This window comes from Micropterus salmoides, unplaced genomic scaffold, assembly GCF_014851395.1.
Source record: "Micropterus salmoides isolate LMB-PRFRI ecotype aquatic unplaced genomic scaffold, ASM1485139v1 Ms_hic_scaffold_14, whole genome shotgun sequence".
Classification (NCBI taxonomy): Eukaryota; Metazoa; Chordata; class Actinopteri; order Centrarchiformes; family Centrarchidae; genus Micropterus; species Micropterus salmoides.
In genome coordinates this window covers 6,282,674-6,531,199 of record NW_024040485.1, presented here as the reverse complement: position 1 = coordinate 6,531,199, position 248,526 = coordinate 6,282,674, and the positions used below count along the sequence as shown (strand labels likewise).

The 248,526-nt window shown below is 40.6% G+C and overlaps 1 protein-coding gene, 2 long non-coding RNA genes and 7 other non-coding genes across 11 annotated transcripts; 8 read left to right on the top strand and 2 right to left on the bottom strand.

Moving 5' to 3' along the window:
- Positions 1–46,901: 46,901 nt before the first annotated feature.
- LOC119901722 (contactin-associated protein-like 4) lies at positions 46,902–167,788 on the bottom strand. Of its 2 annotated transcripts, XM_038717341.1 has the most exons (24): positions 167,565–167,788; positions 130,058–130,168; positions 117,503–117,696; positions 111,533–111,680; positions 107,382–107,588; positions 105,567–105,742; positions 105,213–105,359; positions 101,587–101,854; positions 95,072–95,221; positions 94,551–94,722; positions 87,624–87,730; positions 86,266–86,385; positions 85,505–85,705; positions 83,459–83,621; positions 82,086–82,213; positions 80,973–81,143; positions 76,996–77,214; positions 68,792–69,031; positions 65,078–65,302; positions 63,317–63,450; positions 56,174–56,261; positions 53,463–53,681; positions 51,054–51,116; positions 46,902–50,101 (listed from the first exon to the last, which is right to left on the bottom strand). In XM_038717341.1, the coding sequence occupies exons 1-24, from the start codon at positions 167,647–167,649 to the stop codon at positions 49,905–49,907; spliced, it is 3,933 nt and encodes a 1,310-aa protein (XP_038573269.1). In that variant the 5' UTR covers positions 167,650–167,788; the 3' UTR covers positions 46,902–49,904. The 2 variants fall into 2 exon arrangements, with proteins under 2 accessions (XP_038573269.1, XP_038573270.1); XM_038717342.1 differs by lacking the exon at positions 51,054–51,116.
- Positions 89,477–89,559, top strand: trnal-uaa. Its single transcript has one exon. It is a non-coding gene; the product is annotated as a tRNA-Leu (tRNA).
- On the top strand, positions 92,958–93,040 carry trnal-uaa. Its single transcript has one exon. It is a non-coding gene; the product is annotated as a tRNA-Leu (tRNA).
- trnal-uaa lies at positions 93,549–93,631 on the top strand. The gene has a single exon. It is a non-coding gene; the product is annotated as a tRNA-Leu (tRNA).
- trnal-caa lies at positions 94,192–94,274 on the top strand. The gene has a single exon. It is a non-coding gene; the product is annotated as a tRNA-Leu (tRNA).
- trnal-uaa lies at positions 96,176–96,258 on the top strand. Its single transcript has one exon. It is a non-coding gene; the product is annotated as a tRNA-Leu (tRNA).
- On the top strand, positions 99,809–99,891 carry trnal-uaa. Its single transcript has one exon. It is a non-coding gene; the product is annotated as a tRNA-Leu (tRNA).
- trnal-caa lies at positions 99,936–100,018 on the top strand. The gene has a single exon. It is a non-coding gene; the product is annotated as a tRNA-Leu (tRNA).
- Positions 167,789–196,168: 28,380 nt separating the features above from the next.
- Positions 196,169–196,962, bottom strand: LOC119901734. The gene is made up of 2 exons (XR_005444241.1): positions 196,802–196,962; positions 196,169–196,589 (listed from the first exon to the last, which is right to left on the bottom strand). It is a non-coding gene; the product is annotated as an uncharacterized LOC119901734 (long non-coding RNA).
- A 43,536-nt stretch (positions 196,963–240,498) lies between these two features.
- On the top strand, positions 240,499–241,635 carry LOC119903033. The gene is made up of 2 exons (XR_005444399.1): positions 240,499–240,977; positions 241,071–241,635. It is a non-coding gene; the product is annotated as an uncharacterized LOC119903033 (long non-coding RNA).
- The last annotated feature ends 6,891 nt before the right edge of the window (positions 241,636–248,526 follow it).

Sequence of the window (248,526 nt, the reverse complement as noted above, 5' to 3'; positions counted from 1 at the left end):
TAATGCTTTTCTCTACAGCCTACAGGTCTTTTTTATTTTAAATGTGTCAATGTGCCATTGTCTGACCTTATTCTCTTTGGAAATTCATGCATTGGAAGTACTGATTAATGAGAAATTCACCCGCTGTTTTTGCATCCTCTGACTTTGCAGGTACTGCTTCTGTCATGGATTGGGGCGCTGAGTGCAGACTGGGGCGAGGACCCAAATGCAGACAATGGCAAGGTGAGGAGGTTGCAGTTCAAAAATGTTTATTAATTCAAAAACTAACTTAAACAGGCTTACAAGGAGCTCGAGGCAAAGTCCAACAAAGGTACTCCAGAACACAGGGAATAATCCAGAACAAGGAAGACAAAGGAACAGGCAGGAACACTCACTTTAGACGCAAGGACGTGACAAAGACTGGAGAGACAAGCAGGCATACATATACACAGGGACTAACGAGCGGGGCAAGTGAGCGGGATCAGGCTAACGAGGCAGAGACAGAGAGACAGCAGGGGGAAACAGAGAAACAGTAGACACGCAGACATGGGGCAGAGTGAATAACCAAGAAGACAGAAACACACACAAGTTACCAAGAACCAGAACCTAAACGAGAACACAGAACTAGAACACAGAGTACACAGGAGACCAAATCACAATAATACAACAAGGACCAGAATGAATACCAAAACATGAACTAAGACATGGAACTAAACTCAGACTCCCAAACAAGACACACAGACAGATCATGACAGCTTCTGGCCAGCCAGTGTAGGCATCCACTGCTGCCAACAGATACCTGTACCCATTCACCCTTTCCACCATGTCTGTGTAATCAATAATTTCTTTCCCTGGCATTTTTGGTACGGGAAATTCACCCTCATGCGGTTTGATTGTTGGTCGAACATTGTATCCAGTACATATGTGACACTCAATCATAGCTGGTTGAAATGGGTGCCACCAGTGGGTTAAATGTCTTTGCATTGGTGCTTTTCCACAATGCGTCAACCCGTGTGCCTCCTATTAGAGCTATTAGTCCTAGCGGTAACACTGGTCTCCCATCCGGGGACCTCCACTTCCCATTCTCACCAATCACTGCGCCTCTTTCCTTCCACAGTCAATTCCTGTGGAGACGCTTACTGCTGTTCAATTATTAACATATTTACATCACACAAAGGTAGCAAGTCATCACAGTTTTCTCTGCTTTCATCATCATGTAGCTGGTAGTATACCCTGCTGTTCTTTTAGCTGCCTCATCTGCTGCCCGAGTTCCCTTGGCTATGGTGCTATCTGCCCTATCGTGACCTTTACACTTCATGACGGCTAGTGCTGTTGACTTCATTAGCACTTCCACAAGTCTCTTAACATCCTTCTCATGTTTGATGGGTGTTTTAGCTGCTGTTAAGAACCTTGATCTGATCCACTGACTCAACTCCACCCGAATTGCTCCTACCACATATGCTGAATCTGTGTAAATGTTCACTCTCTTCCCTTCTGACCATTCTAAGGCTGCTATCATAGCTTGTACTTCGGCTAGTTGTGCTGATTCTTTTCCTAACACTATCCCTGTGATAATTTCCTCAAATCCTGTTTCACTACTGCATATGCTGCTTTCAGTCCCTCCGTAGGATGCCTGTAGCAACACCCGTCTGTGAACAGTGTTTCCTCTGGGTCTTTCAACGAGTTGCTTGCAAATCTTCTCTGACCTTCACATCTTTCTGCACTCTTTCCTCACATTTATGTGGTTCTCCCACTCCCATGTTGTCTGTCAGGTTGATGCCTTCTTGTGTAAATGTTATGTTGGGTGCTGATAAAAAAAATTGACGTCATGGTGAATGCTGTTGAACTAACAAATCTTACAATGCTGTGTGTTGAGTACTGTCACCGGATGACCCATCAGTGTGTGTTGTTTTCTGCTAAATTTTTGCCACTCCTGCGGCATTTCTTGTGCATGGAGAATGTCTGTCTTCAGTTGGATCTAGAGTTATGCTGGCATACATCATCACCTGTCTACCTCCCCCTTTTTTCTAAAAAAGCACCCCATTTACTGTGTGTGATTTTTCAGAAACATCCAAGAAAAATGGTAACTGGTAGTCAGGTATTGCCAGGGCAGCAGTACTGGTTAGGGCTTATTTCAAAGCAGTAAAGCTGGCTTCGGCTTCAGTGGTCCAATTCAATCGGGCAGAGAGATTTCTCATGCCTTGCTCATTAACCAGGGCCCTGAGGATGAGTTAATTGCCATATGATGCCACAAACTGCCTGCTGTACCCTGTCAAGCCTAGGAAAGACAACATGTCTTTCACAATGAGGGGTTTGGGATGCTGCAAAATAGATGACAGGTGCGAGGGTGACATCCCTGTACCTTGTCTGGTTAAATAGACCAGGAGAAAGAATGAAAGCCCGTGGCATTCAAGCGTAGGAAACTGAGTACCCTGAAAGGTAAAGAGAAAATGTCTGATGGTCATCCAGTTGCAGAATGAAGAATTTGTTGGCCAAGTCCATACATGTAAACCACTGGTGTGTGGTGACAGAACAGACATTGCAGTATATGGATTAGGCACAGGTACTGTTTGAGTGGAAACAATTGGATTAATCCTACGTAAATCATGAGCCATGCGATATTTGCCAGTGTTCTGCTTCTCTACTGGCAAGATAGGTTGTTCCACTGTGACTGAGATTCCTCCAACACCCCTGCTGCTAACAGTTCCTAAATGGTGTCTGTTATTCCCTCCTCAGCTTGTTGCTTATGTGGATACTGCTTCTGCCAGTAGGAGTACAATCCGAGAGGTCACAGGTTGCACATAAATGCAGTGCCCTACATCTGTAGGGCCTGCTGACCATAACGCAGAGCGAATTTAACTTGCGCTTGATGGTCTGTTCTTTCCCTACCATGGATCCTTAGCCTATAGCTAAAGTGATTTGGGGTACAGCTTCACCCTACAATTTATACCATGTCATCTATTCCTCAGTGAGTTCAACAACCGCAGCCACGCCTTCTTTTCCCACCAGGATACAACTAGAATTAATATCCCAGTTGAGGTCAATGATTAATTGAAAAATGCCTGCTGATAAATTTCATCCCCGTCCCTATCATAGAAAAGGGTCACATGGAGGGGATCCAAAGGAGGGGAGTAGGGGTGTAGCTTTAGGATCCAGGGTCACCAGTCTCAATACAAGTGCTGTATTCCTCCTGCACATGCAGGATCAGTTGTCAGTAGGCCCCAATATGTCAGCCCATATTCCTGGAGCTGTAGGAGACTTCTGAGAATTTGATTGCATTATAGAGATCGAGCAGTTCACAGTATAACCATTAGGAAAATTCACCACCAGCCCTTGAGGTCCATACAAAATGGATGCACCGCATTTGATAAGCACATCTCTTCCCATCAGATTTGCTGGGCATAAGGGAGAAGAAATATGAGTGCATAAAAGTCTGATCTGCAACTCTGGTAGTAGAGGTCTGGCGAATGGCAGGTTTTCCCGAGAATCCAACTAATTCCACTCTTGAGGATGACAGCTGTGATTTAGGCACATCACAGTTGATGGTGGAATAGCATGCACAATAAATGGCAGTTCATCATTTACCCTCATACGCAGGTATGGGTCTGTCAGACCTACCAGCTGTGGGGTTCTCGGGCCTCTTCAGTACTGTTCCCCGTGCTCAGTCCAGTCCACTTGGCCCTGGGGAGCTGCTGCTGCATATTGCGCCTGATGCTGAGGTGGTTGAGGTGGTGGACCTTGGAAACGTGGCCCATATCCGCCTCTAGGGGGAGCTATCTGACCCCTTTGTCCTGGCATTGCCCAATATGGACATGCGTTCTTCCAGTGATTTAGATCACCACAATTAAAGCAGCCATTGTTTTGTTGATATCCCCTGAATCCTCAGCGACCCCTGAAGCCCAACAATAAGGAGGGTGAGTCGGGACCCACGGTGGTGTGAGATATAGGTCAGGAGTGGGTGCACCACTGATGGGTGGCTGCTGCTGTTGAACCATCTGAGCAGACTTTCTGCCTTCTTTCTTTGCCTCATTTGCCTTTTTTCTGGCTTCCTGCAGTTGTAAATTTAACAGCTGTACCTGAGCAGAGTCTAAGTCACCTTTTTGTTGAGCATGCTTATCTCTGTAACTTTTCAAGTGATGAGTCAGGTGACTTCTTTTACCTGCTGTGGGATCCCTGTCATTACTGCTTTTCGAAACAGCATAGTCTGCAATTCACTGGAGCCTGGATGTGCTCCTGCAGTATCTGTCCACTCTTCGTTACGTCTGCTCAGAAAGGTTGACACCGGTTCTTCTGGTTTTATGGAAAGCGTTAGAGTATGCATTGCTCCCACTGGAGCAGGAAATTTCTCTTGCATAGATCTCTTGACTATGTCAGTGGCACAACGGCCAAACAATTCATAGTCTGGTAACCCGCCTGTACCTGCGACATTCTCAATTTTATCCACTTCCCACATCGTCACCTGTCTCCCAATTAAGGCTCTCCAGTCTCCCAAACCCAGCTTGTGACCCAAAGTGAATTTGCAAAATTTATTCATCCATTAAGCTCCTCCTTCAATCGGAGGCGGCATCTTTTCTAAAATGCAATTCATGTCAGTGAAAGAGAATGGTGTGTACACCTCTCCGGTACCTGGTCCTTTATAAATTAGTAGCATTTGTATACTATATTTGGATGTGATCTGAGGAAACTGTAGTGCAGATGTGTTCCTCCTTACCGGTGTGTATTCCTGTTCTGCTAGTAAGTTCCTCATTATGGCTTCTTCCTCCTTTATCTGCTCTTACAGTTTCTTCCTACTACGCAGGTTATATGCTGCCTCTCAATCTGTCTCTACCTGTATTCTTCCTCCTCCTTTGTAACGTCCCTTTTGTTTTAACTTCCTCTTCTATGTCTGATCCTTCTCCCAACTCATTGTCTGCTTCTATCCTATAGTGACGGTGTCTGCCCCCGGCCATCGAAATTATTTAAATTGAAGGTAAACAGAAGAGGAGCTGTGCATAAAAACCTCATATAAATTAAAACCACAAGAGCAATAGTGCAAACTAATAGGAAAATTAAATGTGGACTCTTAAACATTACATCTCTCTCTTCTAAAGTACTAGTAAATGAACTAATATCCGATTATGTTATTGATTTATTTTGTCTTACTGAAACCTGGCTGGGTGATGGAGAATATGTTAGCCTAAATGAATCCACCCCTCCCAGTCATATTAATACTCACATTCCTCGAGGCACAGGCCGAGGAGGTGGAGTTGCAGCTATCTTCGACTCTAGCCTACTAATCAGCTCTAAACCTAAACTAAACTATAACTCATTTGAAAGTCTTGTTCTTAGGCTTTCGCACCCAAGTTGGAAATCACTGCAACCAATTATTTTCGTTATAGTTCCGAGCACCTGGTCCGTACTCTGAATTCTTATCTGAATTTGTAGAGTTCTTGTCAACTTTAGTCCTTAAAACGGACAAAGTTATTATTTTAGGGGATTTTAATAATCATGTGGACGTTGAGAATGACAGCTTCAGTACTGCGTTTATCTCTCTGTTACATTACATTGGCTTCTCTCAGAGTGTTCGTGAACTGACTCACTGTTTTAACCACACCCTTGACCTTGTTCTGGTATACAGTATTGAAATTGAACATTTAATAGTGTTCCCACAGAATCCCTCTTTATCCGACACTGTTTGATAACTTTTGAGTTTGTATTGCTGAACTACACGCCATTGGGCAAAAATTTCTATACAAGATGTCTGTCTGATAGTGCTGTAGCTAAATTTAAGGATGTGATTCCATCAGCTCTAAATTCATTATCTAGTCACAAAGTAACGGAGGACTCCTATGCTAATTTCAGTCCCTCCCAAATCGATCATCTTGTTGATAGTGCTGCAGGCTCGCTGCGAATGACACTCGACTCTGTAGCCCCTCTAAAAAAGACAATAATAAAACAAAGACGGTTAGCTCCATGGTCTAATACTGAAACTCGCAAATTAAAGCAAATATCGCGGAAACTTGAGAGGAATTGGCGTTCCAACAAACAGGAAAATTCTAGTTTAATTTGGCAAGATAGTCTTAAAACTTATAGGAAGGTCCTCCGTCGCCCACCCTGAGCCATGGTTCTGCTCGAGGTTTCTGCCTCTTAAAAGGAAGTTTTTCCTTGCCTCTGTTGCCTAGTGCTTGCTCTTGGTGGGAATTGTTGGGCATCTGTAAATAACATCATAGAGTATGGTCTAGACCTGCTCTTTTATGAAAAGCGCTGTGAGATAACTGTTGTTGTGATTTGGCGCTACATAAATAAAATTGAATTGAATGTAAAAAATTCTAACTCTACCTCATCCTCAATCTCACTCTCTGTCTCTGGGGGTGCCTTTCTCATCCTTCTGAGCGTCTCGTGCTCCTCTCTTCGTCTTCTCCGTTCTCTCGTACCTTCCCCCTGTAGGCCTCTAAGGTCACTTTGCTCTACATCTGCGCCTGCATTTCCCTGAGGTGTGGAATGTGATTGTGTTGATACTGGTATCTGGGCTTCCTGTTCTACAGGTCCCTGTCTCCTATTGCACTACTCCTCATAATCACCACACTGGCTTCCTGTGCCTCCTGTATAAGACCCCTAGCTTCCTCTATTTGTTCCTCGATTCCTCTCAGTCATCCTTCACTTCCTTTTTCCTGCCCTCAACTGTGCATATTCTCTCTTTTCAAGATCCTCTACCTTCAAGAGTCCATCTTGTACCCTTAGCATTGGCATTTGATTAGATAGATATGGTGGTGGTGACACTGCATGCCTTTGTTCACTTCCCCTGCTAATGCAGCTATAGTCATGTTACGCAATTCTATTCTACGAGCTTCTAACTCCACCTGTCTCTTCTTCCATTTCCTCCTTACTAACAATGTTGTCTCAGTTTTGGTGTGTGTGTCTGAGTCCTCCTTGGCCTTCACCTCGGCTTTTTTCCTAATTACTGAGACAATGATTTTCTCTGATCTCCCCCTGGCAACTCCCTGCCTTTTGTAGATTTTCCCATAATTTATCATACTTCTCTATTACCTTCTCTCTCTTATCTTTTCCCACTCCTGATCCCAATTGACTACGTGCCTGTTCCCACTGTTGCTGTATCATATGCCTCAGCGGGCCACAATCTCCTATTTTTTTCACATTCTCTATCAAATTCACCTTCCATGTTCACTGTGTCTGTCTCTCTGCAGCCGACTACTCTAAACTATCACACCAACACTGCTCTCAATATCTCTAAAACTATTACTACCTATTACTCATTTATACACAATGTACATTTACTTTTCACACCGACAAATATTTAAACTACACATTAAACATTAAACAATCATACACAGCAATATCATAAACACAGAAGTACATTCATTCTACATTTATATCACAAACACATCATCACATTCAACAATATAAATTAATAGTTTTTCACTTGTAATTTGCCGCACTAATTTTATTTATGGAGACGAGAGTCTCCATAGGGCCTCTCACCCGACTTATTTATGGGGGCTGGTTACCCCAAGGGCCTTTCACCCACATTCTTTCGGGGGCCTTTCACCACCCTGGACTTTCAACCACCTATTTATTTTAGCTTTATTCAATTACTGAATGACTAGGACGCTTTGTACAGAATGACAACAGAGAAATTTAGAATCTCCATTGACAGACTTTGATGAAACAGGTGCCTGCTTACCTTTTTTAGTTGACTGGCCAGTCGTTTCTTGTCACCCCAGTAAAGCTGTCCGTTGAGGATTTTCTTACTGGACCATCACCTTTTTCCGTCTTCATCACGTCGGGGTCACCAAATTGTTGGACTGTGACTTTAAATGACCGTAAAGCTCTCGTCGAAGGGCACCACCTAAAAATTTGCTGTCCGCCCAAGGCTTTAGGTCCTTGAGTATAGCTTGATAATTACACAAATTTCTGGTAATTTGTTAGTTATTAATGGTTCAGTTAGTCTAAAATCGTTAAATTTAATCAGTCAGTCTCAAATCTGGGGATGAATCCTCTGTATAGGGACCCAGGACGCTAAACAGTACACACACACAAATCACTATAATCAAGGTGAAATTTATTGACTAACTAAAGGGAGTACAACAGTATGAGTAAATACGGGAATATTACAGGAATAACAGTCAAACATGAAACAAACCGGAAGGTAATGAACAGAATATGCAATAAGACAAAATCAGTATAATAGGCTCAATGGGATTTCAGTTTGATATTGTAGAGGGAGAATATTCTAAGAGAATGGGGGAAATAATGGTCGTGAATCATGTTGCAAATTTAGTTTAAATAAAGTAGGGTTTCTTAACTACAGATGAGGGCCAACTATAGGACACCAAAGACTCACAGAATGTGGTTTGTTTTGCCTTACTTTTGTCGTAATTCCCTGTGGCAAAGGCTCACTGTCAATTGGGCTCGTTGTTGTTGTCCGAGCCCGGCTGGGTTGGTACCCCAGCGGTGTCTCAAGCTGGGTTTAAACCGGTGGATTTGCTCCAGAGTCCTATGCGGGAAAATGCTTGCAGCAACGGGTGGTCAGCCCTGGCTTCGCACTCTGAGGTTGTTTGGTGTCGCTATAACTCAGCGGAACACACTCCAGAGTCTGTCAGTGAAACCGTGACTTCGTTCACCTCGAGGTGAGGATTGAACGGGTTTCTGAGTCAAAAGTTGCTTAGAACGGTCAGATAACGTTAAAACAACAAAATCAAATAAGACACATACATTTTCCAGGTTTGCGAGGCCCCAGGAATATAGGCTATTTAACGTCTGGGGAAAGTTTCGTCCCAGGCAGCTCCAAACAAAAGTCAAAATCCAATCTCCCGCTAAGAAGAATGGGGATTCAGGAACATAAAGCTTTCTCAGGTCCTCTGAATGAAGTTTAAAGTACGAAGAAAAAAAAAAGATCGGAATTTCAAAACTAAAGGAAGTTCACGAGAGGGTACAAGAGAGTACAAGAGTTACAAGAGAGTGAGACAAAGGACAACGAGGTCTTTTATCTATTCTACTTTTTTCATATTTTCCATTTAATCTCTTTCTCTACAATATCAACATTTTAAAGATACTTAATTCTAAACATTTATATAAAGACAAGCAAAACAAGATCAAACACTAGAGGGTTGTTTCTTAACTGTTATAATACTTAGCATAGCAGGCGTAACACAGCTTAACTACCCAACGAAGGTTAAAATCAAGGGCAACTAGACTTGGTTGAAGATACTGGAAGACGTTTCGTCCCTCATCCAAAGGACTTCTTCAGTTCTGACTGACTGGCAGGGAAACTCAGCTATTTAACCTCAGTGGGGTCGTTGTCCCGGGTCATCGATACCGCTGGTTCGTTAGTGTTCCTTGTTGCTGACGACAGTCATTACAGTCGTTAAGACTACCTGTGGCCAAGACTGAACGACCATCGTTGGTATCTTCACCTGAGGCCAATAGGTTACGTTTGTTGAGTTTCCTGGGAAGTGATGAAAGGACAGCATTGTAAGTGGGGGATAAGTGGTGGCGTAGACCCCCTCCCCTGTTCAATGACGGCTTCTCGACCCTGGTGTAGATGCTTCCTTGACACCTCTTTCAAACCATCCATCTTCTCTGTCTAAAATGTGCACCTGGTGGTCCTCAAACGAGTGTCCTCTGTCCTTCAGATGTAAGTAGACTGCAGAGTCTTGACCTGAGGAGTTGGCCCTTCTGTTTTGAGCCATGCGTTTGTGTAGTGGTTGTTTAGTCTCCCCAATATACAGGTCTGTGCATTCCTCACTGCATTGGACCGCATACACTAGATTGCTTTTCTTGTGTTTGGTGTGCGGTCTTTGGGGTGTACCAGCATCTGTCTTAGTGTGTTCTTGGGTTTAAAAAACACAGGGATGTTATGTTTGTTGAAATCCTCCTGAGTTTCTCTGATACTCCAGACACGTATGGAATCACAATGTTGTTGCGTTTGACCTTCTTTTCCTCCTCCCCTGTAGTTTTGTTCTTCTTGGATCTTGTGGCTGTTCAGTCTTGGCCACAGGTAGTCTTAACGACTGTAACGACTGTCGTCACAGCAACAAGGAACACTAACGAACCAGCGGTATCGATGACCCGGGCCAACGACCCCACTGAGGTTAAATAGCTGAGTTTCCCTGCCAGTCAGTCAGAACTGAAGAAGTCCTTTGGATGAGGGACGAAACGTCTTCCAGTATCTTCAACCAAGTCCAGTTGCCCTTGATTTTAACCTTCGTTGGATAACTATGATTTGGATGACTGAGAATCTTCATAGACATACAGCTTTAACTACATGTTTCCAGTGTAAACTTGATGGTTACATGTTTGAACTCAAAAGACAAAATATATGTAAGCATCGCAGCAAAGAATCGATTTTATAGTGACAATGTGAGAGATATTCAACACTTCTTCCTGTCTTAAGAAGAATTTTAAATACTTTGTGTTATACCTTTTCTGTCCTCTTGGTGGAGCTCTGGTTCTATGAAAGGTCGGTAGATATTCAACTTTCAAATTCACCACTTGAACTGGGAACTGGGAAGCGGATTATACATAACAGGAACGTGCAGATGAACGTTTTATAAGAAATTGTATAGGAAACATTTAGCTAAAGCATTAGTTAAACACTAAACAGACAGTGATTACTAGGGAATAATAGGGAGAAATTAAAACAAAACAAAAGGAAATTAGGAAACTCTTCAAGATTACTTTCTTATGATTCTCTAGTCTTCAAACATCACTAAAGGATAACAACAGGGTCATTACTACTAAACAAAGAGGCAAACGCCACTACTAACTTAGCAAGGACTATTATTTAAACAGAACAAAACTGTAACGGTAGGAGACAGAACAGACCCAAACGCAACGCTGAGGGTTTGAAAAAGAGGTTTATTGAGGAAAAAGGGGGACGAGAAGGGACGGGAGGAAAGAGGGGGAGAGGCAGACGAGGACACGGGGGACCGAGTAGCTGGAGGAGCGGAAGGTGCTTAGGCTGGAGGTTTGAGGGAGGCTGGCAGACGGGGAGGAGAGGACACGGTGACTGGGGACCAGGCGGGGTGCAAGGGGGGAAGCCGGAGGGCGTCGTGGAGGCGGCGAGAGGAGGAGGCTGGCCAAGGAGCAAGCCCGGCTGGCCGAACTGGGAGGCAGCGGTGAGTGAACCTGGCAGGAGGAAACAGACAGACAGACAGACAGGGTTAGTAGGTAACTGGGACGTGAAGCAAAGGGAAATTTAAAAAAAAAAGAGCCAGAACGAAGCAGCGACACCAAGTCAGGAGCTGCGGCGATCGAGCGAGGATGGAGTGGAAAGCTGGGGTAGAAATACTGGTCGTGATGAGTCTGATGGCTGGCAGGTGCGGCGACCGGGATGGAGGTTAACGAGGTGCAGGTTTGGGTAGCCAGCCGGGCTCCGGAGCAGAGAGGGAGAGAGCACACAGAGAGAGAGAGAGAGAAGGCACAGGAGAAACGAGAATGTGAGGGAAAGGAGAAAAAGGACACTCACCAACAGCCGGACTGTCACCGCGACAGGGGCCCCCCCCTCAATGGATGCCTCCAGGCGGACCCCCCGGTTTGTCCGGGTGAGCTCGTTAGAAGTCGGACAGGAGGGAACGGTCCAGGATCTGGCTGGCAGGGATCCAGGAGCGCTTTTCTGGGCCGTAGCCGGCCCAGTCCACCAGGTACCGGTAGCCTCGGCCTCTACGTCGCACGTCCAGGAGGCAGCGTACAGTGTAAGCAGGGTGTCCGTCGATCATCCGGGGAGGGGGAGGCGCTGCCACTGGTACAGAGAGGGAGCTAGTGGAGACGGGCTTGATCCGTGAGACGTGGAAGACCGGGTGGACCTTCAGGTGAGGGGGGAGGGTCAGGCGAACTGCGGAGGGGTTGATGATGGCCTCAACGGGATAGGGGCCGAATTACCGGGGACTCGGGCAGACAGGAGGCACGAGGAATGACAAGAAGTACTCCAGTTCCTGATCTTCCCCCGCGACCAGTCGATATTGGGATTATGAGAGGTTAGCCAGGGGAGACCGAGAACCAGAGGGGCGGCAGGGGAAGAGATCAGGGCGAGGGACTCGTGGTGATTGCCGGAGGTGATAAGTGATAACCGGGGAGTGCGGTGGGTGACGGTGGTGAGAGGCTGGCCGTTTCGACCCGTGGCGTGAAGGGGGGTATCTAAGGGGACCTGGGGAATCTTAAGCCGGCGAGCTATTTGGCAATCCAGAAAGGGCTCAGAAGACGGTGGGGCAGTAAGTGCAGGGAGCAGGGCTGCAGCTTTTAGACAAATAAACACCCCTGGTCAGACAACTACACCGTTCACCCGCGGCAGGAGCGTTGTGTGTGTGAGTATGTGTGTGTGCGCGTGAACACTCAAAATGTCTAGTCAAACTCGTGCGAGTAAAGCAAGGCCAATATTAACTTCGCTTTCAGTGTGAACACAGCTTAACTGTGGTTTGGGGGTGGGGGGGCTAACCTCAACAACCCAGCTTTGATCAAACGTTAACATAGCTATTCTAATTAGCTAGGCTCTTTACATGTTTGCTAATAAGTTTTTTTAAAGGTGGGTCTCTGACATTGATGGCTTTATGTTGTGTGCAGCGGTGTTCATGAGAGAGAGAGAAGGAGCGAGAGAGTGAGCAAGTGAGACAAGGTGCTAAGCGAATATGTGCTCTGCATGCAGCTCTGCAAGCTAATACGATTTTAAGTAGCCAGACCTAGTAAAAAAAAATCAGATACTGGGGTTGGCATTGGTACTGTGACAGACCGCCAAAAATAAATCAATGTGTGAGAAACACTGGAGGGACTACGTAAACATGCTCCAGCTCGGATAGTTAGGCGCAATGTGAGCACAGGTGGGGGACACGGGACAATCGTTGCACAGTACAAGGCAAATGGGCCTTGCGTGAGTATGCCCTAAAAAGCAAATTGAAAAACACACAAAAGAAACTCAAGGAAAAAGACAGGATTCGTATTATATGAGAAAGAGAATAAAAAGACTGGAGGAAAACGTAAGCAGGTGAAACCAGGCCCAAAATAGGAGGAAGACTGTGGTCATGACCAACAAAAGGAAGCAAATGAGAGCTCTTTTTTGAAGACTACCTTCACAGGAATGACATCACAACTATTATTATGGAAAAGCTGGGGAAGTAAGAAAAGATGGCCAGGTAATAGGAAGAGATACCTCACAGACACAACGGAAAATCTCCATAATCTCCAAGATCTCTTGATCTCAGTTCTGCAAACACAGGCCCTTCTGGGTTGTCAGTCCTTGAGTTGCAGACTGATGGAGACTGATTTACCGAAGTTTTTCTCTACTTTTGGATTGCCGCGGGTGATTCAGACCGACCAGGGCTCTAATTTTAAGTCTGGTCTCTTCAAACAGGTACTCAAGAGTTTGAGTGTGTATCACATTGTGTCCTCGGTGTATCACCCCAAGTCGAAAGGAGCTTTAGAGCGCTGGCATCAGACGCTAAAGTCGATGCTCAGAAAATTCTGTGTGGAGACGGAGAAACAGTGGGACGAGGGAGTCCCCTTTGTTCTATTTGTGCAGGAATCTATTGGCTTTAGTCCTGCCCAGCTTGTTTTTGGCCACACACCCCCGTGGGCCGCTTAAGTCGCTGCATGACCAGTTCCTGTCATGTGAGTCTTTGCCCAAAAAGCACGCGTTAGACTACGTTACCCAGTTCCATGGGCGCCTGCAACGAGTTAACGCCCTCGCTAGAGCCACCCATCGTGATTCTCAATCAGTTATGAAGTGTTATTATGATCGTTCCGCCTTATCTCGCAGGTTTGAGGCAGGAGATAAAGTTTTGGTGTTACTGCCCACCACCAGCTCAATCTTCACAGCTAAATTCTCCGGTCCGTATGTCGTTAAGGAGCATCTTAGTGACACTGATTTCGTACTCTGTACCCCAGACAGAAGGCGCAAAACTAGAGTCTGTCACATAAACCTGTTAAAAGGCTACCAGTCCTGCGAGGACAAGGTTAGCTCTGCTGTTCCCTCGCCCTTGGCAGCAGAACCGTCAGATGTCAAAGCTGCTGCCATCATGATGACAGAGTCTGTGGGCACTCCCCAAGGAGATGGTCCACAGATGCACGTCTTTAAACATCTGCCTTTCCGCCTCCTAAATTCAGAAATGCTTGCACACCTGTCATGCCATTTGCAGCATTTAACCGCTGAACAGCAACATGATCTTGAGGGGCTAATCGGCCGGTACCATGGTCTATTTGGTGATATTCCAACCCGCACTTCTGTCTTAAAACATGCCATAGAGGTAAAAGATGCGCGCCCCATAAAACAACATGCTTACCGTGCCAATCAAACTAAACGTCAGTTGATTAAACAGGAGTACCTCCTGAGTACCTCCTAGAGTACCTCCTGCAAAAATGGGTTAGCTTCTGCTAGTTCCAGTCAGTGGAGTTAGCCGTGCTTACTAGAAGCTAAATCCGATGGCTCCCCTAGGTTTATCACAGATTTCCGCAAAGTAAATGCAGTTACGGTTCGAGATTCGTACCCTCTCCCGCGCATGGAAGATTGTATCGATAACCTGGGCACTGCAAATTTTGTTAGCAAGTTAGACTTGCTAAAAGGTTATTGGCAGGTACCTTTAACGGACCGTGCCAGAGAGATCTCCGCATTTGTCACTCCCGATCATTTCTGTCAGTACAATGTGATGGCTTTTGGGATGTGTAACGCTCCTGCAACATTCCAGAGATTAGTTAACACTGTATTATCTGGTTTGCCAAACTGCACTAACTAACTCGACGATTTAATCATTTATGCAGACACATGGGAGAAGCACATGTGCATGTTGGAGCAGGTTTTTGACCATCTGGCCCGCGCTGCCCTGACTGTAAAGTATCAATATCTGAACTGCTATGTTTTGGTGATTGTGATAAGCTTATTTGCTGCCATATATAATTATAATTTTCCTATTTGAATTATGACGTTTTTTCCCTTTTAAATTGTACCTTTACTGATAGCTTGTTGCCACAAAGCCTGGGACCATCAAAACAAGAGATGTCTCCTGCTTTTGTAGTCCCTCCTGCAATTGTTTCTCTTCAAAAGAGTTTGTTTTTTATCCAAAGGAAGGAGGAAGAGGAATGCCATGAGGAACAAGCTTCCACAATCAGGGGTGGAAAATGGGTTCTTGTTAACTAACCCCCTTTATTATAGGTACCCTTCAGCTGCCATATGAAACGCTGCAGTTTGCTACATCGCAGCAACACAAAGGAGTCTAACTACCTAGCTAGCACTTCCGGGGCGTGTCCTACAGACGCACGCAGTGAAAACAGGTTCTTTGTACCAGTGCCACGGTTCACAGTCACAAGTCAGCAAGTCACTGGATATGGAATTAATGATCACCAGATTTGCTGAGGCCAAGGCTTGCAACGTCAAATTTTAGTATGACCATCTAAACAGTGCCTCCTAGCCATTCACAATATAGACTCGTGGCATATGACGCACCACAACTTCTGAGAATCCATGAAAGAGGTCTATCAGTTGGGATTATTAGATGCAACAATACAGTGACTTCCCAAGATTACCTCCATATATGTTCCCCACCCGCCAAAGCTGAGTTGATTAGGGAGAGAAAGGCAAGGGAGAGGAATAGAAAGACAGAGACAACGACAAAGAGAAAAGGTAAACCTTTTTAACCATGCACTATATGTATTGTTTTGTCTCTCCATAATTGACATCATTGTTTTATGTATTGTCTTCTCAATTTAGGAGCACAAGTTAGAAGACAGAAGACCATTGCTGTGTGAAGACTGGTGAAGAGCTACAAGCAGCTTTCTTAAATAAATAAGGACTAAAAAGGGGGAGAACAAGGGTTGTGGAGGGCCCAATGCCTCTGTTTGCCTTAGGCCTCAAAATGACTAAATCCGCCCCTTCAAGCATCATTTGTTAAACGTGTGGATCTGCTGTAGCACAATTACAAGCATCCGGTGTTGCTGAGAGCACCGTCCAAGCAATGTTAGGGTCAGTGGAAGAGCTTGTAAATGACATTCATAAGCAAACAAGAGAAGCGGTTCTCAGCTGTACTACTTCAGAGATTCAAGGCAAAGATTTGGAAAAGAAGGTGGAAAATTGTTTTCAACTGGAAAATTCTTCAATCTCAGTCTTAAATACAGCAGCCACATGACAGAAGTTATTTGAGAAAAAGTGGGAAATAATTGAGCCTGTAGAATATGTTCTCTGGGTTCCGTTTTGATTTGCGCAGAGATTGGACAACAGGAGTTCTTGGGAACCCTGAAATCTATGTTTAACAATGGTGAATTAAGTGAAGGTTTCCTACATGCTCTACAGATTCAGCTTTATTATGATGATTTTGAGATGTTGCTCTATACATTGTGTTTTTCCCACACCTCTGATAACTATGCAGTTGATAATCAATGATTTGCTTGAAGGTGTAGTGCAGTACAAATTTAAACTAGTATTTCAATACCTGGTCAATAACAAGAATCTGTCTTGTCCTGTCTGTCCAAAGTTTTAACTATGGTTAAAATTAGAGAAGGTTCAGATAGTGAATATAGTGTTTTCACCTGGTGTTACTAATGTATGGTGCATGAGGTTTGGTGCAAAACATAATTTTTTTTAAACAATCTGTTAACAATTTCTAAAATATCTCAAAAGCATTGGTAATACAACACCAGAGACAGTTTGCTCATCACTGGGAGAATTTTAATTTTCAGAGATTTGAGTTTGGTCCAGTGAGGAAGGAATTGATCGCTAGCTTGGAGGGTTGTGAGACTTTAGGTGCTGTGTTAAAGAGGTGGTATTATGCTTATTTTCAGGTTCATAATTTTATTTAGGGATTGTACCAGAACAGCTATACATGGTTTAATTTCCAAAAAACACCATATATTTTTTGTCATACTGCACATTGCTGCAGCTCCTCTTTTCACCCTGTGTGTGAAGGCTTCGTTTTAGCTATGGAGTGATACATCTTGTCTCTAAATGATCTTTGTTGAGAGTTGCACATGTGCAGTTCCAAGTTAAGGACTACTAGCCAATCAGAAGCAGAGAAGGGCGGGCCTATGAGAAACTGGCAAACACGGCTTCATTTCATCTGTACATGTTGCCGACCAGCTTGGCAACATGGACTGGTGCAAGATTTTCAGAGTGATGAGTTATTAATCTGTAACAAATGTATCTTTTATCCACAAAGTTTTAACTGAGCTCTGTCTCTGCATCACAGTAACAACTTTAGGTCCACTGACTGCCTGGAGGGTAGATAGTGTTTGGAAGGGAGAGGAGTGTGCTGCAGCTCAATGTTTTTCCACCGGTGTTTTGAGGCTGTGTCGGACTAGCCGCTTGGCAAGCATTATATGGAAGCACATTTAGCTAAGCGGCTGGACTACAAACGAGCTGTTTTCAAGCAGTTCAGAGCAGGGAACTCCCTTTGGGGTGGACTTTGGGCTTTTTCACTTTGCATATCTATTACATGCACAAAAACGGTATATAACTCAATAAAGCAGAGGGAAAAAGCCAAACAGTAGAATACCACTTCTTTAATCTGAATGCATTATCTGATGTGTTGTTGGGTCAGATGTACGAACTTTTAAGCCTGGTCCCCACCTTCACCAGCTTTATAAAAAAATACTACATTAACTTTCTATTATAGTCAATAAGTTTGAAACTTATAACTTCTCTGGAGATGGTCAAGAGTTGGTGCAAAATAGTTTATTCCAAAACAGGACAGGCTGTAATAATCAGAGGTTGGAAGTTGACAATCAACCCCTTAATCAATAATTATGCATGTAGTCCTAATTGGTAATTAAACATGTAGTCTTAATATCAGCAGACTAAAACATCAGAAGTTCATCATGTAGTCATAACAACAGTAGATAGCAGTAGACCAAAGCATGCACTTGTCACAGCAGATTTTGAACACCTGCAGCATCTCCTGATGTTATAAATCTACAGTAAATAACAGTTGAAAAAGGTATGCAGAGTCTCAGTGTCTGCAGTCAATGCTCCCACTCAGGGCTCTTAACCACAGTGAACTGCATTCATGATTTCAGTACAACACTTCTAAGTAGAAAATAAGGCACATCTAGGTGAAAAGAAAATGATTAAGAATGATTAATGATCAATACTAATTAATGATAATAAAATGATTAGAAATTATGAATTAAGAATGATTACTTATTGATACTGATTAAAGATAATAAAATGATTAAGAATGATTAAAATGATTAAGAATGATTATTAATAGTAATTAAGGGTAATCACTGACTGTTTCTTGACTGATGTCTGTTTTTTGTCTGCAATGCTCCCCCCCTCTGTGTCCTAGGCATGCCCTCTGCTGATCATGCCATTTTAACCAAAAACCTAACTTTGTGGAATAAGCTGGTGTCTTTTGTGCTGTGTGCTAACGACAGGACATTCCTACTGTGATGGACAGTGATTCTTGAGATCTGGGACAAAACATGTCCACCAGATAAAATACAGTTTTTGGGTAAAACATTTACATAATATTTTTCATACATTTAACCAGAAAACTAACAGGACAATTTTAGCACACCAAATTATTTATTTCATGTTTCATTTTTTTTATTATAAATTTTTTAATGTGACCAGTGCCTGTAAAAATCCTTGTCCAGAAGCAGGTGTCATTACATTACAATAGCTTAAAAACAATTAAAAGTAATGCTAAATTAACCATTATACTTACTATTTGTTAGTAGTTCAGTAAATGTTTTTCAGTATCAAAAGTTACAATTTAAAACAGATTTTAATGTACTTTTTAGACAATTTAACTTGTGTCCTGGGTTTTTGTCAACAAAAAATCAGGAATAATTGAAGGCTGCTAAAACTCTAAGGACCCCTTTATCACTTCCTTGTTCTTTCTAATGCTATGAGACCAAGTTTTTTACATTCTATATATTTTATATCTGTTGTTGTTGACACCTTGCATGTTACAACCATAGTGTGTCAGCACCATAATTAATGTAATGCAAGATTTGTATCATATTTTCTCTTATAAATTCTTAATTTAAGTAGATTATAGAGGTCACAAGCAACTAATGATAAACAAGATGGCTCCTGTGATGAGCACATGTGTTTTGAGGGGAAATATGGTATTTTGTCAACTCCGTCAGATGTCAACACCATCACCATTTGTGTCTGACGGTGTTGACTCTCTCTAAGACGGTGTTGACAAATACACATTTACTTTAGTGATATTACTTCCTAAACATTTGATATTACTGTTATTCAGTTTCATGTGTTGAATTTCAAGCAATTGCCACAAAATAGCTTTTTCATAGCCTCTGAAGTACTCAATATGTAATGCAAATGCTCCGTACTTGTATAGCGCCTTTCTAGTCTTTTCGACTACTCAAACAGAAACTAAAATTCACACTCACTCATACACTGGCAGAATAGCCGCCGGGGCAAATTGGGGTTCAGTATCTTGCCCAAGGACACTTCGACACGCAGCCAGGGGGAGCCAGGGATTGAACCGCCGACCTTCCGATTAACGGCCAACCCGCTCTACCTCCTGAGCCACAGCCGCCCCGTAATAAGGTGTTGCTTATACTTATCCATCATTTGCTTATGCTTATCCATCAGAAAAGTATACTGACTGCATAATGAAATGCATTAGGCCATAATGGCTAGTGAGAAGCTAACATGTCATTTATGACAAAAATTTAAAACTGGGAGGTTGTTCCAAAACATGGTTATATAGCCAAAGCCTCATTTAACAAAGATGTATACATAGTTTGTTTAAATAATCAAGATGTTTTTTTTGAAAATCAAAACCTGTTTTGTCCCTGATCTCAAGTATCACTGATGGACTATGTATGTATGTATGTTTTGTAACACAATTTTCACTAATTCTGCTTCTATATTTCCCTTTGCTGGTGTTTTTGATGATGCCTTGCTGTGCTTCCTCACTCTGCTCCCAAAGCACACGTACCTGCTTACACACACACAGACATGTGCTACTGCCTCCGGGCAGTTAGACACAGAGAGGACCACACACACTCTGAGCTATAGCGTTTTAACACTATGATCTTAACTTTATACAATAACACTTTAAATGATGACAATGCAGACCACCATCGCTCTAGTAATTAATGATAACAATTTAGGCTATAATGCTCTAAAATAATTCACAACAGTGTGAACTACTAATTGGATGAAGAACTTTGGAACTGCGTATAAAATTGGTATGTTTGTTTGTATTACAACAGATATGGACATTCCTGTGTTCAGAAGGATCACAAATATTATAAATGAAGATCAAGCTTTCATTTTGACTTGCAGAGTTGACACTTTATTTTGATGATACGTATTGAGAAGAGCGCTGATTCATTTTTTTGTTATTTGTATTGAGAAGTTGATTAATTACAGACCATATGAAAAACAGTTTTCTAATGAGAGGGATGAAAACACGTATGTTGCCATATTGTGTGACCTGTGCTATAGAGGATTGATTGCCCATTGTTACTGTAAAGCCAATGCTTTGTGTATGGTGTGCTTTATTTAATACAGTTTCACTTGAACTAAAATTTCCCCACACTGACGGTGTTGACTTTGGCTCTATAGGTTCTGAATTAGCACTGCTGATTTTTTTGGGAACATTTTTAAGTTGGGTACAGTAACGGTTGATGCAATGAAAGGGAAGAACCTGGGTTGGTTTCTTACAGCAAAATTCCACTAGAGTTTTATGATCACGTCTGGCGAGCTAATCAGTTCTCACTCTAGTGTGAAGGGAGAGAGGGGGGGAAAGCATTTGGTTTGTGTGTGGTGTCAGAGTCACAGTCTTCTTGGTTTCTTTCACCATCATAATCATATATCATGCTGGTTTTGGAGCAGGCTGTATCTTCTGGGAAGTGTCAGAGAGTGACACCTTTACAGCATGAGTGGTCAAGGATGGTCCCAGGGTAAACACTTCAGTTTAGCATGTAGATGTGTGTCTATTCAGAGGAGTTTACCCTACTTCAAAAAGAGAAGAGAAAGAGAAACTCAACTCCTCAAGGAATTTGGGACAGGGGGAGCAGGAATAGGACGGTGGAAGAATTTGAAGTGTCAGCAGTGTCAACAAGATGTATTACTACACAATTGTTGAACATGATGATCAAAGTGATACAGATTGTAGTTCATTGTCCCAGTTATCCCAGTCTGGAGGAAACTGAGGCCATTTTTCATTCAGCCACTGTGTGATTTCATTGTGAGAGATCCCAGAGAAAACAGTCTTTCCCTGATGTACTGAAATCGGTCTCTGTCTCATGCAGTTCAAAACCTTGTAAACCAATAATACATCACTTTGCTCTGACCTTGGGGCATGAACAGCATCAATGATGTGCTATAAAGATACAGAGTGAGTAATGGCACAAATCAGTCGACTACCTTTATCGCCCGGTCTGACTGGCCTGCTGACCACTGTCAATATGGCCGAGCAGAAATATGGACCCAGGTGGGATGTGAATATGAATTAGATTTTAGCTTTGATTGCATATAAAACTAATGACATGGAACTACACACTAAACTCGACGATAACTACAAAGAGAGGGTTTGATATGGTGAAACATGGTGCAGTCAGCTGTTTTGTGGTAAATGTATGAAGAGAAATTTGATAAAAATAAAATAAAAGGTTTAACTGATTATTAATTAAAATGTTTGTAGTTAGTTATAATCATATTTATCATTTGCATAGCAATACATGCTTATTAACTTCAATAAGAGGCCTGCCATCAGGTAATGCACCAGAGTGTGGTTTTCTGCCCACACCGCTTTTACAACAGTATAAATTAGTTGAGGGTTAAGCAAAGCTATTTAGCCACTGTTCATCACAAATGATTTGGACATTGGCACTAAAGTAGCATCAAAAAGCTTCCTGTTAACATATCAAATGAAATTAACATTATTCCACACAATGATGGCATGGTGGTCAAATCAATTATTATTAGCTTCAGTTTAACTGGATTGTTGTAACCCATAGACTGTATTTAAAAATTGACGTAGTATCCGCGACGTCACCGTTGGTTTCTGAAGAGCAGTTTTGAAGCCCGAATTGGGTGGAGCCATCTTGGCAGCGCGTCACCGCGCCACACTCCCGGATAACCACAAAATGGGCAAAAGGGTGGGTCGTGGGTGGAGCTGAGGTGACGTGTTGGTGAAACCACTCTAACGTAGCTCGAAATTGACCGAGTTGTAGCGGTAGAGTCCTTAGTTACATGATGGAAGCTGTAGAACTTGTAAAACATTAGCCATGGCTGCTGACATGTTAATTAATTCGCACACGCTAAAATTTTTATACATTTTGAGATACTGGACTTTTTATTTCCATGAGCTATAAACCGTAATCATCAAGATGAAAACAAAAAGGGACTGAGATGCTTCACTTTGTGTAATGAATCTAGAATGCATCAAAGATTCACTTCTTGAATTACGTTCATTCTATTTTTTAAAGAGATCTGTATCGCTTACTTACAGAGACCTGGGTTGCATCTTCAGTGTGCTGGAAGTCTGTATCTGTTGGTGTGGACTGACGTGGAACGGCGTTCTCTCCTTCTGTTTAGTTTGGGCTTTAAATATTGTCCATATTTGTATTATAGGTCTATTTAAAAAAAGATATGATTTATGGTTTACATTGTAATACATTCTATATATATTAGCACTCCCTGTCTTTACTACTTACTGAAAAGCTAATCGTATACCACAGATAAAACATGAAACATTAAACCTGAACTCTTGCTAAAGAACATTAGTCTAGAATGAACTGAAAAGTAAAATAACTCCCAACATGTTTCACATGAAATGTTGAAAAGGCAGTGTATTTCTGTGTGCAGGAGTATTTTTACTTTATACCTTATACTAAGATAAATAAGGAGCCATACACCCAGTAACCATAGACTGTATAACAGAGCCTGAAGTTTCTGTAGAGTGCCTTGTTTGCTGCTCTGATATAAATCTAGTTTAAACACTGAATAATGTGGGCACATCCAAACCATCCTGTGGGTAAGTGCTGAAACGAAGAATGATCTGCTGATCAGTAATTATGAATCCCACTAGGTGGTATTTATTGTGACGTTGCAAACTCTGAGATCTCAGAGCTGATTGAATGCACTTTTGCATTCTATACAATGTAAGCCACACAAGACCTCCTCAGAGGTCACAATAAATGGCACAACCTAAAGGCCTTCAAAACTATTCAGTGTGTGGATAATTATTTGTTTTTAACAAGAGAGTAACTTCTCGGTCAATGTCACATTTGTCTCTTAAAGAAATGTCAAAAAACAGTATACAGTAAAACATCAACCTTTCATTTTTTACTTTTTACTAACATACGCAAAATGTTAACCTATAAATACCATCTTAATAGTTTCATTTACAGCTGTTAACTAGAATATATTGTTGAGTTTAGATCACACTATTAACAATTAACATAGGAAACTGATGATGAATGAAGAATGAGATTATATTATGTATAATTAGTCTGATAAATTTTATAACAAAGTATTCCTAATTCACAAGCAATAGTTTAACAAATTAAACTCTTGCCTTGCATTAATGAAAACATCAATATTAAAAGGTTGCAAATGTAAAAGTAGTTTTTTATGACTTGAAATAATGTGTTATAAGAGCTATTATAATTATAGAATCTGTTGATAAGAACCCAGTGTCATAATTTCACATCAATAGTGTTCAGGTGTTGTGAGTAAAAAGAAAAGGCTACGCAAAGCAGGAGCTGGAGCAATCATCTCCTGTAGAGCTGGACACAGCAAATCACATCTGGATGGTTCTGCAATCAGCTCCTCTGGCACCTGTAAAGACAACAGTGGGTAGAAAGTTAAACAGCTTCTTCCAAAGTGCCGTAAAGCTACTGAACTCTGAGATCATCTCAGCATGAAAACCTCTCTGGCATGTGACAGTAATTGGGGGTGGCAATGTGAAATACACTGTTTACTAATATGTGCAATGGTTTGCTGCTGGACACTGTGGAATAATAATCCATGCTGCTAGACACCTGTTGACTACTCAAGTCAGATCTTATGGAACGTTTATTATAAGGATGTTATTTTATATTTTTTATTGAACTATCCTACCTTTTTGGCGAATTCTAATCCACCAAACAAACTCAGAAGCGGCTCTCACACACCTAATTTCTTGCCTTCACTAAACAATCGCACTACTTACAGCCCAGCTACCTGTCTGCAGGCATAACGCTCATTATATGCAGACAAAAAAGGTGGATGGAAATCTCTGCAGGTGGCCTACAACATCTGTTCTGCCGAATAATGCATCGACCTCTTTAGCTCCTTATCAGAAACGTCGCTGATCAAACGCAGTTATCACCTCAGAGTGCTGAATCTCAAGGAACGCAAATCAATCATCCCCACTGATGACCCCCACAAAGAATAGTATATTGTTTTAAAACAGTACATTTGGAGGTGCACGGCTCTCCTCGGCGAAGAGGCAGAACTCTGCAGCCGCTCCCCCCTCAGCTCTCTGCCTTTAACGTAACGAGCTAAGCTAACAAGCTATATGCCAACAGCAATACTTGTTAAATATTGGGGCGTCAGTAGCACAGTCCATAAGGATTCGAATCCAGCTCGGACCAGAGAGATGCCAGTTCACCTCCTGGGCACTGCCGAAGGAGGCCTTGAGCAAGCCCCTGAACCCCTAACTCGGGGCGCCGCACTGAGTGGCAGCCCCCTCACTCTGACATCTCTCCGTGTGTTGCTATGGGTCCTGTTTGTGCATGTGTCGGACAAACTGTGTAAGGTTAACAATAATAACAGAGTGAAGTCATTGAATTTCCCCTTGCGTGATTAATTAAGTATATCTTATTATTATTGTTATTACAAGAATTTCACTCACCAACCGGAACACGGACTTCCTGGAGGAAGTCGCACAGCCTGCCATTTTTCATCCGGTATCTGCATGTAGAAATGTCCAAACGGCTCCAACAGGCTGAGCCTCAGAGCTCCGTGTATTAGCTGAATGAGGCTAACAGACGGTGGACCAAGTGCTTAATATAATTTATAATTAAAATTCACCCCCCTCACAGTTGTCACAAAGGGCAAAATTAGCTATATACACTATAACCATTTTTTGAACCAGGCTGTAAACATGTTTTATTCTGCTGTAAATTTGGGCTTTTTAACACTGGGGTCAATGGAGATTGACTCCCTTCTGCCGCCAGCCTCAAGTAGCCACTCGATGAATTGCAGTTTCAGATACTTTCGAATTGGCGTAAGCCCGGAGACCAGAAGTTTGCCGCTAGTTGTAACCCTGTGTTTGTATGTGACTAACAATGCAGTACACCACAATTTTAACCACATCTTTGTAAATTACATTCTAAATGCCTTGACACACCAGGATTTGAAACAGTTATCACTTAATTCAAATGAACTCACTGCCATCAAAGGATCCACTTTAGGGGGTGAAATTAATTAAACAGATTTCAGGACATATTTCCTTTGCCCTTTTCTGTTCCTTTTGGCTTTGACATCAACAATTTGTCTCAGACGTGAACGCACAACCTCTAAACTCTTGAGACTCTCATGAACCTTCAGGATGTTGGCTTTCAAATCTTAAAATGGATGCTTATCAGACAAGGATGATATTCTAGATTGCAAGGTTCCCACACTGTCATCATGGATAATTGTATACCAGGTTTGGATCACAATTATCGTAAATACTGTTTGGTGGTGAATAGCAAATCATCAACTTTGAGTAGCAACTTTGATGTTGCTCCACTCCCATCATCGCTGATGAAAAGATGTCCACCATTATAAATATCTTTTTTTTTTTTACCATTGAAAATAGTTCCCCTAATTTTTTCTCCCAGTACGGTTCTTATGGTTGGCAACTTCGGCTGAGGTCTCAGGCATGTTCGTCACTGTTGCAAGTTTATCACCACAAGCTTGGCTTTCCCTTGGTTTCATGGTATCATTTACCACTTTTCTGCACATTTTTATTTGCTATTCACATCACTTGTGACTGATGAATCACTGCGTTCCATCACATCAATTAAACCCCTTTGTGGCGCAGCAGCAATCAGCTAATTTTATTCAGCTGCAGCTGTGGATGTAGTTGGTGTGGTTGGTGTTGATAGTGCTGCAGGCTTGCTGCGAATGACACTCGACTCCGTTGCCCCTCTATAAAAGAAGGTAACAAAACCAAGATGGTTAGCTCCATTGTATAACACTGAAACTCGCAAATATAAGAAATTATCATGGAAACTCGAATTGGTGTTCCACCAAACTTGAAAATTCTCATTTAATTTGACAAGATAGTCTTAAAACTTATAGGAAGGCCCTCCATAATGGGCTTGCGTGAACCCACTTTTAAAGAAACCTGGTTTAGATCCCTCCCTCCCACAAAATTTTAGACCAATTTCAAAACTGCCTTTTATTACAAAGATTCTAGAAAGAACTGTGTCCAAACAATTGCTCACTGTACTGGAAAATAACAAATTATTTGGAAAAATTCAGTCTGGTTTCAGGAAGTGCCACAGCACTGAGACTGCCCTGCTTAAAGTCACTAATGACCTTTTAATGTCTGCTGATGAAGGTATGTGCTCAGTCCTGGTACTCCTGGACCTTAGCGCTGCTTTTGACACCATTGATCACAACATCATGTTAGACAGACTGAGGCACTGGGTGAGGATCTCTGGTACGGCCCTAGAAAGGTTTTCATCCTATCTGTCAAATAGGAAGTTTTGCGTGTCTGTAAACAACTATGTCTCTTTGTTCTGTCCAGTTAAATATGGTGTGCCTCAGGGGTCGGTCTTAGGACCCATTTTGTTTTCCTTGTATCTGCTTCCCCTTGGATATATTATCCATAAACATGGTATTTCTTTTCATATTTATGCTGATGACACACAAATGTACTTGCCCGTCAGATCCACAGACCCTGGAATGCTGAGTTCACTTACTGACTGCCTTTGTGAAGTTAAAAAATTGATGTCAAATAATTTCCTCCAGCTGAACTCAGACAAAACAGAAATCCTGGTCATCGGGTCTCAGCAGATGGCAAATCAAATACTGCCATCTGCTGGTTCCCCTAGTAAATCACATTGAGCCTGTTGCAAAGAACCTTGGTGTCTGGTTTGATAGTAATTTAAATTTCGAGCAGCACACCACAAAGCTTGTTCAATCATTGTTTTTATCAACTTAGAAATATAGCAAAAATTCGATCTATGTTAACTTTTAAGGACACCGAGACCATTTTACACGCATTCATCTCATCACGTCTGGATTACTGCAACAGCCTTTTAACTTGTTTAACCCAAAAATCTACTGATCGACTCCAGACTGTCCAGAACTCAGCTGCCAGGCTTTTAACCAGAACAAAGAAATATGACCACATCACCCCTATTTTAGCTTCATTATACTGGCTCCCAGTATGTTTTAAAATTGACCTTAAAATTTTATTGATCACTTTTAAAGCTCTTCATGGCCTCTCGCATTGTTATATTTCTGACCTTTTAGTCCCATACACACCAGCACATACCTTGAGATCCTTGGGCAGAGGTCTGTTGTCTGTTCCAGAGTCTCGACTGAAAACTAAATGACTGATTTTCAGTCAGGATTTAGAGTTCATCATAGCACAGAGACAGCATTGGTGAAAATCACTAATGACCTAATTGCATCAGACAAAGGACTCTGTACTGGTTTTATTAGAGCTTAGCACTGCATTTGATACCATCGACCATCATATCCTATTACAGAGACTGGAACATTTCATTGGCATTAAAGGAACTGCTCTAAGCTGGTTTAAGTCCTATTTTTCAAAGCGATCTCAATTTGTACATGTTAACGATAAATCCTCCATGCACGCCAAAGTTAGTCATGGAAACCCTCCATAAACTTTCGTTGTTATGCAGATGATACTCAATTATATCTATCGATCAAGCCAGATGAAACTAATCAGTTAGCTAAACTCAAAATGTGCCTTCAGGAGGTTAAAACCTGGATGACCTGAAATTTTCTAATGTTAAACTCAGATAAAACTGATATTATTGTACTGGGGCCCAATCACCTCCGTGACATGTTATCTAAAGATATACACTGAACCAAATTATAAACACTTTTTTTGCCCCCATTCATCATGAGCTGCACTCAAAGATCTAAGACTTTCTCTATGTACACAAAAAGCCTATTTCTCAAATCAAGGCCTTCTTTCACAAATCTGTCAAAATATGTGTTAGTGAGCACTTCTCCTTTGCTGAGACTTTAGGAACTTAAATGAAGGCTTTAGGACCATAAGGGTGCAGCTGATTATACCGTCGAACCCTTCATTGCAACTTGAAAAAATTGTTCCACGATCAGTGTTCACACTTGGGTAAACACATGAAAATGTTGTGGTGCAGTAACTGAGAGCACCACTGTTTGCGGGCAGAGTTTTGGGCGATACATTTTGTGAATTGGTGGGTGAAATAGGGTAAAGCACATCCCCATTGAGTGAAACGCTGTGCGCATTTACGCACGAGGCAAAGCAGCATAACTCTCCCAACATGCCAACAGGATCGGTCAGAGTCTAACGTTAATTAATATTCTGTGTCTTACACATATTCCAGCTACATACAGTGGAGCCTTCACTGCGCATAGACACACACACCCAGAAGAAGAGAGGAAAAATTAGCTTTAATACAAATATTGGTTGCCAACAGGTCTCTTTGTATGTATTTCATAATGATTATTTTGTGTGACTGTAGTGTATAACTTTGGTTGGGTTTAGGTGTAATTTTGGTATGAATTACTGTAAATAAGCTCTAATAGAAATAATCTGCACCTCACTAATTTCTAAACGGGTCACGGCCATGGGCAGCTGGAGTTTTGTTTTTTCTATATTAATCTCATACATAGGTCTTTAGCCAAAATCAGAGCCATTAAATAAGATTTTATTATATATTATTATTTAACGGCTCTGGACAAAACAAAAAGTACAAAACGACAAGATAATAAAGCATGACACAACTAGATCCACAAGGGTATCACGTTGTATCACACACAACGCGGAGCGAGCGTTTAGTGCGGCTTGATTACATACAAAGTCAATGTATGGCGGTGCGGAAGATGGGTTTGTTGCGACATTCGCTTGTTTGCAGGAGTTCAAATTTTTCAACTTGAGCGAGAAATTCGCATGACGCTATGTTGCGAAAGCCTGTCAGTAGTGAGATTGTCTGGACATCACTGACTGCTTCAGAGCTTGTTTGGAGAAAACCAGGCAGAGTGGTGGAGTTAAACGCCACTGGCCAATGGAGAGCTTATCTTTCTGTGAACTCTCTGAACAAGTTAGCATAGCATAGCATAACCCTGATCGATCCGAACTCCATTCAGATAAACAACAACAAACAACAAAGCATGTATTCCTATGTTAATCAAATCTGCATCATGTTGTGTTTATTTCGGCATCAGTTTGATCTGTTTATTGTAATTAATTCACAGCAAAATGTTTGCTTTGGGTTCATACAGCTGTGGCAATCGTAGCCCGAGATAAACGTCATGACATGTTTGTGCGTGGTAGCTTCATGGATGGAACTATATTTGGAAGTTCAACTTTCTTCAGCTTACATCACGACTGTGGGCTGCTAATGAGCACGATGTGGTCCTCTCACCCAAAGTTCTGCTATGATGACATCACCACTTCACCCGACCTGATCCTATCTCACTGTCTCAACTAAAGAATACAGAGTAAGAGTAGGTTTAGATTCTTAATTACTTAATAATGACATTCCCAAATACTTTATTTATCAAGAAGACATTTCTGACACTTCTAACAAGAGAAGAGAACACACTGGTTATTTTAAGGCATGTTGATAATGTATAGCTGTGACATAATTTATAAATAGACCGCATTATCAGCTAGATGGCAGTATGGTCACATGGTAAAAAGGGAATTAATGCAAAAAACAATTCAGTCATCATACATCGTATAGATAGACAGTTCTACAAGAAATCCATGTTGAATAACGCTAAATCGTTAATTAATTCAACATTTTGGTTAAAGTAATATATCTTTGTTTGAGAAAAGCTTTTCCAAGTCACTTTCTCTCAGGAATGCATGTAAATTATTTATGTTCCATCAGTTGATTTTATCAACAGGGTGTGAGGAGAGGTCCCTTTGACTTGAACGACACCTTTTATTGTTAGAAGTGTTAATGCAGCTTTTAAATCTTTCAGAAGCAATTTTTGTAAATATTTTTGAAATGTTGGCGGCAATCAATACATACAATGCTCTGACACACACACACAAAAAAAACAAGTATCTGTGGCTGTCATAGGACTGAAATCAGTCCACCGTTAAGAAGGTGAGGACATGTTATATATAACCTAACGGATTGGAAAGGCTGTGCGAAAGCCACATATTGAGAGAATCAAATCTACCTGTTATTGAAATTAAATTGCACCTATCACTTTCAAAGCAAACATTGACATGGCAGCTTTTGTTGAAAGATTTATGTCATTAAGAATCAACAACTGTATATATATATATATATATATATATCCCCCCTGCAGAGATGGGAATGCTTCCTAAACTGGGCCAAATCTGCCTTGTGGGAAAATTAAACTGTAGCTGTCAGTTCCACCTCAGCTGTGCTGCTCTCTGTGTGAACACACAAACGAGCAGAAAAAAGCTATCTCAGATTAAATAGATCCATTTGCAAACACATTATTCATGTCCCACGGTAAGCCCAAATCTATTTTTTACCTGCTGCTATGTTTAATTCATTACTTGAAGACATTTCTCTTGCCTCCAAACTGGATGAATAAATTGTGAGATATGTTGTATATTTATCAGAGGTTGTGTCCACTCAGACTGCATGCCCTGGTAGGCACTAATGATTCCTCCAGCACCAAAATCGACCTTACTTTAGCAATTCATTTCTCTAGGGGTTACTAAATTGGGACGAATAGCAGGTGCTACAAGTGTCAGTTTGTGGCAGAACTATTATTTTACCCTGACAGCCAACTATTTAAAATGGCATCAGCAGAAACGAACAACACTAATGAACAACTAAAATCACCCTGCCACACCTTTACGGCAACTTTTGTCCCAAGTTTCTTGAAAGAAGGCAGAATGAAACTTTCCTAAACTTTTCTTTCTGTTCAAACACTGACACTAATTTATTGCAAAAAGCTTTACAGGGTTCACTAGGAAGAAAAGATGTTTCCATTCTGTTGTTTCGAGGTTGTTGTCAGAACTTTGCTTACATTGAGCAATTATTCAGTCTGTAGGAAATTATCATGCAGAAAAATTGTGCATTAAATGTGGTGACAAGGTCACAACAAAATAGGACTCCAGTCTAAATGTCAGAATGTAGGTTTATGTAATGGGAGAGGAGTGGTGAGGTAAATAAGACACTTTAGATAGTGAATGCCTCAAGATACTGATGACAACAGAGTTGCTTGGAGAAGACCTACAGAGAAATAAGAGCTTAAAGTGTAAAAAATTTAAAACAGAAGTCTTAGATGACTTTCATCCCTCTAAAATAACAGTTGCTAATGTACCTTCCGCCAGCAAGCGTCGGCACAGTATGTTGTAAATGTAAATGCTCCGTACTTGTATAGCGCCTTTCTAGTCTTTTCGACCACTCAAAGCGCTTTTACACTACATGTTGTAGCATCCAATTTCTGCAGACCACTTTTAATAGCAAGGCAGTGAGATAAGAGTACAGTAAGAAAGATGCACCTTAGAAGAGCCACAGAGGAGAGAGACAGTGCAGTGAAGGCATCAAAATGCCTCAAAAAGTGTGTAATTCTTGTTTATTGCAGGGTTACTTGTTGGTCTGTGTTTAGACACAAGACCAGAGTCACAGTGACCCATACCAAGAGAAGCTAAAGCACAGCAGATAGATGCTGATACAAAGAATCCTTCCACTGTTTGTGTGATGCCCACTAGAGTGTAATCACATTGGTGTTTGATTTTATGGTAGATGATCATCTAAAATGATGTCTGTATTTTATTTCCTTTATTTGAAGAGGATTTTATATGCTGTAAAACAAGTAAAATGGCTTTAGAAGTGTGAATGGTTGGCCTGCTGTAGCACCGCTGTTTTCCCTCAATAACTGCGGCTATTTCAGCGAGGAAACACCACATCTCTCTGTCTCACCCTTTTTCCTGTATTTCAGGTTAGTAATGTGTTAAAACATCACATATATCGCTGTAGTTTGTTAGTGAACGCTGAGAGATAAGTTGAGTTAAAATATAAGAGTAAAATGAGCAGGTTTTGGAGAGGTCCGCCGAGAGTAACGATAGCGGCGCGGTCAGTGTTATCAGTGTATTTTGCACTGCAGTAGTCAGCAATAGTCCAAAAGTTTTTGGACAGACGAATATGGAAATGGATGTAAAATGTGTATAATTTTGATAAATAAACAATGATAAAAACAATGAATTTCAGCAAAGACAGGAGTATGACTGGAGAGGGGAGATCATGATAAACTCAAAGAGGGAGAGGGTCAGAAAGAGGGAGTATAATATAACAAAACTGACTGCATACCATAAAAACCATGGAACAGCTGCTAGTTAATGTAACTAGCCACAGTACAAATGTATTTAGTTATCCAAATGTTACACTTGATGTAGCTGTCTGTAATATTTCCTGTGTCTCACTTGGCCCTGACTCTCCCTGCAACAGATGTTTGCAAACACAGAACTGTCTTCAATGCAAACTCTGATGACATGCCGTTGGAATAATAAAGCCTTTTTACTATGTGAGTTTTAGAATTTACTATGTCTAGTAGCTATCTGTACAACTCACAAGCTCGTCCTCCTCAGTTTTTTCTACTCCTGCTCCTGTGACCTCTGTCCTCTTCCTCTTAAAATACTGCAGGATGCTCGTCTCTGTGTGAACATTTTGACTACTTTCAAATTGTTTATGGACACGTAACAAAGACACATACACACCTCATGGCACAAGTTTTAAAGGTCAAGGATGGTCACGGACAGAGACAAAAAAGTGGCCCAGGAGTTTGTCCCTGGTCAGCCCACTCTCCAGACAAAGCATTTGTCAGGGCCTCTGGGTCTTTAGAGACATTTATTCCTGCATTCTTGAATTTTATGCAAGTGGAGTACATAACTAAATGAGCCTTTAAAATACATTTTCAAAACTAGAAACATCCCTCTAACACTCCTAAAGTGAAGTAATCACTTCAGATGAGCCCTTGAGTAGATAACTAAATAAGTCATATCATCATCAATCTAACCATAAACTGCTGCTTTGGACTGTGCTGGCTTTGACTCTGTTGTGCTGTTGCCCTCATCCCTGCTGTCTGTCTCATGTTCACCATGTCAGCGCTAGTATTGGGGCCGCTGGCCAGTGGCAGGTAAAGTAATCAAAATCTTTACTCAAGAAAAAGTACAATTACTCCCACAAAAAGTAAAATAAGAAAAATGACTAACCTATTTCATCTGCTGTTCATCTGGTTCGAAACAGCTGTAACACGGTTATTTCTAGGGAATACAATTTGCTTTGCTGCTTCATTGCCTTTAGCCATTTCTCTTTAATAATTATTTTCCTTTTTAAATCTCCACGAAGGTGTTGTAAATATCACGCTTGCTGCCCAGCCGACTATTGTTGCCTGTATATTTTATTATGGACATGTAGTCAACCAAACCTCTTGCTTTGCAGTAGCACAGGCAGCTAAAACAATCTGATTATTCCTGAAGCATCTAAATAATCTTCACAACGCAAAGAATGATTGTGGCAGTAACACGGAGCAGCTCTGTTGAAGCAGGGTAAACTATACAGAGGAAGCTGAGCATCATGCCTAAAGCCCAGCAGGACTGTTATTCTCTCTGTCTGTGCATCTCAAAAATTATTGTTTCCTGAATAAATAACAGCTGGTAGCTGCTGAGTGAAAGAATAGTTTCACCAGCGACATTCTGTTTATTGACTCACGTCGTTATTAAACAGTAACCAATGTAAAAAAAAAAAAAAACAATATCCATCAAAAGAAAGCAATGCTCTTTTTAACAACAGGATACTATTAATATATCAGAATCAATCTAGTGATCATCAGACTTGGATGTTACAGTGTGAAGTTTACGTTTTCTCTGCAGAGACTAAAGACGCTTTTAATGCTCCGTTAATGGAAAGTGAAAGTAGGTGCCAACCGAGAGCGACGCAGGCTGGATTTCAGTTGTTTCAGTAGAACAATAAAGCCTTAAACTGAAAAGGTATTTGCCTGATTTTCCAAAATTTTTGCATCTGTCCAGCTCATTCATCTGTGATAAGCGCCATCTCTCTGTACCACAGAGGAGGCCTGTCGCTCTTCTGCGTAACTGCGCGCACACAGCCTGGCTGACAGCTCATTCGGTTAACGAAGCCTATTGCAAATTACAGACTGGTGAAATTATGAATGGAAAATGTAGCAAAATTAAAAGTATATCATGGCCTACAGAAAATACTGGAGTAAAAGTAGGCTTCAGTTTTAAAAAAGGAACGTGAAAAGGTGCCAATTAGTTGTTTTATTTGATTTATTTATTTTGCAAAATTACATTACTTGTAACAAGTCACTACCCCCCCCCCAACATGATTTTTGTTTTTCGTTTCAACCGCTTAATCATATTTGTTAAGGAGTGTGTGATTGATTGATTAACTAGTCACTCAAACCGCCTGGCTATGAGCCAACTCCAAAATCGCCGGAAAAAAGTGAGGTGGACAAAACATAGATTTTGAAATGTGGGGGGGACATGTCCCCCTCATGTATAATGGCTCCTACGCCTATGATATTGAACATCAATGAACATGAGGTGCGCTAACTTTATTTACTGAGCCTCCCCTATATAAAATGGAAGACTTTATCGACTCCACATTATCTATGGCTTTTACTCTCTATCAGATTTAAGTCTTTACCTGCTTATCAGGGGGATGTAACGCTGTCACGTTTTTTTTGTTTTTGAGACAAAAGATTTTAATTAATAGTCGAGGTCATCTGGATTCTACCATGTCACAGGCCCTCTTCCACTTCCTCACAGCTCTCCACCTGCCTGATAAGAGCGTTACTGATGTGTATCAGGATGATGAGAGAAGAAGCTGGAAATGTTTTGAAGAGAAGTGTGGGGATAATGCTTTTTAAAAGTACACTCGTCTGCAGGCGGTCATGTATAAAAAGTTGTCCTCCGGTGCTGTTATTTCTCTGTCACAGATAAGTTGTTTCTTCAAGGAAGGACTGCTATTTTTAGTAGTAGACCAGTGTTGTCTCCTTTTAAGAAGGAAAGGTAGGAAGAGTCAAGAAGTATACTGAAGCTGTGAGACTGTAGAGCAATCTGTTAAATATTATCTGCAGACGTCCACGATGTCAGCTTGATCTGCTCCACGATAAATCTCTTTTAATTCTCATTGCCATGTCATACTTCTCTACTTTCTCTTTCCTTGTGTGTTCTCCTCAGACAGCATGTTACAGGTGACAGCCGTCAGCCATGAAAGTGTGAAATAATTCACTGAGAACAGAATGTAAAGAAACGGTTTTTCCACCTGCTCACTGGGCACTGGTGTAGAAGCCACTAATCTTAACCCAGTGGTTCCCAAACTGGAGGTTGGGACCCCTGAATGGATCTCAAGATTAAATCAGATATTTCTGACAGGAAATGTTTCTAATTTCTTTCCCTTTTTTTGGTGAAAAAAAAATGATGTTTTCCCCTCTCAGTCTCAAAGTGAAACAATCTTAGAAGGAAGAATGGATTGAACTGCTCACAATTCATGTCCACTCTAAGGCCATAACCTGTGATGAAGGGTCATAGGCAGACCTTTTACAGACATTTTAAAGGGTCACAAGCGGAAAGGTTTGGGAATCACTGTCCTAACCATTTGAAGGATCTCTGGGCCCTCTTCAAGCAATAGAGGATGCCCAGATTGACGCGACACATACATTTGCTTTGCCTTTTTACTTGCAATTTCTGAGTCAACAGACAAGGTATACTTTTTAAGTTATGTAGATTAATATATGTAACTCTAAATTCAATGCTACAGGTTCCTAAAATTATTGCATTTTCTTAAATCAACTTCAGAGATACATCAAAAGATGATTGTGTGTACTCTCTTAAATTATGATTATTACTTGGCTAATATTTTCAGGGTCACAGACCTCACATTCATATTCAACGTTAATAGATTTTAATGAGCTGTCAAGGCAGGTATCAAATATAAAAGATGTTCTGAATTAAGCCCACACATGAATGAAATGAAGTGTTGGAAGAAATGAGGAGTGAAGGTGAGTGATATTGGACAGACTCTACTCTCTCCTACATGCTGTAGGTGGTCTGATAATTAGCAGGACAAACTCTGCCATCTAATTACTCATCGGATAGAATTCAAACTCCACTGTGAGAAGCAGCTCAGATTATAAACTGTAGGTGGGCTGGATAATTACCAGCAGCCTGCCATGAGAGGAGAGATTTTTTCCCTCAAGCAGAGCATCATGACAAAACATCGAGAGTCTCGAGTTGAAGCAAAGAGAAACTCCTGTTTCTGACTGCTGTGTAATGAACAAGTTCTGCTTTTACCCCACCAGTAAGCCCATCTCCATCAACAGCCATAATAAAGCAGCAAGTCCAAAAAAAGTTTTATTACACCACTTGTCTACACTGACTTGAACTTCAAGTTCAAATATTAAGTTGCAGACCATATCGCCTGATCCACCTATCAATCATCTGAAAGCTTAAAATCCATCTCCAACTTGACTGCTTCTGTTTACATTCTTTTACATTGATTTACAAGAGAAATAAATAAGAGGAAATGGCTTTTACCCAGATTAATCTTATCAGCGCATGTCATAAAAAGAGCAAGTGGTATTTTGTGCATGCAGTGTACATTGAGCTAGCTCATCTCTAACAACCCTGTTGATGCCTACACAAGGAGGAGTCGCTCAAAAAGTCTTTAAGCTTTAGTTGATGTCACCATAACTTCTAGATCCAGCACTGAAGATCTGAATGTTGTGCAGAGTCAGTTAGTTTATGACACTGGTTTGCCAAACATTCCTATTCGCATAGCAGGCCACATGTAAAAGTAAATTCCAATGACTTATATCACCCAGCTAAATCACCCCATGTTTTAATAAACAAGATTTTTGAGGGACAGTTTATTTATAAAGCTTGACTTCTGACAGGACTTTTTTAAAAGATTAAATTAAATTGTTACTCTAGAGTGGATCATTAGATGCACACAGTGTCCCCATCTGTATATCAGAGATAATATGCTATTATGACAATGTGTAACTACAGCAATTGTCCTGAAATGGTACTAGGCAGTTCTGCTAATAGCTGTAGAGAAAATAGACACTGAAAATGAGGCAGTGGCAATTAATTGAGGCTCTGAAGGGCTCATGAATCAAAACATTAAATTTCACCGAAGTCAACATCTGACATCTTTTGTTACTGCTTACTTACTATATCTGCCCTGTTTGTAAGTGAGTAAAATTTATTTAATGTAGCACCCTTCACAGATCAAGGTCACAAAGTGCTTTAAAGAGTAAAACATTAAAAATAAGACAATCAGAACAGTAAAGAAACAGCAATAAAGCATAAGCAACATCATAAAACAGTAAAAAAATAAATAAAATATCTAACAATACAACGTATGCAAGACAGACAAGATTGCCCAGACAGTGCACAAGTCAAGACAAAGGCCAATGTGACGAAAGTCTTCTGCTGCTTTTTAAGGGTGTCAGCAGAGACCACAGAACATCTCCAACCTCTTTGCAACCGGTAGCTTTGGCTTTTTTAGCTCACCTCATTGTAAAAATACTGCACTTGCAAGTAATGCAAGTACTGCTTTGAAAAAGTAAAGAAAAAGTATGTAAGTAGGCTATAAGCTGGAAAATGTAGAAGTAGCAAATTAAAAATAAAAGTAACCTACTCAAAGCAGAATGAAAAATGTCCCATATAACTGTGATGATTAATGTCATTGGTTGAGGTTGAACTATTTTGCATCAGACTGCAATTAAAGTCTGTAATAAATTCTGAAAATAGTGAGAAATGTTGTCACAATTCCCTAAGTGACACCTTCACGATGCTTGTTTTGCCTCAAAATGATTAAAAATACATTTAAATAATCAGAAGTAACAGCAGCAAATTTTCATGTTTGTGAAGCTGGAACCATGAAATGTTTTTTACACGAAAAATGTCTAATACCAAAACAGCTGCCAATTAAATTTCTGTCAATTAGCCTAACCAATGTAGTTCTACTAGCTGGACTTGTATAAACTGTTAAGTAATTTAATTTTAATCAAAACATCCTATTTTTAAACTCTTCATACATTCCGTGTGTAAAACTAGTAACTGAAGTCAAAAGTACAATATTTCCCTTTGAGATGTGGGGAAGTAGTAGAAAGTGGCATGAAAAGAAAATACTCAAGTTCAGTACAAATACCTTGTGTACTTAAGTACAATACTACTTTGTTACTGTCCACCACTGGACATAGCTTTGGCTATCTGAAACTAAGGGAAGGACTAGAGATGTTTTTCTATATTTTGGCTCTGGACAGAAAGCTATCATCCATCTTGATGGTGTTAATGGCTGGCCTTGAGGCACAGTGCTTCAAGTGGGAGCCCCCTACCCCTGCTGTCATCAAGGCATTAAAATGTGCAACAAACAATTACAACACAAAACACCATTCATAAGCTCAAATGTGTAGCCTGGCCACACACACAGCTTGGCATACATGTGTAGGGCAAGTTCTTCCATCCTACTGTAGGCCTATGTACAGCCCTGCTGTTCAGTGGGCTCGTTTGGCGCCAAATGTCTTTTTAGTTTTGATAGATTTGTATATTTGAAATATAAGTGTGTGTGTATATATATATTTAAATAGTGTTTTATCAGATCTATCTATTGTTATTCTTTCTATTTATTCGGGTCAGTTATTAACTATAGGTAAAACGGAGAATTGTTTGGGGCCGAGGGGCTGCTGCTGCAAATATTTGAGTGGCTCCTCTAACACGCATTATCTCACTCCAAATCTTTGATAAAACTTGAGAGCCCTGGTTATTACCTACTAGTTACTTAACATATACTCCTTGAAAAAGTAATATTAGCTACTCTACTTACTACTGGGTGAACACCACTCTCTCCCGATGAGTCCAAGCATCACTGGCTGTCAAAAACTTTTTGCTGGTCGCAGTTTACAACGGACCACAATGTTCTTTGCATCTTAGACTGTGACACAATAATGGCAATAACGTTACTTACAGGTGTCGAAAAATACCTCTCTCCCTGTTCTCCAGTCTTCCTTTAGCTGACTAGTTGACTTGAACAACATAAGGTCCGGTGCCGGTGACCTGCTGCGCGGTTGCGCATTCACCTCAGGGATGTTGCGTTCAGTAGCGCAGTGTTACTTGGATTAGTAACTGTAATAATATAACGGTCCTTGTTGATACTTGGAAAGGAAGACAACTTTACGTCAGCCTATAGATGTCCTCAAATCCTTTCCATTTCCATCTCCTTTTTTTTTTAATCACAGATCTACATGATTCACGTGGGTCAGATTTTCAGGTCGGAAAATCTGGAAAAATCACATCCCTGAACACTGTAACGAGTTTATGGTCTCAATCGCTAGTTTCAAGTCTTCTTCAATAGAACATCATTTAGTAAATTATGGTCCCATTTAGAGGAAAATAGACCATAAAGCAGAGTATGCTTCAGGGCAGGATTATCTATGATTGACAAGTCGTTACCAGGTGACCTGTCAATCAGGTTAGAGTGACTAGTACCCACTGTGTAAATTTAACCAGCGCCATTGAAAAAGCTTATTAGGAGTTGGCTGTTCACTTTCTCTGGTGAGTACATTTAGTTTTAAGACTGGTGTTTGCTAGACAAAATTGTCAACCCTGTTAAAATGACAGTTAACGTAAATTACAGATGCACCTAGCTAAGCAACCTAGCCAGCTCCACACACGTCCGTTAGCTCCACCATCCTGTCCAAACATGGTCATTTCCGGTGCTGCTGGTTGCAAAAACTCAACATGGCGGCAGCCTTTCAGCCAAACTCAAGGCTTCATGGAAGACGGCAGTCAAACCAACGGGTGACGTCACAATGACTATGTCCACTTCTTCCATAGTCTATGGCTGTCACCCTGCTTTTTTCCGGGAGTGTTATTGTGCCAATATGCGGCTCGCTGCGCTGAATGAAGTAACGTTATGGAGCCGGTGTTGATCTATCTCTAAGCCGGTAACGTTGAAGTAACAGAGTCTGAACATGTCTGAGTTGGCATGCTGGTGTTTCTGCGTTTATTGCATGATTTCTGTTTGAAAGCGGTTGTGTTTTGGATTCTGCTCGCTGATGACTTCAAAAGAGCATGCGGACGAGCACACATCTGGTTGCAATCTTAAAACCGCACCGCTAGTGGCCGCTGCAAACTCCCTAATGCCCCTTTAAATGTTTCATTTTAGTTGGCATGTTGAACAGATTTTGTTACAACTGCCTGAAACAAACACTTCTCAGACACACTGGATGTCTAAAAAGTAACCACAAATCCCAAATAAATACAGTGGAATATTTTACTTAAATGAGAAATAATATCCAAATCTAATAAAGTATTGTATCAACCTGTTAAAATACTTCCTCCCATCCATACCTGTAAATGTCCACTGAATTGAGTGGAAAACTTCCTGTTACAAATAAAAATGTGTTCTTTTCTGAAGTTGTTTAACACATCAAAATGACTATTGTTTTTGTTATTGTTATATGTTTCTGGCTATATAGTACTAAATATGCAGGCCCATGTGCTTTTAGCTGTACATGTTTTAGGACTGACAGTATGTCGTTATGTTAGGTTAAGATCTTTAACTCCTTTCCTTAACCCTTAAAGAAAACTTGGTATGTACACATTGGATTCATATTCACATACAATGGCCAAAATATTTTCCTGTTGGCATCCTTCCTACGCCTTCTTTGTGCCACAGAATGGGCATTAACCACAGACAGGTATGACTTTTGTTTTATTTTACTAAATTGTATTCTATAGTGTCTTTCTGCCTCCACTTTTTCTCGCCTTCTGCTGGCGTATTAAATTAATAAAATCCACATTTATAACGTAACCTTCCGCCTAGTAACACAGGAACTGGAAACCCAAAGCCTAGGCTGGCATACTGTGAAATAAATCGATTGAAGTTGTATACTACATGCTACCGCATACTGCGGAAACAGTCCCGGGGGACTCCCAGAGACACCCACCCACTGCTTAAGCCTTTAAATCAGGATGCTGTGATCTACAGTATCAAAAGCTGCACCCAGCAGCACCAGAATAGAGCATTCACCTGTATCAGAGAACATCGTAATAGATCATATGAGACCCTGAGAAGGGCTGTTTAAGTGGAACGCTTCTTATGAAAACCAGATATTGGAATGTATCTAAAATGTTGTAAACAACTTTCTTTATGCACAACTGCATGCTGAAAAGCTGGGACAAAACCCGATTTTAGGGAGCTATTTATGATTGAGAGCAGGCAAGGACCCAAGTATGCTTTTTCTACGTTCAGACTGCAGGCCAATGTGACCCAAATTTTTTTTGCCCATATGTGACTCAGATCTTATCTTTTTATGATAGTGTGAACAAGCCAAGTCACATGGAATCCGATCTTTTGCAGTTTGGATTTGGGCCGCTTGTGATCATATGTGGTCTAAATCCGATACAGATCAGATCTTTTTAAATGCGACCTGAGTCTGGACACTCAGGTTGCAATGCGACCTGAGTCTGGACACTCAGGTTGCATTTGATGCGATTTTGGTCACTCTACATCAGCTGTTGGAGAGTGAAGAGAGGGGTAGTGAGTTGTGAGGCAGATGAGTCCAGCGCCAGAAACCGTAATGAAAACAACAGAAAGTTGTGAGCACTTGTCATAGTTTGGGAGAAATGTGACCTGTGAGGAGGACAATGAAAAACTGGAGTCACCCATGAAAATGGGGAGCGTTAGCAAGTATGAGCTAATCGGAGCTAACCTCTGTGGCTCTGCTTACTTCTGTTTGACAGCGTGCTGTGTGTGACGTCGTGTTATTCTTCAGCTCATGCAGGTCACTTTCAGGCCTGCGGACAGTACACACTGGAGTCTGATATGGGCCACATTTAGGCAATAATGTGAACTGTCAAACAAAAAAGTCAGATCTGGGAAAAAACTTGCAGGCCTGCAGTCTGAACGTAGCCAAAAGATCTAAAGTCTGGCATCGGGTGGAAACATGGGTGTGAACTATGGGGGAGCCAGGGGGGGCTTAGCTCCCCTAAAAGCAGGATTTGTGATATTTTGGGGGGTCTCTAAAATATTGACAGCATGCTTGCAGATTTCATCCTGCCAGAGGAAACAATCACTGACGGACCGCAGTGAGTCAGTCGCTCCACGATCTCCTGTCCCTGGTCCACCCCACTCACTCTCCGGTGCCGACAGGCTGTGAACGGTTCGTGATCGTTGGCTGAATGAATAGGCTTTCACATGATCCATGCACTACTGCAACAGGGGGCTGTCCGTAGCGCCACGCAACTTTCTACATTCTTTCCAGATGTGTCAAGCAAGACAGAGACTCTTTTGAATGTCCTTCAGAACTTTTCAAAGTAAAAGCTTTCAATAAACCCAACATAAAGCATTGCTGCAATAAACGTTCTCACGCTTTTATTTTGCAGCCACAATCACTTAAGAGGAAGTGATTGTGTGAGTAACTGTATCTGTCATGAATGATATCTATTTCAGCATCAGCCGCTATCATTTTTGTTTTTCTGCTATAAAAGATATTATTCTTGGCGAACCGGTTCTGGCCCACGGGCCGCCTATTGCCGACCACTGGTCTACAGGGATTGAAGAAGTTTTCATACTGCCTACCAGCTCAATAAGTCTTGCAGGAAATGTGAGTGAAACAGTCCAAAATTGAAAGACACGCAGACAGGATATTCTTGCTCTAAGGCCAAAATGCTATTCACTGGTCCACCACACTGCATTATATCACCCTGTGCTGCTGTGCCAACTTAAATTTCCGCTACAGTGGATCAATGAAGGAACAACTTATCTTATGTTATCTTAACTTACCTTAACTATGTTGTTAAACTCTAGGTGGTTTCCTTAGTCGCTCTACCCTCCTACATTTACACCAGAAACAAGGAATGGTGTCATTTAACCAGGGGAGTGAATTAATGGAGGGAACGAGTCTCATTTTACTGAGAGCCACTTCATTCATTACAGCAGAGAAGTGCTGAAGGAGTGGACCAGACTATTATTGCCAGCGTGGAAGACAGCACTGTGCTTGGGTCAAAAGCAGCAGAAAATTTCTCACCTGAGGCAATGTGTCATGTGGAAATGCTGCATACAGGAATCATCTCAAAACAATAGCAAAACAAAAGGATAGTGAGTTTCACTAAGAACTATGTTTGTGCTGTCCACATAAAGAGAAGCTTCTGTGGAGCGATTGTAAAATACAATATCTCTGACTGTATGCCACTGTTCATTTCCCTTCAAATATATTTTAAAAAGCTGATCTTAATCTTTAAATTACATTAAAAAGGGGAAATGTGTGATACAGCACATTATTCATTAGAATTATTACAGCACCAGCGATAAATGTTGGCTATTTAAAATCACTTCAGTGTCACTGTGTTGAGTTAGTCTGCTATATTCATATAATTCATTGAGTTTTTTTCTCCCACCTCAATGAATAAAATAACAGAAGATCTTAATCTTTAAATTACCTTCATTTTTACACTGTAAGCCTCATAAATGAAACTTGTGAATGTACAGCAATGAGTGAGCAGGTGTCAGTCAGCAGGAGTCCACTTGGTTCGTCTGATAGACAACAACATCTGCATTATGTGGAGTCCAGAAGAAGAGCTACTCATCAAAATAGCAAAATAAACTCAGTTTTTAATCGCCCTCTTCAAAGCTTCAAAGCTCAACTAGATGTAGCATATTTACTCTATATGTTTGAATTGGACTGTTTACAACATACTGAGGATATTGTGAAAAATTTATTTATTTCCAGGATAAAAACCCCTTGAGATGTACCATCTCGTTTTCGAGGGGGTCCTGACCAAAAACAGGTCAAAAAGAAAACCCAGTACAGCGCAGGCGTGTGATTCAGTAAACTAAAATTTTACAAAGCTTAAAATATCCTTGCTTGTTTAACTAATGTCATCAGTCTGAAGATGATGATAAATCAAATTCATTACACCAGTTCATGGGTGCCCCATACCACACAACAATGTTTGTAGTCAGAGGTCACTATTCTACAGCAAAACTGCCAGAAAGTCAGAGACAAACTGGAGACCTTCAGGACCGCTCAAAACAGACCCACACAATGTTGAACCGGAACCAAAGACACTTTCATAAAATACAGGCTGCATTATCATCTCTAACTCCTAATTCTTATCATTTCAACTTCCATCCAATCCATCCATCGTCAACTGCTTATCCTGCGTACAGGGTCACGGAGCCAATCCCAGCTGACATCAGGCGAAAGGCGTCAGGCCTGTCTCTCTCTCCGCCTGTCTCTCTCTCTGCCTGTCTCTCTCTCTGCCTGTCTCTCTCTCTGTCTCTCTCTCTCTCCGCCTGTCTCTCTCTCCGCCTGTCTCTCTCTCTGCCTGTCTCTCTCTTTGTTGCAACGATCTGCTGAATCTCTCGACTCCTCTTCTCACTGACGGTAGAGGTCCACTGATAAATAGAAAGTCTTGTTTGAGTACTTCTGATTACCATTTCACAATGTCATTCCGAATGTATAAAACCTATTAATCAACAAGTGTGCATAACTTTTAGCAAAAAATACAAGCAAAGCAAGGAGCAAGCATCAAAGCTTGTAATAATGCAGGAATAGGAGAAATTAGTTAAGCCCGTTATCTCTAGTATTTACGTCCATTTTGGATGATTCTGGACCTTACGACTCACATCCGATACCTAATTAAATGCCAATACAGTAATTTATGAGCCTTTATGTGGTGAAGCAGAGACTACAGGTTAGAAAGACAAGGTCGTGTGACTTTCATGTAGGAGACCTACAATTAATGTTTGACTTTTTATAAAATATAACCACCAGCAATTCTTTAAACTTAAACATACAACAGTTGACATGTGCACAAATTATAGAAAGTAAGAAATTTAATGTTATATAAAAAGTTTGCCGATTGGAGTTTTGAGGCAACTCTGTAAGAAGTGTTTGTAGTTGTGGAACTGCAATGAATGCAGGGGTGGTGATGGAATAGTGGATAAGACACATGCCTTTGGTGTGAGACCTGGGCTCAATTCCCCACTGACACGTCCACCAATGCATCCCTGAGCAAGACACTTAACACCTCTGTGTGACCTCTGACATACTGCCTTCATACTCAGCAATTGTAAGTCGCTTTGGATAAAAGCTTCAGCTAAATACATTTAGCATAATGGGTCATGTTGGCTTTTTTCACATGTGAGAAGCAGAACTACAACATGTAAACACAGGTTGCTAGGTTGCATGATAATCAAACCTCCACAATCCTTCCAGGGTGATGGCCTGGTCTGCTCAGGTTTAGCTGTAAAATCAAAGTTGTGGAAATCAGCATCCATTGCTGCTGTTGCTTTGTAGAGTTGATCTGCCATATTCAAGCTTACAACTTAACAATCTTGATTGGTAGACAGCAGAGTAAAACAGAGATTCCATAGGTATTTATCATCCCAATCAAATGTTTTAACTGTATACTGCACTGCCTAAAGATGAGAGATAATATTTATCACATTACATTCAAGTTTCCAGTAAAGCTGTTGATCTTTGTTTGTCTTCAGCATCATCAGTGATATCACAGAGCACAGGCAACTCAGTATCAGCTACACTGTCTGAACACAACCAATAAGAGATTTAAATTAATCGAACAGGGATCACTGAACTGAGGCAGTTCATCTTTTAACATCAGGCATCTGAGTGTTTAAAGCTAAGAGGCTCTTCACAGAAAATTACTTTGACATCCTCTACTCCTGGATGCTTAACAGCATTACATATTTCCCTCATCTCTGGTCTACAGAAATTCATGTTAACCATTAAAAGTGTCATGCACCCACACTAAACTGACAAGGAGCAACAATAAGGAGATATCTGCAAGTTATGCTGTTTTTCCATTACCAGCTCAACTCACCTCACCTCGACTCGTCTCACACAACTGCCTCGAAGTAATGTTCAATACGACACACACACAGCTGTCTCTAGATTTAAGTTAAAGTTTCAACATTACTGAGACAGATTACTAAAGACAGATAAGCGGTATGAAAACCTTACAGTTTTCCTCCTTCCGTTGTTGCTGGAGCGGTCTGTGTGACGGCGGGAACAGAGGGCTCTGTGAGCGGCTGGCCGGCCTCACGCGCTCCTCCCGCGGGTTGGCGCAGGCTTCCCCCGCAGCCATTTGCGGAGCACCTCAACTCTGAAAACTTTCAATATTGGAAATCTACACAGCTGATTTCTCATCTCGAAACTTCTCCGAAGTGGATTTAGTGATGAAATTACATACGAAAACTGTAAAATATAAAACTTTCTGTTGCTGGCCTCTGTATGGGGCGCACACTGATGAGGCAGTGAATGGTGAGGATTCTTTTGGACCAATCAGTAGTCTGCTGTGTTTCACGTCACATTTTAGTATCCCTCAGCTCACTTAGAACCTCGGAGGGGATACGAAAGAAAGTACCTGGTAACAGGTACAGGTACAACTTTTCCCCAATGGAAAACCAAAAAAAGGCAAGTAGAGTCGAGGCGAGCTGGTACCGTGCAGTGGAAAAGGGGCTTTAATTATACCTGCAGTGTGTATCTAATTCATGCAATGGAGAAACAAAAGAGCTCAGTGATTAGTCTTTTCAATTTTTTCAAACAAATCAGTTCAGTAACAATTTGTATAGTGTCAAATTTCTGATTATTGATTTAAGCTAAATACTCTACTTTTGATACAAAACATTTATTGAGCACTTTTGAGGTTTTTTAGCTGTTTGACTGCATATAATATAATATTTTTTTATCCTTATGAATAGTTTGGGGTTATAATCCAAATTAAAATAAAAAGCATACACAGTCGCTGAAAAAAACATTTTATTTTCATCAAAACGGATTTTGTCCATAACCAAAGAACCAGAATATGGTTAAAACCTTCCCAGATGTTGTTTAATTTAATGGCATGTCACTCAAACTCACTGACATCACTGTAAATATTCACCAATCACCAATACTATGTACCATTACATTATTATAGTTATACTGAGAACCATTCAGCTTAACTACAAACCTTGCCAGAAAACCGGTTTGCTAAAATTTAATGTCAAAATGCTTTTCGATGCATATATGCAGGTCTAAATATTCTGAACAGTTTTGTCACTGTTTCACAGTAATACTGAACCTGAAAATTGATAGCTAAATGTGTGTTTGCCAAATGTTTCTTTGTTTTTAGTGTCATTGTAAAATCGGACCAAAGGTAAAGCAATAACATTTCTGTGTGCATTTCTTCAAAAGTGAAACATGACTCAATTTTGTAACAAATGACTGTTTTTTTTGTTCTTCACCTCAAGTAACCCTTTATCAGAAGATGACAAAGGTAAAGATAATTGGTTATTAGTTGAGTGTGTTGCCACCCATCTGCTTATTTATTTGCTGATGTCGACTCAAACTGCAATTACTTGTTAACGCCACAGACAGAAACACATCAGAAAACAATGCCTTCACTCCTGGTTGCGGGGTGATAAAATAGACATGCACAATAAGATTAAGTTTTAGCAACTTTTGTCATTAAAATGCCATCTGTGCTTTGGGGTTCTCGGAGAGAGACGGCAGTGTGTGTTTAACAAACAGCTGCTGTGGATCCTCATTCTGCTTCTCATCCTCCCTCTATCAGCAGCAGTCTTTACACATGAGCTGCATTAACACACGGGGAGGGATTTGCTTCATTTTCAGTGTTAATATCAGAATTTCTGTTTTCATTACATCCATTTCTGCTTGACACTTTCTCTCGGATTATCTTTCTGTCTCATCCTGATCATTTCTCTGCTTTTCACTGAGTTACAATCCACCTGTCAGACCGAAGCAGATTAGCATTTCAAAAACATATTAACTGTCTCTGCATGCGGTGAACGAGGTGACAGACTGCCACAGTGTTATAGAGTATATGCTGCTGTCAGTGTTAAAAGCTTTACTGTTAGAGACATTCAGAGAGCTGGGAGAGGAAGCACTCAGCAGGCAGCATGCAGCAGGGAGAAAAAACTTTTAAGTCAGGGTCGAAAATAGGAAAATGAACTAGATGTAAAGACTTAAGGGAACCACCCATGTGATAAGTCTAGAAATTATCAAGGTTCAGGACTGGGTTTTCTGCCAATGCCATCATGTTTAGAAAAGAAAGAAGGGTAACAAACTAAATGCCTATTGTCTGTCTGCCACTACCCTAATTATGAAACCCTCAAAACCCTCAAACTTTCAAACAATCATTCACATAAGAAAGTTCTTACAAATGAATTCAGAATATAGACTAGAAACCTAGTTACTGTTCTACTTGCTGTGTACATCCAAAAAACCTACAAAAAAAACTTATCTTAATCAAAACACATATTTAATACTATTTAATGGTTGTAATTTTTTCAAGCAATGGCCTTTCAATGTATTTACGTTTTTATATACCTTTTAGCTATTGTAATTGTTAGTGGTGGGGTGTGCTGTTCCCAACTTGGATTCAAATTGCCCCCTTATGCCTACCTAAAACATGAGTCTGTTTGGCTGTACTGTAAAGAGCTACACCAGTTGCTCTTGTATTTCTGACAAAGTTGCTGCCTGGAGTGTTTGCTAACATCCCAAACATCAGTGTTGTAGTTGTAAACAACATTGACATAGCTTCCTCTTTTTAGAATCATACAGCAAAACCTATTAGCAAACAGTTTCTAACTTACACATCTAGCAGTTCCAGAACAACATCATTCATTTGGAGTTATGTTTCTGGCCACCTGGTGAGTCCAATATTCACTCTGTTTTAACTCAGTTTTTTTGAATGACTAAATGACAGATTTTCACCAGATAGTCTCTAACGGTCTGCTGTTGGGTGCTGAGTTAGTAGTGTACTGTCGCTTATTAGAGCTTTTTTCCAAAAAACAGCTGCCTGCTACGGCTAAAAATGATGTTGTGAGAGTAAACCAAAACAGGACAGTTGCTGTTGGACAGCTAAAGAATGAGCAGAAACTCACTATAAAACTCCATAAAGTTGAGAGAAGCTGCAGATTTGGATGATAATTGTGTTTATGGCTACAAGTGACTCATTTCACATTGTCATTTGATACATTTTTATAAAACATTCTGATTATAGCTAATTGAGGGATTAAAACTTTAAAGCTAAGTAAACCCATGAATAACTTTATAAATTTGGAATAATAGTTGTAATGTGGTGGAAGGGGGGGGGGGGGGGGGTTATTTTCCCACCAAACATCTTAGAATGTGATAGGGGTTAAAAGCAAGTGGGAGGGATGGTGGGAGAAAAAACTGTTCAAAGTTGAGGACATTGTAAAATATCCCTGGAGGGTGGCCTAGTAAAAGGTGGTTAAAACCATAGGATCAAAACCCTACAGAACTTCAAGGCTATAAATTAACAACATCCTGCAAGTTCTCTCAATACAAGTACGCATCTCTCTCTCTTAGAGAAACCCAACCACAATAAGGTGTAGCTTCACATTTTCCCTACCCATACACCATAAAAATACCGATACGCCATTATTTCCAACATTTCAATATGACAAAGTGGTGTTAGCCAGAGATTGTTACAAAGACATTCATTAAACATTTACAGTTTTTAATATTTACAGGTGAATCAAGGATATCAACACCTCATAAGACATAACACTGTTGCCTGTTTGTATCAATGTATTCACAATTTACAGTAAAGCAGCAGAAAGACAACAATTGTTCTTTCTTGCCTCAACATGCTATGGAGCCACTTCAGACAAGTGTCTGAGTGGTTCTGAATGCAGTGTAAAGTCCTGAGGCATGACTAGATGTTTGGAGCAACTTCTGTTCCAAAAACCAAACCACCAGTTCATCAGGCCTCCAGTTAAATGAAATACTCCTTTGGGTTTTCACCAGAGACATTCTGGGAGTCAGTCTGGTTGTTGAATGGGAAATCTGGGCTGTCCTCCTGTTTGACCCTTTTCACCTCCTGGTTTCGATAAGTCTCTTTCTTCCGGTAGAGGAATCTGGCAGTTATTGCTAGGCCAGTCACAATCACAAAGATCACCACTGCTATGACACCTGCAAGGTAGAGGGATTTCAAAATGTAAAAGGCTGAGATATCAGATGATTTTCAAATTTTAATATGTATGAGTGCTTCAGACACCATTTAATTTCCTAATGTTTTAATTATCTTGCTGATCTTTCAAGTACATTAAAGGTACAATGAGTAAGAACTGAGACAATATATAATTGGGGTCAGCATATCACATACAAGGTCATAATTGCTACTAACTGCTGTAGTTAGCTGTCCGATTAGCTGACTGATTCATCACTAATTCATCATACTCTAATTCTGGACGTATCTTGCACACTGTACCTATAAACACCATTTTAAATCTTTTGAATTTATTGGGCTATTATTTCCCGTTAATCACATTTGGAATTCCATTTAAATGAAACCTGCCCTCATATTCCCAAAATACATCTGAAATTTTTTGTACTACATTACATAATAAAAAGGCCGTGCTTTTAAGATAACAGCAAAAAAGTTTTCCTATCAGCAAGTCATTCGTGCATAGGTTTAATTAGGTGAGCTGCCCTTTGTGCACTGAGACAGAGCCAGGCCAGTTTAATGGACAGTTTTAAATGACTTTTCTCTGTGTCTCACCTTTTCTATCTACACGATTATAGATTGAACCATTTCAGTCTTCACTTTGAATCAATCTGTGCTGGCAGAGCAACAAAGTTTTAAATTAGTTTTAAATGGACTCTTGCCTGGCACACCACTTTACTCTTTCTTGGACAACTTTGTTCACCACAGCAAAGGTGATGTGTAACCTGTAAACCTTGTCACTTAAAAAAAGAAAATACACCAAATACATTAAATATTAACATTTGATAGATGAAAATCAGCATGATTGACTTGATGGTGATTGTTGCTGTGTACCAAAAATAAATCCAGGTGTTGTACCAGTGAATGAAGGTGAGGCCGGCTGCATTACAGTGAAATACGGTTAAAACGGTCCAGTACCTCCAATAAGAGCTGAGTCAGTCCTGATGGCATTGACTAAAGGTTGACCTGAACCAGACTGGTCTACAGCAGAGAAAGATAATGAATAGTGTTGGAGGAGAGGAGGAAGACAGAGGAAAGGAACCAAAAAGAACCAGTAAAGAGAAGAAGAAGAATAGGAAATGAAAGGATAAATGACAAAAACAGATCAGATCAGAAAGAGGGCCAGAGACAAGATCAGAACATCATCATTCAGAGTAGACAGGGTATAACACAACAGCTCTTCAAATGACTCTAATAAAGCATGACAAACTGCAAGAGAACGAGCCCCAAGGAAGGAAATCCCAAAGGAAACTTTCCCCTCTGTGGTCCAAATTAATTAAAGCATTGATCACACTGTCATTAGTCTCCACAAAACAAGGAGGATACTGTATGTGATTAATGAGCCTCTCATGAGCTGGAAAAGCAGCTTTCATGCAATTTTGGCACACCGAAATGGAAAGACAACAAGAGATGCATGCAACTCTACTCTTTAGACAGTTTTGTAGAACCATTAACTACAGTGGATTTCAACATCTGTCCTAAGAAATATAAAGTTTTATAAATATAAAAGCTGTATTGTTGGCTCCGGACCAATTGCGCCATCAGACGCTGCGGTGTTGCTCCATTTGCAAACTAATGGCTGTTCTGTAGTTAAAGTGTTAGAAGCAAATACCTTCGCACGTCTGAACTAGCGGAGAAGTGAAGCTTGTCATACTACATAATAAGAGCTTCAGGCTTGACAAGTTAGCCAAAGATGCTTTAATGACTTCCAGTCTGGCTGCACAACATTCCAATTGTTGTCATTGTGGCTGTATTGACTGTGGGCTTCTTCTTTAAAGCTGTCGATATTCTGCATTTGCATATTGTCAACATATCACATGAAAAGACCAAAACAAACAAGGCATTAATCCATCTCTAAATACTTCTGGGTCCCTTCTCTGTGTGAGTCACTCCCCCAAGCCCATTCATTCATTGTTCTAAAACAGCTGGGGACTGTTGTTTTTAAAGAAATGTTACGTTGTATTTGTTGGGACTACTTTCAGCAGCTGATTATTAAACCTTTGGTGCTCTCATGAGTATTATTTGGCAGCAGGACTGTGTGACTCATATTTACTCTACAGTGTTATGTTAATGACGGAACGTGTCACCTAGTGCAACAGTGTGTTTTTAATCAGTTAACAATGGAGCTCTGCAGCACAGATGAAAAGCTGTATCAGGCTTTGGCTAAATAAGCAATACTTGTTAGCAGGATACATTGGTTTATTTGTTTTTGTCTTTTTGATAAAAAAAATTAGAAAATATCACCAGCCACATCCTTTTAATTGTGTTTTATGAAGCCAGTGATCCAGATCGAGCTTCTACATTCAGTTATGTATGTCTTTTTAAAGTGGTCATATTATGCTTATTTTCAGGTTAATCATTTTATTTAGGGGTTGAACCAGAAAATGGTTTAATTTTCAAAAAACTACATATATTTTCTAATACTGCAGCACCTCTTTTCACCCTGGGAGTTGGCCACTCCCTTTTAGCTACAAAATATCTAACTTCTACCTGATCTTTTTTGGGAGTTGCACATGTGCAGTACCTAGTTAAGGAATACTAGCCAATCGGAGTCAGAGTAGGGTGGTCCTGATCAGCTGTACATGTTCCCAAACCAGTTTCGCAACCTAGACTGGAGCAAGAGTTTCAGAGTGGTGAGTTATTAATCTGTAACAATAATGATCTTTCATACGTAAAGTTTTAACCCTGCACTGTCTCTACATCACAGTAACAACTTTATGTCTATTGACTGGCTGGAGGGTATCTAAGGAATGGAGTGTGGGGGTGAGGGGAGGCAGCAGGTGGGTGTCTTGTCACTTTGTGTGCTGCAGCTCAGTGTGTTTCTCCACCAGTGTTTTTGAGGGAGTGCCTGACTAGCCGCTAGGCGAGCATCATGACGCGTGTTACATAGTGACGCAGATAGGTTATGGAAGTAAAGTCTGGACTAAAATCAAGCTATGGACAGTGTTTTCTGTGGGAGACTCCCTTTCAGGTGGACTTTTTTTTTACTTTGCAAACATGCACAAACAAGATATATAACACAATAAAGGAAAGGGAAAGAAGCCAAAAAGCATAATATGACCTCCTTATTGCAATGTGCCTTTATAATTGCAACTTCTAGGATTGACTAAATTTGCAGGACCACAGCTATTAGAAGTTTCAATGCTACAAATAAACAGTCAAAACACATAATGGACACCATTTTTGATATATGATGTTTTGACATTTGCTCTTTGCTCTTGTTTGACAAAACAACAAAGAGAAACTTAGCCCTAATTAGTTTCCTCACCATCATACCAAGTATGATATTAAATTTCTAAGACCTAACCAACCCCTTCCTTCTCTTACCTGACAGGTGGTGTGTGTTCTCTGCTGCATAGGGATTGGCTGAACCCGAGGAGCCACAGTTGGACTGGACTAAAGGTCCGGTGATGATGACAGGGCTGGTGTCTGGGTGGAGCAGAGCAGCTTTCAAAGGGCTGATGGAGTTAAAGTGGACTACTGAGATGCAACCGGTAAAACCGAGAGCTGCCACCCTGGCCAGATCTGCGTCTAAATCATCAGACCCTGTAGAAAGAAATGGAATGATTTGAGAACTGTATAAATGAGCCACAAACGAAAGAATGTAAAAACATTTTCTGCTCTTCACTTTCCTTCAGTTTCTCAGCATGGCACAAATATTAAACCAGTTGGTTATATATAACTTTACTTCTAATTTAATTATGTTCATATATATATATATATATATATATATATATATATATTTGTTTACACCAGTGCAGCAGCAGGATACAAACTGACATCAAGTCAGGATCCACTATCTGATCAGAAAGAATGACAAATGACACCCTCAGCTTCCATTCTGCATTTATCACTCCTCAAGACAGATTTGCACTCTTGCCTCATTGTGTGCATTTTTATTGATTTAAATCCCTTCATCATTCCCCAGCAGTGTAAACAGCAGCTGTGAACGCCACATTACCGCTGTAAACCGCTGCATCAGTGTCTGTTCAGATGACTGAGAGGTGACTGTGGTTTTACCAGCACACATCTGCATGTTGATGAGAGCAGCAGGAAACATTACTGCAGCCTGTAAGCTCCTCTCAGCTGATTCACTCCATCACCTCTCTCCCTCTCTCTGTCGCTCTGTATTCCTTCCGGGTCCATTAGTAAGGCTGATGGATGACAGGGTCGGCAGTAAACGACAGAAACTCCACTTCGCTGCTGCTTTTCTGATCTTTGATCTCACTCTCTGGTTTGACAGGGGTGAGGAGGTCACATGCTGACATGACGGGGTTAAAACACACCGAGCTGAGTTGCAACGTGGTACTGGAGCTTTACTGCCAAAAAGACAAATGATCTTGGAGACTTTGTATTGGGTGGTCCATAAGATATGTGGTGAAGTAGCCTCACATAAAGTGTCTATTTATTTAGTTTTATTATGACATTTAATCACTTTTAACTGTGTTAAATTATATTTGAACAGATATGGATATTTGAAGGCTTAAACCAGTATTTTTTATATTAACCAACTGATTTTTTTTTAACCAACTGATTTTTTTTAATTTTGATCAATTTCATGCTGAAATATGGCAGTGCTCTAATCATAAATTTCAAGCATAATTATAATAAGCTTCTGAAACCAATTACAGCTAGTGAAAGCCTATGTTGAATTTAATCAAAAGAAAAGTAGTGCTTGCTCATGTGGGATCCAATGAACCTTTTCTGAGGTTGGCTTCACAACCACTGCAATGCTGACCACAAGAAATATGTAACTAAACAAGCTACATCATATCCTTGAAAACGGAAAATAATGACCTGCTGATGTGTCATTTTTAAAAAGGTTCAAACTTAGTACAATGAACTGATGTATGTATCTGTCTGAAAATACATAGTTTGCATTACCACATAACTAAAACAAACGGCTGCACGTTTTCTTAAACTGCACTCTGTTGCAAGACTCCAGTAAAGGGCCACTTCAGTAAGAAACTTCTAAATGCAAGAAATTGAAAAAGACTTTGTTGTACTGATGAAAGCCTTTTTAAATAGCCGACTCATGTTTTATTTCTAATAGCCAGTGTGTTTCCTTTTAAACTGACAGTGCGGTTGCTGTGTCTTTGTCTTATCAGAGCACAGACTGACTGCAGCCTGCGGCCTCTCAGCCCCTCATGTTATTAAGAGCTTAATATCTCAGTCCGTCTGTGATGAAGCCATGACAGAGCGAATTACTGTCTCATCCCTGGTCTGTCCTACAGGTCCCAGTCCAGGACTACACAGCTAAGTGGATAAAGCATGGTAGTAAAACAACGCGGGTTGGTGACACTTTGCAATAAGGTATCTATTAAATGGACTCCTGTTCACTCCTGTAACGGGCAGGTAGAGTGTTGACCAAAAAGTCTGACTCCCTGGATTACAGCTGAGCTTTTTACTGAGCATTTTACTACATTGTGCATTTCTAACGACCATAATTTACCAATGTTGAAATTTTTTTATTTTTTTAAGTTAAGACTAGACTCTGAAGTCATCTATTTATCAGTCAGTCACAAGAAAAAAAAGGATTATTTAAGTACGAAGTAAATGACAGTTGGTCTTTCATCAATCTGTATGACCTTAACCTTTTTCTAATTACTGGGTATCAGCGTGATCTGGATGCTAGAGAGAACATAACATAACAACAAAACATAACTGAAAGGCCCAAGATGTGTTTCCTGCAGTAATAATAAGTAAGCATCAACTGCTCACAACATGTTCTAGATGTGAACCTCATTTTAAAGTGTAACACAAAAACTTATACATCATATTGCTAAATCCAACTTCATTATCTGCTGAAGTAGTTTTCTGTTTACTTATCTTGACTCAGCACTACTTACTACTGAGATAAAAAAAATATGAATCACTTTATCATACTGAGTGCTAACAGGTTTGGCTGCATTTATTTCTGTAGATTTTCAGAGAAAGAAAGCACATGCTGAGTGTCGGATGAGGCCAGTCATCTCAAAGCTATGAGTGCTCTCTAACTGAAAAGGCCTCGTCTCTGCTTTTACTACCTCCTCACTTACCGTGCACTTTGCCCAACACCAGTGACTTGATGGCGTTGAATTCTCCGTCAGATGTCAAGTTGAAGTCTTCTCTGGTATTTTGGTCGATCTGAAACAACCAACATATTTCTCTTATTCATTGTGGGTCAAATGTTTTTACTGCCTCACTAGAGTGATAGACTAAAACTTTAAAATGACTCACTAAGTTTGACTTTTGTGTCATTATGTTCTCAGTGTAGAAGTCAGAAACTGTTGTGATATCTGAATTTGGAACAGTGTCCAGCTTTCCTTTTATGTTTCATCTCACCAGCTCAGTGGGAGAAATGAGCGACCATACTTTCAGTGAAAAACTGAAACAGTCATCTGGGGTGAAATTCTCCACTGGAGATTATTTTAATGAGGGCTTCTTAACAGAGATTCTCACCATGTGGCTGTGGCGAGGAAAGTTTCAAACTAAAACACCGCAGCTTAAAGAGAGACTCAATTTTGGTCTAATATTTTACTTTTAGCCCCATTTGACTTTATAAGTAGAAGTTTTAATTACGATTACTGCATTGAGGTATCACTTCACTTGGCACTCTGGTTAAAATAACACTCAGATGGGGTCATAAACTTCGGAAAAAAAACATTTAAATTTAATTACAAATGTGATGTTTAGTGATGTGAACCATTAATTCTGGCCCTTTATTCCCCATCATCTGTTGTCGAACTGAACTAAATGTGATAAAGAGTCAAAAAGAGCATTTAAATGTATGGGTATATATTTTATATTATTTAATTATATGGTTTTAGCAGTGATTTAAACATAGATTTTTTCTTGAAATAGTAAAGATCTGGGCCGGTATTTTTTAAGCTTCTCAAAGTGCCATTTTAGTCTTAAGTGCTGAGATTTCATGAAATTTACTCCTACTTTTAAACTTAAGAATAAAAGCAAGTTATCAAATTTCTTAAAGCTAAGAATCACTCTTACTCTCCCAGTTATTTAAGACAGCTCCAGAGGTATCTCAAGTGGTTAGGAGCTGTCAGGCATAAACTCTGTCAGCGAGTTGGTGAGGGACATCATCTCACCACTGACTTTACACAGTAATGCGTTTTCAGTTAAATTGAAGGTGATGATGATGCTTTTGTTTATTTGCCACAGGACAAACGCAGCAATGCTTTTGATTTTGGCCCGTCACAACCATCAATAAGCCGAATAGTCATGGAAACAATTATAGCACTTCAGCTTCAGAGCTCCACACATTGTCATGTGCTTAATCGACTTCCCAACAACACCCCCCGTAATCCGTTCATGCAAATAGCCGGCTTCACAGGAGCAGTAGACGCATTTGATGGCGCTCATATAAAGATAAACTTTGTTTTTATCTTTCATTTATTAATGTGTAGGCCTATATCATAATGTATTCTCTTGAAAAATCTTTATTGTTAAATGTGTGTTGAACATAAACTCCTCTTAGGAATTTCACCATTCAATGTGAATTTATCTGAGAATATTCTTAAATAAGGAAATCTATTCAGTGATTGGTCATTAGCGAACATCGTCATCCAAAATCCTGTCTCAGTCTTAGTGCTGATTTGCGGCACAGCAAAGTGTCTAAGACTGACACTTAAGATTTAGTACTACACTTCACTCAAATTAGGACTACGATGCTTGATAACTAACTTTTAAGTACAGCTTTGAGCCAAGAATTTTTACTAACTCTTAAGTCTGTTCTTAGCAGTGTTCTTATGAGTAATTCTGAGAAGCTTGATAAATACGGGCCCTGACAGGTATGTTGCAAGAAATTATACATGCTGCAGATATATAATAGTGCTGTGCTCAAGAAATAAAGTAATGCAAATGGGTGTGGAAAGTGGTGACAGTGCTGTTCTGCTGATATTGAAAGAAAAGCTCCAGCTGAAGTTTCCTTTGCTTTAAATTGTTATGATTCAATTTGGTTTATTTTAGTTTCTGCATATTATAACCTGGAGTCTGAACAGAGTAGGCTAACTGGAGCATGCTGTGAGATCAACAGGAAACCCTCACATGGCACTGGCCTCTCTGATAGCAGTATGAAACAAGGTATTGGTAGCCCAGGGTGATTTAGCCTTCAGTGAGTCATTTCTCAATAGGACATCTGCTCAGGGGAGAGGATATGATACTGTCCACTTGTGAGACTAGTGTGGTGACTGTGGGCTGCTAGCCATCAGGAAACAGCAGACTGAAACTGTTGCTGAGGTTCAGCTGATGTCCCTTGAGTATGTCGCTAACAATGTAATGATTCAAGGTGATGGAAACTGGCAAGATGAGATGCACCTCATATTTCACTGGCACAACACTGTGAATCAGGAGGCTGCAGCCCATGCAAGACGAGGTCACCTTGTGTTTCATATTGGGGTGTTGATAATTATACAGACATTCAAGCCTCCTGGTTTGATTAAGTTAACCTCATATATCATCCGAGGCTGTTGTTCACAAGATAAGACATTCAGTAGATCCAAGTACGATTAAGATGCTTCATATTTCATCTGATGCTCCTCTAATGTGTAATTTGTCCCTGCTGCCCTGCCATAGCTCTGCTGTCATCACTGTGCCTTATCGGTGAGAGAAACAACACAGTACTGAAGAGAAGGGACACTCTTTGTTTCCCTACTTTTTGGTAATTAAAATAAACAAAAACACACACGTGTGATCTACCTTGTGTGTCATTAGTTTTAGTGGAAAGACAAATAATTTTAAAGAGGTGGTATTATACTTTTTGCTTTTCATTGCAGAAATGTTGTACCTGTACCTGCTTCCAGGTACTTTTTCTCGTACCACCTCCGTCGAGGTTCCAAGCGAGCTGAGGGATACTAAAATGTAACGTGAAAACACGACAGACTGCTAATTGGTCAGAGAGAATCGTCACTATTCACTGCATCATCATTGCGAGCGCCTGACAGAGGCCAGCAACATAAAGTTTTATATTTTCCAGTTTTCGTTTGGAATTTCATCACTAAATCCACTTCTGAGAAGTTTTGAGGTGAGAAATCAGCCGTGTAGATTTCAAATATTGACAGTTTTACGAGAATTGAAAGATGTGCTTGAATATTTTCGGAATTGAGGAGCTCCGCAAGTGGCTGCGGGGGAAGCCTTTGCCAACCCGCGGGAGGAGCGGGAGGAGCGGGAGGCCGGCCAGCCAGCCAGCCGTCTGCTCACAGAGCCCTCTGCTCCCACCGTCACACAGACCGCTGCAGCAACAACGGCCCGACTCTGTTTGGGCCTGAAAATTTACAATCACAACCTGTAAGTATGCTTTATTTATTTACAGACTATTCAAGTGCGGAGCTGTTTTAAACGTTGGCTAACACAGCTAAAGTTATAACTATAATGCTAATGTTACACCCGATGTGAAAGCTACTGATCAAACGTTCAAATTGTTTGGCCAATTTTTATGTAAAATTGAGTTGAAATATGGTGATTTTTGTAGTGGTTTATGGTAAGATGTGGAACAATGATGTTGTGTGGTTGTGGACTGGTGAATAACTTATACCATCTGCTAGGTTACGGTCGCAGTCTGAAGCGACTTTGATTTGGATCACACTACCTTGTTTCTTACGACCCGCCCTTCTCTGCTTCTGATTGGCTAGTAGTCCTTACCTGGGAACTGCGCATGTGCAACTCCCAACAAAGATTTTGTACAAGTAAGATGCATCACTCTGTAGCTCAAGAGCGGAGCGTACAACACATAGGGTGAAAAGAGGAGCTGCAGCAATGTGCAGTATGAGAAAAATATGGTGTTTTTTGAAAATTAAACCATGTAAACCTGTTCTGGTACAACCCCTAATTAAGACTTCGAACCTGAAAATGAGCATTATATGACCATTTACCAAAAACTTATTTTGTTGTGGAAAATTGATACAGTTTGACACAAATAATACACTGTTTCCATCTATTAGGTGCTACTGTCCCTGTTTTCACTAGAGGTGTGCAAAGACGTCATTATCTGCATCTGTTCACCAACATAATGATCGGTCTCTATATCTGTATTAAAATAGAAGACATGAAGTGGAAGTCACATTAAATCGGGCACATTTTCTAACATTATATTCATTAGCAATGCAGTTGTTGTGCCTTCAAAGCACAAACTTGATTTAATAAATACTGTACTTTTCATACTGATACTTTCAGGTGCACAGCAGGTACTTTTTTATAAGCACAAAAAACATTTTTTTGCCTATGTCCCCTTTGGGACTCCGTAGAATAATCCTTAATTCCAAAGCGCTACAGTTGCAATGAATGCCAATCCAAAAACACATATTTGAGTCTTTTTTATTTACCAGGGCGCACCTGTTGGTCACACAACAACTGGGGTGCGATTGATTTGTCACTTTGTCACTTTTTTGTGCTCGCCTAGTGGTGCATTAAACCACTGATTAATTCAAGTAGATAAAACTGTTTTTTCGCCATGCCAATGTAGAATAATTTCTAAAAAATACTCATTATGACACCATCCTTCATCTTTGGCATTGTTGTAGCCAGAGCCGGCGCTTCCTGTGGGCAACATAGGTAGCCATCTAGGGCGCCATCCTGAGGGGGGTAATCTAGCATCTAACGGTAATCTAGCGGCGTGAGTGAGTGGCTGAGCAACTGAGGGAGCGACATGCAGCTGCAGAGAGAGAGAGAGAGAGAGAGAGAGAGAGAGAGAGAAAGAGAGAATGAAGTGGTTACACCTTCATGGCTTGGCAGTAACTACTGAATTGTCCCTAGCAACAACTTTGATAAAAACATTTAAATATTAAATAATACATCTTGTCTCTAAATGATCTTTGTTGGGAGTTGCACATGCGCAGTTCCTAGTTAAGGACTACTAGCCAATCAGAAGCAGAGAAGGGCGGGTCAATGAGAAGCAAACATGGCTTTGGTTCAGCTGTACATGTTGCCGACCAGCTTGGCAACATGGAGTTTCAGAGTGGTGAGTTATTAATCTGTAACAAATGTATCTTTTACATTTTTTAACTGAGTTTTAAATGTTTTAACTGAGCTCTGTCTCTACATCACAGTAACAACTTTATGTCCACAGACTGCCTGGAGGGTAGCTAGTGTTTGGAAAGGAGAGGAGAGATGTTTTTCCTCTGGTGTTTTTGAGGGCGTGTTGGAGTAGCCGCTTGGTGAGCATTATATGACGCACATTTAGCTTTTATTCCAGCCTTTTCAAAGGGAAGCGACTGGACTACAAACGAGCTGTTTTCAGGCAATTCAGAGCAGAGTTTTCTGTGGGAGATGGGAACTCCCTGTGGGCTGGACTTTTTCACTTTGCAAACTAATAGGTTTGCAAAGTGCACAAAAAAGGAGAGGGAAAAAGCCAAAAAGCAGAATGCCACCTCTTTAATTTACTTTATGAGTCACCTGAAGGTAAAGGGACAAAACAGAGCATGAAAAAGACAAGACTTTTAGTATTCCCTTCATGTGTATGTGTGTACATTTCTAGGTCTATAAAGTAGATGGGTGTTCTGTAGTCTTTATTATAAAGATAAAACATTTAAAAGAAACAGTTTAAAATTCATTAAAGTACTGTAATGAATCAGTCCCTGAAAGCTTTCGTTGCCATTATGACAAATATAACTCACAGGTTTCAAACCCATTTCTGTGTATTCAGTAGATCTTATAGATTCAGTAGATCTATAAGCACATTCATCAATCGCAGTGAGCTATTCTCACGCCTTGATGGACAATGTCGGGCTAGTATTCATAACAGTGTTAAAGTGTTGAAAAAAAGACATTTGCAGATTAAACCTATTTTACTAAATGTTTTGTAAATGCAGTTCATCATTTTTCTCTTCTAAAATGTTACCATTGCTATATATATATATATTTAGGCTAAATAAAATAATTAGACTATATTTTATTTAAATTGTTGATTTTATTAATATTATTGTTGATGCTCTTGTTATTGCTTGTATACGACTACAATATGAAAAGCCTAAATAATAATTTAACATAATAATATAACTTAAAATCGGTCACAACTGTCATATTTAGGCATAATGACAAAGTGCGTTTTGCAAGTTTCCAGGTGAGAAAGTCAGACCGAACACATCTGGAAACATTGTAGTTCGAACTAAGTAAGTTGGTTCAAACTTACAGTCGTACTTCAGATGTTGGTTAGTTTAACGATGCATCATACCATGGTTGTTACCTTCTGTTGAAAACGCACCCCAGTACAGTCCCAAACGGCTCGTGTCTGTCAGATGGTCTAAAGTGGACACTACCATATCAGCAGAACAATAACGTAGGCAGATGCACAGCAGATACTGTTCACAAACCGCCTGGCCATTCCCGGGTGAAACTACACACATCCCCATGACACTCGGCCAGTAAAGATCTCTGAAGCTCTCCCCTCCTGCAGCCGCAGACACATCAGCAGCTTCAGACAGACCAGCAGAAAAGAAGCAGCTGCTACTTTAATTTAACACCTTTCTTCAGTTCCATTTTCACGCGGTTTATCACTTTCCTGAGTGGACTTTTTTCACCCTCAATAATAACGAGCAACTTCGGTAGAAGAAATATCTGTTTCCGTTGCATAATTTTTGTGATTTTCGGAATAACATTCGGGTTCAGGTACATCCCCAGTTTCCACAGGAGTAGAAGGGACTGAATGGAAGCCATGTCCAGCTATGTGATTTCATTGAAACTGGCTACAACAACATTTTAGAACAAAACTTGAATTGGGTTAAAGTCAGGTGTTCACATGGAGAAAATCTACTGAGGACACTTTGATTCTGGCATCTGTTTTCTGAAAATGTAAATAGTTAAGGCAGCTTAGCATCAGTAGTCATTAGCAAACAGGACGACCCTTCAAATGGACCAAATCTGAGACTGCCAAAAGTGAGAGTGAGCAGCTTTGATAATTAGGAGAAGCCTTATTGATCACTACAATGTTCTGTCCTCTTGCAGCCTCAAATTGTAACGTTCACGACTTTGTCCTCACTCAAAAATTGAAATCTTCTCTGACAAATCTGTGCATGTGCTCTCTCAAAGTGAATTAATTTGCAGATTTGATGGCACCCAGAATTAGTTTTATTTATCATTTATATGCTTTCATACATCGGACTAATCTCCCAAAAAATGGTATTGTTCAACTGTCTATACCATCATGGTGTAAATAATAACTATATTGTGTGTGTGATTGTGTGTAATGTTACCTGCACAGAAACAGAGTTTGTTAGCCTCCTGATGGTAACATTGTGAAGCTGTCCGTCGGCCAGGCTCCTCACTCTACTTCTCAACACTTCAGCATCTCTGTTGCTGTCCAGCTTGTATCTCACCTCCAACTTATCTTCACACACACACACACACACACACACACACACTTTCCAATTTAAACTTTTTCTCAAGAAAACATCTAGGTCTCCTTCTCTAGTCTTTACTTATCATTCTTTATGGGTGTATTTTTCACTTCAATGATGAATCGGAATGATAAGGATCTGAGTCAATAAAGCTTTCCATATTAAGAGGATTATGGGGTAATTACCTATCAATAACACAACTCCAAATCTAATTCATTTCACTAATATTCAGAGGATTAAGAGCAGATTTAATAAAAGCCCTGTGATGTCTTCTGGCTTCTTAAAAACGATTTTAAGATGGATAAGAAATGATATATCGTCCTTCAAATGCACAAATATTGACATTCATTATAATTAATTGCATAAAGAACATTTAATGATTATGATTCATTATGTTCTTTTGTTAATACAAAGGTGTAATTACCAAGAATAAATAATAATTTGGTGTTAGTGCTCATCCAGTTAGCTGTTGTTTCTGATAATAAAAAGTTAAGTTAAGTGACTGACAAGGAATATCTGTGTTTGGGCTGAGGGGGTTTAACTGCAGCAGAGGGGAAAAGAAAAAACTAATGAGTCAAACAAGAGAAAGCTCTCTGGGATTTAATTGGACACTTTAGTTTAAGTGCACCTACCTGGCGACAGCATGAAACCTTAATGCCCTGCTGTCCATCAGCTTCCTCTAAACCATTAACACCAGAAAAAATCCATCTACAGCTAATCTAGCAGCAAAGTGCTGATTTTATTAGTGTCCTGGATGCTGAAAATGTAATTTTAAATTCAAAGTGCCTCCTACTACTCTTAAAAGCCAAATTCAAAACATGATTATTTCACACAAAAGTTTCTTAAACACATCAGCAAGTTTTCTGCTGTTTTATTCAGCAGCACACTGACCTTCCACCCATTAGCAGCCCACCAGACCTTTACTCCCTCAACATCACTCATCAGTTCTCAGTGATAAAACCAGTGGACTCTTTTTTTAGCCGGACACAAAACATAATAGCCGGCCCAGCTGGACAGATTAAAAGGCAGTAGATGCTGACAGGGGAATCCAGAAAGAGGAAAGGTCTGACAGATCCTGATAGATCTGGTAAAGCTGCAGAGGAGAAGGAGGAAGGAAGAAGGAAATGAGGAGAGGTCGATATCAGGAGAAGACAGGGAAAAGGGAGACGATGAGAGGAAGAGGGGAAGAGAGGTAAGATGGGAAGCTGGGAGGAGCCGAGGAAGAGGGAGAAAGTAATTGAAAAGGGTTGAGGGAGGAAGACGACGAGAGGCGAAAAGGGAAAGTCTTGAATAGACGTACTCTCTGAAAAACAGGAGGAGAGAACAAGAAAGGAGAAAAAAGAGAGCAAGGCAAAGGCAGCAAGGCAAAGGGAGGGGTAATTAGAGGGAAGAATGAGAAAATACACAATATTAGGAAGAGTGTATTTGAAGTAGGGAAAACCCACAAGATGAAGAGATTCCAAAAGTATTCAAATAAAAGAAACCCACAAAGGGAACAAAAAAGAGGGGAGGAGGCCATTTCAAAAAAGGAAGAAGGATTGAGTCAAAATAAGACACTCCACCTCAACTCAACTTCTGCCACATAAACAAACTCCTTCAAAATAAAAGCCTGCTCACCGTGCTTGTTGATGAGCAGGGCCAGGTACTCTCTGTAGTAGGAGCTGACGTAGAACAGCACGGCCGGACTTTGGTTCGTCCTGAAGCTCAGGGAGACGTTCTCTCCTCTCAGCGTCATGTCAGAGTAGATGGAGGACGGCAGAGCGCTGCTGTTCCTGCTCAACTCGTACGGCTCCTTGAAGGTGTAGCTGACAGACGTCCCCGACTTGAAGCTGGCTGACACCTCTGGGGGAAGAGAGACAGTCACAGAGAGATTACAGTAAATACTTTTATTTGGCAATATCAGAAATGGAAAGGAAAAATTAACGTTGATTTTGTAAGATATGTCAAGGTAGTCAAAGGTGTTCTTTGAAAACAGTGGGGCCACACTGGCAAAACATACATCACTACAAACATATTCAAACCTCTTGAACCATGAAAGATGAATGGATGCTTTTTGATGTTACCAGAACAAGAGTATGGCTATTGGTTTTTCATCTTGACTTGAGTGCTTTTTCTTTCTTGTTTGCTTTGTATTTTCATTTTAGGGATTTTACTCCCTCTTACTGGCAATGCCTCTCCGGCAACCTTATCATGGTAGAGAGGTTTGTGTTTCCCTATGAACCTAAAGGCTGTGTTGTCTGGAGCCTGGTGCTCCTGGTAGGGTCTCCCATGGAAAAGTGGTCTTGGGGGAGGGGCCAGACCAAGTATGGTTAAAAAACTCCTCATGTCAAAACGAGGAAGAGGAGGAACTACCTTGCTCGGGGGAATCTCGAGCCCCCGTCTGGAGCTTCGCCCAGAGGAAGGGCTCATCAGCGAGTTTCTGGTGCCACGTTTGCCACAAAGCCCATAGTCACAAATCCCCTAAGTTGCTAAGTTGGAGTTTACCCAGGTGGATGAGTGGATCGCCTCCCTATGTGCGGGCCATAGGGGGGGAAACTCTGACTCTGACTCTGACAGCAGTATTCTGCCTTCTTGGAGACCCTGAATGGAGTCCTGTATGGGAGACACCTGGAGAGTTGTGATTGGGAGGAATGGGGAACCATCCAAGCTGTGTACAGCAAGGGTGGGACACTGGACCTCTACTGAGGAGGTAATTGGGCGACAGAAGGAACACTTTGAGGAACTCCTCAATCCCACTAACATGCCTTCTATGGTAGAGGCAGAGCATCAATTTCCCTGATGGCAGTCACTGAGGTCGTCAAACAACCCCACAGTGACAAAGCCCCGGGGAATGATGAGATCCGTCTAGGAATGCTAAAAGCTTTGGATGTGAGGGGATGTTTTGGATGACATGCCTCAACACTGAGTGGAAGTCAGGGACAGGAGTCCAAACCGGAGTGGTGGTTCCCCTGTTCAAAAAGGGGGACCAGAGAGTGTGTGCCAATTACAGGCGTATCACACTTCTCAGCCTCCCTAGTCAAGTCTACTCTAAAATGCTGCAGAGGAGGGTTTGGCCGATAGTCGAACCTTGGAATGAAGAGGAACCATGTGGATTCCGTCCTGGTCGTGGAACAACCACAGCTGGTTAATGTGGCTCGGGAAAGGGAGGTTTGGGGTCCTCTGCTGGAGCTGCTGCCCCTGCGACCTGACCCTGGATGAGTGGTGACGGATGGATGAATGGATGGATTATTCACAATGATACTTTCCCATCACAAACAAACAACACCACAGTTAACATAGAACTGGACCATGAGCCTTTTAGGTGTTCTCGACTGTCAGAGTTGAGATCAGCCCAAAGTAACCCAACTAATGAGGCAAACACCAGAGCCACTTTGAAACGGGCCCAGAGAGACTTTCCCATCCCATCATTCTGAGAAATGTGTTTATTTGCATTCTTGAGGCTGACACGACCCCCGCTATAAAACAGCAAATTGTTGTTTTTACACAAAATATTTTAAACAAAATATAATGTATTAATGAGGGAGCCAATAAAAGAGTGCTATCAATCTTTTCAGTTTGCTCTCTGCAAGAAAATGAATGACAACATTTCCAAAAATGTGAAGGGAATCCAGTGAAAAGAAATTACATCAAACAATCAAGAAAATTTACTGAGCATCAAAAAGTTGCAATTAGAATTAATACAAATTAAACAAAAGTCTTAAAGAGCTAGATCTGTGTATCATTTTTGTACCATTCATGTGTGTAAGCAGTTGATTGGCTCAGCCAGAGAAAGACTCTTATACACATGCTTTACTGGCCCAAAAATGCAGAGGCTTAAAAATCTTTTTGGACCTATAAAGAATAAGAAGAACTACTTTATTAACGCCCTTGGGGAAATTCAACGGACACCTCTCCAGCTACCAGTCCACACTCCATAGTGTCTGGTCCAAGCTGGACTTGAACTGGCAATCCTCCAGTTGCTGTCCCCATGCAGACAGAATATCATACACTGTTAAATTTCCTGCAATCCAGTATAACTGGTTAGCAAAAAATACTGCATTTCAGATTGCTTTCATAATATTGTGTTTGACCCTCGTTGCTCTAAATTTCAGGAATAATTGAAGCGGTTCATAACCCTAATAGTAGCCAATTCTTTTTCTGCCTTTTATTACTTTAGTTTTGTTTTATTGATAGCTTTCCTGGAAGTGAAATGCAATGACTTTTTAACCAACCAGTAGAATAATTATTCAATATTACCAGGAAGAGAATCATTTTTTAAAATGGCCCTGGGTTAAAATTTTTACAGCATCAAAACAACACTGACGTTGCCACACAGGGCTGTTCTCAAAATACCAGCATAAAAGCAGGAAAAAAATATACACAAACTATATCATCATTTCACAAATGCATCAAAGCAATTAAATTTTACTTTCTGTGCCTCTGCCTGCTAATGTATATGCTGATAGGTTCAATAGAAACCATTAGTTGTTAGGAAGAGGGCAAAGAGAATCCTCTCAGTTACTGAACCCAGATCAAACACAGGACTGCAATACATAGAAAAGACACTTTTTGAGTGAAACCTTTGATGTCATATAATAACTAAGGACTTTGAGATGAGTGTTAAGTGCAGCAAAAGGTTAATATATATATATATATATATAAATATATAAATAACAGCCTATATACACACCAAATGACTGATCAGACGTCATCTTTATGGAGACCAAGACATTCAGGGTTCATCTGTACAGTGAAGGACTCACAAGCCAGTACATAAAATCAAAACAGCTTTAACCTTGGAGGTTGCCAGATATGAGTCAACTACATTAAATGTAAAGCAAAGAGGAGGGAATGGAGACATGATGTGACACTGTAGCATGTTGTAAAGTGGTTAGACCGGCCTCATAAAGAGAGGCCAAGGTAGGTGGCACCATCAATGTTGTTTGAGCTAAGGAGAAATATAAGATTATATATAAGTTTTGTTCATATCAAGAATGTGCAAAGCGACACAAGCGTATGCGAGTTTGAGGGCAACATGAGAAACAGTTGCTGAAACAGTTAATCCACACCATTGGCTGTGGAAAGAGTAACACTGGATGTAACTTTTGTTTGTTTATAAAAAAAAAAACTCCAGACACCATTAAGCTTAATTCATAAATCATTCAGCTTGTATGGTCTCTTTAATGTGACAAGCTGCTGTGAGGAAGTGATATTGTTCTTAAATTAGTCTTGCGAATTGGTTAAAAATAACCAAAAATGACCTTCAAAGAATTGAGAAGATTCTTAAGCCAAAGGACACCTATAGCAACATTGGATAGTAGGTCAGTATAACTTGATCTCTACAGTGTGTACCTGTATGGCAGAAGACTCCAGTGTATGCTGACAGGCTGCAGTCACAGTGGAAGCCGTTGGCCCTCTCCACACAGCGGCCCTGGTTCTGGCAGAATGAACCGTAGCTGCTGCAGTGACCTGGACAGCCGGGTCGAACCCCGGGTGTGATCCTCGCCCTCTCCTCCAGGTCTAGGGTGACGCCGTTCAGTTGCAGGGAGCGAATACAGCCCCGAAAGCCCTTCTGCCTGGACGCTGTGCCTCCTGACAACATAAAAACATTGTTGTTGTTTTTTACATTACATTTGTTGTACATATATACATGTTTCTGTGTGGAGTTATAAAATGTTTCATTTTAAACTTCCTTTGAGGCTGAAATTACTATGTCAGTAATATCACAAGCAATCAGCATCAAAGCATGTAGGAATTGACGCCACACAATATTCCTGTCTATCATCTTTGTCCCAGCCTTTATTTTATTTCTTTGTGTGCTGACTAGTCTGTATGTTTTCTTTCCCTCTAGTTTTTCATTTCTCCTCCTCGTGTCTCATGTAAAGCTGATCCACATGTCGTCTCTACTCCCCCAGAAGCTCCAAACTGTCAACACCTTTATGCAGTGACACAATGATTAAACAGCAATGAGGCATCAAGCTGTAGGTAGAAAGCTGAATCGGGACATAACTTTCATCAGCTGTCTTTAGGTCTGTAACATAGCATAATTCTCGCTGTTGACAGGCCAACTAGGTAGTTGGCTGCCTTTCTGAATTACTGTTTGGTAATGTCTATATATTCCTTGCACCATCTCCAGCACCTCACTTGCAGTTTAATTTAGCTACAAACCTGAGAACAGTGAAACATTATAAATAATACATGTCCACCATTGCGCACACACATCCTGAGCCTTCATGGCACAGCAAGAGTTCAAATCTGACAACCTGCCATTTCTGCAAAGATCACGGATTGAAATTGTTATTGTTCTTAGAGTTCAGACATGCCAGCACTTTGCTCTCAGCCGTCAAAGCTGACAACTTCCTACTGTTCAGCAGCAGCAGCTTTTCACACCAATAAATCACTGAGCTCTGTTAGGTCCCTCTCTCTGCTCTGATACAGTTCTGACTGTAAATTCTTGAATTATGTGAGCTTCACTAAACATAACAGATGTAAAATATTGTATAATAAAACTTTAGTTAGATTAATTTTAATTTAGAAATATAAATGCATGTATTATGAAAGTGGCGTATACATGGTACCTGGCACCTATTTCTAGGAAAAATGCCTAAAATAACATACCCAAAAAAAATCAGTAATATCTCCTCAACCATTAGGCCTAGATGCAGAATTCTGGTCTCCTTTGGAAGGTCAGAAGCTAAGGAATATAAATCCATTGTAGATTAACATATTTATTTTACCATTACAGACTACATGGATATGAAATACAGAAAAAATGTGATATTTTCATCCACGCCTGGTAAAAAAAAGCTTTTTTTAGAACCGCGAAAATCGATTACATCCCCCGTACCAGGTCAGTCTGTTCCCAAAGGCTGGAAGCCTACCTGAAAATTTTGCATCAGAAAACATTAACATCTGCTGTTGTCTGGTGTAGGTTATTTGTTTTATGCAAAGAACATTTCATAAACTACGACACAAAACTTCACAACAACTGACAGCAGTTGCCAATAATACATTTGGGGGATGGGGCAATCATCATAGATTATAATTTAATTGTGTGTAAGCAATTATTTGTCTGGCTATTACTTGTCAGACCCTTGACTCTCAGCTACACATAGGGGTCATTTAATCTGTTGAAAGTCTCCTATGTTAGCTAGGAAGTAGTTTTTTGACCAACAGTGAAAACAAACAATGACAAATTGCTGCTGTGACATACTGTGTAGTAGTGAAGTGTTTCCATGTGGAAAAAAAGACCAATTGTATGTAAAACTGAACTGGACTATAAACTTTTCTAGGGCAGGTTGAAATGTTTCTACAGTATTTTCGCACAGGTTTGTTCATGATTTCAAATTAAAGTATTGCTTTCAAAAATCTGAATGAAAATAGCCATCATTCTTTCTGGTCTAAGAAGTTGTTTGTTTTGTTGCTGCTTTGGTTTTAATAATAATTAACCTAATAATAAAACACTGGATTTTAAGTGCCTTTCACATTACCCAAGCAAAAAACAATGCAAATGAAAAAGTGTGTCTGGTTTTGTTGTAAGAAGTTGGTTTCTAGATTGATTACTGAAAACTGTTGTTTATTTTTCATTCAGGAGTGTATAGACACTGAATCTGCCGACAGCCATTAAGATCATTTATAAAAATAAAAACATAATGAGGGATTTGTGGAGTAAAGATTAAAGCAAATATCAAAGAATCCAAATGCAGATAAACTCCACATCTGACCAATTCTGAGTAAAGCTACCAGTGAGTCCTTCAAGATCAGTGACAATTTCAACCTCATACACAACCTCAGTTCTAACAAGACAATTACACGTCTCTCTACATGAGTTCGTACTGTGAGAGAGCACACTCTCTACAGAAGCATATAGTATGAGACCACATGATACTGAATAGAAAAACAATTAGTGAAATGGAGATCAAAGCAACCATCAAAGGCAAAGTGCGTGACTCAAAATACAAAGAACCTTGACATGCAGGCCCAGAAAAGTGTAGAAAGAGAGAATGCACTTAAAACTGGGGAGTTAGAAGTTCCTGCTTAAATCACATTAAAAGTTCTTTTTGATGCTGATTTAAATGCATCCACTAGTTGAAGGGTGGTTAATTTAAATAGTTTATTTACATTTTAAGTATTATTCTGTTAGTTTTGTGCATTTCCTCTTGTTGATAAAATCACCAAAGTGGTGGCTGATTGACCAGCACCAGAAACAGATGTGGTTCTCAAATGTCTATTTTCACCTCTCTTTGCATTGCCTCATTCGATTGAGCCTTCTCTATGTCTGCACGGTGCCTTTTCTTCCAACTGTGCAGACGGGCAAAGCAAATTTCAAGTTCAGGAAAAAAGCGCTGTTTGCGCTTTGTGTGCCACAATGAATATAGAGCCCAAAATGCAGATTTGATTTTGCTGATGTAGCAACAATGAGGATTTGTGAAGTTTAAGTCAAACAATATCTCAAAAGCAGTCTAATTACAGAAGGTCTGCTTTTAAACAAAATGGAAATACGGTGTCTTACTGACCCACGCGAAGGATGCGAGAAAACAAATATCTCAGCACACCAGCCAACAGAGTTGCCAGTGCAGCACCAATAAACCACTGCTTATCTATCCAAACCAGGCAATACAACAAGTAATGTGAAATGCTGTTCGCAACGAATGCAAAACTCTTTCAATTGAAACTGCTGCGTGTGGATATTTTACACCTACAAATATCAGGCAATAAAAAAACTATAAATCCATGCAAGGCAATACAACGGGTTATTAATTGAAACAATGGCATTCACTGCCTAATAAATCTGTACAAGAAGTAATTAAGTCTCATAAATACACAGTTTATGGAATTATGTCTTATGAATTCATAAGACAACACTGTACCTCATTGACTCATACAGTTGAGTAGACTGATAAATCCGGGGAGTTCTCCAACAAGCACTGCATGTGATAACATAGTTGATCTACTTACTGCATACAAAAATTAGAAATCCAAACAAAAGTAAATGTTTTTGCTTGTGAAGGCAGGATTATGGCTCATGAATAAGAAGTACCAGTATAGGTATAAGTAAGGAACGGATTGTTGATTTCAGTAAAGGAGGTAAAGACACACACTCCTGTCTACATCAGAGGTGCTGAGGTGGAGCAGGTGAACAGTTTCAGGTTCCTGGGAAACAGCGGACCACAGAGGACCTCACAATGTCATCTCACATCTCCACGCTGGTAAAGAAAGCTAAAAAAAACAACTGTATTTTTTGAGGATGCTTAAGAAGGCCAAATTCCCACGCCAAGTTCTTTTACAGAGGAGCAATAGAAAGCATCCTGACTGGAAACATCACAAACTGGCATGGGATGTGCACGGCCCAGGACCGGAGGGCTCTGCAGCGGGTGATTAAAACTGCTCAGAAGATCATTGGTACCCACTGTCTGCTATGTAACAGAAGGGTGTTACAAAACACAATTTCACTCTATAACTTGAACCTACCTACCTTCCTACATGTCATAGCTCACACAGCAGTGTTGTGGTTTTAGGATTGCATTCAAGCTGAGCTGATATTGATTCTTATTTATACATCCAATGCTCTAAGTAGCTTCCTCAAGGAGACTTTAACAGAAAATGCATTATACTTATTACTGTTCTATTCTTACTAAGGAGGATGGAAGTTCTTCATACCTGCATATCAAATTAACCATCAAATCAATTTAATACAAATACCAAACCAAACGGGTTCCATTCAAATACACACATCTATCAGACTTATTCCAGGAACTGTACTGATAATTCAGAAGTAAATGTGTATGAGTTTAGGCTGATGGTGGTGACCTCAAAGTAAATTCTCAGCTAAACACATTCAGCAAATCAATATTCACCTCGATTTCCCTACTGCTGCTGCTGCCTTCATCCAATCTCATAAACGTTTGTTGGTTTGTTTTCTCTCTAGTGTTTTTACTGATATGAAGTGACATACATAACGTTTGCAGAAGGATAAAACCTGATAATACATGATGGAGTTCCTTTTTTTCTCGGCTGCAGGTCAACAGATGGAGTGAGAGGTTAAACAAAATCTGAATTATAGAACTGATCTGATGAAGTTGAGACAAACAGGGCTGCAGTATGGATGAAGTTGACATTAAAGATGGTTAATTACATGACAGCCTATGAGATAACGTAAAGATTCATCTTAATTTACAGATTATTTAAAGACCCTCACTGCAACAAATCACATCAAGCACAACACTGATCCCTGATGGATGCTTATTTAAGAAATGTGATTATTGATAAGTTGTCGTGAGCCATCAACTCAGCCTTTGCATTCATATTCAGTAGTGCTGAGCAGCTGATAGCATTTAGCCACTAGCAGTTTATCACTATGAAACAGAATATTTAGTTTAATTTTACTGTATGTAGGGCTCTGTTGGAGGATTTCAGACTTGCTACTATCTTGGGGCTTGGATCTCAGTCTATCAAGAGTTTAAACTGTAGGGCTGTGAACAAAGAAGTAGTAGAAGCCCTATAGAAAGGAATTGCAGACTCAGCACCTTTCATATCCAATACAGCTGTGTAGACAACAAGAGTCAGCCAATAATAGATTAACATATGTGAACAAAGAGAATATTTTTAGACCTTTTCGAAGGATTTAATCCCAGTCTGACGGCGATCACATCCTGTACTACCTTCCATTGATCTCTAAACTTTTTCTATTAGGTTTGCCTTTAGAGGGAAAGTTGCAGTATTGGATCCCTAATATATAATGTGCCAAACTGGCATCTTCCGTATTTATCACCACTTAACAGAAATTAACAATTCAGCATGTGTGAATTAGACAATTATACTGAGAAAGATTGTTTTTGTTATTAGTTCATCTTATACCCTATAGTCCTAATACTATACAGATATATGATTATAAATCCAGTCGCAGTCTTTACAGTTAGAATTACTATCAATGTTAAATCTAAACCCAAGTCATGTCCTTTAACTAAAACAAAAAAATCACAATTGCAATTCACATCGTGTTGATGTACTCAATCTTTTGTGTCTTTTGTTTATGAACGGTACCCAGTGAAGTGACCACTAAAGGCGCTATGCAGCAATGTTTTTAAGAGTGAGCCCCCATTTTGTTAGTCTCTTGGAAACAGGTATGTGCACACAGTCCTGGTTGAGTGCTACTGGCAGGTGGTGGTAACTTGCTACAAAACATAGCAATACCCCAAAAAGGGCAGGGAAGGGAGAAGCTACTAGCAAGCAAGCATAGATGTAGGTTTTAAATTCTTACGAGGCTCTAAAATTGTTTTATAAGGACGTAAATGCATGTACACATGTATTAGGCCTTAGGGTGCATTAGGATACTCACAATGAGTGTTTGTTAAGAGACAGGGAAATGTAAACAACTCTCTGTAAAGTCTGTAAAGAGACTTCCCTGTGATGTAAATAAAGTTGGTTGTGAAACTGTTTATATGCTAACCCTATGTAATTAGCTGTCCTGCACAAAAGCCTTGACTACCAAGACAAAGCACTGTCTATGTTTCATTGTTTCTTTCTTAAGTTTACATCAGACAGCACTCTTGTGAGTTGATTGTTGAGTTCAGCTATTGATGGCTTTAATTCAAATATAGAGTTTGCAAATGCCCTGAATGATTTTTATTTACATTTTAATGACAAACATGATTTTGCAAATGCACAGAGTGATCTGTTTGATGTTTTCAGTGATTGTGCAACCCCCTCTCAACCTACAATCAGTGCCCATTCTGTTAGATCTATGTTGTATGTAATATTAGAAAGACCCCTGGCCCTGACAGGATAACTGGTAAATTTCTAAAAGTCTGTGCAGATCAATTATGTGACATTTTTTCCAATCTTTTTAATATGTCACTTTCCCAGCATAAGGTCCCAACACTGTGGAAGGAATCTGTGGTGGTACCTGTGGCCAAGAACAGATACCCAAAAGAGCTTAATGACATTAGGCCTGTAGCCCTAACATCAATAGTGATGAAGACCTTTGAGTGATTGATCAAGCAAAGCCTGTCTGATAAGGTTAATAGAGGAGTAGACGATGCTACTAAACCTTACTTAATCTTCTATATAAGCATCTTGAGGGGAAAAAAACCCATGCAAGGCTTTTATTTGTTGATTTTTCATCAGCGTTTAATATAATCCAAACACACCTCTTAGTAAGGATACTTGTGTCCACATTTAACCTTGGTCCAGGTATGGTAAAATGGGTACTGGATTTTTGAACATTTAGGCCCCAGTCAGTCAGCGTTAATGGGGTTCTATCTCAGAAGCGAATGTCATCCACAGGCTCACCCCAGTGGTGTGTCTTGTCCCCATTATTGTATCTCCTATATACAAATGACTGTAGGAGTCACCACAAAAACAGGTTTCTTCTGAAGTTCGCAGACGACACAGTTCTAGTCAGTCTGCTCCAGGATGGAGAGGTCGACCACGGGCATGTTTTGAACGACTTTGTTGATTGGCGTGACCACCACTTCTCCAACTCCCCACTCAAACTCTCAATAACCAAGGGCTCACCTATTGAGACAGTGAAGTATCTAGGAACAGTTATTGACAAATACTTTGACCTTAACACTCCTGCTGTCTACAAGAAGGGTCTTCAGAGGCTTCATTTTCTGTGCAGACTGGATACTTTTAATGTGGACAAAACTTTGATGACTCTATTTTATAAATCTTTTATTGAATCAATTTTAACTTTTTGTTGCATAGCTTGTTATGGGAATCTTACGGTGCAAAGTAAAAATAAACTGTCTAACATTGTTAAGGTAGCTTCTTCTCCCCTCTGGGCGAAGATACAGATTGCCCAAAATAAAAACTAACAGATACAAATTTTCCTTTGCACCCACGACAATTAATGCCCTAAATTTGCGCTGAGCTTGAGTAGCTGCTCAGAACAATAGATTGTTGAGGCTACCATTTCAACTTATTGAGTACTTTTAGACAAACAAAAGAGGTTGTATATAACGGCTGTTCTTATCTTTGTTTATGCCTCATGTATGTTTGTTTTAACCCTTTTGCAGATCAAATTTCTCCTGGTGGCTCAGGAGGTAGAGCAGGTTGCTTGTTAATCAGAAGGTTGGTAGTTCAATCCCTGCATGTTGAAGTGTCCTTGGGATACTGAACCTCAAATTGCCCCTGGTGGCTGTTCCACCTGTGTGTGAATGGTAAATGTGAGGTAGTGTAAAAGCGCTTTGAGTGGTCAAAAACACTAGGAATGTGCTATACAGAGCATTTAAAGATTGAACTTGAGGTTTATTTGCCGGGAGAGAAAAATATTTGACTAAAATTTCTGTGATCAAGCTGCTGAGTGCTAGTGGAGCTGCAGAGGCAGAAATAATGAACTACTGGTTCTCTGGAGAGCAGAGATGATATGAGAAAAAAGGCAAACGTGTGTATTAGTTAGTGCTCGAGAGAGAGAGACAGAAAGAGACTTGTTCCCAGAAGACTTGAAGAAGGCCAAAATCACACAGAAACTCACAAACACACATTCGTACTATCACAAGAGGCAGTTTTATAATCACAAATCACCCTTAATTATCACACATCACACTCATCACCTATGAACAGCTGGCTGTTGAGCTGCAGGTGGAAGTATCCGTCAGCAGGAGCCTCCTGTGTGGCGGCAGGAAGTTCATCCAATCGGAGCGACGCCTCCTTGACGTTCCGCTCGGCTCGGACTCGATGCCACCGGTTGTCGTTCAGCGGCGCGTTCGACTCCACACGAACCTCCAGCGGCCCGTTACCCACGTCAAAGGAGAAAAGCACCTGAGTGGAGGCTGATAGAGGGGAAGAGATGCAGGTGGCAGGGAAGAAAGGGGGGCAGCAAGGAGGGCGAATGATGTAGATAATGGAGAGAGGGAGATGGGAAAGGAAGAGGAAGTATCAAAAGAGAAAAAAAAATAGATTTAATCTGCTGTGTGGGAAGATGATACTATTGTCATACCAACCAATTTCATCAGACAGCTCACCATTTGTTTGCCAAACAAAACACTATGTAATTACTCTGTTGCCTGGTGAAGCCGATATATTTTACTGTGAAAGATATTTTGAATTTTTTCTTCTGCAAATCAAACTGAAGATTAGGATAATACAGCACTTCATTAAACTGTCACAACACACACACACACAGAACCAAATTGAATCGAGATGAATTCTGGTCTGTCAATCAACCATTATTATTTTCTATAGAACATTTCTTGAATTAAACAATGGCATGTCTACAACGGCTGTATCTTGTTGAAAGTTTAAACTTTACAAAAACAAAATGTAATGGCTCCAAGTGGCAACCAAATGAAGATCTGATATACATGATTACTGCTTATATTTGGACAGAAAACTCATTCACTGCTGCTGTTAAAGAGGCAGTTTAGTTTTCACCAGTCTCAGAGCCCACAGCAGCATTTCATATGTGCAAACAGGACACGTCCGTAGTGCTGAAATGAATGAGAATGGGATACTGCTGAATGTCACTTTGTGATTTAGGCTGAAGGAGGCAGGTGTATTTTTACATAAAAAGCTGGTGTGAATTTTTCACTTTATAGCTGCATATTTTCACACAACTCCTAGTCAGTCTAAGGCCTGCCAATGGGAATAGAGACAGGAGCTTTAACAAGCAAGTAGGTTGGACTCAAGTTTATGGAGATCTAACTAACAGACAAGGGGAATGTAGGGCTCCCTGGAATATACTTTAATTACTCTTTCACAACAAAAGAAAAAACACAAAAACCAACAAAGCTTCTAACGAAGCTGACTGGCTGCATTTCCCACAGGATAACAACAAACAAAAGACTAAACAGTCTGCCAAGAAGTTATGTGCTGATTATGTGATGGAACTAGACAATGCTGTGTTTCTTTCCGTTCTTTATTTTAGATCCCCCCTGTCTCTACCAGGAAGGTAGACTCTTCTCTTCTATGCCTCTCAGGCTCAGCCAGTACATTTACTTTCATTCCTTCCTCATACAAAGGAAGGTAAAAATCAAGGGCAAGTGGACTTGGTTGAAGATACTTGAAGACGTTTTGCTTCTCATCCGAGGGGCTTCTTCAGTTCTGACTGGTAGGGAATCCCAGCCAATAAAACCTATATGGGGTCATTATCAAGGTGATGGATGCCGCTTGGTTTGTAAGTGCTCTGGCTGTTGCAAAACAGTCATTATACTCGTTGGAGTCACGTGAGGCCAAGTCTGAATAACCATCATTAGCATTGTCAAAGGAGGCAAAATATGAGCGTTGGTTTACTTTCCTGGGAATCGATGAAAGGACAGTTTTATAAGTGGGGAATAAGATTTGTCTTAGCCCTCCTTCCATATTTCTAGACTGTTTCTTTTTTCTGGTGTAAATGGCCTCTTTCACTGTTCTTTTGAACCATCTGTGCTCCCTGTCCAAAATATGTACATTGTTGTCATTGAAAGAGTGTCCCTTGTCCTTCAGATGTAGACTTGTGTTAAGCCATGTGTTTGTGTGTAACTTTACTTCCTGCCTTTGTGTGTGTTCCCACCTGTCTGATTGTCTGCCTTGACATGGTGTTGAAAAATAATCAAACAAAAGAAACTAACAACTTGCATTTACTCAAGTACTCTACTAAAGTACAGTTATGATGTATTACTTTTCACAGGGAAATATCATACAGATGGATATTTAGACACATGAAATGCTGTTAGTTTTGACCTCAAATCTGTTATTACACTTTACATGTAATAAGCCAATTTATTCTGACACGTAATATATGTTAAACTACCTACCTGCAGAGAACATAAAGTAGATATAGCATATAGCATACAACTACAACACGTAACCACTACAACATTAAAATGCTACTTAAACCTTGAATTCATGAAACCATGAATTGATACTCTGCACAATGAGGAATTTATTTTTTCAAAAATACCTTATTTTGCTTTTTCAAATCTCTTAAAACTTCTACACTTAATTTTGTGAATTTATTTATGTAGCACTTTCACTTACAATGGGCTATTTATTTGTAGCATTTCTACAAGTAAAGGATATGAATAATTCTTCCACCGCTGCCCTTAGCAAAGTGTCCCTCTGATCCCCAGCATCATGAGTCAGACAATGGCCAGCTCCTGGGCCCTATTGGTGCGGCGCTGCTTCAGCACCATGGACAGCACCTCAGTGTTGAATGCCTGTATTTACTGCTTTCACGCTGTCTGCTCAGCTTTGTCTCTATTCTCTCTAACAGCAAAAATATTTAGGAGAGTGCAGGCGAAGCAAACCATCCTTCATGTTGTGCTGGTGGAAGGTGAAGATGTATTACTATGGGAGTACAGAACAAGATGAAAAATTCCCAGCATCCTATAGTAACTTCATTTAGAAATTGTTCTCGGGCTCAGCCACAGTGTTACAAAGCGATCTGAGGCAGCCGGCAACAGAGTAGCAGTATTCAGAGCTGGAACAACTGCACTGACAATGATTTCCCTGAGGATAGAGGCTGTTGGTGCAGCAGTGTCCCTGTATTAGAATCTGTGTGTGTCCCTTTAAATTCCATTTCTAAAACAGCTTCCTTCAAAATGCGACAAAAAGGACCACAACACGGCAAACTAAAAAGGTAGGTGAGGTGCAAGAGCATCAAAAGGCAACTATGGATGACTTGAATAACTGATGCAAGGCATCTATACAAGCTGTTCCAAATGACACACAAAACTGCGGCCCATAAAAATGTACCTCATACCATCCGCAGGACTGTCATAACCATATAAGCACAAGGACATTTGTTGGGTAAAACAGCTATATTTTAAATGATACAATATACGGTAGGCTATAAACATATCTCACACCCAGCCACATTTCCAAGCCACCCAGAAACTAAATAACACCCTGTTGGTTATCATTGTCATAATCTAAATGACATACTATGGCACCCATATATGAGTGCACACATTACACAGGAGATAGAAATGAATGCAGTGTCACAGCTACAGTGCGGCTGACAGATCATAAAAAAACACAAATTAAATTATAGGGTGCAAAAAAACTATTATTAAACTACAATTATTGTGAGTTCCCTTTCATGGATTTCTATCTTGGTTACATTTTATTTGTTGTGTTGTGGAGCAGCATACATCATGCACGGCAGCGTCTGACTGTGCAACGCATTCAACTGTGGTCTGCAGGAAGAAAATTGATAGGAAAACAACGAACAATGTAACCTAAAGCAAAAAATAAATAAATAAAAAAATGTTGGAAACACGCAAGCAGCTCCAGAAAAAAAACACAAATTGACAGCAGGTTTCAACCTCAAAGGTTAAGGGATAAATGGACGGGAAAATCCTACCACTCTCTATTGTGAGGCCTCCAAACAGTTTCAGACATTGTAACCCCAGCAACAAAAAACTAATTGGAAGGATACAAGTAGAGTATATTTGCATCACTATTAGACCCATAAAAGAACAGTCTATTAGTTGTGCTACTATACTAAGAATAACACACACACCATGAAGAGTTTGAATGACACACACATATCCCCTTATGCAACTGTGTTTGATTTGGACTCAGTCTTCATCCTTCAGCTCCTACTCACAACTCAGTTCGATCCGTATGAAGTCTTTGATGCCCAGGTTTTCCAGGAACACACCAGACGAGGCCGTGGTTTTAAACAGGAAGGAGATATCAGCACTCAGCTCTCCGTGGAAGGTGGGAAAGTGAAGGTACGACGTCTCCTTGTCGAAAAACGCAGCGTTCCAGAAGTTTTCTAAGAAACAAAATGAAATGTCACTGTCAAGATCTTTAAATGGAAATCACATCAGAAACAAATGAGCCAGCCTGTCACACTTTGTCATTTTGACTATGCTTAAACAATTTGTGTCATTTTTGTTAATTTCAACAGATGGTTAAAACTGCAATTACAAAATAATTGGATAGAGGACAGAAAGAATAGTCACTTTGATTTGTTTTAAATAAAACATAAAAGGAATCATTTTTAGTCAAGTTATCCAAAGTATGTTGTTGTTGAAATGGTGCTCAGTGGCAGCTGTAATAACAACCTTATCAACTCCTACAGTTTTATATTTTCGGGTTTAAGTGGTTTTTTTATTAAGTATTAATTTGACATTTTTGATGAACTAAACACACAAGATATAACTTGATATTTAAATAATGGTTGTTAAATAAGGCTGATTACCTTCAGACAGAGGCAGGCTGCTGCGGTTGTTTCCTCTGGTTTCCAGTCTTTATGTTATGCTAAGCTAAGCAGCAGCAAATGTCAAACTATTGATTTAAAAGCATATTTTGGCCAGAAATAACTGAACTAGAAGGTTAGTCTGTGATAAAAAATGAAGACTGATTTGTTGTCTTTGCTGGGGTGGTGATGGTGCAATAGATAAGACACACGCCTTTGGTGTGAGAGACCTGGGTTCAATTCCCCACTTTAGCCCATCTACCATTGTGTCCTTGAGAAAGACACTTAACCCTTATTTACTCCAGAAGTGTGCAAGCTCAGACATGTATAGCAAGTGTAAGTTGCTTTGGATAAAAGCGTCAGCTAAATGTAAATGCATGAGGATTTAAACTTCTGCTTTTCAAACAGAACCTGCATTTGTTTGACCTAAGCGCTTATGCCTGACAACTTTTCTATAACAGGAAGATTGCTGTTGTCATGTGTAACTAGGCAACTGGAGAACTGGGCTGGACTTACTGTCTCCATGACAACGCAGCAGTCCCACCCTGTAGGCGGCCTCTGACCCCGGCCTCTGGATGTCACCCAGCACCAGAGACTTGACAGGGAGGCTCTCCTTATGGGTGAGCAGGCCAGAGTCTTCAGCCCTGCAGGAAAAGAGAAAGAACAAGAAAAAAAGAGGGAGCATAATTAGTTGAATGAGCAGGAGATGATGGAGAAGTTCAACAAAAAGAAGCAGGAGGCGAGGGAAGGAAAAAACTAGAGGAGAACAGGAGGAAGAGGGAGACAAAGTTGAAGAAGATGAAGAAGTACGAGGGGAATCAGAACAATACTAATATGTTGAAGAAGAAAAAGCATGGATGTGAAGAATAATCAGCTACACTCAACAATCCCCAACGGATTTACTGGTGTTTGTTTTTAATGTTACATGACTGTTGTGACAATATTAGATGTAAACATGTCGGTGCAATTTCTTGGTGACCTATTATATGTTTATAATTATAACCATCAACCAGTCACTGGCCAGCTACTACCAAAACAAAGACACCCCCCTGTTTACACCCACATGCAGCTTTATGCACTGAGATGACCCGCCTGTTAGCCTTATTGCTGAGGAAAGTTGTGTGTAAAAATACATGCAGGACTGCAAGGACTGGAAGCGAGGAGTGTATACAGCACTTGTGAGTCTGATGAAATATTTAAGAGCAGCAGTGGCAGCTCTGCTCTGCAAAAATAGAGTCAGCGCTGCACAAACAGTTTGGACTGGAAAATGAGGAAGGCAAAGGCAGGATTGGTTACAACATGAGGAAAGGTTAAAACGTATATTTGTTTTTTTTCCTCTGCTCAATTTACCCAGTTGAACTAATGTTTGCTTCACTGCCAAAGTTACAAGTCAAACAGAGACAGTTTGCTAAAGTGTCTGCTGGTGTACAAAATAAATGAAGATTAGGAAACGTTCAGCCTGAGAGACTCACACAATCTCTCAATCATCAACTTTCTTTCAACTTTCATGGGGTTTGGCATTGTGGTCTAATTGCCAAAAATGTTTTTCAATAGATAAAATCATTTCAGTAAAAAACAAGTAATTGCCTCACTTTTCTTTGAGTTATTTTCTTCTGATTTAAGATACCATCCTATGTTCATTTACACATGAATATAAAATCCATATTTAGGTCTCTTACCACACTAAACTGACATATATGTTTTTTGTTTAACTTGAGTCTCCCTCAAATCTCACAAGATTGCTTTTTTGTAATTGTCAGAAAAGGCTGACTGTATTACTGAATACATTGCTGTGTATTATTTACTTTTGCAGTCTTCTGTTTTCTTTTCATGAAACATAGCGGTAGATGCATCAACTAAAATGTGTAAACTTAGAAATATGTGTGTACCACTCCATGCGGTCGGCGTCACAGTTGCAGTAGTGTTGTGGATCCACACAGTCACCCTGCAGGCCGCAGGCACACTGCTGGCTGCCTGGCTGAGCACCGCCCCAGTAAGTCTGGACACGACCAGGACCGGGACCACCAAGCCACCAGCTCAATGGGGAGCCATCTGAAAAACACACACACAAGCAACAATGACAACTGAAACATGTGAGAAAACGTCTTGGGTTACGTATGTAACCCTTGTTCCCCGAGAAGGGGAACGAGACACTGCGTCGGTGACGACACTATGGGAACGCCCCTGGGCGTGGCAGGGCTGAACTATGAATGAAACTACTCCAATCCTATTGGTGTTACTAGAACGGTAGTAACACCAGTTGACGCAGTTCGAGTTCCCTCGAAGGGGAACATTTGGTTCTGTTAGGTTCAGCCTTTTGCAAGTGTCACAGAGTATAACTACTGGTTACCATGTGAACAGTGGGTTTTCACTCTGTTATGCTCACACAGTTTTACTTTTTTGGAAACAAGCGAAGAAATTTATGCTGAGAGAAAATAGCTAAATGCTATTTGAGAAGAACAATGTATAAATCCAAGTATATACAAGTACTTACTCCTTCTATTATTCCATAGTGGATCAAAATGGAAACTTATGTGATATAGCAAATAACTGTTTAACTATGTTAGACTTGGTGAAATGTGCACATACAAATCAGGCATTCAAAGATACACAAAAACGTAATCAACATCAAATTTTTTGTGTGTTGCTGAGTGTTGCTTTCTCTCTTCTTCACCCAAGAAAAGCTGCCTATTATATCTTGGTTCTTACAATAAAACTGAAAACACTTTCTGGACATTGAGGCCATAATATAAATGTGTCTACTGTTGTGAGTTAGGAGCATCATTAATATGAGAACACTGTGAGTTAGGGTCAGGAAAATGGCCACAAAAAAATAAAAAAAATCAATGGCATCCCTCTACAGGGCTTTTATTTCATGTATTTTACTGGAAGTGGAACTCTCACAACCAAAGAACAACACAGTATGTCCATAAATACCCCCTGGATATTGTAGCTGCTCTTTTCTTTTGATGTTGATGTACAGACTGAGGCTTTTTGAACAATTACACTTCATTGTAAGCCACTCTGAGAGTATCCACTAAACGGCAAGGAAGTAAAACACTCCCTCCATCCATCCATTTGCCCCTTCTCCAACTACTGTTTGCCCGGAACTGTTGTTGTCTTGCTTTCCTGCGAACTATCTTTGCTGCAACCAGACTTGAAGATGGAGAGAGGGTTATATTGCATAAGACAAATATTATCTAATTCCTGTCTACTTTATGTTTGCCACAAGTAAGTTCTTTGTTGTGTAACTGATCCTAACTCGCAGCATCATGGTCAATTATTGATTGTAAACTTGATAAAGACACACCGTGATTTGGAAAACACCGACAAATTAACTGGACTCAAAGCTGATTCTAACAGAATGAGACATTTGAACAAATCGTATACAATCCATTTGTCTGGTTCACTGGGAAGATCCAAAATCCTTGGAGTCTGATTAAGCAATTGAAGCAATGAGCGTAACAATTATTGTGTTTTGTCTGGTAGAGCGAAAAAATACGTGTGGAGCCGCAGGGAGTTACATTGTTTTCTCCAGAGCTTTTTGTTTTTGTACATGTATGTGACTCATAGCCCACTATGATTAAATTTGAATTTAAAGACAGCACAAAATGTAAAAACAAATATGTGAACGATTCGGTGGTTACAACTTCAGTATATCAAGTTCTTGGTAGAAAAAACACATTAACTGGCTGTTTTGCAACCTTAAAGATGATTATTTGTTCTGCCCTGAGTTAAAGTTTTTTCCGCCTGGAGGTAAATGAAGCAGGGTGGATCTTTCACATAAAATGCAAAGCCAGCCTGCATCCTCAAGCAGTTGCCCCCCCCCAGCCGACAACATCAACAAGCTTCAAGTCAGATTTCTTTGGTTTACAACCCTGTAATGAAAATCTGAGCCAGGACGGTAACAAAGAAGAAAAACAAACTAGCTTTACCTGGAGTGTTGAGGAGGCGGGACTTCCTGCACTGGTAGGACAGTTCTTGTTCGCAGTGCTCTGACTGGCTGATGGCGGCCAATAGCTGTTCCTCTTCAGTCGAGTAGTTAAAGTGGACTGAATGCTGGTTCACACCTGGAGACGGTCGGACTCTGGTCAGCTCTGTGTTGTTGTGCTGGATCACCATCCATGTGTTCTCCTCTGTGGATAAATAGAAAGACACCACAAAACACAAAACATTACTATGATGCAAAATACACTATGTGGTAAGTGTAGATTCTGGGTAAATTATCCAATCAGAGGACCACGATTGTTTGTTTTAAGCAAACACACAAACTGCCCTTCAGGTAATTAGCTAAAGAAGCCATTTTTTAAAAACATCATACTGTCAAAGACACAGGCGTCGGGAAAGATATTAATGGAGAAAGGAGATGAAAGTTCCACGTCTTCATGATACAAATGATATAAAGCACCAAGACATATACAGACAGGGAGATGAATGTGGGAGAGAGAGACTGAAGTAGAGAGAGTAACAGAAAGAGAGAGAACCTTGTAGAAAAATGGGGATGGCTGATAACGTGGGTCAGAGTGAGTGTTATACAAGGTACAAGGCTGATTTATTTGTCTCAAAACAACAGATTGTAGAGTGAAATTGAGTTTGTAACTCCCTGATGAGAGGAGCATCATCAGTTAGAATTATGTAAAAAGTTTAGTGATACGAGGATGAGGGGAGTTGGTGTGTGTGTGTGTGTGTGTCTCACCTGTCATGTTGCAGTAGACCAGCTGCGGTTTGATTGGTCCGCTGCCGTCCACGTCGATATAAAAATGTCCCGACGTGTTGCCGTTGTGTTTGTACGCCTCGCACGACTGTTCGTACACAGCTGGGAGGAAATGAATGAGATCAGCTCCAGCATGAATCACATCAACATCAGCACTTTAGACACACACAGAGGAGTTGTGAGGGGAAGAAGATACACACTGTGGAGGATTATGGGTGCTGCTTCATACGTATGTATCACCACCGAGCCCCATAAAGTACAGATTACTCCAGCTGGAGAGGATAGTATGACTGATGGGAGTACAAAGTCTCAATACATAAAACTTTAGACCTTTGTCAGCCTTGCCTCTTCCTCTCTATCTCCATAATCTATCTATCCATCCATAATTTACTTTACAGTTTTATTCCATAGTTCTGGGCTCCAGGCACAGTAAGGAGGGTCCCCAAAGCTCCTCGTTGCCTAGAACCGGATCTGACTCAGGTACATAAAAGGAGCAACACAGAACATTACTAGCAGTCTCTCTCCAGGCTGCTTTATTCATTTTTCATCCTTTTATAGTTTTCTTATATGCTCTATTGCTCTTACTTCATCACAAGTCATATTTATTCATCACTTTTTTTTATTTTCAATTTGCCGCCTTGCTGAAAGTAGTATATGTAAAAACAACTGCTTGTAAAAGGAAATTGATTATCTGTCATAGCTCTCTAATTCTTGCCTTCTCCCTGTCTGAGTCTGTCTCCAACCATGTCTCCCACAAATTACAATACAAATTTGCAACAACAAATACATATTGAAGGACACATAATACTACCCAACAAGGTATTTCATTTATCTACTCTTGTCTTACAGTATCCACATATAGCAACTAAAGCATGATTAATGTTTTTTATGGTTATCTTTAGCGCCTGGTAAAGGTTAGGGAAAGATTGTTAAATATTAATTTTTTTTTAAATCAACTGAACCCAACCACACGGGGGATGCGAAACCTGGAGTCAAAGTCCTGCATTTTTCCATCCAAACTGACCACCTTCCTATGACTCACTTGTGCGTGATCAAAAACTTCTGTGTTGTTATCAAATGTTGTTGCTTATTTGGTGCATAATTCTACAGTAATTAACACAGCAAACCTGAGGCCGAAACATTTTATCAGGAGAGGAGTACCGGCTGGTTTCAGAGACTATGTAACCTGATCTATCTAATGGAGCTGCCAAGTGTAATGAGTGTTCTGTCCCTTATGGGTACTGACATCAAAGGTAACAGGACACATACACAAAGCAAAGAGCGTGGGAGGAACACATGGGTCATTACATGTGCTGATGTTTGGTCGACAGGTGACTTACAGCTGTGGCAGGTCGCTCCGCTGTAGCCGCTGTCAGAGCAGTTACAGTGGAAGACGGTCCAGGACTGACTGCAGTGGCCGCCATGTTCACAACGACTGGGAGAGCACCTATGAGAGAGAGAGAGAGAGAGAGAGAGAGAGAGAGAGAGAGACAGAGACAGAGAGAGAGAGAGAGTCAAGAAGTCGCCAAAGTTTGTTGCAAAGTTTCTCAAGGATTCTTTTTTCAGTCCCCTACAAAATTCAGACAGACATGTGGAACGTGGATAGATTTTTGCTGTTGAGACAAAAAAACAGGCGAACAATCATACATATTCTCATATACACTGAGGCAGCAGATGTGAAAAATCCATTTGCTTGTTTTGGCTGCTTGAACATTTGGAAACGATTCTCCAGGTCTTACTGCAAAAAAACTTTCCAAGAGGACCAAAGCAGTCGATGCCAATAAACACCTTTCATCCGTTATTGCCAAGAGGGGTTTCGTTTGTTTGTTTGAAAAAGCAGCTGAGGCATCTTTTATGTTTTAGCTGAGTCATTTATCTTTCAGTAAGTGAGGCTGAGACTGGCTGTCAGGCTCCAACCTTTGACCTTTTGGGGTTACTTTATAGATGACACTAGATGGGATGAAAAAATGCTTTCAGATGCTTACTATCCTCACAAACACATAGTGTAACTTGAACTATATTTCAAAATGAGTCTGTTACATAAAGCTTTTTCATTAAATGGGCAGAAAGCAAATCATGTTTACTCAGGCATGTTATTTGTTAAATGGCCAAATGTGTGTAGGAGGGTCAGGACTAATGTAACTAGTGGAAAGATACAATATTTCATTTTTAATATTTGGAGGAGGTCATATTTTCCAACACGTTGTGGGAGGTTGTTGAAGTGAAAAAAAATACATCTAAAACATTTAGTTTCCAATGTTGACTGTAAATTCTGCTGAATCACAGCTCATCATTTCAAATCATTTCATTTCCTCACAACTTTCTTTCAGTTGATATCATGAAGAGAAAACGCTTTAAATCTTTGCAAGCACTGATACATATTCTTATATCCTACAAGCAATGTGCTCCAAACTGTCCTGGCGTCTTTTGAAACTCCTTTTTCTTGTGTATCTTTATCCACATGGATTGCTTCCATGGCCAATGCCTTCAGCAGGGTTTAATTCACACACACATTCACACATAAATACATAGTACACACTCACAAAGGCAGAACTGATAAATGATCAGGTGGGATTGGATTGAAGTGGTTATTACTGTGTGCTGGGGGGGGTGGAAGTCTGCATGCTTCTGTTTATTTTGTAATATTGAGAAATGCACATTTTGAGCACTAAATGTAAATGCATGTGACAGTGTTCGAGTATATGTTTGCACAAACCCAGGCAGGAATGTTGAACAGAAAACAGATGATGCAGCCTTTATTTAGATCAAAGCCCTGACTCAGCGGCCTGTCAGCCTACTACAGCGTGTTTTTTTACCCCAATTTATCTTTACACTGCTTTGATTTAAAGGGAGCTGGTTAGCATTCACAGTTTGTGCGGACACTTTACTTATTTGACATGATGATGATGACAAACATGAATGCATGAATGCATATGTGTGTGCGCACACACACACACACACACACACACCAGACATATATACACATGCCTAACTCTCACATATATCATGAAAACATAACATTGATAGCTTCTGACAACCAGTTTCTCCCACAGAGAGAAATCAATGCAGTGTCACAAGTGGATAACCAGTTCAGCCTCTTCTAAACTACACATCTATTAAAATGTCATTCACAGAAACACAGTATTCATACTTAGCCAGACACCAGCCCTTTAAATTCTTTATCATTGCATGCACCAGGATGGCCGAGTGGTTAAGGCGTTGGACTTAAGTTCCAATGGGCAGAAGCCCTCGTGGGTTCAAACCCCACTCCTGGTAATCTGATCTTTGTTAAACCTTACATTGCAATATCTGAAATGAAAAACACACCCAGTTTTGAATGATCATTATATTCCCAAAATTATGTAAGTTTTTTGCACTTCTATATTTGATGAGAGCTCAGAAAAACCTCCCTGTTTTCAGCTTTGTAACATTTTCCAGCTAATCCAAGGCTTTTTTGAAATAGTTTATTTTTCTCTTCCTCTTAATCCTTCAGTTTGTCAGAAATATTCAAATTCAAAATCACCAAATTTGGGAAAAAATGGTTTTGACTGGAAAGGAATGGTATGAAAGTAGAGATGCAGTGGGATAGAAGTACTGCATAAAGTTGCATAAATGGTAATACTTAAGTTAAGTATTTCAAATTCATACTTAAGTACAGTCCTTGAGTAAATGTATATTCCACAACTGTAAAATCCAGGTGCACAGATTCAGGTGTGGTACAAAATACGCAGCCCTTCCCCACATACAGATCGTGATTGGACAAAAAAAACAGAGGAACATTCCCTTTCAATGTTCCCAAGGCCGGAGACCAGAGGAAGAAAAAAAAGATAGAGAAAGCAGGTAAGAGGACAAACAGGAAAAGAAGGATAAGAAGGAAAAGAGTTGGAATTAGTTTGCTATTATATCAATCAGTGAAAATGACATACATCCTAACACTGATTTTCTTATGTGTCTGTTAAGCTTAAACAAGCAGGCAGGTTTGGTAACAAGATGTGAACTGATGTTGTAATGGAAAGGCTCCGTGCAGGTTTAAGCTCCATTTGTGCTATTAATGGAGTGTTTGCTTTGGCTAATAATACTCTTTGCTGCGGGCAACAATCATAAAACATACACACACATACACACAACTACAGATATAATAACCTGCTCTGAAGTATGGCCACCACATTGAATCTGATTTGGTGAGTCCATTTTCCACCTGGCTTTACAGTACAACATGTCCCATGGGCCCAAAATTCAATCAGCAGGATAACAGCGAGAGAGCGTAAGGTAGACTTTTTTTTCTCTCTCTTCACTGGAAAAAAAAAAACTGGATTATTTTTGTAGGCTTGTTTCAGTGAGCAGTCCGATCTGTGCAGGAACTGGATTCTGCTGAATAATAAGCTGATGAATGCAGAAACAGGGAGACATTTAATTAAAACCACTCGAGCAGATTCTCCTTATCTGGCAAAGATATACGGTTGGCTCAATATTTGTGTGTACATCGGTGTTTCCATCCAGTTTACTGTATAAGTGGTATGTGTGTTTGTTTGTGTGCATGCGCTTGTGGAGGGTTTGTAATTGGTGTAATTGTCTCATTAATTGTGCGGCTATTTGGCGTGACAACAACAGCAAACGTCTCTCCCTCTCTCTTTCTCTCTCTCTCATATACCTTCTGAGGTTGAAGTTATCGCTCTGGTCCTGCATTGTCATTGATGATATACATTTTTATTATTTAGTTAATCATCTTACTATCAATGACTTAAATATTTACCATGAGATCCAAAATTGGTCTTGGTTCAGTTAATTTCCATTTGACTCAAATTGGTTAACTGACGTGTTGTTCGAACGTAAGTGCCAAAGTTAAATTTGCATTAGTTTGTATCTACAAGCTATTCAAGGGCTAAAATCAATATTATTATATCAACAGATTATTAGGTAGCAAGTATTCTGTTGCTTCAATCGGAGCTTTTATATAATCATCCAAAATTAGTCTTGACCCTTTTTGTCCTCCAAACAATGGAAATAATGTTTTTTTCCCCATGCCAGACAATCTTGTATGCCTGTGTATTGTATCTTCTTTTTACTAGCCACTGAATGCTATTTGCTTGGTGATGGTTGCACAAACCGAACCCTCCCCCTGCCCACCTTTTAACATCTTTATCTCTCTCTCTTTGGAGATGACTCCATTGGAAATGAAATTTATATAATGTAACTTGACATTCTTCACCCACCCATAGCTCTGCATTTGTTACTGATGCATAGCTCTAGGTCCCAATCAAATGCATACAATAACTAAAACTAAAAAAGGGGGCAACAGCAGGGCTATAGGACATAAGCACATGTGGACATCTGAACATTACACTTAATGTAATGGTTAAACATCTCTTTTTAAACTCACGGTCATTAGTTTGCTGCTATGTACTTTTTTCAAAATTAGATTTGGACAGTGGTTGTTGGCTATACTGTATGTTGAGCATGACTTGTGCACTGGGTTCAAGTAGAAACTGAGAAAAGTCCACGCAGAACACCTGACTGGCAGATATCAGCAAGAATACACCTGTCACACCACCAGTCTCTGCTCAACAATCATTGTGGATACTGTGAGTGTGTGTGCAGGCTTATGATTGTTTGTGTGTCCTGGATGGTGCAGTCTCTCTCTGTACAATGAGGCGCCGCTTCACCTCACAAATATATTACTCTGCCAGCAAAAGGAAAGGAAAGAAAAATGATGTTTGAAAACAACCAGTTACTTTTTAAAAAAATGTTGTATAAGAAAGCAATCGAGGACAGAAGAAACATTTCTGCTTAAGAACCAACAAAACACGCTATGGTTTGATAGAACAACAATGCTGCCGGTGCTCTCTTTTAAATCACCTTTTTGAGTTTTGTTTTGACCACAACAAGCTTGGCAAGCACTGTAAATTATTAAATTATTAAATACTATTAAATTCTGCCTAGAAGCTCCAGGAGCAAGAATTTTCATCTCTTACTGTCTAAATGAGACATCCAAACAGGTAAAAGACAAATAAAACTTTTATTTATAATTATTGACTGCAGAAAATAACATGACGCTTTCAAAACAGTGACACTAATTAATACATTAATACAAAACACAAAATTAACTCATTTTGTAGGGTTATGATTCTGTCCTTCAGCAAATCATATCTTTCTTTTAACCACCACTCATGATGACAAGGACTAATTATGACTCATTCCCAACTGGCGTTTTGACCATGATGTCTGGCCCTAAATTCTAGTACAACTAGTACTAGTACTAGTAGTACTTACTATAATAATATCTTTAGGTTTATAGAGACTGATCATGAGTCTTTCCACCACTGAGCATTTTTATAGCATGAATAGATTTTTCACTTCATTGCTTTATGAAGTTAATTAAGAACAATGTCTGGAACTTTTTTGAGAACATTAAATAAATAAATCTGATTCTTTGAAGAGCTGAGAAGTTCTTGTGTCAAAACGCCAACACACAGCCATTGCAGCTGAAAGAATAAGGCTAAAATTGTCAGACACACACAGAAGCAACACATTCATTTAATGGCATCGGGTGACCGTCTAGCGTGATTGCAATCATTAGGCTTAGTGAAGCCAGATAACCAAACAACATCGTGGGTATGTTGAACTTGCAACAATTGTAATTCAATGCTCTTGATTACTGGCATAAAGGAAAAGTTACCAGGATGGCCGAGCGGTTAAGGCGTTGGACTTAAGATCCAATGGGCAAAAGCCCTCGTGGGTTCGAACCCCACTCCTGGTAATATGATGTGTTTATTGTGCAACAAATCAATCCTTGAAGCAGATGGGCTATAGCAGCAGAACTCAGCTGAGAAGAGGTAACAAAGGCTACAGTTCACACAGGCTCACCAAAATTGGACAAGGGAAGACTGGAAAAACATTGTCTGGTCTGATGAGTCTCGATTTCAGATGCGATGGTATGGTCAGAATTTGCTGTAAACAACATGAAAGTATGGATCCATCCTGCTTTGTATCAGCGGTTCAGGCTGGTAATGGTGTGGGGGATATTTTCCTTAGTACCAACTGAGCATCACTTAAACATAACAGCCTGAGTATTGTTGCTGACCATGTCCATCCCTTTATCGTAGTTAAGTAAAAGTCACCGGGATGGCCGAGTGGTTAAGGCGTCGCACTCAAGCTGCGAATGGACGTGAGTCCTTGTGGGTTCAAATCCTGGTAAGTGGTTTTTGATTACAGGTAGTGGATGACGATAACGTGTCCCATCCCTTTATCATAATTAAGTAAACATCACCAGGATGGCCGAGTGGTTAAGGCGTTGGACTTAAGATCCAATGGGCAAAAGCCCTCGTGGGTTCGAACCCCACTCCTGGTAAAGAGATGTGTTTATTGGGGAGGATCACTAAGATTTCTGCAATGAAATGCATTCAGCAGTCACTATTAGGTGTTCAATTGCTTGTTAACACAAACAGCTTATCACATTGGCATCTTCTGATGGCTGCTTCCAGCAGGATAATGCACCACGTCACAAAGCTCAAATCATCTCAAACTGCTTTCTTGAACATAACAATTAGTTCACTGTAATCCAGTGGCCTCCACAGTCACCAGATTTCAATCTAATAGAGCACCTTTGGGATGTGGTGGCCTGGGAGATTTGCATCATGGATGTGCAGCTGACAAATCTGCAACTGTGAGATGCTGTCCTGTCAATATAAACTAGATTTTCTGAGAAATGTTTCCAACACCTTGTTGAAAGTATGCCGTAAAGAATTAAAGCAGTTCTGAAGGCAAAAGGGGGTCCAACCGGTCCTAGCAATGTGTACCTAATAAAGTGGCTAGTGAGTGTAGATCTTAGGGAGTTGTTAATTATAAAAACTAATTCTTATATGCCATAAAACATGGTTATTTAATGCATGTCTTCATTTTTCTCATCTCACCAGGATGGCCGAGTGGTTAAGGCGTTGCACTCAAGATGCAATGGACATGAGTCCTCGTGGGTTCAAATCCCATTCCTGGTAGGAGGTTTTTGATTACAGGTAGTGGATGACGATAACGTGTCTCAAAAAAAGACAAATGTTATCAGTGCCCGGTCTGAGCAGGAAGTGCATCCTCAAAAAAAAGCCCCTGCGTCAAGCTCCATTCCCTCAAAGGTCAGCACTGTTTTTAATCAGTTAGCGTCGCAATTTGTGTCAAAGGAAGCCAAAGCTCTGTGCTGATTTACTTTACATCCGCAAGCAGAATATGAGCGGAGGGTTACAACAAAAATCAAAAGTCAAAATATTTTGGAAACTGACCTGTCGATGATTCCACACATGTCGATTTGCAGGTTGCTGTAGATTCCCAGCTGCTTTTTCTGCACCATGATCAGGTCCACGTTTTGATTGTCCAGAGTTAAGAGACGCATGCAGCCCTGGAAGACATTAAAGGGGTTTCTGCATTCTTGCCTGTCGTCTTCATCGGGACAACCTGAAAAGAGAAGTTATGCATTACTCAATCAAAGTAAACTTCACATGTAATCATATCACACAAAACCATTTTTTAGAGATGAGCTGACACATTTGAACATTACTCTTGTCTAAGAAATATTATGCAAACTGAATGCGTGATTAAATTCAAAACACTGAAAGACAATGTGACTCCAAAATTTTAATTACATACATTAGTTGTCAAAACATAATACTGCATTATGGGTAGAGATTAACTGTTTTTATGGAGATTACATTGTGTACATCTTACATCTAATTCCACATGGCAGTTTGACAGGTGACAGGGTTTAATTTTAAAGAAAGATACAGTTGACCTGTTCCACTCTTACCTCCAAAGAAGAGGTTACTTTCTATAGTGATAGGAAATGAAGGGCTGGCTTGAGCGCTGCCTCCGTCCTCTTTATCCACAGTGATGCTCAGAGTACCTCGTCTGGTGTTCAGCTCCACCGAATGCCACTGACCGTCATTCAGAGCAGAACCTGGGAACCAAAAATACCCAATAACGCACAAAATATTTGTACACATCTTTGTGACTGACCTGCAGTAAGTACCAGCAGAGCTGTGGCTGTCTTGTGAATCTGTAAGCTGTTGAGTTGAGGGAATAGATCAATATCTCATTATCTCCTCTATTTTTCTTGCCTACAATACTTGGCTCAAAAACACACCCCAGTCATCTTGCAGTGTCATTGACTGCAAAGCGTTCTGCCAGAGTGATATGGATGTGTGACCAGAGATTTGGCAAGAAGGATAACACAGCAGAGCATAAGGTAAACATTGTACTAAGTGCCAGTTGTCAGACACTTTGTTAGAGAAGCGCTTTTGTGTCCTTGTTGGTTCAAACCTTAATACCAATTTATTAGAGAAACGGTTAGAATTGACTGCTAAACCCCTCCTTGAACTGTGACTGTAACTAGCAACAGCAAGCCTGTCAAGCGTTTCTCTACATGCTAAATGGGTGTGCTAGTGAGAGTTACACTTGGCATTTAAAAAGTTTTGATCACCATTTTATCTGTTTTTATCAACATTTTAAGCATGTCTTGCTAACCACCTTAATATCTACAGTAGTAACATAGCACTAAAGCCAGGGAGGTTAACCATTAACCAACTAACTGTTATGTTACATTAGTTTGTGGAGTTACAGGTTATGTAAAAAAAAAAAAAGCCCCATTCACGTCAAACACATCCACTGTATATTTTTCCCCATTCTGAGGAAGCTGGTCTTAGGTGCTATCAGAGTTTAAGTTAACATTAGCAGCTATGTCCTGCTCTTTATTGGATTTAGCCTCGGTGTTAGCATGATATCATGTATGTAACCATCATATGTATTTCTAAGACCCGTTTTACTAGATTCTTAATAGCAAGAAAAGAAGTCAGCTGGAAACGCAGTATTCAACAAACTCATGTACCTAACAATATCCTACCTAAAGTAAGACACCAGGATGGCCGAGTGGTTAAGGCGTTGGACTTAAGATCCAATGGGCAAAAGTCCTCGTGGGTTCAAACCCCACTCCTGGTAATGAGATGTGTTTATTGGGGAGGATCACTAAGATTTCTGCAATGGTCACTTTATTAATTAGAACGAAACTAACAAGGCGATTTTCTCAGAGCCCTGACTGCATTTGCAGTCCAAGCTGTGACAAAAACCTTCAGCACGCAACCCTTGATGGAGCTGCCAAATATTGCATCATCGTTTCCCGCGGCCATCTTTGGAAAATTGTTATCGAGCATGGCAAGTAAATTTCTAAAGCGGTACTGTTTTTCAAATTACAAGTTGTGTCTCTCGTTTCATGTGTCACAGTAATGATCAATCTACAGGTTATTTAGTGCTTTAACACACCTTGAAGTTTGCCCTGTCAGAGTTTTTCAGAGTAAAAATAAATCGTGTTGATACATCAAGAGTTCCTGTCGTGACGAAAGTAACGCGTATCTCCTTTATGTCTCTCCTTTATGACCCTCCTGTATGTTACTTTCAACCCTCCTTACTTTTGATTCTCCTGTGTGTTACTTTCAACACTCCTTACTTTTGATTCTCCTGTGTGTTACTTTCAACCCTCCTGTGTGTTACTTCCAACCCTCCTGTGTGTTACTTTCATCCCTCCTGTGTGTTACTTTCGACCCTCCTTACTTTTGACCCTCTTGTGTGTTACTTTTGACCCTCCTTACTTTTGACCCTCCTGTGTTTTACTTTTGACCCTCCTTACTTTTGACCCTCCTGTGTGTTACTTTTGACCCTCCTGTGTGTTACTTTCGACCCTCCTTACTTTTGACCCTCCTGTGTGTTACTTTTGACCCTCCTGTGTGTTACTTTTGACCCTCCTTACTTTTGACCCTCTAGTGTGTTACTTTTGACCCTCCTGTGTTTTACTTTTGACCCTCCTGTGTGTTACTTTTGACCCTCCTTTGTGTTACTTTTGACCCTCCAGTGTGTTACTTTTGACCCTCCTGTGTGTTACTTTTGACCCTCCTGTGTGTTACTTTTGACCCTCCTGTGTGTTACTTTTGACCCTCCTGTGTGTTACTTTTGACCCTCCTGTGTGTTACTTTTGACCCTCCTGTGTGTTACTTTTGACCCTCTTGTGTGTTACTTTTGACCCTCCTGTGTGTTACTTTCGACCCTCCTTACTTTTGACCCTCCTTTGTGTTACTTTTGACCCGCCTGTGTGTTACTTTTGAACCTCCTGTGTGTTACTTTTCACCCGCCTGTGTGTTACTTTTGAACCTCCTGTGTGTTACTTTTGACCCTCTTGTGTGTTACTTTTGACCCTCCTGTGTGTTACTTTCGACCCTCCTTACTTTTGACCCTCCTTTGTGTTACTTTTGACCCTCCTGTGTGTTACTTTCGACCCTCCTTACTTTTGACCCTCCTGTGTGTTACTTTTGACCCTCCTGTGTGTTACTTTCGACCCTCCTTACTTTTGACCCTCCTGTGTGTTACTTTCGACCCTCCTGTGTGTTACTTTTGACCCTCCTGTGTGTTACCTTCGACCCTCCTGTGTGTTACTTTTGACCCTCCTGTGTGTTACTTTTGACCCTCCTGTGTGTTACTTTCGACCCTCCTTACTTTTGACCCTCCTGTGTGTTACTTTTGACCCTCCTGTGTGTTACTTTTGACCCGCCTGTGTGTTACTTTCGACCCTCCTGTGTGTTACTTTTGACCCTCCTGTGTGTTACTTTTGACCCTCCTGTGTGTTACTTTTGACCCTCCAGTGTGTTACTTTTGACCCTCCTGTGTGTTACTTTTGACCCTCCTGTGTGTTACTTTTCACCCGCCTGTGTGTTACTTTCACCCTCCTTGTGTTACTTTTCACCCGCCTGTGTGTTACTTTTGACCCTCCTGTGTGTTACTTTTGACCCTCTGTGTGTTACTTTTGACCCTCCTGTGTGTTACTTTTGACCCTCCTGTGTGTTACTTTTGACCCTCCTGTGTGTTACTTTTGACCCTCCTGTGTGTTACTTTCGACCCTCCTTACTTTTGACCCTCCTGTGTGTTACTTTTGACCCTCTAGTGTGTTACTTTCGACCCTCCTGTGTGTTACTTTCGACCCTCCTTACTTTTGACCCTCCTTTGTGTTACTTTTGACCCTCCTGTGTGTTACTTTCGACCCGCCTGCGTGTTACTTTCGACCCTCCTGTGTGTTACTTTCGACCCTCCTTACTTTTGACCCTCCTGTGTGTTACTTTTGACCCTCCTGTGTGTTACTTTTGAACCTCCTGTGTGTTACTTTTGACCCTCCTTACTTTTGACCCTCCTGTGTGTTACTTTTGACCCTCCTGTGTGTTACTTTTGACCCTCCTTACTTTTGACCCTCCTGTGTGTTACTTTTGACCCTCCTTACTTTTGACCCTCCTGTGTGTTACTTTTGACCCTCCTGTGTGTTACTTTTGACCCTCCTTACTTTTGACCCTCCTGTGTGTTACTTTTGACCCTCCTGTGTGTTACTTTTGACCCTCCTTACTTTTGACCCTCCTGTTTGTTACTTTTGACCCTCCTGTGTGTTACTTTTGACCCTCCTGTGTGTTACTTTTGACCCTCCTTACTTTTGACCCTCCTGTGTGTTACTTTTAACCCTCCTTACTTTTGACCCGCCTGTGTGTTACTTTTGACCCAACTGATGGGGTCGAAAGTAACAATGTGCCGCTTGTGTTTAAAGTGAAATTATACAGAATTCGTTCTACATTTGTACAAAATACCACCTGATATTGATAGACCACACCTGTGAGTTAGTGAGCACAGCAAAAATATATCACTGTCTACAACTTAATCTTTTAAAATCAGGTTTTTCTGAAAAATGGTACTTTTGCCCTTGCTCTCCCCTACATCTGTTCAATTGCTTGATAACACAAATTGCTAATCAGCCAATCACATGGCAGCAAATCAATGCATTTAGGCATGTAGATGTGATCAAGACAACTTGCTAAAGTTCAAACTGAGCATCAGAATGGGAAAGAAAGGAGATTTAAGTGACTTTGATAGTGGCGTGGATTGTGGCGCTCTTTCTGAAACTGCTGATCTACTGATTAACCTCTCCAGGGTTTACAGACTATGGTCTGAAAAAGAGAAAATATCCAGTGAGTGGCAGTTGTACGGAAAAAAACGGCTTGTTGATGTCAGAAGTCATAGGTGAATGGACAGACTGGTTTGAGATGACAGAGATGCAACAGTATCTCAAATAACCACTTGTTACAACCAAGGTACGCAGAATATCATCTCTGAATGCACAACACGTCGATCCTTGAAGCCACTTGAAGCCACTCCTGTCAGCTAACAGGAAACTGAGGCTACAATTCACACAGGCTCACCAAAATTGGACAATGGAAGATTGGAAAAACATTGTCTGGTCTGATGAGTCTCAATTTCAGCTGCGACATTCAGATGGTAGGGTCAGAATTTGATGTAAACAACATGAAAGTATGGATCCATCCTGCTTTGTATCAGCGGTTCAGGCTGGTGGTGGTGTAATGGTGTGGGGATATTTTCTTGGCACACTCTGGGCATCACTTAAACATAACAGCCTGAGTATTGTAGCTGACCATGTCCATCCTTTTATCGTAGCTAAGTAAAAGTCACCAGGATGGCCGAGTGGTTAAGGCGTTGGACTTAAGATCCAATGGGCAAAAGCCCTCGTGGGTTCGAACCCCACTCCTGGTAACCAAGATTTCTGCAATGAAAAAAGCCTGCTGTTTTCTTATCTCACCAGGATGGCCGAGTGGTTAAGGCGTTGCACTCAAGATGCAATGGACGTGAGTCCTCGTGGGTTCAAATCCCACTCCTGGTAGGAGGTTTTTGATTACAGGTAGGATAATATTAATAAAGTCTCTCAAAAAAAGACAAACATTATTTTTCCCCCCGCGACCCTGTAAGCAGTATAAGCGGGTGACGACGGATGGATGGATTATTGTTTCCCGGTCTCACCAGGAATTCACGCATCCTCATCCAAAACGCCCTGCTTGAAGCTTTGTGATATTGTTACTACTTCTCCTGAAAACGAGTATTTCATTGTTTCACACTTTGAGTGTCACAGTGGAATTCGATCCCCGGTCTCCCACAGCAAAAGAATGTGTCCACTCCACCATCGCCACCCCAGGTTTAATCTTGGATTTTCAGTTCTATGACTATAAAATTTACTGGGATACATTGAGCATTTATTTTGGTCTTCAAATTATATTTAATATTACTATAATAATATATTTAGGTTGCATTTGTTGCTTATTTTATAGAGACTGATCATGTAGCCAACACACAGCCATTGCAGCTGAAAAAATAAGGCTAAAATTGTCAAACACGGCATAAGAATATATCTAAGCAACACATTCATTTAATGGCATCGGGTGACCGTTTTGCGTGATTGCAATCATTAGGCTTAGTGAAGCCAGATAACCAAACGACTTCCTGGGTATGTTGAACTTGCTTTGCTTGCAGTGATCTTTTGTCATTGAAATGAAATATTTATTTAGGAATTTATTAATTAAAATACTGATCCTTGTATCCCTAAAAATATGCATATTTTATGCAGCTCTTGATGGAGAAAATAGTAACTGAACTCAACATTTCTGCATGTTTTTTGCCTTTAGTAGCACTTGCTCATTTCACCAGGAAGGACGAGTGGTTCAGGCGATGCACTGAAGATGCAATGGACATACTGTAGATCCTTGTGGGTTCAGACCCCATTTCTGGTGTATGCTCTCGATTACTGACTTAAACAGACAACAGCAGGCATTTTATCTTCACATTATTGACTTTTTTTCTGTTACAAGGCACAAACAAGCATCACCAGGATGGCAGAGTGCTTAAGGTGTTGCACTCAAGATGCAATGGACATGAGACCTTGTTGGTTCAAATCTTACTCCTGGTAGGTGGATTTGAATTGCAGGTTGGATAATGTTAATAAAGTGTCTCCAAAAAAGATAAATGTTGTTTCCCAGTCTGACCAGGAATTCATGCACCTTCATCAAAAACACCCTGCTTGAAGCTTTGTGATATTGTTACTACTTTTTAATGTATAAGTTAGCAGAGTGGCGCTCTATTAAATTGGAGTGTGCAGGACAGCTAATATCAGAACTTCCTTCAAATTGGACTGTGGGTGTCCATTCTCTCAAAGGTCACCATTGTTTGTAATCAGTTAGCTTTGTAATTTGTGTGCCACTAAGGGAGCGCCCCAGTAATGGTTGTCATTTCAGATGATAAAATTATCGGTCGCTGGCTAGAAATGAGATACCTGCTTTTGTCTACTGCTGTCTGTGAAGGAATTGTTGTTTTTACTAAGAGTCCAGAGTGATAAGTCTGCTACTGTTATCTTTGTACACTGCATGAAGTGTAGGTGTGGGGGTTTGGGTCAAGACTGACCTGCGCTGAGCTCCAGCAGCGCCCTGCCAGCTTTATGGATCTGTAGTCGGAGTCTGGCTTCACTCAGGTGCAGCCAGACCACGCCCCCTTCCTGAGGCAGCATGAAGGTGAGCAGAAGCCCTGCCTTGTTCCACGTCCTGAACTGGAACTCCACGGATATGCCCGCCGAGGAGGACGCCGTCGTTCCCGGTAACTGGAGGAAGCTCTGGGGGCCGGGGAACGTCACGGCAACGGAAACTGGCTCAGCACAAGAAAAGGTCACATTGCCCTAAACATGCAGAATGGAGGAGGAGGAGGTGGGACAGAAAAAAATGATTACTAGAGAGATAAACAACATAAAACATGAATATTAATCAGTTGCAGAGGGCGTGTCGATGTGACCTCATGTCACAATGATCTCATCAGCAAGTCTCCTCAAAGAGGACACTGGTATTACCATAATGACAACAGCAAGGCTTAGACTAAGATTAAGAAAGAAAGCTGAAAATACCAAAGTCACCTAGCTTGGAGGTAGAAGATAAAGAAAGAAAATGAAAGAAAGAGACTAAATACAGTAAGCCTAGTACCACAGTATCTTGACATCTCTGTTACAGTGCATTGTTTGGAGTAGTGGTAATAACACCAGGTCCATTGCTAAGGCTGCATTAGTAATATATCACATCCCAGACTCTGCTGGGAATATCATTCTGCTTTCTTTAGAATGCTTTGGAAACACAGATGACATTTAAAGGGTCTTTGTGGTGCAGTTAAAGTTTTATACAATAATTAATGTTGGAGTGGCTACTGCACAACACAAAGTAAAAAGTTACCTTGAAAAAACTCAAACGTCTACTACACTAGTCCTCCTTCACCCATACTCTTATTTTCTTCATTTAGCACCCTCACAGACCCATCTCAAGCACTATTTATTTTCTGCATTAAATTGGACCATAACTTTGTGGATAGTACCTTAAGAGCCACAGTACCGACATCAAATTGCCTCTATTAGATCTTCAGCCATGCATGTGAAATCTCTGAACCTCTTTACCAAGAAATCACATTTTTTTCTTCTGCCTGGGCCGTAATGAGAGAGCATTTATTACTCCCTGCAGAGAACCTTCACAGCCTCTCTCTGGTGGGCTTGCTCCACTCATCTTCAATGTAGAAACTGAAGGTCCTAATGGCCAAGATGAGGAGGCATTAGTGAAAGTCTAACCACTGTCTACACTCCTTTGTCCTTGCTTCATTTAGCATCAGCATCTAAAACAACCAGTAACTACAGTGCAGAGTGTTACTCTTTGTTTCTTTTGCTTTTTGTAGCATAAAGGGAACTACAAACCGCATCTCATTTTACAACCCTGTTGTAATATGATGAATAAATGTTACGTAAGATTGAACCCCACTGGGGAATCTGATACTCACACATTCACAAGAGAGAGACAAATAAAAACCAGTTGAAGAAAAACTAAACAAATAACCCTAAGACTTAAAACAAAATAAAACATTACCCACAAGAAACTAGAGCTAAAAGATGGACATGCTGGTCTGTGGTTACGTTTGCACTTTGTTGAATAATGGTTAGAATTCAACAAACAAAAAAGTCACAAAATACCCAAGCAGAATATTTAAGCAATGATCAAAAGCAATTTTCTGGGGGTCCACATTCTGTGGCAGTCTGGCAGATTTTGGTTTCAGTGGCCCATGTCCAGTCATTGATGCTGTACCCCTCAGATAAAAGCCTGAGAGCCCTAAGAGTTAGAAGAAACTGAGCTTTAACAACACAAAGCCGCTGTTTTCTACATTACATAGACACACAGACATCGCATCACTTTAAAGACCTCAGTATAGCCTACTGTGCTGTACCATTGTCTACACATTGAGTATGAGCGTGATACATCACAAACTTCTGCTCACATTTCAATAATTTCCTATTATATTTTGTACAGTCCATTCGCAATTTTCCTTACTTTCATTACAGTTTTCAAAGTCATTACTTTTATCATTATCACTACTACTAGTGACTACTGGTTCCTTGTTTTGACAGCTGAAGAAACAATGGTTAGTCAACAAAGTCAGACACTTTGCTTTGAGTGATAATTTGGTTTACTCTAATTGGTGTTTATAAATCAGTGCTGGCTTGAAAAAGGTGTGTGTGACATGATGCAGGATTTGTTAGTCTCAGGACTTGCTCTTTTCCAGGTTCAGCTCTTGGGTTTTCAGAGACTTGAATTGGTTTGGACTTGATATAAGGTGCATCAGAAAGTTTAGTGCTCTTTTTTGGGTATCAATTATTAGTGGAAACTGCCCTAATTCTTCCCTACACACATTTGTAGGAGACTTTCTTTGAATGTGTAGGATGTTTCTGCAGAATCCTGCATGTAGGGTCTCAATGGGATGCTTTTCCCATCTGTTGTAGCACTGATGACTGAGTGGACCCCAGACTTCACCGCCATGGAGAGCTTAATAACACTGTCAAATATTATACATCAGATTTTAATTAGGATACTTATATTTTATAATTTCTGTTAAATTGCATAGAGAGCTCTACAAGCTTTTTTTACAGAAGTTCCCTGACGCTGTAATTTGAAGGCCCAGGTGTAGTTCATTGTGTGATCTAGGGTGGTGTTACCTAGAGTGAAATGATGAATCTGTTTTCGTGGTATTTATTTTTTTCTAAGAGATCATGATATGAGTTTTTTGGGGGTTTACTGCCAGGGCCCAATTCTGGCAGTATAGTTCCAGGAGGTCTAGCTGCAGCTGTAGTCCCTATTTTGTGGGTGACAGCAGCACCAGGTCATCTGCAGAAAACAGAGACTTGACTAGCCCATTATCTCTCTCTCTCCCCAACCGGAGGCAGCTGGCGGCCCACCCTGAGTCTAGGTTCTATACAAGGTTTCCACCTGGTTTTCCAATATAGAAGTATTGCTTACATTAGACTAACTTGTTGGTTGAACAAGATCTTTCGGGTTACCCCAGTTGTAAGCTAGCTACCAATAAGCTAACTTACTGTGACTGCATGTTTTGTCTTTTAACTGGGATCTGTTACCAAAAAACTAGCATCACACATTAACATTGGTCTTTCTGTTAAGAATTGACAGATACTGTATTAATTACTTATACGGTACATTGTAAGTTGTGTCTATCATTATAAAAAAAATGCAACCTGTCTTGCACTAACCTGTAATTTGAACCTATGGCTGAACCATTTATTTCAGGTCAACACTAGCTTAATGTTGTAGTCAGCTACCAGTAAGCAAACATGTTGTGTTTTTTCACGTCTGTACACACTGTAGCCTTCAATTAATTGAGGTCAGTAGTTACCAGAAAAATAGCATAGCACATCAAAATACAGGTCTTTCTGTTTATGATTGTTATGCCTTATTAATTGTTAATACAGTGTATTGGTGGTTGTGGTGTTTAGCTAGGCCTTCGTTATATTACCATCAGTGCAAGTTGGTAGTAATGTGGTTATAGCTTCAGGGCTTTTAACGCATTTTAATTTCCATTAATTTACACTTACACACTATGCTAAAGCACTTAATAAAATGATGAAAATATTTGACTCGCTACACTTGACAGCACCATTTCATGATCACAGTGGCCCCCACTGCACATGTAGGTGGTTGTGTTTAACTAAATTAACTTACCATTAGAGTAACTTGGTGGTCTTTGTGTTTAATTAATTTTATCAGGTTGAGGCCGTTGTACAGCAGGTTTTCAAGGCAGCCATGGAAGTTCCTCTTGGAAACGGCCGGTTTCTGAGGCCCAAGGCTCTGGAATGCCCCTACACTGAGCTGTATGGAGACAAAAAACACACAGACATCTACAGAGGGTTGCATGCACATTAAATAATAGAATTACATTATGTAAACTCCCTTTATGTAATTTTGGGAATTCAATAATTGTACCTGTGATTTCCTGAAAAGTGTGTGGTGTAATGGGATAACACAATCATGTTTAAAGTGTGTGTGTGTAATGGGTTTTCCTGTATTTTGTCACACCTGCTCAACGTCCCAGTGGCTGAACTCTGCAGGGATTTGAACCCTCTCTGTGTGTTTGTCCACAGTGAGGTTGAGGTGAGAGCTGCGCCGCTCCACTGCTAAATGGTGCCAGTGCTGATCATCTAACAGGCTGCCGAGGGAAGCAAGACGTCGGGGTTCGGGGGATGAAGTCCTGCCTGGAAGAGAAAAGGTGGAGAGTGGTTAGAAAGAAGGAGGTAACAAGACGGAGTATAAAAATTTTATTTTCCTATCTCACTATGGAGATTGCATTATCTGACCTGGTGCTGAGGGAAATGAACACCCTGGCCAATAAAAGCTTCTTTATTGTGATGAATATTTAAATTTTCCCAGTATCCCACTGAAAGTATCACATCTAGGTCACCTTCTCTCATCTCATTATTGACTATAGAATATTTGCACAGTAGACTTTGACAACTGAAGCCAAATATGTGATAATCCCTACTGCAGAGGAAACATGGTGAGACATCATTAATGATAGATGAGCACCAGCCGGTCCAAATAAGTAGATCCATCCCCCCAAAGTACTGGAAGAGAAACTTTGTGTTTCTGCTGAGAGAAGGAACTGTACAAAGAGCTGAATACAGTCAACCATTAAAAATGTATTAGATTTTCTTCAGGGAGAGACAATTCCAACTTCAAAGAGAGAAACAGAGACAGTTTGGAAGATGATGGACAAATGTATCTTTGATATTTCAGCTCATTTTGCGAGAGTGTATATTTGACTGCGGCCTGAATGAGGAAAAACAACTTCATCCAAAGAAAGAGAAAGTTGAGATGTGGACCTTATAAAACAAGTCTGTCCTTTCAACACATTTATTGCAATGAGTTTTTGATTACAGTCTGGATGAGTGGAAAGAGACAGTGTTTTTCTCACCAGTTTTGATTGTCCAGGCCTTATAAATGTAGTGCAGTAAAACATTGACTTCCTGAATGTAGTGGAGTTGAATTATAAATTAGCATAAAATGGAAAGATTCATGTGAAATACTTCAAATCGTACTTAAGTGCAGTACAGTAAATGTACTGTGTATACTGTGGAATGTATAGTGGTTAGATGAAGAAAGTATTTCCGCAGCCAGATGGGGTTCCTGATGAGAGAAGAGCCATATGGTGATGATTCAGCATGGCAGCCTGACAACCTCTGATTTAACCCAATTTACACACACACACACACACACACACACACACACACACACACACACAGAGCTCTGTAAGCCATGCATCAAGCCTTGCAAAGTCCGGCCCTAACACATGCTACAGTGAATGGGTAACATCCATCATGGCGGTAACTAGACAGAGATGCAGCAGCAGAGAGTGTGAGCCAAGATTTAAACCAATCAGACGGCAGCTTGCGTGTCGTCCATCTCACCCAACCACAACCAATCTAAAGTTATCTCAGAGTTTAATTTGTCCTCCACTTTATACAGATGTTCTGTACCAATATATCTATAAGGTGACACACAAATTCAGTCAAATTTAGAAGAAACAAAATGTATTCTTGCTGAGAAAATAATTTCAACTGAAGATTCTTTTCAGTTGCTGTTAGATGGCACGGATGAAAACGTCATGGTCTTTGTCAGAAGTAATGTTTCTACATGCTACATTTTCATTTTTTCTGGAGATGTCAACAGTATACGCTTCTTAAACCTGCCATTTTTCCCTAATAAAGATAGATGTGGTTCTGCAAATAAACCTTATATATATACAGATTACACAGTGTGTTACACTTCATTGTAAAATATCTATGAACAAATGTCATTATCTGTCAGAAGCCATCAGTATCTGGTGTGTTGTACCTTGTCTGAGCAGCAGCTGTAGCTTTCCTCTCTCTAACTCCAGACTGAGGCTGCGTCCTCCCTCTCCCTCTGCGTGCAGCAGTGTCCCAGAATTCCTCAGGGTTTTAAACTTCAGTGAGATGACATCTCTGGACGTCCGCCTCGGCCCAGGACTCAACCTGTACACCAGACTGCTGCTGCCGCCGTCCAAGCTCACCACATCAGAGGCTGAAAGACAAAACAGAGATACTGTAGTCTGGACTTTATGGTCCTATCAGCCAGATACTATAGAAAATCCATGAAGCATTCAAATCAATATCTTAAAGGTTTTTAAACCATACCACCCCACCACAAAAAAAACTCCAACAAACACACATACATATCTGGATTAATAGTGTCACACAGTGTTTTATTAGCAGTGCACGGCGGGTGGCGACAAGAAATCTCTCAGGAAGAACTGGAACTGTATTCTGTTTAACATATTAAACATTACATACAGTTAATAAATAAAATTTTGCTCTAGTTAGGGATTTGGACTAAGATAGGTGATTGAAGAGTTTTAATACACTTACATTAGGTATGTAGAAATAATTCTGTACAGAATTTGGTGTTGAGCAAGGGCATGAAGAAAAGGAAATCACTGAGGGTTTAACATGTGTGAGATGTGCACATTTTTCCTTGTCCTTTCACATAGAGAGCAATTTTTACATTTTGTTTGAAAATATATAAATATATTCTGAATTTAATAACACGCACACCCATTTCAAAATGTCACTCTGCTGAAATTAATTCATTTCATTTGCTCCAAAATTGGATTTTATCCTGTTTTCATGAGTGATGAGAAAGCTTATTATAACTTGTTTTGTCACACATGGCAACAGCTACATGGCACCTTGTCATTTACATGATTGGGTGCTTAGCACTTGGACCAAGTTAGCAATAAAATGAGCACACATATTCTTGCTTACAAGACCTTGAAAGTGCACATGTGCTGCTGTGCATTTGGCCTACAGCCTTTGATAGCAAGCATTTTTTTCAGGATTGTTTATTTGTCTAACCCTAGGACTCCGGATGCAAACCCCAGTCTCTGGTGTCAAAGTCCTCATCTTTGTATGCCACCCATCCACCCTGACCCCCTGCCCACAAGTCAGCCAAAATAAATGAAAACCATTTAGTAATATATTAACTTTAAAACACAGGCTCTGTCTTTGTGTTTGTTAATAATAATAATAATAATAATAATAATAATAATAATAATAATGAATTAATAATGCTATACCCGAATGATCAACTGTAAGCAGGCCAGTGGTTCTGGGCTGGTCTCTCCCCTGTCCATATCTACTTGCAACAATAGGCATGGCTGCAGACGTTTTTTGTATTTTGCCATTTAAAAATGTGTGCAATTTATTTGTGACACACACTACATAAAACGATCTTTAATGTATTATCAAGACTTTAAACTCACTGAAACTGTGAGTTTAACGTCTTGATAGTATGAGGTTTGATTAAGTTGTCTGTGAAGGTTCTCAGTCATCCAGGTCATAGTTATGCAAAGAAGGTTAATGTCAAGGGCAACTGGACTTGGTTGAAGATACTAGAAGACGTTTCGTCCCTCATCCAAAGGACTTCTTCAGTTCTGAAATGACTAGTTGAGCCATGAGTTTGTGTAATTAAACAGCCACTACACAAATGCATAGCTCAACACAGAAGGGCTAAAGGCCCATTTATACTCCAGGTGGAAACCTTGTATAGACATGAATTTATACTTGCGCGTAGGTGTCTCCGTCATTCTGCGATTACACCCCCAAACGTTAGTCGGCAGTAGCGCTACAGCGTCCACTGTGTTGACTTTTGCCGGCCGAGCAGGCTAACTTCCAGTTTAGCCCTCCGCTAACGTAAATAGGGGTAAAATTGTATACGTGCTGCTGGTGTAGCCTTTTCAAATGTTACCGACAGAATGGATCACATGCTGATAGCGAAACGAGTCATTTCACTCGTGTTGGGATGGTCAAATATATTGATTCACTGTGTTACAGCCGCCGTTTTGGTTCACTAGTAAATGTCACTTCAAAGCGCAGGGTACTTCCGGTTGGCTCGGAGGCATTGCGAGGCTACCCAGCCGACCAATCACAGAGCTTACGGTCCACGTCGACTCGACGTGTAGTAGCCCTGTAGCCTATGCCGTCGATTTGACGCAGAAGTATAAATTGCACTTAACTCCTCAGGTCAAGACTCAGCAGTTTATTTACATCTGCAGGATAAAGGACACTCGTTTGAGGACCACCAGGTGCACATTTTAGACAGAGAAGATGGATGGTTTGAAAGAGGTGTCAAGGAAATCATTTACACCTGGACTGAGAAGCCGTCGTTGAACAGAGGAGGGGTCTACGCCACCACTTATCACCCAATGCTGTCCTTTCATCACTTCTCAGGAAACTAAACAAGCATTACCTCTTGGTCTCAGGTGAGGATGCCAACGATGGTCGTTCAGACTTGGCCATGGGTGTTTCTAACGACCATAACGACTGTCGTTACCACAGCCAGGAGCACTAACGAACCAGCGGTATTGACGATCCTGGCAAACAATCGCACAGAGGTTAAATAGCTGAGTTTCCCTGCTAGTCATTTCAGAACTGAAGAAGTCTCTTGGACGAGGGATGAAACGTCTTCTAGTATCTTCAACCAAGTCCAGTTGCCCTTGACTTTAACCTTCTTTGGGTAGAGTTATGATTAAGCAAAGAGTGAATGGATCCGATTAAGAAACTGTTTGAGTAGTAAAAATATTTTGTGAAACATGAAAAAACAGAAGAGAAATAAGTTATATATATGTGTATGTAGGTATAAACACAGTGTGATGTGGGTTTAATATCTCAAAACTGTTGTGAAATACATGAATCAAAACTGAAGCAATTAAACAAAATGTGTTTTCCGGCTTAGGGGAGAAAAGCATGAAACATGATGGTTACCAGTGATAATAACAGAGGTGAGAAATAAAACATATAGGTGGACTTAACAGTTGGCAGTACATCGTTGTGTTTCTTGAAATTAAATAAGAAAACACACACCATTTTTTGGTGAGGAAAGTGATGTAAACAGATAACACAACAGTTGGACATACTTAAAATAATAAGGTCATTCATTGTGAAAATTGTATGTACGGCACTTTAAATTATTAGAAAGTATTTAGAGGATACAGTACATCATTTTTATACTTAGAGCGGGTGTGAAAACCTTAGTTAAAACAGAAAGTCCTACTACACACACACGCACACACAATCAATTTCCCGGATGCCTGCCTTAAAACTTCAACATTATATGGTATTTTGGATTAAGTCTGTAGATTTACAGTAACTACATGCCTCTGCTGTTATGATGAGATTATTGTTCTACTGGGGGTAAATTGCAAAGAGTGGAAACAAACTACTTCTATGTACATTTACTGTTACTACTTTATTTAACAACGTGAAATGAATTGTTCTTCTACTTGAGTATTTCCATTTTCTGCTACTTTATACTTCTACTCCGTTACATTTAAAGAGAAAATTTGTAAATTTTACTGCACTACATTTAGAGGAATTACTTTGGGGATTAACATTTTGCATAGTTCAAACAAAAATCTTAATTTTAACAAATAATTTTAAAGTAAATGTATTAATTTCTTTAAACAAGTAAAGAAATCAGTGCGATTGGGTAATTTCAACCTGTAATAGAAGTCAAATAGTTTTATGAATTTTCCGTAGTTAAGTGACATTTATCTTCTTAAGCAGTGTACCTTATTATTTTGGAAATCGTTGAAATCGTGAAATAATCTAGCTAGACTGGCAGATTTCTTCTACTTATTTTGACAAAGAAGCACAATATCATATTAAATCCTGATCCACCCTGATCAGCTAATGTTAAAATGCTGCTTACTAATTGTTAATGCACTGTGGTATTGATACTTTTTCTTAATTAAAGGATCTGAATACTACCCCTACCACCACCATTCTTCTGATAATGCTTCACTCATTACTTTATTACTGTAAGGTATATTTGGATCTAGTAAGGTTAGGTCAGGTGTGCATGTCTGTGCTGCCATGGTGATACAGACCACCCTAACGTTAGTCAGCATCTGTCCATTCTTACAAAAGCCTGGAGAGTCTAGTCAGGCAGGTGAAAAAGAAAAGACTTACTGTAAGGACATCCATAGGTCTCCAGTCGGAGTCCGATCCTCCCGTTGGGGTTCCAGTCCAGAGGAATGAGGCGGAGGAAGCGAGCGATCGCCGGCTGCTGCAGCTTGTACTGAACCACACTGTCTGCATTACTGTTACCTGGAAAAGACTGAAAACACACAAACACAATGAAAATATTCTCACTGACTACATTTTACTTTTACACAGTACTTGAAGTTGATATATTTGTTTGTGATTTGTGATTTGGATAATAACACTGAGCACTGAAGTCAGGTTACATTTAAATATAGCACAAATTGTAACAGAGTTTCCAGAAAATCTGGAAAACAAAATTTTAATTACTCGGTGTTTCCATCCATTACTGTTATGTCAATATTAGAAGTTGGGTGCATCAAGGTAAACTGTTGGTGGCGTTATTCTCCAGTCGGTGCCATTAAACCATTTCAGAAGAAGAGGGCACAAAATCAAAATAAAAGAGCTCCAGTCAAACCTGAAATGGCGGAAAATCGATGAAAATATGGGATTTATGTTTGTTAATTAGAGGGAGGTGCAGTGTGCTTCGCTAAGCCTGTTTCCATTGCAATTGGTCGATGCACCAACTTGTCCACCTCAGCCAAGAGTAAAAACATTTTTTCAGCATTCCCATTCTGTTTTTTATGTGCAAAGTGACACTGAAATGACTAATGTGCAGAAAACTATTTGATTACTGACTCATTTTTCAAAACAAAAAATCTCTGGTTGCTGCAGCTCCTTTATGAGAATTTGCCTCAGTTTTCTGTAATCATAAATTCAATTTTGTTGGATTTTGGACTGTTGGTTGCACCAAACAAAGATTCTTTGAAACAGCTGATGTCATTAACCTGGGCTCAAGGAAAACAGGGTTGGAGATTTTGTAATATATCAGAATAATCAATATAACATACCTACAAATTTGACATGCGTCATTTTCAATATAATCCGGTGCATATTTGCATCTGACACTACCATGGTTGTACGGGTGTGTACAGTGTGCAAAGTACACTTTTTTACATGTAATTCTTCTGAATTAACAATGAACTTTTTCTCCAAAATCTGGTACATAAAGAGCGAACAGATCGGTGTTGTCTCCTCTCTGACTCTGGGCTGAATGCCTGATGGATGGCTCTTTTCATCTCTTTCCACCTCTCCCATCTGGCTATCCATCCTAATTACATCGCTCCCTTGAAGTTGACATTCAGGTTAACCGGCTCTCCCACTACTGAATAAAAGCTTTGACGCATAATTAACTTAATAATTCCTCTGTAATCATGAGAGAGTGGCATTCGATCTTATCATATGATGAAGAGAGATGCTGTGTAACTTACATTTCTGTGAGATCAGGTTGGTATATGCTGTATGTGAATAATTTGAGTGGCTGGGAGTGTTTAATTCGTTTCATAGGTCATGTGTCAGCGTTTTTAAACCAAGCAGCCAAACCGAGCTTTTATCATACTATTTACTTTTAGAAACACGACTTGAGTCTCCTAAACAGTTTGAAAAACAGAGAGAGGGGAAGAAACATCTGTTAACAATGTCAGGTGAAAAGTTTTTTTTTTTTTTTTTTATGTTGATATTAATGTGCAACTCATCCTTCACTCAAGATGTCTAACAGCTCATTTATTTCACATCCAAAGAAGGTTAAAGTCAAGGGCAACTGGAAGTCCAGCTGCCCTTGACTTTCTTTGAATAACTATGACCCGGATGACTGAGAACCTTCACAGTTCACATTTATTTCACAGTTTGTCCAAGTTACGAGCATTTAACTACACAAAACATTACAAAAGGGATGTGTATTTTTATCACTCCTCTCATCAGTCTATTCCTCTCTACGTTAAAGAGAAAGCAACAGGAAGAAGAAGAGAAAACCCCTGTGCTGGCCCTCTAAGCTGAAAGTTGATCCAACAGCTTTCTCCTCTAAGAGACCGTGAGCTCGACTGACTAATGCATAGAAGTTCCGTAACACTCTGAAATGTGACTGGGATTGAGAACAGTTTATGAAGGGAGTCAGATCGACACGTTTTTAAACTGTGGGAAGTCATTCTCTGCTCTCTTAGAGACGATCCTCAGTGCTGAGATTAGCTGGATTTGCTTAGCAACCGTCAGCGCATGTCGATGCATCAGTCGGTAGGTCCTTCAAACTTTGCTACGCTTTTGTTTTTCATGAGTTTTTCCTGACTTTATTGGCAAAACTCGTGTTACATATGACAGAAATACAGTCAGTGGAAAAGGAAGACGGGTTAGATTAAAGAGCAGCAGACCTTAGATGATCCAACTGCCAGATCAACCGGACCAGGCACCATGGCAGGTTATCGCTTAGAGAAGAGGAAAGAGAGCTGGGAGAGAGGCTGGCCACTGTTGTGCCCACCTCTTTACAGATACCTGACCCATCAACATCAAACCTTCTTTTCATTATACAACCTTTCATTAACTACCTGGTACCTTTTACCTTATATTCCCCTCCACATGAGGAAATTGCCTCGCCTCGACTTCTAATCAAAAGCTCCTCTCTGAACTGCTGTAACAGATGTAGTGTAATCCTGGATAAATGTCCACGCAAAAAATAAAAAAATCCCTGCGTTTGCTTCCTACACAAACAAGATCAAAACTACTTAGTATTCCTGTGGCTGTAGACTGAACCATGTTCCATCACTACAGTGGGACAAATACAAGTCCAACACGACACTTGTGTGACGGGAAAACACTGAAGGGGAGTTCTGTGTCTACCAGGAGGTGGGAGGTGACGCTTCACCGCTTCACCGCCTCTGCTGTCCTTCTGACTGATTTCATTAATCAGTTCTACAGGGACAAGCTGAGTTTGTGACATTACAGTTGAAAGCCACACTTACTTGTGATTGACTTGTGAAAATGTTTCTTTTTAACCCAAAGCCTGCAGCAGTTATCTTATCCTATACTATACAAATTAAACCAGAGAAGGAAAGACACTCTCCACACAAAGCATGAAGATACTGCCAGCAGCCGGCTAACTTAGCATAATATATAGACTGGGAAAAGGGGCAAACAGTTAACCTTGCTCCATCCAATGACGCCAAAATCTGACAGCACTTCTAAAGCTAATTAAAATGTCATATCTCAAATGTTTAGTGGGTTCAAAAACCAAGAAATACTTTGGCACCTTCCTTGAGTTGTGACGTCACAATGAAAACGCGTCATAAAGCTTGCCAAGCAGCTAGTGGGTCAGGCACGCCCTCAAACCAAGCTAGTCTGAGCGGAGGCCCTTTGGCTTGACTCGCGCCTTTGTTTGGGTTTTCATTGTAGAAATGTTGTACCTGTACCTGCTTCCAGGTACTTTTTCTCGTATCACCTCCGTCGAGGTTTCAAGCGAGCTGAGGGATACTAAAATGTAACGTGAAAACAGACAGTATGCTGATTGGTCAGAGAGAATATTCACTATTCACTGCATCATCATTGCAGCAACAACGGCAGAGGAAAACACAGCTGGAAGGTTTTCATACCGCTTATCTGTCTTTACATTCTGAGGAATGTTGAAATGTTTTAACTTAAAAAAGAGAAAGCTGTGTGGATCGCTGGTGTGTGTGTCGCATTGAACATTACGTCGCGGCAGTTGTGTGTGGCGTCGTTATGATGATCAGCTACGTACTATCTCTGGGTACTGTCTGCAACAGAAAACTGAGCAGGGCCGAGTAGAGTCGAGTCTATCGATTTGCGCTATGGAAGCATTTTTCGGCAAGGCAGCATAGATAGTCCTGATGGTAAGATGTGGAACAATGATGTTGTGTGGTTGTGGACTTGAGTAACTTATACCATCTGCTAGGTTACGGTCGCAGTCTGAAGCGGCTTTGATTTGGATCACACTACCTTGTTTTTACGACCGGCCCTTCTCTGTTTCTGATTGGCTAGTAATCCTTATCTGGGAACTGCGCATGAGCAACTCCAAACAAAGATTTTGTACAAGATGCATCACTCTGTAGCTCAAGAGCGGAGCGTACAACACATAGGGTGAAAAGAGGAGCTGCAGCAATATGAGTATGAGAAAAATATGGTGTTTTTTGAAAATTAAACCATGTAAACCTGTTCCGGTATAACCCCTAATTAAGATTTTGAACCTGAAAATGAGCATAATACCACCTCTTTAAATAAAACTGCTGACAAATAAAGTCAGACAGACAGACAGGTGTAGGTGTGTGCTTGTGAGTCTGATGGGAAAAGAAAGTTGAGCAGATTACTGTAGTTTGTGACACAAAAATTCGGCTCCTTCCAGTGAAAACATTACTTTATAATCAGTATTTAATTATGGCCATACAATTGAGACCAGTGAGAATAGCTAACATTTATACTGGTGCTGATGGGGATCCTAATAAAAACTGATTTTTCCAATAAATAGTTACAAAAATGTTTGTGTATGCTGTCAGTTATAGATCTTAGAAAGATCTGTGTGTGTGTGTGTGTGTAAGAGACGTCCTCTATCCCAGAAGAAACCTAAATTACAATGTAGCATATAGAGGACGCAAGTTATTTAGGATAATATGGCCGCGTGGTGAACCTATGAACTTAAGTCATATTTAAACAACTATGGCTTTGTGTTGTTGGCCAGAAAAATAGTAGTAAGACTTCTCTCTGTGTAAATGTATCCGATAGGCCTACAAGTACAATTTTGGCTGTATTATTTGTGTCCCCCTCAAAAATTGCTCTTGTGAAATTTTATGTTTATTGTATAAAATTGCAAATTGTCGTCTTTACACTGTGGCTTTTGTAGAGATTATACAAATGAGATAAGACTGTTGCTATTGCTTTAATGTCTAATAACATGTAATAAAAAGCATCAGGAAAAATCTCTCTCCCATGAAACCTACAACACCACTTCAAGTCACCCATTTCTTCTCCTGTCTTTATTGTCACTCCTCAGTCCATAGGGATAAATCATTAACAGTATTCTGACAAAACTGAAACATAAAAAGGCAGTTTGAACATGTGCATAAAAAGCACCACAGCTTTGTATTTTGGTTCAGCAGACACACCGGGATTTTTCCTCATTGATTTTAGTGCTCCAGGCTGCACCACATGGTCTCATCAGGGGAAGTGAGGCTCAGCTGCTCTGTGTCCATCAACAGCACTTAAGTGTTTTGGCAACAGGTCCGCACAGTCAGCAGAGCTCTTTCATTGGTTCATTCATTATTAATGAAGAGTCAAAGGCTCCTGATGACTGTGATTATCTCGTCAGGATGGACTGATCCCTGCAGACCAGTGCTGCTAAACACCACATCCACTGTAAATATGACTGAGGCACTCCGGCAAAATGAGCTGGAATGAATCTGAGTGGTGTTCCTTTTTAACTCTATTACCTGATACTGTACCTACAGTAGTGTTTGTGTTTCTTGTGTAACTGTAAAGTGGTACTGTCTCACACCACCAGGAGCCTCTGTTCAACAAATTTTTAATGGTTAAATATTAATGTACTTTAAATTTTCTTCTTTTTGGCCCTATCTAATTTGTACTGTTAAACTATGAAAAATTAAATGTTTTTCACAGCTATGTCATACCTATAAGGTCTTCCTGCTAGTGTTAGTTAAAAGTTAAAAGACATTAGATTCAAGTTAGTAGGATAGTAAATTCATGGTCTGTAATAAGATTAAAATGATCATACATCCATTATTTATACTTTATACCATAGATACTTGCTGCCGGCCTGAAACATTAGAAAATGTGAGAATTGTAGCTTAAGTGCTGTAAGTAACTCAAATAGGGTATGCATTCTCCAGAGAAAGTCATGTTTCCTGTACATTTGTTAATTTGAAAGCGCTGTTTGAGTCTGAGCAACCACTTGACGGCACTACCTGTAATAATCACTTGTGATTTACTTCAGTATTCACTCATCATTGAACTGTTACACTGTCTTCATCTTGATAATATATATATTTTTTTTTTACAATAAGCTGGTTTGGTACAGTTTAGTTTTCTGCAGTATGGACTCACCCCTATACTGTCCTCCTGCCGGTACTGTTTCCAGTTGTGTCCCGTGTCGCTGAACATCAGCAAGTATGATGTCAGCCAATCAGAGCTGCCGTAGCGGCCCTGGGTGGCAACAGCTGTGATCATGGTCCGCTCACCCAGGTCAACCTCCAACCACTGATACCTGTCTGAGGTGAGAGGAGACCAACCTCCAGCTCCTGCAGAGAGAGAGAAAATCAAATCAAATATTAATTTATTTTATTTCAGTCTACAAGGTAAAAGATGCAATAGGCTTTTGAGTCACATGCTAATTGTTGTGAAACACTTAAAGCAGTTTAAAACTGACTTCAATGCATTAATTAAGTGGTTTGACATTTGTCTTTGGACTGAGATTTTTGTTTCTTTGAGATAATGTGATGCTTTGTAGCAGTGCTTCTGGATGACAGACTTTCTTACTTTGTTAGTCACTTTCTCACAAATCAACCATTACAATTACTGAATACTATTAGTCATCATACAATGCAGTAAAAATCAATGTAGCTCTTTACTTGCTACACACACACAAAATGTATTAATAAGATAAATATAATAAATGAGAATAATAACAAAATACTAGGTAAATGAATACAACAATTACTTCCTGTTCAATAAGACTGTATATAATATGAATAAGACAATGCTAACATGCTAATGTTTAGTAGGTGATATGTATACCTTGTGATATGTATACTTAGCATGCTAACATTTGCTAATTAGCACAGGAAACAAAGTACAACAACGGTTAATGGGAATTAGTTCAGTACCTATCTGTATGTAAATGTGTAGTATCTGTGTTATGGAGACACAAATTGTGTACACTGTGGAAATTATTTTCCATAATCAATCAATAATTCAGTCTGTCTGTGTGTCTGTCTATCTGGCCATAAACCAAAGTTAGGGGGTCACTAGAGGAAAACTCAGAGGATAACCAAAGTTATTGTTAATCCTGGAGGGCATGTGAATCACTTTACAAAATGCATTCCCAGTAGTTGATGAAATATTTCAGTTTGGACCCACAGACCAGATAGAAGCATGTGGTGTTTCTTGATGATTTGATGTTTAAAGATTTTCTATTCTGAAATGTCCTGACATCCTCACGGCGAGACACTTGCATCTTCTTTGACCTCATTGCTGAAATGTTTTACTGGATTTAGTTCATGACAAACAATTTTACACCACAAATTATTGTGTAGCCCTTCACTACAGTTCCAAAACAAAACATAATCAATGAGAGGTTGCGGAGCCATGCATTGATTTGTTGCACAGAATGCCAGACCATTTGCATCGTCTTCCAAATATAGCATTGCTAAGAGGCTGTGGCGTGATCTATTGATTAGTTTTACAGTTTGCTTACAGGTCTGGATCCTTTGCTATATAGAACATCATCAATAGGAGGCTGTGGTGCCAGGAATTGATTAGTATTACAGTACCCCTGCAGGTTTGTTTTCTTTCCTGTATTACATCTCACCAACCAAGAGCAGTGTTGTAACATATTGATCGGTTGTATTCTAGGTCAATAGGCTGGGAAAAATAAAAAGAGGGTTTGATGAAACACGCTGATAATTAATTAAAAAGTGCAGTTTGTTATTGGCTTGGAGCAATACTATGCATTTTGTGTATAGTCTTACCTAATTACACATTATGCTATTAACAATATGTCTTATTTCACCATCAGTAAAGGCTGTGCTGTTATTGATTAGCCGTATACAAGCTCATTGTCCGTGTTTTCAGATACAGAGACTACTGTTACAAGAGAAAAGAGCCACGGTGCTTGTGTGGGGGTGTGTGTTGGAAAGTGCTTTGTCAGGCCAAGTGACGCCTCAGAGCTCAAACACCAGATGGACGATTTTGAAGGAGGAGGCTGCTGACCAGTGTCCCACTGAGCACACATACACAAATAAATAACAAAAGCACAGGACAAACAGCATAAATACAGAAGTAGAGAGAGAGGAAGGGGTGACCACACACACACACACACACACATATTGGGAGTCAACGGGCTCTTGGGAAGCATTAAAAGAACAAACAGACAACAAACTGTGTAATGTCCTCACATTACTGTGCTGTTGTCTGCTTTTTGTGGTAGCAGCACGAAGCGTTTTAAAACTAACCTACAAACATAATTTATGCTAAGCCTCCAGAGGACAGCACTGAGCTGTTAAATTGTTGTATAGGAGCTGAAGTTAGAATTGAAGTCCATGTTATGCCCATAGGTCTATAAACCCTTTTTGCTACACAAATCCATCACAAAAGAATCAGCTGTAAGACATTTCTGTTATTTGTGTGGTCCTGCAGTCGGCCAAATGGCCAATGACATATGGGCCCAATAAACTGGGATCACCAGGAAGTATATGCACTGAACATAGATCAACTGGTTAATTGAGAGTCTCACCTTTGAGCTCAGCTTCCTCTTCACCGTGATTCCCAAGTCCGATGTATCCATCAGTTCTGATAATGAACTGTTAATCTCAGAATCTTACACCACTTAGACCCCAATGTATTTGACTTCCCACATGCGGGACTGCCACTAACTCCCAACCTGAAATTTTTCAGAGTTGGAGATGCTGAAACGGTTCATTGATTAAATCGATAAAATCCATTGATAAAATAAATCAACACAAATTCTTTGCTTCAACGCTTCGTTTAATCCATATAACTATACAGCACACTGTTTCGCACAGACGTTTATTACTGTCGCACATTGCGCTTACGCTGTGAACACGGCGTGATTATGATGGCGCTGTTTGCAAAGTGGAGGAAGAGAAAGAAAATAGCGAGGGACAAAGAAGAAAGTGTCCAAAGGATGGGATTATTTCAAACTAATGAAAACAATAACTTTCTAATGTTGTTAAAACGAAACTTATGTCGCCTCGGCAACAGCACGACGGCACATGATCAGAAAGCAGCGGACCACAGACAAGGTAACAGTAACAGCAACTTTAGCATTTAACTGAAATCATGATTGATTGTTGAGTTGAAGGCTAGCCAAAGTAAGCTGCAGTCCTCAGCTGAAAATGTCCACACGTGCGTTTGTTGTTCTCCTTTTTGGGCCGTGATTTGTAACCGCACAGTCATGAGTTAACTGGGTGTCGGGGAGCTGCACCTTTTAACTCACCTGCAGCTCTCTCTGTAGCTCAGACAATCCCTGCTACCCAGCTAATCCATCCTTTCAACCATATTCTTTATCTTTATAATTGCTAGCTTTATAATTACAAACAGCTGTTTCGTGTGCAGGATCGCTCATTTCCCGTTTCACATTTCACATTTGTTTTCAAAACGTGGTTTGGAAACCAGCGTCGGGTGACACAGCCTCTGTCAGCTCGTGTAGTGCGTGACGCCCTGTCACCGATGAGCACGAGCATTTAGTATAACTTGGATAGCACTCAGGTGATGGTTGTGTTTGTAAAGTAGCTGTCTGGTTGTTGGTCTGTTGATGTCCTTGGTCTGATGTTTGCTGTATGACACACTATGAATTTCCGATCACCTATAAACGTGCACAGCGGAGCCAATCCCAGCTGACATCAGGCGAAAGGGTACACCCTGGACAGTTCGCCAGTCCATCGCAGGGTTATACAAGCACAAAACCCTGTATTCTCACAGTAACTGCCAGAAGATGCTCCAGGATACAAGGTCATAAGCTTTTTCCAAGCCTTTGGACAAACTGGGCACTCTGCAGTGCTTTTGCAATCTTCATGAGTTGCTCCATTGTAGTACGACCAGGACAGCACTTGAATATGTCCTCCTGAATCTGACATTTGTGAGTCAACTCGAGCCTCCTTTCCAGTACCCTAGCACTGCCCAGCTTTCCCAGGACACTGAGAAGTGTCAAGCATTGTTCATACTTTGCAGCCGCTTCTTATTACAAGCAGGGGTCTGCATACGTACACATGTTGAACACATACGCCCTAAAAAAGATGGTGACGTCCTGACGTCCTAATAAGAAGAGCTCAAGAGGCAGATGTACGCTGTCCAGCCTTGGTTGCGGCAACCATGTATCAGTCTTCATTCCACAACAATCCCTCACAGACTCACACCCTTGAGAGATTCCCACAAGACAAATAGCAAATAACTGCAATGTCAATAACTGTTCATGTCTCTATGTTTCCTGAGGCTCTCTTCTCTCTTCTCTATTCACTGCAGTAAAAACAATATGCCAGAAAGCAAACAAAACATTTAATAAATACATTTCAGGGTAAAATATTTCGTCCACTTGGGTAATGGAATCTAGGGGTAGCAGAAGGTCAGCTTTGTTGCACATGCACCTGTAGTAATTATTCTTGAGATTGATATTTAATTTGGTATTTTGATTGTGGTTAAATCCATCTAAACCTTTCAATTGTGTCTTGAAGTTATACAAGTTGCTTCCCACCATGAGGAAAATGAACCGTTTCAGTATTTCCATATTTTCTTTACAAGTCAAAAATGCTTCTGAACAATGTATGGTGGCAGGTTGAGGAGAAAAGCTCAGCAGCGTCGGTCTTGTGGCTGGTGGAGTCAGATCTGGCTGAAGGGCAAAGCTAATAAGCACTTTACTAACAGACGTGTCCACTGACAGAAAAAGATACTCTGAGCTTTAATCATGAAAATCAGACTTGGGAAGAAAGAAAAAGATGTGATGGAACCGACTAAGAAACAGAGGGGCGTTACAAAGATTTACTTTGTCCATCCTGTCAGATATAAATGAAACAGTAGTGAGCTGACAGTCTGAATATTTCCTGTCACGGCTGTCATTTTACATCTAAGTGGTTTTCCTGGTTTCTTTCTCCCCTGGTGTCTGTCAGGGAATCGACTATAACTGTCCACTGAGAAATGCACTCATAGTTAATGACAGTCAAGAGTGTGACATCAGTGTTCTGCCAGCCAATTAGAACCCAAACTCTCTGCCAGTGGCAACTTAAAGCTCATTATCTTTGCCTACACTTAAGTAGCTTTTTTTTTGTAAATTTAGTTAAACAGGCTACTGTGGTGTAAAGGCTCAGTTAAATTGGATTTTACCACACCAATTACAACAATAGTGTTATATGTGACAGAGTGGTGCTGTATGATTAATGCCAAGTAGTTGGCTAAACTAGCAAACAAAAAAACCCCACAAGCAACTGTTGAATCATTATGAGCCAACTTTTACAACCACACAACTGTTCCATGCTGTATTTCTCATCCATTTTTTCCTCCCTGTTGAATTAATTTCTTCCTGTTAATCTGTCCTGCAAATTTGTAGACTTCATCATTTATAAATTATGTTTTGTATTTCACAACAAAGTGTAAAAAAAGAAATAGGAACTTGCCCTCTACCCTCTAACCCCCGTTGCTTTACTGCCATCATACTGCCATCATACTGAGTGTATGTCTTCTTCTGTGTTTAAAGAGCTTCTGTGACTAGCCTTCTTTCTGGCTTCCAGCCTGTCAGAATTTGCTTGCCTTTTCATTCTGTCTTCATGTTGCCAACCGCAAACCTACTGGCCACTGATTCAAGCCCTTTAATTCAATCGACTCTGCCTGTGTGTCTGGGTTCTCTTCCCTGTTGCCTGTAGCTTGAACTCTGAAAGCTGTAGCCAACAGTAGCTGCAGAAATGCCACATGAAGACCACAAGAACTATGATTAGTCAGCTTGGACTGCTTGCGCTCTCCCCAGTGGAGATTGTTAATGCCATAATCAACATAAATGCTCAGTAATCTCCTTTTTTTTTGAGTCGTCACTCTGTATCAGTGAATGAAAGTATGGAAACAGGATTACTTTCGGGTGTGTAGTGTAAGCTGGTCAACACATCCATCAAGTGACAATTAAAAGAGTAAAATAAAGCTTTTCTTGAAAGCTGATGCACGTCGACGTAGGAGAGACAGACAGTGACGTATCTGGACAAGTTGATACCAGTCTGCAGGCTTAAACAGAAAACAATGGGTGGGAGTGTTTTGACAAGTATCATTTGCTGCTGTTATTGTCAATACATGTTGACGATATGTTTTCCTACAGACAAATTTTATGATATTGCATGTTCAGCTGACCTACTGTGCACTGATAAACGATCTCTCTTTACACAAGCAATTCATTGGAATAGGAAATCAAGCTATTTCTCTATTTTCCCTTCTCACTCCCAAGTTGTCACATATGGATGCAAGGTCCAGACCCCTTGGTGTCACGCCAAGGGAAAGCCCTGTAGTGTAATTTTTTAATAATAAAGGTAAGTGTAGGATATTTAATGGAAAAGTCTGAGTAAGGAGGTGATTGAGGTGGATGGTGGGCCAGAAACCGGACTTTCAGTCAGGAGACCGGTGTTTGTCCCCCGTATGAAACAAAAGGTTACCACTGAATGTTTTTGTTTAAGTAATTTAAGTTACATAAGTTACACAAGTACCATTACTTTACTCAAGTAAGTTAAGTCACGTAAGTGACGTTATTTAAAGCCAAACCATGACCTTTTCCTAACCATAACCAAGTAGTTTTGCTGCGTGAACCTAACCAAATTGTGATGTTTCACACTGTTAACAACATGCCATTTCACAACGCTTAACTACTGGTTTTATTGTGAAAGTGAACTACCACTTTACTTTTGCTTATTTGACCCGAGGTTGCATATTTTTTGTCACTAGACAGCCTACATGTTGAAATTTATGCTAAAGGGGTACCCAGGGCATTAAAAGCATAGCCAAGGGGTCCTGACCAAGCATCTCTACTGTATGTAATGAGTTAAAAGTGAGAATGTGTTGATAAGTAATACCAGAGACGTTATATAGAGGAGACATGCTACTTTAAGAATCCTCAATACAACTCTATTGGGATAGCCCGTAACGCCAAAGATGGTGGTTGTCCTGCCCCTCCCACTAGAAAGCCAATCAAAAAGAAATAAAAAAGAACATGTTTCAGCCAACCGTGTGGTTCCACTGATGTAAGGGGTCTACTGCGTCACTACTACTACGCATGCGCAGTTGTAGTATAACTGGTCAAGAAAAAAGCTCTCTCCCCATTCACTGTGATAGGAGCCTGGTCTTGTCAATCCGAAATAGCTGCCAAAATGGCTGCCAGAGTGGCATGACTTGCCTATAAGAACTTTGCTAATACCAAATTACATTTATTTCCAGGAAATGTCACGGAAATTATTTTAAAAATGATTAGGAAATTGTGGATCAAATGCCCAATTGTCAAATCATTTATATATAGTATGATATATGTTAGGGTGTGCTCCACTTTATCTTAGAAGAAGAAGAGCTAATTCTATTTCACAAAAGAAAAAACTAACTAAACTATCCAATCTAACTTGAGATGGTTTTACCACTCTCTTAATCCCTGATACTTCAGTAATCCACTTCATCTGTAAGGACCCTGACACCTGAAACCAACTCAATTTGTATGTCGTTCTTGTTATTAGAGCAGTGCAGGCAGTGAATGTAGGCTGAACAGCTCTCCTTCTGCTTTACTGTTGAAGGGAAACCAAGCTTGACGTGAGTCAGCTCTGGACAGAGGCTTCACTATAAGGAACAGATGGATGGATAAGTAAAGAAAGGACTGCTGAATCATTAATAATGCACTGATATTCCACCTGACAGGTACAGAAGACAGACAGGAACAAACAAAGAGAGAGACATGAGTAAAATGAAGAGTCAAGCGGAATGAAAAGGCTGGATAGTCACAGTAAAAGGCAAGCTGTTGTGAGAGACAGGTAGAAAAGTGAACAGGCAGTGCTATGGACAGAATGTTAGCTGAAAGGAAAAGAAGAGAGACAGATAACATGCAGACTGTTTAATACAGGCGTGGAGTGAGAGCTCATAATTTGCATGAGAATGGCCAACTTGATTGGTAATTTCAGCAGTCTGATAACATGTCAGACAGGCGTAGCGCCTAATGGGCCCGATGCAGCAGGAAGTTGGAAAGCACCGTATGTCTTCTGGGGGCAAAGTACAACACATTTCCGCTTGAGTTTCAAAGCGTAACATTGGAACCACCTTACCATAAAGTACACACTCACACAACTCACACATGTAAATCAATACATGATTAGTTGGCAATCCACACAACCAGAACATGTTCTAATTAAAGTTAATTCCACTTTTAAAATCTTATTCATTTAGAAAGTAATTAGTGTGCTACAGTCATTCTTTCTATTCCACCGCAATCGTAGCCTCATTACTGATAATTGGCAGTGTTGCCCAAGAAAAGAAAATGTTTCAACACACCTATCAACATTTGGCAAGAAGATAGAGCTGGCTAATTAGTTTTCACAGATGAAAATGTGACGGAGAGGGAGTGAAACCTATGATAACAACAGAGGACAGTCTGTTTGGAGGAACAGAACACAATTTAAAAGATGATAATTTAAAGAAAAGGAAGACAGACACATGGCAAAGCGAAAGAAAAAAGACAGAGAATAAAAATAGCCCGGGGGAGAAATTAAAGATAAAAAGCGAAAATAGGAGACAGACTGAGGATCAAAACCGAGTGGTTAGAAGCCTAAAATGTGTAAAAAGTTAGTCATTCATTCTGCAGTTTCTTGGTGAAAGAGAAATTCATTTCCCATCAGCTGCCTGCCAGCGCTTTTCAGTCAATTCTGGGCCCAGATGTAAAAATGATGTCAAAAATATTGAGTGTGCCACCTTTCGAAAGAAACTGCTATGTATAAAAAAACAACCATGCATGCTTTACACCCGACACAAACACATTTATCACTGCTAAGCTGTGTGTGCTAAAACAATGAGGCCAAAAAAACTCAAAGAGGGAATTTGTGGACATTTCAGCTGAAGCCTTATCTGTTCGGCACACCATAGGTCTCAGCAAAGTAGCACCGACTGTACAGACACAAAGACAAGATTTGAGCAAGATTAAGTGAGTGAGTTACATCCATCAGAAGAGTGGGCACTGCATGTGCATGAATGCAGGGGGGTGGACTCCATATGTACTGTATGTTTTTGGTGTCCTGACCTTGTGTCCTTAAGTTAAAGGGGTGGAAAATTTTAACTACTCACATTTTTTGTAACTGGAAAAATTCTATTTTGTCTGAGTGCTCAATGTCTTTACTTTCTTTACTTTCTGAAATATCTAATAGGCACCGGCTAATTGCCTTAAACCAACCAATCAAAATCCAGCAAGACCAGTTGCTTTTTGAATTAGCATTTCTAGACATATCATGACCTGGAACAGTGAAAAAAAAAGAAAAAAATATATATATCTATATTCTGCTCATCTGTCAGTAACCTGAACCACAACACCATCATTTGTTTTAATCAGTGACACATTTTAGTCAGTTAGCACCAGTTTTACCAATTCTGGTGAATCATGTCAACCCTCTGAAATACACTTGGTGCTGCAGGATATTAGTAAGTTTAGTAAAATCTAATTTGATGTCTTATTCTTAATTTACACATAGTATTATGTATCTGGCTCTCAGCTACAGCAGTTGAAACTCTCAAACACAACATCAGCATCAGCACCAGCATCCTGATTGGAAACATCACTACTTGGCATGGGATATCAACGGCCCAGGACAGAAGGGCTCTGGAGGAGGTGATTAAAACTGCTCAGAAGATCATTGGTACCCATCTCCTGAGCATCAGTGATATCGGTGAGGTGAGGTGCTTATGCAGAGCCCAAAGGAGAAAAGACAGTACCCACCCTGCCACAGCCCGTTCATGCTGCTACCGTCTGGAACTAGATATAGAAGTTTCTGCTGCTGCACCACCAGTCTGCAGAACAGCTTTCCCCCCCAAGCTATCAGACTCTTAAACTCTAACTCAAATTCATCCTGAGCCCTTCTCCATGGAATATAGTTTTTCTTCTCTTTACCATTCTATTGTTTTTGTACACTGTATTTTTATTGTCTGGTTGTGCATAAACAGTGAAGCTAAGAAATTATAAATTTTTGATTACAGTCTATTGTTACGATAGAAAATCTAGGATGATAAAGCCCATGGATAAAACACCTGTTTTCATCTTGTAGGTGGTATTCCAGGGCTCTTATAATCTGTTCATTTAGTAAGTAAATGAACTGAAAGCAAAACTGCTCCTCTGAGAAAAACTGGAGGAGGCTGAGATAGTGGCAGCAGAAGGAGAGGGTAATGAGATGGAGATGTTCATTTGTTCATCGATTTCCTCAGCAAACAGCTGCAATCGTGTGGGCTTTGCACCGTCAATGCAAGTGGGGAGGAAGTGTGGCACATAAGGCTCTCCTAATCTACCAACAACTGGAGCTGGATTTGAAAAATGCAGTAGTGAATTTATAGGTGATCCTGTTTTATGATGTTATCAGCAGTAGCTTCATAACACTCCCACTCCAAATCCCCCCATTTTCTCATATTGACATGATTATGATAAATGAGAGGATGTCTGGTGAATTTTCACAGGCAGCCTTTGGCATGTACATCCAATCTACCTACTGCAGGTTCAAAAATATGTTAGTACAGATATGGTAATAAGGGTAAAGCCCTCTTACGTTGACAATGACATGGGTTGAGGCTTACTGTGTTGAATTTAAAGCTGCAGTCAACAACCTGTTACCATGAAACATATCACATTATAAAGTTGACATGGTGAACATGTTAGCAAACGGTTGCATATTAACACATCCAGCAGATACGGAGCTACATTATCATTCATTTGAAGTTGTCTTTGTGTTCACCTGATGAATGTAAGTCCAATATTTTGTCTACTTTTAGCTCTTCCCTGGTCTTCACCAACCCCTGAGTGAAACATCTGGCTCTTTAGTCACTAACTTTGTCAGTCTGCTTTTAGTGCTGGTAACATACAGTGATCTTAGCTTAGTTTTTTTCCAGCTGCAGAAACAAGTTCTGCAGCTGGACATGAGGTTGAGAGGAGTGAGAGTTAATCAAAACAGTAGATTTGAGGATCATAAATCCAAAACAATGACCTGAAATATTATTACGGTAGCTAAAACTATAGAACTAGGTGAGAGTTGGGTGATACTTCTCTGTGGGGAGGTCACTAAGTAAATAAAACACATAAATAATATATATTTTTTAAAACTACTTAACGCAGCTAATAAGCATCATAACTGAGAGTCCAGAAATAATAAACAAACAGGCATTTTTTAGTCACACTTGCAGCTCTGGATCCCACACTCACATCAGGATGTCATGACAGGAAGATTAATGCTTTTAAAGAGGATGGAAGAAAACAAAACGTTTGACCACGACTGTTACCAACCCAACAATGAAGTCCTACTCCTAGTTCGAGTAACATCTCCAAAATACCAGTTCTCTCTGCACACTTGATTCAGTCAAGAGATAGTGATTTACATCATCAAAAATGACTTCTTGCCATTGTAGACATACATGTTAAACAAACAATTGAATGTACATAATATGTTGAGCAGCTTTTCGGCTCATCAAACAAAGACCGCAGACTTCGTCTTTTTAAAGTCTCGATCATTAAAGTAGTTAAGGACTGAGCAGTGTTCTGCAGGCTCTGCTTCCTTTAGTTTCCCAGGTGGTGAAAATCATTCAGATCCAGATTAAACTCATCTCACCTTCCCAGCTGATTCTGAGCTTTGATGTCAAGATAAAGCAGGGAAGCTTGTTCTCTGCAAAAAGCTCCACAACAAACCGTTATCTTTATTTCGTCAAAGCCTCACATCAGCATCCAGCACAGGGCTCCCTTCTGCTATTGTGTTGGATGAATAAACACCATTCACATTTATCCTTCTGGCAACACATACAGCATCTACAGAGAATAAAGATGGGGCAAAGCAGTTATTGCTTGTTTTCTCTTTTATTTTGTCTTGTCTCTCAGTTATTATTTTGATCCTCGGTCTCCCTCTAAACTAGTCACCAGTCAGCTGTTGGTTAGTCTCTGTGAATCCGATAAAAATGTTTCTGTTTGTTGTTGCTTGAACAAAGTCTTGCTGCACTGAGCTCCTCTGCTGCAGAACAATTCCTCAGTAACAGATGAATGCCCTTAATTGAAAAAAGAAATTGATACAGACAAAACAATGCGGCCCATTTCATGTACTTCACTTCCTGCCCTTATGTGTTTTCTGCATTTGTGATTGTGTACTCTGCCAAAAATAGTTTCATCTCTCCACCATTATCCTTCCCTTCCTAGTGCATTCAGTGTGTTTCCCTTTCTCAGTGTCAGATCGCTTTTGTACCCAGCGTTAAGCACTATCGCCATTTTCCTAGTATGTTGTGTTTTTGGACTGTGTATAGTTTGGACCTCAACTTTGTTGGTCATAAGTCTCAGGGTGTCCTGGTGGACTATGTGGCTAACAGCATCTCTGGTTCAATTCCAACAGGAAACAGTTTTTCATAGTTTTGTTGCATGTTACACCCCTCTCTGTCACCTTATATGGAACGTGCCATACCTTCACAAGCATTTTGCTAATGACACAAGCCAATATTAGTAACAGTTTGAACCTGTATACTAGCAGCACTTCAGCCATATTTTCAACAGAATTCAGTCTTTCCATGCATTGTAGACTATGTTGTCTAATATTCAGCCACATCACGCTGTATATTCCAGTCAAATCGAGTGTTGATGTCCCACTCATCAGTCAACAGTTCACTCAGTCACTCTGGGCATCAGAATCTCTTCCTTACCATCTCTCCTGTTGAGTTTGGCGAAGCCTGGTGCATGACTGCTGGACAGCTGGGAAGAGCTTCTGAAGGATGATGGCAGCAGATTTGACACCAGCGCGCTGTCACACACTTCTGTCAACCAATCACAAGGCAGAAAAAAGCATACAAGGTTAGGGCTCCACACTTACACTGTTTTGAAAATCCAATCCAAACAAAATGGAAATGAAGACAAATTTCATTGGCTGTTTATGATAATCAATACATTTTCTTATAATATTTGCTTATTTTCAGTGTTAAGGAACAGGAACAGTGACTCTGATCTTTGTTCTCATTATCATTGACTTCTTTTAGTGTTGCTGCAAAGTTGTAAGCTTATCTTGTTGAGACGCTACAGATGTTTATGTGTATGTAAATTACATGCACATTTCTATAACATTCTTTATTACATTGCTTGGTGATCTGTTTCTGTCCAAAGCAATCAACCAATAACAGCATACATGAAGGAACATACATACATCACATTTTTGAGCCTCGATAAACACTATTGAGCAGCTGAAGTGAAGTGGAGTTTTGTCATTGAACTGCAGGTTTAATGTCCGCTAAGTAGCCTTTGACATTGCTCTGTAGTCTCTCAGTGAACAGCAGTAGTTCACAACAGCAGGTTGATGCAGGAACCTCTCTTCTCTTTACTTTAGTATAAACATTTCTGTGGTCCAAACTCTTCTCCATAGTGGAAAAACACAGCTAAGTGGTTCAGGATATCACATACTGAGGATATCACAATATCAGACACAGCTGGAGATAGATTATTATCTTTTAGCCTGAGTGAAAAACAGCAGGACGGCAGCTCACTGATGAGAGGTGACAGCCCTGAATTTCCAAATTACCAGCACCAAAGAAATACAGTGTTGCTTTTAACTTGACCATCGTGCATTTCAGCATTTATCCACCGTAATGTTAGGATTGAATAAGACAATGTAATACACTGAGAAGTAAACACCTTTCAATTTAACTTTCAATCAAAACACCAGAATTATGAGGTTTTCACATGTCCACAGCTTCCTCATCACTCTTATTGAGTTTGTGAATATTAACACACAAGTGGCAGAGTGGAGTCTAATCATTGAGAAGCAGGTGGGAGCAGGTCTTTCAGCTGTCAGGACACCATATTAGATGAATGAACAGTGTAATAATGTCCAGTTGGATGGATTATTGGTGTACTTCTGTGGCGATGGATAAATGAACGTTGTAATCATGTCGTGTTGTGGAGATGAATGGCGTCCTGATTGGCTCATTACAGGCTGGATACTGATGGAGACAAACCAGCGTTGTCAGAAGAAACTTTTACATGTCTCACACTTTAATGGTTTCTGGATGACTAAATAAAAACATTATATATTATACATAATGTGCAATAATTATCCATTGGCTTATCTGTCCGGAGAGCAAGTCTTTCCTACAGGGGTTCCAACACATCTTGACACTAAGCAAAACTACAGTAAGGAAAAAAAGGCTCATATAAAGTGACAATGATGCTGTTGTTTTTGGTAGAATTGGCAGAATTTTGTGTGCATTATTTTGTCATGTTTGCCATATTTTTGGTAATTGCAATCTGGTGGCTATGTGAAAGTTATTTATAAAATATAAAACTATATTTTTTTCATGAAATTACATTTGGGGGACATCTTATATTCAAGGACTAGACAATGTGTTTACAACAGTAGATATTCTTTTTGAATGGAAAGAGAAGGCCTGTGTGACACTGGCTCCTAAAGAGAGTGTTACAATTCAGGTTGCTTGTAGCCTTGTTGCTCGGCAAATGAGAGTCTCCAACAATGTTTATAGTGTTTAGAGTTAAAGGGACAATAGTACGTGATTGCAATCCAATTCATTTTCAGTAAAATTCAGCAAAATATTTCCTCACAGTTTGCTGGTTCTTTGTTTTAGAATATGTGTGCTCTGAAAAAAATCCAGTTTTCCTACACAGCCCTGGCTCTGTATATTGAAAACAAAGAAAGTGGTGTGGACCTTGCCACACAACACTGTTCCAGCCAATTTGCAATTGTTGGTGTTCATGCTGGTGCACAGGAGTGATGGGGGGCAATGGAAGAGAGAGTTCTATACACGTGCACATTTGAAAGTGCTGGACTCCAGGCACTGCGAAGAAAAAGAGATGGCAGAGAAACAGCCAAAGAGGAAAAGGGGTGAAGAGTATAAACAGGGAAGGAAAATTATATGACCAGGCAAGGACAAAGGTGTTTCAACACTGGAGAAACTTCAGATATTTTAAATTTGGGGGATAGAGTTTCTGAGGGAACACTGAAGGGAGGGGTTTATTTATTTGGCAGTTGAATTGAATAGAATTTATTTCAGGATAACCCCTTGAGATGTATCATCTCATTTTCAAGGGGGTCCTGCAGCATACATGCATAGACACAAAATTAACCACACAGCACAACACAACACAAACACAATACAAACACAGACATATATACAAAACAAAAACTCGCTCACCTGCCCTTACCCCCACAATTAACATAGCACATACATTACAGTATACTGACAAATAATCAGCCGAGTGCATTAAACAACTAATACGTCATTTATCAATATGCCTTATGACAAAATGTAACATGCAGGATAACGTCACATCTCACATAGGAATGTCCAAAGAAAATCAAGATAAAGAGAATGAAGACAAAAAAAGTCATGTTTGTATACATACTAATATATATTTTCTACATAAACCATTTATATGTAATGCCATTGGTATTCTTAATAACAAAAGCATGTAGTTTTAAGAAAAGAAAAAAGTGACGATTTGAATAAGCGAAATGTGGAAATAGATCTCAAGAAAAAAGGAAGGTTATTCTAGTCTTGAGGGGCCTTATATTGAAAGGCTCTCCTACCAGCTACAGAAAACGACCTTGGTACCGTAAAAAATGTTGGACATTGGAGGTGTCTAAGTGAGTATGTCGAGCAATAAGGTATTAAGTGCTGTTTAAGGTATGCAGGACAATTGAAATAAACACATTTGAAGATAAACAGAATCTAGTGGTAATCCCTTCGTGGTTTAGGTTGCAGCCAGTTTAGTGAGTCATACATAAGACAATGATGAGTTTTAAATGGACAGTTTAGTATAAATCTGCAAAGGGAATTGAGTACAACATTAAGAGTTCTAAGATTGGACTCAAAGGTATTAGTGTAGACTATGTCTGCATAATCAATGATTGGTATTACCAGTTGAGAAAATATTTTTTCTGACTTGAGTTGAAAAACAATTGATTGATCTGTACAGAGTGTTAAGACATCCATATACTTTCCTAATGATATTGTCAATGTGTATCTTAAAGGTAAGGTTGGAGTCAAGCCAAAGGCCCAAATATTTAAATTCCTCCACATTCTGCATAAGGGATTCATCTAAAAACTTTATTTCAAAACAAGAAGCACAACGGTGATTTTGTATTGTGGAAAGCACCATGCCGCAGGATTTCTTCATGTTCAACAGGAGTTTATTAATGAACAGCCACTGTTGTACTTTATCAAAGTCAGATTGAAGAGTTCCTTGAACTTGCAGCAAATCACGGTCAGAGGTATAGATGACAGTGTCATTAGTATAAAGCTCCAAATTACAATGAGAACAAACTTGTGCCAGGTCATTGATAAAGATCGAGAAAATTAAGGGGCCTAAAGTTGAGCCTTGAGGAACACCTTTATCAACAATTAAATAATCTGACTGGAATCCTTGGTAAACAACACACTGACGTCTATTATGCAAATAGGAATTAAACCACAGCATGTTTATTCAAACCAACAGAGTAAAGCTTATCCAGTAGATCGTAATGGTCAACCATATTGAAGGCCTTTGAGAGATCAATGAAAGCAGCACCAATGAAATGACCATTATCAAAAAAAATTGAAGTTGAAGTAGAAAAATTAGATCTGAAGCCAGATTGATGTGGAGATAAAATGTTATAATTATTAGTGTACTCAGTGAGTTGATAAAAAATGTATTTCTCAAATATTTTAGCAACTGCACAAATGATAGAAATCAGGCGATAATTATTCACATTCGATTGGTCTTTCCAAATTTGTGGCACAGTACAGGTAGTTAATGATAGATTAAAAAGAAGAGGAAACATCAATATATGAGCTGCAATTTTGATAAGCTTCAAGATCATCTGGTCCTGCACTGCATTTTAATTTAAGGTCATGTAATACATTAAAGACATCACTAGGCATGATCTTTTTAAATGAAAAAGAGCCAGCAGGCATGGAAGAATTAGAAGAACATGCCAAACCATCAGAGCAAACAGATTTTGAACTACAAAAAGACAAAAAATTATGATTAAAGGCATGAGCTATATGCAAGGGATCAGAAAAATATCATTATCCTTGCATATTTGTTTCACAGAATTATTATTTTTTTTGTTAAGAATGTTATTTAAGTGATTCCAGAATTGCATAGGATTGTTGAAATCATGAGAGAAACAGTCTCTATAGTAATTAGGTTTAGCATTCCTAGTTTCAGTTTTACATTTATGCCTTAACTGTCTATATATTGTCCCATCAGATTCATCTTTTGAGAAGCGATATTTAGCCCAAGCTATAACTCTTTGTTTGAATAGTTGAAGTAATTCAGACTTTAATAGTTCTCACAGGAGCATGTTTATCAATTACGGTTTTAACTTCAGTATGGAAGAAGTTCCATGCCTCTTCCACAAGTGGAATTAGTTGAAGCCTATACCATCTAATATCTAATAGATCACGTATGTAATAATCAACGTTAATATTTTTACATTGCCTTATTGTGATATATTTATATTGGCAGTTCAGTTCAAATATCAACAAGCCATTAGCAAGAATCACTAATTCTCCCTATAATCATTCTTAAAAAATGTTCTTTTAGCCCAGTTTAACTTACATCAGTTTCTAAAGGCTTGTGTGTTTTGCTGCCACGGAGAAAATAAATTCACGATGAGTGAAAACGAGTACAAAGCGTTTTTCCGACTTCTTTAGTGCCAAAATGAACTAGGGGGAGAGAGCCTGTCAAGCAGCCAAGAATGACTGCTGTCACTGATGATGAAGAGCCCGAAAAGACAAAGACAAAAAATGCTAACAAGCTGACAAAATAATTTTGACTGCTTCCAAGAGAATGACAGGAGAGTGTGAGTGTGTGACTGATAGACAAGCTCCACAAATGTGGGATTTACATTAGGCTTTAACAGTATTATTTCATGTTGTCACTTTGATGAGAGAAAAGGCTTCAAATATGAGGACTCTTCTCCTTGGATTAATTGTAAGTTGTGTGAAAGTGTTTTGCATCCTAAAAAAGATGTTCAAAGTGTTTCAAAATGGAGGGATTTGTCTTATCATTAGGGACGTCTTAAATTCAGCCAAAACTGTATTATTTAATGAACATATTAAGGTTTAAATTGGAGTTAACCATTCTTCAATCAACTATTCTTAATGGCAAAATAAATGGCAAAGAATTCAATGTTATATTATCATGAGATATTGTGGAGAAGGTGTTGCAATTTTAACCAAGAGAAGGGTCCACTGAACACATTATTAATGCTGGGAGGGCGTGAAACATAATATTCAGCTCTCCTCCACACAACGCAAGTTTATTTAGTCCCTTAATTGTCTTTAAATAAAAACATATATAAATAAAAAAATATTATAACACAACCTACAACATTTAGGCAATAATTTATTGCACTGCGGCTGTATTTACATAGCTAAATCATTAATCATATGGAGAAAAAGTATATTAAACAGTACACAGACACACAGTAGAAATGTAGCCCATAGTGTAACTGCATCCCACACATACATACACAAAGACTCATCGTCGACATCAGCTCAGTAAATATTCATAGTTTTCCTCTCGAGCTCCAAACTGTAAGCCAAAGCCAAACTAACGCTGCCTCCATCTAAAGCCTCCCTGTTAATGGATGTTGTTCTCCACCACTGAGACAAGAGCCAATTACTATGATTCACACTGCAGTCCGATCCCTGCCCACAACTCTGGCAACCAGGCTTTAGCTTCTATTACTCTGTCAACACCAGTGTACTTCATCTCAACAACACGAGGTCTTCATCTGCCTCTTGATATCCAGCAGGGCCTGATGATTTCACTTTTTAAAAGCGAATATCACTGCATTTAAAGAGACATAGTTTGATTCATATAGTCTTTCATATTAAGTAAAAGAGGTCTACATACTGTTTTGAAGATGACCTGTGATACTGCCTTTCTCACACCAGGGGCCTTGCAAGTGCAAGCATTTAAAAAATAATAATAAATAAGACTACTTTAGTCTGGCCTAAAGAGGATAAATGTCTACATATATTTACATGATGTTTAAACCTGCGTTAACACATTTATTGGCCACATGGGGGCAGTGCAACAAGCTAAAAACACAAAACACATATAAAGCTGTTATTGAGGACATGTTAGCAAAAAGTAGCCTATTGGTATCAACCAGGAAAGCGGCTTTAGTACCACTGTGTGTCCACCCAGTAAATTTAAGTCCAATATATAGTCTCATTTTATCTCTGGTTTCTGATTATTGAGGTTACAAATCACTGTTAAAAACACAAAGTAATTGTTGACATGAAAATGCTCTGGTTAAAGTTAAGTTAGGTGTAGTCACAGAAACAACTTGGTTAGGTAAGGGGAAAGATAAATACATACTTAGTTAAAGTTAGAGACACTTAATGGTGTGACTTACAATTATTTTTTATTATTTCTATTTCATTGGGTTTAAGGGACCTCCATCATCATGGTTACATTAATAAACACTTGGGTAAGGTTTGGGCACGATTGTGGTCATGCTTTTACATATTACATAACTGTAACATCCACCGTTCCATTCCAGCATCAGCTGTGTTGCCTGCCATACCACTCCCCACTTCCTTGTTTCTGTCTAACTCTATACCTCCTGTCTCTAATAAAAATGTTGAATAACATGACTCGTGGTTTAAAACAAGATATGGTTTTGGGGCACTTGCTGAACCAACTGATGCTGTTGTTCTTCTTGAGCGGACAGTCTCAAATGATTTGGAATAAAACACACGGTATTTTGTAGCTTTAATAGGCTTTATTTTGAAAAACGACTACTTCCCAATGAAGGCCTTTTAGCAAAGTATTAATGATCTGCCTGCACATTGGACGAAAGAGCCCAACAACACCTGAAGCCATTTGACCATGCGTTTTGCTGAGAATGCTCTGCTGCTTTTAACCGCAATAACGTCAGTACCAAGAAAAGGTCGGTCCGGTTATGCTGTGTCCTCTCTTTAATGGCTTTGTAGGGTTTTTTTCAGACCAGTTAGTAATTACTAACGTTAATTACAAAACTATAATTTAAACATCAATAATAATAATTCAATGAAATTCCCAACCATAGTAATTATACTCCCAGCACCAGTGCACTACACTTAGTGCCTTTAAATGTTTCAGATGTGCATATGAAGACTTTTAAAGCCCATGAATATTTACTCCAGTGGCATCAGAACGCCTCCAGCTTGGCCTCGTTGACACTATGGCTCTAAGTAGTATCTCTTTGATGATGAAAAATCTGAAGTAAGCAATTACCAAGAGTCTGAAGTCTATTTAAAGCAGTTATCACTTAGCATCATAATGTACATATGTCATATTACACAGACTAAGCCTCACAGTGGCTCTTTATAGTTAGTATATTTATTGATAGTGATGGAGTGCTTTTGAACTTTGAATACATATTTAATGTCACTGTTTTAAATGTGGTCTCCCAAACAATCATCAGAAGGCCTCCAGCTCTTTGGTCCTCCTCCTAATAGTCTTAGGCCTTGGCCTAACAGACACTTGTCACTGTGGTGGGAGCCCTCAGCATGAGAAGCAGGTGAATTACAGTATTCTGAAGAGGTGAAATGAGAGGGAAGGCTCTCCGACACCGAGTGCTGTAATCCCCGAGGAGATAATGTGTGGTGAAAGCACCGCCTCGCTCTCCACAGACTGAGAGGGAGCAGGGGAGTTTAAAAACACCAGGATGGTTTTCTTCAGATGAGCTTTGGCATTTAAAAGCCAACGTCCCTGAAAGTGTGACCAGTAGAGCACAAACACAGACAGCTCAAAGAAAAATGAAGCTAAATGTTGAATACATGCTGGACTCTGCGGCCACTGAACCTCGACACTGACCCTGGATGTGCTGCACAGAGAGCTTTCCTGAATATGAAACCACTGCACCTTCATCCTCGGCACAAACTGCACGAAAACAAACACACCTCCTTTGTCTTTCTGTCAGCCTCAACGTCCAATGTAGGTAATATCCATCCATCCATCGTCAACCACTTATCCTGCGTACCGGGTCGCGGGGGGGCTGGAGCCAATCCCAGCTGACATCGCAGGGCCACCCATACGTAAACAACCATGCACACACGCGCACCTAAGGACAATTTAGAGCCACCAATTAACCTAGTCCGCATGTCTTTGGATGGTGGGAGGAAGCCGGAGCACCCAGAGAGAACCCACGCAGACACGGGGAGAACATGCAAACTCCACACAGAAAGGCCGGGGCAACCGGGGAATGTAGGTAATATAAGAAAAAAAATCTTTTTTTCTCCTGGAATTTACATTTGGCTAACATGTTGACATTTCTAAATAAGTAGCATTACTTGCGACCAAAAGTAAGGTCTTCAAGATGTCGGCCCCATAACACACTTGCAGCAGCAAAGACAAAACATTTCTGTGACATTAGAAGGCCTATTATGGAGAAAGCTGGGAAAATGAGAGCTGTTTTGCTTGATGATAAGCACACAGAACAATTTCAGGAGGAAAATATGGACACAGACACAGAGGTATTTCTTTCTAAGATTACTTCTGACAGAAAATAGGCAGTGATTCTGCTGTCTTAATACAACACGATGCTGTGTCTTGAAAAGTGTTTGGTGAAAAGTGTAATGCAGAACATCACCGACAAGAGCAGGAAACCATGACGTTGACATCTGAGTGATGGGATAAACTGTAGCTTTTAAGGTCAATAAAATATCCTCCTATCAAATAAATGTTTAATCAATTCTGGTACCAGAGGAGGATTTGGAGGGACAGAACGAATCAACTCTCTCCTACAGCTCATCCATCCATCCACAGGGTCAGTTTTATCATTCAGGGTGAATAAACTGTAAATCTGGCGGCAGTAAAAAGTCTCGAAAGATTAAAAAGAAAAAGCTCTGGAGTGCCGAGGCCTTGAGACTGTCAAGCACAATTAATCTCCACTGACATGATACGCAGACTAATACCTGGCACAGGAGAGACCATGGCTCATTCACCTGCGTTGTCCACTTCTTTACAGTTTTGGAAAATAACCCACACAGTCTATGACAGAGCTGGAGACCCTGAATACCAATGAGCTCCATCCATCACCTCAACCAACAGCAGTGAACAGAAGGTCCCACACTTCAGAGCTCTATAAGCCCCACAAACCCAGAGTTCAGTGCCTCTCAGTATGAGTTAAGACGACTTACTTAGCCATTCAGAGCACGTTGCAGTAAGCAGGATAATGAGGCTCCAGCGATGCTTGTTTTTGCTCCAGAGCACTAACAATCATCCTCAAGCAGAAAACGTCTATGTTCATTTCACCAATCCGCCCAACATCTACCTCCTGTTTGACCTGAAGAGATCTGGCCTGAAAGTAGTGAAAATGGTGGAGTGTGTTTGTGAAACTTGATGTGGTACAGTGGCATGTCTTGACAAGTTGACTTCAACTTTTGAGTTTCAGGTGCCAAAGGCAAGATTCTAACAAAAGATTTGTATCAAATCCCAACATGAGTCTGTGCAGAGAGCAAAAGCATCCATTATCATAACAGTGATGGCCTATTTCAATTTTTTAAAAATCTGTTTACACCATTTCATCACAGTTGTCAGATACATGCCGGTAGAAGATCTTCTTGGTAAAAAAAGAAATTAGGCCTGCAACTAAAATTTATTTTCATCAAAAATTTGTCCATGTCCATTATTTTTACAGTTAATTTAATCATTATTTAGTCTATAAAATGTTGAGGAAAAGTGAAAGTCAAAATTGATGTATTATGTGTTCAAAGAACATTTGTCCAATATTTAGTTCAAAACCTAAATATAAAACAGGAAAGCAGCAAATTCTTACTGTTTTGTGAACAGAAAACAGTGAGCCTTTTACATTTTTTATCTTTAAAAGTTTACTTAAGCCATTATTTTTCTGTTGAGCCACTAAACAGTGCTTCATTTGTTTTAGCCTTACAGGCAATTCTAAATTTAAAATATGTAAGCAAAATCTACAAATGTCTACTACCACCCAAATTTAATCTGTGACAACATGCATCAGCTGCAAAGATAAACAACACACCACATTTCATTTAAAAAAAATAGTTCATACACCATGTTAGATTTAGATTCTGGCCATGATAGATAGAACATGCTGATTAAAACTGCTGAATTATTCAACAGGAGCCAGTATCTGTTCTAAAGCTGCCTGTGGCCCGACTTATTAATTGATTAATTGAAATGCAAAGCAGCGTTGTGAGCTAACTAATACCCTGAAGGTAAGGACATGGCAGGAGTTCTCCTCTTCTAGTTTAATTAGCATTGCTTTGTCACATAATTAATAGCACAGAATGAGAGCATCTGATTAGACTTCAAACCAGCATATGGCACCTTCCATATGCAGCCACACTGCAACTGCAACGGCAGAAATATGGCAGCGGGTGCTGTATATGGACTTGCAGTTTGTGTCCATATCTTACTTTTTCTTAAGTTGAGAAGTGATCCAAATAATCGTGGGAAGGGAAAGCTTTTTTACAGCTTTTGCAGTGTCTCTACGGGGAACCAGTGTGATCCGCCATCCTGGTCTGTTGTTCTGCCCTCCAGGTCACAATATACCACAGTGTATGTCACATGACAGCTTGCGTCCAGCTGCTTTTAAGAAAACCTGGCGTCAAACCATCAGTTCCAAACAATTTTAGACCCATCTCAAAATTACCTTTCATTTCCAAATATTGGGAAAACTGCTTGCTAAGCAGCTCCTTCAATTTGTTAAAGGGAATAACATTTTTGATAAATTCCAATCTGCCTTTCACCAACAACACAACACTGAAATTGCTTTGTTAAGAGTCACAAATGACATCCTCATGCAGGCTGACAGGGGAGAGCACTCCATCTTAGTTCTATTAGATGTAAGTGCAGCTTTTGAAACCATCGATCGTTCCATCCTCTTCAAATGACTAAATAGATGTGTTGGTATCTCAGTTTTTCTATTTTTATCTATTTTCCCAGGATATTGGCCCACTTGCCTCCTATGTCAAACCAAACTATAGAAATCTTGGTGTTTTATTTGACCCTCATTTGAAATTTGAAAACTGTGTCAACAAACTTGTTCAATAATGTTTTTTCTCAACTCAGAAACATTGCAAAAATCAGACCATTACTATTGGCTTCTGACTTAGAACGCATCATTGGGTGTGAATGCTGTAAGCATTCGCATCCTATGTTGTTGCTAACCTTTATTATTATTATTATTCCGTCACGCTAACTAGTCCCACAGCTTTTGACGTACAAACTCCGTTCAAACTCCGTTCAAACTCCAAGTTGTCTGGCTCAATGACGAATGGGGTGCTATTACTGTTGTCATTGATACCTTGAATACTTTCCAAATTATTCAAGGTTTTCCAGGAAAATTCTCCCATTGTAAGTGAATGGAGAGACTGTCAAAATCCTCCTCATACCTGCTCCACTTTGAAAGCTCACCAGTTCAGCATACTTTCAGCTACAGACTTGATTTAAACTGTGAATTGGTCACAAGAAGTTAATTTATTAAGGATGTATTCAGCTTTTTGATATGTTTTATGGTTTGTTCACGGTCGCTGTCGAAGTTTTATGCTTTTTTGAGCTCTTTTCTGAGTTTATAATGGGTGTGTATTGCGTGAGTTAGAGTGGGTGACATCATTACTACAGTGTAGCAGGCTCGCAAAATCTTCTTAGATTTTTCTCTTTAACTCGCTGGCTTGACCACAATTTTAACTCTTCAAGCATAATTTTACACCAGAAACGTAGTAAATTTATCACATGGGCTTTTTAAATCCCTCGGGTCGATTTGTCTCTGTGTCCTTCCAAAGGACAAGGGTGACAGAAAGTTCTCCATTTGCTGCCATTGTAAGTTCTCCTCAAATTTTCTTGACCAGAGCAGAACGTACCAGTTTTTCAACTCGCCAAAGTGGTCACTTTTTTCAACTTTATCCAAACAAAAAATAGATCATATTGTTCACAAACGCCTTCTGCCGCTCCTGGTCAAGTCATTTCGTCGATACGACCTATATTTTAGTCTCTTAGGAGGTTTGTTTGCGGCAAAGTCTCAGAGAGAGTTTCCTATCTGTCTATATAGGATAGCTGGTTGCCCAGGTGATGTTAATAAGCAGAGAGAGATCAAAAGGAGACACACACAAGCACACACACACACACACACACACATACTTGGTCCTGTGTTCCGATTGGTGGACAGACGTTAAGCTATTTCTTGAATGAAGTTAAGTGTACTGCATCCAGAGTACTGCATCTGCTACTACAACCACTACTACTGCACTAATTAATACTACTACTACCTGGTACTACTACTAACACACACATAGAGACACAAACACACACACACACACACACACACACACACACTGTTCTCTTCATTGGAAACAGTTGGGTCTCTGTGTCTCACGGTGTCGCAGTCTTATAGTCCACGTGTCTCTCTGTCTCACAGTCAGTCTCACAGTCTTATAGTCCACGTGTCTCTCTGTCTCACAGTCAGTCTCACAGTCTTATAGTCCACGTGTCTCTCTGTCTCACAGTCAGTCTCACAGTCTTATAGTCCACGTGTCTCTCTGTCTCACAGTCAGTCTCACAGTCTTATAGTCCACCTCTCTCTCTTTTACACAGTCTGTCTCACAGTCTTATAGTCCACGTGTCTCTCTGTCTCACAGTCAGTCTCACAATCTTATAGTCCACGTGTCTCTCTGTCTCACAGTCAGTCTCACAGTCTTATAGTCCACCTGTCTCTCTTTTACACAGTCTGTCTCACAGTCTTATAGTCCACCTGTCTCTCAGTCTCACAGTCAGTCTCACAGTCTTATAGTCCACGTGTCTCTCTGTCTCACAGTCAGTCTCACAGTCTTATAGTCCACGTGTCTCTCTGTCTCACAGTCAGTCTCACAGTCTTATAGTCCACGTGTCTCTCTGTCTCACAGTCAGTCTCACAGTCTTATAGTCCACGTGTCTCTCTGTCTCACAGTCAGTCTCACAGTCTTATAGTCCACCTCTCTCTCTTTTACACAGTCTGTCTCACAGTCTTATAGTCCACGTGTCTCTCTGTCTCACAGTCAGTCTCACAGTCTTATAGTCCACGTGTCTCTCTGTCTCACAGTCAGTCTCACAGTCTTATAGTCCACCTGTCTCTCTTTTACACAGTCTGTCTCACAGTCTTATAGTCCACGTGTCTCTCTGTCTCACAGTCAGTCTCACAGTCTTATAGTCCACGTGTCTCTCTGTCTCACAGTCAGTCTCACAGTCTTATAGTCCACCTGTCTCTCTTTTACACAGTCTGTCTCACAGTCTTATAGTCCACGTGTCTCTCTGTCTCACAGTCAGTCTCACAGTCTTATAGTCCACCTCTCTCTCTTTTACACAGTCCGTCTCACAGTCTTATAGTCCACGTGTCTCTCTGTCTCACAGTCAGTCTCACAGTCTTATAGTCCACCTGTCTCTCTGTCTCACAGTCAGTCTCACAGTCTTATAGTCCACGTGTCTCTCAGTCTCACAGTCAGTCTCACAGTCTTATAGTCCACGTGTCTCTCTGTCTCACAGTCAGTCTCACAGTCTTATAGTCCACCTGTCTCTCTGTCTCACAGTCAGTCTCACAGTCTTATAGTCCACCTCTCTCTCTTTTACACAGTCCGTCTCACAGTCTTATAGTCCACCTGTCTCTCTGTCTCACAGTCCGTCTCACAGTCTTATAGTCCACCTGTCTCTCTGTCACACAGTACACATGTATACAGTGCACACACACACACATTAAAGGAGACTTATTAGGCTGAAATGAGAGCTTGCATGAAGTTTAGCAATCCAGTTTATCATTAGCCTTCAACAGCCAGCATTCACATCGCAATTTCTCCAGAAATTGCACTGTCTGGTTCATACTTGCATTTTCTCTGTCTCAACAATGCAATGCCCTTTTCACCTGCCTGAGTCAAACTGCCCTGGCACGTCTACAGCTTGAACTGCAGCAGCTAGGCTTTTAACCAGGACTAGACATAGGTCACACATAATTCCTATGTTAGCCTCGTTTTTTGGCTACTGGTTAAGTTCAAAATTAATTTTTCAATTATTTTAATTACTTATATGGCACTATATGGCTTAGCTCCTGCCTACATTTTCAAGCTACTAAGCTCTTAGATCTTCCAACCAAAACCTATTGGCTCTCAAAAAACATTTAAAAACCCACTACTTTAGGTTGGCTTTTCAATTACTCCAAATGTGTTAAAAGGTTACTTACACTTATTTACAATTCTGGGAATAGATCTTAAGTCTACTGAAACCTACAAGACACCCCACACATAAAGACTATTTTAAGTAAACAGGACAACACACTGGTTATAATTTGACAGTTAGACTTTGATTGTAGTCACTAGCATTTGCATTTTTCTGTACCACAACAGAAACCTAAATCTATCAAAAGCAGTTTGACAACAAATGTGAATTGAGAAATAATAAAAAATATGCTTGAAAAAGACGCAGTGTAAACTCTACCCAGAGAGCTGGAAGTGAATGAAGTTCCTGCTGTGGCTGTGTACAGAAAATCTACTTGGACTGAAACATAAAATAGTCTCATTCACAACACAACCTTTTTTGTTTTGTGTTGTAAAGGAGGTTGAGGGTGAATGAGGGCACTCCTTTACTGTTTGGTTCCAAATTTTTGACAGCTATTAAGCTAGATATTGGCAATTACATATCCCATGATGTCACTTGTCCCAATTCCAGTTTCAGGCAGTGATTTAGTCAAACAATTTGAATCCTTAAAGGAATTTCACTCAGGATAACTATCATTAAAGAAACTGATATTTGTTCTGCAGTAAATTATTTTTGGCAGTAAGGCTCTGTTCTGGGAGCTCCTACAGGCAGCACACCTCTTTGTCCTTTCACGTGCCTACTTGGAAAGCACGAGGCAGATAGAACAGTAGCAAAGACACCCCCCCCAGGGTACAGAACACAGGAGCATCAATAACAACAGAAATGATTAATCAGACACAGCCTGAAAGGAGGAACTGAGGTGGCAATTGGTTAGGCAGGCTAAAGCAGCTTTAATAAGGTGCCTTGTATGGAATTGCCAGTGAATGCTAAGAGGGGAATCAGATGATCTGATGTGGCTGGCTTTGCGATGGGCTGCTATCAGCTGATGTGGTGGGATTGTGAGCAGAGCTTGGCTTCGTTGCCAGCCTGAACTAACGCTATGCTCGATATTTCAATATTTTGGGAAAACTACCAACAAATTTCTGCTTTTTATATCACAATGACGTTACTCTCTGAAGAAATTGTTTGATGTTTTGGGAAGTAATCTTATTTAATTCTTGCCAAGAGTTAAATGAGATCACATCTATCACTTTCACATTTGTACAATAAATATGAAGCTACAGTCAGCAGCCAGCTTACTTAGCTTAGCATAAAGACTGGAAACGGGGAAACAGCTAGCTGAGTCTGTCCAAATCCACATCCAAAGCTCACTAATTAACACGAGAGCCAGGCTAGCTGTTCCAACCTATTTAATTTTCCCCAAAATGTCAATCTGTTCCTTTAGAGTAACATATGCAGCAGTAGCTATTTACCTTTTTCCAGAGAAAAATGTGTAATTCTTTTTTGTAGACATGCAATGTCACGTTGAACACATCAGCTTAAGTCTTGCTAAGTCAGCGGTTCAAATACGTCCAGCTCTGAAATCCAGCGGGAGTGTGTGTCAGGGTTTGAATTCATCTTCTGAATTTATGATGTGGGCGTCTTCAAGCTAAAATGGGTTTTAAATTGCTTTTTAAACTGCACAAACTGAAACTTAAAAATCATTTTAACACCAATTGACCCAGACTGGAACAGACTTGGTCCCATCACTCATGACCCCTGAATGATAATTGGCCCAACAACTGTAATGCAGGTCCCCATCTTTAAGCAGTGCAATTAAAATGACATCACTTGCCAAGAAGGTGATTTTTCTGAGGGAGGACAGCTGTAAAAGAAAAGTCTAATAAAAGCTTTTCTTTTCATAAATGCACATTAATGCATATGTACAGTGAGCAACCCAAGCATTCCTAATGCATACACCACACTGTGTTACACTAATCTACTGCTGCCTTTGATAGAACAGTCATCCTCATTGAGGCTCGTAACACTGAGGAGCGATGTGGGTGGCTGTGTGAGAGACAAACATCAACTAAATGAAGTGATCAAAACAGCGAGGAGTGGCATCAAGGCAACATTTAAAATCTCTTCATCTTTAAACTGCCAGGTTTAACTCACATACTCTCACACTCAGAGAGTTGAAACAAGTTGCCGAGAAACAAGCAGGATTCAGTTCATTTGCCAGAATTATGCAGATTTAGAGGGAATGCTGCGGGCTACATCACTCGTACTAATGGCTCCAGGAGGAGATATGTGTAATGAAATATCTACTAATCCACCAGCTGCAGTAAGTAAATGATTTGAATATATTTGCCTCTTAATTGAAAACAACACACATCTCCATTGAAAAAAAAGGTAATTTTCTTCTGTCATTCCGGCAAAAAGCACATAAGTACTCACATCATCCATACAGCTTAGCAACATTAATGTACTTCAGAAGTGAGATGTTAAATTTAATGGGACACTAGGAGCTCATAAAATGGTGAATACTGACTTAGAAAGTGCAACAAGGGAGGACTTGTAATAAATTGCAAATTTATGCAAAGTACATTATATATATATATATTTATGAAAAGATTGTGCTCATGGTTAAAAGAAACCAGTGTTTTCGAACAGTTGGTAGACAGGAGCTAAACCCTGGTTTCCAGTGTCTAAATCAGTGTGTACACCCATTGTTCCACCTCAAACCCCTCTCAGATGTGTTGCAGTTGTATACAAATGCTGTGCTTTCTCTACCCTTCTGAAGAATTAGTGCAGTGAGGAAGTCCCCAAAATGCTTGTATGATCAACATTTTTCATAATAAGCACAGAGAATATGACATGATACACATTTCTGCCAACTGCACAAAGAGTGGATGGAGTTAGAAATGCAGCAGCAACTTAAGCAAACCATGGATACTCCAGACAGTTTTATTACAACAGCCAAATCAAAGAACACTGATTTCTTGGAAGATGTAATCAATAACATTAAATATTATTTAAAATAACTATCCTGCATTACCAGCCCCCCCCCCCCGCGACCCTGTACACAGGATAAGCGGTTGACAATGGATGGATGGATGGATCCTGCATTACTTTAAATTAATGACAAATTAGTCATGACATTACATTTGTAAATTTGTAAACCAACTATACATCACAGCTTCCCTTCCTCAACATCAACTTTATACTATTTGTTACAAAAAGTAAGAGAAAAAATTAATTCCCTAAACTGCTAAAGAAACAAATAAAAACTTTACACATACAGTAGCTACTGCTGGTGCTATAGTAGAGGTTTAAAAAAGCTTCACAGGATGTAGTGGAGCTCTCTTTTTCTTTGTCTTTTTGTGTGTGTGTGTGTGTGTGTGTGTGTGTGTGTGTGTGTGTGTGTGTGTGTAGTCTCTTTAAACCTTCACTAAACCACAACAGGAGCAGCAGTCACGTAATCTGCTTAGTTTTACTTTACAGCCGTCCTCCCTCAGGAGACATTAGAGATAAGTGCTCTTTAAAAAACTTCTCTGTAGATAATGTGATGTTCTCCATCTCCTCCTGCCTCTCACACACTCAGGGCTCAGCTTTCCTGAGGCTAGAAACACAAGGGCTACTAAGATCTCTTTAACTAACTATGAAAAGAATTTCTGCCCTTTTCCACAGTTGTGGAAACAAGCTTTGATGCAGAGCTTTTACTACTTAAAAAGACAGTATACTTGGGACTCTGACAGTCTCCAATTATGACTATTGCCCAATGTAATAACGTAATGTACGGTTCTAAATGGGACAGTAACACATTATATAGCCATATTAAATAACTCTCTCTTGAGTCTCCCTAATTATTTTTTAATTATACAGATCTTTCTGTGTGGAGTTTTCTCGGTAAAATGGTGTCATGGAGTCCCATGTGAACCAGGTAAATGTTGAGTTCTTTTGAATTTTAACTTAAATAGCGTTATTGACTTCCTTCACGTGGTTTCTGTGACTTCTGTAATTTACTTACTTTAATCCAAACCACAACATTTTCCTAAAACTAACCAAGTTTTCCTTGCCTAAACAGACCCAAACTGGGACCATTTCGCAACAATTAATGTTTAATTAATCATGTGGTGTAGGTCAAGTGATTTACATAATGTAGTTAACGCCAGAGACATTTTATAGAGGAGACAAACCACTCCATCACATCCTCAATACAACTCTATGGGGAAAGCCCATAACGCCAAAGATAGCGGTTATCCCGCCCCTCCTGCTAGAAAGCCAATGTCTGCTTTTAACAGCCAAAGCGGAAAACATATTTCAGCCAGTCGTGTGGATCCATTTGTGGGCCCAATTTGGACATTTTCACTTACGGGTTTACTCACTTTTGTTGCCAGCAGTTTAGACATTAATAGCTGTGGTATGTGTCTTATCCACTGTGTCATCCATTGTTGAATGATTAAATATACAACAACATGGAGGTAATAGCTTCATAAGTATGATTTGACAGCTGAGAAATAGGAGCTCCTGATGAGCAGATACGTAAAGGCAATGTTAATCTAGAAACCTTGGCTTATCACAAGTTTTAAGTACATTTCATATGGTATAACTGCCATTGCTTACACCATGGGATGTCTTCATTATCGTTGCAAATAAAGTTGAAAAGGACAAATAACCTTCTTAAATACACTGTAGCCTTTACTTTAATAATTTGATTCAATCCTTGTTTAATTGACTGAGAGAAGCATGTGGGGAACACACATTTGAAATCTTCTTCTTCAAATATCACTAGAATCACCTTTGGGGCTAAGCATTAATATTAATACCGGTGCAAAAAAAACTTGCAGGGCTCTGAAAAATTGAGAGCTGAACATGAATACACACACATAAATGCACACACACTCAAAAGCCAGCGGGAGGTGAAATTGCAGCAGCAGTTGAAAATGTCTGCAGGGAAACAGACAGGAGGAAACTGCTAAACTCTCTGACCGAAACCATCTCTTCATCTCTCCAGTAGCGTCTTCTTCACACTCCTTGCTCCTCTCTTCACCTCTATTGACCCTTCTACTCGCATTTATCCTTTTCCAGCCTTCCCCATCTCCTTTTACCGTCCTAATTCCTCTTTCCTTCTCCCTCCTCACTATCCTTCTTACCTGCTGTCCTCCCTGTCATCCTCCTCCTCCCCCGCTTCCTGCTTCATCTTATGAAGTCAAATCATACACACACATACACATAGAGCCAAGTCAGTGAGGGATAAAATGGAAAAGCAGGTAGAAAATATCACTGCAGTTGTGAGAAAGAGGTAATACTACTTTCAGGAGGCCTGCTGACTCTGACCCCTAAAGTTTATCCTTTCAGACTTTTTATTGCTCTTCCTCCACTTTTGCCCTCCCCTTATCCTGCATCCCACCCTCCTCCCTCATCTTCCTCCTCAATTTCACCTCAATGTGCTTAGCCCTGATTAAGCTCTGTCTTGTTGTGTTGAAATTCAGCCTTACGCTTTCGTCTTTAATGGCCACTGACTCAGCTCTGTCCTCCTCTCTAATACAAACTGACCGGCCCTGCTTCTTCTCATCAGCAGTCACCGCAGAGCTGTGGTCACGCAGTACAGAATTTATAAAAAAATACAAAGCAGTGACAGCATTAAGCTGTGATCAGCATCTATTTTGTGTGTGAGTAACGGACACATTAGAGCCTGGACTGTGAGAGAAAGTTATGTAGATGCACTGATGCTGAAGACAGATATTGGCCAATTAGCCTTGCTAAAATTCTGAATGATGCAGAGTTCATAAGTAACACATTAAGGGGCCACTTTTCAGGTTTTCAAGGTGAAACTTATTATTCTAATGTAGGGAGGCCATATGAAAATGTGACATTAAAATTCCCACAGCAGTCTGTGTCTCCAGACCTCGGCAGCACCACCTGTCCCTCTTTGTGGCTTGAAATAGAGCCTGGATTTCATGATTTTTAGAAGGCCCAGGTGAGAGTAAAGGCAATGCCAAAATTGTAGCAGTAGCGTGCTAGTGATGGAGGTTTAACATCACTTTACAGTGGCAGGTAGGAACACCACAGAATACCAACAAATGTCTATGATATAATGTAGGATGAGATATATAGGCACATTTCATACACAGAGACCCTCTAGGTCAGTGGTCGGCAATAGGCGGCCAGTGGGCCAGATATTATTCTGGCACCGTCAGATTGCTTTGATAGCAGAAAAATAAAAAATTAATTAATTGATAGCGGCTGGTGCTGAAAAAGCCGTCAGTAAAAGTGTGATTGGATTCCCTTGAATTTCCTCAGGGAAATGAAAATAAGCGTCCATAGGTTTATGAATGCAGATCAAACGCGGGGACAAACACACACTGCAGCACATGCTTTATTGTGAGCATGTGCAAAAGTTTCCTTATAATCAATTTGTTTAACATGGGAGAAAAAAATAACCTCAGGTAGTTGGAATCAATCTTTCAACCTTCCTTACAGGAGTCCAGCACAGTACCAACTGAGCTAAACATGCACTCAAGCACACAAAGATTTGACTTTGTTCTGGCCCGCCATGTAACGGCTTGAAAAAAATGTGGCCCTATGCCAGACTTATTTGCCGACCACTGCTCAAGGTGCTTTATATGATGACATTTTAAAAGACACAGGGAGACACAGATATTTTTAGTTCAAACAGAGTACCGTTTCACTTAAAGGCAGTAATGAACTTAAAATTCTTTAACCTGTTTTTAAAAGCAGAAACCGTTGGTGCAAATCTGTCATCTTCAGACAGGCAGTTGGTTTCAACAGTGGACAGCATAGTAACTAAATGCAGTTTCAGCATGTTTTGTTCTGACTCTGTAGAGAAAGGTTCCCACTTAACTTCTAGGTTTGCTGTTGTTCAAGTAGCCTCTGTTGCCAAATGTATTTTGCACTTGCAGGTACAGATGTTTGGAAGTGTAATTGTTAAATGCTCGCAAAGCAATCATAGTTTTATCAGTAACACTTCACAGTATAATAGTTACCTATGAATGAGTAAGACACAATTGATTAAATAAATGCTAATTAATAGCAAAACAATAGTTTCTGAACAGCTATGAACCAGGAGCAATATAACTGATAATGATGAATAACTCAAGAAACACTGCATGTCATACCAAGGGGGAGCATAACATATTTAAACCCCAAACAAAAGTCTGAATAGTGAAGCAGTATATTTCAGGGTGAACCAAGGCCAAAACAACAAACAAAAGAATCTATCTCCTCAAATAGTGCAGACTCACCTAAGGTAAAATAAAACACGAAACAAAAAAACATTTTCTAAACATAACTCCTTAAAGCAAAACAAAAGAAAACAGCAGAGGAACAAAGTGCAAAAGAAAATAGCAGCCCTTTTGTAAATAGCAACTTCAGTGCTATTTACAAAAGGGCATCATTAGGGTCCACGCATGAAACATGCGAGCACCCTATTGAAACTAAAGGAATTATTTTCCTATCTTTCTTTCTTTCTACCAATGAAGCGCACTGTTGGCAGCCCTAACGTTCTGGAAAACTCATGAAAATTGATGATTCGCCATGAAACAGGAAGTTGTACAACCTCAGTGTACATGCTTCCATCTGTACCAAATATTTCAGGTGACATTCTCGCCCCAAAGACATCCATATACCAATAATCACTCAAAGTCATAGCATAACCTACTGGCAACAGGAAGTGACCCTTTAACGACACAGCCCCCGCGCCACGTTTTACCTAGATGCAAGAATTTTTTGGGCCACATGTATCATGGCCAAGACACACAAAATAGCTTTTTGGAGCCATACCCTAAGTTGGCCCTTTTGACTTTAATGGTAATATTTCAGGATTTACACGTTCTGTACTTTAACAAAGTCCTCCTATTTCTTCTTATCTCGTCTTGTTCTCGTAAACCCAATACCATGTCCTGTCTTGTCTCGTGAGCTAGTGTCTTGTCACACCTCTAACTGCTGCGTATGTGCATATTAGTTACTACTACCTTTACTGTTGCTTGTCACTTAGTAAATTAGTAGACTAAGAAACTGACAAGTAGCTACAGAGTGTTCACTCAGTGTACCATTAGACAGGCAAATTCTCAAAAGTATAATCACTATTGCAGAATTGACCTTCTTGACAAGAGGGTTGAATAATGTTATATATAGTAGCTCATCCTCTTTATTTCTTACAGCTTCATAAGTTATTGAGAATGGTTGTTACTCACAATTGCTAACAGGTCTCACCTTAGCACTGAGTTTAATCTGCTAGATGCACATTTCTTTCCCTGTAAACAAACACTTTGGAACAGTTCTTAAAAACTTATATCTGAAACTGGGGGGAAATGCTGGGGAATGTGCCCCTCAACAGTGTCCCTCGGCATCTGAGTGACGGAGTATCATGGCCTCCACAGGTGGAAGCAGATCCAGAATTCGAGATGATGACAGTCTCACATGATAAATGGCTTCATTTCTGCGCAGCCGTCTTCTTGCGACGGCCTTGAACAAATACAGCGGTCCATATTAATACTAAATGGATGGACTGCAGTCCTGTGTCAGCGACTCACTTAACTACCTATTTCTGGGTTAATAAATCCACATTCACGACTGGTGGCTCCACGTTCATTCTATACCCTTGACTTCATCAGATCCCATTCATGGCTCCACTTTGCCTGCACACATTTCCATAAATGGCACTAAAGAAGAAATATGAAGGGGATTTATCCTCAGCTACTTTCCTTTTTCCTCCTCTTGGCTTTCGCTGATGCTGCCCTCTCATGAATCATTAAGGACCGGGAGGTTTACATTTCAAATTTACACCCAGTAGTTTATATTCACAGGTTTATGTTCTTCTCGGTGCAAGCAACCAGCTCTCCACCCTCAGCATTTCCTTTACCAGATTAATCCTGGAACAGATGATACTTCATGAGATTTTATCAAGCACCCTTTAAGCTTAAATAACCAACCAATAGCCTTCACTGGGTGAGTAATAACACCCCTGAGGATGCCATTCAGCCTTCAGCATCTCAGTGACTCCCTTCAGCTTCAAATATGTGAATAACCAAACGCTAGCGCCATAGAAAGTAAAAGAAATCATGATCCTGTTGTGTCTGCCTCTTTGTAGCCTGATCACAGGACGATTGGAGGACAGGCAGCAAAAAAAAGTCGAAGCTGTCTGAATATGAATGAATTTCACCTTGACTTTCCCAACAGTCTGTTTCACCTGACAAAACATCTGACTCCCGCACAGCTTTTCAAACTCAACAACTGACTTTGAGGTAGGACAGGACGCCTGTCTTTCTCTCTGCAGTCAGAAAATAAACTGACTACTAATAAGGTAATGGCTTTAAAACTTCTTTCCTTGAGGACGGCTGGGAATCCTGTGACTCCATTGAGTCACCCTCATCTTAACACTCACGAATGAGGGTGAAAATGCAAATTAGCATACACACACAACGTGTGAGTGTAGTGGTATCATCTGTTATTAGGCTAGGATTAAAGTCATTTAGTGTTCTTGAGATTATCTGTCATTAGGCTATGATTATGGGGGAGAGGAGAGATAAAAAAAACTCAAGCAAGACTGATGTGTCTGAGAAAGAGAGAAGGAAAGCATAAGACAGAGAAGCATACCTGTAGATGACAGCTGGGAAAGTGAGTGCATCCATCTCTCCTTTATGTGGATGATGAGTATTATGATTAATGACTTACTAGACAAATAACATTTAATTTCTGCCACTGCGGACTGTGCTAGAGAAGATAGCATTTTATGAATAAATGATGAGCTGTGTGTCACCATAGCTGCTCCATGTATTGATTGGAACATGACCCAGTTTTGCTCTCCTCTTTGCCCAGAACATCATGTGAAGATGAAGAGGAAGGAGTCATCCGTGTCCATGACTTCCAGTTGTAAATGCAAGCCACAGCATATATGGATTTTCATTTGTAAGACCATGCCTCAGCTGAGTTCAAAGAGAGCAACCGCAACACCAGATCAGAGGACGGGTTAGCTCTAAAACATACCAACCATCTTCATAAGAACTCTAAACTGGGGCAGACTGGTTCATTCTCTCCACTGAGGGACATCTTACTCATATTTATAATAATATTTCTGTTGTTTTTAAATTAGTGTTTATGTGATGATTGTTTTATGTGACTGACTTGCTGTGGTCTTCTTTGTAACACATGTCATTTGTTCTCAGGTCTCTCTTGACAAACAGGCGTAGGTGTTCTGATGCATGCCACACATTGTCTGTGCGTGTCGCCCTTAATTGACTTTTTATTTCACTGTGTTTGGTGAGCGTTTATTATCAGATACCTATTCAGGAAGGTGTTTTGATAACAAGCCCCACATTTCTCAGTGCATGTCAAACCGTTACGGATTGTGAAAAATAAATTTGTTAATAAAAAGCTTTGTTGACAGCAGTCACCCGAGTTCAGGTCTGATGTTTTGCTGACCAATCCATCCACCTGGACCTCCCCCATCTATAATAAAGTCACCTGACTTCCTCATTTCTACCGTCATAATTTCTACGACCAATTTATCACTTTGTCACACAAAGTAAATGTCATTTTGGGGCACTTGCTGAAATGACTGTTTCTGTCCTTCTTTCTGAAATATGAATTGGTGGAAGCTTTGCATTGCTACAATAGCAACAAGAAATAAGAGTCATAAATCAAGTGACAATAGCTTAAACAAAGGAAAACTGTATGTACTGTAGTGAGCATTTCAAGTGGGTTTCTGCATGAGTAGTTTATACTTTATTTTTCAGTAGTTGTGCAAAGTGGTTGGTATTTTACTAAAATTTTAACTTCAAGGACAGTTACAATGTGTAGTCCACTTCTTCAGTAATTACATTTTATCATTAGAGCATCCACTTTAGCAAGGCAACCAAAATGTAGATATCAATGTCTTTGGCTGCGTCTGTCGGTCACAGATCTACACCTTACACATGAGAGATGGAGAGTACCAACTGAAAAGATTGGGGGGATTTTATGCCTTCTAGCGACCATAGGATTTCCTTTTGGTGCTTGTAAAATTGCACATCTGAAATAATTTTATTAATATTACTGCAGATAATGATTTCGCCACCCAAAACTGAAGCGTTTGGTTTTCTCAGCTCAGTAAATAAGCTGGCGTTTTGTGCTTCTCAAACAAACATCATAACCTCTCAGGATGTATTTTAGCTCCTTCAATTTACTCTGATAAACAGCTTCAGCCAGACCTTGCCCCTGGCACTGGCAGAGCACAGAAACAAATGACGTGTGGAGAGAAGTCATGGACGGTTATTAAGTGAATGATGAACAATAGGCGGGCTCTCTCAGGAATAAACGGCTGAAGGACAACATATTTGTTTGAGAGAGTTGTGGGTCTTCTTTTCTTTCGTCTAAATGCCAGATACTCCTTCCAAAATAATTTACTTTGAGGCAGTGAATTCTTTAATCCAGTTGTTGTCTGTTGATATCAGTTTAACATGCTGTTCTATATCTTATTTTCTGTCCATCACTTTTCTCCTTCATCTGTCCATCCTGATCTTTTGGTCTCATTCCTCAATAGTAATTTGATTTCTGAAATATTATAACATACCTGGCTTGTTGTCTGTGTATTTGCCATCCATCCCTCACCTGTACCATTGATCCTAAATTCCTTGTGTTAACATGTTATCTCATTCTGTATCAGATTTTTAACCCTTCTTTAAGCAGACATGTTGTACAATTATCTTAAATAAGTCTTCATCCTAAATGTGTATATGTGTTAAAATAAGTATGTAGATATTGTAAATTGCACATACTTTGCAGTCATTCTCTTTTGTTATACTTCTGTTACTTTACATATCCTTTTATTACTATAGTAAATATATTATTTATCAGAAGTTTCATGTATATATTTAATTGAATTGTAATTGAATGTTGTTATTGTCATCAATAAAGTTTCATCTCATCTTGCTGTTTTAATCTTCCTCTAATCTCCCTGTGTAAATACACTCAGAGGAGCTGCACATTACATCCTCTGATTTCTGATCACTTCTATAATCAAGCAAGCGTTTCCACTGCAACTTTACATCCTCAGCCTGAGGAATACTGTAGGGGAAGGGAGAGAAACACCACTGTGAGCAGATGTGTCTCTTTCATTCAAGGCAGCTACATCTTCATATTAATGTGCTTACATAAACTTTAACCTCATGTTTGCTTAAATCACCCAAGACCAATCCAATTAATTTAAACATACAGTGGGAACAGTATATGAATTTATTACATGTACTAGGACACATACACACAGACACACACACACATTTGGTTTGTACTATGTTGAACACAGTACTGTATGTATTGCATGAAAAACGGCAGTGAATGAATAGGGTTTTGTAGTAAATGTCATCCGTGAGCCTTTGTGTCCATGTCTAACTGTTCCTGCCAAAAGTATGTTGATAACGGGATGTTTTACAGTTTATATAAACGCTGGAACGAACACATCACTGCATAGGATAAGCAATAGCAAAAATGTTAAAGAATAGTGAGAAAAAAAGAGAAAATCATGTTGCATTGCAGCTCTAAAACAGGAGCTTGTATCATAATTTCGTATCTAAATGTTTGTGTGTATGTCTATGTGCTTGTCTGTGTGCATGTGTGTGTGTACATGTATAAAAATATATATAAATAGTTATATAGTAGTAGTAATAATAATAGTTAGTTTATTTTTATTTTATTTTTTCTTTTAACACACACACATGTTACTGGATTTTTTACTTTTTTTTATTTAACACACACGTTACTATGTCATTTACTTAGTTTATTTAAATTTTTAATATATTTTTATTTTTTACTTTTATTTTATTTAACACACACACACAAGTTATTTACTTAGTTTATTAAAAAAAATTTGTTTTAAATTTTATTTAAACAGATTTTTTATATTTTATATATATTTTTATTATTATTATAGGGCTGACCTCGAATAGTTGAAGATTTGATGCTTCCATGGGCGGAGCCTGATTCGACTGTCAATCTCACAGTCGAAGCTTCAGTTGTGCCATTTATGCGATATGGGGCTCAACGTCTGATTTTACATAGATCTACCAGTTTTCTCCCAATAAGTTAATATACACCCTATGCTGTAAATAAACATGTAAAAAGAAAAAATATTCCAATAAATGTTTTTAAAGTGCGTGAATGAATCCAAAATTGTAACCCTAACCCCCGGGTCGTCAGTGCGCATGTGTAGGCGTAGCGTGTATGTGTGTAGTGGCAGGAGGAACACTCTGCACAAGACCGGTGAATGGCAGGGGAGAGACAGAGAGAGACAGAGAGAGAGAAAGAGAGAAAGGGAAAATGGTCAACAATAAGCCTCAGTTTAGCTTCGGCTCGCAATCGCCACGCACAAAAACACACGATTCGACTATCAGTCGACTATAGGCAGGACTTGACGATTCTGATTCGACTATATAAATCCTTAGTCGGGGACAGCCCTAATTATATTATTGTGTATTAACAAACACAAGCACAACTTTTGCTTTTTTATTGTCTTATCTAATGAAATGTATGAAATTGTTGCTATACATTCATGCCAATAAAGCTAATTTGAATTTGAATTTGAATGTAGTTGTTAGTGAGAGTGGGGCACAACAACCGCGGCCCACCCCCAGTGAGAGGCAGGCAAGGCAAGAAAGGGTCACTGTCTCACAATACGAATGGTATAATATACTTCTGTAATATACTTATCTGGGGATTGCCAAGAAACGTCCTGGAATAGAGTTTGTCCTCCCCAAGCTGATATTAAACTTTGCATATGAACACAGCATTGGCCTTCATGTGTAGTTACACTGTACAATTAACAATTAACAGTAATATATGTGGAATAACCTAACCAAGTTTGACATGTCTTGAATGCACTGCATTTCTGCTTAGAGACATAACTGAATAATGCAGAAAAAGAACCAGGGCAAGAATCAGGAGGATTTCCGAAGGCAGCAGAGACAACCACACACAGCCTAACAATACAGCAAAACTAATTAAATAATCCACTAATTAATGCAGACATACATTCATGGCAGTGTTGCACCTACTTAAATCATGCTTGGAGAAACAGCAAAACAAAATGGAACAAAATAACTCACAAGAGATCAAAATGTTCTGAGGGTACAATTAGAGACAGCTACAGTAAAAAAAGAGACTACAGTTAAAGAAGAGACGCAGTTGTCTCTACTGGTGTCTCTCTGCTCTGTCAGAATAACAGAACAGGCTTTATTGTTACTCAGGGATGCTCAGCAAAAAAAGTGCTGTTCTTCATAATAATTTTTCATCAATCGCATATTTTCAGAGTGGCTCACCTGGTAGCCCTGGTTTTCAATCTAGGAATCTCTAAAAATGACCTACCAGAGGATCTCAGGCTACACTTAAGCTCATATGTGATCCAACAGTTATTGATATACTCTGGGGCCAGTCCCATCCAGGCCTTAAAAGTGATAGGTAGCCAGTGTAATGAAGCTAAAATTAGGCTTAGTACTCTTTTAAAGGTTGTGTTTGCTTAAAGGGTCAGTGTGTAATATTTAGAAGGATGTATTTAAATGCAATACACATAATTATGTTTTCAGTGGTGTATAAAGACCTTAGATAATGAACCATTATGTTTTTTTTACCTTAGAATGAGCCATTTCTATATACATACACAGCGGGTCCTCTTAAGCCTAGCACACGATTTTAAGCCCGATTTACCAGCCAGCCAGATATCTGGCATGCCAAATATCTGGAGGAGTCGGCCAACTTGTCATCCACATCCAGCCAATGAGAGCAGGCAGCTGCAGAGCAGGCAGCTACTTTTTCACCGCAAAACACTTTTACTCCCCTCCAGCTCTCTGTAACTCAGACAATCCCTGCTACCTGCGAGTGCTAATCCATTCTTTCACCAATATTCATTGTCTATTAATTGCCATCTTTATAATAACAAACAACAGCTGTTTCGTGTGCAGGTTCACCTCATTTTCCGTTTCACATTTCACGTGTGTTTTCTTGACAAAACGTGGTTTGGAGACCAGCGTCAGGTGACAGAGTTGTTGTCAGCTCGCGTAGTGTGTCACCCCGTCACCGATCAGTCACGTAGTGTGAACGCCACAACGACTTCAAAACTCCCGTCACAAGACGGCAAGTTGTGTAGTGTAAACAGCACATCTGCCGACACTGAAAGTCGTGTTGTCTGCACGAGCCTATACATGAACTTAGATTTGTGGAAAATCATGTACTGCATCTACATGTTTAGCAAACATGTAATTTATCATATGTTTATAACTAGAGCCCGACCGATTTATCGTTTTGGAGATATTATTGGCCGATATAAGCTACTTGCAGATATCTGCATCGGCATTTATAACAGACGATATGAGTATTAGAAAAGAGAAACAGAGAGTCCTTCCTTCATGTCATAAGTGTTGCATAGTTTGCCCACCAGAGGGCGCGCTGCAGCTCCTCTGTTCAAAACACTGAAGCACCACAGAACAGCATCAGCTGACCGCAGTCTACCGGAGCTCAGAGCGGCTCTGCCGGAGCTACGGTGAGGAGCCCTGCGGCCTTACAGAAAGAGGTTCTGGGCTTGGACCTGCTCAGCCCAGGCCTTTATTGTGCGAAGTTTGCATGTTCTCCCCGTGTTTGCGTGGGAGACCTGGGTGCTCTGGGTTCAGTAATCATTTTCTACAACAGGAACCACCGGGGGGTTCATAAGCAAGCCGCTTATTGAGACGAGCCCCCACCTTGAGTCTCGACCTCCTAGCTGCTCCGGCCACCAAACCCTAAACAAACTCCTCGACCCCTACATCCCTCACCCCTCGACCCCTTCATCCCTCTCCCCTCTACCCCTTCATCCCTCTTCTCTCGACCCCTTCATCCCCCTCCCCTCAACCCCTTCATCCCTCTCCCCTCGACCCCTTCATCCCTCTCCCCTCGACCCCTTCGTCCCTCTTCTCTCAACCCCTTCATGCCTCTCCTCTCGACCCCTTCGTCCCTCTCCCCTCGACCCCTTCATCCCTCTTCTCTCAACCCCTTCATCCCTGCATCCTCGACCCCTTCATGCCTCTCCTCTCGACCCCTTCGTCCCTCTCCCCTCGACCCCTTCATCCCTCTTCTCTCAACCCCTTCATCCCTGCATCCTCGACCCCTTCATCCCTCTATCCTCGACCCCTTCATCCCTGCATCCTCGACCCCTTCATCCCTCTTCTCTTAACCCCTTCATCCCTGCATCCTCGACCCCTTCATCCCTCTATCCTCGACCCCTTCATCCCTGCATCCTTCATCCCTCTTCTCTCGACCCCTTCATGCCTCTTCTCTCGACCCCTTCATGCCTCTTCTCTCGACCCCTTCATCCCTCTCCCCTTGACCCCTTCGTCCCTCTTCTCTCAACCCCTTCATGCCTCTCCCCTCGACCCCTTCATCCTCTCCTCGACCCCTTCATCCCTCTCTCTCAACCCCTCATCCCTGCATCCTCGACCTTCATCCCTCTATCCTCGACCCCTTCATCCCGCATCCTCGACCCCTTCATCCCTCTTCTCTTAACCCCTTCATCCCTGCATCCTCGACCCCTTCATCCCTCTTCTCTTAACCCCTTCATCCCTGCATCCTCGACCCCTTCATCCCTCTATCCTCGACCCTTCATCCCTGCATCCTTCATCCCTCTTCTCTCGACCCCTTCATGCCTCTTCTCTCGACCCCTTCATGCCTCTCCCCTCGACCCCTTCATCCCTCTCCTCTTAACCCCTTCATGCCTCTTCTCTCGACCCCTTCATCCCTCTTCTCTCAACCCCTTCATCCCTGCATCCTCGACCCCTTCATGCCTCCTCTCGACCCCTTCGTCCCTCTCCCCTCGACCCCTTCATCCCTCTTCTCTCAACCCCTTCATCCCTGCATCCTCGACCCCTTCATCCCTCTATCCTCGACCCCTTCATCCCTGCATCCTCGACCCCTTCATCCCTCTTCTCTTAACCCCTTCATCCCTGCATCCTCGACCCCTTCATCCCTCTTCTCTTAACCCCTTCATCCCTGCATCCTCGACCCCTTCATCCCTCTATCCTCGACCCCTTCATCCCTGCATCCTTCACCTCTCCTCTAACCCCTTCATGCCTCTTCTCTCGACCCCTTCATCCCTCTCCCCTTGACCCCTTCATCCTCTTTCTCACCCCTTCATCCCTCTCCCTCGACATCCCTCTTCTCTTGACCCCTTCATGCCTCTCCCTCGACCCTTCATGCCTCTTCTCTCAACCCCTTCATCCCTTCCCTCGACCCCTTCATCCCTCTTCTCTCGACCCTTCATCCCTCTCCCCTCGACCCCTTCATCCCTCTTCTCTCGACCCCTTCATCCCTCTCCCTCGACCCTTCATCCCTCTTCTCTCGACCCCTTCTCCCTCTTCTCTCGAACCCTTCATCCCTCTTCTCTCAACCCCTTCATCCCTATCCTCGACCCCTTCATCCCTACATCCTCGAACCCTTCATCCCACCATCCTCGACCCCTTCATCCCTCTTCTCTTAACCCCTTCATGCCTCTTCTCTCGACCCCTTCATCCCTCTCCCCTTGACCCCTTCATCCCTCTTCTCTCGACCCCTTCATCCCTCTCCCCTCGACCCCTTCATCCCTCTTCTCTTAACCCCTTCATGCCTCTCCCCTCGACCCCTTCATCCCTCTTCTCTCGACCCCTTCATCCCTCTCCCCTCGACCCCTTCATCCCTCTTCTCTCAACCCCTTCATCCCTGCATCCTCGACCCCTTCATCCCTCTATCCTCGACCCCTTCATCCCTTCATCCTCGACCCCTTCATCCCTCCTCTTAACCCCTTCATCCCTGCATCCTCGACCCCTTCATCCCTCTTCTCTTAACCCCTTCATCCCTGCATCCTCGACCCCTTCATCCCTCTATCCTCGACCCCTTCATCCCTGCATCCTTCATCCCTCTTCTCTCGACCCCTTCATGCCTCTTCTCTCGACCCCTTCATGCCTCTCCCCTCGACCCCTTCATCCCTCTCCTCTTAACCCCTTCATGCCTCTTCTCTCGACCCCTTCATCCCTCTCCCCTTGACCCCTTCATCCCTCTTCTCTCAACCCCTTCATCCCTCTCCCCTCGACCCCTTCATCCCTCTTCTCTCGACCCCTTCATCCCTCTCCCTCGACCCCTTCATCCCTCTTCTCTCGACCCCTTCATCCCTCTCCCCTCGACCCCTTCATCCCTCTTCTCTCGACCCCTTCCTCCCTCTTCTCTCGAACCCTTCATCCCTCTTCTCTCAACCCCTTCATCCCTCTATCCTCGACCCCTTCATCCCTACATCCTCGAACCCTTCATCCCTCCATCCTCGACCCCTTCATCCCTCTTCTCTCGACCCCTTCATCCCTCTCCCCTTGACCCCTTCATCCCTCTTCTCTCGACCCCTTCATCCCTCTCCCCTCGACCCCTTCATCCCTCTTCTCTTAACCCCTTCATGCCTCTTCTCTCGACCCCTTCATCCCTCCCCTTGACCCCTTCATCCCTCTTCTCGACCCCTTCATCCCTCCCTCGACCCCTTCATCCTCTTCTCTTAACCCCTTCATGCCTCTCCCCTCGACCCTCATCCCTTCTCTCGACCCTTCATCCCTCTCCCCTCGACCCCTTCCTCCTCTTCTCTCAACCCCTTCATCCCTCTATCCTCGACCCCTTCATCCCTGCATCCTCGAACCCTTCATCCCTCCATCCTCGACCCCTTCATCCCTCTTCTCTTAACCCCTTCATCCCTGTATCCTCGACCCCTTCATCCCTCTTCTCTTAACCCTTCATCCCTGTATCCTCGACCCAATTTCTTTTTACATGTTTATTTACAGCATTAAATGTTGAAATGTATATTGTCATAACTGTAGTCATAATAAAGGTTTGAGGTAATCTTTGTTCATGTTATGCTTTCTTAAAATATAGGGGGGAAAGAATATTGGTCGATATATATATAAAATCCTCAAATATCAAAATCGGTATCGGATTTGAAAAACCCATATTGGTCTGGCTCTGCATATCTCTGCAGCTAGTTGTAGTGAGATGTGATTATGTGTGGTGTCTATGATAATGACTTTTGATTTGTCTGTATTCAGTTCAGCCAGATCTGAACTTCATTCAGGCAAGCCCTGATAATGATGTTGGTGGGGTGGAAAGAGGGGGTTGAGCAGTGACCCCTGAGGTACTCAAGGAATCAAAGATTCCATGGAAAACCTGCAATCAAAACTAGCAAAACTACACACACAACTCCTATTTCGGAGATACAAATAAAACCAGTCTAACACAGTGACAGAGGTGCCAACCCATTTTTAAGAGGCTCAATTAAAACTGAATGATCAACAGTATCACAGGCAGCAGTGAGCTCTAAAATGATTCAAAAAGATGAGTGGCCAGAGCTGCAAAAAGAAGATCACTGAGAACTTTGTGCTATGGCATGCTCTAAAGCCTGACTGAAATTTTTGAAAGAGACCATTTCCAGTCATAAATGAAATTACCCGTTGAGAGCCAAATGCTTTTTTCAGAGCACAACACGCCTCGGGGCTGTGTTTGATTCTGGTCTGTTTTCCTGCAGCTCTGAATAGAAAAATTGGTCTCTCTGCCCCTTTACGATGGATTTCTCACTGCATGATATTTGAACGTAAGTGTGAAATTGTTACGATTGACAGAAGCCCTTGCTGTTTTTGGCTAAAGGACTGACACGGAAATCTGATTTTGGCATTGATGCTTAAAAATGCCATGGCGTTTTCTGCTCTCATTTGGCTGTATCTGGAATTGCCCACTTATATATAACAATAATCAATATTTCTATAAAAAGAATTAAAATATGTGAAAGGTGCCCCTCGTGGTGGGAAACACAGAATTATCACCAACTCTACAGTTCTCCTCAGCTCTACATTGGCTTTCAGCTCATTGTTTGGTTTTGTAGTTCACAACTGTTTTGGTTCCGTCTCACTGCTCTTATCAACGCCTTTCCAGCAGCAGAAGGCAGCTGTTAACAAACCCACTGTACAACACCTGCAGCACCGGACAGAGAGATTATCTGAATCAGATCATTTTCTCAGAAGCTTACGGAGACAAATACAGAACCAAAAGGAGAGTGAATATTGGACTTACCGGGTGACCAGACACAAGACTCCAGATGAATGTATAATACCAACATTCCTAATAACTTTATAAAGACTCCAGATAATTACCAATGTGATAATTGATAATGATAATTACCAATGTTGGTCCATATCTACTTAATGTATAATACCAACATTCCTAATAACTTTATAAAGCAATATAATGCGTTAATGTTGCTTACAGCTTGTCCTGCTGCCACCCAAAAGGGATCACACCTTTCAGTTACATGGTCTCTGCACACACTGGGCCAACCTGCTTTCATTCCACTACCTCCATGTAAGAAGCTATTTAAAAACACACAGCGACACTATCATGCTGTTAATATCAGAAGGCGATTAAACGCACAGTGACTTTACTGCCCCTGCGGGTAGCTGTTTCACACGCCGACTTCTTTGAATCTCATCACTTAAGCCCCAGCGCTTCACTCCTCCGGCTAACAAGTCACCGGAGCGCCATCTGTGGCTGTTAAAATATGCATTTCCACTTTGTTGTCATTTAGCACCACCTCCATAATGAACAGCAAACTGTTTGCAGGGCGGGAAAGAGATGTGAAGCTCAGTCTGAAACCTGCGGCTGGGATCCCTCCACCTCTGCAGACTGAACTTATTATGCTGCTGTGGTTTATGGTCTGTGTATGATGAGTGTGCTGCTGGGAGAGGGAGAGAGAGAGAGAGAGAGAGAGAGAGAAAAGAAACCAAAACCAAATAGAAGAAATGAGAGATAAATAAAACTGAGCTGATATCAGCCTTTGATTAAATATTGAGTACTGATCAGTCAGCGTTATCCACCTCTGATACTATGGAAGTCGAGGGAGAGAGATGAGAACAAACATGCAGATGTACCTTAAATGTGAAATTGTTAACCATGTTTTATAAATTAATGTATGTAAGTCTATGTCAATCACTGAATAGGTGTGGTGGGAAAACCTGTAAAGTGCTGCAAACCCTTCAACAATGCCATCAGTTCAGGTGCCTCAGTTGAGGGTTTTAGTGTCCCATTGTGGTCTAAATGCTGTTTCAGAGGCGTTTACACCATGCAAGGGATACAATGGAGACTGAAGAATTAGCATTGGTTTGGGTCTAGTTGCACAGGAGGTGGTGACAGAAACATCAAATCATCTGAAGAAGAGAGAAAGAAAGGAGGAGAGAGCACAGAGGGAAATATGAGGAGATGTAGCCAACAAACAGGAGGAAAAGCATGGGGGGGGGGGGGGGGGGGGTTTAAAGAGGATGAATTAAGGATGAAAGATCCAGCAACACAGCAGCAGCTCTCTGATTCAGAAACAGGAGGGCAGAGGTACAGGTAGAAGGGAGACAGAAAGACACAGCAAGCACGGAGAGAGAAACAGAAAGAGAATAGAAATACAGGAGGCAACCAGGAGAGAGGAATTTTGTTGACAGGAGAATCGAGGAGGACAGAAGCTGACAGAAAGCAGCAGGAAGAGAAGACAGAAAGAAAAGAGTAATGAGCAGAAAAGACAAGTCGGGGACGAGAGGACGGAGAGTCAGCAGCATATCGGATTCAAAAAAAGATGTAAAGATGAGAAGCGAACGAAGAAGAGAAACAGCAGGAGGATTAAAGACTGAAAAATTCAGATGTTTTGGTAGATGTTTCTTTCAGGAAGGAAGTACAAAGGATGGAAAGATGAAAAACTGCAGCTCTGTTCTAACTGCATACCCCTCCATATATCACCTTTTTTCTCATCTGCCCAACTGTGGAAGCGATCTGTCTTATGTCACTCTCTAACTGTCTTACAGGCGACTGTCTTTTCATTAACCTGCAACAGAACCAGAACTCACTGATAACTGTGCATTTTGCTTTATGCAATATCTTCATGATGAGGTGTGAGAGAGTCTGTCACACAGAGAGGACCAAAAGGATAGATATGAAGCAGATTAAAACTTAGAGGAAGCTAGAAAGGGAGATGTTGGTTAATGTTGGTATAAAAAAGTCAGAAGTCATAAAAACACAACAGATATTAAATAAAACACAGAAAAGAAGAACCAAATAGAGGATCAGGTGGCATATCAGTAAGTTGTGAAGGAGGAGTCTAAAACTGGGGAGAGATGAAGAACTTTAACAGCCATCTGCTTCAATTACATACAGGCATGTCTCATTTAACTCTGAGAGTCACCTCAATTCATCTCCATTTCTATCCTCCCTTCATCTGGATTCTCTCCATATATTGGACTTGGATTTCTTTCTCTTTCCTCCACTCCTCTTGCAGGGTAAAAGACATGCCTGCACATTAACAGCTCAGCTAAACTGCCTATTTATGGGACAGTATATTGGTATGAAATAACTTAAGACAGGCGTCAAGGTCAAATAATCCAACCACCAGCCTCTCAGTTCCTGCTAACCTTTCCAACCTGCATGGGCTACTGTCGTTTTCTCTCGCACACCTTCAGTTTATCAGTCCCAGGGTGTTCAGCACGCTGCGCTGAGCACCAACTTAGCCAGAAAAAAATAGCGTTGTTTTACACACACAGTGGAGGAATTCGCATGCTTGGGTGACAATATAATGTTTCTTTTGGCTCTGAGATAGAAAGCGTCTTGGAGCATTTCCCTCTAGAGCAACAGCGTCCTTCAGTTATGCCCATTCGGGAATGATTACTCTAAATTAACTGCTAATTAAAATGCGACTAAACAGAGTGAATAAGAGAGAAATTGTTTTAATAATTTGAATCAATGTTACTTGCTGTTTAACACGTACCCGGTGAGGTATAACTCTTAAGTAACATAAAAATTAAATCATCAAAACACTTAAACTCTCCTTATTTCTCCTTTACAACCGAGTGCTGATGCGTAAGAGACGCGCAAAATGCCACAGCCTGTAAAAAAAAACCTCCCTGAAGCCTACTTTATCAAAATTAACAAAACAAGTAACAGTTCAATATCACGGCATTCAGAAATCTGAAGCCTTGTATTTCTCCAGGCGGTGACCGAGGGATGAAGCCCCGTTTACAGCCTCCCCCTCTCGGGTCTGCGCTACCCGGACTCGCTCCGTCTCCTCCGGGAAAAGTGAAAAAGCGCACGGTCTCTCACCTTCTCCGGTTGTCCCGTACGAGCTGGAGAGAAGCAGGGCGACCAGAGCGATAATCCCAGCGACTCGTTTAGTCCCCAGATCCATGATGAAGCGGCGGGAGGCTGCAGAGGAGAGACACGGCCAACCTCTCCTCTCCAGCTCCAAGAGAGATCTCCCCAAACCCGACTGAAGGAGGAGAGGAGGAACGGAGAGAGAGAGAGAGAAGGAGGGGGGCAGTAAAGTCCGCTCTGCAGTCGGTTGTTTTCTCAGGCATTCAGCAGCTCTGTGGTTGGAGCCACACTAAAATGCGCGCAGGTCCACTCATTAATTCACAAATGAATCCTAACATGCAGCATTCAGGAATGAAAAAGTTTTCATTTGAAAGTATTTACTAAGGAACTTCCCACTACCTGGTAGCTTAATCCATACTAATAATTTACATCATAATTCATTAGTTGATTTATATTTTGGATTAATTGACTAACTAGTAACAAATGTCAAAGAAATGTAGTGGAGTAAAATGCACAATATTGGCCTCCAAATGTAAATGCTCTGTATTTGTAGAGCGCCTTTCTAGTCTTTGCAACCCCTCAAAGCGCTGTTACACTATATCACAAGTGCTCAAACAGAAACTAACATTCACACACATTCATACACTGGTGGAACAGCCACCAGGGGCAAATCAGGGTTCAGTATCTTGCCCAAGGACACTTTGGGTGACACGCAGCCTGGAGGAACCGGGGATTGAACCGATCTTTCCAATAACAGGCAACCAGCTCTACCTCCTCAGTACCACAGCCGCCCCCATTTCATGCTATGAAGTATGCATAAAATGGAACAAGTTAAACAGTTATTCCTAACTCAAAACTGTATTTAAGTACACTGACAATTCCACAGGGGGCAGCCAATCAGAATCAGGAATAACATGTGACAAGGTAACAAGGTACAATATTTTTTAGGAGAATAGCAGATTGTGCAGTGAATGCAAAATATTTACATCGGATTTACAAAGGTTTACTGTATGTACACGACAGCCTGGTCTTGTCCTTGGCAGTGGCAGCTGTGCACCAGATGGTGATGGAGGACATGAGGATGGTGTAGAAGTGGACCATTACTGTGTTTGGCAGGTTGAACTTCTTCAGCTGCCGCATAAAGTACATCCTCTGCTGGTGCTAAGCTCTCACTTGAGGTCCTGTGTGGTGATGATGCCCAGGAAGCAGAGAGGCTCTATAGTGTCGACTGTGGAGTCACACAGGGTGATGGGGTGGGGCGGGCAGTGGGGGGGACTGGGCTCTTCATGAAGTCCACAACCATCACCACTGCTTTAACAGCGTTGAGCTCCAGGTTGTTCTGTCTCTGTCATCAGATCGTCAAACTGTTGAACCACCATTAGGCGGACTCATCCCCACCAGAGATGAGCCCAATGAGGGTGGTGTCATCCACAAACTTCAGGAGCTTGACGGTCTGGGGACTGGAGGTGCAGCTGTTGGTATACAGGGAGAAGAGCAGAGGGGAAAGAACAAAGCCTGAGGCGAACCGGTGCTGATGGTCCTTGAGTAAGAGGCATGTTTTCCCAGATTCACGTGGTGCCTCCTGTCAGACAAGAAGTCTGTGATCCACCTGCAGGTGGAGTCAGGCACAATCAGCTAGGAGAGCATTTCCTTCAGCAGAGCCGGGATGATGGTGTGAAAGGATGAGATGCAAATAATCAGCAAATAAAGCATTGTATTAGTTATTGTATTATTTTAGTCTTTTCAATGTTTTCATGCTTTTATCTTGTATTGTTTTTGTATTATTGTCTCTTGGGTATTACTGTCTTTACACTTGTTAAAGCACTTTGTAAATTGTTTTTGAAAAGTGCTCTACAAATAAAGATTATTATTATTATTATTATTATTATTATTATTAGTGAAGACTTGTGTGACAATTGTGATGGACAAAAGGTAACATGAAGGAATCACATCCAGCTCAGACTGTTCGTAGAAACAGGATAGATAGGAGGCGTACTAGTGCAGAGCAGGTATGAGTGACAGTAATATTGTTATGAAGTCCTCAGTCTTTCAGAACAGATAACAGAGAGAGTACATGCCTAAATTGCCCCAGGGAGTTTCAAAAATCATGTGCTGTACAGATTGTTGGCTGTGAACAGAAATAAATGAGTGAGACACTCAGACTGATGAAAGCACATGTAAAGTGAAAGACGACAAACAAGAATAGAAATAAGTAGGAGGCAGATCAAACAGACCTATGGGAAATAACAAGAACCCAGAAAAGATATGAGGACACTTGCATGATCATATCATGAGAGAGTCAGGCTGTCTAATCATATATGATGGTAAATCAAATAACAGGAAATCAGAATAAAATAGACCAGATGGGTAAAAATTTACTTCCCCTGGCCACCAACTTTGCAATTAAACCGTATTCATGAGGATAGGCATGGAATTTTTGTGGATGATTGCGGGAATTCATTAATTAATGTCAGCTAGAAGGGAGTGTCAAGTAAACTTTTCTGTCTTTTTTTAATTGAATTCTGATCTAAAAATCATCTACCAATTTCTTAACAGATTTTAAAAAATGAAGGATGAATGTATTGTCCATCTTAACAGAGATGAGTGTAATCACAGCAGTGGATGATAAAACACCTGACCAAAGATTGGGTTGTGGGCTGAAATTAGGTAAAACCGATCTTGTTGGCATGGAGACATTTGACATTACATTATTCATGCTATGGTCATAGGTAATACTAAATTATTTGCTGAGAGGTGTCCATTAAAAATGTGTAACTTCAAATATGTTAAGGACACTGGAATGGACACTGAAATGAAGTAACTTAAAAAGATACTCCACCCAATATCCAAGTGATTCAAGGAAACAATGACTTGTAAAAGATTTTTTTCGAACAACTTGCGACCCCTGAAATCCATTGAAACCTCTGTGGTTATGTGCGTTGCAGCCTCTGAAGAATTTTTTTGAATTCAAGGTCAGCAAACTACAAACTTTATAACAAAAGCATCAACTGTTTTGCCACCACACTTAAACAAACTACAAAAAAGAGGTAACACTTTCTTTCCTTTGGTAGGTGTCCATGGTATAAGCGTGAGAATGCACTTTTAGGGTTCCCACAATAGTAAATAATGGAAGAAACACCAGTGTGCTTTGCATCAAGGCACACAGGGTGAAAAGAGCAGCTGCAGCAATATGCAGTGTGAAAAAAAATATGGTGTTTTTTGAAAATTAATCCATGTTAACCTGTTCTGGTACAGCCCCTAAATAGGATTTTGAACCTGAAAATGAGCATAATACCACCTCTTTAATGTTACTGGTTAGTTCAGCTGGTAAAATACAGGCCTTATACTCTTGGAGTTGTGGGTTCAATCCTCATGGAAAACGATCTTTTATTTATTTTTTTATCTTTTTCATAATCCTCTTCAACAAAGTTCTTATGAAAAGACATGAATTTTCACATGCTCACAATAAAGCACATGCTGGACTGTGTGCATTCCGGCTATTAGTCCACATCCATCAACCTATGGACTTTTCATTTACCCATCATTCCCAGGCAGAGAAAATTCCTGTTCTTCTCATTCAGCTGAATCCATTTAACGTTATACATTTCCTGACGGCTATTTCCAAACCTTTGAAAAAGCCGCTGGGAAATGTGCGATTGGATTCCCCTGAATCTCTTCATAACAACTTAACAGAGGATACTAAAAGCACACAAAAGAAGAAATCAGAAGGTATGTTTAGACATACAAGGAATTTGACTCAGGATTGTACATTGCTCACGATGTGCTTACTTACAATACAGTAATAAAATTACACACAGGCTACAGTATAGAGAACACATACACACTATAAAGGAAAAACAATATAGACAGATATACATATATATACAGAATAGTGCAACGAGCAGAGTACAAAGGATGCAGGAATAAAATTATTATTATTATTATGTACATGTCGTCGGTGGATGAGATTTACAAGTACACATACACATACATGCATTCATGTACCCATGTACACAGTGTGATGGAGCATAGTGTAAAGGATGCTGGATAAATAAGTATGTCAGTGTTATGTACATGTGGTAGGTGGATTTGGTATACAGTATATACAAAATGACAATATAAACAGTATGAACGGCACTGAAATAGAGAATGGTGAATAAATAATATGTGGTAACCAGTAAACAGGTGCTGATTAGAGACAGAGTTACTGGGTTATTGCACAGGAATTGTTCCTGACACTGTGAGGCAGAAATCAGCTGTTCATCAGAGTGATGGCTTGTGGGAAGAAACTGTTCCTGTGTTTGCTGGTTTTCCATGATCATCTCCACAGTTTTGAGCGTGTTAAGCTCCAGGTTGTTCTGACCGCACCAAAGAGCCAGCTGATCAACCTCCCGTCTGTAGGCCGACTCATCACCGTCCCGTATGAGGCAGATGACCGTTGTGTTGTCAACGAACTTCAGGAGTTTGACAGATGGGTCTCCTGAGGTGCAGTCATTGGTGTAGAGGGAGAAGAGCAGTGGGGAGAGCACACACCCCTGGGGGGCGCCAGTGCTGATAGTCCGGGTGCTGGATGTGATGTTCCTCAGCCTCACCTGCTGACTCCTGTCAGTCAGGAAGTCTGTGATCCACTGACAGGTGGAGGCTGGCACAGTGAGCTGGGTGAGTTTGGTGCTGAGGATGTCCGGGATGATGGTGTTGAACGCCAAGCTGAAGTCCACGAACAGGATCCTTGCATATGTCCCTGGAGAGTTGAGGTGTTGCAGGATGTGATGCAGACCCAGGTTGACTGCATCATCCACAGACCTGTTAGCCCTGTAGGCAAACTGCAGGGGGTCCAGCATGGGGCCTGTAATGTCCTTCAGGTGGGCCAACACCAGTCTTTCAAAGGACTTCATGACTACAGATGTCAGGGTGACAGGCCTGTAGTCATATAATCCAGAGATGGAGGGGTTTTGGGGGGACCGGGATGATTGTGGAGTGTTTGAAGCAGGAGGGAACTTCACACAGCTCCAGTGATTTGTTGAAGATCCGTGTGAAGATGGGGGCCAGCTGGTCCGCACAGATTTTCAGGGAGGATGGAGACACACCGTCTGGGCCAGGAGCCTTCCTGATCTTCTGCCTTTGGAAGAGCTGGCGCACATCCTCTTCACAGATCATGAGTGTTGGTGAGGGTGGGTGACAGCATGGCAGTGGGGGAAGGTGACTGTTTGAAGATGGTGTTGGAGCGGGGGAGAGGTGTGACTGTGGGATTCTTAAACCTACAGTGAAAACCATTCAGCTTGTCAGCCAGTTGTTGAGTACCAGCAGTGTTGGGAGATGTTCTCCTGTAGTTAGTAAGTGTCTGCAGGGCTCTCCACACTGACGCAGGGTCGCTGGCTATGAAGCTGTTTTCTAGCTTTTCGGCGTAGCTCCTCTTTGCTGCTTTGACCTCTTTAGTCAGAGTGTTCCTGGCCTGGTTGTACAGGACTGTTCCCACTTCTGAAGGCCTCCTCTTTGGACTGACAAATCTGCCTGAGTTTCGCTGTGAACCAGGGTTTCTGGTTCTTGTATGTGCTGAAGGTTTTAGTCGTTACACACATTCAAAAGCTCACAAAAGCTCATGTGGGATGTCACAGTGTCAGTTAGTTCATCCAGGTCAGTGGCTGCAGCCTCAAAAACACTCCAGTCAGTGCAGTCAAAGCAGGCCTGTAACTCCAGCATTGACACGTTGGTCCACCTTTTCAGTCTTTACAACAGGTTTAGCAGATTTCAGTTGCTGCCTGTATGTTGGGATAAGATGAACCAGACAGTGATCAGAGAGTCCTAAGGCTGCACGGGGAACAGAGCGATAGGCGTCCTTTAATGTTGTGTAGCAGTGGTCCAGTGTGTTAGTGTCCTTGGTGGGACACTTAATATGCTGTCTGTACTTTGGGAGTTAGTGGCTGAAGTTTGCTCTGTTGAAGTCCCTGAGAACAATGGAGGGAGTCTGGATGTTTTTTCTCCACGTTAGTTATCTGTTCGGCCAGGTGTAGTAACGCCTCACTAACACAGGCCTGAGGTGGAATGTAAACAGCGACCAGGACAAACGAGGAAAACTCCCGCGGTAAATAAAACGGTTTACAGTTAATGATGTCTATAATGTCTAATAATGTCTCTAAATGAGGGCTGCATGATTTCTTCAACACTGTGACATCTGTCCTTTGTTTATGTACAGAAAGAGTCCGCCTCCCCTTGTTTTTCCTGTGAGCGCCGTTACGCGATCCGCACGGAAGAAATTAATCCCGGCAGGTAAAGTCCACTGTCTGGGATGTGCGGGGTGAGCCAGGATTTGGTAAAACAGAGGGCGGAAGATCTGCAGAAGTCTGAGGTAGTTCTGTTGAGGAGCAGCAGTTCGTCCATTTTGTTGACCAGAGAGCGAACATTCGGCAGGTGAATAGAAGGGAGCGCAGTGTGAAAAACCCGCTGTCTCAGTTTAACCAGCGCGCCAGCACGCCTTCCCCTTCGGCTTCTCCGGTAGATTATGTACAGAGCAGCTGCTCCTCCAACTAATAACTCCAGGAAAGTTCCAGGTTTGATAATGAGCGGTGGAATAGTGTCAGCAGTTGAAAGTCCGATGTTTAAGAGCTCTTCTCTGGTAAATGTTACTAGAGAAGGACGGCAGAAAAAAGAGTTTATAAACAAAAACACAAAAAGCACTGCGGAGCGTAATCCAGAGGCGAACATCTACGGCGCCATCTTGAAGTTTCAACAACCATGAAAACCTGACCAAAACAGGTTTCATGACCGTGTTAGCTCAGATGCACGCCCCTGTTGGGAGGGGAGCTTTTGTTAGCATTCAGCAGGGTTTATGCATTAAAAGAAAAAGCCCTAAAAAACAGAGAGGAGAGGGGACTGTGTGCAGAGAAAGTCAGCAGGGGAATCTGATAATGAAAACCTACTGAGAGTATAGACAGCAGGGGAATCGGATGATAAAAACCTGTTGGGAGTAAACGCAGCAGGGAATCAGATAACACTGAAGCCGGAGTCTGTGAGAAACAAGGGAACACATCGTGCACTAACACACACTCGACATGAGTGTCACACGCCTCGGTGGCCTGCGGCCACACCACACACGGAGAAACCAGCTGGCTGTTTAATGCTCAAACCAAATGGGTAGGAGATTTTAAAACTATGCAAACCTGAGATAGTCAACAGGCTGTTCAATGGTTGGCAATATTTATTGCCTGAAGCTCAGAGCTTCCCCTTTTCCTCCAAAAATCCTCCAGTTCCAGAAAATGCTTCATAGTGGAGTGTCATGTCACTTTTTGTTACATGGCTTTTGTTAACACTTTCATTGTTGGAAAAATCGTTTGATGGTTAAACGATTTAGCTTTACCTCCTGTAAAAAAAAGTAGAATGTTGCTATTTATGTTTATTAAGGGACGATTACTTTGATAAAATCTCCTGGCAGATGTAAGTGAAACTGGGCCACATTGAGAAACGTAGGAAAAGCAATTTGTTTCATTTCAAAGAGAAATGTACTTTACCTCATAGATGACTGAACTGTGCTGTCACAGAAATGTGTGGAAAAGAACCATTAAGCCTTGGGGTAATGACATTATCAAATAATTCCCAGGACATATCACACTTTTTAACCATCTGTATTACAGAATGTTTCAATGTATTGCAAATGAAGAAGCTTGCATATTTATTTCTTGCTACAAACATGAATTTAACTCAGGCAGTGACCAACAGAAGTGGCACTAAATGAAGAACCATTTGGGAGCCATAAGATCTGGCTCCCTTCAAAGGGCCGTAATTCCTATCACTAGCATCTTTTTCTAGAAAATGTTCTGGTCAGTTGCCTAATCTCACTGGCTCACAGATATCCTTACCTGTCTCTGGATTCAGTTCGCCGTCCTGACGAACCATTTTGCTGTTCTCTTAGAAGAGGAAATTCACAGCAACAGTGAGCTCAGTAAACAGAATTATTAGTATATACAGTAACGGAGTAATAATGAATCATTAAAAGCTCAAAGTGCCTCTGACATGATGAGTGACGTTGCTGCTGAATGATGCGAGCTGTTTAGGTATGTTACCAGATGGAGCAAGCCGGTGATCAATGCACTCTGACTCTGCTTTATATGCAGAGTAGCAGCTGCAGGCTGTTCGAGGCCTGATGCCCCGACCGGCTGGCCAGTTGGCTGAAACAGAAAAGACTCTTAAAGTTTCTTTGAGAGCGGAGCAGAGATCAAGCCGCTGGGAGCCGGAAAAGAGGGAGAGAAATCAACGGGTTTCAGAGAAAAGTCAACTCCTCTGTTCACTGCACACTGATATATTGTATTTTAGGTAGTGAGGGTTGCCCCCTCTTTCCACTTTAAATTAAAAAAAGTAATATAGTACCAGTCTCAGTACACTGTAGGTGATGAGGTTCAAGATTATTTCTTATGTGGATGTTGTTTTGTTCCCTCAGTTCAGCCTGGCAAGCACTGACTCCTACTAGGCTGCTAATATAGAGAGCTAGCTGTGTAAGTTCCACTAGCCTCCTAACTTTTTCTTCCCTATGTGTAGGTGCACAGCTAGGCAGCAGGCGAAACATAAATCCAATAAAGGTTGAAGTTTACAGTTCACCTTTTGAAGTTTTTACTGGAGGCAATTGTGAAACTATGAAAAAAGTATTGGATAACAAGCCCAAAGATAGTGATTACAAATTAGAAACTGATGAGATCCCACAAATAATATTTAGACCAGTGATATAAAATAAAGTTTTGCAGCAGCAAGGAAAATGTATTCTCAAATCCCTAACTGTCAGTTTAGCAATATTGTCCCTCATGCCAGGAAGAAACACATTTCACCAGCGAAAGAACATTCCCCATACCTACTTGTTGGTACAATCTAGTAAAAAAACAATCTAGTAAAAAGAAATTCACAAAAGACATGAAATCGTTAGTGGTGATTAGGCTAAGGTGGAAGTGGGGTGAAGTCCTGGTTGTTGGTTAACTAGTTAAGCTTTTAACATATGCTTTGGACAAGACTACTTCACATGTTTTCATCATTTGTATCACACAGTAGTGATGCAGACACACCGATACCCTGAAGGTTTTTCTCCGCATGCTAAAATATTAACAGTCAGGGGAGACCTCTAACCATACATTGGCCAGCTGGAGTGCATTTCTCAGCTCTCTCTCTCAGGCAGCAGGTACAAAGTGGTAGTAACTACAGGCAGCCAAACATACAACCAGTGACACCGGTAGCAGAGTGACATGTTAAACCTGCCAAGGAGACAACAGTATGACAGTAAGAGGCGGCCAGGCAGCCTAAATGGGCCAGATAATGACACATGTCTAACTGTATTTGAGGCAATGCAAGTCGGAGCCTGTCAGTCATGACAGTGGAGTGACACAGATAGCACAAAACACTCTACCATCATTATTTGAGATGTACAACCACAGCCAGAATTCAAGAGTATCATCATGTTAATCTTTCACATAGATCTTTGCATCACATCAAGACAAAGGGTGATGATGGAAGATTTTGTGTGCTTACGTTTTTGTGTGTGTGCTGTATATTCATCATGTTGAGGATACTCACCTTCCATCTGGTCCCAGCAAGGTAACCATCTATTATATATATATATATATATATATATTTAGCGTTTAGGTTTTAATTGGTCTTGAGTTAAGACATGGGGTAAGGCTTGCATGGATGTTGATGATGGTGTAGGTTGATGTAACATGTGAGGGGTCGTAAAATTATTAAAAGACTGACAGAGGGAAAAAGAACTCTTTTTGATTATCTCTAATTTGAGCTGTTTGCTTCTAAAATCCCTCAAATAAAACAATCCTAGATGTTAAAAAAAACAACAACAAAACAAATTGCTCTTTGGTTAAACTGCACATAACCCATTTATTTTCCTCATTAGGAGATTATTCTCAGAAGTCACAAGTAATTACATGAATGTTCATGAAAAAATGTAAATAATTGTCTTTCCAACATTTTTATTGTTCGCTATCCTTTAAAAACATCCAATTTTATATTCACATTTGTTTTTGGTCTCTCTTTTCCAAGTGTGTTTCTGAATCTTCAAATTATGTTGTTTCAATCTTATGTAGAGTTAATTCATTTATTAAAGTTATTATTTTGGCAGAGCAGAAGAGAGAGTTCCCCACTGGGCTTCAGTTTCTCAGAGTCATGTTGTTGGCTAACAACACACTTTGATATAATCACATTCTGTTAAATTATGAAAACATTTCTGGCTATGTTCTTTTACTTGTTGAGTTAATTTATTGTTGCTAAATTCAGTTTAGTCTTCTTCAGAAAACAAATCCTGAGCCCTCCCACTAGTCTATAGTAGGAGATGATTTAAAGTTATCTTCATAGCTCTCGGGTTTATAAGGTACTGTCATGATAATGCAACCTTTAAATTAAGTGTTAAAGATCCTGGAGAATTTTTAGGAGTGTGGCATGATGAATGCCATTCCCTGATTTAGAAATCCAGAGTTAAAACACTGCCTCACTTTAGCTAGAATCCTGAACATTTCAAATCAGCACTGAAGCTTTAACTTTGGACATAATACAAACTATTTATAAAGACTTTATTTTTGTTTATTATTTTAGGTATGGATAGTTCTATATTGTTTAATCCTTACTTGACAGATGGTGTGAAATGCCTTTAGGGTTCCAGTCAGATGATGAAGACAGCAGCAGGGTACCTCAGAGAGGCACTCCCTGCCTGTGCTGGGTGGACTGAAGGTCTTCATCTACATGTCTTTATCACTGCTGGATACTGAGAATACTCTTAACTGTAATATGTAGGTTCGTATTGTAATCTATAATACAGCAAGTGAAGTTCAAGTGAAAACACTTTGTTAAAGGCTTAATGTTTTATGTTTAAAAAACAACATTTAAATATCACATGTTGTGCATCACTTAACATTAATTTACTCTGTGGTGTCCAAACTATAATGCTGCGATGATGTGTTGAGAAGAAACCCGCTTGACCCTGTTCTTGATCATAACAGTTTATTACATCAAGGAGTTCAGCATCAATTACAAGCTCTGCAGCAGCTTGGAGAGTGACCCAGCCCGATGACCACTCTGTCTCTCTGTACATCAAACACAGCTTATATAGGATATGTTTAGGTATCTGTTAGGTAGCATAGAGGGGTTTGAGTCTGCAAAGTAAAAGGTCAAACCCATAGAAGGGTACAATACTATCCTCAGGTAACAAAACAAGGAGTTAGAGGTCAAATTCTATAGAAGGGTTCAGTCCCTACATAACCACCAATCACTGACCCTCTGTCCTGCTGCTACAGTGCTATTTTGCTGTTATGAGTCAAATATTGGATACTACAAGTTCATTCAAGATTGAGTAAGATTTAGACACACTGCAGGCACAAAAATCTGAAAATTCATTATTCCAAATACAAACAGGCAACCGTGGCTCTCTCTCTCCAACTCACTGCTAATAGATAACTTGGAGCAAAGCCTTCCTGCTCCAAACTTTTAAATGTCAGATGACTGCCGAGCCTTAAAAATCTAGTTTATTTATTTTGCAGAGTAAATAGCAGAGCAATGATGGCACCAGTGCTGCAGTGATTTAGAAATATTAGTCATTTATGTTTACCCAACAATGGATTATTTACCATGAGAGAGACACCTATCACTCAAAGCTAAATTGTTAACCGTTTTCCCCCAATGTATTCCCCCGATGCATGTTGTAGCCATGCTAGCTAGTGGTGTGGCTCTATAAGGGTGGTAATGTTGGTCTGATGACCAGTCAGCCTACCACTTGGGCTCCAACAACTGTTAGATGGATTGCCATTACATTTTGTACAGACATTGTACGGTTCCCAGATGATAAACCCTACTGACTTTGGTGATCCCATGGCTTTTTATATGATCACTAACATTTCATTGTGCACCATTAGCAGGTTTTTTCTTTGGTTTAAGACCAACTACACAATTTTAACACCCATCAGCCTCTGTGTACTTGTCTTTAATGCTAATTAGCAAATGTTAGCGTTACATTATTTAGACTTACAGCTTTCATCAAAAACAGATTATTAGCATTATCCTGCTGGCACAATAAAAGTAAAATGTTACACATTTCTCAAAGTTCCCTTTAGTTAAATTACTAAGGAGAGACTATCATTGCGTTGGATGGAGGTGAAGCTGGCCAAATCTCTGGGTGTGACTGATACAGTATGTTATCTGACCTTCCCTTGCCATATAGCCCTCCTCCTAGTGGATGCTATAAATATGATTACTTTTTTTTTTTTTTTTTTTACACAACATGACTAGTTCAATAACGGTTAAAAACAGCCTCAAGGTGTTTTATAATCCTGGATTTATAAAAGAAGGTCAGAGAAGAAATGAGATCCAAATGGCATTAAATTATGTGTATAACTTCTTTTGTTTTATCCTTGAAACACTGATGTCTGACAACTACAGCCAGCAGCTTCAATAATCCTCCTGGTTTCTTTTTCAGGGCAACTCAGGTTTTTGTTGTTTTGAAACAAAGCTGATCAGACTGGCAGCAGCCTCCTGGAAGCTTCAGACAGTCGAGTTTTTGGTCGGTTCACCGCAGCTCATCTCTGCCAGGAATTAACACGCTTACTGCTGCCTTTCACAGCAACAGACAGCAGCTCTTACATCCACATCATGGAGTAAAAACTTTTCACTAACTTCTCATGAAAGAAAGATGTGGCAGTGTAATCCTCACCTCACACTCTTTGCTATAACAATTAAACATAAAAATATTGCAGCAAAAATAACAGGCCAAGCAGAAATAATTGATCATGATTCAACAGAATAATTTGTGGCAGTTTTCATCTACATGATGATTTTTGCTAATCCATCTGAAGGCAATAATTAGAAGAACTTCACTCTGCTTTCTCTTTGAATTTCAGCATTAACTTCTCAAAGGGTAAATACATTAAACTAAGTACATGACTAAGCATTAAGTAGGGCGAGATAGCAAGAAGAATTACAAGTGTTTTATAGCAAGGACACTGTAATTACATTACCAATGCACAAAACCTACACACAGATAATTTGTCAATTTCACTGCAGCAAGATCGGATATTTTGGTGTTAAACAAATGAAATATGTTGACGAATATTTTACACATACATTTAGTCTAAACTCTGGAGACCTGTCCAAGGTGTACCCCGCCTTTCGCCTGTGTACAGGCTCGTCCCCCCATGAGCCTGTACACAGGATAAGAGGTTGACGATAAGTGAGTGTGATTCAGTCTAAACTATTTTGATATAAACATGAGTTTTTTCTCTGTGGCTTTAATAATAAATAAATAAATGACACACTGTTTCTGTTTAATATAAGTCAGTACAGATAAATGTGAAATGACATGCAAAAAGCAAAAAAGACTTTTGTGATTACCGCCTGGTCAGATGTGTTAATTATCACATTTCCTCATTATGTACAGAGAAAACAAATAGTAGTAGTCCTTAAAAACGTATTTGCTGTGAACAGTCATCCCAAATAGTACAGGCAGGCTAATAGCTAACTTAGTTTTGGTAGCTAAGCTAGCTAGTACTACCTCGTACTGTCATGGCACTCATTAAATACTCCACCATACATCCAAAATTGCCTCGAGGCCATTTAATCTCTCCAACTTCTGCGTCGCCCCTGCTTTATACACAGAGGCTCCCAATGTAAGTTTGTTAACATGGATCATGCTATAGAAAGCCGAAGTCCATCCCCTTTCGGTGGACCTCCATGGGACCTTAATTTGGAAAAAAATATGTATGGTACTAATTTTTTGATCCCGTTTGAATTGTGCTCTGAATTACACATACGATGATGGTTAATTTAAAATATACATTTAAAATTCAATAAAGTTGTAGTTTGATGTAAAACTGCTTAAGTATAAGACATTGCATATGTGAGATCGTTACTTTTTCTCTCAGTGACTGAAGCTAACGTCAAAGAACTTACATGAGAGGATGATGTGAAGTTATCTAGCTAGCAGCAACCAAGCAATGAACATTGCTAGCATTACCACGTTAACATGTTGGTGACGTATATTGTGCGAGACGAGAGATGTAGTTCAGTGAACGACTTTTACAAAAAACTAAATGTAACTTTACTGTTTTACAACAAACTGTAACTTTCTTGACGGACAAAATTATCTTTTTAATTGACAAACGTGTGTAACTCAGAGTTCAAACAGGATCAAAAAATGAGTTTTCTCTCTCCATCAGGGTTGGACTGGTCATCTGGCATACTGGGCAAATACCTGGTGGGCCAATGCACCTAAAGGGCCGATATAAGTAGATTATTTATTTATATAACTGTTAAAGAAAATGGGCCAACGTACCTGCCCAGAGAGCATGGACAGCGGCCCATTGGTTCATTTTCTATACTGACACTGGGCTAGCCCAATTACATCTCTTACTAGCCCCAAGTCCCTCCCCCTCTGCCCTCTGTTTCTTGTGTTGCGAGCCAAAAATAAAAAATAAAAGTGCAAAAATAACTGATTTGTTTGCTACCGGGACTGCAGTAGCTTCAAAATCAGCTGCAGTACCCAACATTGTGCACCCACGAACACTTGAAGGAGTAAAGCCGTGGCCACTGCCAGCCGGAGGAGGAGGCATGTGGTAGCGAAGCAGATCGTGACAAAGCGACCCTGATGGGCCGAGGGACAAAGTGAGCTGGTGAAGCGTGGAGGTTAAGCAGTAAGCAGGGAGTAACTTAACCTGTAGGGAAGGAACAGGGAGGCAGGGTCATTTACATTGGGGACGTTGGGGACATGTAGCAACACGGTCTTTTCCAAAAATAACTTGGGCTAAGAAACAAGCTACTGATTACTGCATCATATTCTATATTTGAGTTATATTTTTATTTTATGATTTGTCACTGGCCACCTGAATTTTGTTTCCCTTAAAATAAATAAAGACATTTCCACCATAAAGTGGTGCAGAAAATGTCTCAAATGAATGCAGGAAATCAAGGGCCAGATTTACTAAAGGTTTGCGTGAGCAAGAACGTGTGCAAAGCTGATATCACCAGTAAATTAACATGCAAGCTGATCTACTAACGGTGTGCACGGAGAATGACATCTTTCAAAACTGCAAGATAGCACCTGTTGTTCATTTACTACTTTTGCCTTAATGAATATGCAATTTGGGGTTATTGTGAAAAGTAATGGGAGGGTAACATGCAAATACATTTATTTACTACACGCCATTTGGTCTAACAAGCTTAAATGCAATTTCATGTGAGTGCAACAGCATCTGTATTTAATACGTTTGAAAGGAAGGTGCAAAGCGCCAAGTGTTGACAGACGGCTGCTGTTTTTGTTGCGAGAAGGAGACACAGGCATATTGAAAGAAAGGTAGAAATTAAAAATACTAGATAATATTCTTCTATATCCAATATATAGAAAATAATATTTTATTTTATTCGATGAACTATATGTCTATATGTTGTATTTTCCTTGAAGCTTGGGAAATACTGTTGTATTAACATTCATGCCAATAAACAAATTTGAATTGAACTGAATAGAGAAAGGGAACATTGTTGGCTGACCTAAGGGCTGATTTCAAGCCAGTTACTGTACAAGAAGGAGTCATGCAATACCTGCCATGCCCAAATGTCTTGCAACTATGCATTTCCTCGCTTCGTCACCCTCAAAGACCCCTCCTTTTCACCATCTACATGCTTCCCCTTGACCAGATAATCTGCCACAATGGTCAGTGGTCTCAGTTTCCACTGTTACAGTGATGACACAGCTGTATCTTAGCACCAAGCCATCCTTTTCAGCTTCCCCCTCTGTCACATATTAACTGCCTGAATGAAATAAAAATCTGGATGTCATCTAACCTACTCAAACTAAACAGCAGCAAAACAGATCTATAGAAGAGATGTACTCCTCAGTGTAGATGGATACTGCATCTCCCCATCCCACAACCTTGGTGTCATCTTGGACTCCACCCCCTCATTTGAGTCACATGTCAAACTCACCAAGTCTGCCTTCTACCAACTCAAGAACATCTCCAAACTTCACGTGTTACTGTTGCTCTGCCGTTTACTGTATTGAACACCCATTTACTACAGTAAGACAATATCCCTGCTAAATCCGTTGAACATCTTTGTGCACTTTACTGGAATACATATGGATTTCCCCGTAACAGAAAATACACTATTTATCGAATACTATATTTTGTGTTATTATGAAAAAGGATTTTGATGACAGTAGCAAATATATTGTTTAGGACTATATGTCATTTTTGACATACAGTCATTTTTGGCTAAAAATACAATGTTTGAAAATATCTCTAAGAAATACTTTTTTTAAAAGGCGAGAAGAAAAAGAGAAAACAGTGTAGATAACTGGAGTACATTGATTTCACCTGAGCTTATTACTATTATTATCCCCTAATGACCTCATTTCAGGAAAAGAGGGAAATAGGTTTTCATTATAACCTGAAAATAGCATTTCAATTCACCTCCTTCATTAAAAATGTTGTTGAAAGGAAATTCATCAGAGCCCAAATCATCCGTTATTAGAGCGCAGCCGCTAAGCTGGTGAGGAAATTAATTGTGCAGATCATAATTACCACCCTGAATATTGGTTGTATGCGTATGACTCTGCGTCTCCTACCTTCAGTCCAGAGAGAGAAAGAAGGTAATGAGTGATTATTTCTAATGATGCACAAGTGTAATATTGATTTATTTGGATTGATTTTTTTATTGTAATGTGATGATGTTGTTGTAATTGAATGTAGGTCTTGGCTTGTGAACATGGTGTGCAGGCATGCAAGATGGATGGATGGCTGGTCAGCCAGCAGAGTCGGGGGAAGATTAAATGATTCTGGAGGAATTTTATTTCAACGGCGTTTCACTTCCTGACAGGATTTTATCATTAGTTGACACAAACAGTGGATTATTTCCAATAATATACTGTGTTCAGACAGACTGGGCAACAGAAAGGATGCGAGACACACAATAGATTTAGACTCATGTAGCTGGATATCACACAGTCATTTATGGAATGAAAGGTTTGGGATTTCTTTAATTTAGTTTTATATACGCTGCTCAAATTAACTGAGGAAACACTTAAATCAAACATTATATCTCAATAAACAAATCGTTTAAAGTTCCACATTTTTACTGTACATTGTATAATTCATTGAGAACAAAATGACATAACATGTTGCATGACTTTCATCGAGGCAACTCATAATGTAACTCTGTATGGCCTTCATGTGTCTGTATACACTCCCGATAAGGTTTGGGTATGGATCTCCTTCTAGACCTGGATCAAGGCATCCGTGAGCTCCTAGATAGTCTGTGGTGCTACTTGGTGCAATTGGATGCACAATACATAACGTCCCACAGGTTCTCTGTTTGATTCAGGTCTGGGGAATGTGGGGACCAGTCAATTGCATCAGTGCCTTTATAATCAAGGAACTGCCTACCAGAGATGGGGACTTGAGTTTGAGACTCGGACGCAAGTTACACATTAGTCGCAAACACACAGTGACTCCAGACCACATCTTATGAGCTCGCTGTTATTCCCCTCCCTGCGTTACCTATATCCTACATCCGTAACATATACTACGTATCTGCTGCGCTCGGCCACACATGAGAGAGGACATTTCTGTAATGGTTCCCAGTCATCCAAGTCATAGTTATCCAAAGAAGGTTAAAGTTACAGGCAACTGGACTTGGTTGAAGATACTAGAAGACGTTTCGTCCCTCATCCAAAGGACTTCTTCAGTTCTGACAGACTGGTAGGGAAACTAAGCTATTTAGCCTCAGGATCACATTTGTTGAGTTTCCTGGGAAGTGATGAAGGACTGCATTGTAAGTGGGGGATAAGTGGTGGCGAAGACCCCCTCTTCTGTTCAGCGACGGCCTTTCAACACCGGTGTAGATGGCTTCCTTGACAACTCTTTCAAACCAGCCATCCTCTTTGTCTTAAATGTGCACCTGGTGATCCTCAAATGAGTGTCCCTTAAATGTTCAGATGTAAATAAACTGCTGAGTCTTGACCTGAGGAGTTGGCCCTTCTGTGTTGAGCCATGCGTTTGTGCAGTGGTTGTAGTGGGGTGTACCAGGATCTGTCTTAGCATGGTCTTGGGTTTAAAACACACAGGGATGTGGTGTTTGTTAAAATGAGTTTTATCTGATACTCCAGACACATGGGTGATGGTGTTTTCTTTCTGTAGCTATTGTAGACATTCTATAGCCTTTTTCTTGTATCCGCTGGATATGTATGGATATGGATATTGTATCCGCTGGTTTGCGTCCATTAGTATTGTGTTGACCTTGTCCTGGTAGTCCACTGTGTTAAGGACTACCATGCATCTTCCTTTGTTTGCAGGTAAGGTAGTGATATCTTGATCCTTGCTCAGGCTGGAGAGGTTGGAAGGGGGTGCCTTCGCATTAGAAAGGGCTGCTATCTTTAGCCTGAGCTGTTCTGCTTCTGTTTCTGTTAATTTGGTGTTTCTAATGGCCAATTCTGTAGCTGTGATGAGGTCCACTATAGGTAGCTGCTGTGGTGTGATGGCAAAGTTTAATCCTTTAAGGCCAAAACGTCTTTCTCTGGATGGGTGAGTTCCCTATCTGATATGTTTTTCACCCATCTGTTATCTGTTTCCTGCGTTGTGGGGTTGTCGTCCTTTTTCCTCCAAGAAAATTCTCCTATTTTGTTTGCATAACTGGCTCTTGACTGTAGGTTTGGGTATTTCCGGGTCTGTCTAACCATGCTCTTGTTGCGTTGAGATAGCTGTGCTTTCTTGATGAAATCCAAGACCTGTTCCAGTACTGTACTGGGCAGATGTGTTTCCAGTTTTTGGTATACATTGTCTGATTCTTTATTCAGGGCTTGAATGGTGAAGTGGATATGTCTCACTCTCTCATTCAGTAGCTCCTGTTGCGCTTTCTCCAAGATTATTCCGGCACTGTGTCCTTTCACTGTGGAGGCTAGGCTGCTGGGTATGATTTTGTGTTGTCGGCATCTCAGGTTAAATCGTTGGTGGTTCATGTAGGCTGCAATTTTGTGAGAGAGGACAGCAAACAAACCCAGACACCGGCAGCTGCTGTGTCATTTATCATAAAGTTTGGCTTTGTAATCCGGTACAATTACTAATTATTTGTTTAAAAATGTAATCAATAACGTAATCCAAGTACCACAAAATAAAAGTATTTTTAGTTACTTTTGGATTACTTCAATGCCAAATAGGCAAATGAAGACAAGAGAAGTATCAATTATGTGTTTTCTGCTCAGTGTATTTTTAGAGAACATAGAATAACAAAATCTCCTATTCCCAAAATCCATATTTAAATGTTTTTATATGATATGCTTTGCACTATGTCACCACTATGGCACCATCTGGCCCATCAATGACAAAAACATTGTTTTGTAGATATTCTTGATGGTATTTAAGTTTGTTATTTGGAAAACCATTTTACAATTCTGCACTTGTATTAATTTAGCATCCAATACATAGTGTTTTTGGGACTGATTACTGTACAAAAACACAACTTTCTCCACTGATTCTGGTGAAACTGGATCATATTTGATGGGGAAATATTAGAAATATGGAGAAAATATTTTTCTAGTTCTCTGATGTCCCCCAGCTGCTCTGCCTCAACTCTGTGATTCACAGAGTTTCCTGATGGACAGATATCTTTACTTGTTGTTGAAGTTACTTAACAAGCTAACTAGCTGCTGTTATTAGCTCAGTTAGCTGTGCAACCACTGGTCAAATGAGCTTACTCTGCCCGTACTGGGAGATCGGAGCACCGGGGGAGTGTTAGTGTTTACCGTAGAATGTAACAAGTTACACGGGGTGTGGTGCCTGATTGGGAACCGTAGCCGGGCGAGCAGGCAATGAAACCTCGCTCAGCAGCCTCCCAGTGAACAGGACCGAACACAGCCTCAACGAACAACAGGGAATCCAGTAACTTACTGAGATGATTTACACAGAGCTTCTGTGATAGCTTTACTTTTTGCTAAACTGCTAACTGTAGACTATCTACCTGTATCTGCTAGCAGTCCTATAAGCTTACTCAGCCCCGGGTTGCCAAGAGCCAAACCTGGCAAAAAAAAACACATTCGTACTGTATCCCCAGTGGTCAAACTGGCCTCTGTCGGTCTCGGAGGTCCAGCTGCCGTGTTCACTCACTGGGAGCTGGAACCAGTCTGCACAGAGTCTGCATGATGGGTTGGGGGCGTAAACACACATTCTGCGCTAATGGCGACTGTAAATGCCAATCAATGTCTGCGAACGTCCCTCCCTAGCTTTGGGTTCTTACCTATATAAAAAACACATTGAGGCAAATGGCACAGTGTTTTCTGTTTCATGGAAACTTTCTGCTTAAAGTAATGAGTAATCCCCGATTTTACAAAATGTATCTGTAAATTGATCACGTCTATTTTTTCTGTACTGTAACGGAATACAGTTTCATTTTTTTTGTATACTGATTACGTAACGGCGTTACATGTAATCTGTTACTCCCCAACCCTGCTCCTCCATGCTCTTGAGACCAAACCTTCTTGTGCCGGCTTGTATGGATGTGCCATCCTGGAGAAGCTGGACCACGTGTGCAACCTGAATGGGCTGCAGGTACCGCCTCATGCTACCAGTTGTGATAAGGACACTAGCAAAATGCAAAACTAAAGCACCCTCAGTCAGGAAGGATAAGGAGCGAGCAATTGCGGCCACCACCTGCAAAACCATTCCCTTTTTGGGGGTTGTCTTGCTGTTGCCTCTCCAGTGCAGCTGTTGTTACTTTCATTTGCACCAAAACAAGTGATACTGATTCACAATCGTAAATAATTCCTAACTGGCCAGACTGATGTCCCCGAAGTTACACTGACTTTATGTTAGAGCTAGAAATAGTTTGATGTTTCATTTAAAGGGTACTGATGTGTACCAGAGTTGACCCTGTTTACATAACATGCTTCAGGTCACAGACAGTATATCAGTTAAAATGACAATGTTATGGACAGATAAAAAACAGCTGTGTTGAATCTGGTGTAGAGAAACTTAACAAAATAAGTTACTGTTCAAATAAGTCCATTTGAAGGCTTTGTGTCCAATGATGGACTAAAGGATTTAAAGGGTGTCACGCCTCCTGGACCCTGACCCCCTCCGGTGACTGTGTGTGTGTGTGTTGCTGTGTGCTTGGTATATGCCTGTCTCCCCTTCCTTGTTTCCCAGAGCTGGTGGGCATGGCCTTCAGTTCCTCACGGCGGTGGCGCACCTGTTGGCATTACCTCATCTCCACTCCCTACTTAACCCTGGCCAACATTCCAGTCCTCGCCAGATTGTTATGTAACAATAGTATGCTTCACCCCAGCCTCAGATCAAGTCTAGTAACCCTGTGTTTCTGTCGGCCCGCTCACACCATCTGTTTCTCATCTTCAGGAAACCCGCCCTGCTTCCCTGGATCTCAGGTCTTCCCTGCCCGTCAGCACAACCCTCAGGAGTGCCCTCCACCTCGCCTCGCCTGCCAGCTTCCCCTGCTTGCCCTCTCGGAGCCCGGACCTTGCCCCTCTCCTTTTCCCTCTGTCATTTCATAAATAAAACTCTTTTGTTCATCCCCAGCTCCAGTCTGCTCTTGGGTTCTGTTACCAGCCCTGACACTCTGTCACCTCAGCTGAAAAATGTGTGTTGGCTGTTTCACTGACATAAAACTATTTGTCATTCTATTTGTATATCATTTTAAAAAATTAGGTAGTTGTTAGCTTTAGCCCTCTAACATGAGATTAACCTTTCTTGTCTCTGTTGGTTCAGCAGTGATGGAGCTGCAGAGATTAGAAGACAGAGCAAGGTAGACAGGTATAATTATTTTCTTATTTTAAGACTCCGTATCTACTCATTCAGGTAGTCTTTGTAAGAAAAATGTCTGAATAAAGCATGAACATAATGTCAGACAGGAGCAAAACTATACACCGGCTTATCTTGCCTGATTCGCTAACAATGGAAATATCTCTTTCAAGATCATAGACATCAGAGCTCCTTCAGCTTTCTCAAATATGTGAAGGACATACAATTACTGTTTATCTCTGTTTTATGTTGAAATACTTGCTCGCCTCATGTTTCTTGGTTAACTTCACATCCTGCCTTTGTGTGTTTTCCCCATGTGGGATTGTCAGCTCCGGCCTGATTAACTTCATCAGCACCTCATTATCCTCCCTTTACTTGTGTATATAGTCAGTGTGTTCCCATTTCTCAGTGCAGGTTCGTCCTTACGCAAGCACTCCAACCCTTTCTGAGTTTTTCTCAGTGTTGTTGGACTTCCATTTTATTTATTGGGACTTTTTTGTTGTACTTTGGATTTTCTGCCTGCCGCTGTTGGATTTGTTTGCCTGATTTGAACTGTTTTCTCTGGACTTGACTTTTGCCTGCGTTATCATCCATGTAAGCATCTGGTTCATTGTCTTTACCATTAAATCTGTACCTACTTTTCCTCCGGCGTCTGCATTTGACAACCATGACACTAAAAGCTTATGTCTATATTATTCCTTTCATTTTTCCTGGTATGATAGGAAACTTGATCCTGAATTGAGTTTTAACTGAGAGGAACTGTCTGCAAACATTATAGAAAGTCCCACAGTACCATCCTCCTCATTCTATCACTGACACTGATTTTGGTATACTAAAACAAACATCTTGCTTATTGAGAGACAGTCACAAATGACGCTGAGTCAATGGAGACATGTTAACCACCTGTTGAATCTGTGAGTACTGCTGGTGGAGAGAGGTTTGATCAGAGGCATGAAATTGTTCAGTTACTCTGGTTTGTGATTCAAAAGGCTGCAGGATGCATTAGTGCCATTTTTCACAAGCAGATTTATACCAAGGGATCAAGACCAAAGTCAATAAGATTAAAAATTATTTATTTTAATTAGGGATTTATAATTGCAAAGATGAAATGTTGCTTCAAAATTTAACCAATCTATATTCAAAAACCAGGCTTGATTCCTGAATGTCTATTTGATGGGGACGAGCAGTTAATAACATTAAGTTTACACAAATTAAAATGCATTTAGAAGACAGACAAAATGTATTTGTACCTTATCTTATTTTATTTGTTCTGTAGTGGTTCTGAAATTTGGCGGACTAATACAACCTCAGCACATTGGACCAACTGAGGCTGTTTTAGTTGACTAGCTTTATATGGGTTTAAAAAAACAGACCATATTGACTTGACCTTTGGTATGAGGTGATGCTATTGATAAAGTTGATAGTTTTTACACCTGGACTGACATATAACCGTTTTATTGACTAATGAACTGACTCCCTTTATAATGGCTGTGGGGGAAGTGTTGTAGAGCATGACATTGGCCCAAAGCTTCACTGCAGGACTGAATGAATGAGTGAAAGGTGAGTGTCAGTTTCACTGACTGATTTTTTAGGTTTGGATCCAGCTGAGGAGGCCTGAGGAGTGTTGTGAAGCGTGATATTAGACCCTGAGCACACCAGGAGGCTTCAGAGTCCTAACAACCTCTGAGCATCTCCGACCCATCAGCTGTGACGGACAGCTGCTCTCATCTAGAACAAAATGCTGCTAAAAGACAGAAACTGTCTCAATAGTATGAAATGACGAGGAGCAGGTCGGCGGACTAAACCTGCTATTAGGAAAGAGTCTGTCTACAGATTACTGGACGGTTTGAGAACACTGATGGATTTAGACGAGACAGAAAAGTGAACCTGCTAAAAGGAAAGTGAACCATCCACAGATCTCTAGACTACATGATGACACTAAAAGTCTAGGTTGACTGCCTTTTCACACCAAGTGGCAAGAAGGTAAGATATTCATTACTATTGGCATTGTGAAATAGGTGTGGTGCTGGAGGCTTTGTGGTGTATATACTAGGGCTGTCATGGACTAAGGATTTACATAGTCGAATCAGAATCTTCAAGTCCTGGCTATAGTCGACTGATAGTCGAATCATGTGTGTTTTTGTGCACATCGATTGCGAGCCGAAGCTAAACTGAGGCTTATTGTTGACCAATTTGTCTATCTCTCTCTCGCCTGCCTGGTCTTATGCAGCGTTTTGCGTGCATGCCGTGCTGCCGACACCTGTATGCACATCGCATACAGGTGTATTATATCATCTGTTTAAAAATGATATAGTATTCTTTTTGTGGTTAATCAACGCTGATAAATTATCCGAAAGTCCCGCTAGGTGCGGACATCTCAGCACAACACCAGTGAGGCTGTGGCTCTGTCTCTTCAGCAAGTGTTCCTCCTGCCACTACACACATACATGCAACGCCTACACATGCGCACTGACGACCCAGGGTTAGGGTTACAATTTTGGATTTTTTCACGCACTTTAAAAACATTTATTGAAATGTTTTTTTCTTTTTGCATGTTTATGTTTGCATGCTGCGAAGCTTCGACTGTGAGATTGACAGTCAAATAAGGCTCCGCCCATCAAAGCATCGAATCTTCGACTATTTGGGGTCAGCCCTAGTATATACAATTAGATGGTGCAACACAGACTACATTATATAGCTTCCTCCATTTTGGATTCTCCAAGTCTCACTCAAGTATTAGCACTGTCCAGACGTTCTTAATTTGGTCGACAGTACATATTCAACATGTCATTCACTAAAGCTAAACTCTACATAAGAACACAGGATTTACTTCGATCCCAAAGTAACTCCTCTGAAATTACATTAAATTGCTTTTATAAATGTTGGTCTGACAGAGACCTAAAACTTGAAGGTGCATCAATCAGCAGCTGTGTGAACTGAGCAAGGAACTACTCCTTTTCTGCTAATTCAACGTACTAAAAACTTAAGAATTTGCCCCCTGTCCTTTTGAACGAAGAAGGATTTGAAAGGTGTTCCACTTCTCACCAAGCTTCACAAGCCTAAACTTTAACCTGTAAAAAAAAAAAAAAAGAGAATGACAAATGTTTCAAAAGTAAAACGTGGGATTACAGAGGAGTGATATCTGACTGAGGGTTTTTTATCACAGGTTGGTTGGAGTAATTTTATTAAATACTGCAATACTGATGTTATGGTCTCAAGGCCCAAACCCATAAAAAGGAAATTGCCCACATATACATTTGGACAATTATTCATTAATAATAACCTACTTCACACTCTTTGATAATAACATAATTTCCTGCTCTTCACTAACTCTTAATGCATTTAGCGCTGCCTCAGGCTACATTCTCCATTTAGATTAAGGTTCTCCTTCACGTATGTAATTTCCTCCTCTGCCTCTTTTCTCTCTCATTGTGTCTGTGCAGGCATCTTCCTACCTGTTTCTCTCCATCTGTCCATCTGCCTCTCTCACCCTCATCTCTCATTAGCTTGTTATCCATCTTCTTTCTCTCACTTTCTTCTTGTCAGTGTCAGTCATTTTTCTCTGCAGGGCTTCTTCCTGTCATAACTGACACTTGTTTCCCCTCCACCAATCTCCTGCTGACAGCAGCGGGGCTGATCTGAGCAAACTATTTCTCCCCTCATGTAAACATCCATTACTGACCACAGAGAGGGGAGAGGGGGTGGGGTGTAAGATGCCACAAGGCTGACATATTTCAGGTGTCTTGAACAAAACAAACCTTGTGAGAGCTTTGACCTCAATTCCGCAACAGGTGAGGGCAGGAGCTCGCTAAAGACACGAGAAGACATGAGCAACAGCAGCACACGTGGTAGCACCAAGTGAGGCGACAAGAAAAAACTGATATGATCGGTACAGCAGCAATAGTAACGTTTGTTACTAGAATACAAAAGAACTGACAGTTCATTGCACAGTAGCAGTTACCTCCATCAGACATAATCAGTATTATTAATTGATTGATATAACCTTCATCATAACTAAAGTTAATATAAAATTAAAGCTGCAAGCACTGTTGGGTGGGCATTCGCACACATAGTGTTTCAGGGTGTGACGCGGTCGCGCCGTATATTCCGCAGCTCTGCCAATGCTGCTCTGAATTGTCACAGGCTTCAAACACGAAGGACTTTGATAGTTGGCCAACCTGCTAGTAGTCCATCGTAGCATAAAACATGACATTTCCTGTTTCCACCAGCAGGTGGCGCTATGACTTTGAGTAAATGATAGGATTTGGCTGTGTTCAGGGGGGGGACTGTGATATCAAATTATATGAAATTAGGTATAGATGTGAGCATGTTGAAGTTATATTGAAGTTATGACAAATTCCTGTTTCTTGGCGAAACATCGATTTTCGAAGCGTGGACGAAAACTCACTGTTTGTACAACTTTTAATTGACAATGGGTTTAGACTGCACAGTGAAAATTTGAAGTCAATCGGATAAAATACAAAATTTTTCGCCCCACCTGAATTATGTGCAAAGTTTGGTGAGTTTCTGAGCATGTTTAAGCCCCCAAAATTGAGGTTACTGCGCAGAACGAAAGAAAAAATCCCTTCAGTTCCAATAGGAACCTCTCATGTTTCATGCTCGGGTACCAATTACTTGTTCACAGTGGAGTGACACAGATGGCACTCAAGAGTATCTTCAAGGTAATCTTTCACACGAATTATTGCATGTTTTGCAAGTGAAAGTTCAAAGAATTAGCCCGCTGCCTCAGTAGAATGTCAAAATAAAGGGTGATGCTGGAATATTTTGTGTGCACGTTCTGTTCATGCTGATAATTAATCATGTTGTGGGTACTCACGTTCCATCTGGTCCCCACAAGGTTACCATCCATTTTAATGTTAAGGTTTCAATTGTTCTTAGGTTAAGCCTTGGGTTTAGGCATGTGTAGATGTTATGGTTATGATTGATGTAAAGATGATTAAAAGGCTATCACAGGGGGGGAAAACTATTGTTTTTTCTTTAATTTGTGCTTTTATCCTGTAAAAACATGAGAGCTGTGAGAGTGAACTAAAATATAAAATTAGGAGCTGTAAAACAATGAGTGGAAAGACGCTAAAATGCTCAGTAGGGTTAAGGGGAACTGCAAAGTTGGTGATTATTCTCTGGGTTTGTCACAACAAACAACCTGTTAACTTTACACATACTTTGATCTATTTTTTATGCAAAAATATTGATTAGTGTAGCTTTAAAGCAAATTTTGTTGCCTATCCTTTTTGGAGCCATATTTATTTGTACATATTTTATTCAGTCTTCTTTTAGCTCTAGTTTGGTGTCAGCCAACTCTGGAAGGCTCCAACTGACCAAACTATAAGTGCATGCATACAATAAGAAACAGAGTTGGACCTGTACTGCCACAATACCACAAACATGAGAGGTAGATTCTTGGAGATTATAGTAACACTGATGTTCTGTAGCAGCAGATGAAAATCTTGTCAATATTCTCTTTTCAGGTTCAGCTTTAATATTTCCTGTCACGAAACACATTTTACATCCTACCTTCCACTCATTACTTTATCTTGGATGTAACATCAAACTGATCAAGATTTAATGAAGCCTTGGATGATGTAATCTTGCAACGCCAACTGTCAGGTCCTTTTTTTTTATGTCATGTCAGATTCTTGCTCACGCTGGACTCAGTCTACACTGACACTAATGCTCAGGCTGACACAAACTAACTTAAACACCTCGTTTTGCATCAGCACTTTGCTGAAAAGGTCAATCATATGACAATTCAGCATTTTTATAGGCAAGCTGCACCGTCCCTCAGACCTCAGGACTGTCTCAGCATTCACCATCAAAATGTCACCAATCATCTGGAAGGCAAATAATGTAGTAATATAGTGAGGAGAGGATGTTTGATTATTTCATTTTGGTCTTCTTTTTTATATCTTCCCTCTATGTTACCCTCCTCTCTCTGTCTCTAAAAGTGCAACCTGCAAACACATTTAATTCTCCTCAAAGGTGTTACATAGCAGCCGTGATTCAGCGGGTCATTTATTCATAGTTGCACTCATTTATGTTCTGCCAAGACTAATTAGATGCTTAATATTCCTTTCTTGTCACGGTGGAATTAATTAATGCCCTGACCTGACCAAAGAGGAGGGAAAAAGCTCACACTACATTATGAGGGGTTTTTTTCCCCCTCCGTCTGAAATGGATAAATATTAAAATGAAAACTGAAGCCGTTTTCTTCACATTCAGCAGTTCAGAAGCGTGAATAAATAAATGATGTGAGCATAATTAACAATAAACTTGATTTTCGAATAAATATAATAAAAGATGAGATTTTAAAAATACCCTCCTTGCAAACCTAAGGCTGCTTGTGAACAAGCATTAAAGGGTCGGTTAATCTAAATAAAAGAAAAAGATATTTTCTCCCTTAACCTCTGGTGGTATCTAGCCGTGCAGAACGTTTTGGTTGTATTTGTACAGGTCCAGAATACACGAATGAGTGAATTATTTCTAATGTCTGAATTCTTGTTATGATCCCATGATGTCTATGGATTCAATTTCCAGATGTCCAGCTATAAAAAGTTTCTAGCTGGACCTGCAAGTTTAGAAAACAGTTTAAGATTTTGGGAAATATGCTTTATTTTTTGCCATGAGTTAGATGAAAAGATTGATAGCATTGTCATGTCTGTACAGCAAATATGTAACTATAGCCAATAGCAAGTTAGCATATGTGGCAGAAACCAGTGGTCTATAACACTCGGGAAGCTGAAAGTGTCCGACAACGCCACTTGGGATAGGCCCAAGACCCTTAAAGCACACAGATCGTTTTATCAAAATTAGGGGGCAGAGACAATCAAGTAATTATAAAAAAAATATACAATTTTATTCTTTTGTCATATTAAAAACATATGTAATGCGTATTAGAGAAAAAAAACACAAACACCAATCAAATCAACAAACCCACATGCGTAATTAAAGGATCAAAATCAAACAAAGAAAAAAAACAAACCCACATGCAGTATACATCCAGTTAATACCAATATTTACAGAGACAATGTCTGGATATTCAAACACTTAGAACGTATCACTCCAAACCAGTTCTGTGCATCCAGGGCAGATATATATCCAGACACTGTATCAATACACAGCAAAGTTTTATACCGATATCCAGAACAGCAGGAGTGGGAGGAGAAACGCGCCGGGGAGTGTTAACCTCTTAGATAACTGTGGCACCCAGCAGCCTCGACAGCAGCATGCACACGGCTGTAACTCAGTCCCGCTGTGATGTGAAAACACCATTAAAAACAGGGCCACGATAAATTGTAGCAAACAGGCAAACAAGGTACTCACCGCTTTACGGGACACGCCACCCTCAGACCCCGGCAGGGGGGCAAGCAATCCGCGCAACCACATAGCACCCAACTATAACAAATAAGACTATCAGATCTTAATAAACACCAGATAGGACGAAGAGGGAGGCATGCAGCTTACCGAGGCACCCAACGCCAGCAGCCCAGATATTCATCTATCCACACGGGGAATATCCACGGCCGAAACAAAGTCGGCTCTATGAGAGAACGCTCATTAGTGCCACCCGCCCAACAATGCAAACACTGAAAGGAACAAAAATAACAGGGCTTCCTTATCACTCCGCAGTAAACCTTTGGCAACGGCAACAAACGTGCAGCACGCCAGCCCAGACGCGTCTCCACACCCAACAGGAGAAGACAGAAACCTAAATGAGTCTACCACACAGGCTTAAAAAGGCAGCTCTCCACCTCTCCCAATCAAGAGGATGAGCCCAGGTGTGCTGGTGCGCCTTCCCGTGCACAGGTAAGAGGGAGGGAAAAAACCTCATGCTGCCACATCTACCCCCATTTTTTGGGTCGTCTTCCCGACGATAAAGGCCTTTGATGTCATGACCACGGCTGAAAAATTACAGTTTGAAGGTTTGACGTTTGTCTGGAGGTCTCCCAACCAGACCACCTGCCATACTACTCGCAGGCTGAGGAAGCCGATGAACATTCGAATGATGACCGGCCGTGGAACGGGTAGTCCGGCGCATAGCTTGCCCACTTGTACTGGGCTGCTCCTTGGCCAAGCACTTGCGACTGCGACTGAAAAGATGGAAGCAGTGGGCCCTGATCTGGCCTAGTTGCTGCAGAAGATTCCAAGGGACAGGAGCTGGGACACCTAATGTAGTGTCGGACACCCATAGCCACAGGTCACTGTTTGATGACTCATTGAATTGAGCCATACCCAAGGTTAATGGTAGTTCAGTTGGAGGGGGATCAGACTCAACTGGCTGTACCACAGCCTTCAACATGTCGCGATGTACATTCCTTACTTTATGCAGTGCATTCACGGGTGCCACAGCATAAACTGCTCCTCCTGATAAAGTGGTCACCACTTGATGTATCTCCGAGCTCCATAGGTCTCCATAGGCAGTTTATGGCGGCCCCTAGCACCATGATCCCTCACATACATCAACTGTCCCACACTCAGCGGTACATCTCGTACCTGTTGGTCATGCCGCTCCTTCCGACGACTTGCAGTTGCTAGCAGCCGCTCACGAGCACAATCGAAGGCCACCCTTAACCTCTCCTGGTGCTCTGCCACCCAACCTTGCACATCCCCCGGCCTTGGTTCTTCCACACGCCCCAAGAGGAAATCAATCGGGAGCCTTGGTTCCTGACCAAACATCAAATATTATGGGGACTCCCCAGTACCCTGATGGGGTGTGGTGTTATAGCAGAAAAGGACACAAGATAGACAAGAAGCCCAATCCCGCTTCTGTGGCAGGGTCAGAGTTCGAAGAAGATTATGCAGCATACGATCGAAACGCTCACATTGTCCATTTCCAGCGGGATGGTAAGGGGTAGTGCGAGATTTAGTTACACTATACATCAAGCAAAGTTGTTGGATCAAAGTGCTTTCAAAGCTCCTCCCTTGATCAGAATGCAGACGGCTTGGCACGCCAAACTTATAGAACCACTCAGCCACAAGAACCTGGGCCACTGTAGAGGCCCTCTGATCACGTGTAGGCACAGCTACTATGAATTTACTAAACACATCTGTCATGACCAACACATTTTCGAACCCATTTCGAGAAGGCTCCAGCAGTGTAAAAATCAATGGCCAATATTTAATTCGAGAGGCAAGTAGATGGCCCATAAAGTCCTTTGCGACCTGACACCGTTCACACTCTTGCACGCAATTGCAGATGATGTCCGCAGACATCCCGGGCCAATAACAACACTGCCGGACCAATGCTGTGGTCCTTTCGATACCTTGCTTGAGAGCTGCAGGCAGCAAAAATTGGAAAACTCTCACCGTCTGGGCGGAGGACCCGGCGGAACAAAACCCCATCTCGCTCCACCAGGCGCCCCCACTGGCGTAACATCATCAAAGCTGGTTTAGTAAGATGCTGCTGTTCAACTGTGGTAGGTTGGGATTTCTGTCGCCAGAACACCAAAATCTCCTTCAACAGGGGATCATCCTGTTGTAGCGCCTGAAGGTCAGAAACTGAATAAGCTGGCAACGCAGAGACCAGGGCCAATGTAGCTACTACAGGCTGCTCTGACGGTTGCCATGCTGCGGATCAAGAGAAACTTTGCCTCTTGGCAACAACAGACCCTAAACCCGAAGCATACTACCTGGAAAGAGCATCAGCATTCCGGTTACTACGACCGGATCTGTACTTGATCTCAAAATCAAAAGAAGAAAGCTGAGCTGCCCACCTATGTTCCGTAGCCCCCAGTTTAGCAGACTGGAGATGGCTCAATGGATTGTTATCGGTGTACACCATGCACTTGTGACCCAACAAATAGTCTCGAAACTTCTCCATCATAGCCCACTTAAGGGCTAAGAACTCCAACTTCATGAAGGTGTAAGTCACCGTATTGCGTTCCATCGGCCGAAGTCCTCTGCTGGAATAAGCCACTGGTCTCACTCCACTGTCAGTCTCCTGGGAGAGGACAGCTCCCAGGCCACTGTAACTAGCGTCTACCTCCAAAATGTAGGGATGCGAGAAGTCTGCAAAAGCAAACACAGGAGTGGAAACAAGCCGGTCTTTCAGTCCCTCAAACTCTGCTCACATTGCGGGGTCCACACAGCCTCCAGAGCCTTATTCAGGCCCTTCTTGGACTTTTTGCCTGACATCTCAGCCACCAAACGATGCAGCGGGCCCGTCAGCTGGGCAAACCCCTCAACAAATCGACGATAATAGCTGGCAAACCCCAAAAAAGAGCGCAGCTCTGACACATGTGTAGGGACTACAGCTTTCCCGTATGACCTGGGACTCAAGCAACTGATTGATATGAGTCTTCACTGCCTCATACTCTGAGGGCGGAACGCGGTGGTATCTCTGCCTGATTGGGACCTCATCGAGCAAGGGTATGTCATGAGAAAGAAGAGTGGTACACCCCAAGTTGTTTTCATGGGCGGCAAAGACAGAGTCATACTTTTGCAACAATGACCTGACTTTCTCTATCTGGATCATCCAACACTGGCAGAGCCACCGACTCCACCCGATCAGCCACAGAGGAAGAAACAGTTTGGGTGTTAGCAGTTGCCAATGTGGTCCTATCCTCAGTCACACCCGCCGGCAGACTAACAACCTGTGCTGCACTGAGGTTACCCAGACCAGTCCGTGGGTAAAGAAGAACAGCTGTCATACACTATGCCCTTTCAGGAACATACACTGTGCCCTCGACGACCAGCACCAGGCAAGAGGAAACAAGCAGCCCAGCTGGCAACCCAGTCTCAGGTGGCTCCAGAAGCACAGTCTCCCCCGCAAACTGTTCTGAACAAGTACTGGCAACTAACTTTATATGACCTCCTGGTATACGCACAGCTCGCCTACCTCGAACTTTCACTGTGCTGACGCTGGACCCAGATTCTTGATTACCAGACTCATGGCACTGCTGCAATGCCACAACAGGACAAGGAGCCTGTAACACTGCAGGTGACTCAAAGAGAAGGTCCAAGCGCACCAAAAAGTTCTCTATAGCACCGACGAACAACATTCATCCTCAAGATGCCAAGGGAAAAAGACACAGCACCAGGGGGATCCCTCACCACAAGAACTCCACAGCGGGGCATGACCTTTCCACACAACTCTACATCCAGTTCTAAATAGCCAATATAGGGGATTGCCAGACCATTTGCTGCTCGAAGCTGAAGCCAGTTACATGAGCGAAGGCGATCCTGACCCCAAGGTGCAAACTGCTCCATGAAAAGAGACTCAGTCATGGTGGACACCATGGACCCAGTGTCCACCAGGCAAGAAACAACCACACCACCGATAGAGACATCCAAATTTGGGCATGAGGCAACTAATTCACATGCCACACCTTCCTGTGAGCCTGAGGGCTCCCCACCTGAGCTGTGGCTCGACAGCTCAGTGGGTGCTAGTTTTCCGGCTGCCAATCAGACGGGGCCGCCCTAGCACCATCGGAATTTTGACCACTAGCCTTATCTGGACCCAGGCGGGAAACCCTTTCCCCAGTACAGTCCCTGGCCAGGTGGCCGGACTGTTGACACTTCCAACAGATAACAGGACCAGAGCGAAAATTTGATCCCGAGGGACCTAAGGCCTGAAGTGAAGCTACAGCCTGGGTACAACACACGGGCCATTAAATACATGAGGGCTAGAGAAAACTCCTGCAACGTTTCACCCTCGAGCTGTCGCCAGGAGAAGAAAACCTGTTGCAAGGAAATGTAAGACTGATCACACCCATAAAGCTCATTCAAGACAGCAAAGACTTTAGCGGGGTCCCTTCGGTCAGCACTAGAGCAGAATTTAATTTCTTCCTTCGCCTCTCCCTCCAAATGATCAAAGATGAAGAGAGCCTGGTCAGCGGCAGCCAAATGCCAGGAATGCATACATGCCTCAACTTCCTCGACCCACTCGGCTATTCCCAAACCCGTCCTACCATTAAACATCAGACACCTGCGGTCCCTAGGAACAACAACCAACTGCTCTGTTACAATGGGGCAGGGGACTGTGTACCGCTGAATGAGGCGGCAGAATGGAACTCACCCCCCACCAGGGCCCGAAGAAGTGGCACACTCCCGACGGAGTCGCTCGTTGTCTGTCTGAAGCTGTGAAACGAGTTCATTTAGCCGCCGCCCCTCCTCGTCCATGACAGCTGAGGAAGCTGAACCGAAAGCTCCACAGAATAGAAAATTTGGAAAAGTTGGGTCCTAACACCACTAATGTTGTCCTGGATAAGCACAACACAATTAAACAATTTAAAACAATATTTGTCTCTGCCCCTTTAATTAATATATATATATATATATATATATATATATATATATATATATATATATATATATATATATATATATATATATATATATATATATATATATACACACTATTTTTGACAGGATCCTGCCAACAACGCCACGTGTGGCAGAAACGAGTGGTCTGTAACACTCGGGAAGCTGAAAGTGTCCAACAGCGCCACTTGGGATAGGCCCAAGACCCTTAAAGCACACAGATCGTTTTATCAAAATTAGGGGGCAGAGACAATCAAGTAATTATAAAAAAATATACAATTTTATTCTTTTGTCATATTAAAAATATGTAATGCGTATAAGAGAAAAAAAACACAAACACCAATCAAATCAACAAACCCGCATGCGTAATTAAAGGATCAAAATCAAACAAAGAAAAAAAACAAACCCACATGCAGTATACATCCAGTTAATACCAATATTTACAGAGCCAATGTCTGGATATTCAAACACTTAGAACGTATCACTCCAAACCAGTTCTGTGCATCCAGGGCAGATATATATCCAGACACTGTATCAATACACAGCAAAGTTTTATACCGATATCCAGAACAGCAGGAGTGGGAGGAGAAACGCGCCGGGGAGTGTTAACCTCTTAGATCAGAGGTCACTAATAGGCGGACCGCGGTCCGGATCCGGACCCAGCCGCCGTCCTCTCCGGACCGCTGACCTACAGCCCATTTATTATTGAGACTTACTACCTTGTGACGGAGCGTTTCTATTTTAACCCGCAGCTTTTCTAGCATTTACTATACTGGTTTAGAGGACCAGGAAACACAGACCAATCGCATGTGCTCCAATCGTCTCATGTGACGCTGCTCAGCCAATCAAATCTGTGCATACCGAGGCTTGCGAGTCGAGTCCGCGAGATTCACCAGAGACGTTTTGGAAACACACCCGAATTGAGGAGACGAAAGATAAAAGAGATTTCACATGACTTTTAATCAAGAATGTACAGATTTTTACATGTACATTCTCCCATGGGCAATTCAAAACCAGAATATCTCATAGATCTCCAATATGCTAGCTGGAGCTCACGTTTCTCACTGAACAACAGAAAGTAGGAAAGTGGTAGCTCTGTAAGAGGAAATGAAAGAGAAGAGGAGGCATTACAGCTGTTCATTTGTTATGATGTGTTGAGTGTTTATTATAAAATTGGTTAAGACTACACTTCATCACTTCAAGCTACACTTTTTATTAAATTTTTTCTAAAAAGTAGGCACTTTAGTTTACTTAAATTTAGAATTTATATTTGAATAGTTATTATTTATTATCCCTCCAGTTTGATGTGAAAACTGACTGAAATATTATTTGATTTGACAGTCCGTTGTTGACTAAAAACATGTGTTGATACAACTATAGGTTATAGTACTGAATGATAACGCAAATTCGTCGTTTTGATGTTCCGGACCTTTGCTTCAGGAAATTTTCTCTAACTAGACCTCTTTGAAATCTAATTGAATACCCCTGTCTTAGATAACTGTGGCACCCAGCAGCCTCGACAGCAGCATGCACACGGCTGTAACTCGGTCCCGCTGTGATGTGTAAACACCATTAAAAACAGGGCCACGATAAATTGTAGCAAATAGGCAAACAAGGTACTCACCGCTTTACGGGACACGCCATGCCACACGGGGAATATCCACGACCGAAACAAAGTCGGCTCTATGAGAGAACGCTCATTAGTGCCACCCGCCCAACAATGCAAACACTGAAAGGAACGAAAATAACAGGGCTTCCTTACCACTCGCAGTAAACTAACAACCTCTGGCAACGGCAACAAACGTGCAGCACGCCAGCCCAGACGCGTCTCCACACCCAACAGGAGAAGACAGAAACCTAAATGGGTCTAACACACAGGCTTAAAAAGGCAGCTCTCCACCTCTCCCAATCAAGGGATGAGCCCCAGGTGTGCTGGTGCACCTTCCTGTGCACAGGTAAGGGGGAGGGGAAAAACCTCATCCTGCCACACATAGCTCAGCCTAAAGACTGGAAATAGACTATCATGTTATTTCATCTTTGTTAAATTTCTACAAAATCTGAAGTTGTGGTTTAATGGAGAATATTTCTTGGCTGAGTGAGTGACTTCCTCCAGACTCCACTGGTAGGCAGATTTTCTTACCTTTGGACGGAGCCAGGCTAGCTGTTTACTTCTGTTGTCATTCTATATGTTGAGCTAAGCTAACCAGCTTTTTCACATTGAGACAGAAATTACACAAGAAAAATATTGATCTTCTCCTCTTACTCTTTGCAAGAGCTAATTAAGCTAATTTCCCAAAATGTTGAACTATTCCTTTAAAGCGTTCAAGCTGATACATCAGATATCAAAACAAAAACAAAAAAGAAAGAAAGAATTAATGCACATTAATGCTTAATGGATCAAGTTTTGTTTGTCGTCAAATTCAGCAGCATGTCTGTGGCTTTGTATTCTGACACTGAGAGATGTTCAGATTGAGCTTCAAATCATCATCAGAAAGTAAAAAGTGATCCTTCACAATATCTAATAAGTGATGACTGGGATCACAAAGATGATTAGCTCACAGCTTCATCTGTGCCACTCTAATGAAACCGCAGAGGATTGTGGGCTGTCAGCAGAGCTGAACTGGGTTTCGTCACATCACACTATAAGTGAGACTCTCTTAGCTCTCTGCAATTACCACCCATTTGACACAGTCTGAGTGTCTTGTCTAGAATATGAATGAGGAAGATAAAAATACTGAGATCATAGCAAAGCAAAGCCTTGTACCTTAAAGAATTATCAACGCCTCGACTCCCATCAGTGTCCTCACCGAGCCCTCACTAACAGACAACAGTTCTCTCGTTTGTGGCCGCTTTGCCTCTTCGCATCTTCAGGCTGCTACTTTACTTCCTTTGAGAGGTGAATTCCTGCAGTAAATCCTAAATATCAGCCAGCATGTCGCAGGTTTGTAGAGGCTGTATGGCACGAAGCCCAGACCTGCTATTGATGTGTACAGCTTTTAGTGATGCAGCTAATAAGAGCTTAATGAGTTCTCTGTGTGTTTGGGTTTTAAATGCCTAACCTCATGGGAAGCCTCTTCCCTGATATCAGAGGTCGGGTCCAGGCAGTTTGTCATGACATCCTGTTTACTGACCTTACTAACTCTGACCCTAACCCTGCTAAACAAAGTGGAAATCAGGCCTTTTGAACGTCCTCTTTAGCCTTGACCTTCTTAAAATATGCTAATCTGAAACACACAAAGACATCCTTGTAAAGTGAGTCCAATCCCTTCGTTTCAGCTCCATCCGAAGGACGGATATGTGACAAAAGAAACTAAATTGCTTTTGAAGTTCCTGAAGGAAAGCGTGTTAATTAATGAGGCTGTTTTGGCATTGAAGGATGAATGAGATGTTTTTTTAAAAATAGCTTGTATTCCTGGTATTTCACTTCTACTCCAGATTGAGGAGGCAGGGCAGAGCTGTCCAAAAAATTGTTCTAAAAATGTTATAAATACCTTTAAAAGACCACTACAAGATGAGGAACATTTCTCCTGACATATCATCATCAGCAGAGATGATTTGTCAGCTCTGACCATAGTTTCAAAGAAATAAATCGTGGTGTTTCCCATATCAGCTGAGCTGCCCTGGTCCTGACAAGCCTCATTAGGCCCTGCAGTGAAAAATCAGCCAAAGGCCGCCGCTGACTCGCCTTGTCAAGGCCTGACTGGCAAGCTAATGGCCCTGCTGGCTAATTGTACCTCCTATGCTTATACTTAAGAGACAGAAAATCATAAATCCGTCGTGCCACGCATACGAAATGTTTTTGCGCCTGTTAGGAATCAAAGTGTTCTGAAGGTTTAGAATAACGTGCAGATGATCCAGGTCAGGCATGAAATAAATAGATAAACTTCAATTTCAAAGAGGTAGTGCAGCTCAAAGTGAGCTTATTAAGAGAAAAATGTGAAAGAAAGATCATTTGAATTGTTAGCGGTTAAAAATGTAAACTACAACCAAAAAGACAAAGAAGAAAGTTAAAAAACATTGATCCTTAGTTTTTTAAAGGTGCAATTATTTACATTTATGTGACGCTTTATCCAAAGCAACTTACAGAGGTCACACACCTCTGGAGCAACTAGGGGTTAAGTGTCTTGCTCAGGGACACAATGGTGGATGTGTTGGGGATTAAACCTAGGTCTCTCACACCAAAGACATCTTTTTTCCACTGCACCGTCACCACCCCACAAAGTGATTATCCAGCTTCTACCTTTGGACATTCATTGTTAGACACAGAGATGCCAAACAATAACTTAATGTGTAATAACATATATTGTAATAAGAAGCCAAAATAAAATGATTAAGTGCATTTTAAGTGCTTCATGGCAACAAAGGACAGAGACCTGCAGATATAAAATTGTCTTTACTAAATCTTATTCTAGTCATCTCATTAGCTTTTTTCAGAGCTATCAAATGTATCTCACTTCATCGGTGGATGGAGTTTTTTCACTTCCTCCAGGTCCTGGAGATAACTGAAGTTCCACATAGGCAATGTGATGCTAACTGAGCTGTCGCCATACTGAGCAAATTCCACCTGCTGGCGAGGGCTATGAGATGTGTTTGAAAGCTCATAAAAAGGTATTAAGTGGACTTTAAATAGCAATTCTTTTCTGCAAGACAATTCCTGTCTCCAACATGACTGAGTGCTCCACGCCACAACTCACACTGTTCATCACACTGTCACCAACCACAGCATTACTGTTTATGTAAAATTATCCATAACTGCTGGCAATATTGGCAGAGCTGTTAGAGGCATTGACACTTCCACTGCTTATTGTTTACACTGACAGTCCTGTGAGTTCAGATTGATCTGACTGTAAATGTGTTCAGTATGGATGCACAGAGACAGGCGTTTGTACAGGATTGTACAGAATTGGATAAACAGTAAACACATCCAGCTGATGGACATAAATACAACTTTGGTTTGACATAAACATATTAAGCTGCATTGGGAGTAAACCCATTGCACTGAGCTGACAAGAATAAACGTGTGATTATGCAAAAGTTTGGATGTTGAGCGTCTGAAATTCGAAAGATATGACAAATGTTTTTTAGTAAGGATGAACATTTTACTGACAAACAAAACTAATTGAGATGATGTAAACACATCATATGCACATAAACATATAAAGGGAGATGATATCCAGGAGTCAACAGACTTTGAGACAAATAAATGTCTCTGTCTCTCTAATTGAGCCGCTGAAGAGTTTGCAGCAACACTGGCAAGACAGACAACCCCTTCTGTGGGAGGAATTAAAATAAAATAATTCTCACACAAGCAGAATGTGGTAGAGAAGCAAAACAAAATCATTAATTCTTCATCTGAATCATGACCTTTATCCACCACCTGCAGCCTACACAGCGCCGTCTGTCTATCTGCTGAGATTAAACCAGACACCAAAAGTTGTCCACGTGTCAGTTGGGGTGAAGAAGAGCTGTACATGACCAGAGCAAAGAGCAGAGAAACAATTTGAAGCAAAGTCAGATTTGATAGTGGCTTTCTGCACTTTCTGTCTCCTATGCAGCCTCTAAAATGTGTGTCATAGTTTTATGTTAAGGATGTTTATTTAGGTTTTACACCTACAGTAAATTTTAAAATACATACATTATGTTAAAATCTAGGCTCTTTTTAGACACGATTGGTTTCACAGAGCCAAGTGTGGGAATGTTATCATTGCCCAAGTGCATTTGACAATCTGCCTCTTGTATTGTTTATGTCTCCCCAACAAGCCACCTCTAACTCATTATGCCTACAACAACTGTAGTTTCCAAAAATCTATCAGTGCCAGTACCAAAGTTGGAAATAGCATTACATCATACAGACAGCTAAAATTTTACGGTCAAATTTCCCTGCGGTTCCACAAAGTAGCTTAGCTTAGCCTAAAATAAGAGAAATATTCACATTTATCCTGGGGTGTAATTGTAACAAATAACAACATAATCGGCAGCTGATCTGGACACAAACTCACACAGACACAGTCCATATGTATGATTGTGGTGTTCATTCTTAGCTAGCTTCCAGCTGCTCTCTGTACAGTTGGTACGCTGGCTGTTTGGGGCCGTTTGCACAAACAGTCCACTGCCCAAATCAAAATAGAGTCTATCAGCGGAGATGGAAGATGTTGGATGCTGTGGCGTCATGGAGTCTGATAGCATATGGTACAAATGAGCCTCCTAGGGACTTTGAGGTGCAGGGCTGAATTAGTCTATTGCTGAAGAGCAATTCTGCCGTTTGCAGTGTTATATTAACACTAGATTCAATAAGACCATACTGTTTCTCCTGAACTCGCACCACAAGAGAAAACACATTCTTGAATTCATCAGTCACAGTTTGCAGGAACTACTGCCTTCATTCCACATGTGCAACCTAATGAACATCGGACGTCATTCATTTTAATGAAGGGTGAGGAGAGACGAATGCACTAGTGCCATCTTGCAATCGTCCAATCTGTTTGCCCATGGAAGATGCATAGATTTTCTTAAATGTGTTTGTGTGTGCTGTAGTGAATCTACTCTTCGTCAACAAAGTAATGAATAATAATATTTTGAAATACTTTATAATAAGCACTCGTTTGCCGTCAGCCCAAGGCCTTCAGGACTCCTTGGGTATAGCTTAATACTGGCTTAATAATAATTACACAATTCTTTATTAGTGATCAGTTATTGCTTAATTATTTTAAATCAGTTTAAGTCAGTCAATCTCACATCTAAGGGTGAATCCTCCGTCCAGTGACCTGGAGCTAAACAGGACACACACACAGTTCCTGTGATTAAGTGAAGATTTATTACAACTAAAGTGAATACAAAGTAAGGTTAATTGTATCAAAGAAATAAAACAATAATGATTAAAAAAACAGAATGCAATCAATGAAATATAGAACAGAATTAATAGGGTTCAATGTGAATTTCGTTTTGGCTATCGTGGAGAGGATGTTTGAAAGAAATAAGAGACAAATGGACGCAAGTTACATGATGATAATTAAGTTCAATTGAGGTAGAGTTTCGGGACTAAAAGGATTAAAGCAAAAGGATTAAGGACATCACTTGACCACAGAGTGTAGCGTTGTGTGCCTGCTTGTTGGTTCTCTCAGCCGGTATGGTGCTCAGACGGCCCCACGACTAGCTGGCTCGGTTTAGTTGCGTTTACGGCCCTCAGTGGCTTGGCACGCCACATGGCCGGTCGCCAGGATTGGGTTTCCGCTAGTGTGTTTGTCCCAGGGTTCTATCCTAGTTGGCTGGTAGTTATGGGAAAATTTTGCGGTGAAAGGGTGTTGGTGAAGTTCGGACTCACATGGCTGAGTCCGAACCTCGGTGGGAGTAGCGGTTAAGTTAATTCGACCGAAATACAAGCTTTAAAAGAAACTTGGTTGCTTCTGAATTCAAAGTAGCATGAATTAAACAACCTATGACTTTAACAAAACAAAACAAAAGGTAAATTCACCAAAGGTTTGCGGGACTGTAAGGGCGTAAGAGCCTCGCTGTGTTTTGTTTGTGGCTCTTTCGTGGGGTAGAGAATCAGGACTGAAAGAAAGGGAGTATCTTTACGTTTTTGAGGTAACGGTAAGACATTTTGGTCTTCCTGTGGAGTGTCCATAGTGACACCTTACAGCCAGAGTGGTCGGATGGTCCCAGAATAAACAGTTTTGAGTCAAGTATGTCTGTTTGAGTCTGTGCAGGGGTATTTCTACACACCAAAGCTGTGTCTTTCCTGTGCAGGTCACAAAGGCCAAATCTTGGGACGAGGGCCCCCTGGGTAAAATAACGAATATCACCTTCTCTTGTGGGTTTTGTCCTTTTGCCATAAAATAATTAAATCAACACTGGTTGTTCACTACAGCGTACTTTGTGTCAAAAAGGGAACATCAAATCCACCCGAAGTGAGTGATCATTATAATCCTATAAATTTATTGAGGAATACTGCCACCTAATCACACAGCTCCTCCTTTTTTAGAAAGATATTTAGAGACTGATTTCACCAGGGCAAAGGTTAAATTAAGCTTTTAGAAAAATGGCAGTTCTTTCAATGAAGGAACTCATACTGCGCTGTTCGTAAGGAAGTGGTGGTCCAGTACTCTCCTGTAATGTATTTCAAAATATATTTTAAAACATTTGGTGGAGCTAGACAGACTATGTTCTTTTTGATCCAGATTCACGAATGATAATTTGTGTGTTTGTGTGTGTCAAGCTGCATCTCACTTCCTCCTGGTGAGGTTACTACAACCCAAGCAGGGCTACAACCACCACAGACAGACAACAAAGACTTTCATTGTATTCAAACTGCTGTCAGGCACAGTGATGTGTTGCAACCAAGAGGGAACGAGACAGGCAGAGAAAGAAAAAGATGAAGGAAATAGTGGAAGGTAACAAGAGAGGGTGTCTCACCTTCAAACAGTGAGAAGAACAAAGATATGAGGGTAAAAAAAGAGGTGTTTGGAACAGTCAGCCAACGTTCATGTAACGTACTCCAACATGGACAGAATGAAAAAGCAACAGAGAACGAGAGGAGCGAGAAGGAGAAGAATAAAGGTTGTTTTTGTCCGACATATCAGCCGCCCAGGTGTCTGTGTGGAAATAATAGAGTGAGCAGACGGAACAGTGAAGCTGTGTGTTCATCTGGTGAATGGAGCTCCTCTGGGACATCATGCACACAAATTGATTCCCTCTCTCTCTCTCTCTCTCATCGTTTATCAAGGTCAAATCTGAGTCATCTAATCCTTTGTTGAGTGAGTGATGAACCCAGGAACAGGGCAGGCATTGTGTCAATGTGAAAACACCTGAGAGCTGATGCAGTTGGTACACCGGACTGTGGACCAGCTACAGTCATTCAACTTTAAATTAGGGCTGTCAGACGATGAATTTTTTCTTAACCGCGATTAATCGCATGTTTTGATGATTGAAATGCTATTATTATGATCTATCTTAACTGTTTTGAGTCTGTAATGTAATTTTTGAACCTGACTTTAAAATTTATTTATTTGATTATTTCAAATCCAAAGATGTGCAACGAGACTAAACTTCCTTAAGCTTGCTTTCAAAAATTCTACAGCAAAATGTACACACATTATTAAGTGCATAACAAACAAAATACTCCATAGCTACGTTATTTTTTTATTCAGTTGAAACCAATGAGACAGCACTTGCTTTAAGTAAGAGTTTCACTTTGACTGCTTTCTCCGTTTCATACTTCAATCAATTGTTCCCTGTGATGACGATGTATATAACTAGCACTCAAAATTGTGCTAGTTATATACTCAGTCCACTAGCATTAACCTGATTAGCTGTATGCTTAGCTCGTTGATGGTAACATTAGCTTAAGCTCGAAGTGCTTTGGTGATATTTTAATTCCATTTCACACAAGGTGCATACTGCTTTTGACTTGTCAACGGAGCCGTCTGGGAATGTGTTGTTGTTTATCTCCATGGGTGCAGCAGGAGGTAGGAAGTGTCTGTGGCGACATGACAAGTTAATGTCAGGGGCAGTTGAGTGCAGCAGCAGGAAACAGAGGAGTGGACCCAAATGCAGACAGAGGCGATGGAATTGCAGTCCAACAAAGATTTATTAACCAAGTAAAGTGGGCTTACAATGGGAGCTCAGTGGCCAAACAAAAGTTACTCCAAACAAAAATATAATCCACAGGGAAAAATCCAAAACAAAGGAACAAGCTACAAACCATTGATAAATCCACGAGTGTAGATACAGGACAGAACACTCCACACAGACAAGGACATCACAAACACTGAACACCACTGTGGACAATATATACACAGGCTAACAAGCAGAGAGGGAAGCACAGCTGAAACACATCAGGTAATCAACAACAGGAACAAAGCTAGACAAGAACACCAGGAACCGAAGATTACAAAATAAAACAGGAAGTAAAGTACTCGGGAACACACAAGGACCGATCTACCAAAGTAAAACACAAAGCTTGGAAGTACTGCAAAATCAGGGCATGGACAGAGACCGGACCAAACAGGAGACAGGACTACAATAAACGTGGAGACATAAGACTAAGGACGAAGACACAGACCAAATTTATAAAAAATATTAGTACACAGACCAGGAAAAACACTAAACATGAACTAAAGCACAAGACTCAAGAACTAAAATACAGAACCAAGATAAGAGACAAGACAGATACTAAGAAACTTAAACATGCGAATGAACAAAAGACTAGATTAAGCTACAAAACCCCAAACATGACAAGATCAAATAAAGCTTACAGAACAAGAACCAAACCTGTGAAAACAGACCAAACAGGAAACACACAACCAAATCCTGACAGTAAGGGTGCATTGAAGGTTCAAAATAGTAGCAGCCAAAGATCTTTTTAGCAAAGATTCTTTGTTAACAGCACCAGTGATGGTGTAAAATGAGAATATTTGTCATACGCGATTAACAATTAAAACGCGTTATTATCGGTCATTAATCTCATCTCAATTAACGCGTTAATGCTGACAGCCCCACTTTAAACACATGAGTGGTTGCAGTTACATGAGATGTGTTTATCTTTTCTTTTTAAATGAAATCAGATTCATAATTAACACAAAACAATTTATATGGACATCAAAAAAGGTGATAGTACAATATGACTGATCCACTGTGGGTCATCACAAAGAAAGTGACAAAAGAATATATAGAGATAGAATATATCTAGCTAAAATAAACCTGTTATTTAAAAAGGGTTCTCCTGTCTGTTTGTGTTTCTGCGCTTGGAAGTTAAGCATGAAAAATAATAACATTAATAATAAAAAAGTTGATATTGTTGCCACCTAATTATGTAGTTCAGATAATGCACTTTAATGTGAAGGACTTCTATTTTAAATTCTGCAAATGCACTCAGACATTTTGTTCTCCACCCAATACAGACATAAAAGAGCTAAATGCTACATAAAAGGCTCTAATTGGACCATTTATGTCAATTTCCTCTCTATTAGGATGCGGCGACATTGACAAAACACGAACAGATTAAAGAGGAACATTTTGTCAGAGCCACTCTGCTAATAGCCTGGTTAATGCATTCCATCTTTGTAAATGTTCATCTCGTCAGATGGTCACTATCATCGGATGATAAGGAACCTAAGAAAAGGAGACTTGAATCGGTTCTCAGTTGTTATTGAGATTATGCCCATCTTTCTCTTCATCCTCCTTCTTATTGATTGGTTGTTAGTTAGTGTGACTGACAGAGGAGATGCTCTGAGTAACGCTTCAGATTTTGTTGTATATTTGATTATTTTTAGATTCTAACTTCTTGAGTTTTTGATTATGAAAAGTTTCTCTCATTCAGATTAGGGTGGCAATCCACCAATTTTTGACAAGAAGTTAAGGTCACTCATCATCGGGGGTTACTAATTAGCTTGAGACAAGAGGTTTAATGCCATCTGTGGTTTTGAAAGGAGTTTTAAGTATGAGAAAATCATCTAATGATGTCATCAGGGTTGTTTTGAGTTAGCCTCTGCTCAAAATGTGGTTCTGGTCAGAACAGCGCTCTTAGGACCAGAACCACATTTTGAGGACCCAAGTTTTCTGTGAAACTACCACCTACTGAATTAGAAACATGAAGAAGATGGACGACAATCAGAGTGTGTAATGTTAATCAGTGTTTTGCTTGTTTAATTTTAAAAACAAGTCTGGTGTCAGAAAACTTAACATTAAATATCCAAAGTGTGAGTAGCTAGCTTCTTCTTCTTCTTCGTCTTCTTCTTCTTTCTTGGTGTTTCACAGCAATTGGTATCCAACTTCAATGGTATTTCCTACTGTCCTGGAGTGTGGACCAGAGATAGAAAACTATGTGAGTAGCTAGCTTGCTATGTATGTTGGTCTTAAAGGTGTTGACAGCCCTCACAGCCGATAGGGTTAACTTCCTCTGTGCATGACCCACATCACTTCACTTGGTGGCACTGTCACAAAAAGCTAGGGTACTAGCAATGCAGTCCTAGGACTTCGGGTCCTGAAAATGCAGCCTCCTTTACTACAGCTACATCCTGTAGTATAGTTTAAAGGTGTCATCAGTAAGATGTGGCTCTTTAATGAGTAGCTTACAGTAAGTCTTTGCAGAGTACATTTCTACATCACTGCAGCAAAGTAAGAGTTTAAATCACTGGAGGTCACCAAAAACATCTTTAAGCTGCCGTTAAGGTGCTCTTTAATAACATCTAGCGACAGACTTGAGAAACTACAACGCCATTAAACTACCTTTGCAGGTGGAACTGTTTTTCACTTACAAATGTTAAAACTTAACATCTGCACCAGTCCTACCAGCTTGCTTGAGCTGAAAGTCCCCCTCCACTCAAAAATGTGTTTGGATTCTCGTCACTTCAGTTGAATGTTTCAGCTTCACTGTGCATTGTGTCCAGTAGTAAAACATTAGAAATGCTTAAATGCTTATTCATAGATTTGGGGGGTTCCTAGGGGGAGAAGGATTATATGTTATTTTAAGAATTTTTAACAAGGTAACAGGACTTTTTTCTGGATAAAACATATCAGAGGGGGCTTTCACATCTACCTCGTTTGGTCCGGACTTTCAGACTTTGGTTTCTCCTGAAACGGAGGTACAGAAGGATTGCTTGCTGTCTTCTCCTCCTTTCCTGTCGGTGACGTTATAATGTTTGCACAACGAGGACGTTTAAATGCGAATTAGAATTATTAGCCTTCAGTAGGCCTATAGTTGGTGCTGCAGGTAGTAATGCCATAATAATAATATAGTGGCAAATATTCATATGTTCAAACACTATTCCAGCTATGACTGTGGAGGGTAACGTTAAACAAGTTTCGCTCAGCTTACTTTCTAGCTCACCAAGACCTGCTGTATTTGTGATGTGAGTAACACTGCGGTTTTATTCCATAGTGAAAGTTCTTTTTCTCAGGTGGGAATAATACAGTATACTGTATAACTGTAGACTGTGTAAGAAGATGTCAGCAGCTGGAGATTTCATGTATCCATTTTTACGTCAAAGCTTGTAATTATCTTTCATTTTTGCTTCTTGCTCAGCGTGTAAGGCATGACACTGAAACGAGCTGAAAGGGGGAGAGAGTTTGTTTATTGCTGTGATGACAAATGTTTTGAGTTTTAGTACACCGTCACGTTGACAGAATGTCTGTGTGGTCTGTTGAAGGGCAACACTTTCTACATGCAGCGTCTCATCACAGCATCCAGGCTGTGTGGAGCAGACAAACCATTTCCCATCCCAGTGGATCACGTTTCCCCAACTGATTCAGCTGTGGGAGCAAGCGGTACTGTTCACTGTCAGATGTTTACAATAATGCATGGCCTGTCCTCTCCAGCTAATTAAATGCAGACAGATGACTGCTTGCGGTACTTGGAAATGTGAAGTTTTCTAAATTAAGCCTACTTACAGTGTCAGTGGGCATTAAAAATTTAACTGTGAAGTACAGTTAACTTCACCACAAAGCTTTTTCATGTCAAAACATCTAGCTGTATGCACCTTACTTCCCTTCTGTTTGCCAAGTTGCCTTCGTTTCTATTTAAGGATTGTCAGGATGTCTTGAGCGGGGTGGCACGGTGGTCCGGTGGATAGCGCCTGTTGCTCCGGCCTTTCTGTGTGGAGTTCAAATGTTCGCTCCGAAGACATGCAGTTGATTGGTGACCCTAAAAATTGTCCTTAGGTGTGACTGGTTAAGTTTTGTCACATTTATTTACTGAAGAACATTTCAGTTTTGAGGGATTACCAAGGTAATTTCTAGGATAAAGACCCCATTTTGTAAGCATTTTAATTTATATGGGACAATTTGAAAATATATGTACAGTGAAAAGTAAAATGGTTTCTCCGTGTCACTTAACCAGGTACAGGTGTCGCAAATAAGCCTTTGCTAGAAACTCTACATGCAACACATCTGCTGTTGTAAGCTGTTATAATGTGTTTCTTTTGGCATCGTCCCTGAAAAATAAATTCATACATAAATAGGTCAGACAAATTTTAGGCGTGACGACACAATAAAGAATCAAACGTCGTCTACAAAGAGTTAGACGCCAGAAGGAAACTGGAAATGTTCCAAATAAATAATACATTGCAAACAGCTAAGCAGACATGGACAAGACATGTCAGGTCATGGATTGCCACCAGCATTACAGTTTTATCTTCAACACAGCCTGTCAGTATGGACAAGCTGATGCAGTTGTTGTTGTTGTTGCTAATATGTATTCAGAAAAGGGAACCCTGTCATGTTTAATTCAGCGTACACTATAAAATAATTTAACAACATTTCCCCCACGGAGAAGTCGAGCTTTCTATCAGTGAGCTCTGAACAGCAGAGCTCAACATGGAGACCTTTTTGTATGTAGCTTTGAGAGCTGCAGAGTAGAGCAAACACACACACACACACACACACACACACACACAAACTGGGCTCTGTGGGAGTTGATTTGATGCAGCCTTAATTAATGATTTGATAATAGTTGAGGCGTTAAACAGAGCATGGGGAAAGGCAGGAATCCCAGATGAGAAGTGAAAGCGGAGCTGAACTGGCTGCTAATATGATGTGAAGGGTTTCTCTCGACCTGCTGCGGCACAAGCTCTCTCTCTCTGTCTCTCTCCTCTTTTAAAATCTAAATCAAGTCAGGTTTATTTGTGCAGCTATTAAACACTCTTTCAGTATTAGAGAGCCTTTTAACATCCAACCTTTGAAAAAGCAAGGAAAAGCTCCAGCTAATACTAAACTCTGGGTAAACCTTAAAACTGAAGGAACCCAGACAAAGAAGAAAAAAGAGGGAATAGTTTGGTGTACAGTGGGTGCTGAGAGTTGGAACATGAGGACAGGCAGTTGATTTCCTCAGACCACCTCAGCTTCACCTAGACCCCTACCGCAATTTGACCAAATTCTAATGGTTTGTCTCCTATTAACTTCAGTCTGCTCATCACTAGGGGCCAAACCAGCCAAAACGTCCTAACCCACCACTACACAATGTCACTTTTTCTTTACCGTTTCATTCATCATTACATAGATACAAGGCATATTCCCTCCTCACCTTTCAACCCCTTCATTTTCTCATTGCAGCAGTCGATTCTGCTCTGGGAATCAAGGCGGGCATCTCCTCGCGCCACAAACCCTGACTCCAAATCCTACCTTGTTTATATTTGACCTGGCCAAATCCACCTGTTAGCATCATTTTACATACTGTATGTATGAATATAAAACATCAGTGAATTAGTTAAAAATAATGATGTTATTTATATAGTGCTTTCAAAGGTACTCAAAGGCACTGAGTTGACATAATAATAATAGTAATATTTTTTCTTTTTAAGGCAACAACAATAACAATGCTTTCATTGAATCATAAATAAAGCAGCCAACTGTTTATCATGCGTAGAACAGTCACTTGCAACTCTTGCAGTGAAGCACATTTGCGTATGAGTTATTTTTTGCCAAATGGGTATTAAAGGGGAAAATGACATCTGTTCTCAGATACAAAACAAGCAGTTTTATAATTCTGTTTTACTCCTTAAAAAAAACAAGATACTCAAAGACAAAATGTCCACTGCACCTGTTAAACTATGTCGGCCCCTATTGAACACTGCTGAAAGAAACTGGCACACAATTGTGGCTTTATGTGATTATTGTTTTATAGCCTTAAAGTATAAACACATTCACAGCAAGTCTCAGACACAGACTTCACATAACTTTAAACAAGTAGGGATAAATGTGGAGATTTTCCAGAAACTTTCTTTTATATAAAATTTGATACATTTGTGATTTATGTGAACTGGTCCTCTAACAGTTTGTTTACTTGTTGTATTTGCTGATCTTTGAATATCTACTTGCCTCTTATGACTATTTGGTTGTTTTACCTTATTTAAATAATCCTCATCAAGACTTTTTCTCTCCTTAATTCTGAGCTTTGTGTTTTTATGCTACTTTTCTTGTTGTTCTTCCTATAATAATAAAGTCTATATAGTCAATATAATAATTTTGCTATCGCCACCCATGCCATCTTCTTATTGTATTCCTCATTCGCAGTTCCTATCCAAATTAAATTACTATTAAAACTGTAGAAGTCCCACATCCAGATCACTTCCAAAATCTAATGAAGTGATCTCTGTGTCAATGACTCTTTTCTGTTTTAAACAAAGCATAATGTGTCTAGTATTAGCTTTGGTTAGAACAAGAATGGATTCCTTTAATAGGAATAAATGTTAATGCAATGGCACTCATCCAGGAGGGCAACATGAAAAAGCATGCTTAAACATCTGTCTCGGCCATGGTCTGTTCTGGTTGAATGAATCAATGAACCAGGTTTGTCAGGGAGTCTCTTGAACCTTCTGGCTCTTGTCTGCTGCCATTAACAACCTGGCTGCAGCTCTCTGTTCGGCTCTGTGAGCTGCAGGCAAAGTCAGCCACTAAAGAAACGGGACAATTACACACATAATGAACACTGCCGAGAGGAGAAATTAAAATTTAAACTGAGCCAGGTGTACTGCTGAATGAGAGAGAGAGAGAGAGGGAGAATCAAATGAGCCGCCAGGTTTATGAAATTAGACAGAAGGACGAGAGGAAAAGGTGGGACTGAATAAATAATCAAACTGAAGCGAGGTGAGAATTAGTCTGAATTAGATAGCACTGTGGCCTCACAGCAAGAAGGTCCCGGGTTCGAACCCCGGTCTCCCCGTGTCTGCATGGGTTTCTTCCGGGTGCTTTGGTTTCCCCCACCATCAAAAACATGTTAGGTAGGTTCTTCAGTCAGTGCCGTTTTCAATCTGGAGTTGGTCTACGAGTGCTGTGGCTGCCCACTGCTTCCTTAAGGGATGGGTTAAATGCTGAGGATGAATCTTGCTACATGTATGTGTACTGCGCCGTTGAGTGAGATTACAGTAAAAAAACGAGGATCAGTCCAAGTTGGGAAGGGCCGCTTGTATCCACCCACAAAATTGAATGTTTTAGTTTGGCCCACTCACAGACACACACACAGCGTTCCGCTGCAGCAGGTGTTGTGCCGAATTTAGCATGCCTGCCGAGAAATGCATGCACCTCCAAATACTGCTTTTAAATGCTATAATATCCTTTGTGGGGTCCATCAATGACGACAAATGATTCAAAGCACATATTTTATAAACGTTCAGAGTTGTCAATATTTTATTACTTAGTAGTGGCATTCCTTGAGGTTCAGCAAAAATATGTGGTGATAAGCACGTTTTATTAATGTGCACAGCAAAGTGTCTGAAAAGGACCTTAAGAGGTGGGTGCATAATTCGGCAGAACAGATGATGTAGGCTACCTGCCAAGATATGCACCCACCACTACCTGCCACTTAAAATGTCACTGTGTGCCCATGCTGGCACGCGTGCCATAGGTTGACAACCCATGATATAAAGACATTAAAACACAAAGAGAGAAGCCTTTTTGTCAGTTTTTTCTCTCTTCATGTTCAGTGAGTTTAAGAGCAGTCTGTTTTCTAATCAAACATTTGTTCAGTTTTGAAGATTTGGAGTTTGAAGTTTTACAAAGGCTTTAGTTAATGAAACACCTCCCATGTGTTTTAATCTGCAGACTTTTGCAAATCGGACTGTTTGAAGATGGAAGTTGTGTTCACTGCAGTGAGAGGGCTGCCTCATAACTCTCGTTCTGATGACCTTATTTTCTCTAAACTATAATTCAGAGGTCTTGAGTTAAGCGGCTTTTGATCTAAATTGTGTTATTAATCAGCCGCCAGAGGAGAGGAACCACTAACGACCTTTATAATGAGAGGGCTGGAGTCAACATGCTTCTTCTTCTCTCCTCCCCACCTCCTGTCGTGCACTCTTCCCCAGTCGCTGCTCTTTTGTCCTATCTAGTCCTCATATCCTCCCTTTTCTTTTTCTTCTCTGACCATTTTTAACCTTCCTTCTTTCTTTCATTATTTCCCCTCACTGGCTTACCTCTCCCAATTTATTTTGCAATATGGCTGAAAGGTTGCTGTTAAACAGTGCTCCTTCAGGTGCAGGTGCACAGGGCAGACCATCTTCACTGTTCCTCTGCTCATATCTTCATGCCATTACTGCCGGTTTCTGCATGTCACCTGCTGAAAAGTTTGTAAACAGTTTGTTTCCTGATCTTCCACCACTGTGAAAAAGGTTTTTCCTAGGTTTATGCACTGAAACAATGTGGTTACGTTTAGGGAAACATCAAGGTCTTTGTGGCTCTATAACAGTGTCACAGTCCTTTGCTTCCTTTTGCTGCAGACAGACAGAGGTCTTTGGCACTTGAACAAAACTATCTTTAGCGTCGAATGCTGTTTCTCAAACAACACAGTCTCACTCCCTATTCGTCAAATGTCTGACGCATGGTCAAGGCCCTTTGTCGTCGCTTTTTAAAGACTTGGGTAGCCCTTTTGCATCAATTATTGACGTTTAGGGATCCACAGTCAAGTTAGTAACGCTTAGCAACAATAAATATGCAATATCCGGTTACACTTTCAAGATAAAACGTAACGTTTTGATACATTGCCATGTTGAAACGCGCATAATTAAAGTCGTGAAACGTTGCAGTTTCGTTAGGTTTAGGCACAGAAAGTACTTGGTTGGGTTTAGGCAACAAAACTACTTGGTTAAGGTTAGGAAAAGATCATGGTTTGGGTTAAAATAGCTATGTATGTCAATTAAGACTTAAGTTAACTAACATTAATGTCAATTTACCTCACTCGCCTAAATAAAAACATTTAATGTTTTGTTTCGCACGGGACACAAACCCTGTTCTCCTGCTTCAAGGTCCGGGTTCTGGCCCTCTATCCACCCCAATCACCTCCTTACTTCGTCTTTTCTCTTAAATATCATACTTGCCTTTACCATCAAAAACTGACACAACAGGGCTTCCCTCAATACGTCGAACTATGACGTCAAAGGGATCCCTAGTGCGTCACAAACTGACGATTATGGCTCTTGACCAAGCGTCCATATGTGACGACTTGGGAGTGAGAACGGGTTGCTCAAACTGTCCCTGTTTGTAATGGCCATTTCAAGGTGACTTTATAAGTTAAAATAAATTGTTTAATTGAGATGTCTGTTTCCGTACAACCCATGATGTTTCTTTTTTGCATACATAGGTCAAATTATAAAAGAGGTTTTAAGGCCTATAGCAGTGTAACTAAGGACTCACCTGAGCCAGCTCTAACTATAAGCTTTATCAAAGGGGAAAGTTTTAAGCCTTCTCTTAAATGGGGAGATGTTGTTTGCCTCCTGAACCCAAACTGGAACCTAGATTCACAGGAGAGGAGCTTTCTTACTTTGAGAGCGCGCACACACGAGGTGCAGACAAGTCCATCCAAATTAAAACTTGCTAACTGCTTTATTCACCAAACGTTTCCAATTGTCTTGCCTTCATCATGGTGTTGCCTCAGACTGTTTCTGGTTTCCTTATAAACGGGGCTGGACTGGGATCAGTCGGACACCCCTCACCAATACACCATCCTTTCATACAAGTGTACCTACTGTAATATTCCCCCAAACCAGCTGAGTGGTATGTGCCGTGGATAAGCGTACCAGTACCAGCAAATGAATGAGTGTACTCATTCGGGCAGAGGTGGCCATGGAGTATACAATTCATACTCAAGTACAAGTAGCCTACTAGTCATTTTCACCAGAAGCAGACTTAAAAACTTAAAACGAGAGGTGATCAAGACTTTGGTGTAGCTGCTACTAACCTGTGGAACAACCTACCAGTCCATATCAGAACTGCCCCAACTCTCGAACGCTTCAAATCACTGTTAAAAACATCTCTTTTCTGTGGCATTTCCATCAAGTTAAGTCAGTTATTATCCCAGGCGATTTTAATATTACTATATACTGTATGCCGTAATGTTTTATTGCTGTACTTTTACTGTGTGATTACGGTTGTATTTTTAACCTGTAAAGCATCTTGGTCAGCCTTGGATGTTTTAAGCGTGCTATATAAATAAAATTGATATTGATATTGATATTCACGGGAGCGTGGGATTAGCCAACGCAATGCTGACAAAATAACCTCATTTTAGCCAGTAGGACAGTTAGCCAAAGTTAAGACTGCTTTAGGAAACTATGCTAGCTACAAAAACAATGTCAAATAGCTTATGCAGCGCTGTATGACAGTGAGTGATCACCAGCAGTAGGTGACAATCTCATTTTATGATAGCGTTATGATCATGTTCTAATCATTGACCTTAAGTCAATAATTAGAACAAGTAATCATCTTCATTGTCACTACAGCATGGCACACACCCTAAGAGCGTCACTTTGTGTCAAAAGTGGTGGGGAAATTTAAGGGCTGAGATTAGGGGTGTGATGAAACACTTAGCCCATGAGACGTGACATAGCACAAAATTGGGGTCATGAGAACAAGACAAGAAAAAATATTTATTGATGAAATATACGATTGTGGGGTCTGAGGGTCCGGCCCCAGAAGATTTTGAGCATTGAACACTTAATTTCCTCCATTCTGGAGAAGGGGAAGCACACAATTCAGGTGGCAGGTGACAATTCAGAAATAAAAAAATATAATAAAATATACTGCAGTATTCAGTAGCTTATTATTTTGTTTGCTTAAGTTACTTTTTTGGACAACACAGATGTTTCTTCTATATTTACATTGTATTGCAGGCTTATTGTGCAAATAAACCTTTCTCATAGCATTTTCATTTGTTAATTAACATTTCTTGGTGCAAGTTTTGTGAACATTTTTGACAAAAAGTGTTGGGGACATGTCCACAGTGTAAATGACTACTATGACCCTAGATCCATGCTTGTTCCCTAAAGGTCCCAGGTACAGCTACTCCATGCTTACCGCTTCACCTCCACTCTCCTCCTGCTCTCTCTCTCCCTTGGCCCTGTCACTTGGTCACTCTGCTCTGCTGTCACACGCCTCCTCCTCTGCCTGGCAGTGGCCACGGCTCTCCTTTACTCCTTCAAGTGCCTGTTCCTGCACTACGTTAGGTACTGCAGCAGATGTTGAAGCTACTACAGCACCGGTAGCAAACATATCGGTGATTTACGCGTATTTGGCGGAAGCCGTCTGAAGAATGAGATGTGCTACTTGGTAGTTCTTTGCATGCCTTTTGGTTAGGGCAGTGTTTCCCAACCCTCTCCTGGAGGCACACTAGTCCTGCATGTTTTAGATCTGTCCCTGCTCCCACACAGCTGATTTAACAGCTTTAGCAGTTCATAACGAGATGATAATTTGAATCAGCTGTGTGGGAGCAGGGAGAGATCTAAAACATGCAGGACTAGTGTGCCTCCAGGAGAGGGTTGGGAAACACTGGGTTAGGGTTAGACGTTAGCAATTTGCATTAAAGCCGGCAACGCAAGCAACAGAGGGCAGAGGGGGAGGCCAGCAAGAGATGTGATTGGGCCAGCCCAGTGTCAGTATAAAAAATTACCCAGTGGGTCGCTGTCCCTGCTTTATGGTCTGATCGTTATTTAGCCTATATAAATAAATCATTTACGTTACACCAGCCCCAAAGGTTTGTCAGCCCTGCTTCTAAACACATGTATCAATATATCACCATAGATACCATGTAGGCCTAAACAAACATCGGCATCTTTTTCTTCAAAGTCTCATTTTCCTTAGTTTATATAAAAAAAAATATAAGAAAACAACGTAAATACAGAGTATTTCTAGCTTGGGATGAAGGCAAGATAGATAGAAAGTTTTGGTACTAAAGCAGTGTGTACTGGAAAAATAGTGACCTGGGTTAATATGAGCTAGCTATTTAACACAACTCTTTTGTTAACTTTATGTTTTAGAAGAAACGTGGTTCATCAACATCAATGCAGCCACCATTAAAAGAGTAGCCTGCTCTCTTTTTTTTTCTTTTTTTTAAACTTAGATTAAAGCTAACAAGTCCCAGGAAAAAATTCTGCATCCTCTCCAACTGATGAAGCATGTACACATGAAAAGTTCTACATTTATATATGTACTGGATGTGTCTGGTTTTCTCATGTAACCTGTGATGAATCCCATTATGATGTAGGCAGCTAATGATGTGCTAACTCTTGGCCCAGCATAGCATTAACTAATTAGCCTAGGCAAGTTAGCAGCTTACCAGACAAACACATGAACATAATGAAGCCCTTACTCTTTTGGTGTTGTATATTGGTTGAGGAAAGGAGATAAAAAAAAGCCTGCACGCCTGCTCCTAATTCACCCATTAAGCCTGGACCAAAATAGCAGCCACTCTGTTGCTTTTTGCTGAGTCAGGGTATCAGCTGTAAGCTGCCCTTTGACCTGATTTAAGACTGTTTTAGCCTCACCTGTCTTTAGCTGCTTTATTTTGTTTTTGTAGGTATTCTGTGTGGCAAATTAAATAATTATCCTGGAAATGTATGTCTCTTGCTTGACCCATTCAAATACAGTGGACAGAGGGTTTTGATGTGTGTGTGTGTGTGTGTGTGTGTGTGTGTGTAATGTTCATCTAATTTGACCAAGCACAAACCACAAACGTTTCAATTTCATGTTTAAAACAGATTTTTGGAAGTCACAGTCGCAACAAGAGAATAACCCAGTCCTAAATAACAATGTCAGATGTACCTGACGTACATACTGAAGAGAAAGTTGAGATTTTTTATAGAATATGGTCCCCTTTTTCTTAGTTAACACTAGGGCCAGATATGCAGTGATGCCACCACCAGTACCACTCCAAGAGGGCTTATACCTTGTACCACAACTAGCATACTATGGCTGTGAATTGGGAGAAAGAATAGGATGAAGACTGAGTTATATAGTTCTGTTTTAAATTAGCTCAATTAGTTGTTGGTAGGTATGTGTGTACATGTATTTATGAGGTGTGTGTGTATGTATGCGTATATAATTTCCATGTATAAGAATCTCTACTTGTACAAATTCATTGAGGATTCAAAAGATATATATCCCAGTTTATTTATTATTATGATCTGCTTTACTTGTTGTACTTAATGTTGTGTTTGATAAGTGCAAGATTTAGGTTTTGCTTATTTCTTTTTCCCCCTTTGAGAGTGTTGATTGTTGAGAGGGGGAGGAAAGGGATTTCCTGACTGTTGTTGTTGATTTAAGATGACCAAAAAGCCAATAAAACAAAGAATTGAAAAAAAACAATGTCAGATGTATCTCACAGTGCTTATTACGTTCTGAATTTAGCTGTAGTGTATGCATAAAAGACTTACCAAGTGTTCTTCTTAGCTGTTGTTTGAACAGGTGACTTTGCAGTTGTATGTGTGACGGAGAACATTCTTGTCTCTGCTTTAATAACTGGATTTTGTTACTAGGTTCCCATTTGATCAGCTAAAAAAATACAGTAAACATGGGACTAAAACTGCTTTAAAACAAGTTAAAACACTGTGTGGAATCAGTTTTCTCAGTATTTAACATCACAAAAGGGAAATAAAACTGACTTTAGGCAAAAGATCAAATCAAGCAATATACAAACATATTAATTAATAATGTATTTTTGGGTTAGTTCAGAGAGAAGGAGACAACATGTTGTGGTGGCAGCCCGGCTGACGGTGAGTGTCCTGTTTATTTCTCCTTTTTCCTTGTGATTCTGTTTTTCCCTTGTGTTTTGGCCTGCCTGTCTCTGTCTCTCTGCTCCTGAGCCCTGCTGACGATCCACACCTGCACCTCGTCAGCCACCTCCTCTGCCAGCAATCAACTCCATCCCTGCCAGTATTTCAACCCCGGTTCTCCACACAATTGCAGCTTGATCGTCGTTGCTCCAAACCTGGTGCCACTTCCTCACACACCCTTGAGTAACCTGCATCATCTCTGTTTCCCTGTTCTTAGTTTTGCCTGTGTCTAACCCTGTCTGTCTGCCTTTCCCCAGGTTCACTCACCCTCGTCCTCTGTCGAGTCAGCTGGGCTCGGCCACCTGCCCTCTCCCCTCGGACTTCCCCCACGGTGTCCTCCCGGCTCTCCCTCGTGCCTCGCCTGTCAGCCTGCCACCACGCTCCTTCCCCCCCTCGGCCCTCTCGTCTGGACTTCCCCTGCCTTGCCAGCTCCTCGGTCCCTCACGCCCGCATCCCACGGTGTCCATCTCTCCTCCATCTCCAGCCCCTCCCCTCCCCTTTTTCCCTCAATAAATCAGCTAAAATACCAGAGTGTTTCGTTTGGGTCAGTTCTGTCTGAAACCGTAACACAACAGGCAACACAGATTAAAATCTCTTAACAGGAAACGAAGGATAAAATTAAACTTTGTTGATCTTCAGCAATGAAATTAGATTTTAGTTATTTCTAGGTTGAAATGGCCACACTTCGCCTGGAACATGATAGTATCTCCCTGTCAGGTGCCAAGCTAGTACAACCAAACATCCAGCGGACAGTCAAAGAAAAGAGCAGATCTGAGCCTGCGGTTACAGACACCAAACAGGATTCAAAACAGATTCAAGTCCCAGTTTTTACATTTGGACACCACTTACAATGAGGAAGAAAAACTCCACAAAGACAGTACAGAGATTGAAGCTGGGGAGGGCCTGTGGGTTTTTATTCTTTTTCATGTTGAGGAAACTCATCTTTTAATGTCTTATTTGTTTTAGGGACCATTTGGGGTGAAAATCAGGACAGTGTCTATCGAGTTTATGGGTCATTAGTTTCACTGGATACAACGGAAAGTTTGATGATGGAACTGGGTGAAAAGGGATACTAGAAATTATTACAATTCATCCTGAGAGGAACACGAATGTCTGTCTGCACGAAATTTCAAGGGAATCCATCTAATAATTGATGAGATGGACTGACAGACCGGCATTGGACTGAAATGAACAAATCAACCATCCCCATTCAAAGTAATTTCATATCCTCAACACATGCAGTTTTATTTTTAGGAGTCACACTCACCTGATAACAGAAAACCCTGAAATAGAAGAAAAGATTCTGGGTATGTCAGAGTAAAGCCAGGTGAGCCCGAAATAATCTCCAAATAATTTTTGAGAGTGAGCATGTTTTCTCTTTAATTATCTACTGCGAGGAAAACAAAACGTCAATCATGTGGAGATTAAAGATGGGACAAAGAACTGTGAACAAAACACGATTCATCACATAAGCTCTCTCACATACACACTCACCAGCTCCACCATCCAGGGCTTTAATCATGCTAATCCTGCTGGAGATTTAGTCCTGAATGTTTGCTTCCTGTTTGTGTGTTTGTCTGGCACAGAGTGAGAGCATCTGTTTGGAGAGGGCCTCGTACCTTTGGCTGATACAGTCTCTGATGTACCCAATCGTTGTTGAGATATTTCAGTCCAGAACAAAGTGGTGGAACAATCTCTGTCCTGAGTGCCATGCTAGTAAAACATACATTAGGGAGGGATGATCATGTTTGCCTGCCATTAGTGAATTCATCACCTGTGTAGAAACATGATGATAAACAACACCCAATCATATTCATACAGGTGTGCGAGGTGGTTTCTATCACCTAACTTCACTTTTACACCACTGATACTTTCATGCCAAAGTTGTTTGCTGTTTCTGCTCCCTCCAGCATCCCAACTTCCTCTGATTTTGTTGATCTGAAGATCTGGTGTTCATGCACTGCATGTATTTAAGGTGGAATATTTCTCCTAGCAGAATCGTCATCATTCTTTGAGAGCCCTCTCAGGAGCTGAACCTTTTTTTTTTCCACCAAACCTTGCATTAAATAAAGGAAAGGTCTCTGACGGAAGTGTTTAATTCAGATTTGAAACTCCAGCACTTCATGTTTTATTTAAGGTTAGCACTTTTTGGAAGTGAAGAAAGAAGAAATAGTAATGTATTTATTTTATCATTTATCCGACCTCACTGTTCATCCTATCTGCTCAGACACTTAAACTGGAGTTTAGCCAAGGATGCCCATGTACACTGACAAGCCCCAGTCACTGAACAAGTCTGACTCTCATTGGATAGAATCACCTCCTGTGGTGGCTGCTGTGATGAAATGACCTTGGACTTATTTGAAGCAAATCCAGTTGACGCTTGTGAGGATTTTTGTTTTTATCAGCATCCAGCTGCAGCAGATAGAGACTCCTCAGAGAGCCAGACATCCACAGTTGTTACACATTTGTTTGGAGCTTTTCTCTTAAAGTGAAAAGCTGCTGGTTTATTATTTACTATCTAAGTAACAGAGTTGCTTCATTAACTGCCAATTAGTCTCCCTAATGACATCATTATCTGGTTAACAAGTAATGAGAGGCAGGTGTGTTTGCAGTAGCAGTCTTTGGGTAAAAGCTCAGTTGCTTTCTGTGCTGCTGAAGTATAATGAAGCAGTTTGATGTCTGTTTGTTACCTTTTCACTCACAATACCCCAGGAGTGAGAGTAAGTGATTAACACTTCATTAATAGTTTACCCCCTTTTAATGCTTTTTAGTTCAATTATCATAGGCAAAAGTTCAAAACTAATAAGTATTATCTCCAAAAAAAAAGCAAAACCCATGCAAAACAATACCGAGAGCACTGTTTATTACAGAGTATTACACTTGCGTACAGTTGAGGGACTTGCAAAAGACTTGAACAGATTTGTTTCTTGACTCAGATCTTTAAATGAGACAGTCTGTACTGTTATTTGCAAGCAAGCTGATCGGATTTGTGTGTCCAGACTCCACCAACCTGCATGGGTTGCCTTGATAACAACATAAGTGTCAATAACTACGTTCTAGGGGTGTGACGATACACTTAGCTCATGAGACGATGCACGATATTGGGGTCACGAGAACAAGACAATATTTAACACTATTTTTCAGAAATCTTCATTGATGAAGTACAGTATCTGACTAATAGTCTTTAATTCGACTGAAAGTCACAAAATGCAAAACTGCGTGTGCATTTTGAAATGTTGCTTACGTATTGTTTGTGTCTTGTCTCTCACTCTGTTGCAATTTATTGTTTCCACCGGGTACACAAACTGCTGCCACGCAAACGATTAAAAAACTGGCAGGGACATCTTCAATACCAATTCACCATCACACTCCGTCACGCTGATATCATGAGACAGCTTTTCACCTCTACGAGAAATATTGTCGCGTTTTAATATTGTGAGATTTGGACACGCATCTACTGCGTACCCTGGTGACGCAGCTTGCCAGCCTTAGTCCCTTATATGTGTCAATCTCTGTTGGGTCCTACATTTCCTGTAAAGCTACAATAGCATCTTTGCATTAAACCCTCCCTGCCTGGTTAACACCTACATTATTCTCTCCAGTTTCTAACACAGGCTTTCTGTTATAAATCTGTAGTCTCCAATCCCAATACCAATTTAGTTGGTGTTTGACACATTTCATGATTTTGTAATTCTGCTGATGCAAACGCAGACTGTGCAAAGATAATGTGGCTTCTTTGGAGCTCTGTCAGTTCTGAAGGTGCTGATTTCCACGGCTCTTTAAAAGCTGACAAATGCTTCTAATTGGCAATCAACCTGATAAGAGCCCTCATCATTTTAGAGTTTGTCCTTTAAGACACGGTCACTTTACATTTCCCCACACTCGCACCTTTCACATTTCTGAGGCGGGGAAATAAATGAATATTGATCAGAGTGATTGCAGACTTATCACAGGGTATGAGAGAGACGGTACAGTTTACATAGTGTGATGAACACTAGAATAATAACTCTACCACCGGGTGGTGATGGCGCATAGATGAGATGCTTGCCTTTGGCGTGGGAGGCTGGGGTTTGATTCCCACTGTGAGACATTCACCATTGTGTCCCTGAGCAAGACATTTAACCCCTTGTTGCTCCAGAGGCGTGCGACCTCTGACATGTACAGCAATTGTAAGTCGCTTTGGATAAAAGTATCAGCTAAATGAATAAAAATGTAATAACTGCATCTCCAAACATACTACATCAAAGTTTCTATTGGCCGACCGAGCACATCCACCCAATCAAAGCTGAACAAAGGTGAACTCTGACCTGCGAATAGCCAGCTTAAATTCATCCATTGTGCATATTTACAATACTTACCATACCTTTTTAGAGAGACTTCTTTTGGTTATGTCAACCCATCAGCTCCTGCAACACGATTCCTTGCAATTTCCCACCTTCTAGATTGTGAACCTCTGAAACTCCACAGATGTCAGATATCTGTTTTGTAACTTTTACCAAAATATCTGAATATCCTGCGTATTTTTACCATGTTCAGCAAAGGTTTATTAGTTGCCAATATTTATCCCCAATCACAATGTTAATTGGGTTGTTATTATTAGCACTGGATTGGCATCTTTGATCACACCGGCTTTCACTCAGCCTTGACCTGGTCGGTGGTTAATTTTCAACCTGTTTCAGGTCACAGAGAGCCTTCAGTCAGTCCCCTGAAAGGATTACTTTACTTTAACGGCTGCGTCACAAAGCAGCTCCATATTGAGCCTAAATTTTTACACACATTATATATTTTAGCTTTATAGCTTTCGAGTGTTGGAGAAGGGGAGAAAATTAATTATAGCTGCAGACTGTGTGTCTTCCTTCAGATTAGATTTCAAATAAGTTTATATGTGTCACTTAATTGAAACAAAATTATTGAGGGAACACCAAAATTATAAATTATAAATTGTATGACCCTATTTGTTCAATAACACAATCCAATATAAACAACAACAACAAAGGGACAAAGCAGAGAACAGTGATGTTTAACACCATTCACAACACATTGTGAACATGATGCTCTTTTAGTGCCCGAGGATACACTTTGGTTGTCCGCCTTTTTTTTAATGCTTTTAATTTGTATAATAAATGTATTATGCTGTATCACTTTAAACTGCCTTTGGGTGTGTGGCTCATTGGTTATCATTTGCCACAAGTTTAGATGTATAGTATTTTTATTAATGTAAAATAACATTTTTACCCATGAGTAAAACATGAGTTTTATGAATTCTTTGGTGAACATGGAACTAGTTAACAGTTAATCTTACTTGTTTCCTTCTGTTTTTACATACTACTACTCTTGTTTACATTTTAATGTCACTGAGCTGACCTTTATTTTAGAAACTTCATTTCATTGTGTGATTATCCACTTTTTAAGGTCTCTTTTGACATAATTTCTCCACTAATTCTTACTCTGCCTCAGACTTTCAGACAGTCCCTAAGAGTAATTCTTCATTTTCGTTCTAAAAACACCAAGTTATCAAACAGCTCTGTCCCCTGCACTATGCCTGAGTAAACTGAACAGAAACTTATTTAGTGAGGAGGATTTTCCTTTAAAACCACTGATTAAAGCATGTTGGATTAAAGCTGGCTGAATGCACAAAGAACTGAAGAGGAGACTGTGAAGATGTTTTGGTTTAGTGTTGGAAATTTCTGGTTAGTTAACATTTTAATTATTAACTTTGTAAGTTTATTAAGCTTCAAGCAAATACATGAAGCCAGTGGATTAATTATTTGTCATTTAAATCAGAATTGGAGATGCTTAAACATGGCCCTTGACCAAAACATCTCACACACTAATTTCGGGGAAATTAATTGTAAGCCTATTGTCCTTACACAAGTATAATATAAAATTGACACATACAAACTTAGATTTTTAAAATATTTCAGATTTGAATTATTAGGTATTCTTCTATACTGCATTCTCCAAATGCGCATTGAACATGCTATTAGCTTGATATTCTCTCAAGATTTTTTCTCCCATTTAAAAGTAGTTATAGTCCTGACATTTTCATTGTGTTGAAGACAATTTTGTCCTCATATGTATTTTCCTTGAGAAATTTAAGACACTGCTCTTCAGTTCGATGACACTCGAGGAAATGATGCATCTTACCACCTGATTGAAGTGTTTTCAAGGACTAATTGGCCCCAGGAGCGCTACTCGTTAATGTTGAGGCATGGATTCATGCTGCTTCTTGATTGGCCGAGACAGAGACTGCATTATTCATAGGCAAGAAGGTCAACTTTTACTCAAGCCTGCATTAACTGATTTTTTTGGCCACTTTGGTAAACTCTGAAATATAATCACCTTCTAAAGTTGATATTGCGAACATGTTAGCAAATAGTTGCAGACACCTAAGCATTCATTGGGGATTGGGATTGTGTTTGTGCCCACGTGGTCAATGTAAATCCAGCATTTGCTCTCTTTTTTAGCACAGTTTGGTTCTCCATTAAGTCCTGAGTGAAACATCTGGTTCATAAGCTGCTAAATGCTCCACTATGTCACCAGTCGCTAACTTTGTCTGTTTGGCGCTGGACCGGTAGAGTAGAGTGGGTTTATTAAAGCTTTTCTACTGAAAACATCGTCCTGCCGTGGCTGGAAGCAATGCTAATGTCAAAGCATTGAGAGAGCAAACCACACAGCTCCATAGAGCTGAGGGGAAGAGCAGGGTCAGGTGGTAATCCGCTGTGTTCATCACTATGCAAGATCCTTTCAAATAGCACTCTCTAATACTTTTTCCTCTTCCACCAACAGGAAAGATGGTACTCACATGCTGTGTCATTTAGTTTGACAGTTAACAGATAAAGTTCCACCTTTGCATCCATCATGACCCTTAGTGTTAAAACTTTCAGTGACTGGAGAACAAACTGTCACAGAAAAGTGTTTGACGGGGCCGCAGACAGCAGGGAAACAGACACCGAAGTCCTGTGAAGCTCAACTAGTCGAGCGTCTCCTCCACAGTCAGTGGTTTCATTTCCACTGGGACCATCTAACTCAGAGTCCATGCACTCAGTACTGTGAGCTGCTGCAGATAAGAGCATCCAGCTAGCAGCATGTACATATGATGACACTGAGGTGTTGATATCTGTCTGCTGCTTCTGCCTTCTCTTCACATTCTGCGTCACCTTGTTGTTGCAAAGACAAAGAAGAAAAACCACCAAAAAACCCTTCTGGCTGCCTGGTTGAGCCAGCGCTTACTGTCTGACAGCCTCCTGATAGAATCCAGTGGAGACCAGACTCTTCCAAAGGTTTATCAGCAGCCAACAGCAGCGCAATTACACCACAATCTACAATGCAAAGCATTACTGGAAACAGCTCAGTATGACTGCATGTCTCTCTCTCAGCATCTCTGCTTCTCCTTTCATTGTTGTCCTTCAGCATCCCAGCATTATTCTCAGCTCCACAGTTAAACCTGTTAACTTTCATTACACGGAGCAAAAGGATTCCCCCACTTTAATTCACACTGCTGTGATTTCCCGGACTGTTGTGTTGGTCTGGCAGGTTTCAGTTAGGCAGCGATTAGTGATGGAAACATGAAGAAAACATCTCCTTTTCCTTCCAAAGCAGTTTAACACACACAAACATCTCCGCTTTCTGACAACACGCCTCCTCCATCTTCAGCAACAGGTTTCAGGTTAGATTTCGGATGAGTAGCTGTGGGTAACAGAAGACTTCTCTGTCCTACACCACGAGGTTTGAGATTCTGGCAGATGGAGGATGGAGGAGAGAGAAGAAGAAACAGTTTCCCCCAGAGGCTCAAAGTGCCAGAGAGAGCAGCTATTCTGTAAATGACTTCAGAAATCAAAGCGTGTGATGTTTTCCAGCGGAACTATGACTGGAGAAGTGGAACTTGTTGGGAGTAATCAGGCAAGACGGCAAAGCTCGAAGCCGATACGGTGGACAAACTTAACTGAGCATGTAAAATCACAACATGGCGTTTTGTTCGACAGTGTCCCCGCATAGCAGGAAGCTCACTGATCTAACTTTTTGATTTGCAGGATTTATTTAATGATTTCAGATGGCAGTTTAGCTGCTCCCAGCATCTCAAAGAAAACTGACAAAAACAAAACAACAATTCAGCTTTGAAGACCCAAGTTCAGGAGGACGTTTTTCTCCTCGTGTTATTTTGTGCAGTGAATACATTTACTAGAGACAGTGTGCAGCAGAAGAGTGGCGACAAATCCCTGAGCTGCTTCTTGATGCTATATGTTAATCTGCTCTTTTATTTGCCCTTGACGGAGACAGCTGCACCCTCAGGCATGTTGGAGAAACATAAGCATTGCTCTGATATTGTGCCTTCTAGCACTGTTCTGTGTCACACCTACAGCCAGCAGACATTTATGAGCTCTGTCAAACAACAGAATAACACGGGGCTGTAGAAGCTCTCATTGATAGTTTCTGTGGATAAGAGTGTTTGCCATGACTTTGAAATATAACTGGAAATGTATTTTAAAAAAATGTACAAAGATATTCAACCCTAATACCTACATAGCTACAGAGTGGGGAGGTGCAGCTGCTTGTTGTCTGTGAAAAGCTTGTAATGCCAGTATGTGACTCCCTAATAGTTTTCTAGCTTATGAAACCTTCTTAGTGCCATCACGAAGCACAGCTCTTTTTTTTTCTTTGTGCATGAAAAACAAGCAGTCACACACAGTATGTCTGTATTTGTGGTCAGCAATTAAAATACATCATGTTAACATTTTGGCCAGGATAACACCGCAGCAAGAGAAGTCTTCATGTTCTCAGCTCTGTTCTCTCTTACTGATTGTTTTCTATGCCACCAAACCTCTGCAGAGAAATCCAAATTCCAAAACAAACATGCTGGATCTCTACGTGAATTCTTCAATCTTGTACAGAGTTATATGATGAAACATTAATTAGTTACATCATGCAGAATTCATGCAGAATGAAAATTTAATATATATGATTTATTCCGTTGTCAGATATATTTGATTCTGTGTTCTTGTTCTTGAAGGGAGAGAATGAGGCAATTAGTACTGAGAAGCAGCACTGCATGCATATCAGGGTCACATGGCGTGATAGTGGATTTAGGCAACTGGAGAGTTTGAATTGATTCTCATGCTGTGTCTCTTTATTTTCTCAGTATTATCTTGCTGAACAGAAACAAACCTAGGAAAAACAAAACACGAAATACATGAAAAATAAAACAGTTGTGTGAAGTAAACAACTTTCTGAGATTAACAATAAATTCTTGCCCATATTTTTATTCACCAGCTACTAATAGACCCAACATAATACGTGTGATGATTGCCAAAAATAACAAAGAATGCAGGCCTTACCTGAACCCCAGTGAGCTCTGGTTGGAGGCCAGCCCGCTAAAGCCCTCTTCTTCTCTGAGCTAATCTAAAATACTTCAGGGATGAGCGTTATCATTCATTTTCCTTCACAGTGTCAGCAAGAAAATCTCTCGCCAACAGCAGTACCCAAACTTGGCATTGCCCCTCTGACAGGTTCATACTAAGTAAGATTAGATGTGATTAAATTAGATTTACTTTTATTTTCAGTAAGGGGTAGCTATGAATACACTAAGACATGTACAGAATGAATATGTGCCGCAGACAGGCAGGCAGACCCTCCATCTGGATGTTTGGCACTCACTTATTCTAACGACAAGCAACACACACAAAGGACACAAGAGTCCTCTTCTCCAGTTTGGAGTTTACTGAGGAGGCATAAGAAATTGTCGTTTTGAAAGTTTAACTCAGATTTTGCCTCAAATAATCCTTAGACGAGTGACTAAAGATAAAATAACGTTAAACTTTAACGTTTAACTTTAAAAGAAGTTAAAGAGAAACACTGAAAACATTGAAGAGGTCAATAGATATATTTCTCTCACTTTGAACTGATTTCCTGGAAAGCCTTCTGAATACAAAAGCTACTCGAAGGGTATTTATGACTCTGGGGCTCAACGACACACACACACACCAATGGAGATTCAACCAATGAATCAGAGGTCAGTGGATTTCACGGTGAAGTGAGTTCAGTTAGCAAAGACGGGAGAGCGGAGCTACGCTGAGCATTAAATTACCATTTATTAAACCATGAATTTCAAAGTCTCGGGGTCAGTTTAGTCTTTATTAATCCGTTTAGAAAATGAATATTCAAATAGGAAAATTGCATTCAAGTTACAAATGCCTATAATATCAAATTCCTTTAGAAAAAACCTTGAAGTAATGCAGATACCTTACTGCAGAGGTATTATGCTTTTGTGAGAGATTGTATATATATATGTGTGTGTGTGTGTGTGTGTGTGTGTGTGTGTGTGTGTGTTCTGGCATTGTCAATCAGTCAGTAATTTTCTATACCCGCTTATCCGTGCCGAGTCTCCGGGGGCTGGAGCAAATCCCAGCTGGCATAGGGTAAGAGGCAGGGTACACCCTGGACCAGTCGCCAGTTTATAGAATTGAATTGACTAGATATCATTGTAGTTATTCTTCATAAATGTCATGATCAGTTATCCTCATTCTCACTGCATATATGTGCAGCATATATATACATTATACTTAGTTCCATTTTTAATTTCTAATTTCTGTACTGCCTCCCAGGGCCATGCAGTGACCATTGGAAGGGCAGGTGCTCAAAGTATAAAAGGGTCACATGGAACAAGGATTTAAATAGGGCTGTTCTCAAAATATTTTTTTGATTGACTATATGTCTAATCATAAATCTAAATAAATAAACTAACCATGACAGAGCAGCATTTATCTTTCACATTAACATTTCATACCTTTCTCTGAAATCTAATAGGGCCATTTCTGCTTCACCCTTCACTTTGATGTCAAAAATATTATTTATTTTACATTAACACTGACATTTTAATATGTATTTACAGTTATTTAGTTAATATAGTAGGTTTTCTGTTGTAAACACAGTTAAAATGTAGGCTAAATCTATTCCAATACTGTTCTGATTTAAATGATCATTTAAAAAAGGGCTGATAAGTAAGTAGTACGTCGGAGGAATAAGTATCAGTATCAACGGTGGTATTACCAATGGTATTATAATTATTTTAACGCACACTACATTTTTTTATTAAGCTACTGTAATAGCTCCTGGTTCAAGTGAAAGGTTTTTAGTCAAATTACAGAAAAAATACCAGACCTCGCAACATCTGTGAAACTTTTCTCCCTCAAACAGCAAGAACGAAGTGAACAGAGCACCTTTGTTTAACTGTGTATAGAAGTAATGTTAACTGTCGGCACACTGTTAGCCGGCAGCTAACGTTACTTCTACAGGCGACGCACAGCAATGTACACAACTACTGTGCTGCTCTCTTTGCGTCTTGCTAGCAAAATAAATCAAACAACCCACAACAAGCACATTGAGGTAAACCCCTCTTACCAGAATCGCAGGTGTCGGCAGTGCTGCTGAATAACTAACGGTGTCTGAACGGGAGGGCTCAGGTGAAAGGTCATTTTCTTTACTGCAAAATTATTATTCATTAATTTTACTAATAGTTTGATTGGGCCCTTACAAATTTTAAAATAAATAACTAGACTAAATTTTTCATTGGCAAAAGGGCACTTTGGGCATCAAAGTGCAAAACGGCAGGAGCTCAAGCACCCATTGCACCCCCCTCTGCACGTGTCTGCTGCCTCCAGGGAATAGCCTTATGCTGGCACTGACAAAAACTTTCTCCTTCTCCTGCCTATACTCTTTAACATTTTACCAAACTATATGTCAGCCAATAAATGGAAGCATATACAACCTTAAATGTGGAAACAGGTAGGTGAGGCGACAGAGTTTCCTGAACCTTTGCTAATGCTGCATTCATGTCATAATGGAGTTACAATATTAACTAGTACTATATAATATTAACATTGTAAATATTGTTCATGCTGCTGTTACAGTGGTACTTTCAACTGGGAAACTTGTGCTTTGTGAAACTACAACATCTGTCCTTTAGGGAGGGACCTTCTGCCCTTTTCAATTAAGGTGAAAGAGATTGTTGATTTATGGAATTTATCTGATAATTAAAAATACAGAATAACTCTGCACAGCAGTAGTCAGGCCCACCATTGGGAATTATGGACAGGGGGACAATTTTTTTTAACTGGGCCCCTCATTGACACCCACTTAAGCACCACCTCCACCCACCCTTAGTTCTAATACAAACACAGGCAATTTCAAAGAAGCTCTTGGTCATTAGCCTTATAGGGACACAGATGGAGTCCCTCACAACCATTTCCAAATTCAGTGTTGTAGACTCATTCAGGCCATGCTCGCATACATATTCAATTACTCAATCTGATTATAAAGCACAAAAGGTCAATACAGTTTTTTTTAATCTTTCAAATTACACTGTGACAGTTATGTTCCTCCTTTTTACTTAAAACAAGACAAGAAGAGAAAATGCCCTAATAATAATTTAATAACATTTATTAAAGGTTAAGCAAGCTAAAGCTTTGCTACACGGTGCTTCTTAATAGTTTTTTTGGCCTGAAATTTGGCCATTGCCTCCCCTTTTTTTCTTTTTTTTTGTCATTGTGTTTTGGCTTCTCTTTTCTTGGGCCCCAGACAGGCTGCAGTGTTTGCTTGTTGCGGCTCCTGCACATCTGAATGGCCAAATGTTTCGACCATATTATCTTCACAATAACAGTGGGTAAGTATGAAATATGTTTTATTCATAATAATTTATCCATTTATTTTTCATGTAAATCCATCTTAAAAGAATTGTTATTCAAATAAGACAGTAAGTAAAGTGTCAACCATAGACCTTTGTATGGGCCCCCCCCCCCTAAAGTTGACCCTCTTCTCACCTGTTAGCCTGTAGCCATGCAGAACAACATGCAGCAAAGTCCTCTCAGCTGGACTCAAACCAGGGATGGTGCAGGGCAACTCAACTCCTTGGTCACCATGATACCAAATAATAATACTAATGCTAAAGTTTATGAAAAGCAAATAAACATGGATGCCTTATATTGCCTTTAGATCATCAGTGAAGGTAACTACACTTAAATGCACAATTTTACCCTGTAGCTTAACCCTTACTTCTTTTAGTGTGCAAATTACATCGTTAATCTTTAAGACTTGCACCTTGCGTTTGGGTGGCATAAACACTAATAATAATAATCACTCTATGGGAATCTTACGCATCATTACCCTCCATCCTGCATGATGTAAATGCCACATAAGCGCTTTAAACAGACAGAACAGAGGACACATGGCAGATTTATGCTGTATCTGTCCTCCCATGTTGCTATGTACCCGTACCATGGAGTAGTTGGAGCCACACTGTGCTGTGTGCAGGCAGATCTAAGTATCAGATATTCCCTTTTTCATTTGATGAGGCTTCTGGGTGAGTGAGCTGCAACGCAGTGTGGACATGCAGAGTGTTGACATGCAGCTCACTGTGGGGCGCGTAATCATCATGCAGATCTGGTAGCAGGAGTCAGCAGAGAAGCCTGTCGGGCTGTAAGTGTGTGCGAGTTTTAATGATTAAGGAGAGTATGATTACCATGCAGAACTGGTAGTAAGAGTCAAAGAAGAGGTCTTGAGTTCCTGTGTGGGGACGGGAACACACACATGGCCTGGGAATTGTGTGTGTAGGATTATATGTGCTCATTCTCTGAGGACATTTTACACTCGGCCGCTTAATGATATCTAAACAAATGTGGAGATTTTACATTTCATGGAAGCAGACAGACAGGCGACCGACTTCATTAGAAGAAAACTATTAACATTCACGAGGAGATGAGGTTAATAATGACTTTGTGTGACTTGATGAGACTGAACCTTCACGGTTGGAGGGACGAGAAGTAATGACATGAGGAGAATACCTGCAAGAAATCTGACGTACATTAGCCTGTATCACACTAAGCGAATCAGAGTGGGAGTCATTTCTCACAATATGAAATTTTAAACAAGTGTGTTCAAGGGTTTTCAAATGCTATATTCCTGTTTAAAGTCGTCACCAAAACCAGCTGAAGAGGTAATTAAAGGTCGTTTCTAATGTCGTTAGATTTTACTCTGTGCAGAACTAATGTGGATTTCTATAAGACACACACTGATAACCTACCCTACTGCAGTGTTCCCCTTTCTTGTTTAAACATAATTGAACAACTGATATGGCAATGTGTTATTCATATTCTGTATTGCTATATTATTCTTTAAAAATGCTTCATTCCGACCATTACATTTCAAACACATTGTTTCCTACGCAGCTACAATCAGTACAAAAAAAGGTCCCACATGATGAACAGAAAAGATTCAGTTCCCCCCCATGTTGAGAAATAGAATCTGTTATAGATAAGATAGATAAATGCAATATAACCCCACGGTTACCTGACTAAAGGTTAGTAAAAATCTAAAATAATTAAAACAAAATTGGTTTTCAAGAGGAAGGGGGACAAATCCTGACTATGGTCCTGTTGTGTGATTTTTTCCACGAACACTGCAATTGGTGCTGAACAGTCTTATCAGATTGTATATAAGTGATTGTCCCAAAATGAGATCCTCCATTTTGAAAAACACATGGCTGATCTTATTTCGAAATGATTCCGTTCTCACTAAAATGGTAATCAGTTGTTTACACAAATATGAAAAGCAATTTCAGAACTTCCGGGGAAGATGAGGGTGATTACAGGACAAACAGCCAAGCCATGGATGCAACCAAAGTTATTTTCTTATAAATCCCCGCGTCTTATTCTGCTCCTTCATTCGTCAGCATCTCCTCTACCCTAAATCCCTATCTGTCTGCTGCTCGTACACACTTCAAATAATACAAAACAACTGTGGTGAAGAGTGAAAGGTAGACAGGGTGAGGTGTCTCTGTGTCCTATGAGCACTAGATCCCCTTTACCATCCAGGTCTTACTTTTCTAGTATTCATCATTTCTTTAGTGATCAATTTTTAATGATTTTGCAATCAAAAACAGACAACAGAGACAGCTGGAGCAAGAGGAAAAAGTCACATAACAAGAACCCTCACAGGTCAGTTTATCGAGACAACAGTGTTTCAATAGCCTTGATTTTAGGAGTGTCTTGAGATGAAAAGAGGAAAGGAGAAAAGAAAAAGGAAACTTCTATTAGTTAAAATAACTTGAAATGATGAATCCTCTCATTCCGTGTTTCGATGTTTGGCTGCAGTGTAAGCAAATGCACAGAGCAGCCGCTCATATCTATGGGGCTGATAACCACTGATAACGCTCATTCAATCGAGTGATAACATATTTAGTGCTGAAATCATTTCCAGGACTTGGCAGTTATTATCTGAATATAAATGTATTATGGTACAAAGTAACTAAAATTGTGCAATAAATGTGGATTGTAAGTTGTTTTTGGTTCTATTCAATTTGCAGCTGCTGTTATTCAGAATGACTTTTAATGGATGACAACAGTTTCATTATCTTCCTCAAGGACATTTTAGCAGTCTGGAGGAAGGGGTGGAAACCATGGTCTTTTGTTTATGCCACAGACATTGTAACCACGGAGTCAATCTGTCATCCTTTCCCTGTCTTGTGTTTTGTTTCACGTACCTGGCCAGGTTTTCCGCTGTACATACGCTCTCCTCTATTATAGCGTAACAATAGCCCGGGGGCTAGATTCCAGTTTCTGTTGTCCTGATGGAGTGGACAGCAGCACAGCTTGTGTTTATCATTTCCAATGCAGCCAGCCACTGAGCAGATATTAGCCTGGCCTTATCAGCAGGAGCCACAAAGAGCTGAGGGTGAAGTGGAGCGGATGCTGAGAGAACAGCTCCTCTGGGAATCAACTAATGATTGTCCCCGCTGATGGAGCCTGACGCTGGGCCTGAGGTGCCTCCACAACAACATCTCTGTAGAGGACAGCAACCATGTAATTTCAATGTTAACATAATAATCTTCTCATCATATAAAGCCGGAGTACACAGAACTGGTGACATTCAAACTCTATTTGCTTATAATTCAGGGTGGAAGAACATTGGTGGATTGAAAATGAAGCTGGCTTCAAGGTCTCCAAATCAGATTGGCTGGGATAGATCAGAGTTGCAGACATGAAAGATTTTTCATGATTATTTAAGGTAGTTATTTTCTTTTGGATTGTTTATCAGGTAAAGGCATTGTATATGATGCAAGATAAAACTTTCAGTGATGTTGGTTGCCAATGTAAACACCATTGCATATTGTAGTATAGCATCAGCACTGATCACTGATGTGATTGCAAAGAGTAACAACATTGTATGCTTGTGTAGAATAGAGCCATACTATTCAGCAACCCTCTGCTTATTTCCATGGCAAGGAACCCACCCAATCTCACCTGATCTTACTTACTCCTAATCAATGGTCTATTTTATAAGCTCCACCCATTTCCTTTGTTCTGGCTGGCAGCAATACAAACCACATGTGAGGGCCCTCTGTCTCTGTCATTCAGATACACATCTATGGTTGTGCGTGATAAAAAAACCATAACCGTCAAGCCTCATCATCTCCTGTTGCTCATGTGTGAATAGTGGCAATAAATGGCTTAAACGGAACCTTTTGTCCCTTCTGCATTCTTATCGATGTACCATGGTGATGTTCAAACTCCTGTGAACCAAATACAGAAAGATTTTACAAGCTTGCGTTGTAGAATAATTAAATTTCCATGTTGTTGGAGTTGTCAAAGTTCTAAAGAAATGGGTAATACCCAACAAGAAAAATAGGAAATCTGGAATCATTGTATCCAAAGGAGAGCCTTCGAAAACCCAGCTCAATGTGTTTAACTTAAATTTAAAGGTACCCTGTGGGGATTTTGACCACTAGCAATGCCATAGCAGATTGTTTTTATGCCAGTTTTGCTTGTTCTCCTGCATGTGCTTGTTAGTCAATACCCATTACTGCCAATGGTTTCAAAGTATTCCACGACTGACTCAAGTCGCACTTAAGGTACACACACAGTGACTTCAGACTTGACTTGAGACTCGTCCTCAAAAGCCTTTAGACTTGACTCGGACTCGAGGTGCAGGACTCGTGAACAATGTTTATTTTTGACAATGACTGTTGAATGAGCGTTTGTTTGCTTGCTAAACTTGTCGTAGTCCATTACCATAATCATTTACGTCCCACTGTCTGCCATCACGTTAATTATTAACGTTGGCTGCAAAGAGGTTACAGGTCTATTGTTGATCATGCAACGTTTTATTTAGTTAATTTTACACTGGTTTAAGAGTTGTTGTCGCAGTGTACATTACATGGTTGTGAGTGTAAGTGAAAAACAGGTTACAGTTACAGAATTCCGTATAGCTGTGCAGAGTTCTAAGCATAGACTGTTTATAAGAAGTGGACAATGTCACGTCACCTGTTGGTTTGTGGCCTGACGTTTTGAAGCCCTAAGTTTGGCCGATAGGCCGCTGCCATGTTGATTTTTTGCAACCAGCGGCACTGGACGTGACCATGTTTGGACAAGATGGTGGCGCTAACAGCCGTGTGTAGAGCTAGCTAGCTTGCTTAGCTAGGTGCATCTGTAATTTACGTTAACTGTCATTTTAACAGGGCTGAAAATTTATCTAGCAAACACCAATCTTAAAATTAAATGTACTCACCAGAGAAAGTGAACAGCCAACTCCTAATAAGCTTTTTCAACGGCGCTGGTTAAATTAACACAGTGCCGTGGGTACAAGTCACTCTAACCTGATTGTCAGGTCGCCATGGTAACAACCTGTCAATCACAGATAATCCAGCCCTGAAGCATACTTTGCTTTATAGTCTATTTACCTCTAAATGGGACCATAATGTACTAAATCAACATCATGTTGTATTGAAGAAGACATGAAACTAGCAATTGAGACCATAAACTCATTAGGAAAGTGTTTACTGGGGTAATTATTTAGCTGAGAAGTAGGGTCATTGGAACTGAACTTCTTTGTTCAACCAGAAGAGTCGCCCCCTGCTGGCTGTTCAATAGAATGCAGGTTTAAGGGACTTCCGCATGTCATGATCCTGTCTGTGTGTCTTGTTTGGGAGTCTGAGTTTAGTTCCATGTCCTTAGTTCATGTTTTGGTATTCATTCCTGGTCCTTGTTTGTATTATTGTGATTTGGTCTCCTGTGTACTCTGTGTTCTCGTTTAGGTTCTGGTTCTTGGTAACTTGTGTGTGTTTCTGTCTTCTTGGTTATTCACTCTGCCCCACGTCTGCTTGTCTAGTGTTCTCTCTGTTTCCCCCTGCTTGTCTCTCTGTCTCTGCCTCGTTAGCCCTGATCCCGCTCACCTGTGTTGCTCCCGCCCCTCTCGTTAGTCCCTGTGTATATGTATGCCTGCTTGTCTCTCCAGTCTTTGTCACGTCCTTGCGTCTATGTTGAGTGTTCTGTGTGGTGTTCTGTTCCCTGGATTTCTGGTTTGTTCCCCCATTTTGGATTACTCTGTCTTTGTGTTGGATTTGCCTTCTTCTGGATTACCTTTGTTTCGACCCTTGCTCCGAGCTTCCACGTAAGCCTGTTTAGTTATTTGAATAAACTTTATTTTGAACTGCATCCTCCTCTTGCCTCGCCATTGTCTGCATTTGGGTCCTCACCTCAGTCTGCACGCAGCACCCCGATCCGTGACACCGCATTGGATTCAGGTCTCAGACCAGAAGCTTCCCGCTTGTTTCTCAGCAGCCTGGTTTGAATGCAAGAGGTGATGCAACACTCATGATAACCACGAGAGACTTGGACTCTAGACAAAAATAATAATAATAATAATCTAGACAATAGGACCATATCCCACCTGGTTAGACTAAATATAATTTGGACCTGGCCTGGGTAGGCCTCAGTTACTAGCAAACAAGAGGACGTTGAAAGACCTCAAGCGAATAGTCAAAGTTTGACACCCTCAGTGTTAGCCATTGACATGCCGTCAAAATGTCAGAGCTTAAATGACTGCTGCCTTGCATTGACAAAGTGCAGTCCATTTATTAAGTGAATGTAATGTGTTTTACATTACATTTTTTGTCAAACTGCAATCTAATGTATTGTCTAAAATACTTCAAATATAAGCGTTCTAACATATCTAAATTTTGAAATATGAATATGTCACATGTGACACCTGCAGGTACCACTTCCATCAACACTTCCAGATGTGGGAAGTAGGTAATGGCTTCTTTGTGTTAATATGAAGCTCCATGTTTAACCCACTTTGACCACTGCTTTACATCTGAGCTGCAAAAAGACATTACATCTGTAATTTATTCTGAATTTCTTATCTAGAGTGACAAAGTCCAAAATTGACTGATCTGTGAAGGTTTGTTTTGCAAGCAGGGTGTAAACCTATAATAGATCAAGATGTATCACAGTTTTTGTAAAGCTCTGCCAACGTTACAATCAAATTTAGTGTCTGAAATATAACTGTTTTTAAAATATAGTCATATAGTCAATCAATTATTAATTCGGGTAATCCAGCTACTTTTGTAGTAAAACATGAAATTTCACTTGTTCATCACTTTAGTTTAGTCTTCAGAATAAAGACTCAACAAGCACAGATGATTCAGCATTGTGGAAGGTCAACACACAAAATTTAATATCTTTGAAATATTTCAGCTTCTTCACATTTCTGTGGATTATGCAGAGATTGTAGTGGAGGCAAAACTCTGAGACCAGAAACCTGGACAAATAAAACCAAAATCTATCTGCATAATACTAATAGAAGTAAGTGAGACAATGTGTTCTTTTGGCCCACCTGTGTAAAATGGATTATTCTTTTCTGAAGTAGGATGCTTAAGCCGCTTCTTCTGAAGCTGCTTCCTCCAGTTGTGTTCGATTATTCTGTCACTCCTCAGTGGCGTGCTGAGAGAGTGTGTTAATAAATGTTGTAATGATTCATTTCACTGCTCCCACTGTAACAATACCTCTACACCTGCAGCGAAGACAATTAAAATTCAGGTATAAAGTCATGTCTAATGACAACAATCCCCCCAGCTGGTGTTTGTGAGGAAAACATCAAATCTGGCGTGCGTTGTCGTTTTTTTCCTGACATGAAAAAGAGTCTGATCTTCTGAACCAGAGGCTGCACAGCATGTCATATGTTTGCTATGTATGATTCTGCATAGATCTGTTTTATCTCTACATGTAATTTCACACTTGTGCTTCCCTGAGTGCTGTGATGGGAGGTGTGACTGCTGTTGTACAGTTGAGGAAGTCTGCAGAGGTCGTCTTTGGTTTCTTGCAGATAACTTCTACTCTGAGCCTTTTGAAGGTTTTACAGTTTATTTTACAATTGCTAACAAGCATTTTTCAGTACAGTTTACTTTTTCAAAACTCTTCACACTGTCATCTGTACCAGCACACAGCTTGCACAGCAGTTAATTCGCACCCAAAATGCACCAAAACTACCAAAACACTCCATACTTGTTTCAATATTAAATAATTTTACAAAAACACCTGCAGTAGTTCTCTCCAACAGCAACACTTTGTCACTCATAACGTAAGTACCTAAAAAAACAATAACAGATAGCATTACAGTAGACACATCATTTTTTATATATATATTATTGTTGATGTGAAGAAATGTGTACATTACAGGTTTTTTTCAATTTTCTAAGATGCAATGGTCAAAACTGAAGTTAGTGTTTTGTAGGTCAGTGTGTTATGAGTGACAATGTACGCTTTCTGAATGAGAATTGTTGCCAGTGTTTTGTTTGAACAAGTTTAGTTTGAGGCTTCAATGAAGTGTTTTGGTGGTTTGAGTGACTTTTGGAGGGGAGATTAACTGTTTGGCCAAGATGCATGTTGGTAATGCAGACTGTGTGAAGAGTTTTGAAAAAGTGGCTTCAGTTTTGACCATTGCATCTTCACAATTGAGAAAATATTTTTTTTTTCTATATCACTGCATTCAGTAATTTACTTAGTAAGTTCCTCAAATTTCAGTGCTACAGTGCAGTTTTTCTCAGTTGTTTCCACAGTAACACTGGAACATGAGACAAAATGACCACAACCTCTAATTGATGCACCAGCCCCCTGAACAAATTCTGCAAAAATATGCACATTTCCTGCACTCAGCTTCAGTTTTATAGTAAAACCACATTCAAAACACAATACACTTTTCTCTACGCACATAGACGTAAACATAAAATGTATGTAAATCTTAGCTAAGCTCTCCTATATAATTCTTTCTGGTTGTTGCAGAAATGCAGGTCATTTGCCATCTTTCTGTTTTGAATGTGTTTTTAACAGTTTTGGACACAGTGTGTTAGCATCTGAAAAAATGTGCTGTAGATAAACAGTGTTTTGCAGGTGGTGAAGTAGTCAAGAGAAAAGAGTTCATGGATTTTGGAGAAAGTTCCCATTATGAAATACAGTAAGAATGGTATGTCTTTATAGAATGTACAACAGGAAGTTATTGAAATGCAAGAGGAAAACAGGAAAAGCTTCACTGTACTTTATCTTTGCCATCAAATAACTCAAAAATAAACTACAGTAAATGAAAATTACAAGGAAAACAAAAGTCAGCACTGTAAATGCTTGCTAAAAAAACAAAACAAAGTTACTTACAGTTTTTTCTGAATGCTTAAGCGCTAATCGTGATTCTTGTAGCACAATTTCTAAAACTATTAATACGTATAGCAAAACCACTCACTGAGTTTGCAAAACTAAAAGCACAAACACTGCTTTGCACTCAGTTTGCAATTTTGTAACACACACTTTGCAAAACTGTAGGCACAATTCACTGCACACTGCTTACACTCAATTACCAAATTTCCAACACACTCCTAGCAAAATTATACACATGTATGGCTATCATTAACACTATTTTGCCAACTGTCTGGCACACTTTCACATGTGAAAACTGTTTTAGATAATTAGTTCACTTTGCAATCAGCCTAAGCACTATAAATAAGCCACAGGTAAGCTGTCTGTGTGGAGTACAATGGAACGAGCAGTAAGAGTGAGAAGAGTGAGAATCAGAGGAGGCCGAGGGAGAGGACGTGGAGGTGAAGAAGCGAGAGGGTTAGAGGAAGAGGACAAGGAGGAGCAAGAAGAGGACAAGGAGGGGAAAGAGGAAGGGTAAGAAGAGTAAGAAATAGAATAACTGATGACATCAGAGCTACAATAGTGGACCATGTCATCAACCATGGGATGACCCTGAGGGAAGCTGGCCAACGGGTTCAGCCTAATTTGAGCCGCTACACTGTGGCAAGCATCATTAGGACATTTCGAAATGAGAATCGGTAAGTACTTTGTAGCACTGCCATACTCTAATGAGAAACACAACAGTACCATACATGCAAAAATACTGAAATTGTTACTTTACAGAATTGCTAGACGTCCACATGTTTGGGGCAGAGGAAGAATGTTCACTCCAGAGCAAGAGACCCATATAGTGAACATGGTGATTGCCAATAATGCAATAAAACTGCGCGAAATACAGCAGCGCATGATTGATAATGACACCATCTTTCAAAATATACACAGTGTAAGCATTTCTGCACTAAGTCGTGTACTTGCGCGCCACAGAATAAGAATGAAGCAAATTTACAGAGTTCCTTTCGAGAGAAACACAGAACGTGTAAAGCAACTGCGATATGACTATGTGCAGGTAAGCTATAGTGTCATTGGTTCTGAATTTGGAAGTGCATACTGTAGTGCTGTGCATGGGCCTGATGTGTTGCATTTGTTTTGTCTTGTCCAGAGAGTGATGGAACTAGAAGCAGATGCCATGGGACATGAGCTACTTTTTGTAGATGAGGCCGGTTTTAACCTCAGTAAAACCAGGAGACGTGGCAGGAACATTATTGGACACCGTGCCATCATCAATGTCCCAGGACAACGTGGTGGTAACATAACCATGTGTGCAGCTATAAGCCAAAATGGTGTCGTTCACCATCATGCAACCATAGGCCCATACAACACTGCACACATTATTGCATTCCTGGACACCTTTCATGACATGCTCACTGTTCAGAGACCAGAGCAGACCCGATATGTCATCATATGGGACAATGTTAGTTTCCATAGGGCTGCTTTGGTCCGCAACTCGTTTACAGACCACCCATTCTTCACGGCACTCAACCTCCCTCCATACTCTCCATTCTTAAATCCCATCGAGGAGTTCTTCTCTGCCTGGCGCTGGAAAGTGTACGACCGTCATCCTCATCAACAGGTAGCCCTTTTACAGGCAATGGAGGAGGCATGTCAGGCCTGGATACGGCATTCAAGGAGATATTTTCCCCGGTGCCTTGGACTGGAGGATATCGCATGCGATGTGGACGAAATTTTGTGGCCAGACCCAGAAAGATGACATGATGTAGGCTGATTGGTTGTTTTTTTTTGTGAAATTACTATTTTGTGTTCTGACTTTGTCTTGGTTTTGATGAGTGTGAATAAACACCAATACTTGAAGTTTGGATCCTTGTATGTTTACATGACACTATGACAAAAGTATGACCTCAAATTGACATCTGTACACAGAGAAAGC

What these genes read in the sequence shown, in the direction of transcription:
- LOC119901722 (XM_038717341.1), bottom strand. Translation starts at nt 167,649, where the DNA reads ATGGATCTGGGGACTAAACGAGTCGCTGGGATTATCGCTCTGGTCGCC. An exon ending in GCTGCGTTGTCATGGAGACA is followed by an intron (nt 81,144 to 82,085) that starts GTAAGTCCAGCC and finishes TTTGTTTCTTAG; the next exon opens with AAAACTTCTGGAACGCTGCG. An exon ending in CAAACTCTGTTTCTGTGCAG is followed by an intron (nt 56,262 to 63,316) that starts GTAACATTACAC and finishes TGGTTGTTTCAG; the next exon opens with ATCGACCAAAATACCAGAGA.